Source organism: Ornithorhynchus anatinus, chromosome 3, assembly GCF_004115215.2.
Source record: "Ornithorhynchus anatinus isolate Pmale09 chromosome 3, mOrnAna1.pri.v4, whole genome shotgun sequence".
Classification (NCBI taxonomy): Eukaryota; Metazoa; Chordata; class Mammalia; order Monotremata; family Ornithorhynchidae; genus Ornithorhynchus; species Ornithorhynchus anatinus.
In genome coordinates, this window is record NC_041730.1 from 109,041,474 (window position 1) to 109,308,600 (window position 267,127).

The 267,127-nt window shown below is 45.0% G+C and overlaps 2 long non-coding RNA genes and 3 other non-coding genes across 7 annotated transcripts; 3 read left to right on the top strand and 2 right to left on the bottom strand.

Annotated features, from left to right (window-relative positions):
• The first annotated feature begins 69,005 nt into the window (after positions 1-69,005).
• On the top strand, positions 69,006-69,143 carry LOC114810502. The gene has a single exon (XR_003758201.1). It is a non-coding gene; the product is annotated as a small nucleolar RNA SNORA7 (small nucleolar RNA).
• A 127-nt stretch (positions 69,144-69,270) lies between these two features.
• On the bottom strand, positions 69,271-236,202 carry LOC103165889. Of its 3 annotated transcripts, none has more exons than XR_005659874.1 (5): positions 236,065-236,202; positions 205,070-205,182; positions 114,351-114,388; positions 69,816-69,887; positions 69,271-69,386 (listed from the first exon to the last, which is right to left on the bottom strand). It is a non-coding gene; the product is annotated as an uncharacterized LOC103165889 (long non-coding RNA). The 3 variants fall into 3 exon arrangements; XR_005659875.1 differs by lacking the exon at positions 236,065-236,202 and adding an exon at positions 231,413-231,732; XR_005659873.1 differs by lacking the exons at positions 205,070-205,182; positions 236,065-236,202 and adding an exon at positions 122,373-122,412.
• On the top strand, positions 87,139-87,276 carry LOC114810845. Its single transcript, XR_003758536.1, has one exon. It is a non-coding gene; the product is annotated as a small nucleolar RNA SNORA7 (small nucleolar RNA).
• On the bottom strand, positions 133,722-133,824 carry LOC114811006. Its single transcript, XR_003758691.1, has one exon. It is a non-coding gene; the product is annotated as a U6 spliceosomal RNA (small nuclear RNA).
• On the top strand, positions 159,415-164,631 carry LOC103166762. The gene is made up of 3 exons (XR_484964.2): positions 159,415-159,491; positions 163,578-163,679; positions 164,236-164,631. It is a non-coding gene; the product is annotated as an uncharacterized LOC103166762 (long non-coding RNA).
• Positions 236,203-267,127: the final 30,925 nt, after the last annotated feature.

Here is a 267,127-nt window from a genome sequence, read left to right on the forward strand (position 1 = left end):
GTGTTATACATGTGGGAGAGTTCAATACAACAACAAACAGACACATTCCCTGCCCCCCAAGGAGTTTACAGTCTAGAGGGCCCTGGGCAGCAGCAGGTGAAACCCCAGGAACAGTGCTGAAATCCTCTGCTGAAATTAGGGCAAAAGTTCTGTGGACTTGGGCATTTTGCTGTGTGTTTATTACTTTGTGTGTTTGTTTTCTGCCATGACGTGAAGTGATCTACTGCCAGAGATCCATTCAGTCACACCTTGGGGGGACAGGGATGAAGGAAAAGAAAAGGTATGTGATGCTTAAAGTGAAAGGAAAAAAATTACAGTAAAGAAGTTGAAAATAAAAACCGCAGCAAGTTGGAAGAGCAATAGCAAGATATAAAAAAAGGATGACAGAAAATACCCAGGAGAGTCACATACAAAGAAAAAGACATTGAAAAACACAAGTAAAAATGAAAAGGAGAAAAAGAGGAACAAAGGAATGGAGAAGCAGAGGAGCGAAAAACAATAGAGAACCAGGTTTTGTTGGAGTGGGTGGACTGGCACACTGCAAAGTGGGTGGGTGGCAGGGATAAAAGGGCAGGGACTGTCTCTGTTACCGATTTGTACATTCCAAGAGCTTAGTACAGTGCTCTGCACATAGTAAGCGCTCAATGAATACTATTGAATGAATGAATGAAAATGTAAGGGGACTATGGTAGTAGACAGAGGATAAAAAGCACAAGGGGGTGCAAAAAGAAGGGACAAGGCCTAGTAGAAAGAGACCAATCCTGGGAGTCATAAGGACCTGGTTTCTAATCCTGGCCCTGCCTCATCTGCTGTATGACCTTGGGCAAATCACTTCACTTCCACTGTGCCTCGGTTCCCTCACCTGTAAAATGGAGATCACGAATGCTAGCCCCGTGGTGGAGCAGGGACTGTATTCAACCTGATTAGCATGTACCTAGTCCGGTGCTTAGTACAGTGCCTGGCACATAGTAAGCACTTAAATACCATTAAAAAACAAAGAAGAGACGTGACCACTGGGAGTTAACTGGAAAATTACCACATCGCTAATTCTGCCAGAATTCTAGCAGCTGTTTGTTCTGCTGGGAATTATGTATTTTGCATGTGCTGGATTCTTTTTCTATCTTTGCCTGTCACTTTTTAACATCATTTATAACATTTGTTCACCCAGATTTCCAGTCCTTCTTTAATCCTCCTCAAATCTGCCTATAATTTGATACAGGCATACCCCAGGGTTCATTTTTAGTATGTTTCTCAAATTGTGGGTGTCCTATGGGTTAGTTTTCCCATAGACTTAAATGTAGTTTATTTTTCTATCCCTGTAGGCCATCCAACCGCACCCCTACCCCCAAGCTCCTGTCTCCTTGTCCTTTCTCCTCCATAATCCCTAAGGGATTTTTCTGACCTTGCACACCTCAATTTTACACCTCTCTGCCTCTGTCTCCCTGGCTCCTCTCATCCTGATACCGGGTACCGAGCCCAGAGCTCCATTTGGCCTCGCTGACTCACTACTCCCTGTCTGGCTCCAATCTCCATCCTCCAGGCTCCAAGACAGTCAGTCAATCATAATTATTGAGCACGTGCTGTACTGTACAAATCCTTGGGAGAGTACACTATAACAATATAACAGACATATTCCCTGCCCATGGTGAGCTTACAGTCTAGACTCCATGGAGCCACCTGCACCCCTCGAGTCCCCCACATGAGAGTGTACAAGCGCAGTACAGCAGAGTTGGGAGACATGACCCCTGCCCAAACGATCATGGCTCCTAGATGATCACTAATCTAGTGAAATTAAATGGGACTCCAACCCTAATTGCCTCATTTGTTTCAGGTGTAAATACAAAGCCATATGTTATGAGGATGACTTCACCTAAATTATGCATAATCCCTGTCATTCCAGTGATTATAGGTTTCTCTCTTGCACCACAATGATATATTGGGTTAGAGGCTGGAAAGATACTCTGGCTTCAAAGTGACAAACTTCCTGAAAATCACATTTTTCTTTTTCTTACTGGTGAAAGAAGAGAAAAAAATAATCCAAGTCACTATTTCTACTCTTGGACAATGGCCTTATCAACCAATAAAATCTACCTGGCAGTGACTGCGGTCAGAAAACTATAGTAAGAGTACAGTAGAATGAGTAGACATGATCCTTACCCTCAAGTTGCTTACAAACTAATTGGTGAGAAAGACACTAAAAGACATACAGATGAGAAGGAAAAGGAGATATGCACAGGAATTAATACTTAAATAACTGGCTGTGTCAGATACCTACAAAAATGCTAAAGGAAGTCGAAACCCTTAAACCCTCCTTTTCTCTCCTCCCTCTCACTTCTGCATCATCCTGACTTGCTCCCTTTATTCATCCACTGCCCCCACCCCAGCCCCACAGCACTTATGAACATATCTACAATTTATTTATATTAATCTATCTCCCCCTCTAGCCTGTAAGCTTGTCGTCGGGAGGGAATCTGTCTGTTGTATTGTACTCTCTCAAACGCTTAATACAGTGCTCTGCACACAGTAAGTGCTCAATAAATACAATCGAATGAATGAATTAAATGAAGCCCTAAATTGGCAATAGGGCCAGGGACATAAGCAGGATATACACAATTTGAAATTAATTATGGAAGGCCTTCTTTAGGAGACATGATTTCAGAAGGGCTTTGAAAAGGGGGAGATCAGCCTTTCGTCAAATTTGAAAATAGTGTGGGGTACAAGAGAGGCTGTGAGCAGAGGATGGCAATGGGAGAGTTGGAATTGAAGCACAGAGATGAGATTTGCCTAAAAGGAATGAAGAGTGAGAGCTGGGGCTTAAATGGGAAAAGAGAGTGGATAAGTTGGAAAGAGCATTGAATTAGTACCTTAAAACCAATCAATGATTAGGATTTTCTGCTCATTGTGGAGGGGAATGGGCAACAATTTGAAGATTTTTAGGAGGGGGAGGGAGACTCATGCAGACTGTCATTTTAGAAAAGTGATCCTCTAAGGGACAAGGGTTGATAGAAGAGGTGCAGTGGAATCCAGAGAAACTTGTTCTAGAATAAAGAAAATATGGGCATTTTGGATGTTGGGGAGGTGGGTAAAAGAGCCAACAAAGAATGAGAGGTTAAAGATGATGGACAGAAAAGGAAGACAACATAAGGAAGACTCATGTAAACACACACACACACACACACACACACACACACACACACACAGAGTCCCTCCTCTCTCCTCTCCCACTCAACTCACCTGCCTCTATTTGGGCTGGGTGGATGGGGAAGGGAAATTAAATTCCAGCCACAATCCCCTGTGACATGATGGAAAACCCCTGGCAAGATCCATCCTTGCCAGTGGCTGGGCAAGACAGAAACTTTAAGGAAAAAGTGCTGGGAAACCAGAAGGATTTTTTAAATGCTCAACACATAAACAAGCAATGACATTTATTGAGTGTTTACTGGGTGCAGAGCACAGTACTAAGGGCTTGGAGAGTACAACAGAGTTGGTAGACATGACCCAGATCCTCGAGGAGCTTATAGTTCTCTACTGGAGACAGACACTAAAATAAATTACAGGTGAGGGAAGCAATTGAGTATAAAGATAAAATGCTGAGGGGTGGGCGGGTATTTGGGTGAATACCTAAGTGTTTAGGGGGTGAGAAAGAACCAGATCCCAACTCCCCCGGCTCTGTTGCTTTCTGCTTGAAGAGAAATGAAGTTTTACCTCTCCATTTTACTTTTCATGCACCCTTTATTTAACCCATCCTCAGTACTTATGCACATACTTTTAATTTTTAATTATTCATTTTAATGTCTGTCTCCCCTCCTAGCCTGTAGGCTCCCTGTGGGTAGGGCACATGCCTACCAACTCTGTTATGCCATATTTTCCCAAGTGCTTAGTACAGAACACACAGTAAACACTCAAATACCACTGATTGATTTTCCCCAATTTAGTTTCCCCACTCTTTGCTATAGGCACCACAGGTAAATGGTTTGAGTGCTGTGCCTCACTAAAAATGTGACTGAACAACTGTTTACATTAATTAATAATTAATAATGGCATTTGATATGTGCTTACTCTGAGTCAGGCACTGTTCTGAGTGCTAGAATAGATACAAGAGAATCGGGTTGGACAAAGTCCCTGTCCCATGTGGGGCTTAGTCTTAATCCCCATTTTACAGATGAGGGAACTAAGGCACAGAGAAGTCAAGTGACTCACCCAAGGTCACAGAGCAAACAAGTGGTAGAGCCAGGATTAGAGTATTAGAGTCCAGAACCTTCTGATTCCCAGGATTGTGCTCTACCCTCTAGGCCGCGCTGCTTTATGTGAGCATCTCCCATCCCAGGCCCACAGCACTTATGTATATATTTGAAATTTATTTATATTAATGTTCATCTTCCCCTCTAAACTGTAAGCTTGCTGTGGGCAGGGAATGTGTCTGTTTACTGCTATATCACATTCTCCCAAGTGCTTAGTAGTGTTCTTCACTCTGTACGTGCTCAATATATACCACTAACACTAAGTATCCAAGAAATGGTTAATTTTTAAAAGCCAGTCAATTCATTTCTAACCGCATGCTGTAAACTCAGAAGAATGAAGGAGGAACTTGTTCTTTTTCAACTGCCCTCTGTACTCTCTCTCGATTGTCAAAGCAGCAGCTTTATTTATTGTTTAAACAGTTCCTAGCAAACTTAAGAAAATCAATTACTTCACCTCTCAACTAACTTTCAAAACACTGAATGGATGCCATCCTGCATACTTAATCTCTGCTTAAAACTCTAGACTGTAAGTTCATTGTGGGCAGGAAACAATTCTGTTTTACTGTACTCTCCCAAGTGCTTAATTCAGTGCTCTGTACACAGTAAGTGCTCATTAAATACTTGATTTAAGAACATATTCATATTATTAACACATTAGAAAGTTTACTCAAATTCTATTCTTAGGATGTATTCGTAATGTTAATTATACCCCCACAAAACCTCCTTTCAAAAATCATTTTTTTCCTAAAAGACTCCATTGATTCCTTGCACACCAGTGAGAGAAGGATGATCACGGGCTATTTAAAAAATGAGGACTGCATAACTGTGTGGCTACCAGAGAACTTCTGATAATACAGAATTTCTTGCATTAGGCCTAAACTTTGACGCTGTACATGATAATTAGACCATTAAAATGTTTATGTCTGGAGAATTAAAAGTCTTCCTTTTGAAATTCTGCTCTTTAAAAGGAATCTGTGCAATTTGCTATTTGTCCCAAAATTCCTGCTAAGGGAGGAGGTCTAGAGCTAGAATGGGAGAATAATTTCTCAATTGTGTTAAAAGTGACCTGCCCCAGCAAAGAATCTGGGTCATCTCTGTTTCAGAAATGAAAAGTTGATGACGCTGCACACTCTGAAGTGAGAAAATAAAACCCTGGAAATTTCAAGGACAGGATTCAATCTACAGCTTTGCCCAATTTCTCCCTCGGGGTCCCAGTTTCACTTTGACAATCATCAAGCTTTGAGAATTACCCTTGGTTTCAGTCCTTAGGGGTCCATTAGTCTATTTGGGTAAACCAAGGAAACAGCAGGCGTGCTCTCTCCTCCCAGGAGAACAGGGAAACATTTATTTCAACCCGAGAAAGATAGTGTTTGGGCAACAACCAAAGTGCTCACCCTGGTTCCGAGCTCTGCTTAAAGTAATGACCTCCAGGGTGAAAGGAACACTAAACTCCACAGTTGTCCCGGTAACCGCGCTCCAGAATGACTCGTCTCTAAACCCACAAGCTGGCACACCAGAGGCACCCTGGGCTGTGACTCACGAGAGGTGGGCTGACAACCCAGAGTGCCACACAGTGTGTGTTTGTGACTCTGGACAAATAAAACCTCCCTGGGCCTCAGTTTCCTCATGTACAAAATGAGGAAATTTTTAATACCTGCTTTCTTAATTCCAGGGGTGGTGTGTGAACACAGCTCGACCAAGCCTTCCCTACCAAGCAGAAGGACAACACGGATAGATATTCAAATCAACATTCCCCAAGGGCAGGGACCAACTACCATCTCATTTCCACAAAGCAGTACAGTACACAGTTCAACAGCACATAGTTGCCTAACAACAAGAACAGCCTGCCCTGTGATATTTACCACATTCAGGACTACTAAATCTCAAACAGAGGAGACATTACCTTTCCAAGTAGGGCCAGCCAGAAAACTGATCACTGCAGTTTTAAAGTTGCCAAGAATGGTCACCCAAACCTAGCTCCCTAAATGCTACCTACCAATACTTTCCCAATTACCCAGGGGGGTTCTCACTTACCTATCTAGTCTCATAATTATGGGGTTAAGTGCACATATTTATGTTGATTGGGTGTTGGTCTAGTCTTGTTCCCCTGAGGCCAGGGATGTGTTTACTCTTAGACCTGGGCCTAACACACTAGCCCTGTGGGCTCATTAAAACTCGTCCACTTTTTGATCCATTTCTTCGTCGCCTATTAACTCTGCCAAACCTGTCCAAGTCAACAGCAAGAAATGAGACAAGGGAATGGAAGAAAACTCAAACAGGCATCAAAAAGGAAATAAAAGATCCCAATTGGGGAAAATGAAAATTAGTCCATCACGTGCACAAACTCTCTGATCAACCAATCAATTGTACTGATCGAGGGCCCATGAAAGGAGCACAGGGCTAAACTTCTGAGAGACTGCATGAATGTGGGAGATACTATTCCTGTAGGTATTTATGGGTTTGGTAATCTAACAGAAGTCCTGAAATCTTAGGGCCTGGCTTGGCTCAAGCTCATTGAGGGCAGGAAATGTGTCTGTTTACTGTTATACTGTACTCTCTCAAGTGCTTAGTACAGTGCTCAAAAAGCAGTAAGTGCTCAATAAATCTGACTAAATTGAATTGCTCTCTCCCCCTTCAAAGACTTATTGAAAGCACATCTCCTCCAAGAAGCCTTCCCAGACTAGGCCCCCCCTTCCTCTTCTCCCACTCCCTTCTGCATTACCCTGACTTGCTACCTTTGTTTTTCTCTCCATCCCAGCCCAACAGCACTTGTGTACTGTAATATCATTACATTATTGCATATCTGTAATGCATTTACTTGTATTAGTGTCTGTCTCCCCCCGTCTAAACTGTAAGCTCATTGTGGGCAGGGAATGTCTGTTCAATGTTAAATTGTACTTTCTCAAGTGCTTAGTAGGGCACCTGCACCAATAAGCACTCAGTAAATATTCCTGAACTAATGAATGAATGAATGAAGCCTGGTCTTTCTTCCGGGCTCTTGCCTAAAAAGGAAGAGTCTTCCAGACCAGCGCTGGCGTGGCATTAAGGCCGTGACGTTAGCTTTGTGGCTCACATCGGAGGGAAAGAAGGCACTGGCTCTTGGGGAGTCAGTCAGTCAATTGTATTTACTGAGCAATTATTAGTTGCAGAGCACTGTACTTAACAAATACCACAATTTTATTATCATTAATTTCGTTATATTTTACTCTCCCAAGCACTTAGTACAGTGCTCTGCATATAGTAAACACTCAATATGTGTGATTGATTAGCTCAAGGTAAGCACCACTGATAGATTGATAGGTGCTGTCCTTCCCCTGGCACATCTCCTCCAGGAGGTTATCCTTGACTAAGCTTTCCTTTCCTCTTCTCCCACTCCCTTCTGCATCGCCCTGACTTGCTCCCTGTATACATTTGCTCTCCCAGCCCCACAGCACTTATGTACGTCTGTAATATTTATCTATATTAATATCTATCCCCCCTCAATACAGCCCGAGACCGTAAGCTCGTTTTGGGCAGGGAATGTGTCAGTTATATTATACTCTCCCCAAGCACTTAGCACAGTGCTCTGCACACAGTAAGCACTCAAATTCGATCCATTCACTCATTCAATCATATTGATTTATTGAGCACTTACTGTGTGCAGAGCACTGTACTAAGCCCTTGAGAGAGAACGAAACAACAATAAACAGATATACTCCCTGCTCACAACAAGCTTACAGTCTAGAGGGGGAGACATTTATAACAATAATAATAATAGTGGTATTTGTTAAGTGTTTACTGTGCCAGGTAGCATATTAAGAGCTGGGGTGGATCCAAGCAAATTGGGTTGGACACAGTCCCCGTCTCAACCCCCATTTTAGAGATGAGGGAACTGAGGCACAGAGAAGTGAAGGGACTTGTCCACGATCCCACAGCAGACAAGTGGTGGAGCCAGGATTAGAACCCATGAACCCATTATTAATATAAGCAATGTATAATATAGAGTTTAAAGATATGTACTTAAGTGCTATGGGGCCCCAATGTTTGCAGGGTTTCGACAAGTCAGCTCTGCCTGCCCTGGACTTCAGGAGGTTCAGAACGACTCCTGCCATCTTGGTCCAGGTCCAGCCGGACCCCACGGGATCTACCACCACCTACTTCTTCTGGAGAAGAGGGCTCAGCACCGGTCCTCTTTCAGAGCCAACCCCTGGAGAATCCCGGATTGGCTACCCAAGGCCCACTTCAAAAGGCTACCAAAGTCAGGCACCAGGGAGACAAATCACCTTCTAAAGAAGAAGCCTCTGCTGCCCATGAGATAACCCTTCTTTCCTTCTGATGTAAGCCAGAATGCTAAAGTCCAGGCCAGCGTTGATCTGGCAGGCGCTTCCTTTTTTTGGCAAGAGCAAAAACTGCAGCACCAGAGACAGGGAAGAGATGGCCTTGGACCCGATGGGCCACGCTGCTTTAACTCGATTTCCTGTTACTGCCAGCTGCTAATGGTCCTCAGACTCTGAACCCTGAACTTTGTCACCTGAGTCACATACCTTACTGCTCAATCACTAGGTCTAAAGGATGGACAGGGAGCAAGGTGATATGAAACTGTAGTCAAATCCTTAATTTCCAAGAGGTGTCACCTAAAACGTTGCCACATCAAAGAGGGGCAGATGTTTCCACATTCTGAGGTGAGATAAAGCTAAAGGAGCCCCCTTCCCACTCCACCAGACTCAATCTATGCTATTTCTTGAGCCCTTATTCTGTGTTCTAGACTTTAAGCTCTCTGTGGGCAGGGAATGTGTCCACCAACTCTATTATATTGTACTCTCCAGGAGCTTAGTACAGTAGTCTGTGGACAGTAAGCACTCAATAAATACTGAGTGACTGATTGTGGATCACTGTATCTGGTGCTTGGGAGATCAACTCCTGTTGCAAATAATCTAAGCAGACAGTTTTAAGAATCAATGCCTAGAGAAACAGCACGGACTCGTGGATAGAACACAGGCCTGAGTCAGAAAGACGTGTTTCTAATCCTGGCTTTGCCACTTATCTGCTGGGTGACCTTGGGCAAGTGACTTAACTTCTCTGGGCCTCGGTGCCCTCATCTGGAAAATGGGGATTAAGGCTGTGAACCTTATGTGGGACAGGAACTGTGTCCAACCTGATTTGCTTGTGTCCATCTCAGTGCTTAGTACAGTACCGGGCAGAGCAGTGTGGCTCAGTGGAAAAAGCATGGGCTTGGGAGTCAGAGGTCATGGCTTCTAATCCCAGCTCTGCCACTTGTCAGCTGGGTGACTTTGGGCAAGTCACTTCACTTCTCTGGGCCTCAGTTACCTCATTTGTAAAATGGGGGTTGACTGAGCTCCACGTGAGACAACCTGATCACCTTGTATCCCCCCAGTGCTTAGAACAGTGCTTTGCATAGAGTAAGCGCTTAAAAAATACCACCATTATTTACAGTCTAGAATAGGGGACATTAATATAAAGAAATACAATTAAAGATATGTACGTATGTGCCGTGGAACTGGGAGAGGGGATGAGTAAAGGGAGTAAGTCAGGCCGAAGTGGAAGAAGAGGAAAGAAGGGCTTAGTCAGGGAAGGCCTCTTGGAGGAGATGGGCCTTCAAGAAGGCTTGGAAGGATCGAAGAGTAACTGTCTCCGGTCTCTGTAGATTGTAAGCTCCTTGAGGGCAGGGATCATAGTATACTTTTCCCAAACGCTTTGTACAGTGCTCTGCACACAGTAAGCCCTCAGTAAATAGCATTAATGGATTGCTCTTTAAGAGACAGCAAAAGTAACGGATAACAATCCCACTACGGATTGAACAGATGGGAGTGTTTTCGGCAGTAACACTTTTAGAATCCTTGGTCACATGGGCCCAATTGGGGGGATTTGTTAAACGCTTAGACTGTGCCGAGCACTGTACTAAGGGATGGAGAAGATACAAGATAATTAGATGGGACTCAATCCCTGCCTCACATGGGGCTCACAATCTAAAGGAGCCTAGAGGAGAAACTGAGTTGAATGGTCACTCACTTTGCTCTATGCCAAAGCTACTTCATGTCTGTCTAGACCCTGTGGGGTTGAGGTCAAGATCAGCTCTTCTTGGTCAACCTGAAATTTATTTTGGTGTCCGTCTCCCCTGATAGATTGGAAGCTCCCTAAGGGCAGAGATATCTATTAACTCAGTAGAAATCTCCCAAGAGCTGGCTACAGTGCTGTACACACAGCCGCGTTCCCAGTAAATGCCACTGATTGAAAGTCATCCCACGGATAATAAGAATAACTGTGGCATCTATTAAGCGCTTACTGTGTGCCAAGCACTGTACTAAGTCACCATACAAGCAAATTGGATTGGACACAATCCCTGACCCACAGGGAGCATACAGTCTTAACCCCCACTGTGCAGATGAAGGAACTGAGGTACCTCTCCACCCAAACGGCTGCCTTACTATTACGGGCTCTCGTTATATCCCGGCTAGACTACTGTGTCAGCCTTCTCTCTGACCTCCCTTCCTCCTCTCTCGCCCCGCTCCGGTCTATTCTTCACTCCGCTGCCCGGCTCATCTTCCTGCAGAAACGATCTGGGCATGTCACTCCCCTTCTTAAACAACTCCAGTGGTTGCCTATCGACCTCCGCTCCAAACAAAAACTCCTCACTCTAGGCTTCGAGGCTCTCCGTCACCTTGCCCCTTCCTACCTCTCCTCCCTTCTCTCTTTCTACCGCCCACCCCGCACGCTCCGCTCCTCTGCCACCCACCTCCTCACCGTCCCTTGGTCTCGCCTATCCCGCCGTCGACCCCTGGGTCACGTCCTCCCACGGTCCTGGAACGCCCTCCCTCCTCACCTCCGCCAAACTGATTCTCTTTCCCTCTTCAAAACCTTACTTAAAAATCACCTCCTCCAAGAGGCGTTCCCAGACTGAGCTCCTCTTCCCCCTCTACTCCCTCTGCCATCCCCCCTTTACCTCTCCGCAGCTAAAGCCTCATTTTCCCCTTTTCCCTCTGCTCCTCCACCTCTCCCTTCCCATCCCCACAGCACTGTACTCGTCCGCTCAACTGTATATATTTTTGTTACCCTATTTATTTTGTTAATGAATTGTACATCGCCTTGATTCTATTTAGTTGCCATTGTTTTTACGAGATGTTCTTCCTCTTGACGCTGTTTAGTGCCATTGTTCTCGTCTGTCCGTCTCCCCCGATTAGACTGTAAGCCCGTCAAACGGCAGGGACTGTCTCTATCTGTTGCCGACTTGTTCATCCCAAGCGCTTAGTACAGTGCTCTGCACATAGTAAGCGCTCAATAAATACTATTGAATGAAAAGTGACTTGTCCGAGATGACACAGCAGACAAGTGGCACAGCTGGGATTAGAACTCAGGTCCTTTTGACTCCCAGGTCCATGCTCTATCCACTAGGCCATAGGTTTAGCTCTGGTGATGCCACAGGACCCAAAGTTGGACCAGCCCAGGGCCACCCTAGGAAGTTCCTACTCCCACCTGGGCACTTTCTCCCTAGGCCTTAGGAATGAATAGTCATTCCTGGTCCCTAATGGCAGCAATCCCCACCCACGTTGATCGCTCGCTCCTCCTCATCCTCTCCCTTCATACTCCCTCCCCATCCCCTTGGGGGGCTGACAGCATGCCCCCCCAGATCTTTGCCCAGGGTTTTGCCTCCCCCCTGCTATGTGCTAGGTGGGCACTCTGCCTGGAACATAACTCTGATGCTCCACAACTTCACTGCCATCGCATTCAGCCCATCCCATATTCCCCTGTCCAACCTACCTCTTTCCTGTAGCCTCACATCCGGCCCACTGTGAGCCCCTCAAGGGGCAAGCTCCATATCCAATTCCCACCTGGGTATTCTTTCCCAGTGTTCTGTACACAGTAAGTACTTGGATCTGTACCCCTTAACCACTTGAAATTCATTCCAGCCTCAGATCTACAGTACCTATGTGCATATCCTTACACTCTGCCATTTCCCCTTTTCATTCAATTCATTCAATCATATTTACTGAGTGCTTACTATATGCAAGACACTGAACTAAGCACTTGGGAGAGTATAATACAATAATAGACAGACACATTCTCTGTCCACATTGAGCGTTCATCTGTAATCTATTTTAATGACTGGCTCCCCTTCAATAATGTAAGCTCATTGTAGGCAGGGATCAGGTCTAAAAACTCTATTCTATTGTACTCTCCGAAGCTCTCTGTACACAAGCCCTCAAAAAAATAACAACTGATTGACTTATAAGCGATAGAAAAAGACGTGTCAAGGAATTCTTATCAGTGACACTTTCAACATCATCTATTCCTTCGCCAAAACGAAGGTGAGGTCTCAAACTGCATAATTTCGAGGTAAGCTCGGGAGGAAATGAACAAGGTTAGAATTCAATCAATCGTCTTTAATCAGATACTTACTGTGTGCTGAGCATTACACTAAGCACTTGGGAGAGTACAACAATATAACAGACACATTCCCTGGCCATCACAAGGTTACAGTCAGGAGGGGGAGAAAAGTCTAGAGGATGGGTGGACAACACAGGGAGGAGGCCTACGAAGTGCAGAAAACCAGATCTTGGAGTCTTGCTGATCCTCCAGCTGCTTGGATGGATATTGGCACCTCTGGGCTCCCGATGGAATTCTCCCGTGGCCCAGTTGGGGATCCAGCCCCAGTCGGAGAAACGGCAGTTTAAAGGAAGCCGACTGCTGAATTTGTTCCAGGAGTCCTGCTTTGTCTCCAAGTTACTTGCTGGAATTTGTTTGGTTTGGCAAAACAGCAGTCAGAAGTTTTGTATCAATAAAACTCTCAAGAACCACACATTTAACTGCTCACTTAAAATTCTGGTAGCCAGCAATGGTCAGGGTGACGAAAGAGAGAATGTAGAAGGCCAACTCAAGTAGTTTGAGGCAATTTAACAGTCATCCTACTCTTTGCAAAGGAATCAATATTTATCATCTCTTTTTTGCTGACTTCTTTATACAACAGAACCAGTAAGGACTCAGCAATTAGTACAACATGCTATCACTACATTTTAATTTACAGTAAATCTATAAATTATGTCAGGGACAGAGGCAGCACCAGAAAAACAATAACGGTTGTGGGGAGCACGATGCAGAAGGGGTAGAATGCATTTCTGCTGGGAGGGTGAATTCTAGCCTGTTTCACTCTAAATTTGATCCTAATTTCTGAATATACATCCACTGATTTTTCATTCAAGTGACCCCAGAAATGAGGAGGAAGTCAGAACTGGGAGATGGAAAGACGGAGCAGTTACCAAAAATGGGGAAGGCGTAGGAACACCAGCTCCTCTTTAAGCCTCTTCTTCCTTCCTGCTCACTTACTGTCCAGGTGAAAAAGTGTAGGTAAAAGGTAAAATCTAGCAACACTAGATAAAAACTGAAGATTGAAGGGTGAGGGAAGGCAAATTTAAGTGAAGTGATTTAAGACCTACTGGTTATGCCATGAAGTACGAGAGTCAAAAAGTAATCCTTTAAGAATGCAGTGGCCCTTAAAGTTACAAATTCAGCATTTTCCCAATAAGGGCTAAAATATGTGCTTCTTTCCGAAGGAAAGAACAGACCGTCCAGATTCTATCTTCTTTCTGGGGATAGCCAACAATTTATGGGACTGTGTTGTAATGTTCTTGGGGTAGAAAGTAATGCCCCATCGCTTGTATGATTTCTAGAACCACAAAAGAATCCAGGTTGAGGTCAGCAAATACAATAGCTTGAGAGGAGAGATAACTGCCTTGTCCCTCTGCCAAGATGAGCCAAATGATATGGCTATTCACATTTTCCCAAATTGCAACTCTTCGAGATTTGAGATAGAGCACCGCCTTTTAGTTCCCTTTTTTTTTTTTTTTAAAGGTTTGCTCCTTGTAGCAGATAAGCAATCCAATCAAGGGAAATGAGGTATGGGGACCAGACCAGGGGCAGCATAATTACCATGCAATTTACCTAATGGTGTGAAAAGATGGGGGTGTGAGATTGAAAAGAGGGAACTTTGCTATTTATTTAATTGCTCTGTATCTTCTTGGCATGTTGTCCTACAACAGATTCACAGAAAAATGATAATCTTGCAAATATTTACACAAAGAGAATGCAGCTGGGAGTCAGGGGACCTGAGTTTTAATTCTGGCTCTGCCACACTGTCTACTCATCTAGCTCACTTGTGCCTCAGTTTCCTCATCAGTAAATTGAGGATAAGACACACGTTCAACCCAGCTTTTCCGGCTATGAGTCCCAGGTGAGACTGGGTCAGTGTCCAACCTTGTATCTTGTATCTACCCCAGAGTTAACTACATGTCCATAATTAGCTGGTATCTTCCCCAGTGCTTAGCACGGTGCCTGGCACACAGTAAGTGCTTAACAAATACCACAATTATTATTATTATAGTGCTTGGTACATAGTAAGGGGTTAACAAATATTCCTACCATTAGTAATAATCAATGGTATTTACTGAGCACTTACTGTGTGCAGAGCACTATGCTAAGAACTTGGGAGAACAATAATAATGATGGTATTTGTTAAGCACTTACTATGTGCCAAGCACTGTTCTAAGAATACAATATTAAAGAATTACTAGACACGTTCCCTGCACCCAACAAGCTTACAGTCTACAGGGGGATACTGATAGTAAACACATAATTTACAATATTATAGAAGTAAGCAATATTGGTCACTAACTAAGAGAGGCTTAAATCTCTGCAGTTAAGGAACTGAACGCTTAAAGGAAACACAAAGCTACTAGAATCAATTTGATAAAGTCTCCTCCTCTTTATTGAGGGTATATGATTTTCTTGCTTGCTTTATTGTTTTATAGTTCTTTGAAATTAATTATTTAGGTTGGCCAAGGTGTGTGTGTGTACATATATGTACAAAGAAAACAATTAAGCATATAAAAATGCACAGGTTCTATTAAATTTTCTGGACTCTTGAAACCTAAATTCCAAGAATAATTTATGACTCTGTTAGGTGAGTCTTGAAAAGAGTTCTCATGTTCATCAGTTGGAATTACTTATTTGTTATTTTGAAATACAGTACAAGCTCCATTTTCATGTTTGCTGAAGCATTAAAATAAAGAGATAAAAGATAATCTTCAAACAATAACCAGTAGTCCACGATTTCTTAAAGGTGGCTACACCTACTCCAAAATGAACATCTTACATAAGCATCCTGCTGCCCATTCTAGTTAGAACTGGGTTTGGGAAACCATGCTGGAAAAATTTATTGGATGACTTCTCCCAGGGCGAGGTCCTGATCAGTTATATATCAGAGCAGCACATTTTCTCCTAGGTAAGTCATATTTTTCCAATCAGTCCTAAAGCCAAAGGCCAAGCCATGTTCACACATTACAACACCTGAAGAAATTCTAACGTATCATGTTGAAATTCATCAATGATTTAGCTTTAAATAGGCTTGGGAGGGGTGGGAGAAAGAAACACTCAAACCTACAGAAGTGCTTTGCACAGAACTCTGCATACAGTAAGTGCTCAATACCACTAATGGATTGATAGAAGCAATCTGCTGCCAGAAGACCTGAGATCTAAAAAAGTTACTTCCCAGGGAAACCCAGCAAGTCAGTCTTGAGCAATAACTTGGCCAATTCCCACCAACAGGGAGTGCCTGATTATGAGCTCATCTCACAATCGAGGATTACACAACTACCTCACTGGGTGTCAGGGCCAGAGGAATCCTAAGAAAATGAAAGGTCAAAAGAGGTCACGGTCCCACCTTTCCATTTAGGAATGGCCACCTGGGCTCCTTGAGGACCTCCCAGGAGGTCATTGTGTGCCACTGGTGTGGCATAATTGGTTTTGTTACAGCCTGGCCAACCACAAAGAACTTCTGAAATGCAAAACACTCTAAAAGTAAACACTAGGTTACTCTGACTTTTGCCACCTAATAATTGACCTCAGTGGGAATTGCATCCACCCCTTGGGACATACACATACAGCTGGGTAAATTATCTGACAGAACAGCCTACAACTAAAAGGACATTTATTAGCTCCTGGGCTTTACAGAACGACCATTTTAAAAGTTAAGCCCTTGGCTAATGCCAAAGCCGAAAAATCTGTCTTTGCTTTCTTCAGTAGTAAAGAAGTCCAAATTGCAGTCGGTCATTTCTAAAATGATTTTCTCCCACTCAATCTGCTCCAAGCGCATATTCAGAAAAATGGAAAAAAAAAAAATAAGAATCCATTCTCCCTTAAAGTAATCAAGAATGCGCTTCCTTGTTATTTTCCAGACCCACCCTAAAAAAGGATACCAAATGAAACACTCAATTCTTCCGTTACATTTGTTTTCACTAGGCATTTCAGCTGGATCGTTCTTAGGGAATTAGGGGACAGTCTGCATATCTATTTGGAAAGAACGTGATGTACAAAGAAAGGGTGGTTGCAAGTTCATGGTATGGGTTGAGGTGTAAGTAATGTAGCATAAATTTTCCCCAATGAGGATTTATCAGATAATTTGTGCTTTGTTAGACCTCAAAGGGTGCCTCCCCACATTTTGCGGATTGTGGTATGATTGTGGTATTTGTTAAGTGCTTGCTATGTGCCAAGCATTGTACCAAGCACCAAGGTAGATACAATATAAGCAGACCAGACACAGCCACATCAGGTTCACTGTCTCATTAATAAAGGGAACATGTATCGAATCTCCATTTTGCAGATGAAGAAAGTGTAACGGTGAAAAGTGACTTGCCCAAGGGCACACAGCAGGTAAGTGACAAAACAGGGATTAGAACCCAGGTCCTTTGACTCCCAGGCCCATGCTGTTTCCACAAGGCTACGCTGCTCCCTCCTGCTATAAGCCTTGCAAGATTATCTGCCAAACATACAGAACTTTGGTACAGACAACAGGAGTTTCTATCTGATCAAATTCCAACCTATCACTCCCCTCCAAAGAGAGGCAGAAGGGTCAGGAGGGAGAGATTGTCAGATTGCACTGCTGCAGCAAGAGGGCAGGGAAGGAAGTGGGTAAAGATAGGATCCCACGGTGCTGCTCTGCTTTCTCACCAACCCTATTCATTCATTCATTTGATCGTATTTATTGAGCGCTTTCTGTGTGCAGACCACTGTACTAGGTGCTTGGAAAGTACAATTCAGCAATAGAGAGAGACAATCCCTGCCCACACCAGGCTTACAGTCTGGGGTGGTGTGGGGGAGAGGATGGGATGACCTATCCTCCACTGCCAATAAGGCAACCATGATTAGAGAAACTTCCTAAGAGAAGCAGCATGGCCTAGTGGAAAAGAGCACTGACCTGGGATTAGAGGACCTTATAAAATAAGTGGTATCTGTTCAGCACTTAATACGGTGCCTGGTACATAGAAGTGCTTGAGTAGATACAAGATAATCAGGTTGGACACAGTCCCTGTCCCACATAGTGCTCACCATCTTATTTCCCATTTTACAGATGAAGCAACTGAGGCACAGAGAAATTAAATGATTTGCTCAAGGTCACACAGCAGACAAGAGGCAGAGCCAACACTGGAAGCTAGGTCCTCTGACTCCTGGGTTTTGAATTCTAATCTTGGCTTTGCCACTTGTCTGTTGGGCCTAGCGAAGCAGCGTAGGTCAGTGGAAAGAGCCTGGGCTTCGGAGTCAGAGGTCATGAATTCGACTCCCGACTCTGCCACTTGTCAGCTGTGTGACTGTGGGCAAGTCACTGTACTTCTCTGTGCCTCAGTTACCTCATCTGTAAAATGGGGATTAACTGTGAGCCTCACGTGGGACAACCTGATTACCCTGTATCTCCCCCAGCGCTTAGAACAGTGCTCTGCACACAGTAAGTGCTTCACAAATACCATCATCATTATTATTATTAGAAGGGTTTCCTTCAAAGGGAAATGTAGCAAAAAACAGCATGACTACCCACTAAAAATATCTGCAAGTGGTGCCATGCAGAACCCAGATCTCTACAGCATGATTTGCTGTGCCCAAAGGAAGACAAAGCTGAGTTCAAATTGGAAACCAGTCTGACCACATTGTTCACCGGAGGAGCAGGAAACAAGCTGCCACTTGGCTCCCTGAACAAGGCCAGAATTAATGAAACTAAGACAAGAGGGTCTCATTTTCTTGCAAATTATGTGCCTTTTCTATGTTTCTGCAATTGTTTAGTGCTCCCAAAAGTTGTTTTATTTGATTAGCACAACACCTAGCTAATAATCGTGCTTTGACACCATGAGATCCGGAAGGTGGCTGTTAAAAATCACCCTCTATCACCTTGAGAAAGAACTGAAGTGAACTCTACCCCCCAGGAAGGCCAAACACTTCTGAGAGATGAGCCGCTCTCGGAGCTGTGCTGCAGGTCATAGGAAAAGTTCAATCGGGATCAGGTGGCATAGGACTAGAAGAATGGAAAATAAGAAACCAAATTCCAAGAAAATCAACCTCTCCAAGTCAGGGAGAGGTTTCCAGTGATCAACTAGGACCTCTCATTACATCACCTTTCTCCCCAAATGAGAGAATGTTTACTGAGCTCCTGATGTTTAGCAGGAGAGCTGGATTTGAGTCCCAGATCAACCACTGCCTACCGTTTGACCTTTGGCAAGACATTTACCGTTTCTTTGTCTCGGGATACTCACCTGTAAGAAGGGATAAGAAAGATGGTGAGCCCTATTTGGAATAGAGACTTTTTTTGATTTCACAACCTTGTATCTACTCAGCACTTAGAACAGAGTAAGCACTTAATTATTAAGTACTTAATTATTATTATAACAATTATAATTATCAAAACTAGGTGTTATGTGTATTTTGTATACACACTTGGATCTATACCATTTAAGTACTTGATACGCACCTTCAGCCCCACAGCACTTATATAACAATAATAAAAATGGTAGGATTTGTTAAACGCTTACCGTGTGCCTAGCACTATACTAAACACTTTTGTAGATAAGATAATCAGGTTGGTCTAGTCCCTGTCCACACGGGGTTCACAGCTAAGTAAAAGGGAATAGGATTTAATTCCATTATACAGTGGAGGAAATTGAGGCCCAAAGAAGTGAAGTGACTTGCTCGGGGTCACACAGCCGACAAGTGGTGGAGCGGGATTAGGGGGAAAAAACAAAGTGGAGGAGCCAGGATTAGAACCAGGTCCTCCAACTCCCTGGCCCGTGCTCTTTCTTCTAGGCCACACTGCTTCTCAGATATAATTTATTCTAATGTCTATCTCCCCCTCTAGAGTGTAAGCTTCTTGTGGGGAGGGAATATGTCTATTAACTCGTATTGTGCTCTCCCGAGTGCTTAGTACATTGCCTTGCAGAGAGTACGTGCTCAATAAATACCAATGATCAATTTATTAATCTGAAGACAGCATAATGATAGACCTGCAGAGGCTTAAATATTAATCTCTCCAATTTTATCCTATTTAAAACTCTTCAGCGAAGGAATTCCCAACAACGCATACTTGTGCAGGTGGTGTTCTATTCATTCATTCATAGTGAAAAACTGGCTAAGATCAGAAGTACTTCCTTCCCACCTTCCCGAAATGGACTCTTCTAAGCATCAGATTCTGACCCAAAGTGAGCCTCCAGTGCCAAATTTGTGGGATTGGATTGACCCGACCAGGTAAAGTTAGTCACTCAGCTCTGGTGTTGTCTCTCAGTTCCAGAAAATCTGCTTTTTGTTTTTTGGTAGTTGTGAAGTGTTTACTATGTGCCAGATACTGTACAAAGCACTGGGGTAGATATGAAATAATCAGCCTGGGCACAGTCCCTGTCCCAAATAGGGTTCACAGTCTTACTCCCCATTTTACAGATTATGTAACGGAGGCACAGAGAAGTGAAGTGACTTGTCCGAGGTCACCCAGCAGATAAGTGGAGGAGCCAGTGGCAGAGATTTTTCCAGCTTCTGGCCCTAACTATTCATTTCCCTGCCATCCAAGGGCTCATTAGGATAGTATCCAGCCTAAAGCAGCATACCAAAACAGGATGCTGCACGAACAGCTGTCAGTTGGAAGAACTTCTTGACCAATCGGAAGACACAATGGTGGACACCATCTCTCCATGTTTGACCACAACAAATTAGCTATCAGTTTATCTGTTAAAACAGGACTAAAATCATCATTACACACATCTCCGGCTGTGTTGCAGATGAGACCAAAAACATTTTTGTCCTTATCAAACTGATGAACTAGGACTAGGAATTTTTTTCTTTCTCCTTTTACACATAAAGGGACGCTGCTTTTGTCCTGGGGATTTCTCACCAACAAGTTATCTTAGCAAATTAGCTGAAAATTCTTGAAAAGGCATATAATCTTGCTTCTTTCTGTCAAGAACTCAAAGACCCACCTTCTTCTCCCTTCTTGTTGCAGCAACCATGAATTTTGTTCCTGGTAAGTTTCTGTCTGTAAACTTTGTAGTAAGGGGAAGCCAAATGTCTGATAAATCCATTTCCTTTCTTTCTATTGGTGGTGGTTCTCCCTCTTCTCCTCAGAACAAGCATGGGACATTTCTTATCTCATCACCAACCAGTTATCCCTGTTCTAAGTCAGTTAAGATCTGTACCCTTCAAGATTCAAGAATTAAAAAAAGAAGTAAAGGAGGCTCAGACAACTTGTTGACCCTATCATAGATGTTCCCAACTATTTTTTTATGGTATTTGTTAAACAATTACTACGAGGCAGGCACTGTACTAAGCGCTGGGCTGCAACTCCTTTCCTCCTGCAAGGCCCAGCCTACTCCTAATTAGACATTATCAATTTTTATCTTCATTGCATTCATTTCTTTCTAATTAAATCCCACGCTCAACTTCACAACATTGCTAAAACCTGCCCTTTCCTCTCCATCCAACCTGCTACCAAGTTAATCCAATCACTTATCCTGTAGCACCTTGATGACTATATCAGCCTTCTTGCTGATCTCCCTGCTTCCTGTCTCTTCCCACTCCAGTCCATACTTCACTCTGCTGCCTGGATCATTTTTCTATAGAAACATTCAGGACACATTTCCCCACTCCTCAAGAAACTCCAGTGGTTGCCCATCCCCCTCCTCCTTTCATTCATTCATTCAATAGTATTTATTGAGCGCTTACTATGTGCAGAGCACTGTACTAAGCGCTTGGGATGAACAAGTCGGCAACAGATAGAGACAGTCCCTGCCGTTTGACAGGCTTACGGTCTAATCGGGGGAGACGGACAGACAAGAACGATGGCGATAAATAGAGTCGAGGGGAAGAACATCTCGTAAAAAACCGATGGCAACTAAATAGAATCAAGGCGATGTACAATTCATTAACAAAATAAATAGGGTAACAAAAATATATACAGTTGAGCGGACGAATACAGTGCTGTGGGGATGGGAAGGGAGAGGTGGAGGAGCAGAGGGAAAAGGGGAAAAAGAGGGTTTAGCTGCGGAGAGGTAAAGGGGGGATGGCAGACGGAGTAGAGGGAGAAGAGGAGCTCAGTCTGGGAACGCCTCTTGGAGGAGGTGAGTTTTAAGTAGGGTTTTGAAGAGGGAAAGAGAATCAGTTTGGCGGAGGTGAGGAGGGAGGGCGTTCCAGGACCACGGGAGGACGTGACCCAGGGGTCGACGGCGGGATAGGCGAGACCAAGGGACGGTGAGGAGGTGGGCAGCAGAGGAGCGGAGCGTGCGGGGTGGGCGGTAGAAAGAGAGAAGGGAGGAGAGGTAGGAAGGGGCAAGGTGATGGAGAGCCTCGAAGCCTAGAGTGAGGAGTTTTTGTTTGGAGCGGAGGTTGATAGGCAACCACTGGAGTTGTTTAAGAAGGGGAGTGACATGCCCAGATCGTTTCTGCAGGAAGATGAGCCGGGCAGCGGAGTGAAGAATAGATTGGAGCGGGGCGAGAGAGGAGGAAGGGAGGTCAGAGAGAAGGCTGACACAGTAGTCTAGCCAGGATATAACGAGAGCCTGTAACAGTAAGGTAGCCGTTTGGGCTCAAACTAAAACTCCTCCTCCTTCTCAAACTAAAGCTCCTCACCACTGGCTTTAAAGCACTGAATCACCTTGCTCCCTCCTTCCTCACGTCACTACTCTACTACAGCCCAGCCCGTACCCTTCACTGCTCTAATGTCCACCTTTTCACTGCACCTTGATCTCATCTATCTTGCCGCCGACCACTCACCCACATCCTACCTCTGGTTTGGAATGCTCTCCTTCCTTACATCCGACAATTTCCCCTCCCCACCTTTAAAGCCTTATTAAAGGCACATCTCCTCCAAGATATCTTTCCTAATTAAGCCCTCCTTTCCTCTTCTCACACTCCCTTCTGCATCAGCCTTGCTCCTTTTATTCCCCCCACCCCATCCCAGTCCTAGAGCATTTATGTACATATCTATAATTTATTTACATTGTCTGCCTCACCATCCAGACTGTAATCTCGTTGTGGGCAGGGAATGTGTCTCTTCATTGTTATATTTTACTCTCCAAGTGCTCAGTACCGTGCTCTACACATAGTAAGCCCTCAATAAATTTGACTGAATTTCCACTAGTGATTCTACCGCTAATGTCCTTCTGTCATGCTTAGTCATCCTTACACATGACCAATACAGCTCCGATCCTCCCAAGAACAGTTGCTGTGGCCGCCGAACCCCATCCCGTCGGCCAGTCCTCACTCTAAAGACCCTCAGAAATATATATGGGAAAGGACAGTAATTATCTCATATGTTTAGCCTCCTGTATTGGTTCAGAGACACAGACACATATTTTTTTCTTTAGAGAGGCCAGTGGACTTAAAAACAAAGCGGAAAGACAAGAACCAACACAGTTTTGCAAAGTCATTGTGCATTAGCAGAACTAAGTCCTAAAATAGTTTTCTTTGGGCAGTATAACAAATTTTACAGCCTCCTTCTCAAACTCAACTAGTTCCAGGATGCCTGACTTCTCAAACAATACTTTTATAAAGACAATTGCCCCTACTGCGCTGTTTGTCTGGCTAAATGACTAAATTATGGCATCTTTTGTCAATTAGCTCATCACGGTGCACTTAAATAAATGCTGTAATAAGCTCTGTAATCATTCAAAACAAACTACACTGAATGGATTTCTAATGTGCTGATGTTCAATTATTTCCCACAAGGAATGCCACAGAACATTGAACATTAACAAAAGTCAAAGCTTACCATTAGCTGTCGCCAAAATTAACCTACTTTCCCTATCATGTTTTGAGTTCAAGTAAACATCTACTCAATCATTCCTTTCTTTACCTAGCTATTTTGAGAAAGCAAGGACAATGAAGGTTTTACTTCAGGTCACATGTCACAAATGGGGCTTTATAATAATAATAATAGTAATAATTTAAGCACTAATTATATAGCAAGCACTATTCAAAGCTCTGGGGTAAATACAAGTATATCAGGTCCACATGAGGCTCACAGACTAAGTAATAATAATAATGTTGGTATTTGTTAAGCGCTTACTATGTGCAGAGCACTGTTCTAAGCGCTGGGGTAGATACAGGGTAATCAGGTTGTCCCACGTGAGGCTCACAGTTAATCCCCATTTTACAGATGAGGTAACTGAGGCACAGAGAAGTACAGTGTCTTGCCCACAGTCACACAGCTGACAAGTGGCAGAGTCGGGAGTCGAATTCATGACCTCTGACTCCGAAGCCCAGGCTCTTTCCACTGAGCCACGCTGCAACAGGTATTGAATCCCCATTTTGCAGATGAGGGAACTGAAGCAATCAGAGAAGTTTAGTGACGTGCCCAGGGTCACAGAGCAGGTAGGTGGTAGAACCGGAACCAGAACCCAGGCCCTCCGACTCCCAGGCCCATGCTCCTTCCTCTAGGTCACACTGCTTCTCATTGGAATTTGAACATTTATGATGTTTATTGCCTTTCATGGAGAGGGTGATCTGGGGAAAACCAGATAGGATGCTCAGGGTGAGTAGAAAACTTACATGGGGCTCGGAGGATATTCAGTTTTTCCCTATCTGTAACATTTCAATGTCTATTCCTCCTCTAGGCTGTAAACACCTTGTGGGAAGGGATCCTGTCTACTAATTCTATTGTACTGAAATCTAAGTGCTCAGTTCCATGCCCTGTACACAGTAAGTGCTCAAGAAATACCACTGATTGTTTGGACATCAGTCTCTCTTCCTCCCACAATTAGAGGCCAGTTCCTTCTGACTCCCAGGCCCATGTTCTATCCACTAGGCTATGCTGCACCTCACACTGTTGTATAGCTAATACTCCTTCCATTTTGTGCTCGGTATGTGGGATTGAGCAGGGGCGGGTGCATAACTGGTTGCAGAATGGTAGTTGGGGCCATAAAGGCCAGGTGGGTTGAGGCAGTATCATAGAACATGGCTGGTTGCAAGAGTCAATCCCTAGGAAGCCCCACTGAGATCCAATTTGCTACCCCCATCCTGGGATTTTACACTGTACCATCATATTGTTGTTATTATTATTCTTGCATTTGTTAAGTATTATGTGCCGAGCACTGCACTAAGCACTGGGATAGATATAAGAGAGTTGGGTTGGACAGAGTCCCTGTTCCACACAGGGTTCCCAGTCTCAATCCCCATTTTATAGATGTGGTAACTGAGGCCCAAAGAAATGAAGTGCATTAAGGGAACACAGCAGACAAGTGGAAGAATGGCGATTAGAACCCATGACCTTCTCACTCCTAGGCCCTTGCTCTATCCACTACGCTATACTGCATCTCAGAAAGATTCTGACCCTTCCAAGTATTTGCTGGTCCATCTATGCCTCTGATATCCACCCAGAGTGGGGATGTCACACAACCAGGCACTCTACTAAGCATTTGGGAGAGTACAAAACAATAGATTTGGTAGATGTGATCTCTGGCGACAAGGAGCTTAGAGCTAAGAACTCAGATAAACCCTGGGTCTCCTGGTATCCTAGGCCTGCGTACCCAGAAGTCATCTGGGTAATAATAATAATAATAATATTAATGATGACATTTGTTAAGCGCTTGCTATGTGCAAAGCATTGTTCTAAGTGCTGGAGAGGATACAAGGTGACCAGGTTGTCCCACATGGGGCTTAGAGTCTTAATGCCCATTTTATAGATGAGGTAACCTAGGCACAGAGAAGTGAAGTGACTTGCCCAAAGTCACACAGCTGGCAAGTGGCAGAGCCTAAATTTGAACCCATGATCTCTGACTCCCCAATTCGTGCTCTTTCCATTGAGCCATGCTGGGTACAAGCCAAGAGGTCCTCCGTCGTCCTATCCAAGATGAGCTGGGACCCAAGGATACCAACTGTGATGGTCAAAGGCATCTTTATGCTAGGAAGCCTTGCTAAATAATAACAACAATAATAATAATAATGTTGGTATTTGTTAAGCACTCACTCTGTGCCAAGCCCTGTTCTAAGCGCTGGGGTAGATACAAGGCAATCAGGTTGTCCCACACAGGGCTCACAGTCTTCATCCACACTTTACAGATGAGGTAACTGAGGCACAGAGAAGTTAAGTGACTGTGCCAAGGTCACACAGCTGACAAGCAGTAGAGCCACGATTAGAACCCATGACCTCTGACTCCCAAGCCCGTGCTCTTTCCACTAAGCCATGCTGCTTCTCTTTTTGATCCATTAAGTAGTTCTCCCTCTTTCTCTATGCCCAAACCTGTTGAACTGAATCCTGTACAGAAAGCAGCATGACTTAGTGGAAAGTGCACAGGCCTGGGAGCCAGAGGATCTAGGTTCTGATCTTCGTTCTGCCACTCACCTACTGTGTGACCTTGGGCAAGTAATTTAGTTCTTTGTGCATCAGTTTCCTCATCTGCAGAATGGGGATTCAACACCTGTTTTCCCTAAGTCTGTGAACATGATCCTCATGTGGGGCAGTGAATGTGCCCCATGGTACCTACCCCAATGCTTGGTAGGGTGATTGGCACATAGTGAGTTTTAACAAATACTACATACTTATTGTTATGATTATAAGCCACTTCTTCTGAAGTAGAAGAGGAAAACTGAGCTAATTCAGGCATGACACCTCTCGTGCCTTCACTGCCTCCTACTCCTGCCTGGAAGCAAAGGACCTGTGCAAGTTGACACGTGTGTCATTTTTCCAGGGGGAAAAGCAAAGGATGGTGAGAATTGAGTACACTAATCTGTTCACAACCCTGATCCCAAACACCATTGTCATCATCAATGGTATTTACTTAAATGCTGAACTGTGTGCAGAGCACTATAAGTGCTTGCTTGGAGTACTATAATTGAGGAAAACAAGGCTCTATCCAGAGATATCTGGATGTCTAGAAGGAGAAATTAACAGTCTTTTCTGCAGCTAAGTCATTTAAACTGTGTGTGTCACCTGTCCCACTCTTAGTTTGCGGAGATGAGGGAGGACGGACGTGATCTGCATGATCACTGGCATCAAGCATGTGGGTCTGACCTTTAAGCTTGTTGTGGGCAGGGAATATGTCTTTTTGACACTGTATTATCCCAAGTCCTTAGTACAATGCTCTGCACACAGGAAACACTCAATAAATACAACTGAATGAACTATAACCGCTAAACAAATGACTCCTAAATCCATTCATTCAATAGTATTTATTGAGCGCTTACTATGCGCAGAGCACTGTACTAAGCGCTTGCTAATTGCGGCTTCCCTCCTCCTCTGCAATCTCACATCTCTTCCTGCTCCAGGACAGCTTGACACTAATGTTCCTAGACCACTTCAACTTGTCCAAAACTGAACTCCTGGTCTTTGCTCCCAAAGCCTCTCAGCGCCCATGCCTTTCCCATCCACATCATCACCTCCCCATCTCTCAGAACCACCTGGAAGCTTCTTGAGGGCAAGGATCTTATCTACCAACTCTACTGTACTGTACTCTCCCAAGCACTTAGAATAGTGTTCTGCACACAGGAAGCCCTCAATAAATACCATGGATTGATTGATCATTCTGTCCAAGTCTTCACATCAAACAGAAACTCCAGACTATCAGGGGCAGAACACTCAATCTGTTTTCTCTCCCCTATTTATATTCACTCTTCTCCCACTACAACCCAGTCTCCACAGTTGACTCTAATACCAGCCTATTCACTGTGCATTCATCTCCTCCCTCCCTCTCTCTTTCTCTCCCCCTCCTTCCCTCGGCCTCCTGCTCACATCCTTCCTCTTGTCTGGAACTCCTTCTCTCTTCATATCTGGCAAACTACTACTTCCCTCCCCATCTTCAAAACCTTTCTCAAATAATCTCTCTTCAAGGAAGATTAATCTCTCATCCCCTCACTCTATTTTTCCCATTACTGATCATTTATTCATTTGAATCCTCACCCCCTAAGCACCTAAGTACTCACCCGACTCCTCCACCACAACCCTTACATAAATATCCTTAAATTTGTTGCATCCTTCTACCTATAATTTCAGTGTCTGCCTCCCCCAGTTAGAACTAATTCTAATTGTGTTGAACAGTCCCACATGCTTAGAATAGTGTTCTGCATTACAATAAGTACTCACTAAATACTATTGTTTGATGATACCTTCAGGAAAAATTCTGTCCCCCAAAAATGAGATTAAAAAAAAGGAGATTTTTCTTTTAGGTGGGGAGAGAGGGGAAATCAAGAGAGAGAAAATGAAAATGAAGAAACAGCAAAGTAGTTAATCAAGAGGCAGCAGATAGGGAGAACAAGCTGTGGATCCTGAAAAAGCCTAAGTCTAGGAGTACTTTTCCTGCCACAACTGATGCTAAAAAAAACTTAGGAGAAGCATTGTGGCCTACTGGTTAAAGCATCAGCCTGGGAGTCAGTAGGATCCAGGTTCTAATACCAGCTCTGCCATTGTCTGCTATGTTGGGCAAGTCACTTCTCTGGGCCTCAGTTACCTCATCTGTAAATGTGGATTAACAGTGTGGGCCCCATGTAGTACAGGGGCTGTGTCCAACTGACCTCCTTGTATCTACCCCAGTGCTTAAAACAGTGCCTGGCATATAGTAAATGCTTAACCAATTCCATAAATAAAAAAACCCACCACCAATAGAGCATTTCACTGACCCTTGTGAGCGCAACACCCAAGTCTACTTAGCAATTCAAATCCATGACAAGAGGTTAATGAGGTTTTTTATGGAATTTGTTTAACACTTACTAAGTGTCAAACACTATTCTAAGCAGTGGGGTAGGTACAAGTTAATTAGATTGGACACAGTCCCTGTCCTGCATGAGGCTCACAGTTTAAGTGCATACAGACCTGAGGTACAGAGAAGTTCAAGTGACTCATCCAAGTCACACAGCAAGCAATTGGCAGAGCTGGGATTAGAATCCAGGTCCTGTTATTCCCAGACCTGTGCTCTTTCCACTAGGTAACAAACACATAGGTAGAACTTGTATAGGAATGACTCCAGAAATCCCATCAAGCTAGAGCGGAGAAATTGTGAGGCACAAGAATAACAAACACTAAGAGTCATTAAACCTTTTGCAAATATTCACAAAGCTCCAAATTAAACTGCTTCCCCAAAAATGGGCTGTAACTCTAGCACACCTCTCCTTGAGAGATTATTTAGTTGGTAACGAAGAATGAAGTCTCTAGTTTGAGATCCTTTACCATAAGAGATTTCTTAACAAACCACTAACTTCTGTAGGTTCTCTTCCACAGTTTAAGAAACCGCCTAATAAACTGAGCTTGGAATGCAAGGCATCCATTGCATTTTACTATCACTGATTTTTACTGAGCATCCACTGTGTGTAGAGCACTGTATTAAGTGCTTGGGGGAGTACAATATAAGAGTTGGAAAACACGTTTACAGTCTAGATAAATAGATCTGGAAACATGAAATGCACAAAGGCTCACAGTCTCTGTATGGAGGGGAGGGCAAGGTCCAGGGTAGGGAATGTGTCTACAAAATGTTATACTGTACTCTCCCAAGTGCTTAGTACAGTGCTCTGCATACAGTAAGTGCTCAATAAATACCATCGAGTGATTGACTGATTGGAAGGCTGCCACCTTCTGAGAAGGATCTAATAGGCCCATCTTTCCATGCCTTCTCCTCTCCAGCCTGTTGTGTTGGTAACACAGACCCCTCCCCTGGGCCATGGGGAGCAAGACTGGGATCCACGGTTCAAAACAACCCCCTCCTTCCTTTTTTAAATTAAAACACAGTATGGAATTTGTTATGAATATACTAGATGCCAGGCACTGTACTAAGCACTGGGGTAGATACAAGCTAATCAGGTTGGGCATGGTTCACAGTCTCAACCCCCATTTTACACGAGGTAACAAACAAAGAAGTTAAGTGACCTGCCCATGGTCACGCAGCAGACAAGTGTAGAGCTGGAATTAGAACCCAGGTCCTTCTAACTCCCAGACCCATGCTCTATCCACCAGGCCATGCTGCTTCACCTTTATCAACTCCCTGGCAAGAGTGCATGAGCATAGGCTAGACTGGTGGGTAGGGAGGGGCAGGGGGATAAGAAGACAAGGGGAGTGTTCACTAAAATCAATCAAGAAATCAGTGGTATTTATTGAGTACTTACTGTGTGCAGAGCACTGTATGAAGAGCTTGGGAGGCAGTACAATATAACAGAGGTGATAGAGACATTCCCTGTGTGATTTTGGGCAAGTCGCTTAACTTCTCTATGCCTCAATTACCTCATCTGTAAAATGGAGATTAAGACCATGAGCCCCATGTGGGACAACCCCTGATTACCTTGTATCTACCCCAGTGCTTAGAAGAGTACTTGGCACATAGTACGTGCTTAACAAATATCATTATTATTATCCAGAACACAGAGAATACAAGCGTCAAAAATAAATACGCAGACAAGATATGATTTCCCAAATGTGACCAGGACAGATGAGATCAGATGGGCCTCTCTCTATCCACCAATTCTGCTGCTTCTCACCCCGTCTCTGTCCCAAATTAGCATCTATCAAGTTGAGGGTAGGACTGCCAGCTACAGAGAACCATGGTGGCCCTGGCCCCAGTGGTTGGGATAGCCTAAGGAGGCCTCTCCTAGTAGAAGCAGCGAGGCTCAGTGGAAAGAGCAAGGGCTTGGGCGTCAGAGGAGGTAGGTTCTAACCCCAGCTCTGCCACTTGTCTGCTGTGTGACCTTGGGCAAGTCATTTAACTTCTCTGTGCCTCAGTTACCTCATCTATAAAATGGGGATTAGGACTGTGAGTCCCATGTGGTTCAACTGATTTCCTTGTATCTACCTCAGCTCTTAGAATAGTGCTCGGCACAAAGTGCTTAAATACCATGATAATTATTAGTCCCCAAAATTAAACATCAGAGAACGAGAGAGTGTTTTTCCCTAGGGGTCTTCAGCTGCTTATTTTCCCTGGTGTGAAAGGGCCACAGCTTATCAATATTAATATCCCCACTACTGATAATACATTGAATTGACAAACTCCATAGCAATCGAATGAGCATCTGGTTTACAGCTTCAGTCACCTACTCGGGTCTTCTATAAACTATACGTGCACACGAAAACTTCTTTCAGTCCATCGTATTCAGTCAATTTTTTGTTCCACATAGGACTATTCATTCATTCCCAGCACAATTAAAGTATTATGGTGTGCGAACCAAAAAAATCATTTCAAATTCATATTTTCATTCATTCATTCATTCAATAGTATTTATTGAGCGCTTACTATGTGCAGAGCACTGTACTAAGCGCTTGGGATGAACAAGTCGGCAACAGATAGAGACAGTCCCTGCCGTTTGACGGGCTTACAGTCTAATCGGGGGAGACGGACAGACAAGAACAATGGCACTAAACAGCGTCAAGGGGAAGAACATCTCGTAAAAACAATGGCAACTAAATAGAATCGAGGCGATGTACAATTCATTAACAAAATAAATAGGGTAACGAAAATATATACAGTTGAGCGGACGGGTACAGTGCTGTGGGGATGGGAAGGGAGAGGTGGAGGAGCAGAGGGAAAAGGGGAAAATGAGGCTTTAGCTGCGGAGAGGTAAAGGGGGGATGGCAGAGGGAGTAGAGGGGGAAGAGGAGCTCAGTCTGGGAAGGCCTCTTGGAGGAGGTGATTTTTAAGTAAGGTTTTGAAGAGGGAAAGAGAATCAGTTTGGCGGAGGTGAGGAGGGAGGGCGTTCCAGGACCGCGGGAGGACGTGACCCAGGGGTCGACGGCGGGATAGGCGAGACCGAGGGACGGCGAGGAGGTGGGCGGCAGAGGAGCGGAGCGTGCGGGGTGGGCGGTAGAAAGAGAGAAGGGAGGAGAGGTAGGAAGGGGCAAGGTGATGGAGAGCCTTGAAGCCTAGAGTGAGGAGTTTTTGTTTGGAGCGGAGGTCGATAGGCAACCACTGGAGTTGTTTAAGAAGGGGAGTGACATGCCCAGATCGTTTCTGCAGGAAGATGAGCCGGGCAGCGGAGTGAAGAATAGACCGGAGCGGGGCGAGAGAGGAGGAAGGGAGGTCAGAGAGAAGGCTGACACAGTAGTCTAGCCGGGATATAACGAGAGCCCGTAATAGTAAGGTAGCCGTTTGGGTGGAGAGGAAAGGGCGGATCTTGGCGATATTGTAGAGGTGAAACCGGCAGGTCTTGGTAACGGATAGGATGTGTGGGGTGAACGAGAGAGACGAGTCAAGGATGACACCGAGATTGCGGGCCCAAGAGATGGGAAGGATGGTCGTGCCATCGACGGTGACAGAGAAGTCTGGGAGAGGACCGGGTTTGGGAGGGAAGATGAGGAGCTCAGTCTTGCTCATGTTGAGTTTTAGGTGGCGGGCCGACATCCAGGTGGAGACGTCCCGGAGGCAGGAGGAGATGCGAGCCTGAAGGGAGGGGGAGAGGACAGGGGCGGAGATGTAGATCTGCGTGTCATCTGCGTAGAGATGGTAGTCAAAGCCGTGAGAGCGGATGAGTTCACCGAGGGAGTGAGTGTAAATGGAGAACAGAAGAGGGCCAAGAACTGACCCTTGAGGAACTCCAACAGTTAAAGGATGGGAGGGGGAGGAGGCTCCAGCGTAGGAGACCGAGAATGATCGGCCAGAGAGGTAAGAGGAGAACCAGGAGAGGACAGAGTCCGTGAAGCCAAGGTGAGATAAGGTATGGAGGAGGAGGGGATGGTCGACAGTGTCAAAGGCAGCAGAGAGGTCAAGGAGGATCAGAATGGAGTAGGAGCCATTGGATTTGGCAAGAAGGAGGTCATGGGTGACCTTAGAGAGAGCAGTCTCGGTAGAGTGGAGGGGACGGAAGCCAGATTGGAGGGGGTCTAGGAGAGAATGGGAGTTAAGGAATTCTAGGCATCGATTGTAGACGACTCGTTCTAAGATTTTGGAAAGGAAGGGTAGTAGGGAGATAGGACGATAACTGGAGGGGGAAGTGGGGTCAAGAGCGGGTTTTTTTAGGATGGGGGAGACGTGGGCGTGTTTGAAGGCAGAGGGGAAGGAGCCCTTGGAGATTGAGTGGTTAAAAATAGAAGTTAAGGAAGGGAGGAGGGCAGGGGCGATGGTTTTAAGAAGGTGAGAGGGAATGGGGTCCGAGGCGCAGGTGGAGGGGGTGGCACTTGCGAGGAGGGAGGAGATCTCCTCTGAGGATACTGCAGGGAAGGATGGGAAAGTAGGGGAGGGGGTTGTTGGGGGGGAGGGGAGAGGCGGAGGGGTGACTTTGGGGAGCTCAGACCTGATCGTGTTGATTTTCGTGAGGAAATAGGTGGCCAGATCATTAGGGGTGAGAGATGGGGGAGGGGGAGGAACAGGGGGCCTAAGGAGAGAGTTAAAGGTCCGGAACAATCGGCGGGGGTGACGGGCATGGGTGTCGATGAGGGAGGAGAAGAAGCTTTGCCTGGCGGAGGAGAGGGCAGAGTTAAGGCAGGAAAGGATAAATTTGAAGTGTGTGAGGTCGGCTTGGTGCTTGGACTTTAGCCAGCAGCGCTCAGCAGCTCGAGCATAGGAGCGTAGGAGGCGGACGGAGGAGGTGATCCAGGGCTGTGGGTTAGTGGAGCGAGAGCGGCGGAGGGAAAGGGGGGCGAGAGAGTCGAGATGAGTAGAGAGGGTGGAGTTGAGAGCGGAGACCTGATCGTCGAGAGTGGGAAGAGAGGACAGGGCGGCAAGGTGAGGCGAGATGCTATTGGAAAGACGGATGGGATCGAGAGAGCGGAGGTCTCTGTGGGGCAGTAGCGAAGATTTGCAGGGGGAGGGAGTGTGAGAGATGAGGCAGGTGAGAAGGTTATGGTCCGAGAGAGGGATTTCAGAGTTGGTGAGTGAGGAGATAGTGCAGCGGTAGGAGATGACAAGATCGAGGGTGTGACCGAGTCGGTGAGTGGGCGCGGTATGGTGGAGGAGGAGGTCGGCAGAGTCGAGGAGGGATAGCAGGGGGGCGGCAGAGGAGTCGTCGGGTACATCCGTATGGATGTTGAAGTCTCCAAGGATCAGAGTGGGCAGAGAGAAGGAGAGAAGGAAGGTGAGAAAGGGGTCAAGGTGGTTGAAGAAGTCGGAGGTGGGACCGGGAGGGCGGTAGATGACGGCGACAAGTAACTGGAGTGGGTGGTAGAGGCGAATGATATGGGTTCATTTTCCATTTTCTTTGCCAAATACAAACTTGGTCTCATCTCCCACTGTTTCTTCAGTTTCCCAGCCATTCATCAATCCCTCCTTCCTCATTTGCAATGTCAACCGCAACATGGATCTGGATAGCTTTTCAATATCCCATTTCTCTGAGCCATTAGAGGCTATTCAAGACCTTCCATTTTCCCGGGGTGGGTCCAACTATCTCCCTGATAGAAAGTGTTACCTCTTTAAGATGCATTTCATGAAACCTCAGTCTTTATGGGGGCACTGGGGAAATGGATTTAGAGTTTGCCTGATGAAAAAACAAGCCAGTGAAAGGAACCCTCTCATATAAATGTTCTTTGTTAAGAATAATTAGCCTTTGCTTTTCAAAACCAATCACCTCCAATTCTGCCATGGTCAACAGCGTGGAATTCTATTTTGCAAATGCAATGCAGTCTTTGCCTTTATAAAACCACACTGAAAAGCTCTGATGTGATTTTTTTTTTCCCTGAGCAGGAATGGGTTGGAACCACCATCATTTCTGGTGATTTGTTTTAAAGGACAATTATGGGGTGTGCTGATTAGGAAAGTAAGAATTAGTAAGTTTCCTCTGTCCTTTAATTATACAACCTTCGTTGGGTTCTTACAGTCATGCCTGCATGAGTCACTAACAACCCAGAAAACCAATGTAACTTGCATTTTGAAAAAAGAAAACATTCGGGCATGAATGGACAAGACTTCACTCTATTCCTTTCCTCCTCTTTCCAATCTTCCAAGTAGCAGAAGGGACTCACATCCAGGCAGCTGATGAGTGTGTTTCCCATTTCCAGAAACCCTCACTGAACCAGGGTATTAGGTTCAAGGAATTGTTAAGTACGGGCTAAATGTCAATCAATGGTACTTGCTGAATGTTTACTATGTGTGGAGGATCGTACTAAGCACTTGGGAGACTACAATACAACAGAACTGGTAGGCACATTCCCTGCCCACAAGGAGCTTACATTCTAGAGGGGGAAATAGATATTAATATAAATAAGTTACAGATATGTGCCTAAGTGATGTGGGGCTGAAGGTGGTAGGGCAATCAAGTGCTTAGTATTAATAATGATATGTAATATATAAATAATGGAATTTAAGTGCTTACTATGTGCCAAGCACTGTTCTAAAGCACTGGGGTAGATACAAGCTAATCAGGTTGTCCCATGTGGGGCTCACATTCTTCATCCCCATTTTGCAGGTGAGGTCAGTGAGGCCCAGAGAAGCGAAGCGACTTACCCAAGGTCACACAGCAGACAAGTGGCAGAGGCAGGATCAGAACCCACATCCGCTGACTGCCGAGACCGTGCTCTTGCCCCTAGGCCATGCTGTTTCTCTGGGGAAAAGATCGAGTGCATTAGCCTGGCTCACTTTTACTGCCAGAGCAGGGATGTTACTGTCTAGACTGTAAGCTCCTTGTCTTTGTATTCAATCAATGGTATTTACTGAATTCTTACAGTGTGCAGAGCACTGTACTAAGCACTTGAGAAAGCATAATACAAAAGAGTTCTTGGATGTGATTTCTGCTCACAGTCTACCCAAAGAGCCGGACAATTTTAAAAAAATTGCATATGTATGTTTACATAAGTGCTGTAGGGCTGGGGTATCAGTGAGTATTATATCAGTGAGTATTAATAATAATAATAATGCTATTTGTTAAGTGCTTACTATGTGCAGAGCACTGTTCTAAGCGCTGGGGTATATACAGGGTAATCAAGTTGTCCCATGTGAGGCTCACAGTTAATCCCCATTTTACAGATGAGGTAACTGAGGCACAGAGAAGTTAAGTGACTTGCCCACAGTTGACAGGTGAAGCAGCATAGCCTAGTGGCATGGCTTGGGAGACAGAGGTCGTGGGTTCTAATCCCAGCTCTGCCACTTGTCTGCTGTGTGACCTTGGGTAAGTCACTTCACTTCTCTGGCCCTCAGTTCCCTCATCTGCAAAATGGGGATTAAGACTGTGAGCCCCACATGGGATAAACTGATTACCTCATATCTACCCCAGGACTTAATACAGTGCTTGGCACATAGTAAGTGCTTAACAAACACCATAATTATTATTACTATCAAAGTAGTTAAGAGGTAGACAACCAAGTACATAGACGACATAAAGGTGAGGCGAAATGACGGCTTAGCCTGTGAAGGAATCTAGGAGGAGATGGGATTTTTAATAGGATTTTCAAGGTGGGGAAAGAGGAGAATAGTGGGATATAAAGAGGGAGTTCCAGGCCAGTGGGGTGATGTGGGGAAGGGTGCTTTGTTGGTTTTTTTTTTTTAATGGTATTTGTTAAATGCTTATTCTGTGCCAGGTACTGTCCTGAGTGCTGGGGTAGAAAAAAGTTAATCAGGTTGCTCATAGTCCATGCCTCACGTGGCGCTCAGAATCTTAATCCCCATTTTACAGATGAGGCTACTGAGGCCCAGAGAAATTAAGTGACTTGGAGTCACACAATTGGTGGGGCAGGGATTAGAACTCAGGTCCTCTGACTCCCAAGCGCGTTCTCTATCAACGGGGGCCTGACAGATGAGGCTGAGGTATAGTGAGTAGGTTGACATTAGAGGAGTGAAGTGTGTGGACTGGGTTGCAGGCTGGGCTGTAGTAGGGCCCCTCTTCCTTCTCCCATTATTTGTAAACCATTTTAGTCTCTCCACCCCATTAGATCTTAAGCTCCTGAAGAGCAGTAGCTACAATCTCACTTCTGCCATACTTTCCCAAGGGCTTAGCACAGTGCTCCACACTCAGTAGTCACTCACTAAATACTATTGATGATGATGATGATGCAATCTCTCTCGCCACCTTCAAAACCCTCCTTAAAATCAGGTCTCCTCCAAAATGGCTTTCCATCCACAGTCAAGAAGCAGCATGGCCTGGTGGAAAGAACACCAGCCTGGGAGTCAGAGGACTCAGGTTCTAGTGCCAGCTCTGCCACGAGTCCAATGTGTGACTTTGGGCAAGTCATGCAACCTCTCTGTGCCTCACTAACCTAACCTGTAAAATGGGGATTAATACTCTGTCCAACTTGATTAACTTCTATCTACCTCAGTGTTTAGTTCAGTGCCTGGCACCTAGTAAGCATGTAAATACTATTTAAAGAATTCCAATTACATCTATTTCTTATCTTGACTTCAGTTATGACACAGTTTCTCTCAGACCCTTCTAAATGGCTTGATCTCTTAACACATTACCTTCAAAAGTGGCTCACCAGCCTCAGGAGCTCTTCAAACGGTGGCATTTATTGAGCGCTTACTGTACTAAGCACCTGTGAGAGTACAAAACAAACTCTTGCTTTCTCCCACCTCCTGGTGGCTAGGAATTTCAAAGGAAATTAGTCAAACATTTCAGGATGATCTAGTCTACCTACATTATATTTGTCTTCTCTAGACTAACCTCATTATGGGCAGGGAACATTTGAATCAACTCTACTACTCTGCCACCATGTCTGTGGTGTGGCCTTGGCCAAGTCACTTAACTTCTTTGTACCTCAGTTTCCTCAACTGCAAAATGGAGATTACATCTGGTAGCCCCAGGTGGGACACGGATTGGGTCCAACCTGATTTGCTTGTATATAACCCAGTGCTTAGTACAGTGTCTGGCTCAAAGTAAGCATTTAAATACCATTTTTAAAAAATGACCTTAGTATTCCTGGTTCCATAACTGAAGAAGGAGAGTCACTGGATGATAAATGCATAATTTTTCCTACTCTTGCTGGAGGAATTGCCAAGTGGTGCATAGAAGAATCAGTAAGCCCAGGAGACTACTAAATTCAGACTACAATTTCAAGGGTTATATGGCTGAGTTAGGACACATACCAATACGCACATTACCATTTTGAGGATAGAAAAAACAAACTGGCAATGCCCAAGACTCTGATTAGTAATAATAATGATATTTCTTATGCGCTGTGTGTCAAGCACTGTTCTAAGCACTGGGTTAGGTACAAGCTAATCAGGTTGGACACAGTCTTAATCCCCATTTTACAGATGAGGTAACTGAGGCACAGAAAATTTAAGTGAGTTGCCTAAAGTCCTAAGCAGACAAGTGGTAAAGCTAGGATTAGAACCCATGACCTAATTCTCATACCCATGCTCTATCCACTATACCACACTGCTTCTCATACTATTACTATGACTACCTATGAGTGGCTCCTTCAACCATGATGCCTGGTGTCATTGTGTTGATTTTTTTATGATATTTATTAAGCACTTACTATGTGTTAAACACTGCTCTAAGTGCTTGGAATGTACAATTCGGCAACAGAGACAATCCCTGCCCAATGACGGACTCACAGTCTAAACGGGGAAGACAGCAAAGCAAAAGAAAACAGAACAAAAACATGACAACATCATCACGATAAATAGAATCAAGGAGATATACATCTTATTAATAAAATTAATAGGGTAAACAAATAAATCTAACAGTCCCTGTCCTGCACTGGGATCAGTAGGAAGGAGAAAAGGTATTTAATTCTCATTTTGCAGTTGAGGGGAAACTGTGGCACAGAGAAGTTAAGTGACTTGCCCATGCAGCAGAGCCGGGAAAAGAACCAGGTCCTCTGACTCCCAGGCCTGAGCTCTTTCCACTAGGCCAATGGCTTCTCTTCTCTGGGCTTCAGAGTTTACAGTCTAGAGATTGAGCTACATGAATTATACATTCCAAGCCCTTAGTACAGTGCTCTGCACATAGTAAGTGCTCAATAAATATGATTAAATGAATGTATCAGTGTACAAACATAAAAACCAGCTTTAACTCCCAAATAATTCCCTACAAAAATGGCACAAACTGCTGAAGATGGGATTTCCCTAGGAACAGTAGCTGCTAGAGGCTTCCAGTCTCTCCTTGTTTCTTGGTGATGGTAGCAGTAGTACTTATTAAATGCTCACTTGGTGTGGTCTAGTAGAAACAGCATCGGCCTGGGAGTCTGAGGACGTGGATTCTAATTCCAGCCCCGCCACATCTGCTGTGTGACCTTCGAAAAGTCATTTAACTTCCTTGTGCTTCAGTTTTCTCATCTATAATATGGGAATTGAGACTATGATGTCCCTGTGGGACTCGGACTATATCCAAGTCGATGATATTGTATTTATGCCATTGCTTAGAACAGTACTTGGTACATAGTAAGCGCTTAAAAAAAAACCACAATTATTAAGAATTGAATCCTTCACCACGTGCCCATCTCCCACCTCGAAGCCTCTACTTTAAATTCTGAATCCCTTGAGAGTCAGGGATCAGTCTTGTTTAACCTTTATTGTACTCTTCTTCAGTGCATAATACAGTGCTATGCACATAGTAATAATAATAATAATGACAGTATTTGTTAAGCACTTACTATGTGCCAAGCACTGTTCTAAGCACTGACGTAGATACAAGGTAATCAGGTTGTCCCATGTGGGGCTTACAGTCTTAATCCCCATTTTACAGATGAGCTAACTGAGGCACAGAGAAGTCACTTGCCCAAAGTAACACGGCTGACAAGTAGCAGGGCCAGGATTAGAACCCATGACCTCTGACTTCCAAGACCGTGCTCTTTCCACTAAACCACACTACCTCCTCAGTGTGGATGGCGTGTAAACTAGGCACTCAATATATACCACTGATTTAATAACCTAGTACACAACCATTAACTTTATTTGAGGCACTTTCTACGTGAACTTATACAAGAAATAGAGGAACATCAAGGAAAATGTGTTTTTAAATAGAAATTTTGCACTTCAGCAAATTCAACAAAAGCAAGGGTAGTTTGCGGTAAAGCTGCTTTTTTCAACAAACTACTACATAACATATAATAATTGACCTTAGGAATGTCTCTCTATAAAACGTTTTTTAACACTTAATTTTAAGGGTAAAAATTTCTTTTAATACTTAGAACACAGTGTGAAAAATGTGTCTCAGACCTTTTATCTATTCCAATGCAATTTATCTGCAGCTAAAATATAGCTGGGGTACTCTTTGTAAAAAGAAAAGTTCCACATGCAGCTATATTACAATTATTTCCCTTGAATTCAAAGAAATAAGTCTTGACCTTCCAACCAAACCTAGACTTCAACCACCTCCTCTTCCTATTTACAGTAATTCATAGCAAACTCAAGGTAACAGACACATTATTTTAACACCAGAAGATGAAATGTCGAGACTATTTTTATGGTTTGTCTAATTTAAGCTGTATCCATACAGTTCCTTTCTATTCTACACCCACTTCCTTGGAAACCTCATTCACTCCTACGACTTCATCTACCATTCTCTATACAGATGAACCCCAAATCTACCTCTCAAGCCCTGACCTCTCTCCTTCTCATCAGTCTCATATTTCCTCCTGCCTTCAGGACATCTCTATTTGGAGATCTCTTTACTTGGACATCTCACAGACACCTCCAACTGAACATCACTTAGTACAGTGCTCAGCACACTAAGCACTCAATAAACATGATTGACTGATCGATGCCCAAAGCAGAACTCATCTTCCCACACAAACCCTGTCCTCTTCCTGACTTTACTATTTCTGCAGACAACACCAACATCCACCCTCTCTCACAAGTCTGTAACCTTGCCCTTTCCCTCAACTCACCCCTTTCATTCAACCCACATATTCAACCTGTCCCCCAAATCCTGTCAGTTCTACCTTCACAACATTGCTAAAATCCACTCTTTCCTCTTCATCCAAACTACACCATGCTGATTCAAGCACTTCTATGCCTTATAATTGCATCCTCCTCCTCGCTGTCCTCCTATATCCCCCCTTTCCAGTCCAAACTTTTAATCTGCTACCCAAGTCAATTTTCCAGTCCACACTTTTAATGTGCTGCCCAAGTCAATTTTCAAAGAAAATTCAATTCATATCTTCCCCACTCCAATATAATCTCTAATGGTTGCCTACCAACCTCTATATCAAATACCTTTCCATCAGCTTGAAAGGAATCAGCTCTCTCCCCCTCTTACCTTACCTTGCTGATCTCCTACTACATCCCAACCCACACATTTCACTCTTATGTCAACTTACTCTCTGTACCTCAATCTTGTCTATCCTGCTGCAAACTCCTTACCCACATCCTTTCTCAGGCCTATAATACTCTCTCCCTTCATATCCAACAGATCACATTTCCACTTTCAAAACCCCTCTAAAAATTACATTTCTTCCAAGAGATCATCCATGACTAAAACCCTCATTCCTCCAGCCACCTCCCTTCTACATCACCTATGCACTTAAACCCTAAGACACCCCACCCTCAGCTCCATAGCACTTAAGCACATATCCTTATACACTGCCATTTCCCCTCTCCACAATTTATTTTACTCTTGGTTTACACTGTAAATTTTTTGTGGGTAGGGATAGGGTGTATCAACTCTACTGTACTGTACTTTCCCAAGTACTTAGTACAGTGCTCTGCATTTAGTAAGCACTCAATATATACCATTGATTATCACCAAAAGTTACAGAAAATACAAAACTCTATTGAAGCTTTTTAGTAGCATATTTTACTTAGAGAAATATTTGAAAATACCATCATGACAACATAAATTGTCATTCTGGAATGCTCTTTATAAATGCATGCCAAGGACACCCAGTTCTCCATCGATAACGTGAGGGTTGTGCGTTTGCCAAATTTATATTCACGCTTATCTCCTGCCCTAGATGGTCAACTCATTGTGGGCAGGGACCATGTCTACCAACTCTGTTGAACTGTACTTTCCCAGGTGCTTAGTAGATTGATCTGCACATAGTAAGTGCTCGGTAAATACTATCGATTGATTCAAGGAAAATTCACATCTTAGTACCCCCATTTCTGACACCAAGCACATAATGGTTGTTTTTTGGGGGGTGGGGAGGGGAGGGAACACTTTGATGTGGTGTTTCTAAACGGATGTGAATTACGAGAATTGCTTTCGAATTCTGCCATCACATTCAATCTCAGATGCACAGTGAAAACACGCATTCTGGGAGAACTCCATATATTCACATTTGTACTATGTAGAAAAACCTAACTTTATGTTCCGTGATATTACTGCTACACCACCACAGCCCTTCCACTTGAGGATCTCAGGGTCCACTCTGATTTACAACACGTTTGTGGGGAGAGTATTACTTATTTTTCAGATTGGTAAACTGGATCTTAGAGAGGTCAAATCCTGAGTCTGAAGGCATAAAGACCTGGGAAAAATTTAGGGCAGGATTCAATACTCCTAACGCCTCCCAAGTGCTTGAGAACCGAGCATTACAGAAAGCCAATTACTGCCCTACTTATCTAATGGCTACTGAATCAGCCCACATTAAACACACCGATTTAACAAAGCAAGAGTGTCAAACCCATGGCTATCCTTAGCATTTATGTACTTTATGCCCAGCCTCCAAGTTTACATATATCAGCATATTCAATTATTTATTCAGCCCTCATTTTAACATCCATATTCCTACCTGTTCTAGTCTCATCCTTCCCCATGTTCCCACTTGCTCCTAACTGTTCGTAAATTACGTTCATCTGGCTGGTTCCTCCCATTAGACTGGAAACCTCTTTAGAGCAGAGAATGTGGGTTCTGCTTCTGCTGTATTCTCCCAAACTTTAGTATAGTACTTTGCACTTTGTAACCATTCAAAAAAATCAACCAATCAATAGTATTTATTGCAAGCTTACTATGTGCAGAATACTAAGCAGCTGGCATGGCTCTTTTCCACGGAGTCAGAGGTCATGAGTTCGACTCCTGGCTCTGCCACTTGTCAGCTGTGTGACTGTGGGCAAGTCACTTCACTTCTCTGTGCCTCAGTTACCTCATCTGTAAAATGGGGATTAACTGTGAGCCTCACATGGGACAACGTGATTACCCTGTATCTCCCCCAACGCTTAGAACAGTGCTCGGCATATAGAAAGCGCTTAACAAATACCAACATTATTACAATTCAACAGAGACGACAGACACGTTTCCTGCCCACAGTGAGCTTTCAGTCTAGAGGGAGAAACAGACATTAATATAAATCATTTATATTACTTAAAGATAGGCACATAAATGGAGTGGGGTTGGTGGTGGTGGGGGGGGGGGGGGATTTTCAATAAATATCACGGATTGATTGGTTAAGGGCCTTTACCTCTTCCACCAGAACACCTCTGGGCAGTTTTCCCATTTTTAGTTTCCTCTCTTTTCCTTATTCTAAATCTGAATGTGTACATGCCTCCATATTGCCAGTCGCTCTATTTAAGTGCTTACTTATCCACATATACTTTGAACAGTTATAGCACTTGTTTTTCCAAAGTGGTCTCACAATACTTATCTCATGTTTGTCCTAACAACATCCCTGTTGGGTAGGCTTAACACAGGTATGATAACCTCCATTTTACAGATGAGTAAACAGATACAGAGAGGTACCTACAGTCAGTTGCAAAACCGGGATGCAAATCCGGGTCCTCCAGTTTCCAATGAGTACTCTTTCCACCACATTTTCTTCTTCCTCTTGTCTAATTCATTTTGTTGCTTTCCCACTAGACTGTAAACTCAGAGAGCAGGGATCATGTCTTCTAACCCTATCACACTGTCCCAACACTTAGTACAGTGTTCTGCAAACAAGAGGTGCTCAATCAAAAGTACTGATAGATTTGCTGAATATGAAAAGGAGATTGTGGGAAGCAATGTGGTCTAGTGGAAAGTGCACGGGCCTAGGAGACAGTTAATCTGGGTTCTAATCAGTTAATCTGGATTCTAATCTCACTTCTGCCACTTGTCTGCTGTGTTACCTTAGACAAGTCACAACTTCTCTGTGCCTCAGTTACCTCTTCTGTAAAATGGGAATTAAGACTGTGAGCCCCATGTGGGACATTGACTGTGTCCAACCTGATTATCTTATGTTTACCCCAGTGTTTGGTAGATTGCCTGGTATATAGTAAATCCTTAACAAATAGCATTAAAAAAAAACCCACAAAACACATGTGGGTTCACTGAAAAATATATGCATTTCATGGAAAAATGGAAGCTACTGAAGGCAGGGGCCCATTCCTTCTAATCTATATACCTTCTATATTTATATATATCCATATGTACCTTCCATATGGGGCGTCCTCTCTGGCCCTTTAAAAAAAAATTCAAAATGTTCATGGGACTGCAAATAAACACGTCCAATCACAAGATCTTCCTTCAGTCCTTAAGGCAAACTCCAAACACATTACACAGTGGAGGTAACTAAAGTGTGTGTGGGGCGGGGGGGTGGGGTGTTGGGGCAAGAATCACTATGACAACTAGCATCCCTACTTTAAAGTTCAGAAGAAGGTACTGAGGGAAACATCAGTTTCATTTCCCCACAATTTACAATCACAGTCCTTGTTCTGATGTGCAGGACACCTGACTCTCCAGGAGCTCCTTAAAAGACCAAACCTGTTAACCCTAGAGGTTAAAAACTTTTTAAAGAAAAGCTGACAGTGAAACTGAAGCTTCACATGAAGCTTCACATGCAGGGAGCACACCATTAGGCCCTTTTTGCAAATCCTCCAAGATCATCTTGGAAAAACAGCTCACATGCAAGAGAAATTCGGATAAAAGCCTTAGTGTTTCAGCAACTTAATAGTTTAATTTCCCCTCCTCCACATTCCCAGTAGAGTTCACAAAAATGTAAAATAATTTGGGGCAGATGTAAGTTTCAGGATTTCAATTTCTCCACCAGGACTAAAAAAAAATTTTCTTTCCTTTTTTTTGCATGTCCTGGATTATGGACTTTACTCATTAATTCATTCAACCATATTTATTGAGCACTATGTGTAAAGCGCTGTAGTAAGCACCTGGGAGAGTAAAACAACAGACACATTCCCTGCCCACAACAAGCACATATTTTACCAGAGACACAGAACTCAAAACTTGGAAAAGAAAAAAAAAAATCAAGTATTTTGAAAGGCAACCAACTGTTGGATTAAATCTCAAAAACCAGTCAAATTTAAACTGTATACTTACAGCCTTCAAACTACCGCACAAATGCCTAGATAATAATGCTATTTCTTATCGTTTACTTATGAATTTCTTTGGTTTCCTAAGGCTTGCTCGCAAGACCAAACCGGTTTATGTAACTGCATTGCTGGACAAACGAGGTGATGACACGGTAAGCAGAGCCCATCTGGCTGGGCTCTCGCACGGAGTCGCTCCGAATCAGCCAGTGGAAGGCTTCAGTTCAGGCCCCAAACGATCAATGGCATTTATTGAGTGCTTACTATTTGCGGAGCACTGTGCTAAGTGCTTGGAAGAGTATGACAACAGAGTTGTAACCACAGTGAGGTTATGGTGTAGAATTGGGCATGGATGAAGCTAGGGGAAGAGGCCGAGAGGCTTTGGGGATTGGGATTTCTGAGTTGTAAAAGAAGGTGTGGCCACCACAACATTGTGATGTCATAGAAGTGGTCCCTGCCATCTGGCCTCTAAACATCCTAGGTGCGTAGGAGGAAGAGCAAAAGAGATCGTCGAAAGAGGGGTGTTGAAGCTTGAGGAAGACTCAGATGAAGAACACAAAGTGGGGCGTGGAGAATAATAATAATAATAATTGTGGCTTTTGTTATGCGCTTACTGGGTGCCAGGCTCTTTACTAAGCGCTGGGGTGGATACAAGTAAATCGGGTTGGACACAGTCGCTGCCCCATGTGGGGCTAACATTATCAATCCCCATTACACAGATGAGGGAACTGGGGCCCAGAAAAGTGAAGCCAGGCCCGGACTCTATCCACTATGCCATGCTGCTTCATAAAGGTGGTATTTAGAAACCCTGCAGTCACCGTAGGCTGCCCCACTCGCAAGAAGAGTTGAGTTGAGTTGAGACTAGAGAAGCAGCGTGGTACAGTGGAAAGAGCCCGGGCTTGGGAGTCAGAGTTCATGGGTTCGAATCCCAGCTCTGCCGCTTGCGAGCTGTGTGACTTTGGGCAAGTCACTTCACTTCTCTGTGCCTCAGTTACCTCATCTGTAAAATGGGGATTAAAACTGTGAGCCCCACATGGGACAACCTGATCACCTTGTATCCCCTAGTGCTTAGAAGAATGCTTTGCAAATAGCAAGCGCTTAACAAATACCACCATTATTATTACTGTACCTGAGGCCCTTTTGTGTGGGCTAGCTGGAGTGACCAACGAGCTCATCACTTTTAGGAAAAGGGATCAGACTGGTAAGGGACTCAACCTACTTGCCTTTGCCTGTTGGAATAATAATGATGATGATGATAGTTTGTTAAGCTCTTAATCTGTACTATACTAAACACAGGGTAGCTACAAGGTAATCAGGGCAGTCAATCATATTTGGACACAGTCTCTGTCCCACAGGAGGCTCACAACCTATGAAAGAGAACAGGCACTGAATTTTACAGATTAGACACACAGAAATTAAGTGATTTTACTCAAGGTCACACAGGAGGCAAGAGGCAGAACCAGGATTAGAACCCCCATTCTCAGATTCCCAGGCCCGTGCTCGTTCCACTGGGCCACACTGCTTTTCAGCCCTTAGCTAAGCCCTCTGGGAGCCTGGTTAAGCCCTTTAGGAATGCTAGGCCATCTTCTCCGTTGCTCTTTAAGTGAGCAATCCTCTATTTCCCCACCCTGTTCTGGAGCAGCATTCTCACCAGGAGGGCGAACAGCCACCCCCTCCTCTGCCTCCATTCTAAGGAACAGCTGAGCTGGTTATTTCAGCAAGAAACAGACACACACCATCTAGCTAACGATCAGCTTGGCAGCTTCTCTCACCACCATATCGGTCTCCAACTGGTTTTCACACCCCAGGTAGCCCAGTAAGTTTACAAAGAAAAAAAAAATCACAAAGCAGAGGGTAAGAAAACATAACTTTTAAAATACTGCTTTTCAACAGCACAAAAGGCCATCTGGAAAGTGACCCCCAATGCTGTCTTCAATATCTGTTGACAGAGAAACTGAGGGCTCGGCTCAGCCTCTCCCTTCACAAATAATAATGTTTTCAGCTAAAAAAGAACTACAGAAGATTTTCTTAAAAAGAAGCATAAGAAAAACAATTCTGTACCTCATGAGTTTGTTTGCTTGCTTTTCCCCTGGGAAAAAGATTCAGTAACGTTCACTAACCCAAACCACCGGTACATCTTCAACAAATACAAAAAGGGGAATTTACCAAAAATATAAATATAGTGAGAATATCTGAAAGATTCTGAAATTGAGGAAGAACTCAACTATTCACTCCTCCGAACACCTGCTCGCATGCCAGCTTATTTTGCTCCACCTATCAGCTCATTCCTTTACACACATTCCCAAATCTTTATGCTCCCCTGTTTCTTGTCCTTCAGATGGCTTCTCTCCTGATCCTTTGCTTCCTGATCTTTCCGATTCCTTTCTTAGGTGTGTTCCCCCTTTAAACTGTAAGCTCCTTGTGGGCAAGGGACTTAGAGAAGCAGCATGGCTCAGTGGAAAGAGCACAGGCTTGGGAGTCAGAGGTCATGAGTTTGAATCCCAGCTCTGCCACTTGTCAGCTGTGTGTGGCCAAGCCACTTAATTACTCTGTGCCTCAGTTACCTCATCTGTAAAATGGGGATTAACTGTGAGCCTCATGTGGGACATCCTGATTACCCTGTATCTCCCCCAGCGCTTAGAACAGTGCTCTGCACATAGTAAGCACTTAACAAATACCAACATTATTATGTCTACCAACCCTGTTACATTCTACTCTCTGAAGTACTTAATACAGATCTCTGCACAAAGCAAGCACTCAATAAATGATTGATTCCTTTCTCCTGGGTATTTCCAGAATCCTGAGGTGATTCTATAAGATTGTAAGCTTCTTGATGGGTGGACATCATATCTACCTATTCTATTATACTCTGCCAAGCACTTGATAACAAGTAGCCTTCACACAGTAATCAATTCCACTCATTGCTTGATTTAGGGTTTTCTTCTCTCCCCTCCCCCTCTGCCTCCATCACTTCACACTTTATTTTTAAATCTCTTTATTTTCTCTCATTGATTTTTTTTTAATGGGGGGATGTGGCATGGGGGACTGGATATTTCTTTTTCTTCCCTCTATTCACACCTGTTGAACTCTTAGGGAGGGGCAGCTCTGGGAAGAGGAAATGGGAGCCTTGTACTCAGCACCTGGGAGGGTTGGGAGGAAAGGAGAGCATAATCCCTTTAGGATGCTCCAAGACTGCAGAAATAAGGTACAAGGCTCCCAGCAACTGGTCTCCACTCTCCGGATGGTCAGGGGGAAGGAGGAAGCCAGAAATGCTTACAGAGTCAGACCTAGGAGGGCAAACTCAAGACTCTCATCCCAAGCACACCTTCTCAGTTTTCTAGACTCCCTGTCCTTAGGCCCACACAGGGCAAAAGTGGGCACTGGCCTGGCAAGAGGACAGCCAGAAGAAGGCAGCCAGCATACAGAGCCTCCCCTGCTTCTCCACCACCTCCCAGTTACACACAAGATGTCTGTGAGGGAGATACCGGATTTGTATGAGCTTTTACATTACATGGGTCCCAGTAACTAATCATCCCACTTCCCTTGTCCAGTGTGAACCCATTCCTGGAACACCTGTTCATTTCCCAGTTCAAATGTTCCAAGCTTGGGAGAGTGGGCTGAGTCACAGCAGGATATTACTTGGCTTTAAAATGAAGCACTCATTTCACATTCAAAGGGGATACAAAACTTCATGGGCTCTGGCCTGAGTCCTTTTTTTTTTTAAATGGTATTTAAGTGCTTGGCACTGTTCATTTGATCGTACTTACTGAGCACTCACTGTGTGCAGAGCACTGTTCTAAATGCTGGGGAAGATATAAGCAAATCAGGTTAATGACAGTCCACATCCCACATGGGGCTCACAATGTTAATTCCCCCCCCCATTTTTTTTGTTTACAGATGAGGTAATTAAGGCACAGAGAAGTTAAATGACTTGCCCTAGGATACACAGCAGACAGGTGGCAGAGGCTGAATTAGAATCCAAGGCCTTCTGTCTCCCAGGCCCATGTTCTACCCACTATCCCAGCTCTGCCACTTTGTCAGCTTTAAGACTGTGAGCTCCACGTGGGACAACCTGATTCCCCTGTGTCTACCCCAGCGCTTAGAACAGTGCTCTGCACATAGTAAGCGCTTAACAAATACCAACATTATTATTATTATTAGGCCACGTTGCTACAAGCTCTGCAGCCCCGGAAGGGCAAGGAAAGGCTGTGGATTACAATGACATCAGTTTTCCATTCCAGCCTCATTGTACGTTCTAATTTAAAGAGAAAAGCGGGTCATAGATGAATGCAACATTTTTGGAATCATTGTGCTTTCAGCATTCTGGGATAAACCAAGGAGACTGAATGGGGAATACTCTCTTGTCTGTTCAATACAATCCATCAATGGTATTTATTGAGCACTAACTACATGGGGATCACCGTACTAAGTGCTTCTAGAGTGTACATCGGTAGGGAACATATCTGCTAATTCTGTTATACTGTACTCTCTCATGCCCTTAGTACAGTGCTCAGCACATAGTAAGTGCTCAATAAATACCATTGATTGAGTGATTGGGAGTATAGTACTGCTGAGTGGTAATCACACGCCCTGTTCACAATGAGCTTACAGTCTAGAGGAAAAAAAGAAGTGGCCCATAAAGGGATCAAACCCGGGACCTTGCCATTATTAACTCCACACTCTAATCAACTTAAAAGTCAACCTAATGTCTAATGCAAATTCTAACTTCATTCATGTCCAGGAATATCTAGTTATTCTAGTACATTCCTAGTCTATTCACCCAAGCACTTAGTACAGTACTCTCTGCCCAGAGTCAACACTTAATACTACTGATTGATTTTCCAGATAAAGCCAAGAAAAGAGCATACCGTAAGGGGTGCCAATCTAGGAATCTCTGGACCCAAAATACTAGGAAGGAGAGTAAACTTTTGAGACGAGATTTTATCCATCTGAGGATTATTGCCACTGGGGGAAAAAAACGAACAAAAAACTGGTGCTGCTTTTGTCCATGTGTATGGTGTTTTCAAGGCTATCTCCAGCCAAGGTTGAGTTGGCAATTTGGTTTAACCTCATGAGTGTCTAATCGGCCTTCCTGACGTGTCTTCTTAGCAGGCTGCAGCTTAAATACACCGTGAAGACAATCACCATTGTTTCCCAAAAGATAATATTCCAAATAATTTATGTTTCAGTCTGGAGCACAGTAATAAACTCAAGCAGCAATAAAGTTTAATAATTAGAGTATGGGGTTTCCAATGAGCAATACCGTGTTAAACTCACTGAGTAACTAATTAAAACTTTAAATGAAAGTACGATTCGCTTAACTAATTCATTGAAAACGGTCTGTTGCTGCTGGGAAATGAACACACAAAACTGAATTTCGTAACTGTACATTTCCTTCCAGTCAGCTTTCTTTTCTGTCTTAATAATATTAGAATAACCTTAATCTAAGGATCCGTGTCTACGCAGTAAGTGTTGAAATTACATTGTAGATTGCAATCCCTGCTAAATCTCCCGGCGGAAAACTAAACTACAGAGTTAAAAAAAAATCAAGGTTCTGGATTAATTTGTTACTAACGTTTAAGTGTTTCCCTTTTAAAACAATAAACCTCAGATAATGTTTTTCTGCCCCTAAAATTTAGTTTTATCAAGTTTTTCGTTCTCTCTACACTCGATAGTGATCTGAAAAAGACAATTCTTTAAGAAAACTCACCATGAGCACCCAAGCAGCATAATAATCCATTTAATAATCTGTAGGAAAAAGTGAAGGGAGTCGTGCGAACAAGAATTCAGTGTTTCCAAAAAGGCCAATTCGCACTGTGATTTGAAATATTTGTAAAAATACCACTTCTAAAGATTCAACAAAAAAGGAGAGGCAGGGGATCCAGTCTACTCACTCCTCAAAACAGCTCTTTAAAAGAAACTTGCAGTTACCTCCCTACTAAGAGAAAATCAGCCCCACAATAAACACAAGTCCTTTAAAATAGCAGTAACACGTTAGATACTTTGGGAGGCACAGGTCAGAGATCTGCATCTGTAGCTTTCCCCCGTGACAAGGTGAAGGCTAATTTTCAATATTTGAAAATCACGTCATTAGGGAAAAACCAACAAGGTTGTATTTCCAGTCCTGCGGCAGAAATATCGAGCAGGGAGCCCTTCCATCTGGAGTTCTGATCAGCTAAAAATGGCAGAGGTGAAAGCATTTCGAACAAGAGATCGATCGATCGTACTTACTGAGCGTTTACAGTGGGCCGAGCAGTGTACTGAGCGCTTGGGAGAGGAGAGGCGTTCGCCTGGGCCCTTTTTTCCCTAAATAATAATGAAAGGTCGGGTAGTTTGGGAATCGGGGAGACGAGGTGATTGCATTCCCTAGTATTCCGTAGTACTTCTGCCCTCGTCCCTGGGAGATGCCTGATCCCAACGCTCATGCCACGCTGTCTCCTGTTTAACCCTTGCCTGCTCGGAGTCGAAAATGAGATAATAATAATAATGTTATTTGTTAAGCGCTTACTGTGAGCACAGCACTGTTCTAAGCGCTGGGGTAGATCCAGGGTAATCAGGTGGTCCCACATGAGGCTCACAGTCTTCACCCCCAGGTTCCAGATGAGGTAACTGAGGCCCAGAGAAGTGATTTGCCCACAGTCACACAGCTGACAAGGGGCAGAGATGATTCCCCACTGGAGATGTCTTCATTTTGGCCAGCCTCGATGCACCCTTCACAGGCAGGAGGCCACTGGCTTGGGCTTTTCCTGGAAGGTGCTCCTTGTGACTGCCCCTCACCCCCTTCTGCACCCCATCATTTCACTTTCAAAAGGAGAAAGAGGGATTCCTCCCTTTCCCGACCTCTGGATTCCCGATGTCAGGCTGCCTCCGTTTCCCTCCTTAAGGATCAAGACTCCGAGAAACTTTCCCACTCTCCCACCCCCGGCCCGGACGGACTCACCATGGAGAGGAGAGCCCGGGCTGCTTTCCATTCGCTTTCCAAACTCCAGAAGGAAACTGATCCCAAAGAGGCAAACCCCGCAGGCTTCCCTGGGTCCCCCTCAACCCCCTTCTTCGATCTGCCAGGACAGTGGGTAGAGGAGGGCAGATCTGGCCTTACCCGAGCTGAGGTCTCCAGCTGCAGCCTGTTTCTCCTCCTCTTTCTCCTCCCTGTGTTTTCTGGGCTCGTTGTGTACAAATGACGTCAGCTGCACTTTCCCAAAAAAAAAAGAGAGAGGGAGGGGAAAAAAAGGAGGAAGAAGGTCCTGGGAAATCCAGCCCAGCTGGAGAAACCTCGGATTTTTGTGGGTGGAAACTATTTCCCCTTTTCAGCCGGCGCCGACCCTCTTTGCCCGTCGCACGGAGGCCCAGTTCAACGGGGGAGCGCAACACTGAGCGCAACGCTCCGGGAATGGGGGCGGGGCCCGCCGCACAGTCCATTCGATAATAATAATATTGTTAGTATTTGTTAAGCGCTTACTCTGTGCAGAGCACTGTTCTAAGCGCTGGGGGGGATACAGGGTCATCAGGTTGTCCCACGTGAGCCTCACAGGCTTCTTCCCCATTTTACAGATGAGGGAACTGAGGCACGGAGAAATGAAGTGACTTGCCCAAAGTCACACAGCTGACAAGGGGCAGAGTCGGGATTCGAACCCATGACCTCTGACTCCCAATAATAATAATAATGTTGGTATTTTTTAAGCGCTTACTATGTGCAGAGCACTGTTCTAAGCACTGGAGTAGATACAAGGTCATCCGGTGGTCCCACGTGAGGCTCACAGTTAATCCCCATTTTACAGATGAGGTAACTGAGGCACAGAGAAGTTGTGACTTGACCACAGTCACACAGCTGACAAGTGGCAGAGCCAGGATTCGAACCCATAACCTCTGACTCCCAAGCCCGGGCTCTTTCCACTGAGCCACGCTGCTTCGCTAATGGTATTTCTTAAGCCCTTACTATGTGCCAAGCGCTGTTCTAAAAACCGGGGTAAATAATAATAATGATGATGGTATTTCTTAAGCCCTTACTATGTGCCAAGCGCTGGGGTAAATAATAATAATGCTGATGGTATTTCTTAAGCGCTTATTATGTGCCAAGCGCTATTCTAAGCGCTGATAATGATGGTATTTGTTAAGTGCTTACTATGTGCCAAGTGCTGTTCTAAGCACTGGGGTAAATAATAATAGGGATGATGGTATTTCTTAAGCACTTACTATGTGCCAAGTGCTGGGGTTAAAATTAGTAATAATAATGTTGGTATTTGTTAAGCCCTTACTATGTGCCAAGCACTGGGTTAAATAATAATAATAATAATGTTGGTATTTGTTAAGTGCTTACTATGTGCAGAGCACTGTTCTAAGCGCTGGGGTAGATACAGGATAATCAGGTTGTCTCACATTGGACTCTCAGTCTTCATCCCCCATTTTACAGATGAGGGAACTGAGGCACAGAGACGTGAAGTGGCTTGCCCACAGTCACACAGCTGACAAGTTGCAGAGGCAGGATTCGAACCCACGGCCAATAATAATAATGATGATGGTATTTCTTAAGCCCTTACTATGTTGCCAAGTGCTGGGGTAAATAATAATAATGATGATATTTCTTAAGTGCTTACTATGTGCCAAAAGCACTGTTCTAAGAGCCGGGGTAAATAATAATGCTGATGGTATTTCTTAAGCACTTACTGTGTGCCAAGCGCTGTTCTAATAATAATAATGTTGGTATTTGTTAAGCACTTACTATGTGCAGAGCACTGTTCTAAGCACTGGAGTAGATACAAGGTCATCCGGTGGTCCTATGTGAGGCTCACGGTCTTAATCCCCATTTTACAGATGAGGTAACTGAGGCACAGAGAAGTTAAGTGACTTGCCCAAAAAGTGCTGATAATGTTGGTATTTGCTAAGTGCTATGTGCCAAGTGCTGTTCTAAGTGCCAGGGTAAATAATAATAATAATGATGATGGTATTTGTTAAGCGCTATGTGCCAAGCGCTGTTCTAAGCGCTGATAATGATGGTATTTGTTAAGTGCTTACTATGTGCCGAGCACTGTTCTAAGCACTAGGGTAGATACTAGGTAATCAGGTTGTCCCATGTGGGGCTCAGTCTTAATCTCCATTTTCCAGATGAGGTAACTGAGGCACAGAGAAGTTGTGACTTGTCCAAAGTCACACAGCAGACAAGTGTCAGACCCAAGATCCAGGTCCTTTTGACTCTCAAGCCTGTGCTGTTTCCACTAAGCCATGCTGCTTCTCTAATAATGATGGTATTTGTTAAGCACTTACTATGTGCTAAGCACTGTTCTAAACACTGGGGTAGATACAAGGTAACGAGGTTGTCCCACATCAGGCTCACACTCTTAATCCCCATTTTACAGATGAGTTAACTGAGCCTCAGAGAAGTGAATTGACTTGCCCAAAGTCTCACAGCTGATAAGTGGTGAAGCCGGCACTAGAACCCACATCCTCTGACTCCCAAGCCCGTGCTCTTTCCACTCAGCCATTCTCTCCTCACGACACCCTGAATCTGGGCCAAAGGCAAATTGTATAAATATCTAATAATTACGGTATGTGTTAAGCTCCGATTAGGTGCCAAGCTCTGTTCTAAGCACTGGGGTAGATACAAGGTACCCAGATTGGACACAGTGCGTGTCCCACATGGGGCTCATAGCCTCGATCCCCATTTTACAGATAAGGGAACTGAGGTCCAGAGATGTCAAGTGACTTCATTCATTCCATAGTACTTATTGAGTGCTTACTACGTGCAGAGCACTGTACTAAGCACTTGGAATGTACAATTCGGCAACAGATAGAGACAATCCCTGCCCAATGACGGCTCACAGGTCTCACGGCAGACAAGTGGCAGAGTCCGCATTAGAACTCACGACCTCCCGATTCCCAGGCCCAAGCTCCATCCACTACGCCATGCGGCTTCTTATCATACATACATATAGGAGTGCAATAAGGAAAGATTGAAAGGAACTCCGCAATCAGGGATTACATATATATTGCCGAGTTCCTTTTAATCTTTCTTTATTGTACTCCTTTGTCGGTTTGACACTGGGTAATATAGTCAATCTTCTTTCTCACTTTCTTTCTCTCTCTTCCTCCCCGATTGCCAACCTGGGACCCTCTTTGGTTTACAGGGCCTTGGAGAGTTGAGCAAAAAAACTACTGGAAGAAAAAAGAAAACCCCAGCAGCCTGCATTTTTGACTCTTCTTTACAATTCCTAATGACAAAAACAAGGAGACCCCAGACAAATATGGAACCACTCTCAACAATGGATTTACATACATTAAATGATCAACTAGTGGTGTCTGTTGAACCTTTATTGTGCACAGAGTACTGTGCTAAGCGCTTGGAAGAGTACAACAGAACAGAATTGATAGGCGTGTTCTCTGTCTACGTCAAGTTTAAAGTCTAGGGGAGTAGACAGACATTGATATAAATAACAGAAAGATACACAAGTGTTGCGGGGTTGTCAAGTGACACAACGTTTAAAAATATTTCTAGTTTTTTTTTTTACTTATTCCTGATTTATTACATTAACAAAACACTAAAACTTTATCCTGGACTCACGCCTTTAATGCTCCAGTCAATAAATTCTGCAAATTCTCTGCCGTTAACACTTAGATTCCTCATATTTTTAATTATCATTTTTCTGGGACCTTCATACTCAATCTTTATGGTATCTCTTTAAGAAACATTGATATGGATAATATTTGCTCACATTTCAAAGAGGGGGAAACGGAGGTAAAAGTAAGCCGCTAACTTGAGGCTTAAATAAATTTAGTCTGCAATCAATGTTATCGATTGAGCAGTTACTCTTTGCAGAGGAATGCAATTAAGCACTTGGGAGAGTACAATAGAGTTAATAATAGTAATAATAATAATAATAATACTTATAATATTAATTGTGGTATTTAAGCCCTATGTGCCAAGCACTGTACTAAGCATCATGGCGTAGTCGATAGAGCATGGGTTTGGGAGTCAGAAACTCATGGGTTCTAATCCCAGCATTGCTACTTGGCTGCTGTGTGATCTTGAGCAAATCACTTAACTTCTCTGTGCCTCAATCACCTCATCTGTAAAATGGGGATTAAGACTGTGAGCCCCACGTGGGATAAGGTACTGTGTCCAACCCGATTTGCACTCGATGTGCTTGTATCCACCCCAGCACTTAGTACAGTGCCTGGCACATAGTAAGCACTTAGTACAGTGCTCTGCACACAGATAATAATAATAATAATGTTGGGATTTATTAAGCGCTTACTATGTGCAGAGCACCATTCTAAGCGCTGGGGTAGATACGGGGTAATCAGGTTCTCCCATGTGGGGCTCACAGTTTTTAATCCCCATTTCCCAGATGAGGTAACTGAGGCACAGAGAAGTTAAGTGACTTGCCCACAGTTCACACAGCTGACAAGCGGCGGAGCCGGGATTCAAACTCATGACCTCTGACTCCCAAGCCCGTGCTCTTTCCACTGAGCCACGCTGCTTCTCTAAATAAGTAAGCACTCAATAAATACGATTGAATGAAATACAATTATTATTATTATTGAGGTAGACTCAAGATAATCAGGTTGAACATAGTCCCCGCCCTGCATGAGTCTAGTTGTTTAAGGGGGAGGGAGAACTGGAATTTAATCTCCCTTTTATGGATGAGGAAATTGAGGCACTGAAGTTCAGGGGCCTGTAAATGGCAGAGTCATTAGAGGTCAGGGCTCCCGGTTTTCTGTCCTGTGCTCTTTCCACTAGGCTACGCTGTTTCTGTAGAAGATGCAATTGCTGCCCTCAAGGAATTTACAATCTAGCAGGGAAGACCTACACTAAAATTGCACAAAGAGGGCTGGAACAGAGTTAAAAGATGAGTAAGCAAGTGTTACAAGAGGGTGGGGGTTAGAGGTGAGCACTTAAGTGCTTAGGGGGCATCCTGCCAATCCATCTCTGCTTCATACAGGAATTCCTTACCGTAGTCTTTAAGGCATTCAGTCAGCTCTCCAGCAACCTGGTTTACCTCACTGATCTATTACAACCCACCCCACACACTTCCCTCTTCTAACACCAACCTGGGTAATGATGGGATTTGTTAAGCGCTTACTATGTGCCAAGCACTTTTCTAAATGCTGGGGTAGATACAGGGTAATCAGGTTGCCCCACATAGGGCTCACAGACTTAATCCCCATTTTACAGATGAGGGGACTGAGGCACAGAGAAGTAAAGTGACTTGTCCAAAGTCACAGAGCTGATAGGTGGCAGAGCCAGTATTAGAACCCACCACTTCTGACTCCCAAGCCTGGGGTCTTTCCACTAAGCCACGCTGCTTCCCTAGATAATGTACCTCGATCTCATCTCTCTCACTGTCGACCCCTGGGCTTATATTCTCCCTCTGTCCTGGACATCCTGCACCATTCATACCTTACAAACCAGCACTTGGGGACATCTTTAAATCCCTACTAAAATCACATTTCCTTCAAGAAGCCTTCCCTGATAGAGAAGCTTTTCCCACCCTATTCTCCTCCCCTCTGCATTTCCTATGCACTTGGGTCTGTACTCCTAGAACCCTTCAACCTCCTTCCTAATTATATTCTGCTCCTCACCCTAACTATAATTTATTTTAATGCTGGTCTCCCCCCAAAACTAGATTGTAAGCTTCTCCAAGGCAGGGATACCGTCTACCAATTGTATTGTACTCTCCCAAGAATTTAGTAAATACAATGCACACAGTGAGCACTCAATAAAAACCACTGATAATGAAATGCAGAAATGCCTCATAAATAACCACCAAACCACCTTCCATTATTTTTACAGGTGCCACACACCTGTTCTGCATCAGCAGAGACGGCATGGATGTTGAGATCTTGCCCCCCAAACAACACCTGAACCTGGCACTTTTCAAATCCTTCAGGACTCAAGAGACAGTTAAATACCACAACAGCCACACAAACACCCAAATCAACCACCGCCATTACCACCTTTTCTTTCTAACTTGGCAGAAGCCTCCAAAAATCATGGATGTGGGGGGGTCAGAAAAAAGATGGGGGGAGGGGTCAAAGAGAAAGAAGGAAAAGGATGAGATGGGTAACTTTCTTAAAAGACTGACTAGCTCCATCAGCATGCAACAGAAGAAGGCAGAGATGCTACAAGTGGCTTTGGCTCTTTTGCCAAAGCTAAAAATGTGGAAAGAGTTTCAGCCGGGCCCTGAAGGCAGTTCACCAGAGGAAGAACCTACTGCTTGTTGGGTGGCCTTTTTTTTCCCCTGTAGTATTTGTTACTGTTGTTAGAGTTACTATGTGCCAGGAACTAAGCACTGGGGTAGATAAAAGCTAATCAGGTTGGACACAGTCCATGACCTACATGGGGGTCTCAGAAGAGGTAAGTGAGGCACAGAGAAATGAAGTCATTTGCCCAAGGTCACACAACAGACAAGTGGTGAAGCTGGCATTAGAACCCAGGTCCCTCCGACTCCCAGGTCCGTGCTCTATCAGCTAGGCTACATTGGTCTTCCACCCTAGAAAACAAGCGCCTCAGTCGGAAAAGTGTAGGCAGGTAGTGACTTATAGTTTCCAGGGTTTTAAGCGAGGTCTTCTACATAAAAAAATGGTTCCAAATCAAGGTTGTAGATTCTCACAGCCTGAAGAAGTTCTAAAGGAGAAGGCAGCCACTAAACACTTTGGTAATGATGGATCACTAATATTATCTGCGCAGTAACTGAGATTTTAAAAGTTTAAAACCAAAAAAAACAAAGAAACTATTTTTCATTAATTCTTTAACAATAAATGTGGCATTTGTTAAGTGCTTAATGACTTTTCATTTAGAAATCTGTAGCAGCCAATCCCAAGATAGGACAAACAGTACCCTTCAAAGTAAAACAGCTTCCCTCCCCAACAACATGAGGAATTTAAACAAGATTTAAACAAAGATGGTTTTTTTTCTAAAAACTGAAACCATGCATTATCAATGGAGGCATTTACATTTCAAATATCTGCTGACTTGCTTTTTTAAAGTACTGTACTTATCAAAATTTTAAAAAAATATATATCCACAGGGCCAAAAGCTTGCTTTTGGTACACGGGAGTTGTAAACAAAATAACACACGTCACCCTGCAACTTTATCCAGGAGAGCTCAAACTACTTTACAAACTCTCATTAATCCTTTCTTAACCTTGGTGCATTTTTGCTGCATGTGCCCTTTTACAAAGCAGGTCACAACAACAAGCAAATAAAATCCTTACTTAAGAGAAAGATCCTGTTACAAATGCAATTGAGACATTCCAACTATTGTCAGTTCTGCCATAACACAGATATTTCATCAAACTCTATTAGTTAATTAGGAAAGCAGGGCCTGGGAGTCAGAAAGACCTGGGTTCTAATCCTGGCTCCCCCACTTGTTTATGTGACCTTGGACAAGTCACAATTCTCTGCGCCTAAATTATCTCATCTATAAAATGGGGATTAAGACAGTGAGCCCCATGTGGGGCAGGGACTGTGTCCAACCTGATTAGCTTTTACCTACCCCAGTGCTTGACACATAGTAAGCTCTTAACAAATACCATCATTAGGGTGTGTTCTTTGGATAAAGCATGCCTGATTATGCTCAACAGACCACAATATCAAAGAAACAGACTGAGCGTGCTATCAGAGTGGGTGGGTGCGTGCTACAGCACGAGTTTTCATTAATGTGAAGTTTCACAAGAATGCAACTTTGGCCTTATAGGAGAATCGGCTTTACTGTTGATGTCCTGCTCCAGAGGCATTTTATTCCCTTATCCCTATTCTATTTTAATGTCTGTCTTCCCTTGTAGACTGCAGAATCCCAGTGGGAAGAGACTGTGTCTACCAACTCTGTTCTATTCTACATTCCCAAGCACTTGGTTACAGTGTTCTGCATGTGGGAAGTGCTCGATAAATATGATCGATTGATTGAAAGACAGATGAAGGAAACAAGTCACCTGACGATGCTTTGGGCAGTATTAGACCCATGAAAAAACTTGCCTCTCTGGTCTTTTTTATTGCCACATTCCTCTTTTCTTTCCTAGTTTAGTGAGCAAGCCCATATCAGTCCCAAGTATTGATCATCGCCGGAGGGCAGATCTAGAGGGAAGAGATGCTTTAACTGCTGACACCAGGAAAAAATAAATATTGCAGCAACTGAAACCAGTTGGCATGATGAATACAACTGGCTGCTCTCTTTTTTCCCCTAAACTTAGTGATGTGTTGCAATGATGTGTTGTAAATCTATATCTCCAGCCCCGATCTCGCTCCCTCTCTGCAGTCTCACATTTCCTCTTGTCTTCAAAACATCTCTACTTGGACGTCCTCCCGTCACCTCAAACTTAACATGTCCAAAACAGAGCTCCTTATCTTCCCACCCAAACCATGTCCTTCCCGTGACTTTCCCCGGACTATAGATGGCACCACCATCCTTCCTCTCTCACAAGCCCCTAGTCTTGGCATTACCCTTGACTCCTCTCTCTCATTTAACCCACAAATTCAATCCATCACTAAATTGGTCCCACCTTCACAACATCACTCAAATCTGTCAAATCTGCCCTTTCTCTCCATCTCAACTACTACCATGCTAATCCAATCATCCATCCTAACCCACCTGGATTATTGCATCAGCTTCCTTGCTGACTTCCCAGGCTCCTGTCTCTTCCCACTCCAGTCCATACTTCACTCTGCTGCCCAGATCATTTTTCTACAAAGATGTTCAGGACAAGTCATCCCACTCCTCAAAAAACTCCAACTCCTCACCATTGGCTTTAAAGCAGTTCATCACCTTCCCTCCATCTACCTCACCTCACTACTCTCCTACTACATACAACCCAGCCTGCACACTTCACTCCTCTAATGCTAACCTTCTCACTGTGCCTCAACCTCGCCTATCTCACTGCTGACTTCTCACCCACATCCTGCCTCTGACATGGAATGTCCTCCCTCCTCAAATCCAACAGATAGTTACTCTTTCCCACTTCTCCAAAGCCTTATTGAAGGCATATCTCCTCCAGGAGGCCTTCCATGACTAAGACCCCCTGTCCTCTTCTCCCACTCCTTCTGCATCGCCCTGACTTGCTCCCTCTGTTCTTCCCCTTTCCAGCCCCACTGCACTTATCTGTAATTTTTTTTATATTAATGTCTGTCTCCACACCCCCAGACTGTAAACTTTTTGTGGGCAGGGAATGTGTTTGTACTGTAATTGCCCAGGCTCTTAGTTCAGTGCTCTGCACACAGTAAGCCCTCAATAAATACTCTTGATTATTTAAACATCTTGGCATGTTCAGTAGGCACACTGAATTATGTTACAGAAGGCAATAATTAGAAGCAGTGTGGTCTAGTGAAGTGAGCACGGGTCTGGAATTCAGAGGACCAGGGTTCTAATCCCGCCTCCACTTACCTGATAGGTAACCTTGGGCATATCACTAAACGTCTCTGTGACTCAGTTTATTTGTAAAATGGGGATTAAGCCTGAGAGCCAACTACAATCACTCCCTTGGAGAACTCATTCGCTCCCATGGCTTCAACTACCATCCCTATGTGGAGATGATACCCAAATCTACATCTCCTCTCCCGTTCTCTCTCCCTCTCTCCAGGCTCGCATCTCCTCCTGCCTTCAGGACATCGCTATTTGGATGTCCTCCCATCACTTCAAATTCAACGTGTCCAAAACAGACTTCCTTATCTTCCTTCCCAAACTCTGTCCTCTCCTGAACTTTCCCGTCATTACAGGTAAACTTGGTGTCATCCTTGACTCCGTTCTCTCATTTAACCTCCGTATCCAATCCATCTCACTTTTACAACATCTCCAAGATCTGCCTTATCCTTTCCATCCAAACCACTACCATGTTAGTACAATCACTCCTCCTATCCCATTAGTACAATCACTCCTCCTATCCCACCTAAGTTACTTCATCAGCCTCCTTTCTGACCTCCCAACCTCCTGTCTCTCCCCACTCCAATCCATACTTCACACTGCTGCCCGGATTATTTTTCTATAGAAACGTTCAAGACATGTCAGCACCCTCCTTCAAAAATCTCCAGTGGTTGCCTATCCGCCTCCTTATTAAGCAGAAACTCCTCACTATTGATTTTAAAGCTCTCCATTACCTTGCCCCTTCCTGCCTCACCTTCTTTCTCTCCTTTTACATTCCAGCCCACACACCCTGCTTCTCTGGTGCTAACCTTCTCACTGTGCCTTGATCTCGCCTGTCTCACCGCTGACCCTTGGCCTGCATCCTACCTCTGGCCTGGAATGCCCTCTGGCCTGGAATGCCCTCCCCCCTCAAATCCACCAAGCACTCCCCCCTACTCCTTCATTCATTCATTCAATAGTATTCATTGAGTGCTTACTATGTGCAGAGCACTGTACTAAGCGCTTGGAATGTACAAATCGGTAACAGATAGAGACAGTCCCTGCCGTTTGACGGGCTTACAGTCTAATCGGGGGAGACAGACAGACAAGAACAATGGCAATAAATAGAATCAAGGGGAAGAACATCTCATTAAAACAATAGAAGGTACACCTCCTCCAAGAGTCCTTCCCAGACTAAGGCCCACTTTTCCTCATCTCCCACTCCCTTCCACACCACCCTGACTTGCTCCCTTTGCCCTTCCCTCCTCCCTGCCCCACAACACTTATGTATATATATATATCTATAATTGTATTTATTTATATTTATGCCTGTTTACTTGTATTGATGTCTGTCTCCCCCCTTTAGACTGAGAGCTCGTTTTGGGCAAGGATTGTCTCTCTTTATTGCTGTACTGTACTTTCCAAGCACGTAGAACAGTGCTCTTTACACAGTAAGCACTCAACAAATATGACTGAATGAATGATGGGAACTATGTCTAACCCAATTATCTTGTGTCTACTCCAGTGCCTCGCAGAGTGCCTGGTACATAGTAAGTGCTTAACAAATCCCATAAAAAAAAACACAACAATGTTGGCTTTTTTAAGTGCTTATTATGGGCCAAGCACTGTGTTAAGCATGGAGGTCACTGGGGTAGATACAATAGATTCAGATAGGACAAAGTCCCTGTTTCACATTGAGCTGGAGGTCTAAGGGGGACGTAGATGAGAAAACTGAGGCACTGAGAAATCAAGTGGCCTGATTATGGTCAGAAGCAATACTTGCCCTATCAGCAATTAAACTTATCCTTCCTAGATTGAGCTCTTTCAATCCCATCCACTTAGCTGTCACAGACAGGAGGGAGCTTAGAGTTAAACAATAAAATGAAAAGCAGCATGGCCTAGTGAATAAAGCAGGGCATAGGAGTCAGAAGGACCTGGGTTCTAATCTCTGTTTGCCACCTGTCTGCCATGTGACCTTGGGTAAATCACTTAACTTCTCTGGGCCTCATTTGTAAAATGGGAATTAAGACTGTGAGCCCTGTGCGGGACAGGGAATATGTCCAACCTGATTAGCTTATACCTATCCCAGCACTTAGCAGGGAGCCTGGAACATAGTAAACATTTACATACCATAACAAAAAAGATTTGGGCTAGAGCACAAGAAGTTTTGAAACCCCTTTCAACATGAAATTAGCGCTTCATTTTTAAAGTCAAGTAATATTGACTATTATTCCCCTAGCAGGGAATCCAGTTTGAGAAATACAGTTTTCATACAACCAGTTCTTTTGTCCTAGATATTCTGGAATTTGTAGTATCGGAACTACAGACGAGGACATTTTACTACGCCTACTTGTCTTGGAAATGCTTGAGACCCAGAAATCCCTCAACACTCACCTCCTGTCTTGGGTCTCACAACCCCTGGCAACGGTTTTAAGTACAAGATCTTGATTGACTGAGTTTTGGCTCATCCCAGCTGAAAACTGTACAGTTTTGCAGCAGGCCAGAAAATAATCTGGCAAACATTTTTTCCTCTTTTTTTAAACCAACAAGCTTCTACAAATGGACTGACTGTGAGGTAGTAAGGCTATCCTAAAACTCCTATATACCTGGAATAGGGTTTCAGGAGAGGAAGTGGCCAATCTCCGTAGTCAGAGTTCCTATCTGGACAGAGATGGAAAGACTAGGTGACGTTTTCCACTTAGCATGAGTGCTCTCAGAGCAAAACGTTGGAACACATTAAACTGCATCTTGGGAAGGGAAGAACCAAACTGCTGTGTATTCAAAGTTTCCCATCAGAACTATCGTAAAGGGGGAGAAATTTAATTCTACTCTGATCCTAGACTGTAAGTTTTTATGAGCAGGGATTGGTTCTGTTATACTGTACTCCCCCAAGTGCTTAGTATGGTCCTCTGTACACAATAAGTGCTCAATAAATATGACTGATTGATCCCAAACTCAGTCATCCACTAGCTTTGAAAAGGGAATGATTAATGCTTGCAAGTGAGTTCAATCCAATACAAACACATTCAGAAAATAAGAACAATGAATGTTTAAGGGTTGCAAAATGAGTCAGTACTGTTACCAAATGCCCAGACTTTCAAATGGAGAAAGTAGATGAATTATTCTAGTAAATTAGGTGTTGCATCAAGAAAAGAGGGAAGCCAGTTTTCAACAAAGAACTTCATGTCTCACTCAATCCCGCCTACTTGAAAAGGAAACCTATGTGGCCTGAGATCAAATGATAAAGCTTAAATGCATTTTTCCGGGACACTGAGAGAAAGTTGTCATCATCAACTGCATTTATTATCTGCTCCTGGGTAGAACAGCACTGGGTGCTTGGGGAGCATTCAATAGAAATCAAAGCCCAAAGCTATTTAACTGTAGTTTTGACTACTGGTAAGAGATAACAAAAACATGTTACCTACCCATTTTACAGCTAAGGAAGTTGAGGCACAAAGGGATTACATTTCTTATTCAAGAACCAACTGAGAAAGCACAGCAAAGTGAATTATTCTGGTAATCTAAAATATAAAATCAAGTCTAAAATATTCTCAGTACACTTCGGGTTCTTTGGCACTCCTCAGAATCTCTGACAATTAAAGAAGTTGCAATCCAGAAGTCACTGAATCAAAAATGTCCAAGTTCTAGAAACTATACCCAAGTCCATCTTCCAAATGTCAGTTTTACGAATGCAGTACTTTTGTATACCATGGTTCCCGCTCCTGATTATCCCCCAGATGATTTATAGTTGCCATCCCTGCTCCCTCCTTCCCTGCCTGCTCTGTTTTTTTCTGACTACCATGGGATTTGAAAAGGACAAACCTTCTTCACTGAGAATTCTGGAGAATGAGATTGTTACATCAACTTCAATCGTCTGCCAAGTGCAGAGGACAAAATTGGAAAAGAAAACCAGAGCCCCATCAAAATTCAAAAAATCCACAGAATAATCACCTATTCCACACCCAAGGCTTTTTTTTCCCCCCTTGAGTCACATTACATACAGTTGTGTCCCTGTTTCAAGCCATTTAGCTTAACAGAGTTAAGAGACAGTTAGGCAGGCAGTTAGTGAGAGAGGCAGTAACTTTTCTAACTGAAAAGAGGAGGACTAATTAGGGGAGAAAGAAAAATGACATATCCTGGAAAGGGGGCATGGTTAAGGCACCTTTACATGCCTGGCCATTCCATAGTGAGGAGCAAGGCAAAGGCAAGGCATTTGTCAGTCAGTCAACTGAATTTATTGAGCACTTACTGTGTGTAGAGCACTGTACTAAGCACTTAGGGGAGTACAATATAGCAATACAACAGAAACAGCATGGCCTGGTGGATAAAGCACCGGCCTGGGAGTCAGGCGGAGCGGGGTTCTAATCCTGACCCTGCCACTTGTCTGCTGTGTGACCTTGAGCAAGTCACTTAATTTCTCTGTTCCTCAGTTACCTCATCTGTAAAATGGGGATGAAGATTGTGAGCTCCACAGAGGACAGGAACTGAGCCCAACCTAATTAGCCTGAATCTACTCAGTGCTTAGAACAGTGCTTGTCACATAGTAAGCGCTTAATACCATCATCATCATTATTAACAGACACGTTTCCTGCCCACAAAGACCTGATGTGAGCCCCAACTCACTCTACAGACCGTGTAGAGAAGGAGAACTCCACGGATCCCCCCAGGCCAGGGTACTGCCAGCTGAAAGGGCAGGGGGGCAACTTTTTGCCCATCGCCACACTAGAGTGGCCCCCAAGTCTCTCAGAAACCAGACTGGCTCTCTACTGTGCAGGAGCGGGCAGCACTGCTGGTGGCTGACTAGCCGCCTGGCACAGACCCACCTCCTGGAACAGACCCACCGCTTGGCACACTGCATCCTGGGCCCTGTACTGGAGCCTCAAGCTGGTACCACTCCTCAAAACTGACTCCGCTCCTTGGTAAACACGCCAGGGAGGAGGCAACCCCAGCCCCAAGGCCACCAAGGAGTCCCTGGTCCAGGCAGCTCAGTGTCGAGAAATTAAAAAAAAGAAAAAAAAACAATATACATCTGTTTTAAAACATCTCCAGCAGAACGGGCAATCTGGCATATCCTTTCAACAACACTGTTCGGAACCCCTGCTTCTAATACCATGGATGGAATTTCTAGAATAAAAGAACAAAAGAACTTAAGAAATGACAGTCTTCTGTCTTTAATAATGCCAACAAGATGCTTGAAGAAACCACATAATGGTTTTTCTCCTGTATACTTATCCACAGGGAAAAGGATATTCCATTTACCGTCTCTAACTTTCCTTCTGGCAAGCCTACTGTTGACACTTTACCCATGAATGCCTCTAACTCTTCTTGAACCTACTCAGAGGTTCATCCTGATTAACTTCCTAAGGAATCCTGCTAGGGAAAGAAGTACTTTTTGGATATACGTACCACTTCCAAGCTTCTGTAGGTGTCCCTTATCTTGCCAGGGTGGGAATTGGTGAAAATTAATTTAGTGCCTGCCCCATCCACACCCTTCATGTCCCCTCTCAACTTTTAGTCCTAATCTTTTCATTTATCTTCATAGAGAAATTACTCCATTACCTCTGAAGATTTTGGTTGCACTTTCACCTTTTCCAGTCCTATAATGTCATTCCTATACCTCACTGACCAGAATAACATGGAGTACTCCATGTACAGACAGACACATGTGACTTGGCAAGAGCAAGAGGTTGGCATGAGCTTGGGCGTCAGAGGACGTGGGTTCTAATCCCAGCTCTATCACTTGTCCTCTGTGTGACCTTGGGCAAGTCACTTAACTTCTCTGTGCCTGTTACCTCATTTGTAAAACGAGGATTAAGACTGTGAGCCCCATTTGGGACAGGGACTGTGCCTAACCTGATTACCTTGTATCTAGTCCAGTCCTTAGAACAGTGCTTGGCATATAGTAAGATCTTAACAAATACTATAATTACTATAAAGTGGCAAAATAAGACCTTTTATTCATTATCAACTGTGTGATGAGGACTGTACTAGAGGTTTTGAGAGAGAACAGCAGCGTGGCTCAGTGGAAAGAGCACGGGCTTTGCAGTCAGGGCTCATGAGTTCGAATCCCAGCTCTGCCACTTGTCGGCTGTGTGACTGTGGGCAAGTCACTTAACCTCTCTGTGCCTCAGTTCCCTCAACTGTAAAATGGGGATTAAGACTGTGAGCCCCACGTGGGACAACCTGATTCCCCTATGTCTACCCCAGCGCTTAGAACAGTGCTCGGCACATAGTAAGCGCTTAACAAATACCAACATTATTATTATTAGAACAGGAATGAAACAGTAGAGTTGGTAGACATGTCCCCTATCCCTAAGGAGTTCACAATCTAGAGGGCGTGACAGACATTAAAATAAATGATTTATGCGGGAATGGGAGCATATAGAGATACGCACTTAAGTGTTGTAGGGCTGGGGTGAATATTAAGTTTTTAGGGGTACAGATCCCAGTACACAGGCAATATGAAAGGGAGGGTGAATGAGAGAAATGAAGGCCTTGTTGGTGAAGGCCTCTTGGAGGTGTGATCTTAGTAGAGCTTTGAAGTTGAAAGAGAGATGCAGTTGGTCTGTCAGATGGAGGGGTGCAGGGTAGTTCCAGACCAGATGTGGGAAAGGGGTCAGGGGTGAGACAGGTTGATGCTAGAAATATTTAGAGAGATATGTTTTCTACTCCACCCCTGAGGGTAGCCTTTTTGTCTACCATTGCAGATTACATCATTTTTCAGAGATTCAAAATTGGATAAAAACAACCTATTTGTTTTAAAACAGAACTACACCACCTAATGTGATAATTCGCAGGCAATCTACACTGATCTTAAATTAGAAGCCTCATATGACATGGACAGTAAAAAAGTTCAACAACCACTCAGGTACCTATTTACCCCTCCTCAAAAATCCAGGGAAATTGTTTACTCAGACTTCAAAAGCCATCTCCAATGGGTTCTAATCCCTGCTCTGCCACTTGTCAGCTGGGTGACCTTGGGCAAGTCACTTAACTTCTCTGTGTCTCAGCTACCTCATCTGTAAAATGGGGATGAAGATTGTGAGCCCTATGTGGGACAACCTGATTACCTTGTATCTACCCCAGTGCTTAGAACAGTGCTAGGCACATAGGGAGTGATTAACAACTACCAACCTTATTATTATTATTATTATTATTAATAATAATTTTAACTGTGGCATTTACTAAGTACTGATGGTGCATCAAGCACCATGCTAAGCACTGGGGTAGACAGAAGGTTATCAGATAGGGCACAGTCCCGGGTATACATGGACTGTGAGCCCGTCATTGGGCAGAAATTGTCTCTGTTGCCGAACTGTACATTCCAAGTGCTTAGTACAGTGCTCTGCACATAGTAAGTGTTCAATAAATACTACTGAATGAATGACTTACTGTCTTGTACATTTGTGTAAAAGTTCATCTGGCTTCCTCACAGTTCTCCACAGTTGGGTCTCTCTTTTTTTTTTTTTTCATTTTCCTAGACCTCCCTGGAGATTTTCTGCAACCCAGTTGGTCCTATGTTTATTTTCCTTCCAAAGTAAACCTGCTGTCTATTAATGGGTTTTATTTTGAGGGTAACAGACCAGACCTTTAGAGTTGATCTTGCAAAGTCCAAATTGCTCATCTCTCCAAGAACTTCATTTTCAGTGGCTACCACTGAACACATCGGCCAGTTTAGACATTCAACTGGACATAGAGGTCCCTTCTGGAGCGCAGTCACTCCTGTAACTCAGGTACAAAAAAGGATAGTAACATTATAATTCCCATCTGTGTACTCATTCCTGGCACTCAGTATTGTACACACATAATAAATAAGAATACTACTATTGCTATCCCTTAGAGATCGCCTTCAATCCTAGCCCATGGGTTCATCTCCCTTGAGCACATACACCGACCGGCTCCTGGGTAAAAATGAGATCTCTGTTGGAAAATTAAATATTGATTCCAAAACCACGCCTCGCTTTTATCAATCAAAACAAAGTATTTCCACCAGTACTGAAGAGGAGGATAAGGGCACTTGAGTTCAGACTGCTTTTCTAAACAGGAAATATGAAATGATCCTCCCTGGGCCTTCTCCCTAATAGCTGATAAAATGCCAGAGACATGTTTGGAGAGCGGGTAATCATTTCTGCCTCCTCTCAAGATCGCATCCGGAGAGTTTCCAGTACTCTACCAGTCTCGGCTAAGAGAAGGAGAGTCAAGCAGAGGCCTACGCATTCCGTTCCTAGCTTGGGCAGTGGCTAGCGACTGGCAGGCAGTCTGCTCCAAGTCAAAACTCACCTGTGCTGGGCAGCGACGGCATGGGAGAAAGTCGAGGGCGGAGACTCGAGTCGACTGCGCAGAAGAAGGCAACGGTAAACCACTTCCGTATTTTGACCAAGAAAACGTTAGGGATACACTACCAGAATGATTGCAGACGGAAGCGGGACGCTCTGGGAGAGATGTGTCCATGGAGTCGCTATGGGTCGGAGACCACTCCACAGCATCAGACAAGACAACCATTTCTGCAGATCCTAATGAAAATACAATCAATCACTCCTATTTCCGAGCCTGAGAGCCAAGTCGCTAGTGACACAAAGTCTTTTTAAGCAAGTCAACTGAACCCAAACAAGTTGAGTCAAAGATGAGGAACACTGTAAACTCTACTGTGCCCAAGAACATTTGAAGCTGAGAGGTCCATTAAAAGTTTAATTAAAAGTCTGACCTTGAAAAACAAATCCTCTTTGAAAGAAACTCTTTCAATTAAATATTTCAGCAAAACCCACTGAGCTGATAAGTTCTAATTACAGTAGCATACCCTACTGAGATAAACACGCAAGAAGGAATGACACATTTCTCACCAATTTCAACATGTATGTAGATTTACAAAAGAGTGTTTTGCTATTTTCTACTGCTTAATCTTGGAGGTTTCCATTCAGGAGGAAAAGAAACAAGTTACTTACCGGTTAATCATTGCCATCTTTTCTTCCCACAGGCAACCAGTCCCTCAGACTCTACTGTGGTGATTCGGTCATCTACCAAAAGAAAAGATCAATTAGTCAAGCTGCCCTTCAAAAAACACATCCAGTACTTTCGCTTTGAATGCTTCACAAAGAAACTGGAGTTTTTCTTAGCAGTAACAATAATAATAATTAAGGTATTTGTTAAGCGCTTACTATGTGCAGTGTTCTAAGCACTGGGTAAGATACAAGGTAATCAGGTTGGACACAGTCCCTATCCCACTTGCGGCTCATGGTCTTAATCCCCATTTTACAGATGAGGTAACAAGTATAGAGAAGTTAAGTGACTTTCCCAAGGTCACCCAGCAGACGAGTGACGGAGCTGGAATTAGAACGCATTGTCTGACTCTCAAGTCTGTCCTCTTCCCACTAGGCCATGCAGCTTAGCAGTAAGTAGGATGGCTGCCCCAGGATGTAAGAGAAGAGCTCAAGAGAACTCTGGGACAAGTGTCAGCATTTCAGTGCCTGCAGGAGAGCCTAGGACCTTCTGCTTGTACAGAACCATGACTGAGAAGCAGAAGCATCTCTATTTCCAGTCCAACATGGCTCCCATAGCACAATTTTTGGCACTGTGTCAGCCAACCGTCTCCCTTTTCCCACTTCCCCTTTTACTGCAGTTCATCCATGATAATGACAATGTACATCCAGATCGGGGTTCCTAAAGGCATCACATATTGGGGAACTCAGGGCCCAGGTTTCAGAGATCTGTCATAGGACCTGGGGAAGAGGATTGGGGCTATCTGGGTCTACCAATTCTCTTACATCATATTCTTCCAAGAGCTTAGCACTGTGCTCTGCACACAGAAAGAGCTCAATACATCTACTTGATCTGCACCTTTGAGGCTAGCAATGACTTAGTACAGTGCTCTGTACACAGTAAGTGCTCAATAAATATGACTGAACTACTTTGAGACCCATAAAGTATGTCCAAACTCTCTGATCTCTAGCATCCTATTTCACTTGGCAATGAGCAAGGTCTTGGATGAGAGGTAGAGTGGCTTAGAGGAAAGAACATAAAACTGACAGTCAGGAGGTTTGGGTTCTGGCCCAAACTCCACCATTTGCCGGCTGTGGGAACGTGAACAAGTCATTTAACTTCTCTGTACCTTCTTTGTAAAATGAAGATAAAATATATGTTCACCCACTCAGATGGTGGAACCGCAGTATGAGGCAGGTACTGTGTCCGATCTGATTTTCCTAGAGCTATCACTACGCTTGGCATGGAATTCGGTACATAGTAAGTGCTTAATAATTCCCATCATTGTTATTAATGGATTTTCTATTTCCTATCTACTCTCCCAGTACAAATTAAATCCTGAATCTTTTCCTACCAAAAAAGTAACTGCAAGGCGGGATTTCTGCCTGAAAATTGTGGTAGTCTCAAGATGACCTCACTGAATTGTCCAATGAACAAAGCTTTATTTGTACTCCTCTCAGCACAATATGTAGTTTGTCACGTAGCACCATTCCTCTCCATCAAATCACTTCTAGGTAAGGAAGAATTATAAAGGAAAGCCTATTTTGGGACCTCCAGATATGCTGAATTTAGAGAGGGACCAAGATCACGATGATGGTTATCAGAACTAGTCAGATGATGGCATGATTCAGCTACACAATTTTCTTGATGTACACTAGAATGGCTCTTTAATTATTATAACACTGCCTATTAAAGGGAATATTATGGTTGGATTTTCAAACTCAGCTTATATTACAATCTTCACAAAAAAGGAATACGCCTGATTTTCTTTTTAAAAGCTGAAATATAAAGCTCAGTAAAACTTTCGGATGCTGCCAGTTTACCCATTCTGATTCATCTGGATTAACCAGAATCCCCAGTTTCCAAGCCAGTTGAAAGGTGGTTCCTTTCTATTCTGGGAAAAGGGCAGCTGGCAGGAGTGCTGGATTATCCGAGCATCATTCTTTTTTATAAAGTCTCAAACCACCTTTGAAAAATCCCAGTCATTTGCTATGTATCGTGCAAGTAGAATGACTTTAAATAAGTAAAGAAACCCAGCAGGCTTGTAGTTCCATTTGTCCTGAGAAGTTATTTGAGTTCCAGAAAACAACTGGTGGCACGAGCCTGAAGAATTAAGCCAAGGAGTAATTCCCAGACATCAAATTCACAGGCAGAAGGAGAGGTCAGAGTGGGGTTTACTTGCTACTATCTAGTAGCAGTATTTATAGTATCTATTGAGCAACCACACTATGTTTCAGGCTACTAGAGTCATCAATCAATGGTATTTATTGAGCACATATGTGCAAAGCTCTGGTCAAAGAGCTTGGGAGAGGATAATACAGCAAACTCGATAGACAGATTCCCTGACCACACCAAGCTTAAGGCCTAGAGGGGAGACAGACATTAATATAATTTATGGTTCATTATCATCATCAATAGTATTTATTGGGCACTTACTCTTTGCAGAGCACTGAACTAAGTGCTTGGGAAAGTACAGCAAAACATAGCTGTCAGACACAGTGCTGTGGGGGGTTTCACATACACTTGGCCTTGTGAACTCCACCTTGAAGATAAACCCAAGGTGTGCAGACATGTGTTTGTATACACACATTCATTCATTCAATAGTATTTATTGAACACTTACTATGTGCAGAGCACTGTACTAAGCGCTTGGAATGTACAAATTGGCAACAGATAGAGACAGTCCCTGCCCATTGACAGGCTTACAGTCTAATCGGGACACACACAGGATTTTATCCTCAGTAAATCCATAGTCACGTTCAGTATTCCAATCTGGGACCTTTGTGCTGCCTAAATAGAGAGGCAGCGTGGCTCAGTGGAAAGAGCCCGGGCTTGGGAGACAGAGGTCAGGGGTTTGAATCCCGCCTCTGCCCCCTGTCAGCTGTGTGACTGTGGGCAAGTCACTTTGCTTCTCTGGGCCTCAGTTCCCTCATCTGTAAAATGGGGATGAAGACTGTGAGCCTCATGTGGGACAACCTGATTACTCTGTATCTACCCCAGTGCTTAGAACAGTGCTCTGCACATAGTAAGTGCTTAACAAATACCAACATTATTATTATTATTATTATTAATAAATAGGCTGGAACTACTGAACAAGGACCATAGTATCTTCAAAGTTGGGGGCCTCTAGTCCCAGTAAAATAGCAGATAGTCAGGATGTATCATATATGAAAATTATATAGTATAAATGATTTATTTATACTGTTGTCTGTCCCCACCTCTAGATTGTAAGCTTGTGGTGGGCAGGGAACATGTCTACTAACTCTACTGTACTGAACTCTTCTAGATGTTTAGTACAGTGCCCTGAACATAGGGTTCAATAAATACCATTCATTCAATTCAATCGTATTTGTTGAGCGCTTACTGTTTGAGAGCACTGTACTATCCCTTGGGAGAGTGCAATATAACAATAAACAAACATATTACCTGCCCACAACAAGCTTACAGTCTAGAGGAGCTTACAACTGATTGGAATGCACCTTTTATTGTTTTCATCCACTGCAGAAGGTATTCCATCCTCAGAGTTAATGTCTCCCCCTCTCTCCAAGGCAGGATCCTGATCACTGGGCCTTCAGCTTCTTAATGACTCCCGGTTCCTCCCTGATGCAACTTCTCATGGCTCCAGGCACTCTTTCCCCGAGGACTCCCGGCTGACTGCTTATTCAGGTAAACTTTGTTGGATGCAGTATGCTGAATTTCAAGGTCCAGCACACGTGAAGTCTACTGTCCCCCAATTCCTCATTATCCCAAGACAATGGGTAGTCTGCTTCCCTCAGACACAAACACACCAATCCTCATCCTACAAACTCCAGCCAATTCTCCTCTGTGGAGTACTGGAGCCCAGTGAAGCTTTTCGCTTCTATCTTCCCAAGTTAACTGTAATATTTACCCAGAGCCACTCCACTGCTAAATTAGTCCATAGAATATTAGTACTTGGGATGGCTTTTTCAATTCTTTGTAAAGACTATTTAGACTTCCAAAAATGCACCCTATGTCTGAAAACCCAATTGTTAAAAGAACAATTTCAGAGGAGGCCCCATATACAAACTTTTCTATACTCAATCCCCTTTTAGTCACTCAACACATATTTAATCATTAATTCCATCAATTGCTAATATATAGGGAGAAATAGATAAGCAGTATGAAATTGCCAGGTGTGGGAAGAGTTGCTAAGTATTTTAGCCAAACCGATGATTTTAAAATCTACTATAGTGCAAATCCATGTTAAATAACATTGCTCTGCTTAGTTAATATTCAGTCAGGAAAGCTAAACCAAACCAAAATAAATCCCTGGAAATTGTTATTAAAAACATTACCATATTAGCAGAAATTTAAAATGAAAAACTTCAGCAATTTTCTAAAAGCACATAAAGTTTTTTTAAAACTCCCCAACTATTTTTTTAATATTGTGACTGTGAGATTCTTGAGGGCAGTGAACATTTTTAATCGACTTTACTGTACTGCTTTCTTCCAAGCATTTAGCATAATGTTCAACACATAGTAAGTGCTTAATAAATACCGCTGATTAAATGAATTACTGTATAGTGTGGTTATTTTAAGTTAGTGAAACTGGAAAAAACTTGACTTGTAATCACTCTGTGTCGAATTGGCATATATGTGGCTGAGTGATATGAATTTAAAGCCTTTTGAATGAGGTATTTGTAGGTATAAATTATAATAATAATTTTGGTATTTGTTAAGTTATCAGGGGCCAGGCAGGGACGGATACAAGCAAATCAGGTTGGACAGAATCCCTGTCCCACATTGGGCTCACAGTCTTAATCCCCATTTTACAGAGAGGAAACTAAGAAACAGATGTGTGAGGAGACTTGCCCAAGGTCACTCAGAAATAATAATAATTGTGGTATTTGTTAAGCACCTACTGTGTGCCAGGCACTGTACTAAGTGCTGGGGTGTATACAAGCAAATCAGGTTAGACACAGTCCCTGACCTACCTGGGGCTCAGTCTTAATACCCATTTTACAGATGAGGTAATTGAGACCCAGAGAAGTCAATTGATTTGCCCAAGGTCACGCGCAGTAGACAAGTGGCAGAGCCAGGATTAGACCCATGACCTTCTGACTCCCAGGCCTGGGCTCTATCCATTTCATCATGCTGCTCTCAGGCATAACCAAAGCATAAAGGGAAATATTTTCTATATTTTCACTCTGCCTGCTCTCAGTTAAACACCCTTACTGTTCCAGCTTTATGACACATTTGTTTCAACCAAACACTGGGCCTTCTTTACAGCACTGGCTCCAAGGGGGTTGGGAGATGGAAGAGGGAAGGTTGGGAAAAATGGGGAAACATTTTAAAAGCCACAAGCTGTGGGGGAAGAATGGTAAAGTTTAAAGGAAGTGGGAGAGGCCCGGTAAGTGGTTTCCCAATTACCAGATAGAGTTACCAGGGTCGGTGAACACATCCAATTTATTTTTTAAAAGTCAGTCCCTACATTGTGAAACTTCTCCTTGATATAAATGCATTAATGTAGCTACACTTCTCATCTATAATTGATTGACTACATAATTCTAGATACTTTCGGTAAAAATAGGATATCGGACTTTGCTTGGTTCAGAAACAAATAACCCATTTAAAACATTGTTCCTATGGGAAAATCGGTTCCAACTTGATGCAGTTTTCAAGAACCAATTGTTTCTGGTGGATTTCCAAATACCAGGCCGACTTTAGCCACTTCAAATTTAGCTCTGCTCTTTCTTCTGCTGATTCCTTCTCCTCCCTTACCGACTCCTGTGCCCATTGCCCACACAACTATTCCAGACTCTTAGCTTCCTCCTGAAAACCCCAGTTCTCTTAGAACCCTCTGTCTAGCTCTGATGACCTTTCTAAGTAAAACAGAAACATTCAGGTTGGGGGTCTCAAAGTCTCTCCATCTCCCTCATCTTTTCCAGCCATCACTCAGAGACCACCCACTTTTTTTTTTTAAATGGCATTTGTTAAGCCTGGCACTGCAACAATTGATCAGGTTGGACAGTCCATGTCCCACGTGAGGTTCACCAATCAATCACTTTATTGAGCACTTACTATGCGCAGGGCACTGTATTAAGCACTTGGAAGAGTACAACACAACAATATAACAGGCATATTCCTTGCCCACAAGGACCTTACAGTCTAGTGGGGGAGGGAGGCTCACATCTCAATCACAAATGAGGAAACCGAGGCACAGAAGAGTCATCCTGACTTGCTCACTTTATTCATCGCCCCCATCCCAGCACCACAAGCACTTATGTGCTTAGGGAAGCAGCGTGACTCAGTGGAAAAGAGCCCGGGCTTGGGAGTCAGAGGTCATGGGTTAAAATCCTGGCTCTGCCACTTGTCAGCGGTGTGACTGGGCAAGTCACTTCACTTCTCTGTGCTTCAGTTCTCTCATCTATAAAAAGGGGATGAAGATTGTGAGCCTCATGTGGGACAACCTGATTTCCCTGTATCTACCCCAGCGCTTAGAACAGTGCTCTGCATATAGTAAGCACTTAACAAATACCAACCTTATGTTTTTTCCAAGCACTTAGTACCATGTTCTGCACACAGTAAATGCTCAATAAATGTGATTGAATGAATGAATATTTGTAATTATTTATTTATATTAATTCCTGTTCTCCCTCCAAACCGTACACTAGCTGTGGGCAGGTAATGTGTCTGTTTATGGTTATGTCGTACTCTCCCAAGAGCTTAGTATGGTGCTCTGCACAGAGTAAGCTCTCAATAAATATGATTGAAAGAATGAATGAAAGTCACACAGCAGATATGTGGCAGAACTGGGATGAGAACCCAAGTCCTGCTGACTTCCAAACCTATGCTCTATCCACTAGACTGTGCTTCTTCCATCAACTTTCAAAATATACTTGGGCCTCTAGCCCATCCTGAAACACATATCTAATCTTCTTCCCTCCGACATCCATCTTCAACTGCTCGCTGTGATGGTTTCTTGCCCACTACCTTCAAAAATGCTTAGGTCAACCACATACTAAAAAAAAAAACCCAAAAAACTTTTTTTGACCCTATACACCTTCCAGGTATGACCCATCTCCTAGGTCAGTCACATTCTTGTGCACACTCTTTGAACAAGTTGTACACACCTGCTGCCTTCATTTCCTCTTCTTTGAGCTCCTTCTTGTCACCCTCATTTCAAGCCTCTTCACCTCTTCACTACACTGAGACTGCACTCTCCAAGATTGCCAACGATCCCCCCAATGCCTAATCTAATGGACTTCTTCATTAACTGCACATATCCAATCCTCCATTCCACTGCCCAGCTCATCTTCCTGCAGAAACGCTCTGGGCATGTCACTCCCCTTCTTAAAAACCTCCAGTGGTTGCCTATCAACCTCTGCACGAAACAGAAATTTCTCACTCTAGGCTTCAAGGCTCTCCATCACCTTGCCCCCTCCTACCTCTCCTCCCTTCTCTCTTTTTACTGCCCACCCTGCACACTCTGCTCCGCTCCTCTGCCGCCCACCTCCTTACCGTCCCCCGTTCTCGCCTATCCCACCGTCGACCCCTGGCCCACGTCCTCCTGCAGTCCTGGAATGCCCTCCCTCCTCGTCTCCACCAAACTAACTCTCTTCCCCTCTTCAAAGTCCTACTGAGAGCTCAACTCCTCTAAGAGGCCTTCCCAGACTAAGCTTCCTCTATTCCCTCTGCTCCCTCTGCTGCCTCTCTGCCCCCCCTTCACCTCCCCTCAGCTAAGCCCCCTTTTCCCCCCCTTTCCCTCTGCCCCTCCCCCTCTCCCTTCCCCTTCCCTCAGCACTGTGCTCGTCTGCTCATTTGTATATATTTTTATTACCCTATTTATTTTGTAATGAGATGTCCATCCCCTTGATTCTATTTATTGCTATTGTTTTTGTCTATCTCCCCCGATTAGACTGTAAGCCCATCAATGGGCAGGGATTCTCTCTATCTGTTGCCGAATTGTACATTCCAAGTGCTTAGTACAGTGCTCTGCACATAGTAAGTGCTCAATAAATACTATTGAATGAATGAATGAAAAACCTGCCAGTCTCACCTTCTTAACATTGCCAAAATCCGCCCCTTCCTCTCCATCCAAACCGCTACCATGTAAGTACAATCACTCATCATATCCTAACTGGATTACTGCATCAGCATCCTTTCTGATCTCCCATTCTCCTGTCTCTCCCCACTTCAGTCTACACTTCACTCTGCTGCCTGGATTATCTTTCTACAGAAATGTTCTGGGCATGTCATTCCCCTCCTCAAAAATCTCCAGTGGTTACCTTCGTATCAAGCAAAAATTCCTCACTATTGGCTTCAAAGCTCTCCGTCACCTGGCCCCCTCCTATTCACCTCCCTTCTCTCCTTCTCAGCCCAGCTCACACACTCCGCTCCTTTCATTCATTCATTCAGTAGTAGTTATTGAGTGCTTACTATGTGCAGAGCACTGCATTAAGCACTTGGAATGTACAAATTGGTAACAGATAGAGACAGTCCCTGCCCATTGACAGGCTTACAGTCTAATCGGGGGAGACAGACAGACAAGAACAATAGCAATAAATAGAATCAAGGGGAAAAACATCTCATTAAAACAATAGCAAATAAATAGAATCAAGGCGATGTACATCTCATTAACAAAATAAATAGGGTAATGAAAATATTTACAGTTGAGCGGACAACTGCCCATGATAACATTCATGCAGCCAATAAATAGCCTTTTTCTCCCCAAAGTTATCTCTGAGGAGTCCAGCTAGTTATCCAGCTCTCTATTGCCCATAGAGAAGCTTGGATTTCACCAGAAATACCAGGGAAGAATAGTTTTGTTTCTTTTCCCTGAAAACCTAAAGCATAACTTTCCCAGCTTTCTCCTCTGCCGCTAACCTCCTCACTGTGCCCCATTCTCGCCTGTCCCGCTGTTGACTCCCATGTCCTACCTCTGGCCTGGAATGCCCTCTCTCCTCACATCCGCCAAACTAGCACACTTCCCCCCTTCAAAGCCCTACTGAAAGCTCACCTCCTCCAGGAGGCCTTTCCAGACTGAGCCCTCCTTTTCCTCTACTCCTCCTGCCCTCCCCATCGCCCCACTCCCTCCCTCTGCTCTGCCATCTCTTTCCGCCCTACAGCACTTTCATTCATTCATTCATTCAATCATATTTATTGAGCACTTACTGTACTAAGCACTTGGAAAGTACAATTCAGTAACAGATAGAGACAATCCCTACCCAACAACAGGCTCACAGTCTCTAGAATGGGGAGACAGACAACAAAACAAAACAAGTAAACAGGCAGCAATAGCAGCAAAGCAAAATAAGTAGAATAATAAACATGTACAAATACGTGCTGTGGGGAGGGGAAGGGGGGAGAGCAGAGACAGGGATGAGGGGTGATGCGGAGGAGAGGAGGAGCAGCGGAAAAGGGGTGCTCAGTCTGGGAAGGTCTCCTGGAGGAGGTGAGCTCTCATTAGGGCTTTGAAAGGGGGAAGACAGCTAGTTTGGTCGATGGGAGGAGGGAGGCATTCCAGGCCAGTGGTAGGACGTGAGCCAGGAGTTGATGGCAGGACAGGCGAGAACGAGGCACAGTGAGGAGGTGAGTGGCAGAGGAGTGGGGTGTGTGGGGTGGACCGTAGACGGAGACAAGGGAGGTGAGGTAGGAGGGGGCGAGGTGATGGACAGCGTTAAAGCCAATAGTGAGGAGTTTTTGCTTCATATGGAGGTTGATAGGCAACCACTGGAGATTTTTGAGGAGGGGAGTGACATGCCCAGAGCGCTTCTGTAGAAGCACTTGTGTGTATATATGTACATATTTACTATTCTATTTATTTTATTAATGATGTGTATATATCTATAATTCTATTAATTTACATTGATGCTATTGATGCCTGTCCACTTGCTTTGTTTTGTTGTCTGTCTCCACCCTTCAAGATGGTGAGCCCAATGGGTAGGGACTGTCTCTATTTGTTGCTGAATTGTACTTTCCAAGCACTCAGTACAGTGCTCTGCACACAGTAAGCATTCAATAAATACGCCTGAATGAATGAATGGTCCTCCTCAACCTCTAAGCTTTCTTTGAGGCTAGGAACCATTCCTGTTTCTTGGAAAACTATGTAACCTTGGTTTTTACTGACACTTTTTTGGCTCTCCTAATCTCTCTGGCCACTTTCTCAGACTCTTTTGCTATATTTTCCTCTATCTTACACCTCCTTACTGTGGGCATCCTCGAGCCTCTGTTGTATATTCCTTTCTCTTCTCACTTCCTTGGGGAGCTCATCTACCCCCACAGTTTCAACCACTACCTCTGTGTGGCTGACTTCCCAAATCTACCTCGCCAGCTCTGCTTCGCTCACCTCTTCTGTAATCATTCATTTCCTCTCATCTCCGAGGTATGTAGACTGCAAGCTTCAGACTGAAGACATATGCAATCTGTCACCAAATCATGTCGGTTCTACCTTCACAACATTGCTAAAATCCACCCCTTCCTCTACATCCAAACAGCTACCATACTCATCCAAGCATTTATCCTATCCTGCTCTGACTACTGCATCTGCCTCCATGCAGAAATCATTCGCTCACACGGCTTTAACTCTACAGCTCCAGCCCTAATCTCTCTCCCTCTCTACAATCTTGCATTTCCTCCTGCCTTTAAGACTTCTCTACTTGGATGTCCTCCTATCACCTCAAATTTACCACGTCTAAAACTGAACTCCTTATCTTCACTCTCAAGCCCTGTCCTCCCCTTGACTTTCCCATCACTGTAGACGACATCACCATCCCTCCTGTCTCACAAACCCATAATCTTGGTGTTATCCTCGACTCCTTTCTCTCATTCCACCCACATATTCAATCCATCACTAAATCCAGTCAGTTCAACCCACACAACATCCCCAAAACCCACCCTCTCCATCTAAATTGCTACCCCGTTAATCCAATCACTTATCTATCTCGCCTTGATTACTCTATCAGCCTTCTTGCTGGCCTCCCAGATTTTATCTCTCCCCACTTCGGTCCATATTTCACTCTGCTGCCCAGAGCAGTTTTCTACAAAAACCTTCAGGTCATGCTTCCCCACTCCTCAGGAACCTCCATTGTTTGCCCATTCACCCCTACTTAGAACAGAAACTCCTCACCATTGGCTTTAAAGCACTCAATCAACTTGGCCCCTCCTACCTCAACTCATTACTCTACTTCAACCCAGCCTGTACACTTCAGTCCTCTAATGCTAAACTTCTACCTGTACCTCGATCTGGTCTACCTTGCTGCTGACCTCTCACCCACATCATTCATTCATTCTTTCATTCATTCAATAGCATTTATTGAGCTCTTACTATGTGCAGAGCACTGTACTAAGCGCCTGGAATGGACAATTTGGCAACAGATAGAGACAATCCCTGCCCAATGAGATGGGCTTAGAGTCTAATCGGGGGAGACAGACGGACAAAAACAAGATAACATAATCACGATAAACAGAATGAAGAGGATGCACACCTCATTAAGAAAATAAATAGGGTAATAAAAATATATACAAATGAGCATAGTGCTGAGGGGAGGGACAGAGGAAGGGGGAATGGGAGGGAGAGCAGAGGGAAGGGAAAGAGGGGGCTCAGTCTGGGAAGGCCTCTGGAGGAAGTGAGCTCTCAGTAGGGCTTTGAAGAGGGGAAGAGAGTTAGTTTGGCAGACATGAGGGAGGGCATTCCAGGACAGCAGTAGGATGTGGGCCAGGGGTCGACGGCAGGATAGGTGTGAGTGGAGGACAGTGAGGAGGTGAGCGGCAGAGGAGCAGAGTGTACGGGGTGGGCAGTAGAAAGAGAGAAGGGAGGTGAGGTAGGAGGGGGCAAGGTGATGGGGAGCTTTGAAGCCAAGAGTGAGGAGTTTTTGTTTAGTGCAAAGGTTGATAGGCAACCACTGGAGGTTTTTGAGGAGTGGTGAGACATGCCCAGAGCATTTTTGTAGGAAGATGATCCAGGCAGTGGAATGAAAAACAGACTAGAGTGGGCAGAGACAGGAGCAAGGGGGATTCGAGAGGAGGCTGACACAATAATCCAGTCGGGATATTATGAGAGCTTGTACCAGCACAAAAGACGTTTGGATGGAGAGGAAAGGGCAGATCTTGGCGATATTGTAAAGGTGAGACCGGCAGGTGTTGGTGACGGATTGGATGTGTGGGGTAAATGAGAGAGCTGAGTCTAGGATGACACCGAGGTTGTGAGCCTGTGAGACGGGAAGGATGGTCGTGCCATCCATAGTGACAGGGAAGTCAGGGAGAGGACAGGGTTTGGGAGGGAAGATAAGGAGCTCAGTTTTAGACATATTGAGTTTTAGGTGGCGGGCAGACATCCAGGTGGAGACATCCTGGAGACAGGAGGAGATATGAGCCTGGAGGGAGGGAGAGAGAATGGAGGAGATGTAGATTTGGGTATCATCTGCGTAGAGATGATAGTTGAAGCCGTGGGAGCCAATGAGTTCACCAAGGGAGTGAGTATAGATGGAGAACAGAAAAGGGCCAAGAACTGACCCTTGAAAAACCCCTACAGTTAGTGGATGGGAGGGGGAGGAGGGGCCTGCAAAGGAGACTGAGAATGAACAGCCTATGGCCTGGAATGCCCACCCTCCTCATGTCTGTCAGACAATTACCCTTCTAGTCTTTAAAGCCTTAATGAAATCAATCTCTTCCAAGAGGCCTTCCCTCACTAAGCCCTCTTTTCCTTTTCTTCAACTTCTTTCTGCGTCACCCTGACAATCTCTTTATTCATCCCCACTCCCAGCCCCACCCAACCTATGTACATATCTGCAAATTATTTATTTATATTAATGTCTGACTCCCCCTCTAGACTATAAACTGCATACTTTGAAGGTGGAGAAAGTGGTGGTCTGGATTTCTCCACCTTCAACACATTATTAAAGTTACATCTCCTCCGAAAGGTCTTCCCCAATTAAGTCCTCTTTTTTCTGACTCGCTCTCCTTTCTGCATCAACTGTGCACTTAGATCTGTGATATTTGATATTTGCCCACCACCAACCCATAGCACTTGTGTACATATCTTTAAATTATACATTATAAATTACTTATTTGTATTAATTTCTGTCTCTTTCCCTAGACTGTAAGCTTGTTATGGGCAGGGACCATGTCTGCTAATTCTGTTGTACTGTACTTTCCCAAACCCTTAGTAGAGTGCTCTGCACATAATAAGTGCTCAATAAATATCATTGACTGATTGATAGACCGTAGACTATAACTTCTTGTGACCAGGGAACGTGTCTACTAACTCATATTGTACTCTTCCAAATGCTTAGTACAGTGCCCTGCGCACAGTAAGTGCCTAATATATACAGTTGATTGATTGACATGTCCAGATGGACATTCCCAACAGCTTAAACCCATTATGTCTAAAACTGAACTCCTCTTCACAACCTAAATTTTCCATCACAGTTAACCACACCTTATCTTCCCCATCTCTGAAGCCTGAAACCAGGAACATTATCCTTAACTTCTCCCTCTCCCTTAACTTCCACATTCAGTCTAGGACTAAATCCACTCAGATTTTCCTCATTATCAGGATCCATCCCTTTCTCTCCATTCAAAATCATGAGATTCTGGTCCAGATACTTGTCATACTCCAACCTTACTATCGCATCATAGCCTTCTCACCAGTCTTGTCTCCTGCTTCTCTCCTTCCCAATCTATACTTCATTCTGTTTCCTGGATTGTCTTCCTAAAACCGTGTTCTAACCTCCCTCAGTGATTCCTCTCTGCACCAAGCAGGAACTTCTGACACTTTTTTAAAAACTACCATCAGCTCTCTCCCTCTTTCCTATCCACTCTTCTTTCACCACATCCCAGCTTGTTCTCTTCATTCCTCTCAAGTTGACCTACTCACTGTTCCTTATTCTCATCTCTCCTGCCTCTGACTCTTTTTTCATGCCCTCCTCCTGCCAGGAACTTCCTCCCCTTCATATCTACCAGACCAACATTCTTCCCAATTTGAAAACCCTTTTGAAACTTAAAGGTCTTCAAGTGGCCTTTTCCAATTAATTCTCTCTTCTACCCAGGTTAGAGCCCCCTAACTACCACCTCAGTACATCTTTTTTTATAGTATTTGTTAGTGCTCACTATGTGTCCAACACTACGATAGGCACGGAGGTAGGTACAAATTAATTAGGTCAGACATAGTCCATATCCTGCATGGAGTTCACAGTCTAAGTAGGAGGGAGAATGGGTATCCCCATTTACAGTTGAGGAAACTGAGGCACATAGAAGTTGAGTGACTGGCCCAAGGTCACAGAGCAAACAACTGGCAGAGCAGGGATTAGAATCCAGGTCCTTCTGGCTCGCAGGCCCGAGCCCTCTCCAGTCTCTCCACTAACAACAGCACCAACTGCACACTTTATTCACAACTGTAGCACTATGGTATATATCATCTTACTTATCCTATTTAGCACTTACTCATCTACATGTGCACTTTTACCACTTCCCCAATATAAAAATTTTTGCCTTTCCTGCTAGATCGTAAATCCTCTGAAGGCAAGGGCTGGGTCTAACTCAACTGTACTCTCCCAAGCACTTAGTAGAGGGCTCTGTGGACAGTAAGAGCTCAATAAATACTATTAAGTGATTGGCTGTAGATCTCAGAACTTTTATAAGCTTATTTCCTTGTTCCTGTAATCCTTTCTCATGCTCTGCATCACTCTCCTCTTCCTGTCTGGCTCTGTACTTTGCGGTCTCTCCCTCATCTGCCAAAACTTTCTTCCGCTTTCCCAATTTAGTTGCTCTTTTCTCCCCTTTCCCATCCTCCTCTTTTATCCTTTTATTTTTGCTCTCCTTCGATCGTTTCCTCTTAATAACAATAAGGCTGAGACATTAATTCATTCATTCATTCAATAGTATTTATTGAGTGCTTACTATGTGGAGAGCCCTGTACTAAGTGCTTGGAATGTACAAATTGGCAACAGAGACAGTCCCTGCCCACTGACGGGCTTACAGTCTAATGGGGAGAGACAGACAAAAACAATAGCAATAAATAGAATCAAGGGGATGAACATCTCATTAAAACAATAGCAATAAATAGAATCAAGGTGATGTACATCTCATTAACAAAATAAATAGGGTAATGAAAATATATACAATTGAGCGGTCGAGCACACATTCACATAAGCCCGTCAAACGGCAGGGACTGTCTCTATCTGTTGCCGACTTGTTCATCCCAAGCGCTTAGTACAGTGCTCTGCACATAGTAAGCGCTCAATAAATACTATTGAATGAATGAATGAAAGTTCTTGCTACTTTCTAAAATTGGGGGATTAGAAGGGGGCTAGGCATAAGGCTAAGAGGTCAGACCCCTTTCCTGCCCCTCATTTCCATCTTACAGATCAGGAAACTGAGAACAAAAGAGCAACATGCAATGAGAAGCAGCAAGACCTAGTGGATAGTGTAGAGGCCTGGAAGTCGAAAGGACCTAGGTTCTAATCCCAGCTCCATCGCTTTGCTTTGTGACCTTGGCCAAATCACTTCATTTCTCTGAACCTGTTATTTCATCTGCTTGATTAGCTTTTATTTCCCCCAGTATGGTGCCTGGCACATATTAAGTGCTTAACAAATACATTAAAAAAAGAGAGGTAAAGTGATGAGCATAAGGTCACACAATAGCTCAGTGGCAAAGGTAACATTGGAACCCGGGTCTAAGACTGTAAACTTGTTGTGGGCAGGAAATGTGACTGTTATATTGTTGTATTGTACTCTTCCAAGTGTACGGTGCTCTGCAAAGAGCAAGCGCTCAATAAATACGATTGACTAACCCAGAACTGTGCTCTGCTAGGTCATGCTGCCTCTTCCCTTCTCCTCAACATTCCCTGTGGCCTTCTCTTCTCCCAAGAGCCACCTGGCTCCTGCTATTCCTCTCACTCCATCCTCCCCTCCCCATCTCCCTCAGACCCAAGGAGGAAGGCTATCTGTCCTGATTTATACCAGTCCATTTTTTCAGCCGACCTATTCCCTGTCTGGCAAAGAGGATGCCTTTGTGCCTGGTATTTTCATTCCTAAATGCCCATTCTCTCTCCATCTCCATTCCTGCTGCCAAGTGCTATGGCTTGGAAGCGGTATCCGTGTTTACTGGGCTCCAGGAAAAGAATGCAAGGGCTTTGCAAGAATGGCAGAGGTTGGGAGGGCCGTGGGCAACACACCAGCAACTCGATACATTTTGGGCGTGCCTAAAATGGCTTTTTTGTGTGTATCCTTTCAACACCCTTTAATAATATACTGTACTTAACATGGCATGCATTTAGTTGCATACATGAAGATGCAGATTGGCAAAGAAGTATCTGCAGTTCTTTAGTGCCAGTAGTGAAAATCAGCATGGCCCAGTGGAAAGAGCATGGGCCTGGGAATAGGAGGATCTGGGTTCTAATCCTGACTTTGCCACATGACTCTTGTATTGTATAAACTTGGGCAAGTCACTTCACTGCTCTGTGCCTTAGTTACCTCATCTGTAAAAATGGGGATTCAATACTTATTCTCCTTCCTACTTAGACCGCGAGCACTGTGTGGAAAGGGGACTGTGCCCAGCATGGTTAACTTGTATCCTCCTCAGCTCTCAGAACAGTGCTTTACACCTAGTAAGCACTTAACGAATACCATAATTATTAGTATTGTTATTATTACTACTATTAGTGACCAAACCCACACTAGCACTGAGCCATCTAGCTCCCCAAATAGCCCCACATTGCTCTGAGGACCAGAAAAGAAATGCCAGGATGACTACTCCGTGGGTTTGAGAGTCTATGGACCCACTGGCTCCATGAAGTAGGAAGAGCATTTACTGAGCACCCATTTGATGCAATACACTGTACTAAATGCTTGAGAAGCACAAAACAAGCATATGCCACATTCTCTGCCCACAAGGAGTTTACAATCTAATAAGGGGAGATTTATTGAATGCAGAGTTCTTTCCTACGGGGCTCACTGGAAGGTCCTCACCAAAAGGGAAAGGAGGCATAGATCCCGGCTCTGCCACTTGTCAGCTGTGTGACTGTGGGCAAGTCACTTAACTACTCTGTGCCTCAGTGACCTCATCTGTAAAATGGGGATTAAAACTGTGAGCCTCATGTGGGACAACTTGATTACCCTGTATCTACCCCAGCACTTAGAACAGTGTTCTGCACATAGTAAGCGCTTAATAAATACCAGCATTATTATTGCCTCTTGCCCATGGAGACTTGTAGTTAATATCAGAGGATAAGGGAACAGAGTCGTGGGTGCCAAATCCAGTGAGAAAATGGTGATGCCAGCATTTCTTAAGGCCCCCACTATCAATTCACCAATGGTATTTATTAAGCTCCCCTCTCAGGGTCGCACCTGGAGAGTTTCCAGTACTCTACCAAACTCAGCTATGGGAGGGAGAGTCAAACAGAGGCATAAGCATTCCATTCCTAGCTTGGCCAGTGGCTAGGGAGTGGAAGGCAATCTGCTACAAGGCAAAACTCACTTGTGCTGGGCAACAGCGGCATGGGAGAGAGTCAAGCGCAGAGACTTGAGTTTACTGCGTGGAAGAAGGCAACAGTAAACCACGACTGTATTTTTACCAAGAAAACTCTATGGATACACTGCCAGAACGATTGAAGATGGTGAGCAGGGTGTTCTAGGAGAGATGTGTCCGTGTTGTCACTATGGATAGGAAACGACTTGATGGCACAAGACAAGATTTATTAAATGCCTAATTTGTGCGGAGCAGTGAATTAAGCATTTGGGAGAGTACAGTAGAATTAGTAAGCATGATCCCTGCTCTCAGGGAGTTACGACTGAGAGGGTGCACAGTCTGTAAAATAAATTATGGGTGGGGGCTGCTAGGTTTAAAGATGTGTACATAAGTGCAATGGGGAGAGGAGTTAGGGGAGGGGTAAGGGAGGGGCTATCCAAGTGCTTAGGCAAGAGAGATGAGCATGGGAGAAGGGAAGGGAGAAAAGATCTCCTTAGATAATGCAGAAATAGCCCTGTTGGGTCCTTCCTCTCTTGCCAGGCAAACCAGAGCCCCTGAGAATGTTTTTTATCTCTATCTTTAGAGATAGCTAAGCAGTATGGTGTAGTGGATAGAGCACAGGCATGAGAGTCAAAAGTCCTTCAATTGTATTTGAGTGTTTACTGTGTGCAGATTGCTGTACACAAGTGCTTGGGAAAGTAAAATACAACAATAAACAGTGATATTCCCTAGCCATAAGGAGCTTACAGTCTAACAGGGGGAGACAGACATCAATATAAATGAATAAAATTACAAGTAAGTGCTATGGGACTCGGAGGCGGGGAAGAGCAAAGGGAGCAAGTCAGGGTGAAGCAGAAGGGAGTGGGAGATAAGGAAAAGTGGGGCTTAGTCTGGGAAGGCCTCTTAGAGGAGACGTGCCTTCAATAGGGCAAATCAAAAGGAGAGTAATTGTCTGTCGGACTTGAAGAGGGAGGGTGCTCCAGGCCAGAGGCAGGACGTGGGCTAGAGGTCTGCGGCCAGATAGGCGAGATCAAGATACAGTGAGACGGTTTGCACTAAAGGAGCGATGTGTGTGGGCTAGGTTGTAGAAGGAAATAAGCAAGGTGAGGTAGGAGGGAGCAAGGTGATGGAATGCTTTAAAGCCAATGGTGAGGAGTTTTTGTTTGATACGGACGGAGGTGGATGGGCACTAGAGTCTTTTTGAGGAGGAGGGTCTTGATGTTTTTATAGAAAAATGATCTGGGCAGCAGAGTGAAGTATGGACTGGAGTGGGGAGAGACCGGGGGCTGGGAGGTCAACAAGGAGGCTGACACAGTAATCCAGGTGGGATAGGATGAGTGACTGTATTAATGTGGTAACTGTTTGGATGGAGAGGAAATGGAGAATTTGAGTAAAGGTGGGACCGACAGAATTTGGTGACGGATTGAATATGTGGGTTGAAAGAGAGAGGAGTCAAGGATAAGACCAAGGTTACAGGCTTGTGAGACAGGAAGGATGGTGGTGTCGACTAGAGTGATGGGAAAGTCATGGGGAGGGCAGGGTTTGGGCAGGAAGGTAAGGAGCTCTGTTTTGGACATGTTACGTTTGTAGTGACGGGAGGGCATCCAAGTAGAGATGTCTTGAAGGCAGGAGGAGATGTGAGATTGGAGAGAGGGAGAGAGATCAGGGCTGGAGATGTAGATTTGGGTATCATCTGCACAGAGCAGAGAGAAGCAGTGTGGCTCAGTGGAAAGAATCCGGGCTTAGGAGTCGGAGGTCATGGGTTCTAATGCCGGCTCCGCCACCTGTCAGCTGGGTGACTTTGGGAAAGTCACTTCACTTCTCGGTGCCTTAGTGACCTCATCTGTAAAATGGGGATGAAGAATGTGAGCCTCAACGGGGGACAACCTGATTGTTCTGTATCTACCCCAGCGCTTAGAACAGTGCTTGGCATTGTTAAGCGCATAGTAAGTGCTTAACAAATGCCATCATCATCATCATCATCATCGTCATCATCATCATCAAAGGTGGTAGTTGAAGCCATGGAGGCAAATCAGTTCTCCAAGGGAGTGGGTGTAGATGGAGAATAGAAGGGGACTTAGAACTGAACCTTGAGGGACCCCCACAGTTAGGGGGTGGGAGGCAGAGGTGGAGCCCGTGAAGGAGACTGAGAATGAATGCCAGAGAGATAAGAGGAAATCTCCCTCCAATTATCTCCTTGAAACCCTCTAGTCTGGCCTCCATCCCCTTCACTCCACAGACACCACCCTCTCAAAGGCCACCAATAATCTTTTTCTTGCTAAATCCAACAGTCTCTACTCCATCCTAATCTTCCTCAACCTCTCAGCTGCCTTCAACATCAGAGACCACCCCCTTCTCTTCAAAACGCTATCCAACCTTGGCTTCATTGACTCTGTCCTCTCCTGGGTCCTAATCCTGGAATCCCAACTCTGCCACTTGACTGTTGTGTGATCTTGGGCAAGTCACAACTTCTCTGTGCCTCAGTTATATCTCACCTGTGCAATGAGGATTAAGTCTGTGAGCCCTCTGTGACAGGGATTGTGTCCAACCCAATCACATTGTATCTATCCCGGCACTTAGGCTTGGCATATGGTAAGTGCTTAAATACCATAACTATTAATTATTATTATAAAATTATCCAACCCACTAAGATACCAAAGGATCTTCAAAGTGGGTCCCCCTAGTCCCAGTAAAATAGCAGATTGTCAGGAAGCATAATATCTATAAATTGTATAGTAGAAAATAGTTATTCATATTAATGCCTGCTCCCCACCCCCAACCATTCTGAAAGCTCACTTTAAGCAGGAAACATGTCTAACAACTCTGTTGGATTGTACTCTTCCAAGCACACAGTAAGCGCTCAATAAATACCATTGATGATGATGATCAAGGATATCTCAAAGAGCTGAAAGAGTTCTATTTACTGAGAAACAGAAGCTGTTCCTCTCAAAAGTGTTTCAAACATCTCAAGAAAGGCTTTTCAAAGATGGTCTCATGGGTTGTCTTTAAACAATAAATACTAAGCTGCTGGGCTAGAAAGAGGCAGCAGGATTGGAGACACTGGAACATCCTTCAGATGAGGGTTCTTCAGCAAAAGCATTTTGTAAATGGGAGAAAAATAAAAATAGAAAAACAAAAGGCAGAAAATTTGAAGACAGAAAAGAGGGAATGGGCAGTGGGTTCTACTGGAGAGGAAACCAAAGAGATCATTTGCAGATTCATGTCTGAAAATAGCTATTGAGGGTCCAGAAACCTCCCTGATGATCTCCCTCCCTGGTAAAACTGCTGGAGATAGGGGATATACCCAGCTGAATATCAGATAAATGCCTAACTCTCTTCCCCTCGTCAAAGCCCCACTGAGAGCTCACCTCCTCCAGTCGGCCTTTCCAGACTGACCTCCCCTTCCCTGTGCTCCTCCTCCCCTCTCCCCCCCGACTCCCGCTCTCTGCTCTTCCCCCTTCCCCTCAGCACTGTGCTTAATTGTATATTTTATTTATTACCCTATTTATTTTGTTAATGAGGTGTATATAGGGAAGCAGCGTGGCTCAGTGGAAAGAGCCTGGGCTTTGGAGTCAGACGTCATGGGTTCGACTCCCGGCTCTGCTACTTGTCAGCTGTGTGACTGTGGGCAAGTCACTTCACTTCTCTGTGCCTCAGTTCCCTCATCTGTAAAATGGGGATTAACTGTGAGCCTCACGTGGGACAACCTGATGACCCTGTATCTCCCCCAGCGCTTAGAACAGTGGTCTGCACATAGTAAGCGCTTAACAAATACCAACATTATTATATCTCCACGATTCTATTTATCTTGATGATATTGTCTTCTTTTGTTTCGTCCTGTTTTGCTTTGCTGTCTCCCCCATTTAGATTGTGTGCCCGTTATTGGGCAGGGATTGTCGCTATCTGTTGCCGAATTGTACATTCGAAGCGTTTAGTACAGTGCTCTGCACATAGTAAGCACTCAATAAATACTATTGAATGAATAAATGAATGACTACCCTATCTATTCCCAAGCAGTACCCTAACAGCACAGACCTTTGCCTGAATTTTGACATCCATTCTAACCCAACCGAATATAACGAGTAGAGCAAAATGTCGGGTCTGGTCTGGTCTACCCGGATGTAAGGTTTCAAATGCCAACACAGTAAAGCCACCTAGTTTGAGTCCCTTTATATGTCCTGGCTTCTTTGCTATATTGTAAATGCTCTGAGGGCAGGTAGTGTGTTTGCTAACCCTATTCCACTCTGCCAGGCATGTAATAGAGTGCTCTGTTCATAGTCTGTGTCCCAAAATACTATTGATTCTCTGGCTGCCCACTCATCCTCAGTCCCAAAGTCGACTGCATACGGCTGCTACCTGCTCTGTGAAAGTAAGGGCACGTTCCCATGGCTTGGAGTGGGACAATGTCACCAGCGGTGGGATTTGGGGGCTGTTTGAGCCAGTGGAAGATCAAATCGGGGGTCACCTGGGTGCTGACCCAACCAAGTGCCGTACCCAGCCCTACTCCACTTGCCCTCTTTCTGCCTTGATCTTCCTAATCTCATAAATGGCAATTTCTGGTAACACTGTTATAACCCACGTCAGAATGTAGTTGAATGTTAAGTGATGACAGGAACATAAGTTAAAGAAGGAAATCCAAATATTTGAATTTAATGAGACTGTGTAGGTAAGACGCTCAAATTTCTCCAGTGCCTTTCATCTCACCTATTGGTCTCATTTTATCTTTGTATCATCCCTGTGAGGCACAAACGACTATGCTCATTTTGCAGTTGGGGAAACTGCGGACCACAACCCCAGAAGCAAACCCTAATCAATCAGTGGTACTTACTGAGCACTGTTCTAAGCGTTTGAAAGTGCACAGTCTAATGGAATCGGTAGACCCGATCCCTGCCCACAAGGAGGCTCAGTTCTGGGGCCCCTCCTATCCTCTATCTACACCCACATCCTTAGGGAGCTAATTTGTTCCCACTGTTTCAACTACCACCTCTATGCAAATGATTCCCAAATTTACATCTCCAGCTTGACCTTTCTCTTCTGCTGGCTAGTATTTCCTCCTGCCTTCAAGACATCACTAATTGCAAGTCCCAACTCCTCAAATTTAACCTGTCCAAAACGGAACCCCTCATCTTCCCACCCAAACCAAGCCCTCCCACTGACTTTCCCATGGCTGTAGACAACACTACTATCCTCCCAGTCTCACAAGCCTTGGCATTATCCCCAACACACCTCTCTCATTTAGCCTATATATTCATTCAATTGCATTTACAATACAACAGAATTAGTGGACACGTCCCCTGCCCAAAATGAGTGTATAATCTAGAGGGAAAATGGTATTTGACAAGCATTTGCTATGTGCCAAGCACCATACTTAGCACTCGGGGAAGATACAAGATAATCAGGTTGGACCCAATCCATGTCCCACATGGGGCTCAAGGTCTTAATCCCTATTTTACATATGAGGTAACTGAGGCCCAGAAAAGTTAAGTGACTTGGCCAAGATTGCACAGCGGACAGGGGCAGAGCTGGGAATAGAACCCAAGTCCTTCTTACTCCTAGGCCCACTATCCACTAGGTTATGCTGCTTCTCTACCTAGACATACTAACCCCCAAACACATTTACCTCTCCCAGTACCACTTCCCTCCACCACCCACCTCAGTCATGCTGACTCAGTGCCACCACCTTAGGGCAAAGCTAATGATGTGACAGGTGTGAGCATTCCCTCCCTTTCCTCCAAAGAATAGCAAAGAGCCAAATGATGCAAAAATGGGCCTTCTCCCTCCCATGTCCCACCCTCCCCCCAATCTCGGTTTAAAATGCCTGAGGCCCACATTTGCTTCCACAACTGAGGGTGCAGGCAAGACCTGTGGGGGCTCATGGCCAACTGATTACTGCTGGCAACAGCTCATGGACCAAACTTTGTCATTCTGACCATATGCTCCGTCATCTCCTGAATTCAGTTATCTGAAGATTCTTAAAGACACATACAATGTATATAAATTATGCTTCTTCAATCAATATAATTCCTTAGTTCGGGTGGAAAAAACTCTGCAGCAGTCAGCAAGATTAGGATCCCACTGTTTCTTAGCAATAGTGATTTAACATGGGCAGCATCAATATCCAGCCAAAGAAAAGCAGTGTAGCAGAACAGGGGCTTCAAACTTCTTTGAGAAACTATCTCTGTGATTTCAAGGATTTGCACACACACACACACAAAAACACATATAGAGGCTACCCACTGGAGCAGATGGAACAGAAGAGAATAAAATGAGAGCTCTGACTGCTGCCAACTCTTTTCAGAGTGCCGAGTCCTTCTTCGGGCTATAGGTGGGCTCTTTCTGTGCTTGCAGCAGCAGCACCAGATCTGAGGAGCTGATGGAGTGGGAGCAGTCCCTCTCATCACAAACTCAGACTGCCGCCTCCCTGTCCTCCTCCCCCAGGATGGGGGACTCCTCTGTTCCCAAAGGCTGGGGAGCTCAGCAAGTAGCAGCTCAAACCCCCATCTGTTCGCCCTTCAGGGACGAGCTGCAATCACTCAAACTCAATTAAGAAGCAGCATGGCCTAGTGGATAGAGCACGGGCATGCGAGTCGGAAGGACCCGGGTTCTAATCCGAGCTCTGCCCTTTGTCTGCTGGGTGACTTTGAGAAAGTCACTTTACTTTTCTGTGCCTCAATTCCCTCATCTTTAAAATGGAGATCAAGTCTGTGAGCCCCACGTGGGACATGGACTGTGTCCAACCCGATTAGCTTATATCTACCCCGGTGCTTAGTACAGTGCTGGTACATAGGAGGCACTTAACAAATAACAAAACAAAAACATTTATTGAGTGCTTACTTTGTGCAGAGCACTACACTAAAGGTTTGGGAGGGTACAATACAACAGAGTTGGTAGCTATATTCCCTGCTGACCCCGAATTTACAGCCTTGGAGGACTGGCAGAGAGCTTCTGCCAAAGAATATAAAAATTCCACAATGCTTGGATGAAGGGATGTGGGGACTTGGGATCACAGTGACTGTGGGATTTGGCCCACACTCCTACCTGACCTCGCTTCTCCCCTACTACAACCCAGCCCGCACACTTAACTCCACTAATGCTAACCACCTCACTGTAACTCAATCTCATCTTATCTCGCCACCATGCCACATCCTGCCTCTGGCCTGAAACGTTTTCCCTCCTCGAATCCAACAGACAATTACTCTACCCCCCTTCAAAACCTTATTGAGGGCACACCTCCAGAGGCCTTCCCAGACTAAACCCCACTTTTCCTCATGTCCCTCTCCCTTATGCGAAACTCTGACTTACTCCTTTTGCTCTCCACCCAGTCCCCCAGCGCATAGTACAGCACTCTGCACATAGCTATTATTATCATTTTTGTTGCTACTATTGAGAGCAAACTTAAAGTCCCCGAGTCATGGAGCAATCAAAATGATCATGCTCTGCGCATGTTTTATTTATTGCTATTGTTTTTATTTGCTACTGTTTATGTTATTTATTGCTATTGTTTGTGTCTGTCTCCCCCGATTAGACTGTAGCCTGTCATTGGGCAGGGATTATCTCTATCTGTATATTCCAAGGGCTTAGTACAGTGCTCTGCACACATAGTAAGTGCTCAATAAATACTATTGAATGAATGAATAGTAAGCACTTACTATGACACCCAGATCTACATCTCCTCCCCTGTTCTCTCCTCCTCCCTTCAGGCTCGTATCTCCTCCGGCCTCCAGGATGTCTCCACTTGGAAAAGCAGCATGGCTCAGTAGAACGAGCACAGGCTTGGGAGTCAGAGGTCATGGGTTCAAATTCCGGCTCTGCCACTTGTCTGCTGTGTGACTGTGGGCAAATCACTTAACTTCTCTGTGCCTCAGTTCCCTCATCTGTAAAGTGGAGGTGAAGACTGTGAGCCTCACGTGGAACAACCTGATTACCCTGTATCCACCCCAGAGCTTAGAACAGTGCTCTGCACATAGTAAGTGCTTAACAAATGCCACATTATTATAGAGAAGCAGCGTGGCTCAGTGGAAAGAGCCCGGGCTTGGGAGTCAGAGGTCATGGGTTCGAATCCCAGCTCTGCCACTTGTCAGCTATGTGACTGTGGGCAAGTCACTTAACTTCTCTGTGCCTCAGTTACCTCATCTGTAAACTGTGAGCCTCACATGGGACAAACTGATTACCCTGTATCTACCCCAGTGCTTAGAACAGTGCTCTGCCCATAGTAAGCACTTAACAAATACCAACATTATTATTATTATGTCTGCCTGCCACCTAAAACTCAACATGTCTAAAACTGAGCTCCTTATTTTCCCTCCCAAACCCTGTCCTCTTCCTGACTTCCCTGTCACTATGGACGGCACGACCATCCTTCCTGTCTCACAAGGCTGCAACCTGGTGTCATCCTTGACTCAGCTCTCTCATTCACCCCACACATCCAATCCGTCGCCAAGGCCTGCCGGTCTCACCTTTATAATATCACCAAGATCCACCCTTTCCTCTCTGCCCAAACATTTATTGTGCTGGTACAAGCTCTCATAATATCCCGGCTGGATTATTGTGTCAGCCTTCTCTCTGATCTCCCTTCCTCCTGTCTCTCCCCGCTCCAGTCTATTCTTCATTCCGCTACCCGGATCATCTTCCTACAGAAACGCTCTGGGCATGTCACTTCCCTCCTTAAAAACCTCCAGTGGTTGCCTATCAACCTCCGCACGAAACAAAAACTCCTCACTCTTGGCTTCAAGGCTCTCCATCACCCTGTCCCCTCCTACCTCACCTCCCTTCTCTCTTTCTACTGTCCACCCGCACGGTACGCTCCTCTGCCGCTCACCTCCTCACTGTCCCCCGTTCACGCCTATCCCGCCGTCGACCCCTTGTCCATGTCCTATCGCTGTCCTGGAATGCCCTCCCTCCTCATGTCTGCCAAACTAACTCTCTTCCTCTCTTCAAAGCCTTACTGAGAGCTCAGTATGAAATCTCTCCATGAGGCCTTTCCAGACTGAGCTACCCCCTTTTCTCTCTGCTCCCTCCCTGCCCCCCCTGCCCCTTCACCTATCCACAGCTAAGCCCCCTTTCCCTCTGCTCCTCCCCCATCCCCTCCCCTCAGCACTGTGCTCATTTGTATATATTTTTTATTACCCTATTTATTTTGTTAATGAGGTGTCCATCCCCTTGATTCTATTTATCGTGATAATGTTGTCTTGTTTTTGTTTTGTTCTGTTTTGCTCTGCCATCTGTCTCCCCCCGATTAGACTGCGAGCCCGATATTGGGCAGGGATTGCCTCTATCTGGCTGCCAAATTGTCCATTCCAAGCGCTTAGTACAGTGCTCTGCACATAGTAAGTGCTCAATAAATACTATTGAATGAATGAATTAATAAATACAATAGAATGAATGAATGGGGACCCCGATTCTTATTTTCCTCACAGGCAACGAAAAGTATAGGTGGAGACAGGAGCATCAACAGCCAGAAGAGCCTCACAGTTTGCCAACTAAGTGTGTTTCCCCTCCTCCAAAAGCTAGGTTAGTTGGTCAACTCCCTGGGGAGCTGAAGAGCAGAGATGCAGAGTCTGGAGTTGGTTGGTGTCACCTCCCCCCAATCTCAGCTTTGGGAACCAGCAACTTAGCCAGGTCTGACCATTGGGTACATTCCGAGCCACATGTGGGACAGGGACTTTGTCCAACCTGATTAGCTTGTATCTACTCTGGCGCTTAGTAAAATGCCTGGCACATAGTAAACACTTTACAAACAGCATTAATAAAAATCACCAGAGAGCATTTCTAGCCTGAACCAGGTAAGATGCTCAAGAAGAGCAGCACTTTCAGGAAGGGAATTTAACCCCCTTCTCAGACTTCCTCATTTGGCAAGTTGCTCTTCACAGTCTTTTTAGACTGTGAGCCCTTTGTTGGGCAGGGATTGTCTCTATCTGTTGCCGAATTGTACATTCTAAGCACTTAGTACAGTGCTCTGCACACAGTAAGCTCTCAATAAATACAACTGAAGGAAAAATGAATGGTGCTGAATGTTGGAGCCCCCTTTTCTCTTCTCCCACTCCCTTCTGCATCGCCCTGACTTGCTCCCTTTGTTCTGCCCCCATCCCAGCCCCACAGGACTTATGTACATATCTGTAATTTATTTAGTTACATTAACATCTGTCTCTCCCCCTCCCCACCCAGCCCCCTGCCTCGACTGTAAGCTCATTGTGGTTAGGGAATGTGTCTGTTTATTGTTATATTTTACTCTGTTAGGTCTTTAGCTGTTAGGTTGAAAAGGAAAGGGCAGATTCTAGAGATGCTGTGAAGGTAGAACTGTCGGGATTTGGCGACAGATTGAATGAGAGAGATGACATTATTATTATGAGTAAAGGACAATGCCAAGATTACAGGATTGTGAAACATGATGATAATAATAATAATAATAATATTGGTATTTGTTAAGCGCTTACTATGTGCAGAGCACTGTTCTAAGTGCTGGAGTAGATACAGGGTAATCAGGTTGTCCCATGTGAGGCTCACAGTCTTCATCCCCATTTTACAGATGTGTGGGCCCAGAGAAGTGAAGTGACTTGCCCACAGTCACACAGATGACAAGTGGCAGAGCTGGGATTTGAACCCATGACCTCTGACTCACAAGCCCGGGCTCTTTCCACTGAGCCATGCTGTTTCTCTGAGCCACGCTGCTAGTGTTGTCTACAGTGGTGGGAAAGGAGGGGTAGGGCAGGGTTTAGCTGGATAGATGAGGAGGTCTATTTTGGAAATGTTAAGTTTGCAATATCAGCGGGACATTCAAGTTGATTAGTATATCTGCCTCCTTCCTGTCCTCCCTGCCTCCTGTCTCTCCCCATTCCAGTCAATACTTCACTCTGCTGTATGGTTCATTTTTCTACAAAAACGTTCAGTCTATGTTTCCTCACTCCTCAAGAACCTCCAGTGGTTTGTCCATCCACCTCCACATCGAACAGAAACTCCTTAACATCTGCTTTAAACCATTCAATCACCTTACCCCCTCCTACCTCACCACTCTACCACCCACCCACATACTTCATCCCTCTAATGCCATCCTAGAAGGAGCATGGCTAGGTGGAAAGAGCTCGGGCTTGGGATTCAGAGGTTGTGGATTCTAATCCTGTCCCCACCACTCGTCAGCTGTGTGACTCTGGACAAGTCACTTAACTTCTCTGTGCATCAGTTACCTCATCTGTAAAATGGGGATTAAGACTGTGAGCCCCACATGGGGCAACTTAATTACCTTGTGCCTAGCCCAGTGCTTAGAACGGTGCTTAGCACATAGTAAGCGTTTAACATATACCACCATCATCATCATCCTAGTCACTGTCACTTTCATCTATCTCACTGCTTACTTCGAAGGATAATAATAATAATAATAATGGTATTTGTTTAGCACTTACTATGCCAAACATATAACCCAAAATAATTATTTTAACCCCAAAATAATTATTTTGATGCTACTGATGCCTGTTTTGATGCTATTGATGCCTGTCTACTTGTTTTGTTGTCTGTCTCCCACTTCTAGATTGTGAGCCCGTTGTTGGGTAGGGACTGTCTCTGTTGCCCAATTGTACTTTCCAAGCGCTTAGTATAGTATTCTGCACACAGTAAGTGCTCAATAAATACGACTGAATGAATGAATGAATGACCTCTCACCCATGTCCTGCCTCTAGCCTGGAACACCCTCTCTCTTCATATCCAACTTGATAATTGCTCTTACCCACTTCCAAACCTTATTGAAAGGCACACCTCCTCCAAGATGCCTTCCCTAAGTCCTCTTTTCCTTTTCTTCCACTTCCTTCTGTATCACCCTGACCTATTTACTTTATTCAATGCCTCCCAACTGCCAGCCCCACACTTATGTACATGTCTGTAATTTATTTATGGTGACGTCTGTCTCCCCATCTAGAATGTAAGCTCATTGTGGGCAGGGATTGTGTCTGTTACATTGTACTCTCCCAAATGCTTAGTACAGTGCTCTGCACACTGTAAGCATTCAATAAATACAAGTGATTGACTGGAGAAAATCTGAGACTGCAGAGAAGGAGAGAGATCAGGGTTGGAGATGTTGATTTGGGAATCATCCACGTAGAGATAATAGTTGAAGCCGTGGGAGTGAATGAGTCCTCCAAGGGAGTGGGTGTACATGGATAGAAGGAGAACCAAAGCAGAGCCTCAGTGTGGAGCATGGAAGGCTGAGGAGTGGCCAGAGAGATAGAACAACCAGGAGAGGACAATGTCCATGAAGCAATGATTAGATACTGTTTCCAGGAGAAGAGGTTGATCATCAGTGTTGAAGGCAACTGAGAGTTCGAGGAGGATTAGGATAGAGTGGAAGCTACTGGATTTGGCAAGAAGTCATGGGTGATCTTTGAATGAGCAATTTCTGTGGAGTGAAGAGGGCGGAAGCCAGACTGGAGAGGGTCAAGGAGAGAATTAGAGAAATGACGGCAGCTAGTGTAGACAACTTGGAGCGTGTTTGAAAGCAGTGGGGAAAAAGCCATTGGAAAGTGAACAGTTAAAGATGGCAGTTAAGGAGGGAAGAAGGGAGAGGGCAAGTGTTTTGATAACGTGCAAAGGGGTCGGAGATGCAGTTGGAGGGAGAAGACTTTGAGAGGAGGCGGGCGATCTCTTGAGATACTGCTGGAGAAGGTGGGAGAGTCAAAGAGGGAGCAGGAGGAGGGAGTGACTGCAGAGAAGCAGGGGAGAGTTTACAGAGACCCTACCTGACAAAGAAGGGTGGAAGAGGTAGAATGTGTCAGACCAACCTTTCCCAAGGGAGCAAGCAGTAGTATTAGTGCCATTATGTGTAGGCAAGGAGGCCTCACCCATCTACAGTGCCAGGAAGCGAAACTGGCGACAGAGAGATCCGGAGGGGAGGAATGAGGAAGTCAGATAGGGGAGACAACAGGAGATGCCCTTCTGGCAGAAAGAGAGCAGGAAGTGTGTCAATCAGTTTGCTCTTTCCTACTTCTCCTCACTCCACTCTCACCACACCCTAGCTCACCCTGGCTCTTCTCCAAGCCGAACTTCTGCGTCTCATTCTCATCTATCATCGACCTCTTGCTCACATCTTCCGTCTTCAGTCGATCACTCAATCGTATTTATTGAGTGCTTATTGTGTGCAGAGATGTATTCTAAATGCTTGAGTAATAATAATAATTATTATTATTATTATAGTATTTGGTAAGCGTTTACTACGTGGCAAGCAATGTTCTAGGGACTGGGGTAGATACAAAATAATCAGGTTGTCCCCCGTGGGGGGAGGAGGGGTCACAGTCTTAATCCCCATTTTACCGATGAGGTAACTGAGGCACAGAGAAGTTAAGTGGCTTGCCCAAGGTCACACAGCAGACAAGTGGTGGAGCAGGATTAGAACCCATGTCCTCTGACTCCCAAGCCCATGCTCTAATGCTTCTACCAATTTAACTGAGTTGGTAGACATATTCCCTGACCACGACAGGCTTATGACCTAGAGGGGGATACAGACATTAACAAAAATAAATAAATTACAGATATGGACAGAAGGGAGTGGGAGAAGAGGAGTGAGAGTCTGGATGGCCTTCAGATCTCCACACCTTCAAAGGCCTTCTTAAACTGCATCTCCTCCAAGAGGCCTCCCTTTGATTAACTCTCATTTCCCTTCCCCCTCCTGACACTTCCGCAAAGCAGCGTGGCTCAGTGGAAAGAGCACGGGCTTTGGAGTCAGGGCTCATGAGTTCGAATCCCAGCTCTGCCACTTGTCGGCTGTGTGACTGTGGGCAAGTCACTTCACTTCTCCGTGCCTCAGTTCCCTCATCTGTAAAATGGGGATTAAGACTGTGAGCCCCACGTGGGACAACCTGATTCCCCTATGTCTACCCCAGCGCTTAGAACAGTGCTTGGCACATAGTAAGCACTTAACAAATACCAACATTATTATTATTATTACTTCCACCTTGGCTACTCACACCTATTTCCCCCAGCATCACTTCTGAACATATCTTTAAGCTCTTTGGCTTTCCGAGACCTGTAATGTATTGCGTGTCTGTCTTCCCAGCTAGATTGTAAACTCCTTGAGGTGAGAGATCATGTCGACTACCTCTTTTGTACTCTCTAAACAGAGTAAGGGCTCAATCAGTATGAATTGATCAATTGATGAATTGATGCTCTGGGCATGTCACTCCCCTTCTCAAAAGTCACCAGTGGTTGCCTATCAACCTTCATATGAAGCAAAAAGTCCCCACTATTGGCTTCAAAGCTCTCCATCACCTTGCCCCCTCCTACTTCACCTCCCTTCTCTCCTTCTACAGCCCAGCCCGCACACTCCGCTCCTCTGCCACCACTAACCTCCTCACCTTGCCTCACTTTCGCCTGTCCTGCCGTCGACCCTTGGGCCCACATCCTACCTCTGACCCGGAATGCCTTCCCTCCTCACATCCACCAAACTAGTTCTCTTCCCCTCTTCAAAGCCCTACTGAAAGCTCACCTCCTCCAGGAGACCTTCCCAGACTGAGCCCCCCTTTCCCTCTGCTTCTCCTCCCCTCCCCATTGCCCCTAGTCCTTCCCTCTGCTCCACCCCCTTCCCCTCCCCACAGCACTTGTGTATATTTGTACATATATATTACCCTATTTTATTCATGATGTGTACATATATCTATGATTCTATTTATATGCTATTGATGCCCATCTACTTGTTTTGTTTTGTTGTCTGTCTCCCCCATCTAGACTGTGAACCCGTTGTTGAATAGGGATTGTCTCTATCTGTTGCCGAATTGTACTTTCCAAGTGCTTAGTACAGTGCTCTGCACACAGTAAGAGCTCAATAAATACGACTGAATTAATGAATGAATGGACTGATCTGACCACCTACATGTGGTATGGTTTAGTGTGAGAGTGACTCAGTGCTACAAAAGCCTGAAGACTGAGTTTTGCTCTGACTGGAGCAAGAGACAGCTTAGAGACAGCCAGCCGCAGCATATTAATGGTTCTCATTTAGACAGAGTTAGTCAACCCAATACGAGGGTAACCATAACATTAGAAGTTGACATTCATTACTATTCAAACTGGAGGGAAAAATATTTTTCCAGATCAAAGTTAACAAACCATAACACTTGCTTTAGTTTTTGGGACTTAATATCTCAACGAGAACATAGAATAAGTTGATTTTTTTTAAAATGACTTAGCCCAGGCTCGCAGCACTTTTGAACAAATCCTTAGACTCTACTATTTCCACGATCTGTAATTTATTTTAATATCTGTCTCTCCCTTCTAGACTGTGAGCTCTTTGTGGGCAGGGATCACACCCATCAAGCAATTAGTTCAGTGTTCTACACACAGTAAGTATTCAATAAATACCATTGATCAATTGATAGAAGGGTTGGACTGGGGCAGTGAATTGACCTTTGAGACACCAACATTTGGGAACAATGGGTCCTTGAGCCCCTACCTCCACCCCTCTGAATCTGAAGCAATCCATCAATCATACTTATTGAGTGCTTCCTATGTGCAGAGCACCATTCTATGTGCTTGAGAGAGTACAGTATGGCAGAATTGGTAGACCTGTTCCAGGCCCAAAATGAGCTATAGTCTAGAGGGGGAAATAGACATTAATATAAATAAAGCAATGGTGAGACCAAAGGGAATGGACTGCCGACACAATTGGATCCCCCTGTCCTAGCCAACTGGCTAGCCAGCCAGCCAGCCCCCATCTCTTCTAGGCTAAAATCTGATGTCCCCTTCCTCAGACCAAGAGACTGAGCCTCAGGCGCACAACTGCCTCAGAGTTGTGTGGTTTTGCGCCCGGGCTCTCCGTACTGTTCCGTGTCCTCAAAGCTTAAAGCTGGTCCTCTCCTACTAGGGAGAGGTGAAAGCAAGACCTTCAGATTATCTGAGAATTTCATTTTTTGGAGCTAACCCTGAGACCCACTGGGACAGGTCACTTCACCTGTTGGCATTTTCTTTTTAAAAGGCATTCATTTTGGTGGAAAATAAAAGCAACATAATTTAAAATTGGCAGGGAAAGATGGCACTTCCTTGAATTTTCTCCCATTTTTGTCCGATATGATGGGAGAACACTATTCCCAATTAATTATTGATATTTTCCACCAATAGTATAAATTCCCAGGCATTCAAACATGAAAGGAAAACAAACATACATTCATTTCTCTAATACTTTTCCTTCCCTTCACTCCACTATGCTATAAACAGATGTTTGGGGGAGGTGTAGGTATGTCCTCATGCAACATGCATCTATCTGTTCCTTGGCATGTTATCTAGGTGCCACATTTTACATGGTATATACACAGGTTGCTTCAAAAATCCTTAACACAATATGCAATTTTATTTAAAAACAATCTTTTCTATGAAAATAGAAAAACCCAAATGTTAGGTGAAATCTTCCCTTTCCAAAACCTAAGCCCAAATTAAATGACAACAAAAACAAAAATACTGAAAATTTTGTCCAGGAAACACGTCATGCACACCACCTAATTCGGAGGCTACTTCATGAACAACTAAGGTGAAAAATGTCCATTTGAAGTATAAACTGTGGACAGTGGCAGAGGGGCACAGAGGAAAAGTTGAGGGAGAGAGGAGAGGCAAAACCCGCATCTGGCTAAATCGGAATAAAGTCTCCCAGCAGCATTTCTGGAAAGGGATGTGAATGTACCCGATCGACACAAATATTAAAGGTTGCTAAACAAACACAGTACTGCAAAACTAAAAATTCTGAGGCAACCCTGCTTCAAAATCTAAACAAACATTATTGACATAATCCGAAGTACAGCTTCCTGTTCTGCAAGATCATCACTGACAAATGACTTCTAATTATGTTGGCATGGTTACTAAAGGAGTTTACAGACTAATTCCTTTAATGACAAATATTTAAGATACAGCAGTCTATTCTTAAACTACATTACAGAAACAACCAATTCCCTTGTCACCATACATCATAAACAGGGAACTCTATCAGATTAAATCATTTTATTTATTCTATTTTGGATTATTGGAGCACAGTGATTCAAAATGAAGGCTTCTGGGCAGCCCTGGAAACCCCCTCAAAATACACACACTGGCATACATCTCGAGGTTTCCAGCTTCCCCAGAGAGACCCTCCTTTCCTGCCAGGAACGTGTCCACCAATTCATTCATTCATTCAATCGTATTTATTGAGCGCTTACTGTGTGCACTGTACCAAGCGCTTGGAAAATACAATTCAACAACATATAGAGACAATCCCTACCCAACAACGGGCTCACAGTCTAGAAGTGGGGAGATAGACAATAAAAGAAAACAAACCAAGTAGACAGGCATCAATATAAATAGAATTATACATACACATCATTAATAAAATACTTAGAATAATAAATACGTACATATATACACAAGTGCTGTGGGACGGGTAGGAGGGTAAAGCAGAGGGAGGAGAAAGAGTGATGGGGAGGGGAGGAGAAGCCAAGGAAAAGGGGGACTCAGTCTGGGAAGGCCTCTTGGAGGAGGTGAGTTCTCAGTAGGACTTTGAAGAGAGTTAGTTTGGTGTATGTGAGGAGGGAGGGCATTCCAGGCCAGAGGTAGGACATGGGCCAGGGGTCGACGGCGGGACAGGCAAGAATGAAGCACAATGAGGAGGTTAGCGGCAGAGGAGCGGAGCATGCAGCCTGGGCTTGCAGAGCTAATTCTATTGTACTGTACACTCCCAAGCACTTAATACAGTGCTCTGCACATAGTAAGCACTCAATAAATGTTGGTATTTGTTAAGCGCTTACTATGTGCAGAGCACTGTTCTAAGCACTGGGGTAGATACAGGGTAATCAGGTTGTCCCACATGGGGCTCACAGTCTTAATCCCCATTTTACAGATGAGGTCACTGAGGCACAGAGAAGTTAAGTAACTTGCCCACAGTCACACAGCTGACAAGTGGCAGAGATGGGATTTGAACCCATGACCTCTGACTCCAAAGCCCGGGCTCTTTTCCACTGAGCCACGCTGCTTCTCTAACAAATACCATCGATTGATTGCCACAATGCCCCAGATCCTCAAGTGCAATTTTTCTGGTAACTTTTGTGGCTTGACTTGGGGTGATGGGTGGGTGGGTGATGTGTGTGTGCCGGGGGGCGGGGGGGAGTCTGTGTGTGAGAGAGAGAAATTTTGAGGCTAATGATGTGTCTCACCATGTCCAGATTCTCTGGCTAGCGAAACAACACCCAGCCAGTTAATCTGATTGAAAAATTAATTTTGAGGAGGAAGTAAATTCAGGGGTCCTCTACTGAATAGGTGAATTTCATGAAGACACAGGCTGCCTTCTGTTGTCCATAATAGGGTGGGTTGTTTGCAAAGCTTCCTACTGAAAGCTCCACTGAGACAGTGAGCTGGCCGTTACCAGCTCCAAATATAGAATTTAATTTTTCCAGGAGCCACACTGAAAGGGAAACTAGCTATTACTATCTTTTAATAAAAAAGATATTTGTTAAGCACTTAACTATGCATCAAGCACTGTTCTAAACACTGGGGCAGACATGAGATAATGGTCGGACACAGTCCCTACTCCACGTGGGGCTCACAGTCTAAGCAGGAGGGACAGCAGGTACTGAACTCCCATTTTTACAGCTGAAAAAACTGAGACACAGAGAAATTAAGTGACTTGCCCAAGATCACACAGCAGGCTAATGGCGGAGCTGGGCTGGGAACCCAGGTCTTCTGACATTTCTTAACTTGACTTTTACTTCCTTGTCCACAAGCTATTTTTATCTTGATGTCCCCAAGCTACTTTTATTCTGGCTGCATTCCTTTCTTGTCTGCCTGTGTGTTCCTATCATCACCCTAGTGCTCCTCCCAGTTATCCTACCTTCCTTCCTTCTTCCCAAGATTCTCTCCCATTCGTCAGGAGTACAGCCTATCAAAATCCCTTGCCTGGCACACAGAAACCCACTCCTTCCCCCAAGTATCATTTCAAAATGAAATTCATTCCTAAGAGGGGTGAATATTAGCATCTATTTTCACAAATGGAATACGTCCTTTAACATAGGTCTGACAAACGCCTGGGCTCCCGGAAGTCACTGTGATTTCTGCTAGAAACAAGTGTGTCTAGTATGTTGGCCAAACACTGCTCAAGGAAATATTCACAAGTTCCTGCTCTGGCACACTGGCAGCAGTAAATAAATGTTCATGTACAACAGCACGGAGCCATTTGGAATCACAAAACCCAGAAAGTCTCGGCACCACCTGGAAATGATTGACAATGGTTTTGCAATAACGTCAAATTAAGTTGACCCAACTCCTCCCAGATATGTCTTGGGCTGGTGGAAACCATGAAATTTTATTTTTCCAAACCAGAAAACATCTCTAATCCAACTATTTATATATCTATAAATCATATCACATATCTATGAATTACAAATTTCTAATTATTTATTTATATTAATGTCTGTCTCCCTCTCTAGAATAGCTCTAGCTCTTCGTGGGCAGAGAACACGCCCTCCAACTCTGTCGTATCTGTACTCTCCCAAGCGCCCTGCATATGGAAAGCACACTCCAAATACCGTTGGCGATGATGAAAATGAACCGTCTGTCAAACTGACCTGCTCAACTTATCAACCAAGTGGCCTAACGGTTGGATCCCCAAATTGAAGTAACTTCCACTCCAAGGCTTCTGATAAAAGGGAAGCAGTTATTTAAGGTGGTTACTAAAATTGGGTGCAGTTGCCCAATTGTAAAGCCCCGCACTTGTTTTAACCAGTTTTTTCCAGGCTGGAATGACTTCATCTGAATTCCGGATGGTACTTTTCCACTTGAAATCAGAAGTGCCAATCAGTCAGTTACAACTCCCAGAGCTATCCAGAAACCAGTCTGGACAGAACCACCATCTCAGAAACATGTGGTTAAAAAAAATTAGAAAGTACAGAGAGGGTACACTGCACTGTTGCGACACCAAAATTGCTAGAAGACCACTCATAAAGGTTTGGCCATATTGCATCTCTGGCCTAAGCACAGTTTCCTTTGAAAACTTTAGGAGGCTAGGCTCAGTTGCCTTCCTAGTCACATCCTTTTGGTGCAATTTTTTAAGCACTTCCTTATCTTTCTTGAAATAAAAGTGTTTGATTATTATTATTATTATTATATTCATTAAGCACTTACAACATGCCAGGTACTGTACTAACCCCATTTTACAGATGAGACAAGTGAGGTAAAGAGAAGTGAAATGAAACACCTGTGTGGGTGTCCCTCAAGGTTCAGTTCTAGGTCCAGTTCTATTCTCCATCTATACCCATTCCCTTGGAGAAGTCATTCGCTCCCATGGCTTCAACTATACCACCTCTATGAAGATGATCTCCAGCCCTGATCTCCCCTCTGCAGTCTCACATTTCCTCTTGCCTTCAAAATATCTCTAGCTAGATGTTTTCCCATCAGCTCAAGCTTAACATGTCCAAAACAGAACTTATCTTCCCACCCTGATCCTGTCCTCCCCATCACTTTCCTATCACTGTAGATGGTGGCGGCACCATCCTTCCTGTCTCATAAGGTCGAAACCTTGGTGTTACACTAGACTCCTCTCTCTCATTCAACCCACATATTCAATCTGTCACCAAATCCTGTCATCCCAACTTTACAACATCACTCAAATCCACCCTTTCCTCTCCATCCAAATTGCTATCATGTTAATACTCATCCTAACCTGCCTTGATTACTGCATCAGCCTCCTTGCTGACCTCCCAGCCTCCTGTTTCTCCCCACTCCAGTCCATACTTCACTCCGCTGCCCGGATCATCTTCCTGCAGAAGCGTTCAGGACGTGTCATCCTGCTCCTCAAAAAACTCCAGCGGTTGCCCATCCACATCTGCAAACAAAAACTCCTCAGCATCGGCTTTAAAGCACTTCACCACCTTGTCCCCTCCTACCTCACCTCGCTTATCTCCTTCTACAACCCAGCCCACACACTTCACTCCTCTAATGCTAACTTTCTCATTGTGCCTCCATCTAGCCTGTCTCACCCTCCCTCCTCAAATAGATCAAGACAATTACTCTCCCCGCCTTCAAAGTCTTATTGAAGTTGCATCTCCTCCAAGAGGCCCTCCCAAACTAATCCGCTCCTTTCATTCATTCACTAGTATTTATTGAGTGCTATGTGCAGAGCACTGTACTAAGCACTTGGAATGTGCAATTCAGCAACAGATAGAGACAATCCCTGCCCAATGACGGGCTCCCTCTTTTCTCACTCCCTTTTGCATTGCCCTGACTTGATCCCTTGGTTTTTCCCCTCTCCCAGACCCACAGTATTTATGTACATATCTGCAATTTATTTATTTGTATAGATATCTGTCTCCCCCACTCTAGACTGTAAACTTATTGTGGACAGCAAATGTGTCTGAGTGCTCAGTACACAGTAAGCGCTCCATAAATACAACTGAACGAATGAATGAATGTGACTTGCCCAAAGTCATACAGCAGACAAGCGGTGGAGCAGGGATTAGAACCCAGGTCTTTCTGACTCCCAGATTTTTGCCCTATCCACTAGGTCACACTTCTTCTACACAGAAGCCCCACAAGCATGGGATCAGAACAACTTGAATTAATGTCCTCTCCACAGTGCAAACTTAGATGGGTTTTTTGGGAAAAACTTGCTGATAGGAACAACCTCAATTAAAGTCCTTTCTGCATGAATGCAAACTTAGATGGGTTTTTTGGTTGAAACACTTACTCATAGGGAACAACTGGAATTAATGCCCTTCCTGCATGGATGCAAAGTCCAATGGGTTCTTTTGGTTGAAACACTTGCTTTAAAACTGTAAATTCTAGTTTGCAAGCTCCTTGTGGGCAGGGAACATGTCTACCAACTCCATTTTCTTGTACTCTCCCATGCGCTTAGTACAGTGCTCTATAAACTGTAAGTGCTCAATAAATACTCCTGAGAGATTACTGTGTGGATCCAAGGGTAATTCAGAGGCCAGCAGACAGACACAACACAGGAGGAAATGGAGAAGCTCTGTTTACCTTGGGCAGCTAGGATGTGCTAAACCCAAGGGGTTCTCAGAGACAGAACTAGGGGGAGAAGAAGGCAAAAGGTTGGAGAAACTTGGTTTGAGTCAGTCAGTCAGTCAATCATATTTACTTAGTGTGTGCAGCGCTTGGGAGAGTGCAATATAACAATAGAAGAGGTACATTCCCTACCCACAGTGATCTTCCACTTTGCAGGGGGAGTTAGGCATTAAAAAATAAATTCATTCCTTCAATCATATTTACTGAGTGCTTACTGTGTGCAGAGCACTGTACTAAGTGCTTGGAAAGTACAATTCAGCAACAAAGGGACAATCCCTGCCCACAACGGGCTCATAGTCTAGAAGGGGGGAGACAGACATCAAAACAAGTAAAGGCACATCAATAGCATCAATAAAAATTAATAGAATTATATATATACACACATATATACACATCAGAACAAGTAAAACAGGAATTAATATAAATAAAATTATAGATATGTACCTTATACACAAGTGCTGTGGGGCGGGGAGGGGGCGTAGAGCAAATGGAGCGAGTCAGGGTGAGGTGGGGGGAGGGGGAGCTGAGGAAAAGGGGGGCTTAGTCTGGGAATAATAAATAAATTATAATCGGGCCCAACGCTCCTGAGGTTCGGCTTCTGAAGCCCAGGGATTTAGACTTGTGTTTAGTTCCACCTCCGGAAACCTTGGGCAGGCTTTATTTGGCCGAGGGTTGGCAGTGTCATGGGAATATGTTTATTCAGCTGCCATTTAGGGAGTCTCATAGCCAACCTCCTTTCAGTAGGAAATTGGGTTTGCTTTACCCTGATTCACTCTGAACTACCTTTACACAGAACACAGTGAAATCACATGAAATTCACCCTCGTTTTTCTTTCTCCTCAGATCCCAGGTCCAGTCAATGAAGAGGACTTTTAGTAGCAGAAATATTGTGCACTGTAATGGGTGTTTGGGAGGAATAGAAGTGCTGTCTTTCTGACCCACAAAGGGTTAAACTCTAGCCAGATGGGAAAGAAAAACCAAAAATATTTACAAGAATGGTCAAAAAAGTAATCGAATGAACAGCTGAATCAACCGACATATATCTAAAGTTTTGACGATGGATATAAACAAGTCCAACAAATTCCTTGATTATTTTCTCAGCATCCTAAGCTATTTAAGCAAATTAACCAACTCTAGTACATATGAACTAGGTGATCCAGGGCTGTGGATTAGTGGTGCAAGAGCAATGAAGGGATAGGGAATGAGAAAATAGAGTTAAGTAGAGAGGGTGGAGTTGAGAGCATCGATATGGTCATCAAGAGTGGGTAGAGTGGATGGGGAACTTGTTTATTATACCCATCCTCAAAACTTTAGATATATGCTGGTTGATTGAGTTGATTCAGTTGTTCAAATTCATATGTGGTAGAGTTGGTTGATTGACTTAAATAGCCTAGGATGCTGAGAAAACAATCAGGGAATTTGTTGGACTTGTTGGAGAAGGTGGGATTTTAATTTAGGAAGAGCTGAGATCTTTCAGATTTGGATATACCAAACTCCATAGGTCACCCACCACAAGCTTGTTTTTTCGAATCCCGGCTCTGCCGCTTGCCAGCTGTGTGACTTTGGGCAAGTCGCTTAACTTCTCTGTGCCTCAGCTACCTCATCTGTAAAATGGGGATTAAAACTATGAGCCCCACAAGGGACAACCTGATCACCTTGTATCCCCCCCAGGGCTTAGAACAGTGCTTTGCACATTATAAGTGCCTAACAAATACCACCATTATTATTATTATTCTTTTTAACAAGCACTACATCAGTGATGAGAGCAGCAAGAGAAAAATTGGACTCTAAAGCTGGGACATAAACATGATGAAGCTCCTTGTAAACAGGGGTCATGTCTACCAACCCTATGTCTTATTCATTCATTCAATCATATTTATTGGGCACTTAATGTGTGCAAAGCTTGGGAGAGTAGAATATAACAACAGACATTCCCTGCACACAACAAACATTGGCATGGCTTAGTGGAAAGAGCCCGGGCTTGGGAGTCAGAGGACATGGGTTCTAATCTCAGCTCCGCTGCTTGTCAGCTGTGTGACTTTGGGCATGTCACTTCACTTCTCTGGGCCTCAGTTACCTCATCTGGAAAATGGGGGTGAAGACTGCGAGCCCCAAGTGGGACAACCTGATTACCTTGTATTCTCCCCAGTGCTTAAAACAGTGCTTGGCACATAACATGAACCTGGGAGCCAGAGGACCTGGGTTCAAATCTTGGACTTCCACTTGTCTGCTTGTCCCAAGGTGACGCTGGGGTACTGACCATCCCAAGGTCAAATGCTATCTTGTGACCTCCTGAGCCAGCAGGTGGAACTCAGAAGTGAGGGTGGGACACCGCTCCCACAGCCCAAACTGCCAGATTGACAGCCCAAGCTAGGAATACAGAAGGTGCCCCTCGCCCCAGTGCCGATCAAATTAGGAATGGAGGAGAGGGGAGGGCAGAGATTGGATAAACTGAGGCCGGAAGCTGGAATGGCTTAAGGGCACAGGTGATAAATACTGGCCACCTCTAACCTTCTGTGCAGAGGAACTGGACTCGCAGCAGCCGGCTGCAGGTCGCCTCTGTCCGGAGCGTGAGAAGGCCGCTCTGCCTGCACCGAGTGAGGAGCCGTGGGATGGGTGAGTGTCCCGTCCTGCTGAGCGCTCGTGGGGTTGGAAGCCAGATGCTGCACCATGGGTACGTAACGTTTAAACGGATTTGATGTCTAAGTGGGTGCCTCCCCAGGGGGACGTGAACAGGGTGGGAGCTAGCCGCCTCACCGAGTGCGAGTAGCACATAAGTGGATTTGATGTTTAAGTGGGTGCCTCCCCAGTGGGACGTGAATATGGTGGGAGCTAGCCACCTCACCATGTGCAAGTAGCACATACGTGAACTTAACACATAAGTGGGTTTTAACGTACAAGTGGGTCTAACGCATAAGTGGGTTTTAACGTGCAAGTGGGTTTAACGCCTAAGTGGATTCCTCCTGAGTGGGTGCGCACATGGTGGGAACTAGCTGTGAGTAAACCATAAGCAAACTCTGCCTGGGCGGGCCCTGGTGTCCGCCCACACGCGAGTAACATACCAGTGTATTCCTCCCGTTAGGGAAGCTCTAACACCATATTTCTCCCGAAGGGGAAGCTTTAACACCATATTTCCCCCAAAAGGGAAGGCCGATTGTCACGTCTAAATAATTCATTAACTCAATTCGCCCCGCGGAATAAATTCTATACAAAACTCAGGTTTTCCATCCCCGGCGGCTCTCTCTCTCTCGCCGCGCCGATTCCGAAAGAACCTGTCCCCGGCGACGGGTGACACTGCTGCATTACCCTGCACAGGTCACTTAACTTCTCTGTGCCTCATTTACCTTATTTGTAAAATGAGGGTCAAGACTGAGTCCAGGTGGTACAGCCAACCTGATTAGCTCGCATCGACTCCAGCACTTAATACTGTGCCTGGCACATAATAAGAACTAAAAAATACCATTAAAAAAACCCCTAGTGTTGGTAGATGTGCTTTCTGCCCACAAGTAGCTTAGTCTAGAGGAGGAGACAGACATTAACATAAACAAATTACTGATATGTGCATAACTACTGTGGGGTTAAAAGTGAGATGAACACCAAATATATATTGTGAAAAGATCCAAGTGCAGAGGCGATGCACTGGGGAGAGGAGTGGGGGAAGAGAGGGCTTAATGGGGGAAGGCCTCTTAAAGAAGATGTGATTTTTAATAAAGTTTTGAAGGTGTCATATATGTAAGGGGAGAGAGTTCCAAGCCAGAGGGAGGACGTAGGAGTCGACGTCAAGAAAAATGAGATCGATTTATAGGGAATAAGTTGTTGTTAGAGGAGCAAAGTGCGCAGGCTGGGATGTAGAAGAAAATCAGTGAGACAAAGTAGGAGGGAAGGTGATGGAATATTTTAAAGCAAATGGTAAGGAGTTTCTGTTCGACATGGAGGTGGATAGGCAACCACTGAAGGTTCTTGAGCAGTGGGGAGACAAACGTTTTTTAGAAAAATGATCTGGGGAGCAGAAAGAAGTAAGGACTGGACTAGGGAGAGACAGGAGACAGGAAGGTCAGCAAAGAGGCAAATATAGTAGAAAGGGAGGGAGAGGATAAGTGCTGGGATCAACACAGTAGCTGTTTGGATGGAGAGGAAAAGGTGGATTTTAGCTTTGTTGTGAAGGCAGAACAGACAGGATTTGGTGACAGATTGAATATGTGGGATGAATGAGAAAGATGAGTCAAGGATAGTGTCTTGGTCATGGGGCTTGTTCAATAGGAGGATAGTGTAGTTGTCCACAGTGATGGGAAAGAAAAGGGGAGAAACCCCTGCAGTGCTGCACTATGGAAATCTCTCAGCAATGGCAACTGTTCAAATGACAATTATTAGTCCTAGAAGCACCAGACTGAGAAACACAGATGCACAAAAGTGATCAATGCTACTTGTTTCATAATACAGAGAGAAAGAATGCAACTTCATAACAACTCTAATACCTGCAAACGCTGGGTTGTGAAAAGTTTTCACTTAGGTTGACAAGCGATATACCTCCCCTGAACTGGAACCCAAGATGCACAGAAGATCACATATTATGCTGGCACACCACACCATGTGAGAACATACAAATGCCAGTTATGCAGAAGTCCATCTAAAATCACCCTAAGCTGAAACCACCACAGTTCTCTGACCCCTGGTTGCTCCAGCTCCTGTGAACTGAGTCAGAATAGCAGTTCTTGTTGCTCAAGCCACGGGATATTAGGAGTTGAAGACTCAGACAATGGATATACAGGTATCCATTCTGGACAGGGTACACACCTGCAAGAAACTGTAAAATCAGTAAAAGGGCCACCCTATTTTCCCCTGTCAGCCTCAAAGGAACAATGCTTTAAATCTGGTAGTACATTACCAATCCAATGATTTTCACAAAGCAAAATGCTTTGCAAAAGTTATTTGCTTCAAATGTCCAATAAATCCTTTTATGATTTTCTGTAATCCTTTAATTAGGCTAAAAAGCACATTGTATCTAATTTATAAAACAGCACAATTTCTCCTCATGATATCATATATCAGAAAAAAAGTCCATTTACCGTAATTGTATCATTCATCTTCATCCATCTTCAGATCACTGTATAGGAAAAGAGTGAATAAAATTAAAGCATATCCCTCAGGCTCTTCTTGTCTCAGCTAAGCTACAGGAAGTTTGGAGAATGCACTTTTAAGTGAAACAAACAAAATATACAAAAGTTGAAATAATAAAACAGGACAAATTGCCCAAAAGCCAACTCTCCACTTGTGGTTGAAAAAGACCAAAATTCTTAAGCTTTTTATCTTTCCCCAAAATGAAAGCAATAAACCCACCACCGAAGCTTGAGACTTCATTGGGAAAATTAACACCATCAGGTCTGAGCTCCCCAAAATCCCCCCTTCCCCTTCTCCATCTCCCCTCCTCTCGGACCCTCTTTTCAACTTTCCCATCCTTCCCAGCAGTATTTTCAGAGGAGATCTCCTGCCTTCTCTCAAGTACCTCCCCCTCCATGTGAGCATCAGACCCCATTCCCTCACACCTTATAAAAACTCTCACCCCTTCCCTCCTCCCCTCCTTAACTTCCATCTTCTACTGCTCACTCTCCAATGGCTTCTTTCCCTCTGCCTTCAAAAATGCCCACATCTCTCCCATCCTAAAAAAAAACCCTCTCTTGACCCCACAGCCCCCTCCAGTTATCACCCCATCTCCCTTTCATTAATTCACTCATATTTATTGAGCGCTTACTGTGTGGAGAGCACTGTACTAAGCGCTTCGAAAGCACAATTCAGCAGCAAAGAGAGAAATCCCTGCCCACACTGGACTCACAGTCTAGAAGGAGGGAGACAGACATCAAACCAAGTAAACAGACATCAATAACATCCATATAAATAAACAGAATTACAGATACATATACACATCAGAACAAGTAAATGGGAATTAATACACACAAATAGAATTATAGATATGGGCAAGTCGGGGCGCTGGGGGGGGGACTTTCAATTGAACATGTTAATAGTCTTTCAAAAATGTTTTCTAGTTGCATAACTCTACCTCTCATTCCACCTTAGAAGCTCTCATTCATTCACTCATTCAATCGTATTTATTGAGCACTTATTGTGTGCAGAGCACTGTACTAAGCACTTACATAACTACTGATTGGCCAGGAGTTTTGACCTGCTCCATTTCCGATCTGGGCTGGTTCACCCCTCTTTAGGCAACCTGGTAACCCTCCGCTCCCAGAGGATCATCATACTGATACCGAACTTAGTGCGGACACCCGATCAGCATAGCGGACTGCCGCCCAGAACTCCTGAGCTCAAGTGATCTTCCAGCCTCAGCCTCCCGAGTAGATGGCACTATAGGTATGCGCCACCATGCCCTCCTACCCTTACTTTCCAAACTTCTGGAGCAAGTCATGTTCACTGGCTGCCTCGAATTCCTCTCCTCTCCCGGAACCCCTCCAATCTGGCTTCTGCCCCCTTCACTCCAATGAAACTGCCCTCTCAAAGGTCACCAATGACCTCCTTCTTGCCAAATCCAATAGCTCCTACTCCATCCTAATCCTCTTTGACCACTCAGCTGCCTTTGACATTGTGGACCATTCCCTTTTCCTCAACACGTTATCCAACCTTGGCTTCACTTACTCCATCCTCTCCTGGTTCTCCTCATCTCTCTGGCCGTCCATTCTCGGTCTCCTTTGCGGGCTCCTCCTCCCCCTCCCATCCCCTAACTGTAGGGGTCCCTCAAGGGTCAGTTCTTGGCTTCCTTCTATTCTCCATCTACGCTCACTCCTTGGAGAACTCATGTCCCCTCTCCTCAAATCTGCCAGATAATCACACTTCCCCCTTTCAAAGCTCTACTGAAGGCTCACCTCCTCCAAGAGGCCTTCCCAGCCTAAGCCTCCATTTTCTTCAGCTCCCCTTTCCCTCCACATCACTCTGACTCGTTCCCTTTGCTCTACCCCTTCTCCCCACCCCACAGCACTCGTGTATATATGTATCTACAATTCTATTTATATTGATGCCTGTTTACTTGTTTTGATACATACATATCTTTAATTCTATTTATTTATATTGATGGTTCTTTACCTGTTATGACATCAGTCTCCTCCTTTCTAGACTGAAAGCCTGGTGTGGGCAGGGATTATCTGTTTTGCTGAATTGTACTTTCCAAGCACTTACAACAGTGCTCTGCACACAATAAGCACTAAAAAATGGGATTGAATGAGTGTATGCTGAGCCTGCTGCAGATAAACACCATCTTTTAGTATCCCTGCATGAGAGTTGCTGCCACAGACATAGATTTGTTATTCAGAAACCAAAACATATTCCACTTCTAAATTACAAAGAAACCGCATATTTTCGCTACTCCTTAACTAGGCCTTCTTGTCCTTTGGCAATTCGCCAAAATGATCATGTAATATAAATTAATTGCCTAGTGCTGATAAGTGTAATGGTTTTGAGACTGAAAAAGAAAAACCTTATTTAACATATCCAACTGGCATGAGCTGCGGTACTATGAGAGAAACTTAACAACAGCACAACATGGTTACAGTTCTATAGTCACTAACTATCAGTGGGCCTTCTGGATCACCATTATTATCAAAAAGATCTTGTTGCTCTCTGGAATGTCTACCTACATGTCCAATCAAAAAACAATCTCTTCAGCTCCCAAGTGGATGAAAAGGGGGAAAAAATGCAGGGAAATACACAATTTTTTTGTCTGTCCGTCTCCCCCGATTAGACTGTAAGCCCGTCAAATGGCAGGGACTGTCTCTATCTGTTGCCGACTTGTTCATCCCAAGCGCTTAGTACAGTGCTCTGCACATAGTAAGCGCTCAATAAATACTATTGAATGAATGAAATTATATCTACAAAAACTCTCTCTCTCCCTTCCTCCCTCCCTTCTTGCCTCCCCCACATCATGCACACACCAACACATATACATCTGACACAAACCCAAACTTCTTCAGGATCATAGCCGTTTTTACACTACAGGAATCCTTCCCAGTGGAACTCAAAAATACATTGTAATGATCTTGAATGTAGAAGAGTGGCTTAGTGGTAAGAGCACAGGTCTGAGAATCAAATGACCTGGGTTCCAAATAAAGCACTGTCGCTTGCTGTGTGACCTTGGATAAGTCACTTAATTCTCCTTGCCTGATTTCCTCATCTACAAAATGGGGATTCAATATCTATTTTTCCTCCTATTTACACCATAAACCCCATGAGGGGCAGGGACTGTGTCCAACCACTCCATCGCTTAGTCCTGTGCTTGGCATAAAGTAAGCATTTAACACTAATTGTGGCATTTGTTATTATTATTGTAGACAGCCACAAAGCAGATAATTTCGTTTTCAATTTTAGTGACTTCTTTCAATAACAATCACTTCAGAAACAAAGCTCGAGTTTGCCTTCAGAGAGCAAAACTCGAGGGAAAAAAAAAAATCAAGTGTTTATTTTTAACTTGGTAAAAAGAAGAAATGTTTAACCCTGCACCTGCAAGAGCATCCAATAAAATCACATCAAATGCCATTGATAATTCTTTTTGAAATCATAATCTCCTCATCTATCACGGCCCCTAACTCTGAGCTCCCATTACTGAGGTATTGAGGCAAATAACTACAAGGCTAAAAATTGAACCAATGGGGGAAAAAACGTGAAAAAAAAAGAAAGAAAAGAAAAATCAAAACATTTTTGTTCAGTTCCTTTTCCTATGGTGTGCTAGAGTATATTTAATTTAAAGATTTCTGGGACCTGAAGCTTTCTTCATGTCATTTCTGCCAAGATTAGGGAATGAAGGCTTAGTCAATAGGATAATCTTCATCCTGGTTCTATGAGGGCCAGGATAAATTCTCCTGGTTTGTGAAACTCTTCCAACTACAGAAGTTTGGGTAACTTGCCATTGTTCCATGCATCAGAGCATATGGACCTGACCCTATTATCTGTTACTCACTTGTTCTCAGAGCTACTAATAAAATTACTACAAAAGCTAATTTCATCACCTTTTAACTCTGGTTCCTTTTTAAAGTGTATATGGCCATTCACTTCTGGAGATGAATTTTCAATTGAAATAACTTCACAGGACTATCAGGAAAATTGTGGACAATCAAGGTTCCCTTTGGAATACTGTAAAAGGCAACATTCTAGAGAAGCAGAATTTAGCAAAAATGTTAGGATATGGCCAATAATAATCAAATAAAACGCAGAAAAATTAGAGGCTTTTTATTTTTCTGAATAGATATTTTGCCATAATCTATCCACAGATATTTAGGCAGAAGTCAACTCAAAATTGCTGCAGTTCTGGAGCACAAGTGGGCAATAAAACCAGGCAAAATATAGGACTCTGTTTAGAATTACTAAAACGCTTCAGAGGATTTATCAGAACACTCCATCAAAGCTACGAGACCAGTATTAGAAGAGAAAATGAGGAGTTTTTCCAAAAAAAGTGAATGTAACTAAATTATTTTTGAGTTTAGCACTCAGTGAAGAACTACTATTAATCGGGTGAATGATGCAAAACCGTTTTAGAAAAACAAAGCAGCAGCAGCTTAACAACTGCTTAAACAGAGACCTTGAAATGGCTCAAAAATTGCTTTATAAAGTCTTCTTAGCTTCGTCTCTTATTTAGCACTTTCAGGATTGATTTCATTATACTACAAAAAAGCATGTTCTCATTTTATTTTTCATAAGTGCCTCATAGGTGAAATTGTCAAATTTCATGGATGAGAAAACTGAGAGTCTGTCTACAGTCCTGGTTTTCCACCCTAAGGTTCTGATCCCTTGCCTGTACTAAGTCACGATGCCTTTGACAGTTCTAATAGACACCTCAATTGGCTGAAATTTGTTCTCTGCTTCTTCAGTTGACAGCTGCCTTTTCAGTGTTCCTGTGTGATTGTGTAAGAGTGATGACATACGATCCTTCATAACCACAGCACTGACCCAAGGGCTGAGTGGGCAGCAAGAAGCAGAAATGGCACCAAGAAGGGGCATGACTAGGATTTCTCTGATCTTACAGTAATTTTGGCTGACCTTAAAACCCATGACTTCAGTTTTTCAACACCAAAAAGAAAAAAAAAAAAGCAGAAATCTCTGCTTCCATTAAAAAAAACTGTTTAAACAATGTTCATTACCAGAAAAATTCAGTATTTCGTAAGTATCCTGACCTCACCCATCTCTCCTCCACTCCCTTTTATAGATTCCAAGTAGGCATCTAATTATGTTCAGGAAATCATGGAACTGGAAGGGATTTCCAAAGTCATGTGGGCTCCAGATGGGAATGTCCATAAGTCATCAGAGGCAGTCAATACTATTCTTAAACACTTCCAAGAAAAGATAATGCCTTGCCCCCCCCAAAAAACAAGTTGATCTGGATTTTGGTTACCTTCTACTTCTCCCAAAATTCGAGGCTTCATCCCTCCACTGACCATTCCTCATATCTCTGTGAACCTATTTACCTGTCTCTCTCTTTCCACTTTAACATCCTAGAGCCTTTCTTTTGAAACTCATTCTTTACTCCAGTTGCAGCAAGAGGCAGAAGGTGGGTTGGCTTTAAAATGAAAATAGAGGGCAAGCCTGAGGGAAAATGGGAAGATCATTTCTACCCAGAGGTAAAGAGAAGCATAAATAAAGATACATAAGAGAACATTAAAAACAGATCAACAACTTTGCTTTTGCTATTTTGTCGTAGGCCCCACCTAATTTTTGAGCAATTATACGGAAACATAGAAAGGAGAATGCTTGGCTGCAATTACCTTGAGGGCCACTGCTTTAATGGCCATTGGGCAACACTTTATTAGCGCTAAAAATAATCCTAAAATCTCATCTTGTAGTATACAATAATTCCTCTTATTGGTGCAGATTTCTTTCTTCTATTTTACCTTATTCCAATAGCTGTTTTTATTCTCTGGCTGGTCTTTGCAGGATTAATGATGAGTCAGATTATAGATGCAATATTATTCCAAAATAATAATAATAATAATTAATAATTATGGTATTTGTTAAGCACTTACTGTGTGCCAGGTACTGTACTAAGCACTAGGGTGGATACAATCAAATCAGGTTGGACGCACAGTCCCTTTCCCTCATGGGGCTCACAATCTCAATCCCCAGTTTACTGATGAGGTAAGTGAGGCACAGAGAAGTCAAGTGACTTGCCCAAGAACACACAGCAGGCAAATAGCAGAGCCAGGATTAGAACCAGGACTTCTGACTCCCAAAGTAAGCAACACCAGTCAATGGAATTTATTGAGTGCTTACTGTGTGCAGAGCACTGTACTAAGCCCTTGGGAAAGTACAAGAGAGTTGGTAGACACATTTCCTGCCCACGATGAGTTTATTGTCTTTCATAAGTCTCTAGAGGTAGTAGGAGAGAAGACAAAGAGCTGACCCAAGGCCAGCTGGAGGAGGGGAGGGAAAAGGAGTTGGACATTTCCTCCATCTCTTTGTTGTTCTTGCCCCAAGTCCTGCCAGACTAGCTCTAGTCCAACCAGCCCTTCTGCTGCTTCTCAGTGAAGTGGAAGGGCAGGTAAATTTGATTTTTTCCTGAACTCTGTGTAGATCAACAGGTAGGCAAAAATATAAAGAACGTCTCTAAATGAAATCCCCTATTGTTTCTCCAAAATGAGGATGCAGTTTTTGCTTCTCACACTTGAGAAGCAGTGTGGTTTAGTGGAAATAGCACTGGTTCTAATTCCACCTCCACCACTTGGCTGCTGGGTGGCCACAGGCAAGCCACTTAACTTCTTTGGGCCTCAGTTTCCTCATCTATAAAATACGGATTACATACCTGTTCTTCCCCCAGCCCGGGAACTGTGATCCTTAAGCAGACAAGGACTGTGTCTGAACTACGTTCTACCTATCCTCACACTTAGTACGGTGCTAACTCGTAACGAGCACTTAAATTCCATAATTATTTGTGCCAAAGCCTCCTCTCACTCCCTCTTGCTTCATTTGGCTCCATTCTCAGGTATGATGATGATGGGTTGCAGCGTTGGAACTGAGTGGAAGATATTTTAGCAGTTTAGAAAATGGGAAGGGTGGAAAAATGGGAAGGGTGGACGGGGTTGGGGTTGGGGTGTCTCTAGGTGTTTCTTTCCCGCCTTTCTATCCTGGGACAAAAAATGTTCTTGCCTGCTGGGACCCCCCCTTTGTCATAAAAATGGGTTTCTAAAAGAAGCTCCTAACCTTTAGCTTAGGTGGGTGGGGGACAGGGTGTTGGGGGGAAGGGGTAAAGGGGTCTGCAGGGTTCGTGGGGAGGGAGGTGGGGCCTGTCCCTGCATACAACTGTGGAGTACAATTCGCAAACGGGCATCAGGATATCCTTCAGCTGCTTACTGCAACTCAGGGAGACACCTATCAAACCTACGTTTATGGGGACAAAAAATAAAAAACTGCATTTTTCGGTCTGAAACAAGGCCAGTTGAAGAATTTTAATGGAAGATACATTTTTAAAAAATTGATATCTACAGCTCCTGCAGCTGATTTTAAGAATTTGGCAGTTATTTAACTGATGATTGGTTTCATGGAATTTTACATCAAAATGTATTTCCAAGCCTTGGTCAATCTATCCACAGTTTGGTCAACCTACCCCAAACAAGCTCATTCTACTTGGGTTTCTTTTTAAAAGTCTGAGCTATGTGATTTCTAGAGACAACCCTGCTCATTCCCTTCGTGGCTCAGTGGAAAGAGCATGGGCTTGGGAGTCAGAGTCATGGGTTCGAATCTCAGCTCTGCCACTTGTCAGCTGTGTGACTGTGGGCACATCACTTAACTTCTCTGGGCCTCATTTACCTCATCTGTAAAATGGGGATTAAGAGTGTGAGCCTCACGTGGGACAACCTGATTACCCTATATCTACCCCAGTGCTTAGAACAGTGCTCTGCACATAGTAAGCGCTTAACAAATACCAACATTATTATTATTATCATTATTATTATTAAAGAGTCTTCCTAGTTGGTACCTGATGAATTCCACTTGGAAGTTTCCTCACTTGCTATTGATGGAAATGCACCGAGAGGTGGCTGCTGGGGGAAAAGCAGCCTTTTAAGTCAAAAATCTATCAGAGGTATTTCTAGAATACTTACTGTGTGCTGTACACTGTACTAAGCCCTTGGGAGAGTACAATACAACAGAGTTGGTAAACATGGTCTCTGCCCACAAGCTTGCAGTCTAGAAAGAAAGACACGGACATTAATATAAGGAATAAATTCCAGGTACGTACCTAAGTTCTGTGAGGTAGAGGGTGGGGGGGGGGGAATATCAAGTGCTTAAAGGACACAGATTCAAATGTTTAGGTGATGCAGAAGGGAGAAGGAGATGGGGAAATGAGGGCTTATTCAGGCAAAGCCTCTTGGGGATGTGATTTTAATAAGGTTCTGAAGGTGGAATGAGTAGTAGCCTGTCAGATATGAAGGGGGAAAGGGATCCAAGCCAGAAGGAGGACATGGACCAGGAGTTGGCAGTGAGACAAACGAGATTGAGGCACAGTGAGCAGGTTGGCATTAGAGGAGCAAAGTGTCAGTGCTGGGCTGGAAATCAGCGTGGTAGGGTAGGAAAGAGAAGCTGAATGAGTGCTTTAAAGCCAAAGGTTAAGAGTTTCTTTTAGAAACTCATTTTTATAAGAGAGGTACCAACCTGAAGCGAACCTCCACTTAAACCAGAATATTACATCCGTTGAAGCAGCTAATCCTAGAACTCCCCTCTCAACTCCCCTCTCAGGCCAGCCTAACACAGGAAGTGCTAGGTGCAGTTCTGGGAATGAGAAGAGAAGGTATGAGGTGCCTTTCTATTTTATCCCAAATGGCGAGCCCTGCTTGGGCTAAAAAGTTTGGTCCCAGCTTAGGGCACATCAGAGGGGAGATCAACCTCATTTCCATGTAGGATGGAAATTCATCCTTTTTTACACCCAATCGGTCTGGATTCATCAGGTCTATCCCCTGCCAGGGACTGAATCAGTCCTGAGCACCTTTACATCTACTTAACGTGCTCTGGGGCACTGGATGCTACCTGGGGTCCATCAGACAGGCATTATCTCGGTTCTGCGGATATCCACAAAGCAATTTTTCTTGCAACCTTATGACTCCACGGCGGTACGATATGGATGTGCAATTTTATTTATTAATATTCATTGTCTGTCTTCCCCTCTAGACTGTAAGCTCGCTGTGAGCAGGGAATGTGTCTGTTTACTGTTGTACTGTACTCTCCAAAGTGCTTAGTATAGTCCTCTGCACACAGTAAGAGCTCAATAAATACGACTGAATGAATCAATAACCTTCAGAAGGTAAAGTAAATTAATTGCTTCTGGGTCAGCAAGGAGGCATCTGGAACTCTCTGGTCCCATCAGTAGCCACCCTACTTCTAAGGCAAAGGTCTGCGTGTGTCTGCCCTGAGGATTCTGGGACTTGCTTGTCTTGTCGTATGCTGTCGACTCATCTCCGACCCATAGAGACGCCACGGACACATCTCTCCCAGAACGCCCCTCCTCCATCTGCCATCATTCTGGCAGTGTATCCATATAGTTTTTTTGCTAAAAATATGGAAGTGGTTCACCATTGCCTCCTTCCACAAGTATAATCTCAAATCTTGGTAAAGCCCAAGAAAAGGAACAGAGGATTAGTCCTCTCATTCATTCATTCATTCATTCATTCAATGGTATTTATTGAGCGCTTACGATGTGCAGAGCACTGTACTAAGCGCTTGGGATGAACAAGTCGGCAACAGATAGAGACAGTCCCTGCCGTTTGACGGGCTTACAGTCTAATCGGGGGAGACGGACAGACAAGAACAATGGCACTAAACAGCGTCAAGGGGAAGAACATCTCGTAAAAACAATGGCAACTAAATAGAATCGAGGCGATGTACAATTCATTAACAAAATAAATAGGGTAACGAAAATATATACAGTTGAGAGGACGAGTACAGTGCTGTGGGGATGGGAAGGGAGAGGTGGAGGAGCAGAGGGAAAAGGGGAAAATGAGGCTTAAGCTGCGGAGAGGTAAAGGGGGGATGGCAGAGGGAGTAGAGGGGGAAGAGGAGCTCAGTCTGGGAAGGCCTCTTGGAGGAGGTGATTTTTAAGTAAGGTTTTGAAGAGGGAAAGAGAATCAGTTTGGCGGAGGTGAGGAGGGAGGGCGTTCCAGGACCGCGGGAGGACGTGACCCAGGGGTCGACGGCGGGATAGGCGAGACCGAGGGAAGGCGAGGAGGTGGGCGGCGGAGGAGCGGAGCGTGCGGGGTGGGCGGTAGAAAGAGAGAAGGGAGGAGAGGTAGGAAGGGGCAAGGTGATGGAGAGCCTTGAAGCCTAGAGTGAGGAGTTTTTGTTTGGAGCGGAGGTCGATAGGCAACCACTGGAGTTGTTTAAGAAGGGGAGTGACATGCCCAGATCGTTTCTGCAGGAAGATGAGCCGGGCAGCGGAGTGAAGAATAGACCGGAGCGGGGCGAGAGAGGAGGAAGGGAGGTCAGAGAGAAGGCTGACACAGTAGTCTAGCCGGGATATAACGAGAGCCCGTAATAGTAAGGTAGCCGTTTGGGTGGAGAGGAAAGGGCGGATCTTGGCGTGCCAGACCTGCACAGGACTCTATTACTGATCATTCATTCAACTGTGTTTATTGAGCTCTTACTGCATGCAAAGCACTATACTAAGCACTTGGGAGAGTACACTATAGCAATAAACAGACCCATTCCCTGCCCAAAACGAGTTTACAATCTAGAGGGGGAGAAACTGTCAGTTCTGCTACCAGTCACAAAGACACCCTCAGCCTCTCTCTGTAGGCCCTAACAGCGCCAGGGAAGGGGAAGAAGAAAGTCAACGGGATGACTAAGCGTTGGACTCAAAAAACTGACAACCGTCAAAAGGTTGGGATAGATGTCTCCAGACACCATCTTTTTTCAGCTTTCTTTTTACGCCTTTGACACATTACTGATATCAATATGCGATGGGAATATAACTTCCTTTAGCAGAGTCAAAGCAAAGTGATTTTTGGAAAATCCTGCCCAAGGTCCAAGTTAAGGCAAATTCACTAGAATCACATAGTGGCAGATTAAATGAATTCTTAAATAGGAGCCAACTCCAGGATACGTCATTATTATAACTATAATTTTTATTATCATTATTACTAAGGTGGTGGTATTTTGAACTCTGGATAAACAAAGATCTTTTAAAAAGAAAATACTTTCAAAGCCATTTGGGACATACTAATGATAAATTCACAAGCACATTCAAAATTATATTCAGACTATGCATATTTCTCTAATCTTGCCCTTAATCTAATCATCTGAAAATTCAACTCCAAATTGTTCAAAAATGTACTCTTAGCAATATAAAATGTGGTATTTGTATGGTTTTACATTTACACAATGTGTCGAACATATATACCAAGACCTAAGTAGGGGGGCAACTCGTTGACTGACATCAGGGGTGGGCATTCATTTTGGGCTGAGAGCTAGCTCAGGTCATGGGTTCTAATCCCAGCTCCACCATTTGTCCTTGTTACCTTGGGCAAGTCACTTTACTTCTCTGTGCCTCAGTTATCTCACCTGTAAAATGGGGGCTGAGACTGTGAGCCCCATGTGGGACAAGGATTGTGTCCATCCCGATTTGCTTTTATCCATCCCAGCACTTAGGAAAGGGCCTGACACACAATAAGCAGTTAACAAATACCACAATTATTATTATTATTATTAGCTGATATTGAGGAAGAGGTACCACAGGGGCTCTGACTCCACATCAAACCCACTCAGATTCAGTCAAAAACATGGTCTAGTGGAAAGAGCATGGACCTGGGTTCTAATCCCAGCCCTGTCACTTCCTGCATTGTGACCATAACTCCTTTGTGCATCTGTTTTCTCAAACACAAATGGGGGTTAACAACCCTCCCTCCTACACTGTGAGCTTCACGTGGGATAGGGACTGTCTGATCTGACTGCATTTAATCTATCCTAGCATTTAGCATATAGCGTTTAAATATCAAAATTATCATTATTAATGATAACATTCACACACCACTCAACTTGAGTTCTCTCTATGCTGGGATACTACAGGCATCTGCTGCTGGAATGGAGCAGAGAGACATAGCCTATCAACTGATTGATTCATTCAATCGTACTTATTGAGAGCTTACTGTGTGCAGAGCACTGTATAAAGTGCTTGGTTGCCTGATTGCATGCTGAAGCCAACCCACAGCCCATAATTTGCCCAGTTGGGGATCATATCATCATCTAAAATCAAGATTTGAATGTGTTCATTTTACCGCCATGCGTGAAAGTTTGACTGACTATTGAGTTCTACGAATCTAAACTTTCTATAGTTCAAGCCAGTCGTTCACACAATGGCACCCACCACAACCCAATCAAACTGTAGTCACAGGATGCCTACTGAGTATAAAGCACTGTACTAAGCACTTGGAAATATATAATAGAAGCAAAGCCCACATTCTCTGCCTTCAAAGAACTCACAATCTAATGGGGCAGACAGGCTGCCCAAACAACAAATAGCCCAAGGCAACTATCAAATTCCTAGAGGATGCAGATATTGGCAAGAGATTGTGCAATAACATCTAGTAAAAATTGCATTTTTTATTCCACATTATTTGTACTATGAGGCCTTCAATTAAAATTCTCTCCTTGGAACCAATTGCATGAATAAAGATTTTAAGCAAAAATGATTGCATCACACTTTAACTGGATGGTACATGAAAGGAGACTGGATGACAACTCAGTCATTTACTGAGCACTAACTCAATAGAGAATATTGCTATTCTGCTCAATACAGAAACAGCGCGGCTCAGTGGAAAGAACCCGGGCTTGGGAGTCAGAGGTCATGGGTTCGAATTCCAGATCTGCCACCTGTCAGCTGTGTGACTGTGGGCAAGTCACTTTACTTCTCTGTGCCTCAGTTACCTCATCTGTAAAATGGGGATTAACTGTGAACCTCACGTGGGACATCTGTATCTACCCCAGTGCTTAGAACAGTGCTCTGCACATAGTAAACGCTTAACAAATACCAACTTTATTATTATTATTAGAGCACTAACTCAATAACTAACTCTATTTACTAACTGCTTGAGGGAGTACACTATAACAGAGGTGGTAGACATGTTCCCAGCCCATATGGAGCTTGCAGTCTAGCGGGGAATACTAAACAGCTGTTCTAGAAGAGCCAAAGGGAGATAACAGTAAAAAGTCTGGTCTGAAGAAACAGTAAGTCAACCCTGAGCACAACAGTGAAAAAATCTCATCATCGGCAGGTTTAATTTTGAATCCTAATGAGAGATGTGTACTTTTACCTTTTGTCTTATACAAGAAAACTTCTGAGACTAAATGAATGTACCACTGACAATCCATTACATTTCAGCTACATCGAGTTTGTTTTGAACTCAGGGAGAAGATACAACAACTTAGAAATCCTGACATCTGTTTTATCAAGCCAAAAAACATCACAATTTGGAAGGGAAGAAGAGGGGGGAAAAAATCAAAATGCTCCAAGAACTGGCCCAAGATGATGCTTGACTACACCCTACGTTTAACCCATACAGGGTAACTATGTACTGCTAAGTGAAGGGAGGAGAAGGGAGTTGTTCGCTGTCCTTTGGGGACACATGGAGCTGATGAAGTAAAGGGGCAGCCTCCCGGTACTCCTGCCATCAACATGGCCTCCGCCTCTCTGCTTCCTTGGGACACTGTCTTGAGGCGCACACCTTAAAGAACATGATGGGAAGAAAGAATCATGTCACCTGTAACAAATCCTTCCTTACTGTGTCATGTATGCACATGAATCCAAAATCCAAAGATCTTAAGCATTCACGCCCAGTCCTGCACTCCCTCCGCCCCTATGTACGTATTCTTAATCTCTGCTACTTCTCCCTAGCTGAAGTGCATTTGTTTCTCTGTAGGCCGAGCTAGGGGATCCTGTCTACTAACTCTAGTGTACTCTCCCAAGTACTTAGTAATAATAATAATATTGGTATTTGTTAAACGCTATGTGCCAAGCACTGTTCTAAAAGCTGGGGAAGATATAACCCATGTGGGACTCTCAGTCTTAACCCCCATTTTACAGATGAAGTAACTGAGGCACAGTGAAATTAATCAGCTTGCCCAAGGTCACACAGCAGCCAAGTGGTGGAGCCAGGATTACCACATCCTCTGACTCCCAAGCTTGTGCTTGTTCCACTAAAGCCACGCATCAGTGCTGAGCCCAAAGGGGTCAAAAATGATGAAGGAATTCACTCATTCAATAGTATTTACTGAGCGCTTACTATGTGCAGAGCACTGTACTAAGCGCTTGGGATGAACAAGTCGGCAACAGATAGAGACAGTCCCTGCCGTTTGACGGGCTTACAGTCTAATCGGGAGAGATGGACAGACAAGAACAATGGCAATAAATAGAGTCAAGGGGAAGAACATCTCGTAAAAACAATGGCAACTAAATAGAATCGAGGCGATGTACAATTCATTAACAAAATAAATAGGGTAATGAAAATATATACAGTTGAGCGGACGAGTACAGTGCTGTGGGGATGGGAAGGGAGAGGTGGAGGAGCAGAGGGAAAAGGGGAAAATGAGGCTTTAGCTGCGGAGAGGTAAAGGGGGTGGCAGAGGGAGTAGAGGGAGAAGAGGAGCTCAGTCTGGGAAGGCCTCTTGGAGGAGGTGAGTTTTAAGTAGGGTTTTGAAGAGGGAAAGAGAATCAGTTTGGCGGAGGTGAGGAGGGAGGGCGTTCCAGGACCGCGGGAGGACGTGACCCAGGGGTCGACGGCGGGATGGGCGAGACCGAGGGACGGTGAGGAGGTGGGCGGCAGAGGAGCGGAGTGTGCGGGGTGGGTGGTAGAAAGAGAGAAGGGAGGAGAGGTAGGAAGGGGCAAGGTGATGGACAGCCTTGAAGCCTAGAGTGAGGAGTTTTTGTTTGGAGCGGAGGTCGATGGGCAACCACTGGAGTTGTTTAAGAAGGGGAGTGACATGCCCAGATCGTTTCTGCAGGAAGATGAGCCGGGCAGCGGAGTGAAGAATAGACCGGAGCGGGGCGAGAGAGGAGGAAGGGAGGTCAGAGAGAAGGCTGACACAGTAGTCTAGCCGGGATATAACGAGAGCCCGTAATAGTAAGGTAGCCGTTTGGGTGGAGAGGAAAGGGCGGATCTTGGCGATATTGTAGAGGTGAAACCGGCAGGTCTCGGTAACGGATAGGATGTGTGGGGTGAACGAGAGAGACGAGTCAAGGATGACACCGAGATTGCGGGCCCAAGAGACGGGAAGGATGGTCGTGCCATCGACGGTGACAGAGAAGTCTGGGAGAGGACCGGGTTTGGGAGGGAAGATGAGGAGCTCAGTCTTGCTCATGTTGAGTTTTAAGTGACGGGCCGACATCCAGGTGGAAACGTCCCGGAGGCAGGAGGAGATGCGAGCCTGAAGGGAGGGGGAGAGGACAGGGGCGGAGATGTAGATCTGCGTGTCATCTGCGTAGAGATGGTAGTCGAAGCCGTGAGAGCGAATGAGTTCACCGAGGGAGTGAGTGTAAATGGAGAACAGAAGAGGGCCAAGAACTGACCCCTTGAGGAACTCCAACAGTTAAAGGATGGGAGGGGGAGGAGGCGCCAGCGAAGGAGACCGAGAATGACCGGCCAGAGAGGTAAGAGGAGAACAGGGAGAGGACAGAGTCCGTGAAGCCAAGGTGAGATAAGGTATGGAGGAGGAGGGGATGGTCGACAGTGTCAAAGGCAGCAGAGAGGTCAAGGAGGATCAGAATGGAGTAGGAGCCATTGGATTTGGCATGAAGGAGGTCACGGGTGACCTTAGAGAGAGCAGTCTCGGTAGAGCGGAGGGGACGGAAGCCAGATCGGAGGGGGTCTAGGAGAGAATGGGAGTTAAGGAATTCTAAGCATCGATCGTAGACGACTCGTTCTAGGATTTTGGAAAGGAAGGGTAGTAGGGAGATAGGGCGATAACTGGAGGGGGAAGTGGGGTCAAGAGCGGGTTTTTTTAGGATGGGGGAGATGTGGGCATGTTTGCAACTGGTGGTAGTAGTAACAGCATTTATTAAGAGATTAATGTATGTAGAGCACTGTATTGAGCACTGGGAGAGAATACATAAATGGGAATTAAACATGGTTGATGGAAATTAAACATGGTTCCTGTCCCTCAGGGTTCTCATTCAGGTTATCATTATTATCTAGCACCTATTAGTCTGCTGATTTTTCTATGACTATTAACTTGGAAAATGGTTATTTAAAACTATCCACACAATTTCCAATGATTTCTCTGCAGCAATGTTTAAGAGGGAAAATAGTCCTTAGGCATTTTTTTTTAACAGAAGTTGATACTTAGGGTTTGGTTACTACAGTCCTAAAAATCCCAATTCAAACTCTGCAGCTGGAAAAATCTGAAAAACGGCAATACTTTCTAAATGGATATTTTGCACTTATAAACCTACAATGAGTAATAAGTCAAATCCCTGGGAATTTTTTTTCCACCTTGGCAAATATGTCATTGGTTAAAAGGAACGTAAGCTAATCATTAGTGAAAGTAATTGCCTTCTTAGGGTAAAACCAAGGCAAAATGTGGCCCCTGGGGTTTTTACAAAAGACATGCTCATGATAACTGGTCTATTAGTACAGCACAGGACTTAATTTTCAGAAACTTCCGGGCATGCACCAGGATTCTCTTATCAAGAAATATCCATCCTTCCTAAAGGCTAGCAGGAAAACCACAGGGGAAAGGCTGGAGGAGAAGGAGAATGGAGGAGGGGAGAGAGGGTCTAGATGGGTGGGGACAGGTCACTAAAGTTTAATTCAGTGCAGTCAAGCTTTTCATTAATCCTCTTGCTTCTCATCTGTAATTTTACTGTCTGTCTCCCTCACTGGATCATAAACTCCGTGTACAGGGATCACGGCTACCAACTTGTTAAAAGAAGCATGGCCTAGTGGATAGAACATGGGCCTGGGAGTCGGAAAGACCTGGGTTCTAATCCTGACTCCGCCACTTGTCTGTTGAGTGATCTTAGGCAAGTCACTTCCCTTCTTTGTGCCTCAGTTACCTCAACTGTAAAATGGGTAATAAGTCTGTGCGCCCCATGTGAGACAGGGACTGTGTGATTAGCTTGTATCTAGCCCAGTGCTTAGACCAGTTAATGACACATAGTAAGCACTTAACAAATACCATCATTAACTGAATTCAAGTCTTCCTAACATCCCTGCATAGAGATGGGATCCCCATAAATACCACTGACTGATGGATAGGCTCTCTCCCCGGAATGATCCTGTGGGGTCTCCTTATACCCCATCTTCTGTCTAGATACTAACCAGGTAAACGCTGCCCAAATGCCTCAAGATGGCTTGCAAAAAGTGATGGATATTTTTCAAGTGAGAAACCAGCATGATTCAGAGAAATGCAGGCCAAAGGAAAAGTGCCACCCCCTCTCCCTACAAAAAAAGAGAACAAAAAGCATCTGAAGCTTCATAACATCAGCATGCCCCCCAGGCCTACAGCCAGAATGACAGCATTCCAAATGTGTATGCCCTTAAGAGGGATTTCTGCCTCCAAACACCATAATCCTCACATCATACTATTGAAGCCACTTGGCAGTGGATGTTCTGCATAGGTTTAGAGAAATGAGCCTTTAAGCCAAGTTTTCAAATTCTCCTTTTGGCCGGCTGAACAACCTTTTAGAATCACAGAGCTGAAAAGGCCGACCACATGGGTCACCAGATCCCAGTCCCTGCTTTCAGTCAGGTTGACTTACTTGCTTCTACAAGGCCCTCTGTTCAAGTCTTCCAGTGGGAATGGCAGGTGAGCCTTCTGTCCTGAGACTTAAGGACTAAGAATGTGGGTGAAGGAATTCGGAACATGGCTAGTGGTTGCCGCGTCTCTCTCTCTCTCTCTCTCTCTCTCCCTGCCAGTCATGTTTCCTTTTTTTTTAAGCACTTACTACGTGCCAGGCACTGTTCAAGTAGATACAAGCTAAATAGGTTGGGCACAGCCCATGTCCCACATGGAGCGCCCAGTCCTAAACCCCTTTTTACAGATGAGGTAATTGAGGCACAGAAATTAAGCGACTTACCAAATTCACACAGCAGACAAGTGGCAGAGCCAGGACTAGAACCCACGTCCTTCTGACTCCCAGGCCCGTGCTCTATCCGCTAGACCACACTGCCTCCTCTGGGATAAAGTGCAATGAGTGAGTAGGCATACTGCAAAACGCAGGCAAATATTTTATATGAATAAACACACCACTAGATTACACATTTCCCCACTAGATTGACACATTTTACCTTGATCTTGATTTAATGATTTAATCATCCTCAGAAATAATTACTAGCTTCCTTTTTGAAATTGGTTGTTTTCAAATTATAGCACAAAGCAAGCTGTTAAAAAGTCTGAAGGGGGGAAGGGGGTGTGTTGGGGGTGGAAGGGGAGAGGAGTCAAGCATTTCCTCCCGGAGGACAATAAGGTGAATGTCAATGGGCTTCTCTTTTGCCACTTAAAGGTCCTGAAATGCAGCACAATACAACCAGCACAGCCCCCTGTTACCACCCAACCAGCTCAGAGGCTATCAGCCTGAAATTCCTGGGCAAGAGTACCTGGAGCAAACAGAAGAGGAGAATTATCCATCAGAAAGCTGAGAGCATCAAACATTTCCTATAATAGTTGCAATAACAGTAATATGAGAAGGAGTATGGCCTAGTAAGAGCCCGGGACTGAAAGTCGGAGGATCTGGGTTCGCTCGTTATGGATTGGGAACGTGCCTACCAACTCTGTTATATTGTACTCTCCCAAGCACTTAGTACAGCATTCTGCATACAGTAAGCGCTGAATAAATAGAGCTAATTGATTGGTTAATTCTAGCCCTACGTAATTCATTCAATTGCATTTACTGAGTGCTTACTGTGGGCAGAGCACTGTACTAAGCACTTGGAAAATACAATTCAGCAACAAAGAGAGACAATCCCTGCCCACAACGGGCTTACAGTCTACAAGGAGGAAGACAGACATTAAAACAGGCATCAGTATAAATCAACAGAATTACAGATATATACACCTCAAGACAAGTAAACAGGCATCGGTATAAATAGAATTATAGATATATACATATGCACATAAGTGTTGTGGGGCGGGGACGGGGAAGAGCAAAGGAAATGAATCGAGGTGACATCTAAGGGACAGGGAGCTGAGGAAAAGGGGGGCTTAGTCTGGGAAGGCCTGCAGTGTGGTTTTCAGCAAATCACTGAACTTCTCTCTGCTTTGGTTTCCTCATCTATAAAGTGGGGACTGGGATTCATTCATTCATTCAATCATATTTATTTAACGCTTACTGTGTGCAGAGCACTCTACTAATCACTTGGGAAAATACAGTACAGCAATAGAGAGAGACAACCCCTGTCCACAGTGAGCTCACAGTGGAGAGGGGTCAAGTAGACATCAATATAAATAAATTAAATTACAGATATATACATAAAAATATGGAACGCTTCAAGAATTTGCATGTTACCTTTGCGCAGTGGCCAAGCTAATCTTCTCTGCATCGTTCCTGTTCTCTCTCCTGCTCAGACCATGAGCCCCATGTAGGACAGGGACTGTGCCCAACTTGATTATCTTGAATTAACTTACAGGTTAAACAGGGTTTGTTACACAGTAAGTGCTTCAAAAATACCACAATTATTATTCACTAAGTGCCTACTATGCACAGCAGCTTGGATTAGTGGAAGCAATATGGCTTAGTGGATAAATCAGGGGCCTGGGAGTCAGAAGGAGCTGGGTTCTTCCTCTGCCATGTGTCTGCTGTGTGACCTTGGGCAAGTCACTTAGCTTCTCTGGGCCTCAGTTACCTCATCTGTAAAAGGGGGATAAGATGTGAGCCCCATTTGGGACAAGGATTGTGTCTAACCTGATTAAGTTCTATCAACCCCAGCACTTAAACTGTGCTTAGCACACTGTAAGCACTTAACACAATTATTACTACTAAGCTGCTAGGAAACAACTGCATGGATGCAATAGGGACAAGGTTCCTGGACTCCAAGGGGCTGATAATCGAAAAATATGACGGGGGAGGAAATCAGCAACAGACATAAGGAAAAAGGAGCAAAAGTAGGAAAGACACCTAAGAAATAATAATGTTGGTATTTGTTAAGCGCTTACTATGTGCCAAGCACTGTTCTAAGCGCTGGGGTAGCTACAGGGCAATGAGGTTATCCCACATGGGGCTCACACTTTTAATACCCATTTTACAGATGAGGGAACTAAGGCCTAGAGAAGTGAAGTGACTTGCCCACAGTCACACAGCTGACAAGTGGTGGAGCCAGGATTCGAACTCATGACCTCTGACTCCCAAGCCCGGCCTCTTTCTACTGAGCCACGCTGCTTCTCTACACAGCACTGGTGACCCTCCCAGCATTCTAAAAGTTGAGAAGCCTTCAGGCTTCCACTGCTGCTAAAACAGAGCATCGGGATTCAGCCCCCCAAAGAAACCCAGGACCCTCTGCCCTGAGTGAAGACAAGGGAAACCAGACCCCAGGGAGCTTGTGAAGTGTTTAATGCCTAACCAGCCAGCAGGCACCTCTCTCATTACAAAGGACCGTGGTTGGGAGGTTTTTGCCTATGGCTACTCATTCCCCTATCTGCTTTCCCCAGCCGGACTGTGAGTTCCTTGAGGACACAAACCATTCCCTCCAACTCCACTGCATTCTCCCAAGCACACTCCTCACCACTGGCTTCACAGCACTCAATCACGTTGCTCCCTCCTACCTCACCTCACTGCTCTCCTACTACAACCCAGCTTATTTTCATTACCCTATTTATTTTGTTAATGAAATGTACATCGCCTTGATTCTATTTAGTTGCCATTGTTTTTACGAGATGTTCTTCCCCTTGACTCTATTTATTGCCATTGTTCTTGTCTGCCCGTCTCCCCCGATTAGACTGTAAGCCCGTCAAACGGCAGGGACTGTCTATCTGTTGCCGACTTGGTCATTCCAAGCGCTTAGTACAGTGCTCTGCACATAGTAAGCGCTCAATAAATACTACTGAATGAATGCATGAATGAATAGTGGATAGGCCTGGGAGCCAGAGGGACCTGGGTTCTAATCTGGCTCCACCATTTCCTGCTGGGATGCCTTAGGCAAGTCACTTATCTGTGCCTCAGTTTCATCATCTGTAAAATGGGGATTAATGCTGTGAGCCCCAAGTAGGACATGGATTGTGTCTAATCTAATTAACTTGTATCTATCCCAGAGCTTAGTACAGTACCTGGCACATAGTGAGCACTTAACAAATACCTTTAAAACTAAATTGTTCTTTTAAAATGGTATAATCATCTCTCTGATTCTTACTTGGTGGTGGGTCTATGGTTATAAGGCATCACCAAGTAATAAACTATAATAGACTATAGTTAGAAATATGCATTCTGTTGCATGATTCCTAGGAGCTATGTACGGTATGGAGATTTCTCCAGTTGCTATTATATGGGCTTACATGAAACTGCTTTCTTTAAACTAAGAGGAGGTTAGATTCCACAAGGGACCAGAAAGGTTTTCTGTTTATTTAGTATCCACAGTTTGGCCTGCCAAGCGGAGCACAGTGTTCTGTGTGTTTATCAGAAGCTTTGTGAGGGGGAATTGGAACAATAATCTAATTGTCGGAAGTCCATTGGCACCAGGAGGGAAGGAGGTTGATAAAGTCACACTTCTGCTTGCTTTATTTTTACACAGCAGGGTCACTGGGAGTTAGCATTTCATTGTGCTCTCTTAGGAAACCTGATTCCCGGCATACCTTGACAGCCTCTCCTTTAGATTTTTGTACAGAAGATGATCAATAAGGCTGTTTGGGGCAGGTCACTTTCCTTTCGCATCTTAAAGATCGGTCCAGACAACTGGGTCACTGCCTGTCTCGCCTATGGTGGGAGGGGGGTGGAGAGAAAACAGCATTTTCAGAACGGATAGCATATGTGAAGTGGGTAATTTACTGGTGTGATGTGACACAAATTTTCCCTTTTCTATAGAGCAGTTTTGCTTGCATGCAGTGCCCCCTCCTTCCCTCCATTTGAGAGCCAGTTCAAGCCTGCAGTATAATGCCTCATTTATTCAGTTGCTTGGCCTTTCCCTTTGCCATTCCCATTGTCTAGACTGCTGCCTGGGACAGAGTGTTTCACAAAGGTTCCATTTGCTGGGATCTGTTTTCTACTAGGGCTGGTGAGAAGCCACCCAACTCCCTGTGACTCTTCATTCTTCAAGAACTTGACACTGAGCCCCATTTAGGGGGCTAGCGGGGGAAAGGCCTAAGAAAAGGGGACTTAAAATGCCCTGCCTCACTCAAATCGATGTTTAGTGGCATTTAACCTCCAAATTCAATGATCAAAGGCTGACAGATACAAAGACCAGCCTCTTTGCCATGAAACATATCGTCTCCACTCTGTGGCAACGATAACAGCAATTGTTGGACAGGACAACATTAGTTGCCTGCAAACTGGTACTGTGCTGCTATTGTGGCAGAATGTGCACTGAGTCAGAAGGGCAGATCATTGTGTTATTTATTACGGTATTTATTAGGCACATACTGTGTGCAAAGCACTGTACTAAGCACTGGGGTAGATGCAGGTTAATCAGATTGGGCATAGTTTACGTCCCCCATGGGGCACACGATCTAAGTAGGAGGGAGAAGGTAAATACTGTACCTTTGTTGTGGGCAGGGAATGTGTCCACCAACTCTGTAATACTGTTATATTGAACTCTCCCAAGTGCTTGGTACAGTGCTCTGCACCCGGTAAGCATTCAATAAATATGACTGACTGATGGCTGGGTTTGAGGGCTTGTCGCTCCTGAATAATGTTTTTCAGGTGTTTGGGCTTGCAATCACTCAGTTGTAAGGTTCAGCCTATAGACACGAGGACCTGATCCATGACCTTACCTCTTCCTCTAGAACAAAAACCCTTGCTTCCTCCATTCTGAGGATTCCAATTAAGAAAAAGTTCCTTGCTATACGGAGCTGGATGAATTTATTGTAGCACAGTAATTAACATGGGGGACTTTGGGGCATAGGTGAGGGGTGATGCTCCTCCAAAGCACCAAAGTGGGAAGAAAACGCCAGACCCATAAACGCGGGACCTCTCCATCCCACCATAAATAAGCAGAAAGGCAGAGCTGTTGCTTTCTTAGAGACCTCGGGGCGTGGTGACAGCACTCAAATAGGAACTTCTAAACTGAATAAAATCTGGAAATATTTAAAGGGGAAAGATTCACCAGTAATATCCCAACACAGACCAGATTACAAACCAGTGCTGACTCACAGCATAAGCAAGCGGGCATGAGGCTCAGACCTAAATCTCCAAAAATGCCTTGGTCTTTGCACCTCGGGCCAGAACCTAAGTCTGAGATGCGTCAATATTGGTATTGGGCTCAGGGCTCTTTCAGACTCGCTCAATATGACGCACATCTCAGGAGTCTGGTCTACAAGTTTAAACTATAACTCAGATGCGATCCATGAAACAATAGCTTGAGATTTGGGTACCTAAACGCTACTGAGGTCATCAAAACAATCCTTTGATAATTGTTATGAAACTACATTCTTCTACTGGAGAAAACAACTGACAAAAGACTCCCCCCAAAATTGCTACAACTCCCAGATAGTCTGCTGTGTGGCCTTAGGCAAGTCACTTAACTTTTCTGTGCCTGAGTTATCTCCTCTGTAAAATGGGGATAAAGACCCTGAGGTCCATCTGAGTAGCTTATACTTACCCCAGCACTTGACACAAAGTAAATGCTTAACAAATATCACTTAAAAATCTTAGCTTTCACCTAAGTCTAGTAGCTATAAAACATTTTTCAGTTTTCACAATATTATTTTATTATCTCTTTATCAGGTGGAAGCTCATAGGCAATAAAATGAATGAAATCAAATTATTATTTATTGCTGGCCAAACTGTTGCCCCAGCCAAGCTACTTCCAGAACTGAACTAAATCCTGCTGGACACTCCAGGCATAAAATACCTTCCTTGCATCACTCCCATAAACTGGTAGCAAAACAGACAGTTAATTATTCACCTCACCTGAAATGGGAACTCCTAAGGCAGAGTGATTTCGACAAACTTGGTTCCAGGAACAAAAACGAATGTGTTTTCTATCTTAGCCTAAACCACCATGTCCCAAAACTAGATTTTATGACAGAAACATTTTCCATTGGTCTTTTCCCATTTTGATAAGGCTTTAACATCACAGGGATTCATTCTGAATGAAAACATCACTTCTAGGCAGCTGTGAGCTTGTTTAGAAAATGGTCCCAAAGGAAACTATTTACATATTGCCCGGCTAGCTGCAGCTACAAATGGTAAACTTTAAACACTTCAGTTTCTGCCTCAATCCTGCCCTGCAGGATACTTAGAAGAGCCAAACAAGATATGAAAAAACCTTCTCTGTCCATAAAACAAAATAGTTCGTACATTTACAATGCCAAAAACGTACTTTTGTACAAATGCACAACAGCCTACATCCTATTAATTGTAGACATTTACAAATGATGCCTTGTAAATAAAACATGGCCATGCATACAGAGCTATAAAATCTTTTAAAAGAGTTAATAAATCCACCTTATAGACATTTTTAATGGACTCCTCAACATTCTTCCCTCCCCTTCTCCGAGCAGAGACTGAAGAAGAGAAAAATCACAACTTTCTTTTGAATGAGTTCAACAGAAATCTGGTAGATGATGCCCATGAAGGAGAGGGGAGAACTATCAGGGTTGAGGGAAACCAATTGAGCAGAAGAATAGTGAGGAGACTACAGCGAGAGTTCTCCTTAACGGGATGTACTTCAAGGCTCCATTCTCGGTCTCCTAAGCTTTGAGCTCTTCACTTACTCCCTCGGTGAGCTCCCCAATTTTTACGGCTTCAGAGACCTCCTCTAGGTAAACAACTCCCAAATCTATCTCTCTAGCCCTAATCTCTCTTACCATTTCTTCAATCTTTCATATTTCTTCTTGCCTCTGGGTCACTTCCACAAGGCTGTCCTGCTCAATGTCTGCTATTTAATTATTAATCACTCCCAAACCCACTAGTGCAACTAACAGACTGCTTTTCTCCCTGTCTCTGAAGCTTGCTACTTCATCTTCAAACCCTCGTCTTCTCTAAATCCTGGCTTACATTTCCTGGATTCAATCAATCAGTGGTAGTTATTGAGCAGTAATTATGTTTTGAGCACTGTACTAAGTGCTTGGGAGAGAACAATTCAACAGAATTAGTGGTCATGCTCCCTCCCCAGATCAAGCTTACAGCCTAGAGACAACAAGCTTATAGTCTCCATCCACGCAGCCACCACCCAGGACAAGGGGTTTGTCATATAGCAGCTTGATAGATGCATCAGCTTCTTCCCTAGTCTCTCTGACCTCAGTCTCCCCCAGCTCTGGTCCATACTTCCCTCTGCTGCCCAGATCACCTTTCTAAACCTTGTAATAATAACTTTGGTATTTGTTAAGTGCTTACTATGTGCAGAACACTGTTCTAAGTGCTGGGGTAAATACAGGGTAATCAGGTTGTCCCATGTGAGGCTCACAGTCTTAATCTCCATTTTAATTAACAGGGAGGTAAGGGAGGCACCGAGAAGGTAAGTGACTTGCCCAAAGTCACACAGCTGACAGGTGGCGGAGCCGGAATTAGAACCCATGACCTCTGACTCTGAAGCCCGGGCTCTTTCCACTGAGCCACGCTGCTTTTCTATGATGGCATTTCTTAAGCGCTTACTATGTGCCAAGCACTGTTCTAAGCACTGGGGGCGAGGGGGATACAAGGTCAACAAGTTGTCCCATGGGGGCTCACAGTCTTCATCCCCATTTTACAGTTGAGGGAACTGAGGCCCCAAGAAGTGAATGACTTGCCCAAAGTCACTCAGCTGACAAGTAGCGGAACCCGGATTTGAACCCAGGACCTCTGACTCCCCAGCCTCTCCTCTTTCCACTGAGCCACACAGCTTGTCCTGCCCATCTCCTCCACCCTTCACAAGCCTCCAATGGTGGCTCAAGCAGACACTCCTGACCACTGGCTTTAAGGCTGTCCCTTACTTTTCCTTTATTTTACGCTTCTTCTGCTACGCCCCAGCTTGCCTCTGACCCCTTGCTTATGCTGTTCCACTTGTTCAGATGTAAGGAAACCAACTTTTCTTTGGGAGATTGGGGGCAAATTTTGGGGTGGAGACTTGAGGGGGTAGGACGTGGGTTTTGAGAAAACAGGTGCTCAATAAATATGATTGAATGAATATGTGTCAAGCACTGTTCTCAGTGCTGGGGTAGATACAAGCTAATCAGGTTGGACACATGGGGCTCACAATCTTAATCTGCATTTTACAGATGAGGTAACCAAGATACAGAGAAGTAAAGTGACTTGCCCAAGATCACACAACAGAGAAGTGGCAGAGTCGGGATTAGAACCCAAGATTCTTTGGATTCCTCCCCTGAAGGAGTTAACAATCTAGCTGGAGGTGGAGCCACCATCGTGACTCCTCTACATCCATCTCTTTTTTTCAAATCCAAGAGTAGGGTGGGTTCCCTTCAGGCCTGAAAAACTGTGGCACCAACCCCAAAGTAACAATCTGATGGGAACCACAGATCCCATAGCCCCGACGGAGTGAGAGCCTATTCTTGTAGTCCCCTCCCCTTTCAAATCTCTGCAGTGCACTAGATTTAGTAAAGGCTCAGTAAAAACCTTTGATTGAAGTACCATTGATTGAAATCTGCCAGACCAAAGTTTTCCCCATTTCCAAAGTCCTCCTGAAATTTCACCCCCTGTAAGGTGTAATCCCCAATTATTTTTCTCCCCTTGGGTCATATTCTCCCAACTCTCACCTCAGCACTTGTGCATAATCAGCCCCCCTTTTAAGTGATGACTCACATACATAGACTTCTCCATTCTCTTATCCATCTTTCCATTCTCTTCTTCCTATATTTAAGGCATTTTATGTCAGCCTTCTCCATTAAATGGCTCCACCACTTGTCCGCTGGGTGACCTTGGGCAAGAAACTTAACTTCTCTGTGCCTCAGTTACCTCATCGATAAAATGGGATTAAAAGTGTGAGCCTAATGTGGGACATGGACTGTGTCCAAGCTGATTACCTTGTATCTACCCCAGAGCTTAGAACAGTGCTTGGCACATAGAAAACTTTTAACAAGCATCATCATAATTATTATTATTAATAAACTGCAAGCCTCTTGACAGCAGGAAGTATGTCTTTTATCTCTATTATACTTGAACTACCCTCACTACAGTGCTCTACACACAAAAAGCAATCAATGGTTGGTTGACAAGACCTACTCAGAAATACCCAAGGACAGATGAGTAAGAAGAAGGCATTATTTTCCTCTAAAAGAATGATACCCTAATTGATTTTTGTTAAACTGATGCACGATAGTTTGCTGACCTCAGAAAGAAGAAGAGATCGAAGCATGGGACCAAAAAATAACAGCACAAAGTAGTCCTTAATTCAGGAATCCAGCAGAGGTGGGAAAATGGAGAGGAAATTGGTGTAGATTTCCCTGCAAAGAATTTCTTCACTTTGCCCTACTTGGGTCATTTCTTTCTAAACCTGCTGGGGAACATTAGATCACAAGCTCCAAGGGCTGGGATCATTTTTAGTAATAATAATAACCATAATAATAATTGTATTTGTTAAGCACTTCCTATGTGTCAAGCACTGGGGTCAATACAATATAATCAAGTTCCACATGGGGCTCACAGTGTCTAAGTAGGAAGAACTGAATCCCCATTTGCAGGTGAGGAACCTGAGGCACCAAGAAGTCAAATTAATTGACCAAGTTCACACAGCAGGTATGTAGTGGAACCGAATTTAGAACCCCGGTCCTCTGATTCCCAGGCCTGTGCTCCTTCTACGAGGCCACGCCACTTCCTCTATTTTAACTTCTGTTGAACTCCCCCAAGTACTTAGTTTAGAGCACAGCACACAACAGACACTCAATATTATTGAATAATTGACCCTTCCACCAGCTGCCACCCAACAGTCTAGAGGGATACAGTGCCAGTCCCCAAATCCCCAGGCGAGGAGACAACTGCCAGCCTGCCTCATCAGCACCTCCCAACACTGCCTAGCGCCAGCAGGGAAGGCAACTCTTCGGACAAGTTCTCTCTGAATCCGCTGGGCTGCTTTAGCTAAGTCCAGGCACGTGGCAAAGTATTTAGTTTTGGCCTTGAGTGTGACCCACCCCCCCACCAGAGAAAATAATGGAGACGAAAGATTACAGTAGAGGGTTATTTATATTGACATTTCAGAACTTGCTTTATTGACTTGGAATCCTAACTGAAATCTAGAAAACCCAGTTTTCAGTTAAAAGTAGTAATAGCATTTATTAAGCAGACCGTAAGCTTGTTATGGGCAGGGAACATGTCTATCAACTCTGTTATACTGTGCTCTGCACAGAGGAGGCATTCAATAAATATGTTTGATTGACTTGTGTGCAGAACACTACATTAAGTGTTGTAAGAAACACACTGGTGAGCTGCATGATCTGTGGCCCTCCAAGGGCTCACAGGTACATTGAAATAATAATCTTGATCTAGGTTAAACTCCTTGCTATAAGAGAAACAACACAACATAAAGGAAAGAGCAGAGCACAGGCTGTAAGCCCCTCCTTTAAACTTAATGCCCTCTCTGGGCACGAAACATATCCACCAAGTCTGTTCCAGGAAGCAGCAAAGCCTAGAGGCAAAAGCAAGGGCTTGGGATTCAGAGGACTTGGGTTTTAAACCCGGCTCGGCCACTGGTCTTCTGTGTGACCTTGGGCAAGCCACCTAACTTCTCTGTGTTTCAGTTACCCCATCTGTAAATTGGGGAAAAGAATGTGAGTACCATGTGGGACAGGGACTGTGTCCAACCTTGTATCTACCCCAGTGCTTAGCACACAGTAAGCACTTAACAAATACCATAATTATTATTGGGAAGTAGCATGATGTCGTGGATAAAGCATGGATCTGGCAGTCAGAAGGTCGTGGGGATTAGAAGCTTGCCACTTGCCTGCTGTGTGACCTTGGGTAAGTCACTTCACTGTACCTGTTTCCTCATCTATAAAATGGGGATTAAGACTGTGAGCCCCATCTGGGACAGGGGCTGTTTCCAACCTGATTTGCTTGAATCCACTCCAGAGCTTAATACAGTGCCTTGGCACAGAGTAATCGCTCCATAAATACTACTGAATGAACAAATACCAGAATTGTTATTATTATTGTTATCCTCCCAAGATCTTAGTACAGTGCTTAGTACAGTAAGTGCTCAATAAATGATTGAATGATTGATTAGGCATCAGAAGCCCTGGGTTCTACTCCCATCTCCGCCACTCATCTGCTGTGTACCTTTGGGTAAATCATTTAACTTTTCTTAGCCTCAGTTTCTCATATGTGTCTGACCTGATTACCCTTGTATCTACCCAGATTACAAGATCTTGTATCTTAACAAAAAACACAATTAGAATATTTGACGTTCTTTAGACAAATAATAATAATGTTGGTATTTGTTAAGCGCTTACTATGTGCAGAGCACTGTTCTAAGCGCTGGGGTAGACACAGGGGAATCAGGTTGTCCCACGTGGGGCTCACAATCTTAATCCTCATTTTACAGAGGAGGTAACTGAGGCACAGAGAAGTGAAGTGATTTGCCCACAGTCACCAGTCACACAGCTGACAAGTGGCAGAGCTGGGATTCGAACTCATGACCTCTGACTTCCAAGCCCAGGCTCTTCCCACTGAGCCATGCTGCTTCTCTGACAAATGAATTCTACATCCCCTTAGACTGACAGAATTAAGACCTGGTGAACCAATGACTCCTTTTTGGCCAACGACTTGGAAATCTGCCAGATCAGACCCCTTGGCCAAGTAACCAGCTTGGCACCGAAGGCTCATCAGAGCCATGATGGAGCCTGTTCAAATCTGTGGGCAGGCTGCTTCCATTGCAGAGCCTCTTCAAGATCTTGTGTCTTAAATACCACAATTAATAGACTATTAGATATTCTTTAGACATACGAATTCTACATCCCCTTGGACCGACGGGATTGAGACCTGGTGCAGAAATGACTTCTTTTTGGCCAACAACTCTAAGAGACTGAGAAATCCGCCAGATCGGACCTCTTGGCCGGCTGACTATTCATCTTGGCACTGAAAGCCGGTCACAGCCGTCACAGAGCTCGCTCAAATCTGTGGGCAGGCTGCTGCCATTAAAGGGCCGCTTCGGATATCTCCCAATTCCCCAGGGAGAGGAAGCTTCCAGGGTTTCCCCACAAAGAGGAACATCCCTGCCCTTTGCAAAACCAAAGGGCTCATGAGAACAAGATGGCAGACAGCTCACTGAGACTTAGCCTGCTGTGTAGCTGGACACTCCCATCAGGAAGGCTGAATCATCATTTGCACAGCACTGTTGATCAGGGCTGACTTCCTATCACGGTTGGGCTCTGAGCTCCAAAAAAGGTAGAGAGCAAGCTTTCTCAAACCAAACTATTATTTCCATATAACCATTCAGAAACCACAACCCATTGGCCTACCCCATCCTCCTCCCTCCCTAAGCGCACATTTAGAAACCCCAAACTACGGCTAATACAATGCATCTGGGTGGGCACCTCCAGGTCAGACAACAGTCATGACAGGATGGAGGAGAGCTGGGGGACTCAAACCTGGTTCTGCCTACGAAATGACTGAGATACTGTTTGAGGGGGAGGAGAAGGAAGAAATAATGCTTCCGGTACACCAAGCCAGGCCTTTTTTCCTTTGTGGCCACTCAGCTCGGGGAAGAAACCACTTATCAGCCAGGCAATCAGAACTGAAGTCACGGGTAGCTAGAACGCCTCTGGGAAGGAGGCTGACCGACCACAATTTGGCTGCACACATGAGCGGCCTCAGGGTTTCCTAGAGGGAAAGAATGACCCACTGCTAAAATGAGCTCTTGGAGATGCAGTCACCACTGCAAATACCCACGAAGCCAAATGCTAGAAGGCTCCCTGACAAGCTTGGGAATGGAGGGAAATTATGTTTAATGTGGCATCGTTAGCTGCAAGTCCAGACAGGGGCTCCCAGTGTCTGGGTGAGTTTCCCAGAAACATAATTTCTCGGCCTGGGTTAAACGTTGGAATGAGGCCAGATAAAAAGATTAAAAGGGACATGAGAATCGATATACATCAACTTCCTGCAAATGCAGGCATTTTCATGAGTACCCCAAATTGCTTTGGGCCCACAAAGTCCAAGAGCAAGAGAAATTAAATGTTCATTCTCAGGCTGTTCCATATAGACCGGATCCCTCCCATAGCAGTCACTGAGAGAGGCAAAAGGTTATTCAGTTTCTTTTAGTGCCCTGATACAATTTTCATTCGCTGCCTGAAGACAGTAAGGTCTAGTGAGAAGAGGACTGGGTTGGGTTGTTTTTTTTTTAATGGCATTTAAATGCTTACTATGTGCTAGGCACTGTAATAAGTGCTGGGGGTAGATATGAGATAATCAGGTTGGACCCTGTCTCTGACCCAGATGGGACTCGCAGTCTTAATCTCCATTTTAAGGATGAGGTAACTGAGGCACAGAGAAGTTAAGTGATTTGGCAAAATCAAAAAGCAGATGAGTGGCAGTGGCAGAATTAGAACTCTAATTCTGACTCTAATTAGAGAAGCAGCGTGGCGCAGTGGAAAGAGCACGGGCTTTGGAGTCAGGGCTCATGAGTTCGAATCCCAGCTCTGCCACTTGTCAGCTGTGTGACTGTGGGCAAGTCACTTAACTTCTCTGTGCCTCAGTTCCCTCATCTGTAAAATGGGGATTAAGACTGTGAGCCCCACGTGGGACAACCTGATTCCCCTGTGTCTACCCCAGCGCTTAGAACAGTGCTCTGCACATAGTAAGCGCTTAACAAATACCAACATTATTATTATTATTAACTCAGGTTCTTCTGATTTCCTGTCCCGTGCTCTCACCACTAAGCCACCCAGCTTCTCAGCCTGTATGCACCGGGCCCAGTTTTTAACCTTTTTTTTCTTCCGTTTCTCCAGCTGTAAAAGGGGGAGAAAAAACTCCCACTGTATCACACACGAACATGATGACGGCAAATGAGGGCTGGTACACAAAAACTTTTTGGAGCTCTGTAAAACAGGGTCTATTCACCGGGCCAGTGCTTTTCAGGTTTGTATGCATTTGCTGTTGTCACACATTTCAATTCATCAACCTACAACACCCCTGCCCCTGAGGAATAGGTGGAAAGGGTGATAAATCCTGTGATTTGGATACTAAGGATACTGTTTACAAAGCACCATTGCCGGTTTGCTTTTCCTCAGTAATACTGTCCCTTTCTGATTTTTGCCACTACAAGCTTCCCAGAACAGACATATGGGGGGGGGGGGAAGCGGGAGAAAAGAAAAGGGGGAACATTAGACCCTGTTGAGTCTTTTAGACCTGCGGAGGCTCCCAGTAGCCTGCCACGATAAGCAGAGTGGAGCTGAACTTAATTCACAAATTGCTCTTGCTACTCTCGACCATCATGGTTCTGTGGATTCACAAAAGCAAAAAAAAATTCCAGGATGTAGTTAGTTACTGAAGTTTTGCCTGCTCTGCTTTCTAATGCAATACAGATAACTCAGAATAGAGTGAGAACGAACACTCTCGGGTATGACAAGGATTTAATCTTCCTTACTAAAATGAGAAAGCCACCTGAATACAGGAAACTCTCTAGATCGCATGCATTAGCTGTGGTCCTCGCCTTTATTTCAGAGTCCTGTTTCTGAGAATCTACTTCCAAGTTTTCAAGCCAGCTCTTTCATTAATTCACTCTATGTAGTTTATGGGCCAAATTTCCCCAAGGCTTCAGCTTTCCAGCCTGTAAATTTTCCTCTCTCACATGTTTGTTGAATGGTGAAAACTAATTGACAATAGCACAAGTAATTATTCACTGCTATGTGAGTTCCACAATTAGGCTGGTGCGGTTTCCTTCCATTATGAGCACTTTTATGTTTTAATTTGATATATATGGCTTGGCTTGAGAGAATTTCATAAACATGTTCTTTTTTTGTTAAAGCTTATATCATATCTGAATATTAAAATATGCAACAATGAGTAATTCACTTTATACCACCACTGTCCCTTCTTTCCCCAGAAGAAGTTTCCAAGAAAAATATTTGCTATATTTTCATTAAAGCATATTGGCCTCTTCTTTCCTCTTAGCCCCATAGTTGTAGGTCTAATCTTGAAACGAGGGTTATTCCATACAATTTCATTTCCACCATTCTCCATTATTCGTGATTGATTTGACAATCCCATATTTCCAGATTCCAGGTTTCCTCTCCTGCTCCTTGGCTTTGGGCCATTTCCCTCCTCATTAAACCCATTATTAGGCAGTAAGTGTGTGGGGGGGAGGGGAACGATAAAGAGATACAAAGCCAAACCGGACTTTGTTGCAACTTGTTCACGGCCCAGGTAAAAAGCTGAGTGGGAGAGAAGTCTGAACCGTGAACCTTCAGATCTTTGGGATCTGAAAAAGCAAATACATGCATTCCACAGGTACAAACTGTAACCTATGAACTGTAGTTCTCCAAAAGTGCAAAGCATCTTATGGTCTGAAGTGGTGACTACCCACTTCTGGAAAATTCAGAAACTTTGTCAGACTTCTGCAACTTCAGTCTTCTTCCCCTACAATCTTATGAGGAGTGCAGCAACTAATCGGCAAAACGTTTGAATTTCATTTCCTCATTCTGCCCACCCTCTGATAAGTGCTCTCCAGCAGGAAAATGCATCCAAGGAGGCCAGCAGGAGAAAGAAGGAAAACCAGAAGGGCTTAAATTCTATAAATCTATAACCTCGCCCACGTCCTCTCTGGCCTGGAACTCCCTTCCCCTTCATATCTGACAGACCATTACTCTCCCCACTTTCAAAGCCCATTTGAAATCACATCCTCCAAGAGGACTTCCCTAAGGCCTCATTTTCCCCTACTTTTCTCCGTGCTGTGTCACCTATGCACTTAGGTCTGAAAATAGCAGTAGTAGTTGTAATAATAATAATAACAATTGAGGTATTTGTTAAGCACTTACATTGTACTAAGAACTGGGGTAGACACAAGGTCATCAGGTTCCACATGGGGCTCCCACTGTAAGTAGGAGGGAGAACAGGAATTGAATCCCCATTTTACAGATGAGGGAACTGAGGACCAGAAGTTAACAGCCTTGCCCGAGGTCACAAAGCAGGCAAGTGGCACAGGAAGGATTAGAACCCAGATCCTCTGACTCCTATGCCTTAGTGTTTTTCTTGTTTGTTTTTTGTAGGATTTTTAAAAAATGGTATTTGTTGAACACTTACTATGTGCCTGCCAGGCACTGTACTAAACGCTGGGGTAGATACAAGATAATCAGGTTGGACACAGACCCTGTCCCACAAAGGGCTCACAATAAACCCCATTTTACTGATGAGGAAACTGAGGCACAGAAATTAAGTGACTTGCTCAAGATCACACAGCAGAAAAATGGTGGAGCTGGGATTAGAACCCATGACCTTCTGACTCCCAGGCCTGTGCTCCATCCACTAGGCCATGCTGCCCCATACTCTCCCAAGTGCTTAATACTATGCTTTGCATATAGTAATTGCTCAATAATTACCAATGATTGATTAAATAATCTATATGAAGCCACTATCAACCTTGCATAATAAGAGTTGGTTGTAATGAGGTTTGGGAATTACCTGCCAATTTCAATTAGCCAGTTTAAATTACCATAATGAGTACTTTGAGTTTCTAACCTCCTCAAATCTTCCCACGACCAAGGATGGAACAGCATTTTAACAAACACTGCTATCCTAGTATGAGCAGTCTAATTGATCAATGAAATTTATTGAGCACTAATGGCACATACAAAACCTGCAAAAATACAAGACAGTTGGGAGATATTTACAAACCTATACCCAGATACTTTTAGCCGGTACCACCTGTTTGTGTAAAAGAATGATTTAGTAGAATTGTGCCCTCTTTACAGGGTCTTTTCTTATAAATGTATAGGTCTGCTATCAATTCAACCCTTTGCAGGCTTCAGGCCCTCCAAATAAAACTACAAAGTTTCTTGTTTTGCCTTTTTTTTTTTCCAAGAAGTAATGATACACTTACCTTAATGAGTTTGCTGCCTTCTTCCCACTAACATACATGCCCATGAACTTTCCAAATGACAAGTTGGTATTTTCAGAATTCATGAAATATCGTTGATTAGCCAAAGGACTAACGGTCACTCTGCCTTGCTTTCATTTGATGGTCATTTTAATTTCTATGCCTAACAACCGGCATTAAAATGATCAGATAAACAGCTTGCAGTTGGAATGGCAAAATCATGACTCATTTGTACTAGGCTGTTGAGGGAATCGTGCCAGACAAGAATGGTGCTCCTTTTCCGTCCTGCATGATCCCCGGCAAACGCTGGTACAGAACATATAAAGGATTGGATTTCCAGAGCTGAATTTCAGAGCTGAAGGAAAACACAGCCCACCACTTGCCAAGAATGCACTGGCCTAGGCTGGCCCACAGGCTCCTACAGAGAGCGTGGAGTCAGCCGAGATCAGAGGGAGCAAGTTTCAAAAGTCAACCGATGGCATTTACAGAGGACTTTCTGTGTGCCGGGCACCGGAATAAGCACTGGGGAGAGTGCAATATGACAGAGATAGTAGACATGATCCCTACCCGCAAAGGAACTTACAATCTACTGTAGGGGAAAAACATTAAAATAAATTTCAATTATTGGAAATTACAGAGTCAAAAAGTATTTCCTCAGGTCCAGATGAATCTCCTCCAAAGATGCCTTCTGTAAGACCTCATTTTCCCTATTCACCCTCCTTTTTGAGACAGTTGGAACTGTACACTTCAAGAACCCCAATCCTCAGCCCCCAGCACTTACATACAAAACCTTATACTCTGCCACTTCCTCTATCTGCAATTAACTTTAATGTCTATCCACACTTCTAGACTGTAAACACCTTTTTTATGGATGTGCTAAATGCTTATTAAGTGCCAGACACTGTACTAAGTACTGGGGTAGGTAGATATAAGCCAGTCAGGTTGGACACAGTCCCCATCCCACATGGGGCTCACAGTCTTAATCCCCGTTTCACAGATGAGGTAACTGAGGCCCAGAGACGCTAAGCGACTTTGCCCAAGGTCACAAAGATGACAAATTGCCGAGCCGGGATTAGAACCCAGGTCTTTCTGACTCCCAGGCCTATACTCTATCCACTAGGCCATGCTGCTTCCCTTCTCCTGTGGACAGGGATCAGGTACTCTATTGCACTATACTCTCCCAAGTACTTAGTACGGTGCTCTCCTCAAACACATCTATCTCACCTCTATCTCTTTGCCCATGTCCTCTCTCTGACCTAGAACTCTTTGCCCCTTCATGGGACCATGTCTACCAACTGTTATATTGTACTTTCCCAAGCACTTAGCATAATGCCCTGCACAGAATAAGTGCTCAATAAATAAAAATTGATTGATATACAACAGACTACCACTCTCCTCACCTTCAGAGTTTGTTTTTTTTAATGGTACTTGTTGAGTGCTTACTATGTGCCAGGCACTGTACTAAGTAAAAGGGTAAGCAAAAGATCATCAAGTTGGACACAGTCTATGCCCCAGATGGGACTCACAGCCTTAAATCCCCATTTTGCAGAGGAGGTAACTGAGGCATAGTGAAGTGAAGGGACTTGCCCAAGATTATACACAGCAGACAAATGCAGAGTCAGATAGAGAACTCAGGTCCTCTGACTTCCAGGCCTATACTGGACATATTGCTTCTCTCTTAAAATCACATCTCTGCAAGAGGCCTCCTCCGAATAAGCTCTCATTTCCCCTTTGCCTCTCCCTTCTGTATTGCCTATGCAACTCGATCAGAACTCCTTAAGCATTTGATATTCACCCAATCCTCAGCTTCACAGCACTTTAGTATAAATCCTTATTTTTTATTTTTTATTTTGTGCTTGGCTCCCCTCCTAGTCTGTATGCTCCCTGTGGGCTGGGAACATGTCTACCAACTCACAGCCTGAATTCCCATTTTAAAGATGAGGCAACTGAAGTATGGAAGTTAACTGACTTAACCAAGGTCACACAGCAGTCAGCTGGAGAGGCAGAATTAGAACCCAGGTCCTTTGACCCCCAGGTACATGACCTTTTCACTACACATAACCAAATTGTATAAATTACTCCATTTATCTTAATTTCATTAGACTTTGAGAAGCAGTGTGGCCTCGTGAATAAAGCATGGACCTGGGAGTCAGAAGGACTTGGATTCTAATCCCACCTTTACCACTTGTCTCTTGTGTGAACTTGGGCAAGTCACTTTACTTCTCTGGTCCTCGGTTACCTGCTCTGTAAAATGGGGATTAAGACTATGAGCCCCATGTGGGACATGGACTGTGTCCAACATGATTAACTTGTATGTACTCCAACACTTAGTGCCTGGCACGTAGTAGGCGATTAACAAATACCACAAAAAAAAAAAGCTTGGTAGCAAGTGGGGAAAAGGAAGAGTGGAAGCCAAAGGGAAAGAGCAAAGGCCCAACCAGGGTCTCTGGGTGTAGGGACTACCTGTCAGGGCTCCAGTCACCCTCAGAAAGGGAAAGGGGGGTGCACAGCCTTCGTAAACCCCATCCTAAAACACTCCATAACATACAGCCTTATGACAAGCAGAGGGGCAATCTTTTCATTTTGGCCTCCTTGTCCTCCATCCTAAATTGCAGGGCGACTCAGTTGGCAAGTATAAGAATCAAGACTGACAAGCAAGTAATTCTTACTATACTCAACAAACAGAAAGCCTAATATATGAGGATGATCCGGCAAACGTATAAGGCAAAAATAGCCAACAATGGCAGTGGGAAAGCATCTGAATGGATTTTTTTTTTGACTGAATTAAACCAATATTTATGCAGCTCTGCCAATTTGTAATCTGAGATGAAACTATTTTTAAGTGGGCCTTTTCAGGACTGGACTTCAGACAAAATGTCCTTTATTACGTCTATTGACTGCAGAAAGGACCCTTCAAGTAATTTACCTAAATAGTTCAACCATAGGACCTCTGTATTCCAGGAGTCGAATAATCCCACAAAACAAAAAATAAATCGTCTCTATTTTAAATCTGTGAAAATGAAACCAGGAAGGCTTTAATGACAAAGAATCCTTATTGGTTCTTCGTGTGGGAAGCAGCAATCTGATCCCACATCTTTAACCCCCAAAACTGGGGGGTTAGAACCGTGAGATACTTCAATTTTCAGTTGTTTTATTTATTAATTTATCTATTATTAAAGTGACTTCTCTAAGTATCTCCTGGGAGAACCGCCAATTAAAGGGAAATCTGCAGGGGAAAATCCCCAAGGAACAATTTTTATTTGAACACATACATGAGTCCACTTCTCTAATGCCAACCTACTCACCGTTCCTCGATCTTGCCCATCTCATCTCTGACCTCTTGCCCACATTCTGCCTCTGGCCTGGAATACCTTCCCTCTTCATAACTGACAAACTATTATTCTCCCCACCTTCCAAGTCTTACTGAAGGCACATCACTTCCAAAAAGGGCTTCCCTGACTTAGCCTTCACTTCCTCTTCTCCCCTTCCCTTCTGTGTCGCTCTGACTTGTTCCATTCATTCATTATTCAATCAGAACGCTATACTAAGTTCTTGGGAGAGTATAATATAATAGACATATTCTCTGCCCACAGAGAGCTTACAGTCTAAAGGGGGAGATAGACATTAATAGAAATAAATTACTGATATGAACATAACTGCTGTGGGGCTGGGAGGGGGGATGAACAGAGAAACAACATGGCACAGTGGATAGAGCACAGACCTGATCAAGGTCAAGGGCTCTAATCCTAGCTCTTCCACCTGTCTGTTGTGTGACGTGGGCAAGTCACTTCACTTCTCTAGGCCTCAGATACCTCATCTCTAAAATGGAGATTAAGACCTGGGACAGGGACTGCATCCAACCTGATTTGCCCCAATCCACCCCAGCGCTTAGTACAGTGCCTGGAACATAGTAAGCACTTAAGACATTATTAATATTATTATTAATAAAGAGAATAGGTCCCTTGGCCCCACAGCACTTATCTACATATCTGTAATTTATTTCATTCGTTCATTCAATAGTATTTACTGAGCGCTTACTAAGTGCAGAGCGCTGTACTAAGCCCTTGGATTTATTTATACTAATGTCTCTCTCCCCTCTAAACTGTGAGGTCACTGTAGGCTGGGAATGTGTCTACCAACTCTGTTATACTGTACTCTCCCAACCGCTTAGTAAAATTCTCTGCACACAGTAAGGGCCCAATAAATGCAATTGATTGTTTGATTGATTGACTGACTGCCCTGCTACCTTCACTGCTGCTCAGGGATAATAGGATGCAGGTCACCATCTCCCAAATAATGAACACTGGTGCTCTTTTCACAAACTTTAGACAATAGATCCTTAATGACAGTTGCCATGTCGACCCCCATCTATTCCCCACGTCACAGGAAATGCTACACCTTTCACTTTGTTCCCAGCTATCAGTGAGTGGATTATCTGTGGCTAGGATGGCCGTTTTTCTGGTTTTGTACTGGACGCTCCATTATCACCTGTCCAGGATAGATTCACTACCTGTTCCTTTCACGTTCAGTACTGCAGATGACAAATTCCTCCACTAAACTAGATGTAAGCTCCTTGTAGGCGGGGATCGTGCCTATCAACTCTATTGATCCTAGTCTTTCAAACACTTAACAGTGCTGCTCTGCACAAAGTAATACAAACGACTGACTGGAATCCGCAGTGCCAAGTCTCTCTCTGCTGTGGCTACTGCTGCTGGAGTTTGTGGTCAGTACAGTACTTGGCACACAGTAAACTCTCAATAATAATAATAACGATAATAATAATAATGATTATGGTACTATGTGTCAAGCACTGTGCTAAGTGTTGAGGCAAATGCAAGATGATCAGGCCACACACAGTCCCTACCCTGCATGGGGCTCACTCTTAATCCCCATTTTACAGATGAGGTAACTGAGGCCCAGAGAAGTGAAGTGACTTACCCAAGGCCACACAGTAGGCATGTGGCAGAGCTGAATTAGACTCCAGGTCCTTTGATTCCCAGGCCTGGGCTCTAACCAGTGAGCCACACTGCAATTAATGGACTGTGGCTGGACATGTTGCCCAAGATCCCGATGACCTAGGAAGGTAATGCAAAGGCTCTGGACCAACTGAGCTGGGGAGGAGGACAGAAGGGAGGTGCCTGGTTTAGCTCGGTGTAGCACCCAGGGGCTCCTGTGCATCTTCTTGCCTGGTGTTTGTTTGGGCCATCAGTGGCCAACCCTGACTGGCACAGTAATTACGTAAGCTCTCACCTGCTGTGAGTAAGTCCCGGATTCTCTCCCCGCAGTCTGTCCACAGCTGATTCTGTGATTGTCTTCAGGGTCCATTAACTTGAAATACCTTCTCCTCTGCCTGGTTAAGTATTGGCATTGTCTTCCTCTGCTATCTGAATATAGCCCAAGCCACCTCAGTTCACTTTGCTTTATATGCTGGCGTTTTTGTTTTAGTTATCCACGCCCCTTTTCTTAGCATCAGTGGCTGAAAGTTGACGTATTGACTAGAGGGAAAAGATGTTGGACAGTAAAAGGAACCAATAAACTACACATCCAGAATTAGAGTTTGTGGCACTTACAGAAATTCAGACCATTTTGAAGTTTACATCTGAGATGGAAATACCCGGCAGAGATATGAGACCTAGGAAAGACCAACGGGTCTCAAAGGTGGGCTTACCTTTGGTGAAAAAGACAAAAATAAAAACACAATGTGGAGTGTTTAGACTGTAAGCTCCCATATGGGCAGGAATGTGTCTATCATCTCTGTTATATTGCACTCTCCCAAACACTTAGTGCAACACGCAGTGAGAGCTAAATAAATATGACTGATTGAGTAGGAAGTGTTTTGGTTTTTTTCAATTTCAAAATGAATGTCTCTGTGCACTGCACTGCATGCCCCTTCACAGTAAACTAGCTGAACAAGTTTCAGGCTTACTCCGTGGGTTTCAAACCTGAAGATCAGCCAGGTCTTGAATTTAGTAGTCAAACCACCATGGCCTATTTAACTCTGTATCCAGGTTTTGTAGTCCCAAGTTTTCCTTTCTACCCGTTCTGGTCTTTTGTAGCATGCAAGCCTCTCAAACTGCAAAATTTCTTGCCCCAGAATACCAAAACGAAAGCAAAGAGGAAAGCGGCATAGCACTGTATCTAATGACAGCAACAGGAAAATCTCAGAAGAGTGATTGCCACTCTGTCAAACTTTTCACATCAAGCAGGCCTAAAATGGGAGTCACTGTGGTTTGATTTCAAGCTTCGACTTGGGGGGACATGGGTGACTTAAAAAGACAAACAATTGGAGTCTTCAAAATGACCCTAAATGCAAAATGAGAGGAAAAAGATCATTCTAGCCCAGTGAATCATGTGCTCATGTGACATTTTGCAGGAAGCAGATTCACAGCCACAAGTGTGTGTGTGAGAGGGGAAGGGGTGGGGGAAGCTCTTTCTTTCTGATAATCCAGCCAGTTTCATAAGTCAAAGAGCTGCCTAAACCAGTCTTGTGGTATCATCCTATTTTTGTTTCTTGGGGCTGGACCTCAAACCCTGTAACTCAAATGATCTCCAAACTCTACTCCCTAGAATGCCCTGCTCACAACTTGTCAGGAAGACAAAGCTTGGTATTGGGATCAAAATAGAAACAGAGCAGGAGAAAGTTAAATCTGAATTCAACAGAAACAAAGGGGAAGCCTTATCTTTGAAGAAAACACGATAAAATGGGGAAGTGGTACCCCAATGAAAAGGTAAGCATCAAATCCAAAAGCTACTTATAAAATAGTGAGGGAAAAAAGCAAAACTACTCAGAAAACAAAGGAGTACATAAACAACAGAATAAGAACGGATAGGAAAAGCAACCTGAATGCACTTCAAGTTCATCCGGAAATAACGTAAAAGGAGACATTCCGTTGAGAATATTTTTTTAAATGGCATTTAAGTGCTTACTGTACAGCGGGCACTGTACTAAGGGCTGGGGGTGGATAAAAGCTAATCCAGTTGGACACAGTCCCTGTCCCACCTGGGGCTCATAGTCTTAATCCCCATTTTACAGATGAGGTAATGAGGTACAGAAAAGTGAAGTGATATGCCCAAGGTCACACAGCAGACAAGTGGCAGAACTGGGATTAGAACCCAGGTCCTTCTGCCTCCCAGGCACGTGCTCTATGTACTAGGCCATGACTGGCTGGTATCTGCACATTAGCACCAGCATTCAATTCAATAGTATTTAGTGAGCGCTTACTATGTGCAGAGAACTGTACTAAGCGCTTGGAATGTACAACTCGGGAACAGATAGAGACAATCCCTGCCCATGGACGGGTTTACAGTCTAATTGGGGGAGACAGACAAAAACAATAGCAATAAATAGAATCAAGGGGATGTATACCTCATTAACAAAATAAATAGGGTAATAAAAATATATACAAATGAGCACAGTGCTGAGGGGAGGGAAAGGGAGAGGGGGAGGAGCAGAGGGAAAGGGGGGAAGGAGGGCTTAGCTGAGGGGAGGTGAAGCAGCAGAGGCCAGGCCCCAAACCCCTACTCTCATCAGTGGGGAGGGCTCCTTCAAAGAAGTCCGACGGCTGTGATGGACCCAAGCCTGCAGTCCTGTACATACAGCCACTCACCCCCGGCCAGAAGGAAGTCCAATCCTGGCACTCAGGGTTACCGCCCACACAAGGTTCCACACCATAATACACATCTGTGCTCTGAATACACTGAATGTGACATAAGCAGCAACAGGAATCCTTTCCATTTTTGGTTCCTAGAGGACATTTCTAGTTCTGCATAATTTATGTTTTGGGGAAGCAGCGTGGCTCAGTGGAAAGAGCATGGGCTTTGGAGTCAGAGGTCATGGGCTCGGCCATTTGTCAGCTGTGTGACTTTGGGCAAGTCACTTAACTTCTCGGTGCCTCAGTTTCCTCATTTGTCAAATGGGGAGTAAGACTGTGAGCCCCACGTGGGACAACCTGATTCCCTTGTGTTTACCCCAGCGCTTAGAACAGTGCTCGGCACATAGTAGGCGCTTAACAAATACCAACATTATTATTATTATTATGTTTTCCATTACTGCTAAATACAGGCTTTGTTTTTTATAAAGTATCTGACCCCATCGGCTCATCCTAAGTGGGTGTCCTGATTACCTTGTATCTATCCCAGTGCTTAGAAGAGGCTCTAAGCTCTGCTGCTTGGCAGAAGCAGCGTGGCTCAGTGGAAAGAGCCCAGGCTTAGGAGTCAGAGATCATGGGTTTTTATCCCAGCTCTGCCCATTGTCAGCTGAGTGACTTTGGGCAAGTCACTTAACTTCTCGGTGCCTCAGTTACCTCATCTGTAAAATAGGGATTCAGACTGTGAGCCTCACGTGGGACAACCTGATTGCCCTGTATCTACCCCAGCGCTTAGAAGAGGCTTGGCACGTAGTAAGCGCTTAACAAATACCAACATTATTATTCTTCTTATTATGACATAGTAAGCACTTAAATATCATAATTATTATTATTATTATTAATCGTGGCTCTGCCACTTGTCTGCTGTTTTACTTGGCAAGTCACTTCACCTCTCTGGACCTCAATTAACTCATCTGGAAAATGGGGATTAAGACTGAGAGCCCCATGTGGAACATGAACGGTGTTCAACCTAATTAATTTGGATCCCCTCCAGGGCTTAGTTCAGTGCCCGGCACATAGTAACCGCTTAACAAATACCACTAAAAAAAGTGCTTATTGGGTGGAGAGCACTGTACTTCAGCGCTTGGGAGAGTATAATACATTCAAGTTGGTAGACACATTCCCTGCCCACAGAGGGCTTACTTACAGCCTAGAGACCTAGATGTGCAAAAAGAACAAGGTGAAGCAGACAGCGAACTGAATGAAGACTGTCCCCTAACAAGGGGAAGCACTAGGCAGGCACTGAAAGACAAATTCAGACAGCATAACATGGCAAAGAATGCTGCAGACAGACTAGAGGGACATACTTTAATCGAGAAAGTAAGGGCCCTTCTTCAACAGGTTTCCAGAGGATTATAAGATTCAAGGAAGCAGCAAGGCCTAATGGAAAGATTTCCAGCAGAGGATCTGGGTTTCCAGATCTGCCAATTGCCTGCTGTGTGACCTTGGGTGCCCTGTGCCTCAGCTTCCTCCTTCTGTAAAATGACGTTTCAGTACCTGCTCTCCCTCCTACTTAGGCTGTGAGCCTTGGGTGGGACAAGAGCTGCATCTAACCTGAGTATCTCACATCTACTCCAGCAATTATACAATGCTCGACAAACAACAAGCACTTAACCAATATCACCATTATCATTATTAATTACTAAAAACATTAAATGGCAAAACCAAAAACATGACAGGCAGTGCAAAAATGCAAATATGTAAGTACGTCAGTCTGGTGTGTATGGCCACTTGTCAGCTGTGTGACTTTGGGCGAGTCACTTAACTTCTCAGTGCCTCAGTAACCTCATCTGTAAAATGGGGATTAAGACTGTGAACCCCATGTGGGACAACCTGATTCCTCTGTGTCTACCCCAGCGCTTAGAACAGTGCTCGGCACATAGTAAGTGCTTAACAAATACCAAATTAACAACAACCAACTCCACAAAGGCCTTTTCTGCTAATTTCATACCAATTTTTTAATGATATTTGTTAAACACTTAATATGTGCCAGGCACTGTACTAAGCACTGGGGCTTGCTGGACTTGTTGGACACAGTCCCTGTCCCACATAGGGCTCACAGTCTTAATCCCAATTTTACAGTTGAGGTAACTGGGAAAAAGAGAAGTGAAGAGTCCAAGGTCATAGAGCCAGAATTAGAACACAGGTCCTTCCAATTCCCGGGCCTGTGCTCTATGCACTGGGCTACATTGCTTCTCCTAACTGACATTTTTTAATGCAAAGGACAAATATAATTGTACTCACACACTAACACACACAAATCTGAGAAGCAGCGTGGCCTAGTAGAAAGAGCATGGACATGCGAGTCCAAGGTTCTGGGTTCTAATTCTGGCTCTGCCACATAGCTGCTTTGTGACGTTGGGCAAGTCACTTCTTACCTGTGCCTGAGTTCCCTCATTTGCAAAATGGGGATTCACTTCCTGTTACCCTTCCTACTTAGTCTGTTAGCCCCATACGAGACCTGATTACCTTGTATCTAGCCCAGTGCTTGGTGAGTACAGTGCTTGACACATAGTAAACACTTAACAAAAACCACAATTATTATTCTTAAGCTCATGGTGGGTGGGAATCCATACTGTATGCCAACTCTGTTATATTGTACTCTCTCAATCGCTTAGTACAGTGCTCCGCTCACAGTAAACACTCAATTGATTTTTGATATTATATTGGTATTCATATATAATAAGGTCAAATACATCTTACCACTTCTTCCATTTTTTAAAACTGGAAAAATAAGAATTTTCATTTCAATGACAGTGCTGCTCTCTCATCTATAAAATTGCACTGATGTGATTCTTTATTTCTTATTTATTTAGTGCCCTACTTCGTTTTCAATCATTTGGAATTCGGCCCTTAACTTCTGACCTATTGCATATTTGCCAATATATCTCCTGATCTCTCCCATCTGACTCTAAGCAAGTTTGAGGGGCCTCAGGTGAAGGCATCACAAAAAGACCAGGGAGCTTCCAGGTCCCCACAGTTCCCAATACCAAGCCAGCCTTGCTGTCACCCACCAGAACACAGGGAACATAAATTCCAATTCTCCCCACTGCCAACCTGAGAGCTCACCTCCTCCAAGAAGAGGCCATCCCAGACTGAGCTACTCCCTTTTTCTTCTGCTCCCCCTCCACCCTCTGCTCCTTCCCCTTCCCCCTTCACCTCCCCTCAGCTGAGCCCCCTTTCCCTCAGCTCCTCCTCCCTTCCCCTCCCCTCAGCACGGTGCTCATTTGTATATATTATTTATTACCCTATTTATTTTGTTAGTGTGATATACATCCCCTTGATTCTATTTAGGGTGATAATGTTCTCTTGTTTTTGTTTCTTTCTGTTTTGCTCTGCCATCTGCTTTCCCCGATTAGACTGTGAGCCCGTCATTGGTCAGGGATTGTTTCTGTTGCCGAATTGTACATTCCAAGAGCTTAGTACAGTGCTCTGCACATAGTAAGCGCTCAATAAATACTAGTTAATGAATGAATGAACCTCTCGCTCAGGCCTCCCTTCTGCCGCTAGACTCTAAGCTCACTGTTGTATTGGGACCTCCCAAGTGTTTAGTACAGTGCAGTATTTACTGACTGATTCTTCCTGGAACTTCTTCCCCAATCAAACCCAATCCATCACTTCTTTAATCATTTTTTAAAGCCCTTCTGGAATCTCATCCCCAGGAGGCCTTCCTTGATCAAACTCATCTCCCCTCCACCCCCCTTCACACATTTACACTAAGCACAAACACACACTAACCCTAATGAACATATCTTATAAAATTTGTTGCTTTCTCCAAACTGTAATACATTTTAAAACCAGCTCCCCCCGCCGGACCCAAGAACATAAACTCCTTGAAGGCAGGGATCCTATCTATCTCTCCACTGAACCATTACATTATTATATTCTACTATACTCTCCCAAATATTTAGTTTAATTCTATGCCCAGAGTAGGTGCTCTATTAAATATTACTGACTGATTTGTGACATTGAATATGGGGACTCAGGGAGGAATCAAAAACAGTGTCATTAGTTCCATGTTACTGTTCTACTGAGATCATTTTTACTTATATTTCATCTTAAATAATAATAATAATGATGGTATTTGTTAAGTGCTTACTATGTGCCAAGCACCATTCTAAGCACTAGGGTAGATACAAGGTAATCAGGTTGTCCCAGATGGGACTCACAGTCTTAATCCCCATTTTACAGATGAGGTAACTGACGCACAGATAAATTAAGTGACTTGCCCACAGTCACAAAGCTGACAGGTGGCGGATCCAGGATTAGAACCCATGACCTCTGACTCCCAAGCCTGTGCTTTTTCCACTAAGCCACACTACTTCTGCCCTGCTCTGCAAATAGTGGGTGCTCAGTAAATGTTGCTGATGATGAAAATTCAATTACTTTTGATTCTCTAGTTTGGGGGTTTTTTTTTCTAAAGGATAAAGGTTAAGTGATATTTTTTGGAATTTGCAGGAGGGTCCCAGATGTCCAAACTCTATATTCTTATCCAAAAGATTACGGCAGCTACTTAGTGTACTCCTAAGCAAAGGATGTTGATTTTTCAATATGAATGTGACAAAGACTAATCAATACCAATATACCTCAGAAAAATAAAAGGGTGTGTCAGACCACTGAATACAGAGTTGCCCAACTACTGCCCATATGGCTTAATAACGTCAGAAACACGTAACAGAAATATCGTGCTACTAGCAGTGAGTTTCAGGCCCATTTTGAGATATGTGACTCATCGATCTTCAAGCACCAGAGAATGGGAACTTTTCTTGAACATTAAGAATGAACTCAATCACCTTGCCCCCTCCTATCTCACCTTGCTGGTCTCCTACAACCCAGCCCACAAACTCTGCTCCTTTAATGCCAATCTTCTTATTGTATTTCGATCTCTTCACTGACCTATCGACCACGTCCCACCTCTGGCCTGGAACATCCTCCCTCTTCAAATCTGAAAGACAATTACTCTCCCCACCTTCAAAGCCTTATTGAAGGCACATCTCTCCCAGAAGGCCTTCCCTGTCTAAGCCCTTATTTCTTCTCTTCCCACTTCTTTCTGCGTCACCCTGATTTGCTCCCTTTATTCACCCGTCCCTCTCAGCCCTACAGTATTTAGGTACATATCTGTAATTTATTTATATTAGTGCCTTTCTCCCCCTCTAGATTTTGAGTTCACTGTGGGCAGCAAACGTGTTTACCAGCTCTGTTACATTGTACTCTCCCAAGTGCTTAGTACAGTGCTCTGCACACAGTACGGGCTCGATAAATATGACTGATCTCAGTTTTGTGGTATGGGGTTAGCTTTCTTTGTGTCAGGGAGGAAGGGGGCAGTCTAAAATGATTTAAGCCTTTGGCAAGAACCAGTGGGGAAGAAGGGCCCCAGTGGAGGTGAAGAAGCAGCGTGGCTCAGTGGAAAGAGCCTGGGCTTCAGAGTCAGAGGTCATGGGTTCGAATTCCAGATCTACCACTTGTCAGCTGTGTGTCTGTGGGCAAGTCACTTCACTTCTCTGTGCCTCAGTTACCTCATCTGTAAAATGGGGATTAACTGTGAGCCTCACGTGGGGCAACCTGTTTACCCTGTATCTACCCCAGCGCTTAGAACAGTGCTCTGCACATAGTAAGCGCTTAACAAATACCAACATTATTATTATTATTATTCTCCACATACAACTTCCCATGATTCCATGTCCTAATTCATTCCATCATATCAATAAGCAAACATCATTAGTTTGCTTATTGCTGTTTCCTTATTGCTGTTTCCCTTTCTTTGCGACTGAAGGGGGCCAAATCTATCCCAGCACTACTCGGGTCTGGCTAAAGATGGGTCCAGTGTCTAAATAGACCAGTGCAGAACACAGAAACTGGTCAAATCTGGTTCACTTGGGCCCTGGAGCAGATTTCAAGAGACCTTCTACTACCGGCAGAGTCAGGTTGACTTCCCCCACTCCCTCCTCAACCAGAGGTGACGGCTGACAGGGGAGGCTTAGAGGGCTGGTCTGCTTCAGCTAGAACCAGCATCTCCTCAGTCAGGGGTACAATGGGGGAAATGGTAAATCAGCAGCTGCTGCATTTGCTGTTCAAGCTCCTTGTGGTGCAATCTTCCCAGTATCTTCCCCACGCCACCTCACAACTTCGGCACTCCCCAAAGAAGCCTATGAACCTCACCGGCAAACGCTGAACAAAAAGATGGCATTTCCTGAGCAATCGTGAAGTTTGTGACAGTCACCCAATCTATTTAGATAATGCTGTTCCCATTGTGGATGCTCAATAAATCCAGTTGACTGAATTCATTCATTCATTTATTCAATCGTATTTATTAAGCGCTTACTGTGGGCAGAGCACTGAACTAAGCACTTGGGAAAGTACAATCCAGCAATAATGGGAAAGTTCATTTCGACAACTCATATCAAGAACAGCAACAGAAGGTCCTATCTGATGATCGGGCCAACCTTTTGCAAGAAGGAAACTACACTTTGAGAGATGGGATCAAATCCACAAGGTACAGTCAACTAGGGAGATTTGGTGACTAACATATCTTCCTCTTGATATACAACACTTGAACTTCAGAACAATTATTTTTCAGGGCAGTAGGCAAATCAAAATCTAGCAATTACACTATGGAAAGAAAAGACATGGATTTATCAAGAAGACAACAGCAGTGAACCATGGCTAGTGCTCAAAAATGGTAAGTGAAAAGACGACGGTGAACCACGTAATCATGATTTTAGTTTAACTCTCCATTTCAGTGATGAAAATATTATGCTCCTGGGAAGTAAGATATGCAAACAGCAAAACATTGAAAAATTATCCGATAACATTTAAGAGTCCTGAAAGGGATCATTAGAGTTGCTACGAAAGGACTGCTTTCAAATCTCTCAAAATAATTATAGCCTCCATTATCCAATGAGGGATAGATGATTGAGACTGTGAGCCCCACGTGGGACAGAGGACTGTATCCAATCTGATTTGCTTGTACCCACCCTAGTGCTTAATATAGTGCCTGGCATATAGTAAGCGCTTAACAAATACCACAATCATTATTATATTCATTCATTCATTCAATCGTATTTACTTAGTGCTCACTGTGTGCAGAGCATTGTACTAAGTGCTTGGAAAATACAATTTGGCAACAGATAGAGACAATCCCTGCCCAACAAAGGGCTCACAGTCCAGAAGGGGGGAGGATTTTATTAGTTGTTACATAAATTCAAAAGGAATCACATCTCCAGTTTCACTTACAGCATTTCTCAAAACCCTCAAGGAAAACCAGACTTCTAGGTTAAGAGTCTCTGCAGACTCTTCCAGAAGATTACAACTGAGAATCACCCATTCTCCAAAACGAGATGAAGCATCTGCCAAAGGATCTCAAGGTCCCTTATCCTGCAAGTGCACCGACCTCTCTTCACCACAAATGCATACCACATCAGATCCTTTAACAAGGACAGCTTTCAACTCCAGATAACCTCGTGAGAAATCTAAGAGGCACCCCCCGGAATGCAAAGGCACCACCCCATCCTCTCCATTCTCCGAAAACAAGCAAGCATGATCACACACAAAGGAGCTTTGAAAATGACATCTTAGGTCAAAACATTCTACTTTGACAATACAAAATAAACCACACAAACTCATCAACAGAATGTTTGTTATTTTACCGTTCCTTTCCCTAAGACGTAGATACAAATTCCCAAGTGATGCAATATAATAAATATTCTATTTTATGAATTCCTTTTGAAGTGCTGCCACACATTGAATTCTCATATTTCTGTTTGGGGGCAGATTAAGGATTATGAAGTCTTTGAGATGAAAGATAAAGAAGAAAGGAGATGAGATAAAATAGAAACATATGAGGTCAAGAAATGATCTCTGTGACTATGAGAAAAACTTCATACCTTAGAAAATAAAAACTATAAAAAGAGAGGTAAGTGTGGTGGGCATTTCTGAAAAGTAATCAGAGGTAGCAGTCGGTAAATCCAGCCAATCGACAAAGAGTACCAGGTTTGTGACATCTCTCAATTTTGTCCAAGTACTTATTTTCACCACCATTTTTTTTTTTGGCTCATCTTATTTCTTTCACGCTCAGCCTGGCCAATTTACATGGCTACTTTAAGGATCACCAGTGCCCTATGCTCCTATTCACCTTACCCACTGCTATTTTGAAAAATGAATCCAATTCTCTACCATTTTGGAATCATTAAATTTTCCACTTCTTCCTTACAAATATGGCATAAAAAAGGGTTGGCAGGTATTTCTTCACACGTATTCTTAAATGATATTTCCTAGGATTGTAGGAGTCTGTGGTTATGCTTTTCTGAGCTAAAGGAGAGACATCCCTCTTCCCATCTCGGTGCCATATATTTTCACTCACATTTCAGTAGCGCCTAATGGAAGGAGTCATGAGATCTGGGTTCTAGTCCCAACTCTGACACTTTCAGGCTGTGTGGCCTGGGACAAGTCAGTGAATTCCTCTGGGTCTCGGTTTTCTCACCTGTAAAGGGGGGGATCAAATTCATTCTCATTCCCATTCATTTATTCTCTCTCTCTCTCTCTTTTTCAGCCCCGTTTGGGCCAGATGTTGGGTCTGATCTGATGATCTACCCACAGCTTAACACAGTGCTTGCTTGCTTGTTGTCCCCTTCTACATTGTTCTCCCCCTCTAGACTGTAAGCTCGTTGTGGGCAGGGAATGTGTCTGTTTATTGTTATATTGTACTCTCCAGAAGGGCTTAGTACAGTGCTCTGCACCCAATAAGTGCTCAATACTGACTGGGCCCATAGCGAGTACTTGCAATTCAGCTTATGCTATGGAGAAATATCAACCAAAGACTGGGCCGCTTCTATCTTGCCTAACTGTGTCCACCTGTCTGGGTACCTTCAAGAAGAGGAATCACCACAAGCATCTTTCCCACCTCAATCAACTAAAAGGTCAGTGGGTAAAATTCAACAAGGCAGAATTCTCTTCTGAAAACAATCACGCCTATAACAGACCACCAACTGGGCAAAAGCAGGCACTGACGGTCTTTGTTTCAAGACAGTTTCTTTTAGTCAAATCACCTAAAACTGTCTCTGTACCCACCAGAATATAGCCATAAAAATCACTGTTTCTTTCCAACTGTTTTGTTTATTTCTGCTTATATATTCAATCTACTGACCTTGCCTTCTTCATCTTTAATTAGCAGTTGGTTAAATTATTCATAGCATCTCTCTTACTAAGAGACTAAATGAACAGAGCCCTCATGGTTGCTGTTGCTTGGAGAAGAAAAATGTATCCCATTCTTAATATTTATGTAATATTAAACTTGGCAGGGAGTTTTAATGAGTCTTGGATGAAAACAAGATCTAGATTTCATTTGGGTTTATACAGAATACACCACTGTCACGGTTTCTCGGGAAACAAAATAGAATTTTGAGACTTTCAGCATGATCTTCCCAGGGGTGAGAACTGGGTGCTTTGATGAATGGGAATTCTCTTAAAATGCTCCTGGTATTCAAGGAATAATCATCCCGAACACCAACCTTGGAAAATGGCACTTCTCTTCATATTTTGTAGCAAGAGGATGTTAAAAAAAGCACCAGGTAAAAATACCATTTTTGTAGCATGGAAAGGCTTCCTGTTAGTGTGAGGGCTCCAAATGATTTGTCTTTTCCAACATATTAATCCAGAAAAGAAATTAGGAATTTATGTACTACCTGCCATTCTATTTAGGAGCTGTGTGGCCTAGTGAGAAGCAGTATGGCCTACTGAGTAGCAGCCTGGCCTAGTGGATAGAGCACGGGGCTGAGAGTAAGAAGGATGTGGGCTCTGATCCTGGCTCTGCCACTTGTCTTCTGTGTGACCTTGGCCAAGTCACTTAACTTCTAGTTACCTCATCTGTAAAATGGGGATTAAGACTGTGAGCCCCATGTCGGACAGGGACTGTGTCCAACCTGATTTTCTTGTATCTACCCCAGTGCTTGGTTTATAATAAGCGCTTAAATACCATATGTATAAGTGTATACATATATATATATATGCATATATGTACATACACACATATGCTAATGCCTAAACATCTTTCCTGGGAAGCAAGATTACATTATTCCACTGACCACAACCCAAAATAATTATTTTCATTTGTCAGCAAGAGTTTCAAAATAAACTTCTCTCAAACAGGACCCAGAGAAAGATGTTATCCACGCACTGCTGATCCACTCAGAGTTGTCTGTAAGATGTTTATAAAAGTGTCTTCTAAAATCTTAAAGCCACCAATTTTATGCCAAGGAAAAACACCTTGGCATTATCCTTGACTCTTCTTTCTCGTTCAGCCCACACAGTCAATCTGTCACCAAATCATCCATCATCATAATGACAATAATGATAGTGGTATTATTAAGCTCTTATTTGAGCCAAGCATTGTACTAAGTGCTGGGGTGGATCAAAGATAATCAGGTCCCACATGGGACTCACAGTCTAAGAATGAGGGAGAACAGGTATTGAATCCCCATTCTGCAGAGGAGAAAACTGAGGTGCAGAGAAGTTAAGTGACCTTCCCAAAGTCACACAGAAAGTAAGTGGTAGGGGGTGGGATTCCAGGTCCATCCAATCCCAGGCCCATGCACTTTCTACTATGCCACACTGCTTTTTGTCGGTTTCACCTTCACAACATCTCTAAAATCCTACTTTTCCTCTTCATCCAAACCGTTATCACTCTGATCCGAGGACTTATATCCCACCTTGACTATTCCAACAGCTTCCTCACAGACTTCCCTGCCTCCTGCCTCTCCCAACTCCAGTTCTTACTTCATTATGTTTCCCAACTCACTTTCTTAAAAAAATGTTCTGTCCACATCTCCCCACTCCTCAAAAACCTGCAATGATTGGCCATCCAAGCCTGCATCAAACAGAAACTCCTTACATCAGCTTTGAGGAACTCAATCAGCTTTCTGATTTCCTCACACAGCCCTAACTGGATACTTCCCTCCTCTAATACCATCCTACTCATCTACCTCACCACAGTGCCCCTTGTCCATATCCTCCCTCTGGACTGGATCACTCCCTCTCCTTTCAGAGTCTCACTAAAAATCACATCTCCTCCAAGAGGCCTTCCCCCACTAATCCCTCATTTCCACTACTCCCTCTCTCTTCTGTGTTGGCGAGGCCCATGATATTCGATATTCCAGCACTCGATATTCACCCCACCCTCAGCCCCATAGCACTATGCTCATATCCCTGAATATATTTTAATATCTGTTTCCCCATCTAAACTGTAAACTCCTTGTGGAGAGGGAATGTGTCTACCTACTCTGTTGTACTGTACTCTCCCTAGCTCTTGGCAGAATGTTCTGCACATAGTAAGCACTTAATAAATATCACTGATTGTGTGATAAGCTTTCTGATATGGTCTATGCTTAATACAATGTATTCTACCCACTGGGTACTCAATAAATATCATTTCAACTATATGCCAAAGAAGCCTTCTCTAGTCACAATAAAATTCCATCTCAAAGAATATCATTGTAAACTCAACTCAAATAATTCTCCTTTTGACCAATGGACAGGAAGCAGAGCATAAACATATACAGAGGTCTAAAAATGTTATAGTCCTTCTATTCAATAGTATTTATTGAGCGCTTACTATGTGCAGAGCACTGTACTAAGCGCTTGGGATGAACAAGTCGGCAACAGATAGAGACAGTCCCTGCCGTTTGACGGGCTTACAGTCTAATCCGGGGAGACAGACAGACAAGAACAATGGCAATAAACAGCGTCAAGGGGAAGAACATCTCGTAAAAACAATGGCAACTAAATAGAATCAAGGCGATGTACAATTCATTAACAAAATAAATAGGGTAACGAAAATATATACAGTTGAGCGGACGAGTACAGTGCTGTGGGGATGGGAAGGGAGAGGTGGAGGAGCAGAGGGAAAAGGGGAAAATGAGGCTTTAGCTGCGGAGAGGTAAAGGGGGGATGGCAGAGGGAGTAGAGGGGGAAGAGGAGCTCAGTCTGGGAAGGCCTCTTGGAGGAGGTGATTTTTAAGTAAGGTTTTGAAGAGGGAAAGAGAATCAGTTTGGCGGAGGTGAGGAGGGAGGGCGTTCCAGGACCGCGGGAGGACGTGACCCAGGGGTCGACGGCGGGATAGGCGAGACCGAGGGACGGCGAGGAGGTGGGCGGCAGAGGAGCGGAGCGTGCGGGGTGGGCGGTAGAAAGAGAGAAGGGAGGAGAGGTAGGAAGGGGCAAGGTGATGGAGAGCCTTGAAGCCTAGAGTGAGGAGTTTTTGTTTGGAGCGGAGGTCGATGGGCAACCACTGGAGTTGTTTAAGAAGGGGAGTGACATGCCCAGATCGTTTCTGCAGGAAGATGAGCCGGGCAGCGGAGTGAAGAATAGACCGGAGCGGGGCGAGAGAGGAGGAAGGGAGGTCAGAGAGAAGGCTGACACAGTAGTCTAGCCGGGATATAACGAGAGCCCGTAATAGTAAGGTAGCCGTTTGGGTGGAGAGGAAAGGGCGGATCTTGGCGATATTGTAGAGGTGAAATCGGCAGGTCTTGGTAACGGATAGGATGTGTGGGGTGAACGAGAGGGACGAGTCAAGGATGACACCGAGATTGCGGGCCTGCGGGACGGGAAGGATGGTCGTGCCATCCACGGTGATGGAGAAGTCTGGGAGCGGACCGGGCTTGGGAGGGAAGATGAGGAGCTCAGTCTTGCTCATGTTGAGTTTTAGGTGGCGGGCCGACATCCAGGTGGAGACGGCCCGGAGGCAGGAGGAGATGCGAGCCTGAAGGGAGGGGGAGAGGACAGGGGCGGAGATGTAGATCTGCGTGTCATCTGCGTATTGATGGTAGTCAAAGCCGTGAGAGCGAATGAGTTCACCGAGGGAGTGAGTGTAAATGGAGAACAGAAGAGGGCCAAGAACTGACCCTTGAGGAACTCCAACAGTTAAAGGATGGGAGGGGGAGGAGGCTCCAGCGTAGGAGACCGAGAATGATCGGCCAGAGAGGTAAGAGGAGAACCAGGAGAGGACAGAGTCCGTGAAGCCAAGGTGAGATAAGGTATGGAGGAGGAGGGGATGGTCGACAGTGTAATAATGTTGGTATTTGTTAAGCGCTTACTATGTGCCGAGCACTGTTCTAAGCGCTGGGGTAGACACAGGGGAATCAGGTTGCCCCACGTGGGGCTCACAGTCTTAATCCCCATTTTACAGATGAGGGAACTGAGGCACCGAGAAGTTAAGTGACTTGCCCAAAGTCACACAGCTGACAAGTGGCAGAGCCGGGGTTCGAACCCATGACCTCTGACTCCAAAGCCTGTGCTCTTTCCACTGAGCCACGCTGCTTCTCTACTGGGATATACCAAAAGTAAAATAATATTACAGTATTTGGTTTATAGACTCTTCGCCCTTTCCCCTCTGAGCAGTTTCCACTTTGACATCCCATTACCTCACTGTCAAATTACCTCGCTGTCCAGGGGACAGATTAACGTCAGGAAAACTGGAATTCCATCTTGATAAACCAAAACAGCATTAGATACTCTGACTATGAGATTCTTTAAAAGCCAGCAATTCTCTACTTCGCAGAGCAATCGATCAATATTTATTGAGTGCTTACTATGTGCAGGGCACTGCACTAACTGCTCGGGAGAGTATGATGCAACAGAGTTGGTAAACATGTACCCTGCCCATAGGGAGCTGAAAGAGGTAGTAAGCTCACTATGGGCAGGGAAAGTTTCTACCAACTCTCTTGTATTGTACTCTCCCAAGTGCTTAGTACAGTGCACAGTAAGTGCTCAATAAATGCCACAAATGATGATGATAATGAGGTGGCACCATAGAAATCCAACAATGTTGAATTTTAAATGCAGATTCCTGTCCAATCCATTAGACTGATTTTCAAAAATTCTTCAAGTAGTTTTCACTCTTGGCCTTTTCAAACCTCAAACCTCCACTCTCCCTTGCAAGAAGCAGCAAGGCAGAGTGGATATAGGATGGGCCTCTGAGTCTCGGCCTGGCTCTGCCACTTGTCTATGTGACCTTGGACAAGTCACTTCACTTCTCTGGGGCTCAATTACATCATCTGTTAAATGGGGATTAAGAGCGAGAGCTCCATGTGGGACAGGGACGGTGTCCAACCCAACTTACTTATATCCACCCCAGCGCTTAGTACAGTGTCTGGTGCATAGTAAGCACTTAACAAAAACCACAATTATTATATAAGAGTTTAAAATTGGGTACAGAATCCTAAATCAAGCTTTTGATGTATCTAATTAGATCTTCCCTGATTAGAAAATTTGATCTTTTCTCCTGTAATTGTTGCTGTCGGCAGCCCAGTCAGCATTCTCATTCTAAATATTACAACTTTTCTTAGGACTTCCTTGCATAGTTTCGCACATCTCCTAAGAGGAGATTCGGACCCAAATTTGACATGGAGCTTGTGTAGGCAGCAGTTTGAGGCTACCAGGGCGAGACCATCCAACAACAACAGCAGCAAGGGTATTTACTGAGCTCTTACTGTGTACAGAGCACTGTGCTAAGCACTTGGAAGACTAAGGTTGGTATTTGTTAAGCGCTTGCTATGTGCAGAGCACTGTTCTAAGCGCTGGGTTAGATACAGGGTAATCAGCTTGTCCCATGTGAGGCTCACAGTCTTCATCCCCATTTTAATAATACTAACAATGTTGGTATTTGTAAAAGCGCTTACTATGTGCAGAGCACTGTTCTGAGTGCTGGGTACAGGGTAATCAGGTTGTCCCACGTGAGGCTCACAGTCTTAATCCCCATTTTGCAGATGAGGTAACTGAGGCACAGAGAAGTTAAGTGACTTGCCCACAGTCACACAGCTGACAAGTGGCAGAGCTGGCATTTGAACCCATGACCTCTGACTCCCAAGCTCAGGTTCTTTCCACTGGAGCCACGTTGCTTTTCTACTACAATACAACAAAGTTGCCAGTCATGTCCCCTGCTCACAATGAGCTCACAGTCTAGAGGGAACCAACCGGAACAAAGATACACTTACAGCTCCCTCCATGAGGAGCTGATCCGGGCACAGGCTGGACAGGGGCGGGGGGAGGGCATTTGACCCTGAAGACTATTGCTTGCCTTGTGCTAGCCAGCCAGCCAGCCAGCTAGCCGCCATCTGCATAGTCTGGCTTCTCCAGTTGGAACCATCTCAGAGAAAAGGATGCTACATGGATTGCTTCATCATAAAATTGTCTGGGTGATTTGCTCACCCACGACTCGACCCCCAAAATGCATGGGAAGATCTTGGGGTTCAGCACTGTATGTGTTCAGGAGCTAATGGGAGAAGAAAACAAACTGCTTAAAATCCTCCCCCCACCCCTTAAGCATTACAGAGGTCTCCCTGGAGGTAGTAGACTCAGACAGGACTCAAATACTATTTGAAAAAAAAAGAGGTATAAAACATTTGCTCTATATACAAAAGTATTTCACTCAAAAATGCTTGGGCATCGCTTACCTGAGACTATATAAGCTAACAGGAATAATAATTATATTATTTTAATATATATTATTTATTTCATTATTATTATTATTATTATGGTTTTTAAGTACTTACTATGTGTCAAGCACTGTTCTAAACACTTGGGGTACATACAAGGTAATCAGGAGGGACACAGTTCCTGTCCCACATGGGGCTCACCATCATAATCTCCATTTTACAGATGTAAATAAGGTGCAGAGAAGTTAAGTGACTTGCCCAGAGTCACACTGGACAAGTGAAGGAGCCGGGATTAGAACCCACGTCCTCCGACTCCCAAGCCCCTGTTCTTACCACTAGGCCATGCTGCTTCCAATGGCAACAACAGTAATTGAGAAGCAGCGTGGCTCAGTGGAAAGAGCACGGGCTTGGGTGTCAGAAGTCATGGGTTCTAATCCCGGCTCCTCCGCTTGTCAGCTGTGTGACTTTGGGCAAGTCACTTGGCTTCTCTGTGCCTCAGTTCCCTCATCTGTAAAATGGGGATTAAGACTGTGAGTCCCACATGGAACAACCTGATCGCCTTGTATCCCCCAGCACTTACAACAGTGCTTTGCACATAGTAATCGCTTAACAAATACCATCATTATTATTATTAATTCAGGCAAGAGAAACTTGATTGAAGAAAAATTCTGGTTTAACCACAGACTCACCATAATCTGGTACCTGCCTTCTTTTACCTAGATTATCACAAAGTAAGCCACACCCACTTATCTTTTCCCCTTCTCTCTCCAAAGCTTCTCTGGGCCCAAGAACCAAGGTAAAAAAAACTACTTCAGTTGAAGCAAGGAGGTAAGGGAGATCTTTCCCCTGGCTTTTTTTTTTTTTAAATTAAACCTTCCTTCTGTTCTCCCTTTATCCCAGCCTTCCACTAATGCCAATCCAAGGGGCATGGGCATGTAAATTCATTCATTCAATAGTATTTATTGAGTGTTTACTATGTGCAGAGCACTGTACTAAGCGCTTGGAATGTACAATTCGGCAACAGATAGAGACAATCCCTGCCCAATGATGGCTCAATGAGCCTTTAGGTCTACCCTGAGGCCAAGTGACCTTCATGGAAAAAAACACTCATGTCTTTTCCTGCTGTTCTGTGCATCCTTAACTGCCATTCAAATATTAAACAATAACTAGTGACCAGTCAATCAATGGTATTTTTTGAGTGCTTATTATGGGCAGACCACTGTACTAAGGACTTTGGAGATTACAATATATTATAACACCCTTACCCTTCCTGAAATACAGCAGGAATTCCAAAAAAATTTAGAAAATAAGTCTAACGATCAGCCTAATTCCAAGATAGGTTCAATATTTGTGGATTTTTAATATCTAGCCAGTTCTTAAGAAAACTGAAGTTTGTTTTACAGAATTCATTTTACAGGATCAACACAAATTCAGCTATATTGAGTTAATTAATTCCCACTTATAGAAGCCTGGTACCAGCAAGAGGCAAATGAGATTCATCCATTATTTCTAAGCACCTATTGTACCAAACATACAAATCAAAATGATGAATGAATGTGTGGTAGCTGCTCTGAATGATAAAATCAGGATAGTTCTTCAAAATTGGTAGTTTCACAATTGATAATAATAATAATAATCATGGTACTTGTTAAGTGCTTACTATGTGTCAAGCTCTGTACTAAGTACTGGAGTAGATATAGGTCAATCAGATTGGATATAGTCCCTGACCCACACGGGGATCACATTCTTAATCCCCACTATATAGATGAGGTAACTGAGGCCCAGAGAAGTTAAGTGACTTGTCCAAGGTCACACAGCAGATACATGTGGCAGAGTCAAGATTAGAACCCGCGTCCTTCTGACTCCTAGGCCTGCACTCTACCTACTAAGCCATGCTTCTTCCCCAGGAGCTTCCTTCTATTTGGACTGTGGAGCTCCTGATGGTCTTGTGTCTACCCCAGGGCTTAGTAGAGTGCTTGGCACATAGTAAGCACTTCAATACAACAATTACTATTATTCTGAGTCACCTAACTCCTTAAGTCCTCACAACCTCCTCAGCATCAGCCCCCAGTATTTACATACATATCTCTAGACTCCATTACTTCCCCAAATAACAACATGTTTTAGAGTCTCCCCCCACGGAATTCTAAGTCTGCTTAAATTTTAGTGTCTCTTTCCCCCCACAGAATTGTAAGTATGCTTAAAGGCAGGGATCATGTTCACTAACACTATTGTATTCACCCAAATGCTTATGACAGAGCTCCGCACTCAGAAGCCACTCAACAGACACTTTAAAAGGTGAAGACATGCCATCGCCTATCTTAACATAGCTCTTAGGGCGGGGGAAAATATGTCAACTAAGGTATTAATCCCTCCTCAACTGAGTTCCCAATAATTGCAAAAAACACAAGTTCAAAATAACCAAGCAATGAATCTAAAATAAATATGTCCAAAAGGCTTCCAAAGCTAATCTCTGCAACTCACAGAAGATTGTCTGAATTGTTCCTGCCCTCATCAATTACCCCAAACACCATGTTTAATTAAAATTTTACATATGAAAAGTTTAAGGAGTGTGTGCTTTGTACACGGTAAGCTCTCAATTAATATGATTGAATGAGTTTATTGAGGTATTAACAAGAAAATCAAATCTAAGCTTCTTCCTCCCTTTAAAATACCCAGCATCAAAAGGCCAGAAATTTCTGTTTTGAAATTGGCAGTGATTAACAAAAGAATATTTGGAACCTTGTTCTGGACGCAGTAGGCCCTCATATACCACTGACTGACATAAAAAGAGAAATATTTTTATAAAATACCCTCCCCAACCTTAGGAACACAACTTTGCTTCATCTTTATGCCCTACCATTGTCCCAAAGTCCCCAAATAAGATAACTTCCAAAATAACTGCTGAATTGCTAGTTTCTGCCTCACCTGAGGTTTGTGTGAATCCAGGGTCATTAAGGACTTCTGCTCCACAAAGGACAATTAAACAAAATAAAGGCTTTATCATTACCCCTCTCACCTGTAACATTCTAATTGGCTCTGAAGAAAAGACAAATAATAATAATGATAATAATCATAATAATGGTATTTGTTTAGAACTTATGTGCACTAAGCACTGGGGTAGATTCAAGATCATTATTTCCCATGTGGGGCTCACAGTCTAAGTATGAGAGAGAACAGGTATTGAATCCCCATTTTGCAGATGAGAGAACTGAGGCTCAGAAGTTAAGTCACTTGTCCAAGGTCATACAGCAAAAAAAAATGGGAGAGCAGGATTAGAACCCAGGTCCTCTGACTCCCGAACCTGTGCTCTTTCCACTAGGCCTCATTTCTTCTAACAAGTAGGTTTTGCCAACTTGATCTAGAATACCTAACCAGACCTGTTGTGACTGGAAGATTTTTCCGAGAGGCTTGATGCTTCCAAGAGGCTTGATGCTTTAACTCTAGCTATGACTAAGTCATTATTAACAACTTCATACCTATTATCTAGAGCCCTTCTAGACAGAACCTGGAGAGATTATTTATATAGAGGCATTGTTTCTTCCTAATAGTCTGCAAAAGTCTCCCCCATCCCTCTCTGAGTCAAGGAGACGCTCCTAACATTGGCTTGAAAGCATTGTCAGCTCCTTCCCCTCCAGTATATTCATTCTCTTCTTCCATTATTCCCCAGCTCACACTCACTCACTCACTGTACCTTGTTCTCATCTCTCCCACAGCCATTCTCGTGCTCAAGTCCTCCCTCTTGTCTTCTTCCCCTTTCATAACCAGAAGACCACAGTCCTCTCCATCTTCAAAGCCCTTCTGAAATCACGTCTCCTTCAGGAGGCCTTCCATGCCTGGAAATCAATCTCCTCACCTCCAACACACAGAACCGCTGCGTGACTTGGACAAGTTATTTAACTTCGCTGTGCCTCACCTTCTTCATCTGCAAAATGAGGATTCAATACCTGCTCTCCCTTCTATGTAGACTGTGAGGCCCATGTGGGACCTGATGGTCTTTTCTTTCCCCAGAGCTTAATATAGTGTTTGGTACATAGTAAGCTCTTTACAAATAATTATTGTTATTCTGAGCCACCTAAGTCCTTAAATTCTCACAAGCTTCTCAGCACCCACCCCCAATATGTATGTGCATATCTCTAGAGTTTATTACTTTCCCGAACAATAACATATTTTAGTGTCTGTTCCTCACACAGAACTCTAAGCCCCCTTAAGGGGAGGGATAATGTCTGCTAAAACTATTGTACTGTCCCAAACGCTTAGGTAGAACTCTGCACTCAGTAGGCATTCAATAGACACCACTTGTGGTTATCATCCCTTAACTGGTTTGCTCCCCATATAAAGTATCCTCAATTACAGTGTAATCTCGTCTCTAGACTGTAAACTCATTGCGGGCAGGAAATGCGTCTGTTATACTGTTGTGATGTACTCTCCCAAGCGCTTAATACAGTGCTCCGCACACAGTAAGTGCTCAATAAATACGATTGATTGATAGTGAAAGGATGTAAGAATCACTCATCAAATGTTTGTTTATCGGCTAAGCAAAAGTTGGAAACTCATTGAATGCAGTATGGGAAGCAGATAGTGGAGAGGAGAGGCAAAATGACTTAATGGAGAGGGCACGGGCTTGGAAATCTGAAGGACCCAGGTTCCAATCCTGACTCCAATAATTCTCTGCTATGGGACCTTCAGCAAGTCACTCAACTTCTCTGCCTCAGTTACTCGTCTGCAAAATGGGGATTAACACTGTGAGGCCATGACAGATGTAGACTGTGTCCAATCTGACGAACTTGAATCTAACGCACCACTTAGAAAGCGTTAAGACCTTTTTTAAAAATTCTTAAATGTTTTCCTTTAATGAATCTGAAAGGATGCCTGGTTGAGTTTAATCTCGAAAGAAGTTCATTCCTTTTTCTATTTAGAAGTAAAAACTTTCATTTTGATTTTGGATAAAAAAGTTTGTCCCTTCCAAATCTTCCACCTTCCTAATGACAATGAAGCAATGCAAAGCAGTGACAGGAGATGATTTTTCAAGTCTGTCCCGCTGGATTGGCATCTTTCAGCATCCCTCTACAATCATCTGTCGGCTTCCTGCAGCTCCAGAGCAGCAAGAGAGCTGCTCCTATCTGCACCTATACACCAAACTCTGGCTTAGGAGTGGCAGAGCTGTGTAGGGGCTGTGGTGGGAGGGGGCAGAATCCTCTAACACACTGACATGCCACTTGGGCCTGATTTTACATCCCCGAAGGCGGGAAAATTAGAAGATGAGAGGTTCTGAGAACAGGAAATTGGATATTTACTATTCAGAACGAGTGTAAGACAATTTCACAAACTGTCCCCTACCAAACAGGAAAAATGGATTAGATTGAAGTAGGTTTTTAAAGACCCAACAGAAGATCCGGAGAAAGCTGAGCTCAAATAAAGCCTCATTGACACAAGAGGTCACTGCAAGCTAAAAGGATTAGCAGGATGTGTCAATCTTTCCTGCTCAGTATTCTGAACTCTCAGAGACCCAATCAGAGGAAAGAGGAATGAGCTAGCCTGTAGAAAGTAAAAAGTAGCAAAAAGGGCATTAATTAGGTAGAAAAATGGAAAATTTAGGTTTCGTTCAGGGAGATTGACCCTCGCTTGGGACCTGAAACTGAGGGATCAAAGTATGAACCAAAAGATGATGCCTAGAGGTGCATGCTAGTAAGTGCTGGGGTAGACACAAGCTGATCACACTGGACAATTTCCACACATGTCCCACATGGGACCCATTTTACAGATGAGGTAATTGAGGCACAGGAAGCAGCATGGCTCAGTGGAAAGAGCCTGGGCTTTGGAGTCAGAGGTCATGGGTTCGACTCCCAGCTCTGCCACTTGTCAACCGTGTGACTGTGGGCAAGTCACTTAACTTCTCTGTGCCTCAGTTACCTCATCTGTAAAATGGGGATTAACTGTGAGCCTCACGTGGGACAACCTGATTACCCTTTATCTACCCCAGCGCTTAGAACAGTGCTCTGCACATAGGAAGCGCTTAACATATACCAACATTATTGTCTAGTGGCTAGATCACAGGTCTAGGAGTCAGGGAGACCTGAGTTCTAATCCTGGCTCCACCAGTTGTTTGCTGTGTGACCTTGGGTAAGTTATTTAATTTCTCTCTGCCTCAGTTACCTCATGGGGATTACAACTGTCATCCCTACATGCGACAGCGACTGTGTCCAACCTGATTAGCTGGTATCTACCCCAGCTCTCAGTCCAGTGCCTGGCACAGAGTAAGCACTTAACAAATACCACAGTCTTCTTCCTAGCTCTGAGGGCAAGTCCAAGCACTGTATTTATCACATGCCTAGTATGGTGTTGGGTGCTAGGGTAGAGACAAGATAATCAGATCAGATACATTCCCTGTTCCAAACAGGACTCACAGTCTAAGAAGGAGACCATGTATTTTATCCTCATTTAAAGATGCTGAAACTGAGGTACAGAGAAGTGACATACCCAAGGTTGCACAATGGATTTTTTTTTAAGTATAAAACAGTGAAATATTGTCTCCTTTTGGGCAGTCCCAGAGTAGGCCTTCTAGGCTTCGTGCAACACCTAGCTCTTTCCTCAGAGCTAGAAACAAAGAGGAACCAGAATAATAATAATAATGTTGGTATTTGTTAAGTGCTGACTATGTGCAAAGCACTGTTCTAAGCGCTGGGGGGATACAAGGTGATCAGATTGTCCCTCATGGGGCTCACAGTTTTCATCCCCATTTTACAGATGAGGTCACTGAGGCCCAGAGAAGTTAAGTGACTTGCCCAAAGTCACAAAGCTGACAAGTTGGGGAGCCAGGATTAGAACCCATGACCTCTGACTCCCAAGCCCGGGCTCTTTTCACTGAGCCATGCTGCTTCCCCAACCAGAAGTCCCCTCCACCTCCTTCAATCCCACTCTCACAGTTGGAAGTGGCTAAAAATAGCCCATCCAGCTCAGAATGAGACTTCAGGGTTTGAAGAAGCACTTCAGTCCTATTTGACTCTGGAATGGGGATTCAGAGAGACTTCTTGGGTCTGGAACATGGGCCCTGCTGCAGTATAATGGATGCTCCTTATTCCAGCCAAGCACACTTCACCTTTGAGCCAGTACTACACTGCATACTGGTCTGGACTGGGCAGTCCTGATGGTTGGTTGTAAATCAGCCCCCTACAATTTAAGAAAATAAGACAAATATCCTGGATTTGGCACTGCCTTGGATAAACCAGGACACCTTAAGTAGCCCCAATCCCTCTCTGCTCTTGCTCACTCGTAATACTTCCATCCCATATGCAGGATGAAACATTCATTCATTCATTCAATAGTATTTATTGAGCGCTTACTATGTGCAGAGCACTGTACTAAGCACTTGGAATATACAATTCGGCAACAGATAGAGACAATCCCTACCCATTGATGGGCTACGGTCTAATCGGGGGAGACAGACAGACAAAAACAATAGCAATAAATAACATAAAAAATAGCAATAAATAAAAACAGTAGCAATAAATAAAAACAATAGCAATAAATAAAACATGCTCAGAGCATGATCAGTTTGGTTGCTCCACGACTCTGGGACTTGAAGTTTGCTTTTAATAATAGCAACAAAAATGATAATAATAGTATTAAGGGCATACTATGTGTCAAATGGTTTGCAAAGCACTGGGGTAAAAGTTTCAAGATTATCCCATCAACTTCAGTCTCTGTGGAGTTCAAGATAATAATAATAATAATGGCATTTAAGCACTTACTATGTCCAAAGTACTGTTTTAAGCGCTGGGGGGATACAAGGTGATAGGGTTGTCCCTCATGGGGCTCACAGTCTTCATCCCCATTTTAAAGATGAGGTCACTGAGGCCCAGAGAAGTTAAGTGACTTGCCCAAAGTCACACAGCTGACAAGTGGTTGACAGATGGGGTAACCGAGGCACAGAGAAGTTAAGTGACTTGCCCAAAGTCACACAGCTGACAAGTGGCTGAGCCAGGATTTGAACCGATGACCTCTGACTCCCAAGCCCAAGCTCTTTCCACTGAGCCACGCTGCTTCTCTATCTAAAAGGTAGGTAGATATTTTATACATGATGAAACTAAGGCACAGAAGAGAAATACATGCTCAAGTTCACACAGTACGCCACGATCTCCTGGTTCCAGTACCCGGAGCAGCGTGGCTCAGTGGAAAGAGCCCGGGCTTTGGAGTCAGAGGTCATGAGTTCGAATCCCAGCTCTGCCACTTGTCAGCTGTGTGACTGTGGGCAAGTCACTTAACTTCTCTGTGCCTCAGTTACCTCATCTGTAAAATGGGGATTAAGAGTGTGAGCCCCACGTGGGACATCCTGATTCCCCTGTGTCTACCCTAGCACTTAGAACAGTGCTTGGCACATAGTAAGTGCTTAACAAATACCAACATTATTATTAGAGAAGCAGCGTGGCTCAGCGGAAAGGGCCTGGGCTTGGGAGTCAGAGGTCATAGGTTCGAATCCCGGCTCCGCCACTTGTCAGCTGTGTGACTATGGGCAAGTCACTTAACTTCTCTGTGCCTCAGTTACCTCATCTGTAAAATGGGGATTAATTGTGAGCCTCAAGTGGGACAACCTGATTACCCTGTATCTACCCCAGCACTTAGAACAGTGCTCTGCACATAGTAAGTGCTTAACAAATACCAACATTATTATTAAACTCACACACACTTTGTCTCAAAACATCCCAAAAAGATGAGAAACTCTCTTCCACATTTCTTTCACCATACCCTTCTCTCAAGCCAAAGGAATGGAGGACAATCGTGATGACTGGACAACCCAGTTAAAAAAAAAACAAAACTCTAAAGGTCTACGCGGGTGCTCTTATCCTGGGGGTGACTGCGGGGGCAGTGAGCCCTAATTTTTAGAGCTCAATTCCCAAACTTGTTCATCTCTAGTCTCTGATGAGATTTGAAAGTTCCAAATGGTGGTGGCTCTCTGGCGTATTAGTTAATTGAAGCCTGTGCCCTCCCAGGCCTCACTTGCTCTCTAAAATCTCTCCCCACTTTCTGTTCCTGCATTCAAAAGGAAAAGTCAGAGCTCTGCTGGTCAATCTACTCCGATTCAATGGTTGAGGTTGTTAGGGTGGGAAGGGGAAAGGCGCTAGTGACCAAATTATGGGTACGAAGCACGTTAGAACAGTGCTTGGCACATAGTAAGTGCTTAACGAATATCATTATTATTACTTAGAGCAAAGGCATCAAGACACCCTCACACACTCCAATTTACCTCCCCCTTTCACCTGATTAACCAAATCTACCTCATCTCAATGATTGAGGTTGTTGGGGGTGGGGAGAGGGGGGAAGAAACGAGAGGGGTAAGGCACAAGACTTCAATCAATAACTGCAGTTAGACCAATTGCGTCATCAAGTCAATTCTCCAAATTATGTGTGTGAAGCACACTTAGAGCCAAGGCATCTAGACATCCACACACACCCCACCTGAGCTCCCCATTTTACCTGATTAAACAAAAACACTCACTCTCACACCCCAGAGAAAAAAGGCAAAGGGCACACTACTTCAACCAGCTACAATGGCCAGTCCTGAAATGCCAACTCTGGCCAGTTGTACCAGAACAGCACCAGATTCCAGTTTCTGCTCATAAGGTCCAAATCTCTAGAAGGAGATATTTATTTCCTAAGAAGAGGAGGTGTCAACTGCACACTGAGTAAAAGAATTCCGAGGAGGATTCTGAGTTGTGGAAAATTAAGTAGGTATTTACAACCCCACCACCCCAGCTTGATTCCTAGAGCCAATACAAAGGAATGAGATGTAAACCAGCTTTGTTGGGAGAGATAAAAAGCTCCTTGAGGCTGAAGCCTGCAAATCCGGCTATAACACACTTTAGGAAACCTGACCTCAAGCTAAATTAGTGTTTCAGAAAGATTTACTTAATATCTCGGCTCCATTCTGATTCCCAAATAGGATTTTTTTTTAAATGACATCAGGATCAATTCTTCCTTTTTGGTCATCAACTGACACAATAGATTCTTGTGTAGTAGCTGAGGAGAAAGTACAGATTTGGCTAGGCAGTAAGAGAGAGGGGAGGCTGAGTTGAGAGCTTGATTTTCTAAATCCTGCCCCAGTTGTCATTAAGTACACCAATAAGACTATCTCAATGCTGACCCGGGGAATGAGAGAGGCTGTCTCCAAGTGCTATGCCATTTTAAGATTTGCCCATTAAAATGATATAGATACATAATCATGGACATGAGGTTTTGATTGTTGCCTATATGGTATTTGTTAAGTGCATATTAGGTGTCAGCTGTGCTGGGGCATACCAACTTCTAGACTGTACACTCTTCTCTGGACTGTAAGCTCGTTGTGGGCAGGGACTGTGTCTGTTATACTGTTTTCTCCCAAGCGCTTAGTACAGTACTCTGCACCTAGAAAGCACTCAATAAATACAATTGCTGACTGACTGATCTAGTGAAAAAGAGGCTAACAGGTTGCCTGGATTCTGCCAGGATGGTCTGGGAACACAGTTCATCATCAGTCCAGCCGTGAGCATCACCAGGAACAAATGGACTCTACTACAGGCCTTGATTTCCTTTATTGTGTGCTACCATGAGCAGCAAATACAGAGACTTTATAGCACTTTCAGTTACACTTGGATTTGCACCCTTTATTCACCACCCGCTCAGCACTGATATACATATCCGTAGCATTTACTTATATTAATGCCTGCCTTCCCTCTAGACTGTAAGCTCATTGTGGTCAGGGAACATGTCTACCAACTCTTATTTACTCTCCCAAACGCTTACAGTGCTTTGCACACAGAAAGAGTTCCATAAATATGATTGATTGAGGAGCTTATAAAGTCCCAAGTTCTCCCTTCATCTGGAATTGGAATAGAGCTGTTCTTTACGCATCACCCATAGGTTGAGGGTCACAGTGAGCACTAGTATCTTGTGTCCCGGGCTTGATGTGACTTTTCTCCCCACCCTACAAACCTCCATGCGTCAGCTGCTCAAACCAACATGATCCTCTGGAGAAATTTAGAATTCTCCACAGATAACAGAAGGCAGCAAATTCTTGAGAACTGTGTGTCAAGTTCTCAGCTGAGTGTTACTCTCCCAACTACGAATGACTGGCCAAATTCACATTCCACTCTTCAAGAGGAAGCGGAAAAGAAGGCTCTTTTCGTCTAATCATAAAAAAAGCGGGCAGAGTGACAAGTTCCTCTAGCTATTCTCTGCAAAACTCTTGCTCCAATCATCTTTTTTGCACATTTCAGTGAGGCTATTTTTCCAGAAGGGAATCAATCCATTGCATCCATCCAAAATGAACACATGATACTGGAATAAATTAAATTTTTTTTTAATGAGTTGTATTCAACAGTTACAGAGACAGCAATGTTCTTGAATGAAGAGTTTAGGCTTTATTTTAGTTCTAAAGTTCTATGCCATTAAAAGGATTTAGAAGCATGGACATGAGATTTGATTTTTGTTGTCATTTTTTATTGTATTTGTTAAACACTTACTATGTTTCAAACACTGTTCTAAGCACCCATGTAGATACAAGATTCACAGTCCCTATCCCGTGTAGGGCTCACAGTTTAACTTGGGGGGAGGAGGATTTAGTTCCCATTTTACAGATGAGGTAACTTACTTGCAAGTGAAGTAACTTCCCCAAGGTCACACAGAAGACAAGTGACAGAGCCAGAATTAGAACCCTGATCCTCACTCCCACGTTAGTGCTTTTTCCATCAGGCCATGCTGCTTCTGTTTTGAGATTGAGTTCAGGAGATTTGTGTAAATCACTTCTACGGAGTCTCCTGGTCTGCAACCAGGATAGCCCAAGTAGTTCAATTTCCTTTACAACTGCAGTACAATTAACTGAATAGCTCACTGTGGGCAGGGAACCTGTCTACCAACTCTGTGCTCAGTACAGTGCCCTGAAAGGAATAAGTGCTCAATTAATAAGACTAACTGATTGATAGAAGGAACTGTGGTTTATTTTTCTTATTATTATTGGGGTATTTGTTAAGTGCTTACTGTGTGTTCTAACTGGTGGGACAGATGTAAGCTAATGGGGCTGTCCAGGCACCTGGGTGCGCTTTCTGGAGCATCCTCAGCACTACTTCCAGGTCAGCACTGTTAAATGTATTTCTCGTGATCACCTTAACTCTCACTCCCACCAGGACCGCCCAAGAGGGCAAGTGGGGAGAAGAAAGTAGGACTCTAGGGATGCTTCTGTTCCCAGGGCTCCGCCATCAACAGGAGTAGACTGGAAGTGCCATTCAATCATATTTTATCAAGCATTTACTGTGTGCAGAGCACTGTACTGAATGCTTGGAAGCGTACAAGACAGCAAGGGTGACACATTCCTAGCCCACACAGAGGTGGAGATCGAAGAACCAGGGTGCTTCTCACTCTGCCCTTCCTCAGGTCCCTGGCCAACCCATATGGGTGACAACAGCAGGGGAAATGGCTACAGAATGCTTGAGGTGGCGGTCACAGCTCCCCAGAATCCTACCCTCTTTTCCCCAACATAGGCTCATGTGGCCTTGTGGAAAGAGGGGTCAGAGGACCTGAGTTTTAATCCTGGCTCTGCCACTTGCCTGCTGTGTGAACTCTGACAAGTCACTCAGCATCTCTGAATCTCAGTTCCCTCATCAGCAAAATGGGGATTTAATAAATGTTCTTCCCCCCATGTGGGACCTAATTATCTTGTCTCTGCCCCAGATCTTAGTACAATGCTTGGCGCATAGTGAGGGCTTAACAAAGAATAATAATAATATTAATAATGGTATTTGTTAAGCACTTACTATGTGCCTAGCACTGTTCTAAGCGCTGGGATAGATACAAGGTAACCAGATTGGATATAGTCCCGGTCCCACACGGGGCTCACATTTTTAATCCCACTTTACAGATGAGGTAACTGAGGCCCAGAGAAGTTAAGTGACTTGCCCAAAGTCACACAGCTGATAAGTGGTGGAGCCAGGACTGGAACCCACGACCTCTGACTCCCAAGCTCGTGGTCTTTCCACTAAGTCACGCTGGCTGTCACTATTATTATTAGGGTTCCCTGTTCCTTCCAAAATCCACATTCTATCCCCAGTTTGCTGGATCCACTTCTCCTAGACCTGCCTTCCCAACCTCCACTAGGGCTACTTGGAAATTCAGGCCCAGACTTGGCAGCAGCCCAAGAGAAGTAGGAAATCAGTCAATCTTTCAGTGACATTTACTGAGTGCTGTGTGCAGAGCACTGTACTAACCATTTGGGGAAGAATAATAAAGACCCTACAGTGCCTGGCACATAGTAAGCACTTAAATACCATACTGATTATTATTAGTCTAACGCAAGGTCTAATCGAAGAGCATTAGACATTTTTAGGACCTTAAATGACCTCCTGCGGGCAACTGCCTTTGGGTTCGTTTCATCCCGTGGAGTTAAAAACAGGGGAAAATACTGTGGATGAATATTCCCCTCTGAGTAAGAATGTAGGGCCATATGAATAAAGCTTATCGAGTTGGATCAGTGGTCCAACCAGCCTGGTACTTTGTTTCCTACAATAGCCCCAGAGGAAAGGGGTGTCTGCCAGTCACATTCCCTGACATCCAGGATAGTAGTTACGGATGGATCGACGGCTCTAAAATCTCCCTCAAATAAGCCAGTGACTCACACTAGAACACTGTCAGTAGCCAAGGCTAGAAAAATCATCTTCCAGGCCTATACAGCCAGAGAGATGCCTTAGGGTCAGTCCCAAGGGTGCTTGGTTGAAGCAAAGCAGCACTATCTGTAGTGACCCCTCTCAACCACCGACGCCAAGCCTGCCCTGTAGAGTGGATGAAACACCAGGCATCGCACCCCTAATTCCTGCCATTTGAGCTGTGAGGCTTCCTGCTCACCTCGACTACTCCCTCCCATGCTCTCCGTCAAATTTGGAGACTGTCCTTCTGAAACCAGGATGCCTTATGCCATGTACCATCAAAGCTGACACCACCCTGGCCTAGGCCAGGAATGAGCCTCATCCCAAATTTCCAACCAAGGTAAGGCTTTTCTAGTGCATCTTCTGAATCTGCAGTCAATCAACCGATAGCATTTACTGAGTATCATCTGTGTGAATAATACTGTAACTAAGCTCTTGGGAGAGTGTAATACAAATAGTAGACATGATTCCTGCCCTAAATAAACTTAACTGACCCTTCTCCTGCTCTTTCTTGTAGTCAGAATCTCGACAGTACTCTGAACTACTCTTTTCACCTTGTTTCCCCACCCCTATTCTCCCTCCTCTCCAACCACACCTGAGTCAGAAGGCCTCCCTCCCCAACCCTGACTTGGCCTTATATGGAAGGGACCTTTGAAACTGTTAGAGGACAGGGACTCTATTGACGAGAAAGTTCTCTCCTTGGAAAGCAATTAGTTATTTCGAAGTTCTCTAGCAAAGAACCTGCCTGGCAAGTGTGCATCATTTTTAGTGCTGACTTCCATGTAACATTTGAATCCTACTTAGGTAGCCCAAAATGAACCCCATGGGACCAATTAGTGGGTCCCTAAATATGCTTAACTTTTTAACTACCTCTTCCCAATCTATTTGGGGAATGTGGCTAGGACCTTATAACAGACATCTATTGCCGAAATGCTTCGCTGCTGAATTAACAAGATGTTTTTCTTCACAGAGTTGGAATTAGAACCCAGGTCCTCTGACTCCCAGGCCCATACTATTTCCACTAGGCCAAGCTGATTTTGACCTCCCTCCCCAGATCTTCCCATGCCATCCCTTGCTACTCTCATGATTTCCTACCCACCCCTGCCCATCTAGCCAAAATACCTCTGCCAACAAAAGAATCTCTTCATCCCAAAGTCTCCCTGCTCCTTGGCCCAGGTCAGATCCAGGAAGACACACTTCCCCTTTAGAAGGCCCCTGAAATCACTTTTCACTTCCTGCCTTGGCAAGGGAAATGGATAATAATAATAATAACGGCATTTGTTAAGCGCTTACTATGTGCAAAGCACTGTTCCAAACGCTGGGGGGATACAAGGTGATCAGGTTGTCCAACGTGGGGTTCACAGTCTTCATCCCCATTTTACAGATGAGGTAACTGAGGATCAGAGAAGTGACTTGCCAAAAGTCACACAGCCAACAAGTGGCGGAGCCGGGATTAGAACCCATGACCTCTGACTCCCAAGCCCGTGCTCTTTCCACTGAGCTACGCTGCTTCTCTAAAGGGATAAAATAAAAAAAAGTGAGTTTCAAATATTAGGGTGGGCACAGCAGAGGTGGACCGATCAGCGGGGTGACTGATTTTTTATGGTATTTGTTAAGTACTTACTCTGTGCCCAGCACTGTACTAAGCAGAGGTAGATAAAAGTACTCAGGTTGGACAATTCCTGTCTCATAAGGGGCTCGCAGCCTAAGTCAGAGGGAGGAGGATTTATTTAATCCCCACTCTACAGTTGAGGTAACCAAAGACAGTAGTGAAGTGACTTCTCCAAGATCATACCTCTCTGGCCGGTCATTCTCGGTCTCCTTCGCTGGAGCCTCCTCCCCCTCCCATCCTTTAACTGTTGGAGTTCCTCAAGGGTCAGTTCTTGGCCCTCTTCTGTTCTCCATTTACACTCACTCCCTCGGTGAACTCATTCGCTCTCACGGCTTTGACTACCATCTCTACGCAGATGACACGCAGATCTACATCTCCGCCCCTGTCCTCTCCCCCTCCCTTCGGGCTCGCATCTCCTCCCGCCTCCGGGACGTCTCCACCTGGATGTCGGCCCGCCACCTAAAACTCAACATGAGCGAGACTGAGCTCCTCATCTTCCCTCCCAAACCCGGTCCTCTCCCGGACTTCTCTATCACCGTCGATGGCACGACCATCCTTCCCGTCTCTCGGGCCCGCGATCTCGGTGTCATCCTTGACTCGTCTCTCTCGTTCACCCCACACATCCTATCCGTTACCGAGACCTGCCGGTTTCACCTATACAATATCGCCAAGATCCGCCCTTTCCTCTCCACCCAAATGGCTACCTTACTGCTACGGGCTCTCGTTATATCCCGGCTAGACTACTGTGTCGGCCTTCTCTCTGACCTCCCTTCCTCCTCTCTTGCCCCGCTCCAGTCTATTCTTCACTCCGCTGCCCGGCTCATCTTCCTGCAGAAACGATCTGGGAATGTCACTCCCCTTCTTAAACAACTCCAGTGGTTGTCTATCAACCTCTGCTCCAAACAAAAACTCCTCACTCTAGGCTTCAAGGCTCTCCATCACCTTGCCCCTTCCTACCTCTCCTCCCTTCTCTCTTTCTACCGCCCACCCCGCACGCTCCGCTCCTCCGCCGCCCACCTCCTCACCGTCCCTCGGTCTCGCCCATCCCGCCGTCGACCCCCGGGCCACGTCCTCCCGCGGTCCCGGAACGCCCTCCCTCCTCACCTCCGCCAAACTGATTCTCTTCCCCTCTTCAAAACCCTACTTAAAACTCACCTCCTCCAAGAGGCTTTCCCAGACTGAGCTCCTCTTCTCCCTCTACTCCCTCTGCCACCCCTGCTTTACCTCTCCGCAGCTAAACCCTCTTTTTCCCCTTTTCCCTCTGCTCCTCCACCTCTCCCTTCCCTTCCCCACAGCACTGTACTCGTCCGCTCAACTGTATATATTTCCATTGCCCTATTTATTTTGTTAATGAACTGTACATCGCCTTGATTCTATTTAGTTGCCATTGTTTTTACGAGATGTTCTTCCCCTTGACTCTATTTATTGCCATCGTTCTTGTCTGTCCATCTCCCCTGATTAGACCGTAAGCCCGTCAAACGGCAGGGACTGTCTCTATCTGTTGCCGACTTGTTCATCCCAAGCGCTTAGTACAGTGCTCTGCACATAGTAAGCGCTCAATAAATACTATTGAATGAATGAATGAATACTGCAGACAAGAGGCAGAGCTGGGATTAGAACCCAGATCCTCTGACTCTCAGGCCCAGACCCTTTCCTCTAGGCCACACTGCTTCCCAGAAGCAGAGGCCTGGGTCTTTGTACTCTAATAATAATGTTGGTATATGTTAAGCGCTTACTACGTGCCGAACCTCTTCTAAGCGCTGGTGTAGATACAGGGTAATCAGGTTGTCCCATGTGAGGCTCACAGTTAATCCCCATTTTACAGATGAGGTAACTGAGGTACAGAGAAGTTAAGTGACTTGCCCACAGTCACACAGCTAACAAGTGGCAGAGCCGGTATTCAAACTCATGACCCCTGACTCCCAACCCCGGGCTCTTTCCACTGAGCCACACTGCTTCACTCTACCCCATCCTCCAGTTCCTACCCTACTTTCAGGGGTTTGAGAGGGGGATGCCTTTTGGCTGAGCCTGCTTTTGGAAAGGTGTAGGCCCTAAATCCAGGTGAAACAGAGCTCCACCTCTCTTCTTTGTTCTCTCTTTTGCCCCACCTTCCAGCAGGATAAATCAGGGGGCCAGAGAGCTCCAAATTGTTGCATCTGAGTGAGCCATTAGGAGGTTACAGATGCCTCTCTAAAAAACCTCTGCTTTAACTGCTCCCGCCATGACTGACACTAATAAGAAAAAATGCCTTCAGGATTTGAGCCAAGTTTCATAAATGTCACCTCCTCCTCCCGTCCCCCTTCTAAAGGGAAAACAACCTCCAAAGATGGCACATTTCATTCAGTCCCTGTAAAGCAATCTTCCTCATAGAGAAACTGTGCAAAAAATTCTCAGCTGGTGAATGCCAGAGGAAAGGCCCATTCATAATATGATCTGAATTGACAAATGACAAAAGCTGCCATCTGTCTCGCAATAAGAAACACATACATTTCCCATTTCGGAAAACATTCCATACCAAAGAAGCTCAGTGCTTTTTTTTGCCAGATTGCATTTTTGACATATTTTGTATCACAAATAGGATATTCAAACTGTTAATATCACATCTGTTGTAACACTTTATAGTCTATATTCATCCCACTGCATTTCTTCAACATATCTTAATCCATAGCTAGTAATAATTATAATTACCATCTATCAAGCACCAACAACAGGCTTGAGATAGTATAGAACGGAACTATGTGTAGTAGCTGTCCAAAGAATTCCTAATTTAAATCTGTTAAAAATTATGATGGAGTCTCCTGTTGGGAGTGATTGATGTGGCTCAATCTGAGCCTTCAGAACTGAGAACCTGGATGGAAGAATCAATTACAAAATTAACAGTTTAGGTGGCACAGCTCACTTTCTCATCCCTTGTACCTTCTTCCTGCTGGGGAAATTCAACAGGACTCAAGTATACAAACATACACTATTCTTGATCTGGGGACATTTGATATTCACCTCAACTGCAGAGCACTTATTTACGGATCTTGATTATAAATTATTTATTCATGTTAATGTCTGTTTCCCCCTCTAGACAGCAAGCTCATTATGGGCAGGGAATATTTCTAATTCTGTTGTACTGTATTCTCCCAAGTGCTTAGAAGAGCACTCTGCATGTGGTAAGCACTCAAATAAGACCGATTGACTACTCTCTCAGACAAGGTTGACCAGTGAGCTGTTTCCAGCAGTAGTAACAGTAAACCTTTTCCTCAGCTTCCCCTCTCCCCTCCTCATCACCCCGACTCGCTCCCTTTCCTCTACCAACCTCATCCCACAGCACTTGTGTATATATGTACATGTCTATAATCTTATTTATATTAATGCCTGTTTACTTGTTTTGATGTCCGTCTCCCCCCTTCTAGACTGTAAGCCCGTTGCAGACAGGGATTTTCCCTCTTTATTGATGAATTGTGCTCTCCAAGCACTTAGTACACTACTCTGCACACAGTAAGCGCTCAATAAATATGACTGAATTATTGAGAACTTACCCAATATAATAACTGAACTAAACACTTGGAAAGTACAACAGAAGCACAAAGCACATTTATTCCCTGTCCACAACAAATTTGGAGAAGGCAGACACAGACACATTCGTCAGCAGTGGACTTAAAATTAAAAGGAATGTGCATATAAACACACATAAGTGCCAAAGATGGGTATAAATACATGAAAGAGGGAAAAGAAGGAGGGAAATGGGCAATGGCAGTGGGATCCAGAGAAGAGGTTTGCCTTTTTTTTTAATATAGGAGATTTGAGAGTTTGAAAGCAAAGAGGAGTCACCAAAGAGAGGAGGGGGTGTTTAAAGAAAATGATAAATGGGGGCGAGGAAGGGAGAAGGGAGTGATGAGAGGCCATGGACAGAAGATGGAGTGAAATCTTAGATAAAATTTTCAACAGACAGATGAGTAGAAGGAAGATGACTAGAAGGAAAATCACACAAATCTACATCTCTGCCCCGTCCTCGCCCCCTCCCTGCAGGCTCGTATCTCCTCCTGCCTCCAGGATGTCTCTACCTGATGTCTGCCCACCATCTAAAACTTAACATGTACAAAACTGAGCTCCTTATCTTCCCTCCCAAGCCCTGTCCTCTTCCTGACTTCCCTATCATTGTGGATGGTACGGCCATCCTTCCTGTCTCTCAAGCCCACAACCTTGGTGTTATCCTTGACTCAGCTCTCTCATTCACCCCACACATCCAATCTGTCACCAAGACCTGCTGGTCTCACCTTTATAATATTGCCAAGATCCACCCTTTCCTCTCCATCCAAAAGGCTATCTTACTGGTACAGGATCTCATAATATCCTGGCTGGATTATTCTGTCAGCCTGCTCTCTGATCTCCCTTCCTCCCGTCTCTCCCCGCTCCAGTCTATTCTTCACTCTGCTGCCCGGCTCATCTTCCTACAAAAACGCTCTGGGCATGTCACTCCCCTTCTTAAAAACCTCCAGTGGTTGCCTATCAACCTCCGCACGAAACAAAAACTCCTCACTCTTGGCTTCAAGGCTCTCCATCACCTTGCCCCCTCCTACCTCTCCTCCCTTCTCTCTTTCTACTGCCTACCCCATAGGCTCCACTTCTCTGCCGCCCACCTCCTCACCATCCCCTGTTCTCACCTATCCCACCGTTGACCCCTGGCCCACATCCTCCTGCTGTCCTGGAATGCCCTCCCTCCTCACCTCTGCCAAACTAATTCTCTTCCCCTCTTCAAAGCCCTACTGAGAGCTCACCTCTGCCAAGAGGCCTTCCCAGATTGAGCTTCCCCTTTTCTCTCTCCTTCCTCTCTGCCCCCCCCACCTCCCCTCAGCTAAGCCCCCTTTCCCCCCGACTTCCCTCTGCTCCTCCCCCTCTCCCTTCCCCTCAGCACTGTGCTCGTCTGCTCATTTGTATATATTTTTATTACCCTATTTATTTTATTAATGAGATGTGTACATCCCCTTGATTATTACCCTATTTATTTTGTTAATGAAATGTACATCGCCTTGATTCTATTTAGTTGCCATTGTTTTTACGAGATGTTCTTCCCCTTGACTCTATTTATTGCCACTGTTCTTGTCTGCCCGTCTTCCCCATTAGACTGTAAACCTGTCAAACGGCAGGGACTGTCTCTATCTGTTGCCGACTTGTTCATTCCAAGCACTTAGTACAGTGCTCTGCACATAGTAAGCGCTCAATAAATACTATTGAATGAATGAATGAATGAATGGATTGTCTCTGTTACCGAATTGTACATCCCAAGCGCTTAGTACAATGCTCTGCACATAGTAAGCGCTCAATAAATATTATTGAATGAATGAATTAATTAATTAATGAATGAAAAGCATCTAACAATGGATCTAATCCTGGCTCTGCCACATGTCATCTGTGTGACCTTGTGCAAGTCACTTAACTCCTCTGTGCTTCAATTACCTCATCTGTAAAATGGGGATTAAGAGTGGGAGCCCCATATGGGACAGGGACTGTGTCCAACCCAATTATTTTGTATCTACCCCAGAGCTTAGTAGTGTGCCTGGCACACAGTAAGCATTAAATACCACAATTATTATTAACTGTTGCTCTGATGAACTAAGCCTGTATCGCTCCATTAGAGAAGTATATGGCTGTTCCGGTCTATGTGCTAAATTTCTGGGGGAAAACAGTCATACTGATTCCCATTTAGTGATAAGTGATGGAGCAGGGTGATCAGAGGAAGAAGAGCTAATTCTACATGTTTTCTCTGCTGATCCCTATTAATAATAATCGGCATTGATTAAGCACTTAATATAGGCCAGGCACTGTACTGAGCACTGGGGTGGATAGATACAAGACAGACTCAGTCTAAGAAAGAGGGAGACCAGCTATTGAATTCCCAATCAGTGGTACTTACTAAGTGCTTACTGAGTGCAGAGCACTATACTATACTAAGTGCTTGGGAGCATACAGAGAAGCACCATGGCTTAGTGGAAAGAGCAGGGGTTTGGGAGTCAGAAGACGGGGGTTCGAATCCCAGCTCTGCCATGTCTGCTCTGTGACCTTGGGCAAGCCACTTAACTTCTCTGTGCCTCAGTTACCTCATCTGTAAAATGGGGATTAAGACTGTGAGCCCCACGTGGGACAACCTGATTACCTCGCATCTACCCCAGCGCTTAGAACAGTGCTTGGCATATAGTAAGCACTTAACTACCATTATTATTATTAACACCTTATAATAGAGTTGATGGGCGTGATCCCTGTCCACAATAGCAGGGGGAAAACAAACATGAAAAAAAAATTACTCATAGGGGAAATGGGAAAAAAAAATATATATATATATGAGTGTTGAGGGGCTGGAGTGAATATCAAGATCCAAGTCCATATTTGATGCAGAAAGAAGGGTGAAAAGGGGAAATGAGGGCTTAGTCGTGGAAGGCTTCTTGGAGATGTGACATTATAATACTAACTGTGGTACCGTTAAGCACGTACTCTGTCAGACACTGTACTAAGCACGGAGTGGATACAGGCAAATCGGGCTGGACAAAGTCCCTGTCTTTGTTGGACAGTGTCCAAGCTGACTCTGCAGCCATCACCCCTGCTGCTTCTGGGTCCCACATCACTGTCCCATTGACTCCTCTCCTAGGTCCCTTTGTTTTTTTTCCTCATGGTATTTGTTAAGCGCTCACTATGTGCCAGGCACTTTTCTAAGTGCTAGGTTAGATACAAGATAACCAGGTCAGACACAGTCCATGTCCCACGTGGGGCTCACAGTCGTAGTCTCCACTTTACAGATGAGGTAACTGAAGCACAGAAGTTAAGTGACTTGCCCAAGGTCACAGCAGGCAAGTGGCGGAGCCAGGACTAGAACCCAGGTCTTTCTGACTCCCTGGCCCATGCTCTAGTCACTAAGCCACGCTGCTCCTATGCTTCCCAACCATTTGAGAGCTGGTGGGAATCCCCTAAAAGCCACCTCCTCTTCCTCCTGGAATAGGGAAGAGTGGGTCAGGTTAAAAAGAGTAAAACTGAACCAAAGCAGAGCAAATTAAACACCCTGGCCTAGGGTGAAACAGTTGTCTAGTGACCACAGCAGGAATATCCCACTAGGTGGAGATCTAAAACTGTGGGATGACACTAGTAACCTCTGATTCCCCCTAAAATTTATTACATAGAGCTGGGGTCTCAGACCAAGCTTTGTACAGGATTTTCAGTTACTCCAATCACTGGTATTTATTGAGTGCTTACCATGTGCAGAGCACTCCGAGTTTGGAAAAGTACTATATTATAGAGTCGGTAGACGGGATCCCTGTCCGCCAGAAGTAGAATGTGTCTGCCAACTCCATCAATGGTATTTACTGAGCACTTACTATGTGCAGAGCGCTATACTAAGTGCTTATTATGCTCTCCCAAGTGCTTAATACAGTGCTCTGCACATGGCAAGCAGCACGGCTCAGTGGAAAGAGCACGGGCTTGGGAGTCAGAGGTCATGGGTTTGAATCCCTGCTCTGCTACTTGTCAGCTGTGTGACTGTGGGCAAGCCACTTCACTTCTCTGTACCTCAGTTACCTCATCTGTATAATGGGGATTAAGACTGTGAGCCTCACATGGGACAACCTGATTACCCTGTATCTACCCCAGCGTTTAGAACAGTGCTCTACACATAGTAAGTGCTTAACAAATACCAACATTATTATTATGGCAAGCACTCAATAAATGCGATTGATTGATTAACTAAGACAAATGCTAAAAAAAGTTAAAGATGGGGAAACAGTAAAGTTTCCCTTTTTATCCCCAACAAAGCAAGCAAGGCAACTTGAGTTAGCCTCAAGAAGTGCCTGGAAACCAGCACCATTATTGGACGACTAATGACCAAGCAAAAATCAAGGACATGATTGGATCCTGAAGGAAACAAGAATATCCAGCAACACACAAAAATGCTGCAGAGAGCACAGTCCAGATAGCTATAGTCCAAGCACAGCAAGCTAATAATTAGCTCAAGGATACGTTAACAGTAGAGCTAGATTATTACCGATGCCAAATCTCTCTTTGCAGGAGGGATGAAAGGAGGGTAAGACTTTTGGGGGAAGAACCAGCTTGCAAGTGACAGGAATTTTTGAAGAACAAACTGGTCCAATGACCCACTTCCAGATTGAATACAAAACCTGAGGGTATTCAAACAGGGCCTAATAGAGCTGAGTTTTCCATCAAGAATGGAGGAGGCTAGGCAGCCAGACCAAAAAAGCCACAAAGAAGAAAATGGTGGCTTCACCACTACAGCTAACAACTCACGAGGACAAAGACCATCCCATTCTCCAATTAGTTGATACCAATGGATGCCATGCCCCTCGCTGAGTCAGCCAGTCAATCATATTTATTGAACGCTTACTGTGCGCAGTGCACTTTTACTGAGCACTTGGGAAAGTATCCCTGAGGCGCTCAGACCTACTGGACCAGTGATAAAGTTGTTGTTTTTTTTTTCAAAAATCTTGCTTCAAAAAAAGAGCTCTTTTATTTTTCTCAAGATGGAGATCCTTCCGCTTAACCACACACCCAACTCTGCATCACAATGAGCAAGAAAATGCAAAGTGAAGTCTGGCCCAGGGAATTCTCCACCAACATCAACCTGAACAAGACAGACAATGGGTAATCTAAACAGAAGCACTTGGGCCAGATTAAACCTAAATCCTGCATAGACCACCGGTAACACTTCCCGGTAAAGCCGGAGGAGGGGAGGAGGGAAACAAGTGATTATCTCCAATCAATAAATCAATCAATGATATTTACCGATCGCTTACTGGATCCAGAGCACTAAGTTATTCGAAGAATACAATATAACAGAATAGTTAGACACGTTCCCTAGAGGAGGAGAGAGACATTAATATAAATAAATAAATTGCAGATATGTACATAAATGCTGTGGGGCTGAGGGTGCAAGATTCAGTTGCAGAAATAATCTATTCTGATCAATCTAGCACGCTTCTCCTATTGAACCTTGGTCCCCAGGCAGTTCCCTTTTTAATCCTAGGACAATCATCTTCAAGTTATGTCTTAGCCAAATAGACACATGGTAAGCATTAGAGCCCTGGGAGAGGGGAAAAAAATCCATGACATTTTGGACTCAATAACAAATACCATCTACACAATATATCTTCCTAGAGAAGCAGCATAGCCTAGTGGAAAGAGGAAGGATTTGGAAATTCTAATCCTGCTCTACCACTTGTCTGCTCCAGGCCTTGGGCAAATCAGCATGGCGTAGTGGAAAAGAGCACAGGCTTGGAAATCAGAGGTCATAGGTTCTAATCCTGACTCTGCCACTTGTTAGCTGAGTGACTTTGGGCAAGACAACTTAACTTCTCTTTGCCTCAGTTTCCTCATCTGTATAATGGGGATTAAGACTGTGAGCCCCTCGTGGGACCATCTGATTACCTTGTATCTACCCTAGCGCTTAGAACAGTGGTTGCTACATAGTAAGCACTTAACAAATAGCATCATTATTATCATTTCTCTGTGCTTCAGTTTCCTCACCTGTGAAAAGGGATTAAATACCTGTTGTCCCTCCTACTAGGCTGTGAGCCCCATGGTGATAGTCCCAGGACAGGAGCTCTGTGTGATTTGATTACCTTGTATCTCCCCCAATGCTTAATACAATGCTTGACACATAGTAAACCTCTGAAACTTTACTCCTCTAGCCACAGCATCCTGTTGATTTTCATTTTCTGTGTATGTGTCCTTGTCTTTTTAGTAGTTTATTGTTTCACCATTCCTTATTCATTCATTCAATAGTATTTATTGAGCGCTTATTATGTGCAGAGCACTGTACTAAGTGCTTGGAATGTACAATTCGGCAACAGATAGAGACAATCCCTGCCAATTGACAGACTTGCAGTCAAATCGGGGGAGGCAGACTGACAAAAACAATAGCAATAAATAGAATCAAGTGGATGTACACATCTCATTAATAAAATAAATAGGGTAATAAAAATATATACAAATGAGCAGACGAGCACAGTGTTGAGGGGAAGGGAGAGGGGGAGGAGCAGAGGGAAAGGGGGGAAAAGGGGCTTAGCTGAGGGGAGGTGAAGGGGGGGGCAGAGAAGGAGCAGAGGGAAAAGGGGAAGCTCAGTCTGGGAAGGCCTATTGGAGGAGGTGAGCTCTCAGTAGGGCTTTGAAGAGGGGAAGAAAGTGAGTTTGGCGGAGGTGAGGAGGGAGGGCATTCCAGGACAGCGGGAGGATGTGGGCCAGGGGTCGACGGCGGGATAAGCAAGAACGGGGGACGGTGAGGAGGTGGGCGGCAGAGAAGCGGAGCATGCAGGGTGGGCAGTAGAAAGAAAGAAGGGAGAGGTAGGAGGGGGCAAGGTGATGGAGAGCCTTGAAGCCTAGAGTGAGAAGGTTTTGTTTCGTGCGGAGGTCGATAGGCAACCACTGGAGGTTTTTAAGAAGGGGAGTGACATGCCCAGAGCATTTCTGCAGGAAGATGAGCCGGGCAACGGAGTGAAGAATAAACCGGAGTGGCGAGAGACGGGAGGAAGGGAGATCAGAGAGCAGGCTGACACAATAATCCAGCCGGGATATTATGAGAGCCTGTACCAGTAAAATAGCCATTTGGGTGGAGAGGAAAGGGTGGATCTTGGCAATATTATAAAGGTGAGACTGGCAGGTCTTGGTGATGGATTGGATATGTGGGGTGAGTCCCCTCTTCTCCCTTTATATTGCTAGATTGTGAGCCCCCAAAGGGACAAGGACTGGATCTAATTCCCTTCTGTGTATTCTCTCCCAGTGCTTAGTACGAGGCTCTGAACGAAGTGCTTAATAAAAACTATTACTCTTAAATATAGGAAAAAACCCAACAACAAAAAATCTTTGTAGAATTGGGTATATTTGCAGGAATAATGGATCTATTCGAAAAGGTCTGAGACAGTCATTCAAGGTGTAGGCTTTAAATTTCTAGACAAAAAGAGACAAAACCACAAGAACAAAAAAAAAAACACAAAACCTTTCCTAGAAGGGGTGAAGCTTACATATAGAATTACAAACCAGGGGCATTTGGAAAAAGCAGCAATTACTCCCAATCTTCCTTTTTCCCCAAAACAAAAAATCCTAACCAACAGAGAGCATAAAATTTTTAAAATGTAAAAATGGTAGTTTGGTTGTGCCAATTCCTTCTGTCAATGAGAACATGCACACAGCTTGATTTTTTTATTTTTTCATTTTCAAAAAGCATGGAAAAAAATACCTACTAAAGTGCCTAATCACATTCATTAAACCATCAAGCAGCAGTAAGATTCTCTCTTATGGAGTCCTAAAGGTAGGCGGTCGGCACACCAACCCACAAATCCTCTAAAAAAAACAAAACCTCAGCTTTCGAAGAGAAGCAGAGCTGGTCACTCAGATCAATCTCTTGAGAGGTAGCAATTATAGTTCCATTTGATGTGTGCTACCTACCAAAGGCAATGAGTAAACACTATCAGGATTCAACAAGTTTTTGCTCCTCAGAGATATTACACCCAGAGAAATTACTGAAACTACAGCATCCAAACCAGTGCCAAGTTGGGAGAAGAGGGGGGTTTTTTTGTTTGTTTTTTAAAACAGAAAGAAGCTGGTGCAGCCATCCAAGCCTGCATTGCGAAGTTAAATCCTGTGCATATACATCCACCAAATACAGTCAAATTTTCACTTAATGCAATACCTTCTGCTTTAGCTCTGACTACAGGATTAGGATGTGGTCCCCCCTCTCTCAGACAGCCTGGGATTCTCCGTCAGTCAGTCAGTGAGTCAATCATATTTATTGGGTGCTTGCACTAAGCGCTTGGGAGAGTACAATATAACAGACCTATTCCCTGCCCACAATAAGCTTACAGTCTGGGGTGGGGGTGGGGGGGAGACAGTCATTAATATAATTACAGATATGTACATAAATACTGTGGAGCTGGGAAGGGGGATGAATGAAAGGAGAAAGTCAAGGAGACAGAGAAGGGATAGGAGAGAAGAGGAAATGAGGGCTTAGTCAGGGATGGCATCTTGGAGAAGATATGCCTTCAAGAAGGCTTTGAAGGAAAGAAGAGTAATTGTTTGTCGGATTTGAGGAGGGCATTCCAGGCCAGAAGCAGGATATCGGTGAGACGGCAGCGGCCAGATAGACATGATCAAGGTACACTGAGGAGGATAGGATTAGAGGAGTGAAGTGTGTGGGCTGGCTTGTAGAAGGGTAGTAACGAGGTGAGGTAGCAGGGACAAGTCAAACAGTCCATCGTATTTCTTGAGTGGTTACTGTGTGCAAAGAACTGTACTAAAAGCTTGGGAGAGTACAACACAACAGTATAACAGACATATTCCCCACCCACAATGAGCTTACAGTCTAGAAGGGGAGACAGACATTAATATAAATAAATTACATATATGTACATAATTGCTGTGGGGCTGGGAGGGGGGATGAGTAAAGGGAGCAAGTCAGGGCGATACAGAAGGGAGTTGAAGAAAAGGACTCAGGAAGGAATATATTTTCAATAAGGCTTTGATGTGGGGGGAGAATGACTTACCCATGGTCACACAGTAGGCAACTGGAAGAACTGAGATTAGAACCCAGGTTCTCTGATCCCCAGGTCTGTGTTCTTTCCATTAGGTTATGCTGTTTCTCAAATAAGTAATGATAAACAGAGTTCAGTTGTGTAGGGTCTTTTTTTTTTTTTTTGGAAGACAAGAGATGTGATTGAGGTTTTCAGTTCTGAAGTTTTGGCAATGCCTACCTAACAATAGGATCTCAAATCCACGGTCACACTTTGGCATTTTAATATCAGAGCAGCATGGAATGAAGTTTCAGAGCTAAGAGGACAGTGTGAATCTCTCCCTTCTTGATTTCAATATACTGACCTCAACTTTGCATTCATTTCCCTTGTAGTTCGCACTGCCCCCACAGAGACAGGCAACAAAACCCAGCAAAGTTTATTTAGCTGTTAGATCTCCCAGACACATTAGTATACAAACTAGTCAGGTGGAAGTTAAAAGTGATATTCAAATATGCTGAACTCTTGAATTGATTCAAAATAACTCCCTCTGTAGGCACATACACAGCTTGAAAAATATTTCTTATTTTATTTTATTTATACTGTTCCCCTTGCTTTCCTCAAGCTCGGGCTCGGTGGCAGAGAGCTAAACCCCAGGTTGCTTCTAACACTCAGCCCTACAAAAAGAGCCTCTGCTGCCTTGGTGGTTTTCCCCCATGTTCCTTCCCCTCCCTGGCTCCAAACCGTGGTCTGGGTTGAGCTGCTCAGTGTAGGGAGGGAGATTCAAGCCATGTTATTGCCCTGACAGTCCAAGGTGGCACCACAGGGCACAGAGGGGCCTCCAATCTGCTCACCCTGCCCCTCCCCTTCTGCCTTCTCCTCTTGTCTGCAGTGCCCTCTGAGGGTCTGAGCAGCTGCTTTGGGGTGCCTCCACAGTGTTCAGCAGGTGTCTCTGTGCCTGGGCACAAAGCCCAGTCCCGGAACCCGGCTCCTCTTTCTGACTGGCTCCAGCGGCCCAGGGCCGTCACCCCCTTTCCACAAACACACAGACTTAGACACCGAGGTGTTGTGGAGCATCCCCCAGCCCGGAATGTAGCCTGCAGCGGCTCCTGAAGCCGCTGCCTCTGCAGGACACCTCCAAACCCACCCTGTCACAGTTTGGGATTACCTTAGTGCCATGTTCCCCCAAGGTGTTGGTGTTTTGGGGGTGCCCCCTGACTCCCTCTCCCACCACTCCCTCGCCCTTAGGCCACATGGCTCCAAGATGGCGGGTCAGACCATGAGTTGGAGATCAACGGACCACTGGAGACTGGGGATACCAACTCATTATTCAACCACTGACGAGAAGCCACAGAACTCGACTGACAGCCCAGGGACTAATGAGGGTTTGATCTCGTGGGAGCATCTTTTGGGAGGACAGAAAAGAGCTGACTGTGTCATTCATTCATTCAATAGTATTTATTGAGCGCTTACTATGTGCAGAGCACTGTACTAAGCACTTGGGATGAACAAGTCGGCAACAGATAGAGACAGTCCCTGCCGTTTGACGGGCTTACAGTCTAATTGGGGGAGACAGACAGACAAGAACAATGGCAATAAACAGCGTCAAGGGGAAGAACATCTCGTAAAAACCGATGGCAACTAAATAGAATCGAGGCGATGTACAATTCATTAACAAAATAAATAGGGTAACGAAAATATATACAGTTGAGCGGACGAGTACAGTGCTGTGGGGATGGGAAGGGAGAGGTGGAGGAGCAGAGGGAAAAGGGGAAAATGAGGCTTTAGCTGCGGAGAGGTAAAGGGGGGATGGCAGACGGAGTAGAGGGGGAAGAGGAGCTCAGTCTGGGAACGCCTCTTGGAGGAGGTGATTTTTAATTAGGGTTTTGAAGAGGGAAAGAGAATCAGTTTGGCGGAGGTGAGGAGGGAGGGCGTTCCAGGACCGCGGGAGGACGTGACCCGGGGGCCGACGGCGGGATGGGCGAGACCGAGGGACGGTGAGGAGGTGGGCGGCAGAGGAGCGGAGCGTGCGGGGTGGGCGGTAGAAAGAGAGAAGGGAGGAGAGGTAGGAAGGGGCAAGATGATGGAGAGCCTTGAAGCCTAGAGTGAGGAGTTTTTGTTTGGAGCGGAGGTCGATAGGCAACCACTGGAGTTGTTTAAGAAGGGGAGTGACATGCCCAGATCGTTTCTGCAGGAAGATGAGCCGGGCAGCGGAGTGAAGAATAGACTGGAGCGGGGCGAGAGAGGAGGAAGGGAGGTCAGAGAGAAGGCTGACACAGTAGTCTAGCCGGGATATAACGAGAGCCCGTAATAGTAAGGTAGTCGTTTGGGTGGAGAGGAAAGGGCGGATCTTGGCGATATTGTAGAGGTGAAACCGGCAGGTCTCGGTAACGGATAGGATGTGTGGGGTGAACGAGAGAGACGAGTCAAGGATGACACCGAGATTGCGGGCCTGAGAGACGGGAAGGATGGTCGTGCCATCGACGGTGATAGAGAAGTCTGGGAGAGGACCGGGTTTGGGAGGGAAGATGAGGAGCTCAGTCTTGCTCATGTTGAGTTTTAGGTGGCGGGCCGACTTCCAGGTGGAGACGTCCCGGAGGCAGGAGGAGATGCGAGCCTGAAGGGAGGGGGAGAGGACAGGGGCGGAGATGTAGATCTGCATGTCATCTGCGTAGAGATGGTAGTCAAAGCCGTGAGAGCGAATGAGTTCACCGAGGGAGTGAGTGTAAATGGAGAACAGAAGAGGGCCAAGAACTGACCCCTTGAGGAACTCCAACAGTTAAAGGATGGGAGGGGGAGGAGGCTCCAGCGAAGGAGACCGAGAATGACCGGCCAGAGAGGTAAGAGGAGAACCGGGAGAGGACAGAGTCCGTGAAGCCAAGGTGAGATAAGGTATGGAGGAGGAGGGGATGGTCGACAGTGTCAAAGGCAGCAGAGAGGTCAAGGAGGATCAGAATGGAGTAGGAGCCATTGGATTTGGCAAGAAGGAGGTCATGGGTGACCTTAGAGAGAGCAGTCTCGGTAGAGTGGAGGGGACGGAAGCCAGATTGGAGGGGGTCTAGGAGAGAATGGGAGTTAAGGAATTCTAGGCATCGACTGTAGACGACTCGTTCTAGGATTTTGGAAAGGAAGGGTAGTAGGGAGATAGGACGATAACTGGAGGGGGAAGTGGGGTCAAGAGCGGGTTTTTTTAGGATGGGGGAGACGTGGGCATGTTTGAAGGCAGAGGGGAAGGAGCCCTTGGAGATTGAGTGGTTAAAAATAGAAGTTAAGGAAGGGAGGAGGGCAGGGGCGATGGTTTTAAGGTGAGAGGGAATGGGGTCCGAGGCGCAGGTGGAGGGGGTGGCACTTGCGAGGAGGGAGGAGATCCCCTCTGAGGATACTGCAGGGAAGGATGGGAAAGTAGGGGAGGGGGTCGGTGGGGGGGAGGGGAGAGGCGGAGGGGTGACTTTGGGGAGCTCAGACCTGATCGTGTTGATTTTCGTGAGGAAATAGGTGGCCAGATCATTGGGGGTGAGAGATGGGGGAGGGGGAGGAACAGGGGGCCTAAGGAGAGAGTTAAAGGTCCGGAACAATCGGCAGGGGTGACGGGCATGGGTGTCGATGAGGGAGGAGAAGAAGCTCATTCGTTTATTCAGTCGTATTTACTGAGCGCTGACTGTGGGCCCAGCACTGTACTAAATGTTTGGAAAGTACCACTCAGCAATAAAGAGAGACAATCCCTTCCCACAATGGGCATACAGTCGAGACAGGGGGAGACAGACATCAAAACAAGTAAACAGGCATCAATAGCATCAATATAAATAGAATTATAGATATATATATACACATCAAAACAAGTAAAAAGGCATTAATATAAATAGAATTATAGATAATAATAATAATAATGGCATTTGTTAAGCGCTTACTATGTGCCAAGCACTGTTCTAAACACTGGGGGGGATAAAGGTAATCAGGTTGTCCCACATGGGGCTCACAGTCTTAATCCCTATTTTACAGATGAGGTAACTGAGGCAAGGAGAAGTTAAGTGACTTGCCCAAAGTCACACAGCTGACAAGTGGCAGAGCTGGGATTAGAACCCATGACCTTTGACTCCCAAGCCCGGGCTCTTTCCACTGAGCCACACTGTTTCTCAATAAGTACATATATACACAAGTGCTGTGGGGTGGAGGAGTAGAGCAAAGGGAGCGAGTTGGGGTGATAGGGAGGGGAGGGGGAGCTGAGGGAAAGGGGGGCTTAGTCTAGACTAAAAGTTCCCAAACTTTCTCCTGTAGGTATATTTCGCCTGCACACTTAGGTACCCCACTCCAACCTACTCACTGTACTGTGATCTTGTCTATCTGACCTTCAAGTCCTTGCCCAAGTCCTCCCTCTGTCCTGGTTCCCCCCCGTCATGAACGACAGACCACCACTCGCCCCACCTTCAAAGTCTTAATAAAATCACACCTCTTCCAAGAGGCCTTCCCCAACTAAGCCCTCATTTCCTCTACTCCCTTCCCCTTCTGTATTGCTTATATGTTTGGATCTGTAGCTTTTAAGGACTTGATATTCACTCAGCCCTACAGCCCTTATATGCCTGTCCATAATTTATTTTTATGTCTGTCTCCTCTTCTAGACTGTAAACTCCTGGGAGGCAGGGAACCCGTCCACCAACTCCGTTGTACTGAATTCTCCAAAGCACTTAGTACAGTTCTCTGTATATGGTAAGCACTCAGATATCATTGATTTACTGGGAGCAGTTGGTTCAAAGGATATATGAAGGGAACTCAGGTAGATGTTACTCAACACTGATTCATTATTAGAAATAGACATTGCTTTTTCAAGTCACCCAAAATACATCATGACTTTTCTAATACCCTTGCCAAAAACTTTTACTCACTTGCAGGTGTGGTTCTCTTCTTTTTCCTGTTGATAAGCTAATGGATACAGAGAGCCAAAGAATCACTCCTGGGTAATTTAGCCCACTCACATAAAGCGGCTGCTGCCCTCAACCTGTAAGCACAAAGCATAACAACTGAATTAACAATCAGTCATTAAAAAAAGGGAAATGCTATTTCAGTTGAGAAAATATTATTTACATAAAAGACAATCCACGCAACCGGAAACAACCCGGCCCACACACTTCGCTCCTCTAGTGCTAACCTTCTCCCTGTGCCTTGATCCCACCTGTCTCACCGATCCCTAGCCCACTTCCTGCCTTAGGCCTGGAACACCACCCTCCCTCCTCAAGTCCAACAGACAATTACTCTCCCCACCTTCAAAACCTTATTGAAGGCACACCTTCTCCAAGAGGCCTTCCCAGACTAAGTCCCACTTTTCCTCATTTCCCACTCCCTTCTGCATTGCCCAACTTGCTCCTTCTGCTCTTCTCCCCTCCCAGCTCCATGAAACTTATGCACATATCTGTAATTTTATTCATTTGTAATGATGTCTGTCTTGCCACTTCTAGACTGTAAACTCATTGAGGGCAGGGAATGTCACTGTTTATTGTTGCATTGTACTTTCCCAAGTGCTTAGTACAATGCTCTGTACAGAGTAAGTGCTCAATGAATCTGACTGAATGAATGATTTCTTTTGTGGATAAAAGGGGTTAGACAGAGAAGAAAAGGTTCCTGGAGCTGAATCATTAATATTTTACAAGGAAAGACAAGGTGAATGATGTGAACAGATGGCCATTTACCATAAATCCATTCATTCATTCAATCGTATTTATTGAGTGCTTACTGTGTGCAGAGCACTGTACTAAACGCTTGGAAAGTACAATTCAGCAACAGAGACAAGCCCTATCCAACAATGGGCTGGATTTTTCTACCCTGCTCCACTCATCTCCCTGAAGCCTATTCCCCTGACCAAAGAGTTATGTTCTACCTGGACTGGAAAGAGGCAATCACAGAAATAGCATTTACCAGGGACTCAATGGGTATAATGCACTTATATTAAAGCACCAGACCCGCCCACAGGCAGTTACATCTAATGGAAGAGAGACGTAAACATTTACAGCTATTGGAATGAGAATAAATAATTGAATGTACAACTGAATTGACACATTTGGAGTCTTGGGAATTAAACAGGAAAGGCTTTTGAGAGGGAGGTGGGGTTTTGCGAAGGCTTTGAACAGAGGAGAGAACTTGTGGGATGGCAGTTATTGGAGGAAGGAGGAGAATGAAGGGAGGGCAAGAGGGAAACGGAGCTAAGGGGAATAGCATGAACAAGGGGATGGAACCAGGAGAATCACAAGAGAGATACAGACGGTGAGCACGGAAGTGAAAAGAACTGATAACGCAAGATGGGGTGAGTTGGTGGACAGTCTTGAAGCCAACTGTGAGATGTCTTTGTTTGAAATGAAGCAGTGCGACCTAGTGGATAGAACACAGATCTGGGAACCAGTAGGACCTGGCTTCTAATTCCGTTCCACCACTTGTCTGCTTTTTGATCTTGGGCGAGTCACTTAACTTCTCTGTGCCTCAGTTTCTTCATCTGTAAAATGGAGATTAAGACTGTAAACCCCAGGTGAGACCTGCACTCTGTCCAACCTGATTAGCTCGTATCTACCCCAGCACTTAGAACCCAGTAAGTACATAGTGGCACATAGTAAGCTCTTAAACACCAAAAGAAAAAAAAGGGAAGCAATTGAAAGTTTTTAAGGAATGAAGAGGTAGATGTGTGTGTTGAGTGACACTTCATGATGATCTGAGCAGCAGCATGTAATACAGCCTGGAACGGGGAGAGGCAGAAGGCAAAGAGACCAGTGATTGCACAGTGATTGATTTTGTGACACTTTACAGTGGATTCAACCTCCTGGCATTGCCAGGTTGGAACCAGGGTTTCTAGGGACTTTCAAGGGCCGAGATGAAACACAACAACCAGACCCGAATCTCCGGGGTTGGTCAGAACCCGAGTGACCTGGGATCAAGAGGGGAGGGGATGAAAGACAAAGCCCAAGGTCAGCAGAAATTCACCTTGCTCCTCAGTATCAGACTTCCCAGTGTTCAGTGTAGAGACACATGAACCCTCATCTTCAACCTGTTCCTAACCCAATCACTGCTCCTCCTCCCCAATCGAGACCTGACTCCTCCACCTTGATGCACAAATCCCCACCCTCATCTCTGCCATCTCTGCCAAACTCAATTTCCCATCTCTCCTTTGATTTCACACAACCAACACTCAGCCCTGGATCTAATAACAATAAGGACTGTGGTACCTGTTAAGTGTTAACTATGTGCCAAGCACTTCACTAAGCTCTGGAATACATACTAGATAATCAGGTTTCACACAGTCTCACAGAGTCCCTGTCCTACATGGGGACAGCAGCATGGACTAGTGAAAAGAGCACAGGTTTAGGAGTCAGAAGGCCTGGGTTCTAATCCCTGCTCACTTACTTGACTTTGGGCAAGTTTCTTAACTTCTCTCTGCCTCAGTTACCTCACCTGTAAAATGGGGATTAAGACTGTGGGCCCTAGAGGGATAGGAACTGTGTCCAACCTGTTTAGTCTGAAGTACTAATAAGTCTGAGTACATAGTAAGCACTTACATGCCATTTAAAAAAAAATTCCCTTTCTAACTTAAGAAGGCTCTGTCCCAATTTCCTACAACCTCTCCACTGCCTTTGACACCATGGACCACTCTCTTCTACCAAAAACACTTTCTAACCTTGGTTTTCTTTACACATTTCTCTCCCGGTTCTCCTGTCTCTCTGGTGGATTCTTAGTATCCACCAGATGGAAGAGATCTTCCTCCGCCTCCCACTCTCACCGAGGCTCAGTTCTGGGCCCTTATCTCAATCTACACTCACTCCCTTGGGGTTCTCATCCACTCCCACAGTCTTCAGCTACCACTTCTATGTGCATCAAACAGAAACTCCCAACCATTAGCTTTAAACTTTCTTCTCCCATTATGCTATGCCATCCTCATTCCTCCTGCCCCCATCCCCCCAAACCCGATTCACTCACAGGATTAATTCCTCTTGCTTCCATCCTCCCTCCTGTTTTTGAACTCCCTCTTCCTTCACGTCCGACTGATCACAGTGCTCTGAATCTTCAGAGCCCTTCTGAAAACACATCTCCTTCTGAAGACCTTCCCTAACTTCTAATCTCCCACTCTATATCCCTCACTACTGCCACGTACGTACTCACCCCGTCTCCTCTCCACCAGCCCTTCTGTACATATATGGAATGCTCTATCACTACTTCCTTCTATCTGTAAATTATTATGTCTCATTTGTCTGCTAAAGAGCGGAGATTATGTCTACCAATTCTACTATACTTCTTGGTTTGTTTTCTGTATGGGCATTTGTTAAGCGCTTATTATGTGTCAAAGACTGTTTCAAGCACTGGGATAGGTACAAGTTAATTAGGTTGGACACATGAGCCCATTGTGGGCAGGGATTGTCTATTTCTCGCTGAATTGTATTTTCCACACATTTAGTACAGTGCTCTGCACACAGTAAGCGCTCGATAAATACGATTGAATGAATAACCAGCATGAGGCTCACAGTCTAAATAGTAGGAAGAAAAGTTATCCCCCTTTTGAAGTTGAGGAAACTGAGGCACAGAGAAGTTAAGTGACTTGCCCAAGGTCGCAGCAAGCAATTGGCAGAACTGGGATTATTCATTCATTCAATAGTATTTATTGAGTGCTTACTATGTGCAGACCACTGTAATAAGCACTTGGAATGTACAATTCAGCAACAGAGACAATCCCTGCCCAATGACGGGCTCACAGAACCCAGGTCCTTTTGACTCCCAGGACCATGTTCTCTCCCAAGCATTTAGTACAGTGTTCTACACACAGTGACTTACCCACTCAAAAGGGTTCAATTTCCATAATCAATGTATCCCACTGAGAGAGCACCTGGTTTTTTGTGATCACAAAGGAGTTGCTTCTTCAGTATATGCTCCCCGCTGCCTAGATGACCCAAGCAGTATTTACCATGAAACATACAAATTGAAGTTGGCATGAAGAATCTAGGATTGGTTTTTTTGGCAGCCTTTCCAATCTCCCTCAAAATAGAATCCAGTTGTGTTACTCAAATTACCTAATCCATCATAAATTGATGGACGTTTAGTAGTAATTAAAGGTAAAGCTTTTCTCATTTGCAATACTACAGAGAGGATTTCCTTCTCCATACACAGGCCTGCCTTCCAAGCCAGCTGGAACGGGCAGTCCGATAGAGAGCTGATTACCCGCTGAGAGCACTGTCCCCCACACTGCCAATGGACTCCTGGGCCCTTCCACTCCACCCCCTCTACATTTCACTTAATTTGAAAGAAATCTTTCCCAATGAAATCACACCTTTCTTCTACTTTGCTACCGTAATCTTTGAAGAGGGGGGAAAGAGCCTAGCATTCATTCATTCAATCGTATTTGCGTGCTTATTGGGTGCACAGCTCTGAACTAAGCACTTAGAAAATACAATTCTGCAGTAGAGAGAGACAATCCCTGCCCACACCAGGCTTACAGTCTAGAACGGGGAAGAGAAACATCAAAACAGGCATCAATATAAATTAATAGAATTACAGATATATACACATCAAACCAAGTAAGCAGGCACCAATATGAATAGAATTATAGATATATACACATATACCTAAGGACTGTGGGGCGGGGAAGAGAAAAAGGAGCAAGATGAGGTGACACGGAAGGGAGGGAGAGCTGAGGAAAAGCAGGACCTAGTCTGGGAAGGCCTTTTGGAGGAGGAGAGCCTTCAGTAGGGCTTTGAAGCGGGGGGGAAGAGTGGTTGTTTGGTGATTTGAGGAGGGAGGGCATTCCAAGTCAGAGGTAGGATGTGGGCCAGGGGTAAACAGTGGGACAAGCGAGAGAGAGGCAACCACAGAGGAGAGGGATGACACGCCCATGATGTTTTGGTAGAAAGATAATCTGAGCAGTAGAGTGAAGTATGGACTGAAGTGGGGATAGACAGAAGGTTGGGAAGTCAGGAAGAAGGCTGATGCAGTAATCCAGTCAGGACAGGATGAGTGATTGAACTAACACGGTAGCGGCTTGGAGAGGAAAGAGTGGATCTGGGCAACATTGTGAAGATGAGAACGGCAGGATTTGGTGACGGATTGGATGTGTCGGGTGAATGAGAGAGCAGAGTCAAGGATGACACCGAGGTTGTGGGCTTATGGGACGGAAAGGATGACTGTGCCGTCCAGAGTGACGAGAAAGCCAGGGAGAGGACAGGGTTTGGGAGGGAAGATAAGGGGCTCTGTCTTGGACATGTTGAGTTTGAGGAGGCAGGAGGACATCCAAGTAGAGATGTCCTAAAGGCAAGAGGTGATGCGAACCTGAGGGAGGGAGAGAGACCAGGGAGGATATACAGATTTGGGTTTCATCCGCATAGAGATGACAGTTGAAGCTGTGGGAGTGAATGAGTTTTCCAAGGGAGTGAGTGAATCGAAGGGGACCAATAACTGACCCTTGAGGGACCCCTACAGTTAGGGTATGGGAGGGGGAGGAGGAACCCGAGAAGGAGACAGAGAATGAACGGCCGGAGAGATGAGGAGAACCAGGAGAACACGGAGTCAGTGAAGCCAAGGTTGGATAAATAAAGTCTTGAGGAGAAGGGGATGGTCCACAGTGTCGAAGGCAGCTGAGAGGTCAAGAAGGATTAGGATGGAGTAGGAGCCATTGAATTTGGCAAGAAGGAGGTAACGGGTGACCTTTGAGAAGGCAGTTTTGGTGGAGTGGAGGGGAGGGAAGCCAGATTGGACGGGGTCCAGGAGAGAGTTGGAGGAGAGGAATTTGAGGCAGCGAGGGTAAAGGACTCGCTCCAAGAGTTTGGAAAGGAAGGGTAGGAGGGAGATGAGGTGATAACTGGAGGGGGCTGCGGGGTCAAGAGTTTTTTTTTAGGACGGGGGAGATGTAGTCATGTTTGAAGGCAGAGGGGAAGAAGCCATTGGAGATTGAAGTTAAGGAGGAGAGGAGGGAAAGGGTGAGAGTTTTTATAAAGTGTGAGGGAATGGGGTCTGATGCTCACATGGAGGGGGTGGCACTTGAGAGGAGGCAAGAGATCTCTTCTAAAGATACTGTTGGAAAGGATGGGAAAGTTGAAAAGGGGGCCAAGAGGAGAGGGATGGGTGATTTGGGGGAGCTCACATCTGATGGTGTTAATTTCCTTAACGAAGTAGGTGGTCAGATCATTGGGAGTGAGGGTTTGGTACGCGGGGGAGGACGGTGGGTGGGAGGAGAGACAGGGGGCCTGATGAGGGAATTAAATCCAGACTCCATAAGCATGCAAATCATCAGTTGCTCAAATGTTCCCCACCTGCTTGGTTTTTAAATAAGAAAATGTTAATTTCTAAAGTTATGTGACTAACTGCTGTGCAAAACTTTATAAAAAATATTAAAGGACTTGTCTGTTTCTTTCCACCCTCCCCACAAGAGTTCAGTGTTTATCTCCCTTCCTTCCAGTTCTTCATTCAGCAATGGGTAAAGGAGGAAGGAGCCTTGCGCTGTGTCTGGATCATCTACTACGCCATATTCCCCGAGAGCTCTACCCGGATGGAGCCAAGCCTGTGGACCCTGGGGACCCTGGACCCCATGGGTCAGAATGACGACACAGCAGACTCACAGGACCGATCTCTCCTGGGGCCTTTATAGGTAAAAAAAATAATAATAATATTAAAATGATGGTATTTGTTCAGCACTTATTACATGCTAGACACTAAACTAAGCACTGGGGTGGATACAGGCAAATTGGGTTGGACACAGTTCCTGGCCCACGTGAGGCTCATAGTCTCAATGCCCATTTTACAGATGAGGTAACTGAGGCACAGAGAAGTGAAGTGACTTGCCCAAAATCACACAGCAGACATGTGGCGGGGCAAGGATTCAAACCCATGACCTTTGGACTTCCAAGTAGGTGCTCTATCCTGTAGGCCACACTGCTTCTCATGAAGTAAAGGTAGGAAGGTCACTAGGAAGCCTGAGCCACAATGCTCACCTATCCACCTCTCAACACCCCAACCCAAAAGTGAGTTTCTGGCCATTTTCAGTTCTGGGCTGTGCCACACTGGTGGACAGGAGCCAGAACAGGCCAAACAAAGCCTGAGCTTTCCAGCCCAAGCCAGATCTCCTGGGGACACGCCCGGGCTGTAGCTGACAAAGTACAACCATCATCTTGGACAGAAAGAATTCAATCCCAAATGTGCAGGACTGAGGCTGGGCAGGATACGCGGATATTCTGAATGAGCAGTCGTACTAGTAGTAATTACTCAGTTCTTCCTGGGGCTACAAAGCCCTGCACTAAGTGCTGGAAAAAAACCACACAGGTAAGAATGCCAGATTCCTGGCCCACTAGAGTCTGAATCTAAAACTCCATCAATCAATAGTATTTATTGAGCACTTACTGTGTGCAGAGTGCTGTTTTAAGTGCTTGGGGGAATACAATATAACAGAGTTGGTAGACTTGATTCCTGGGTCTGGCAAAAGACACAATAGTCAATTGTATTCATTGAGCACTTACTGTGTGCAGAGCCTGTACTGAGTGCTTGGGAGAGTACAATACAACGATAAACAGGCATAATGCCTGCCCACAAGGAGCTTACAGTCTGGAAGGGGAGAAAGACATTAATATAAAGAAATAAATCACAGATGTGTACATAAGTGCTGTAGGGCTGGGGGGGAAGGGGGCGGGGATGAATAAAGGGCGCAAGTCAGGGAGACGCAGAAGGGAATGGGAGAAGAGGAAAGGAGGACTTAGCGAAGGCCTAGGAAAGACTAAATAGAAAACAACATGAAAGCATGGAGTCCAACAAGTCCGGTGGGAAAGGGGACCCGGAGAGGCCTCGGAGTGCTGCCTCCCAAGTCTCAGGCCTAACTCCCCAGGGATGTGAAACATGAAGAGCCTGCACACTGTGCCGCATCTTAAACCCCCAGGGTGCTGAGGGCGGGCGCAAGGCATTCTGAGAACGGGGACCGGGACGTCGGGATGGGAAGGCCGGAGAGATTACTGCTGGGCCACTTCCACCAGCCAACTCTTATGAGATTCAGTGACTCTTACCATAAATAAGCAGAGCACGTGGCTTGCCCTCTGGGGTCGCTAATCGTTAATGACCCTGCACCCTGCTGGATTGCCAGGCAGCTAAGTGGACAGCTTCCTAGGATGCAGAAGGCAAGAGGGTATGTATGGGAGATGCCCCATCCCTGTGGCAGCAGTCACCATTTCTACAATCAATCAATTCATCAGTAGCATTTATTGAGCATTTATTGCACGCAGAGCGCTGTATTAAGCGCTTGGGAGAGTACAGCATAATGGAGTTGGTAGACACTTTCCCTGACTACATTGAGCTTACAGTCTAGAGGGGGAGACAGACATTAATATAAATTACGGATCTGTATATATGAACTTAAGGACTTTGGTACCCACTTTACTCTCATGCTGCCTCCAGCCAGAGGTCCCAGAAAAGCCTTAATGTGCTGGAAAATGGGGGAGGATGGGATGAGCTTCCAGGAATTTGAGGGGAGTACAGTTCTCTCATCTACCTGCCCAGCCTGCATGCCAATTCAGCAGGAGCTACAAACCACTATAGACACCTTAGCTAGCAGCGTGGCTCAGTGGAAAGAGCCTGGGTTTGGGAGGCGGAGGTCATGGGTTCGACTCCCAGCTCTGCCACTTGTCAGCTGTGTGACTGTGGGCAAGTCACTGCACTTCTCTGTGCCTCAGTGACCTCATCTGTAAAATGGGGATTAACTGTGAGCTTCACGTGGGACAACCTGATTATCCTGTATCTACCTCAGCGCTTAGAACAGTGCTCTGCACATAGTAAGAGCTTAAACAAATGCCAGCATTATTATTATTATTACTATAAGTTTAGTATAGTGCTCTGTACAGAGCAAGCTTCTTTAGAGAAACAACATGGCTTAGTAGATAGAGCACGGGTCTGGGAGTAAGAAGGACCTGGGTTCTAATCCCCGCTCCGCCAATAGACATGTGTGACCTTGGGCAAGTCACAACATTTCTGAACCTCAGTTGCCTCATCTGTAAAATGGGACAGGGACCGTGTCCAACCCAATTTGCTTCTATCTACCCCTGCACTTAGAAGAGTGCTTGGAAGATGGTAAGTGATTAACAAGTACCCACCCTACCACCCCAGACCGTAAGCTCCTTGTGGGCAGGGAATGTGGCTTATTGTTGTATTGTACTCTCCCAAGTACTTAATACAGTGTTCTGCACAGTAAACCCTCAATAAATATGATTGAATGAATGGAAGCACGATAAAAAACAAGTACTATAAATACCAATTGGGAACTGTAAACTAAATAGACTAGATGAGCTCAGATGTTTTGGAAAAGCCTGAGTTGTCAGAGTCCGGGCTAGTGTTACTCTTGAAAGAACTATAAAAACTTAAATATCATCTGTGATTTTGCAAACTTGACCACTAACCTCTCCTCGGGAGTTCACAAAGGGAGCAATCTGACAGCTCTTCCTCACCTTGCCGAAACGATTCGGGCTTCACCCATTACGGTGGAAGCAGAATCAGATTTCGAGCTTCGGTCTTGGCACGTACAGAGCTTCTCGTTCCGTGGCTTTACAAAATCTCAACTAGCTGCCTCCCATTTATCTGCCTTTTCTGGCAATACCCCTTCGACACGTTCCCACTTTCCATGAAATTAGGCCAACTGATGTGCCCGATGAAAGGGAAAAATCCAATTAAATTCTCGTGAATGTCAGACTCAAAGTGCCAGAGACCCTAAATGCTCTACTGGTGCTAGAAATAAAATATGCTTAATATAAAGATTTCCCTGCCACATACAAGATGAGCAGTGCACCACTTAGGCTACAATGTATTATTTAGTAACTGAATTCAGTTGCGGCCAGAAAGAGGGAGAGGTGGGTGGACCTCGTGGTGGCTTCCCCATCCTTAGACTGTCAGCTCTGTGTGCGACAGGGACTGTGTCAACCCGACTGGCTTGTATCCGCCCCACCGTTTAGTACAGTGTTTGGCACAGAGTAGCGCTTAACAAGTACCACATTTATTATCATAATAATAATAATAATGGCATTTGTTAAGTGTTTACTATGTGCAAAGCACTGTTCTAAACATTCTGATTAGGAGGCTATACTTCCAACATGGGGAGAGGGAAACCCATGGCCACTGGAGGGGTGGGCGATGATCAGGGAGTGGGAAGGAAAGGAGGAATGATGTCCTACTAGGTGAATTTCAGGAAAAGGAACTTTAAAAGGACATATTCCCCTCCAGCCCCAACCACAAGCATAACCTGCTCTAGTTTGTGGACATGAGTGGAGACTATGGTCTTGAGGAGAGAAAATTATGTCTTGACCATGACCATGCCACAGCCCCTTAATTTAATTTAGGGCATTTATCCAAACTCACTCATGCTGGGCAGCGGCGGCATGGGAGACAGTCGAGGGAGGAGACTCAAGTTGACTGCACAGAAAAAGGCAGTAGGAAACCACTTCCGCATTTTGACCAAGATAATGCCATGGATACACTACCAGAAAGACTGGGGGGGGGGGGGGCGGGGGCGGCATTCTGGGAGAGATGTGTCCAGAGAGTCGCTATGGGTCAGGAATGACTCGACAGCCTAAGACAAGACGTTAAGCACATACTATATGCTAGGCATTAGGGCGGTTGCAAAAGTCACTGTCCCACTTAGGGCTCACAACCTCTCATATCTATTTTACAGATAAAAAAAAACAAGGCCCAGAGAGGTGACTTACCCAAGGTCACACAGGAGGCCAGTGGCAGAGCTGGGTCTAGAATGCGTGTCTCCCGACTCCTGGTCTCAGGCTCTTTTCACTATGCCACATGCAAAGATCTCTCCCACATCCCACAAGGAAGGGGGCACATTCTGCTTTATTGCTATTTTCAGGCAAATCAGATGATGTTAACAAGCAGAGCTCCCAAATGAATGATTTGGGACTTCTGAGTTGGAAGAGTCTAAAGGTGTAGAATCACATTCTCCAGCTTTCAGATTCTATTCCACATCCTTGGGCACGACTGCAACTAAGAGGTCAGATGGGACTAGACTTTACACCCCTTTTGCGTCGCCAGGGAAATAAAGCAGGAACGCGTCAGAAAAGGCCTCATCCATTCTGATTCCTGGGGGCATTCATCTTGGGAACCTGATAAACTTTTTGGGGCAGCTAATTCTTTTCTTAGTTACCAGAGCCTAAGCCTGCTAATGGGGTCAAATGTTTTTGTTACTATTTTCAAATACTGTAGCTAGGGGTTCGTGCTCTTCCTGACACTTCTCCTATATCTGGTGTGCAACAAAGTCACACTGCAGGCTTAGAGGATAGAGCAAGGGCCTGGGAGTCAGAAGGACTTGGGTTCTAATCCCAGCTCTGCCACGTGTCTGCTGTGTGACCTTGGTCAAGTCACTTAACTTTTCTGTGCCTCAGTTGCCTCATCAGTAAAACGGGGATTAAGAGTGTGAGCCCTACATGGGACAGGGACTGTATCCAACCCAATTACCTTGAATCTACCCCAATGCTTAGCACAGTCCCTGGCACATAGTAAATGCTTAAATACCACAATTATTATTATTACTATTATGCTACGTTATATATAACAAGGTAAACAGTGCCCAAGATATTACTTTCCAAATACAAGCCACTTCAACGAACACATAGATTCTGTACAAGAATCTACATCATGAGAAGAATACTACCCAAATATTTAAGATTTCATGGCTTTGACTGGACAAGTTCACCTGGGGTCATCAATGGTATTTATTGAACACGTACAGAGCCTTCACATTCTCAAAAGGGTGCCACTTGATTCTTGAAACCAGAAAAACCAAACGTATAACCCAAAGGGCAGGGATCGTATCTACCAATTCTAGTGTACTCTCCCAAGCACTTAGTACAGTGCTTTGCACATGTAAGCACTCAAATACCACTGATTGAGCAAAAGAGTTTGGTCACAATCTCACCAATGTGTCCTAGTAGAAAGAGCACAGGCCTGGGAGACAGAGGACCTGTGTTCTAATCCCAGCTCCGCCATATAGCTGCTGTGTGACCTTGGGCAAATCATTGAACTTCTTTGTGCCTCAGTTCCTTCATCTGCAAAATGAGGATTCAATACCTGTTCTCCCGCCTAATGTAGACGGTGAGCTCCATGCAGGACCTAATAATCTTGTATTGATCCCTGGACTTAATACAGTGCTTAACAAATACCACGATTAATATATTATGATTATTATTACTATCTCTTCCAGAGGATACTGAATTGGGCCTTCCACATTAAACCAGCTCTAAAGGTGTGAAAAGTGCAGAGCTGGGCTATTTGGATACTACTGCCTAATGCTCATTCCTTAAACGTACAATTACTACTTTGTTTATTGATTGAATCTTTATCCTGTCTCAGAATCTTAAGTTCTAGTCCCAGTTGCCCCAGTAACTTCCTGAGTGGCCTTGAAAATGTAATTTAACCATGCTGAGTCTCGGTTGCTTCACCTAAAAAAAAAAGTGAGAATGCCAACATATTTTGCAATGTGTAGTGTGAGACAAATGAATAAAGAAAACAGATCACCAAAAGTAGGGCACCTAGAAGCTACAGAGAAAGGGGTCAAGTGAATGCTCACGTGAACTGATGGAAATTGTTTTTTAAAGGCACTCCGCAACATAACAGTTTTACCATTTGGGAACATACATTACCCCACATACTGACTGAAGGCACAGGAAGATGACATGAGAACAGAGGCCTACTACCCTGACATGCCTCCCTGTCCTGTTTCCTTCATACTTCTCCAGGCAGAGTGGCTCAGTGGAAAGAGCATGGGTTTGTGAGTCAGAGGTCATGGGTTCGAATCCCTGCTCTGCCACTTGTCAGCTGTGTGACTGTGGGCAAATCACCTCACTTCTCTGGGCCTCAGTTACCTCATCTGTAAAATGGGGATTAAGACTGTGAGCCTCACATGGGACAACCTGATTAACCTGAATCTACCCCAGTGCTTAGAAGAGTGCTCTGCACATAGTAAGCACTTAAATACCAACATTATTATTCAAAGTTTCTTCCTCTTCCTCTTTTCCCTTTCTCCACCAGCTGCTGCCTCATGGCTCTCCCTCTACATTCATTTACACAGGAGGCCACACTCATACTCGGGACTCCCAACATCCTTGGGAGAAACATCTCCCAAACGAGAAGCAGCGTGGCGCAGTGGAAAGAGCACGGGCTTTGGAGTCAGGGCTCATGAGTTCAAATCCCAGCTCTGCCACTTGTCAGCTGTGTGACTGTGGGCAAGTCACTTAACTTCTCTGGGCCTCAGTTCCCTCATCTGTAAAATGGGGATTAAGACTGTGAGCCCCACGTGGGACAACCTGATTCCCCTGTGTTTACCCCAGCGCTTAGAACAGTGCTCTGCACATAGTAAGCGCTTAACAAATACCAACATTATTATTATTATTATTATTACATCCCTTATCTTGAGCATTCAGGCACAACTCTGCCTACAGGAATTTCTTTCTCCCTGTCGATATCTAGTCATTCCCCACTTCCACTTGAGACCTACTCCATCGCTACCATTTTTCCAGGACCGTAGGCTCCTGGCCTCAGGGTCAATTACCCTCATACTTAAGGTTTTTCAAGTCCTCTAGACTGTAAGATCTCCCTATAGACTGTAAGTTCCTTGTGGGCAGTGAGCATGTTTACTAACACGGCTATATTGTACTTGCCCAAGTGCTTAGTACAGTGCTCCATACATGGTAAGCACTTAATAAATATAATTTATTGAATGGACAATGATACACGCAGAACACCATACTAAGAGCTTGGGAGAGAGCACTGCAAATTGGAAAATTCTAGTCCTCAAGGAGTTTATCATCTAATGTGAATCAAATTGGATTTTGACTCCGACAATCACATACTTCTACCTTACTTGGGAGTGTACAACACAACAGAGCTGATAGGTACAATCCCTGCTCACAGAGAGCTTACAGTCTAGATGGGGAAGACAGACATTAAAATAAATAGGACATAGGAAAAATGGAAGAAGAATAGGAACTTAAGTGCTGTAGGGTGAAAAACAAGTGCTTAAAGGGTGCAAACCCAAATGTATAATTGATATACAAGACAGGCATACATATACACACACACCCATCCCCAGGGCTTTAACACCTCCACACTCTAAACTCCCACTCTAGAGTGTGATGCAATCAATCACATTTATTGAGTGCTTACTCTGTGCAAAGCACTGTACTAAGCTCTTGGGAGAGTACAACATACAGCAAGGGTCTGGGAGTCAGAAGAAATTCATTCATTCAGTCATATTTATTGAGGACTTACTTTGTGCACAGCACTGTACTCGGCACTGGGAAAGTACAATACAACAACAGACACATTCCCTGCCCACAACAAGGGTTCTGATCCAGGCTCCACAACTCGTCTACTGTGTGACCTTAGGCAAGTCACTTCCCTTTTCGGTGCCTCAGTTACCTCATCTGTAAAATGGGGATTAAGACCGTGAGCCCCACGTGGAGCACAGACTGTGTCCAACCTGATTAGCTTGTATCTACCCTAGTGCTCAGAACAGTGCCTAGCACATAGTAAGTACTCAACAAAGACCATTTAAAAAAAAACCACCATGCACTTACAGACTAGCACAAGAGATCAATAAATATTAGTTGCTGAGAATTCATCAGAATTTTGAAGCAATGTCTGCAGAACATGACTATCAGAGCCACCCGCGGACTTTTATCACAGTGCCAACCTTTCTCCTGACTTCTACTTCTAACCATTCCCCAAACAAATACAAAACATCAGGGAAAATTCTGCGGTTGCTGGACAGCTGACAAATGCTTGCCTGGCTTAATGGCATGTCAGTCTCACAGGAAAAAGCTGGGCCTTATTGCCTCGGCCAGACAGCCCGACAGCTCAGGACACTGCATGCCAGAAGCACCATGTCCTGTATAATCACCATCGGTTAGCAGCAGCAATTGTATTTGAGTGTTTATTGTGTACACAGCGAGAGCTTAGGAGAGTATAATACCAACATAATTGGTGGACACATTCCCTGCCCCCAGTGAGCCACAGTGCCCTCCGTGCACACTTCACTCCACCAATGCCAACTTTCTGACTGCACCTCCATCTCGTCTATCATGCTGCCGACCCTTCGCCCGGGTCCTGCCTCTGGCCTGGAACGCCCTCCCTCCTCAAATCCGACCGACAGTTACTCTCCCCCCATTCAAAGTCTTAATGAAGGCACATCTCCTCCAAGAAGCCTTCCCTGACTAAGCCCTCATTTCCTCTTCTCCCACGCCCTTCTGCATCATCCCCACTTGTTCCCTTTATTCACACACGCTTGGCCCCCCAACCCCACAGCACTTATGACCATAACTGTAATTTATTTATATTAATGTCTCTCCCCCCTCTAGACTTTAAGCTCACTGAAGGCAGGGAATGGGTCTGTTATATTGTGCTGTACTCTCCCAAGCACTTCAGTAGTAAGCAGTCAAAAAAAAAAAATCGATTATCTTTTGTCCCAGAGCTTAGTACAGAGTAAGGTCTTAATAAAACCACAATTATTATCATTATCAGGAAGCCACCATATCAGATGCTGCAATCACTGCTTAGCAATAATCAATGGTATTTAAGAATGGCATAGGGGATACAGCACACGCCTGGCACAGAGTAAGAGCTTAACAAATACCATACTCATTATTATTATTATTTGTTAAGCACTTACTATGTGCCATGCACTCTAAGCGCTGGGGTAGATATAAGCAAATCAGATTGGACGCAGTCCCCATCCCGCATGGGGTTCAAAGTCTCAATCTCCATTTTACCGATGAGGCAACTGAGGCCCAGAGAAATGAAATGCCTTGCCCAAGGTCACACAGCAGACGAGTGGCGGAGCCAGGATTAGAACTCATGACCTTCTGACTCCCAGGCCCGTGCTTTATCCACAACACCATGCTGCTTCCCACAATACCACAATTATGATTATTATGGGCAGAGCACTCCATTAAGGGCCTGGGAGAGTACAATACAACAAAATTAGCAGACCCGTTCCCTGTCTGTAAAAAGTTTACAGTCTAGAGGGACAGCTGAGAATCTTAGAAGCTGAGAACCGGCAAGTTTAGAGAACTTGAATGGGTCCCTCTTTCCTGGCTTGGCTTCTTCCTTGCCAACTCAACCTCCTGACACCACCGCAGGGAGAGGAGATGGGGAGGGATGGGGTGAAAGTGCATGTGGCGACTTTTAATAGTTAAAAGACAGTTTCCATGCCACACTACCAGTCCAACTGCCCAGACCTATCCTGGAAATGCCTCCATTCTTTGGTTCCAGGTACAGTTCACCTCCCTCCAGACCTTGAGCTCCTTGTGGGCGGGAAACATGTCTAATAATGTTGGTATTTGTTAAGCGTTTACTATGTGCAGAGCACTGTTCTAAGCGCTGGGGTAGATACAGGGTAATCAGATTGTCCCACGTGAGGCTCACAGTTAATCCCCATTTTACAGATGAGGTAAGTGAGGCACAGAGAAGTGAAGTGACTTGCCCACAGTCACACAGCTGACAAGTGGCGGAGCCGGGAGTCAAACCCATGACCCCTGACTCCGAAGCCCAGGCTCTTTCCACTGAGTCTACCAGCTCTCTTGTGCTATACTCTCCCAAGCGCTTACTACAGAGCTCTGCACACACCAACTGCTCAATAAATAGCACTGGCTGGCTGGTTGATCCCTGCTTTCATGCACACTGCCCCCTAAAAAAAAAAATGTTGAAAGGGAAGCCTGGAGAAAGATTTCCAAATTTCAGGTCCAATTCAGCAGAAGTTACAACCAGGTGAGTTGGTGAATTGTCCTTTCTTGCACAATTTCAATGCAGCCTCGGTACCTCTAGACTAAAGTGAGGCAGAGAAACTTCAGAACTGCCAGGAGGACTTTGGGGCCGTCTCAAGGGATTGTAGTCAAAGTCTGTCTGAAGTCAAGAGGTAGGTGAAGCTCCTCCCTCCAAGAACTGGGTTTTGCTAGTTTGTTTTTTATGTTGCCACCTGGAATTGAAAATTTTATAATGGATGGTACTTTTTATTTTACCGTTATTGTTCCTTAGATAGTCAGCTCCTCCTGTTTGGGGGCTATCTATTCTGTTTATTATAATTATCCAAGTGCTTTGAACATATTAAGTGCTAAATAAATATTTTACTACTAAAATATCTAGAACCACACCAAAGAGATTTCCTGGCTTGGCCCTGAAGCTTTTGTGTTTGTGAGCAGTAAATCTCGTGGTAATAATAGTATCTGTTGAGTACTTCCTAGATTTGATGCACTGTATTAAGCACTTGAGCACAAGGATTTCTTCTCCAAGACCATTTAGTCCATAGCTTGGCCATCCACCTTCATTTTGAACCTTTTAAGAACTCCACCTGACCAGAAAATGGTCTCAACTTATTTCAGAGAGGTTGGCCTTTACTTAGCGCTTTCTATGTGCAGGGCACTGTACTAAGCACTTGGGAGAGTAATAATAATAATTATGATATTTGTTAAGCTCTTACTATGTGCCAAGCACTGTACTAAGTGCTGATACAACAGAGTTGGTAGACACAGTTCCTGCCTACAATAAGTTTACATCTAGAAAGATAAAGGTATAGACACCAATATCAGTGAAATAACTAACTCACAAAGGAGCAGACACCAGGGGAGCCAATATGGGATGTGCTCTAGACATTTCTGGGTAAATGGGCAGCATAAATGCATGGCCTAGTGGAAAGAGCATGAGCTGGAGTCAGAGGATGTGGATTCTAATCCCAGCTCTGTCACATGTCTGCTGTGTGACCTTGGGCAAGTCACTTTACTTCTCTGTGCCTCAGTTACCTCGTCTGCAAAATGGGATTAAGACTACGAGCCCCAGATGGGACAGGGAGTGTACCTAACCTGATTACCTTGTATCTACCCCAGGACTTAAAACAGTGCTTGGCTTATAGTAAGCACTTAAATATTCATTCACTCAATCGTATTTATTGAGCACTTACTGTGTGCAGATCACTGTATTTAAGCGTTTGTCCACAATTATTATTATTATTATTATTATTAATGAGTATTGCCTCCCATTCATATTGGCTTCCTTTCCCAACTACCACATGAGCACACACAGATGTTTGGCTGGAGAAACTGAGTAACTAGCATAACCTGCTCATTTACCCTTCACACTTCCTGGAGTCACTAGCCCAAACCATCCAATGTCACTACACCTCGGCTCAATCCTAGAGAAGTGGAGACTCCTCCACCAGACCTCTAAGGTAATCAGTGGTATTTATTGGACACTCACTGTGTGCAGAGCACTGGATTAAGTGCTCGGCATATGACAGAGTTGGTAGACTCAATTCCTGCCCGCAAGAGAATAGTCTAATTTCCTCAGACTTTTTACTGAGGAGTGTAGCAGTCTTTCTTAAAAGCTTTTATTCTCTTTTCACTGACAACTCCAACCAGGTCTGAGCAAGGAAACTCATCTTTTACTGGTCCTAGAATAGCTAAGGCAAACCATTTGGTGAGTTGCTTATACTTTAGCTAGTTTAAAGATTCTGTATCACCCTATTTTAGTTAGAGAAGCTCTATGTGTGTGTTTATTGTTATACTGTACTCTCCCAAGTGCTTAATACAGTGCTTTGTACACAGTAAGCACCCAATAAATATGATTGAATGCATATATGATGCAGGCCTCTCTTCTGGGGATTTTTACATCACTGTTCATCTGGGAGATCATTTCAAAAGATCTGGCCCCATTTTCCCCCTCTTGGAAGACTTTCTCAGCTCCTTCTCAGGTCCACTGATGTTTATATGTGTAAGATCCCCTGCAGGGAACCACCATAATGGCCAAAACGCAATATGGATGCTAATCCTATCAATCAATCCTCTTGCTGTGAGAACTGGATCACAGTTTCCTCATCTGTAACAGAGAAACTGCCAACCTCCTACCTACTTCCCAAGAATAGCATCCAGGTGAATTGGCTACATAAAATACCAGAGAATAATACTTTTGTTTTCTGCTAGCTTTGTTTTTCAGGGACTGATGGAGTTCCCATGTCTTCTCCAGAAACGTGACTTCAGGACACTTCACTTCTCGATAGCCTTTCCAGGCAAAGTAAGGAGAGAGGAAGTGAAACTAATTCACCATTTGGTTACTTTGTTAATGGACTCTGTGGAGGAAATTGAAAGGAACACTAAATAGTAGATTTGGGGATTTTGTTTATCCATCCCATCTCTTTGACCTCAGATAAAGATCAAGACCTCAGAGAAGTAGCATGGTGTGAGAGAGAGAGAGAACACATGGGCTCTTAGAACAGTGCCTGGCCCATAGTAAGCGCTTTACAAATACCATTATATTATTACAATGAATCCTGGCTGCGCCACTTACCTACTGTGTGGCCTTGGTCAAGAACCTCAATTCTCTGTGCCTCAGTACCTCATCTGTAAAATGGGGGTTGAGACTTTGAGCTCCACATGTGACAGGGACTCTCTCCAACCCAGTTGGCTTGTATCCACCCTAGCACTTATTACAGTGCCTGGCACATAGAAAGCACTTAAATACCTTAGCTATTATTATTAGATAACTGAAACGTGGGTGTCTGGCCCGGATTTAATAGTTGACCAACAAGCCAAGCTGAAACTGACCATCTAGGCAGCTACAGACTATAATGCAGGAGAAAGGCCAACTCCATGGCATTAAAAGCAACTCAGATTATTCTAGAAATGTTCTCCAGGGTTGTCCACTCATTCTCAATGCCCAAATCTACATCTCCTGAGATGCAGAATGTACATCTCCAGAGAAGCAGCGTGGCTGAGAGGAAAGAGCCCGGGCTTGGGAGTCAGAGGTCATGGGTTCGAATCCCATCCCCACCGCTTGCCAGCTGTATGACTCTGGGCAAGTCACTTAACTTCTCTGTGCCTCAGTTACCTCATCTGTCAAATGGGGATTAAAAACTGTGAGGCCCACGTAGGACAACCTGATCACCTTGTATCCCTCCCAGCACTTAGAACAGTGCTTTGCACATAGTAAGCACTTAACAAATACCAACATTATTATCTCCTCCCCTGTTCTTTGTCCCTCCCTCCAGGCTCACATCTCCGCCTGCCTTCAGGACATCTCTACTTGGATGCCCTCCTGCCACTTCAAACTCAACATGTCCAAGACAAAGCTCCTTATCTTCCCTCCCAAACCCTGTACTCCCCAAACTTTCCCCATCACTGTTGACGGTACAACCATCCTTCCCGTCTCACAAGCCCGTAACTTTGGTGTCATCCTTGACTCTGCTCTCTCATTCAACCCACATATCCAATCCATCACCAAAGCCTGCCGATCTCACCTTCACAACATCACCATGATCCGCTCTTTCCTCTCTATCCAAACCACTACCGTGTTAGTGCAATCACTCATCTTATCCTGACTGTATTAATAATAATAATAATGTTGGTATTTGTTAAGCGCTTACTATGTGCACAGCACTGTTCTAAGCACTGGGGTAGACACAGGGGAATCAGGTTGTCCCACGTGGGGTTCACAGTCTTAATCCCCATTTTACAGATGAGGTAACTGAGGCACAGAGAAGTTAAGTGACTTGCCCATAGTCACACAGCTGGCAAGTGGCAGAGCCAGGATTCGAACCCATGACCTCTGACTCCAAAGCCCGTGCTCTTTCCACTGAGCCACGAACTGTTTCAGCCTCCTTCTGACCTCCCAACCTCCTCTCCCCACTTTTGTCCATACTTCACTCCGCTGTCTGGATTATCCTTCTACTGAAGCATTCAGGGGCATGTCACCTCCCTCCTCAAAAATCTCCAGTGGTTGCCTATCCACCTCTGTATCAAACAAAAACTCCTCACTACTGGCTTTAAAGCTCGCCATCACCTTGCCCCCTCCTGCCACCCTTCCCTTCTCTCCTACAACCAGCCCACACACTCCACTCCTCTCGCTATGCCTCAATTTTACCTGTCTCACTGCCAACCCCTGGCCCATATCCATATCTTGCCTGGATACCCTCCCTCCTCAAAACCGCCAGTCACTCTTCCCCCGCTTCAAAGCCCTACTAGAGGCTCATCTCCTCCAAGAGGCCTTCCGGGACTAAGCCCCACTTTTCCTCAGCTCTCCCTCCCTTCTACATCCCCACGACTCACTCCCCTTACATTCCACCCCTCCTCACCCCACAGCACTTATGTATGTATATATCCATAATTCTATTTATTTATATTGATGCCTATTTACTTGTATTGATGTCTGTCTCCCCCACCTCCCAGAGTGTGAGCTCTTTGTGGGCAGGGATTGTCTCTACTGTTGTACTGTACTTTCCAAAGCACTTAGTACAGTGCTCTGCACACAGTAGCACTCAGTAAATGATTGAATGAAACACTGCTGTGTAAATTCATGTCACTTCTTGTCACAACCTGGGGAACGCTGGCCTTGGAAATCACATGACTGAAGATGGCCCTCGCTTAATGCTACCATCACTCCCTCCAACATAAACTCCCTGGTTATCTACACAACGACCAGCACACTCCGCTCTTCTATCATCAATCTACTCCCCGTACCTAGAGCTCATCTATACTGCCACTGACCCTTTGCCCACGTTCTCCCTCAGGCCTGGAACCTCCTCCCAATCAATCTTTTTTAGTGAGCACCTGATGGGGACCAAGCACTCTTCTAAGCGCTTGGGAGAGTACAAGATAGAGTTGGTAGGCATGTTCCCTGCACAAAATGAACTGACAGTCTAGAAGGAAACAGTCTAGACAGACATTAATATAAATAAATGGATATGTACATAAGTGCTGTGGGGCTGAGGGAGCGGTCAATAAAGGATGTAAATCCAAGTATAAAGGTAATTCAGAAGGGAGTAGGAGAAGAGGAAATGAGGGCCTAGTCGGGGACGGCCTCTCTGGCTATGTTCATATGTGCTTTGGGGCTGAGGTTGGGATGATACCAAGTGATTAAAGAGCACAGATCCAAGTAAGAATATGTAACAGAGGCGGGAGTAGGGGAAATGAGGGCTTATTCAGGGAAGGCCCCTTGGATGAAATGTGATTTTAGAGTTGGTAGATATGATCCTTGCCTATAAGGAGCTTAAAGTCTAGATTTCCAGAATAGTGGAGACGCTGTGCTCATCACAGCAGCTTCTACTTGGGACAGCAATCCACTTTCAAAGCTACTTCTGTTCATTCTTGGCAAGTTGGAACACGAATATAATTTAGCATTTGCAATAGCCAATGCCAATTTTGGTGGGGAGAACTTGCATATCCGACAGTTCGCCACTCTTTCCAGCTTCAAAACCCTCCTAAAAATCACTAAAGCCTTTATTTTCCCTATTCATCCTCCTCTCTGCATCGACTATAAACTTGGCTGTGTAGCCCTTAAGCACCCTGATACTCACCCCAGCCACACAGACTTATGTAACTATTCTAATACCCCATTTCCCTTACCCCTAATCGTGTCCTCTTCCGCTTGTCGGGCGTAAGCTCCTTGTGGGAAGGAACTGCATCTACCAACTCTACTTACCAATTCTACTTTCCCAAGAGACTGATTCAGTGTTGTGCACACAGTAAGCAATCCATAAATACCATTGCCTGATCGATGGATCACTTTGTGGAAAAAATCACAGGCCAAAAACCTGTGGCAGGGCAGCTCCACCCCAAAAAGATTAGCCTTGCATCCTCCCTCCCTCACTGCACAGAAGAACTAAAGGGGAGTTTATGTAGCTCCCACACTGCTAGGAAGCAGTGGGGCCCTAGTGGAAAGAGCAGAAGCCTGGGAGTCAGAGGATACAGATTCTAATCCCAGATTTGCCACTTATCTACTGTGTGACTTTGGGCAAATCCCTTTGCTTCTCTGGGCCTTAGTTTCCTTATTAAGAAAATGAAAGTGAAATAAATTCCTGTTCCTCTCCCGCTTCACCTGTGAGCTCCAGTTGGAGCAGAAACTCTGTCCAATCTGCACATACTGTATTCATCCCGGCGTTTAGCGCAGTGCTTGACACATAGTAATCACTTCGGTAAACTTGTCTCTAGGCTGTAAACTCGTTATGAGCAGGGAACGTGTCTGCTAATTATGTTGTATTATACTCTCGGAAGCTCTTAGTACAGTGGTCTGCACATGGAAAGCACTCAATAACAGTGAATGATACTATAATTATTAAAAGGTAATAATGTTATCAGAAGACAATAATGGACAGCAAATTAACACACAGACATTTTGCAGACCTCAGAACACTGAATCCAGCTCACAGAGAGAACAGAGAGGTGGACTACATCTATTGACCACGCCCCCCTCCCCAAAATTATGTTGCCCCCACTTAAGGGAATTCAAAATGCTTTCCAAGTGTCAAACAGTTGTCCCCACTTCCCAATGAGGTAGTTAAGAACCATTTTAAGACCCTTCCCCTCCATAACCGCAGACCACCACTCTCAAAGCATTACTAAGGTCACAACTCCTCCAAGAGACCTTGTCTGATGAAGCCCTCTTTTCCCCAGCTCGCCCTCCCTTCTGTCTCGTCCACGCACTTCGACCTGTGACTTTTGGACACTTGATATTCACCCCACCCCTACCCTTACAGCACTTTCGTACATATCTTTAAATTATATAAATTACTTATTTATTCATATTAATGTCTGTCTCCCCCTCTAGACTGTAAGCTTGTTATGAGCAGGGAATGTATCTGCTAATTTGGTTGTCTGCTATTCGGTTGCACTGTACTCTCCCAAGAGTTTAGAATGCTCTAGACATAGTGCTCAGTAAATACTGTGGACCCCAATTAGACTGTGAGCCCATCATTAGGCAGAGATTGTCTCTATCTGTTGCCGAATTGTACATTCTAAATGCTTAGTACAGTGCCCTGCACATAGTTAGCGTTAATAAATACTATTGAATGAATTACAATTGATTGCCTGGATAGAGGAAGAAACTGCTAACCGTGGAGCTAAGAACTTGCTCAACGAGCCAGAGGGGGTGGTCATTCATTCATTCATTCATTCAATAGTATTTATTGAGCGCTTACTATGTGCAGAGGACTGTACTAAGCGCTTGGAATATACAAATCGGTGACAGAGACAGTCCCTGCCCACTGACGGGGTTACAGTCTAATCGGGGGAGACAGACAAAAACAGTAGCAATAAATAGAATCAAGGGAATGTACATCTCATTAAAACAATAGCAATAAATAGAATCAAAGGGATGTACATCTCATTAACAAAATAAATAGGGTAATAAATATATATACAAATGAGTGGACAAGCACAGTGCTGAGGGGAAGGGAGGGGGGAGGAGCAGAGGGAAACGGGGGGTAAAGGGGGCTGGTAATCCCACATCTTAATCCTAAAGCCGGGTAACTCTGGCTGTCAATGGTTAGGCAGATTAATTCAAGAAAGCTCTTGTTTCCAAATCATCATCAGTAACATTTACTGAACACCTAATTGCTCAGAGCACTGTACTCTGATCTTGGAAGAGGTAGACACAATCCCCATCCCAAAAAAGTTTACAGTCTAGTGAGGTGACAGCCAAATAAGTTACAAAAGGGGGGAGAAAGAGTATATGGGATATGAACATATGGGCTACAGGGACTGTGATAAATACAGAAGGGCCAAGGTGACAGCTGGGGAATGCAAAATGGGAAAGATTAGAGACTGCAGCCTCCTGCCTGGCCACAGATTTGATGGGAGGCTCTGGACGGATGACAAGCTTCCTGAGCTTAGCCTTCTCATAGGGATACATAGTGTGACTACTCCACCACTTCGAAGGCTGAACGGATAAATTAACTTCCACAAATGCAGCACTCCGACCTCGGCAGAACATAGATGACTCTATGAATTCAGGTCATTATCATAAAGTGGTGAACCCCGACTCGGCCTCTGGGTCTTTTAATCAGTTTGGAAATTAACATGACATTTCCATTTGCTTCTGCAGTTGTGCATTATCATGGCCACTGATGGAAACAGCCCAAGGAGAGCACTGGGAAGTAACTGCTGCTTAAAAGATGACTATCTCTGGCATCCTAGATGACAGACTATAGATTCTTCATTGTCCTGTCACTGCCGAGAATTAGATGGAAGACAGAAGAACCGCCTCAATCTGAAATCAGTCCCACAGGATTGAAATGATCAGTGTGGACTTCAATAGCCAGGCCTCGTACAGGGTGGCACCTTTGGAGGTTATCAGCCATTTCTGCACTACTAGAGGCAGATGAGGCATTCAGTGGTTTTTACTGAGCGCTTATTATGTGCAGAGTCCTGTACTATGGGCTTGGGGGAGTACAATACAACAGAATTAGCAGATACCTTCCTTGCCCATAACAAGCTTCCAGCCTAAAGCCAAAGCTTCCCAACTGTTTTTGAGAGTTCCCTATCATTAGTGGGCACTAGCCTTTGCTCAGAGTAGAGAGCTGAAGGCATGGGCTACATTCACACATCACTCCCTCCCTAACCAGTCAATTAATCGGATTTACTGAGCACTTACTGTGTGCAGAGCACTATTCTACACACTTGGGAGAGTCCAATAATATAAGACTCGGTCCAGTGATGGGTGATGTTCTACATGCATAGTCCTTAGTTTGTAGTTTAACGCCAAAATGCATAAACTGACAGTTCTTTTAGGAATAATAATAATAATTAGTAATAGTATTTGTTAATCTCTTACTCTGTGCCAAGCAATGAGGAAGAAACAAGCCAATCAGGTCGCACCCAGTTCCTGTCCCATAAAGCGTTCACGGTCTATGAAGGAGGAAGAGGTATTGAACCCCCTTTTTACCGATGAGGAAACTGAAGCCAGAGCAGTTAAGTGGCTTGCTCAAGGTCACACAGCAAGCAAGCGGCAGAGCTGGGATTAATAGCCAGGTCTTTCAACAGGCTAGAAGACATCTTTACGGCGAAAAGACTCCATACCATTTATCAGACTAGGACCATCTATCGACGGGGCGGGGGGGCGCTCAGATCAGTCAATGGTATTTATGAAGCGCTTACTGTGGGCAAAGCACCTTACTAAGCACTTGGGAGAGCACCAACAGAGTTGGTAGACACGTTCCCTGCTCGCAACGAGAAGCAGCGTGGTCTATTGGAGACAGCACAGGCCTGGGAGTCAGAAGAGCCTGGGTTCTAATGCCACTTGCTTGCTGTATGACCGTGGGCAAGTCGCTTAACTGTGCCTCACTTACCTCATCTGTATAAAGGGCGTAAAGATTGTGAGCCTGATAACCTGGTTAACATATATCTACACCAAGGCTTAGTACTTTGGCATACAGAAAGAGCTTAACTACTATCATTTTTGGAAAAAAAAAGTGAACTTACAATGTAGAGGCTGAAAACCACTTTTCCCCTGCTGCTTTGGTCCTTCAATCTCATGCTCTTCCAGACTGGCTCCCCAAGGACTAACACTAGATACATGCTTTCTCCAGTTTCTCTCATATATAGCTTCCTTTTTATGGTGGGAATGGAATTAGAAAGAGCAGACTTGGAAACCACCCCAGACCACTTTAGCTGGATGAATCACGAGGTACTCCAGGACAGATTTGGGGGAAGAATGTCGATAAGTAAACAGTGTGAAGAGGTGGTACGGGACAAGAGACAGTCTCACTTCTAGTTGCTTAAAGACCTCTGCGCACATCAACACCAGAGGTCAACAACCAAGCATTTCATTTTTGAATAGGATGGCGCCTCATTTCAGTCAAAATTATTTTTATTGGGCTTAATGTAGAAGAGGGCTCTTCACAAACAAAATTCTGAGGGAAGTGTTCGGTTCAAAGCCACAGTACAGTAACTGCTTAACACTGAAATCTGGGTCAGTGCTCCAAATGCCTTAAATGACACTTCCACTCCACCAAAAAGAAAAAAAGCGCACCATCTTGGGCTAAAAGTTGGTGTACATTAAGGATGCCAAGAAGATTGCCCTAAAGAGGTATTTTTAACATAAATGTGAATAAATTGATCATTTTTATTTCACCTTCATTAGAACAAGAGAGAAAAAAATAAAAATCTTAACTCATAATCGCATGGAGGAGCCAGAGGTGATTTTTTTAATCAGCTTTCTCACAATCAGTATAAAGGAAAACAATTTAAAATTTCAGCACTCTTTCAAACTGCGATGGAACTGGCGTGGACTGTCCTATTTTAATAATGTTTGATAGACATAATTTATAAACAAATCTTCATGTTACAGTTACAAAATCAATTTCTTACACAGTAAATAAAACACCTTCCGTTCTTTACATACACCAAAAAGGCTTTTGTTTTTCTTCGGGTCAAATACGAAGCACTTGACATCAGAGGCCAGGGTGAAAGAAATAAAGCGTAAGTCATTGTTCCAAGAAAGCCTTGTCTCTGCAGGGAGGATTCCTGGTAGAAGAGTCTAGCCAGGGGAATCTCCAATCACTTCATCACTGAGCACCTCTTTTTGCTGGGTGAGGCAGGATCAGAGGCACATGCCCAGCGCAAGATAATGAAGAACTCAATCAGAGGCACATGCCCAGCACAAGATAGTGAAGCACTCGAATCAGAGGCACACGCCCAGTGCAAGATAGTGAAGAACTCAAAGTAAATCCACAGGACAAAACTCAGCCAAACTAAGTTGCCCGAAATATATTTCTGGCCCAAACGCTGCCTGGCATTCGCCTCCCTGTTCTTCTGAAGAGGGCCCTGGGATCTGTAACTATATATTGCTTAGGACAGCTCTCAAATTTCACCTAAAAACTGGCTCCACTGAAGGCAAGGAGCGGCCAGCCCTGGGCAGAGGCACCGTTTCAGCACTGGATGTTTGCCACCTGCTGAATCACTAACATCTCTGGGCTTTCCTTGGCTCTTCCCCATCCGACTACTGGCCAGGTCTGCTCCCCTCTCGTCAGCCTGAGAAATCTAGTAATAATCATCCGAAGCGGAAACAAAATGGACAGCGGGAAGATGAGGGCCGGTTCTTTAGGTCGGTGTGCTTCTTTAATAGCATGGTCGGATTTATGGGAAACGGTAATTGATTGCTTTTGTTTCCTCCAAGAGAAATAAACAGACTTTTCAGATACGCATCGTAAGGGGAAAACAGATAGGGTACCGTCTTCCGCACGGCAGACTACTCTGCGGGACCGATCGTTCGTACCCATTTACACTGACAATTTCAACCCCTCAGTGAGCACAAAGTTGTCAAGGCAATGCAAGAGCTCTCCAACTGCTAAGTTTAACTTGCTGCTTATTAAGATGACTCCATCCTTCGGGAAAGCAGAATCTCAGAAAAGCAGGCAGATGTCTACTTTGCGATGCGTGGCAGAAAAGGAAAGGCCTGGTATAAAAAACTGAGGCACGCACACTTGAAAGAGCTCGAAACCTTGGGTTGCTTTAAACGCCAAGCACCCTCTCCCCTCCCGGTTAATCTGAAGCTTGAAGATTTCCAAGGGCCCGGGCAGTTGGTCGCCCGGTTGCTCAATTACGGCAGAGTTGGCGCAAAAAGCATCCTCGGTTGGCGGCAGAGCCGGGGACTTTTATCCAATTCCACCTTGCAGGGGCCCGGGGAACTGCAAGATCCTTCTGCCTTCATCTCTCGGGTTCCCTTTGGAGAGGAAAACAGAGTCTAAGAAAGAGTTAAAGAGGGATCTGTGGATGATCCCCTGGGCTCTGGATCCATCACCGACCAGGCAGAAGAGCAAAAGACGGGCGGGCAAAGCGGCGAGCCGAAGGATGTCCCCAAGCCGCCGCGACCCCCGGCGGGCAGGCCCGGCTCGGGGGGCTCGGGATGGGCCTTTCAAGGTTTTCCAACTGGGGGGGGAGGGAAGCCTCCTGGGTCCCCCAACAAGGAAGGGGCGGGGGTCTCCACCCGGCTTCTCACCGTTTTGCTGTCGCCAGTGGAGTTGGCCGGCGACGGGGGCTGGGGGTCAGGCCACCATCCTCAATCCCCCGCACCACTTCGGTACAGAGGAGGGAATTTCGGCATTTATGGCTCTACAGCTCCAGACTGCAAGCTCCTCGAGGGCAGGGACCGTGTCTACCGACTCTGTACCTCCTCCTCCTCCCCAAATCCCACCCAAGGGTCATTCATTCAATAGTATTTATTGAGCGCTTACTATGTGCAGAGCACTGTACTAAGCGCTTGGAATGAACAAGTCGGCAACAGATAGAGACAGTCCCTGCCGTGTGACGGGCTTACAGTCTAATCGGGGGAGACGGGCAGACGAGAACAAGGGTCCAGGCCACGGAGGGGAAACTGAGGCCAGGGGTAGAGGGCTAACAGGTCCTCCACCCATCCTGGCAGTCAGACCCCAGTCCCCCCCAAACCACCCTATTAAGCAGCGAGGCTCAGTGGACAGAGCCCGGGCTTGGGAGTCAGAGGTCGTGAGTTCTAATCCCGCCTCCGCCACCCGTCTGCTGCGTGACCCCGGACCTCAGCAAGATATAAAACCAGCCCTCGGAAGAGTGCTTGGCACCTAGTAGGCGCTTAACAAATACCATCATCATCATCATTATTCTTATTAAAACCGGAAGACTGCGCGCCCCACGTGGGACAACCCGCTTAGCCGGCATCCACCCCAGCTCCTAGAATAATAATAATAATAATGATGTTGGTATTTGTTAAGCGCTTACTATGTGCAGAGCACCGTTCTCAGCGCTGGGGCAGATCCAGGGTAATCAGTTTGTCCCACGTGAGGCTCACAGATAATCCCCATTTTACAGCTGAGGGAGCTGAGGCCCCGAGAAGTGAAGTGACTGGCCCACAGTCACACAGTTGCCAAGTGGCAGAGCCGGGAGTCGAAGCCACGACCTCTGATTCCGAAGCCCACGCTCTTTTCACGGAGCCACGCCGCTTCTCCAAGAGAAGAAGAGAGAAGAGGCACTCCTAGAAGAGTGCCTGGCACAGAGTAAGGGCTTGGCCAATACCACGGCTATTTATTAATGTCGATATCTGTATCTCTTAAGCGCTTACTCTGCGCAGAGCACTGTTCTAAGCGCTCCAAGAGAAGAAGAGAGAAGAGGCACTCCTAGAAGAGTGCCTGGCACAGAGTCAGGGCTTGGCCAATACCACGGCTATTTAATAATGTCGCTATCATCTGTTAAGCGCTTACTCCGTGCAAAGCACTGTTCTGAGCGCTCCAAGAGAAGAAGAGAGAAGAGGCACTGCTAGAAGAGTGCCGGGCACAGAGTCAGGGCTCGGCCAATACCACGGCTATTTAATAATGTCGCTATCATCTGTTAAGCGCTTACTCTGTGCAGAGCACTGTTCTGAGCACTCCTAGAGAAGAAGAGAGAAGAGGCACTGCTAGAAGAGTGCCGGGCACAGAGTCAGGGCTCGGCCAATACCACGGCTATTTAATAATGTCGCTATCATCTGTTAAGCGCTTACTCCGTGCAGAGCACTGTTCTGAGCGCTCCAAGAGAAGAAGAGAGAAGAAGCACTGCTAGAAGAGTGCCGGGCACAGAGTCAGGGCTCGGCCAGTACCACGGCTGTTTATTATTCTTTAGCGGGCGGCCGCCCGGGGGCCACAGGCGGGCCCGGGCCGGTCCTTCCCCGGAGGTGAGCCGGCGCGTCCTGCGAATGGAGAGAAACGGGGCTCCCTGCCGACACACACACACACACACACACACACGACACACCGACACACGACGGGGACCCCCGCACGTCCTTTCCCCAGCCTGTCCGGAGCCTGCCCTCCCCGACCCTTTCGGGGGCCGCCGGCCCAGAGGGATCCAGCCGGGCGGACAGCCCCACCGTCCCCTCGGCAAACCCCCGTTCCCGGAGCCCCCGACCCCGGGGGGGGGGGGCAAAAAGGCCACCGTGGGCGAGCACCCCGAAGGGCAGGGGTCCGAAAGGGAGGTGGGCCCCGCCGCGTCCTCCTTCGCGGCGAGGCGGGAGAGGATGCCACCCGCCTCCCGGGGCAACAGGCCCCGCCGGCTGCAGCGGACGCCCCGTCCCGGTCCCAAGCGGCCCCTCCTTTCCTTCCCCCTCCCCGGGACCGGCTCCCGCTCACCAAGCACGCCGCCGGGATGGGGAAGCCGCAGCTGCCGAGGAGCGGAATGCCAAAGCTGGGGTTTTCCTGCAGCGAAGGAGCGAAGCAGCTCGGCTCGGCTCTGCTCCGCTCCGCCCCTCCACCTCCGAAGCTTCCCCCCTCGGCCGCCCGAAAAGCCCTGGCCCGGCCCCGCGCATGCGCAGACCCCCATCCCGTCCCGCTCGGCCCGGATCCCGGCCGGGTTTTCCCCGCCACCGGAGGGGGGCTGCCGCAAGACCCGGACCGCTGTCACTGCTCTAGGCGAGGGAATCATAATACTAATAATGTTGCTATTTGTTAAGCGCTTACTATCTGCCGAGCACTGTTCTAAGCGCTGGGGTAGACACAGGGGAATCAGGTGGTCCCGCGTGGGGCTCCCAGTCTTCATCCCCATTTGACAGATGAGGGAACTGAGGCCCCCAGAAGGGAAGTGACTTGCCCACAGACAGTCACACAGCTGACAAGGGGCAGAGCTGGGATTCGAACTCAGGAGCCCTGACTCCAAAGCCCGTGCTCTTTCCACTGCGCCACGCTGCTTCTGAATCCTCCTCCTCCTCATGTGGCTATTTGGTAAGCGCTTACTCTGCGCAGCGCTCTGTTCTGATAATCGGGATGATGTTGCTGATCATCATGATTATAATGTTGGTATTTGGTAAGCGCTTACTCTGCGTGGAGCCCTGTTCGGGTAATCAGGATCATGTTGCTGATCATCATAATTATAATGTTGGTATTTGGTAAGCGCTGACTCTGCGCGGAGCCCTGTTCTAAGAATCAGGATGATGTTGCTGATCATCATAATTATAATGTTGGTATTTGGTAAGCGCTGACTCTGCGCGGAGCCCTGTTCGGATAATCAGGATCATGTTGCTGATCATCATAATTATAATGTTGGTATTTGGTAAGCGCTTACTCTGCATGGAGCACTGTTCGGATAATCATGATCATGTTGCTAATCATCATAATAATGTTCTTATTTGGTAAGCGCTTACTCTGTGCGGAGCACTGTTCGGATAATCATGATCATGTTGCTGATCATCATAATTATAATGTTGGTATTTGGTAAGCGCTTACTCTGCGCGGAGCACTGTTCTAAGAATCAGGATCATGTTGGTGATCATCATAATTATAATGTTGGTATTTGGTAAGCGCTTACTCTGCGCGGAGCACCATTCTAATAGTAATAATAATGTTGCTATTTGGTAAGTGCTTACTCTGCGCGGAGCACTGTTCTAGTAATCATGATCATGTTGCTATTTGGTAAGCGCTTACTCTGCACGGAGCACTGTTCTAATAATCATGATCATGTTGGTATTTGGTAAGCGCTTACTCTGCGCGGAGCACTGTTCTAATAATAATAACAACGTTGGTATTTGTTACTGTGTAGAGCACTGTTCTAAGCACTGGGGGAGATCCAGGGTCATCGTTCCTTCGGTAGTATTTATTGAGTGCTGACTGTGGGCAGAGCACTGTACTAAGCGGTTGGAGGTGGTCCCACGTGAGGCTGACGGTCTTTATCCCCATTTCCCAGAGGAGGGAACTGAGGCCCCCGAGAAGTGAAGTGACTTGCCCACAGTCACACAGCGGACAAGTGGCAGAGGCGGAATTCGAACCCATGACATCTGACTCCCGAGGCCGGGCCTTTCCACTGAGCCACGCTGCTTATCTAATAATAATAATGTTGGTATTTGTCAAGCGCTTACTCTGCGCGGAGCACTGTTCTAATAATCAGGATAATGTTGCTATTTGTTAAGCGCTTACTATGTGCGGAGCACTGTTCTAAGTGCTGGGGTAGACACAGGGGAATCAGGTGGTCCCACGTGGGGCTCACACTCTTAATCCCCATTTTAAAGATTCTAAGCGCTGGGGGAGATCCAGGTTCATCAGGTGGTCCCACAGGAGGCTCACAGGCTTCATCCCCATTTTACAGCTGAGGGAGCTGAGGCCCCGAGAAGTGAAGTGACTGGCCCACAGTCACACAGCTGCCAAGTGGCAGAGCCGGGAGTCGAACCCATGACCTCTGACTCCTAAGCCCCGGCTCTTTCCACTGAGCCATGCTGCAACCTGGAGTGGCCCGCACCTAATAATAATAATTAATAATGTTGGTATTTGTTAAGCGCTTACTCTGTGCAGAGCACTGTTCTAAGCGCTGGGGGAGAGACAGGGTAACCGGGTTGTCCCACGTGTGAGGCTCACAGTCTTAATCCCCATTTTACAGATGAGGGAACTGAGGCACAGAGAAGTTAAGAGGCTTGCCCACAGTCACACAGCTGACAAGTGGCAGAGCTGGAATTCGAACCCATGACCTCTGACTCCCAAGCCCGGGCTCTTTCCACTGAGCCACGCTGCTTCTCTAATAATGAGGGTATTTGTTAAGTGCTTACCATGCTCCCAGCACTGTTCTAAGCGCTGGGGAGGATGCGAGGTGATCAGGTTGTCCCATGTGGGGCTCACAGTCTTCATCCCCATTTTCCAGATGAGGTCACTGAGGCACAGAAAAGTGAAGTGGCTTGCCCAAGGTCACTCAGCAGACAATAGTAACAATAATCATGGTATTTGTTATGCGCTTACTAGGTGCCCGGCACTGTTCTAAGAGCTGGGGTGGATGCAAGGTCATCAGGTTGTCCCACGTGGGGTGCGCAGTCTTCATCCCCATTTTCCAGATGAGGTAAGACAAGTGACAAGAAGCAGCGTGGCTCAGTGGAAAGAGCCCGGGTTTAGGAGTCAGAGGTCATGGGTTCGAATCCCACCTCCGCCACCTGCCAGCTGTGTGACTTTGGGCAAGTCACTTCACTTCTCGGGGCCTCAGTGACCTCATCTGTAAAATGGGGATGAAGACTGTGAGCCTCACGTGGGACAACCTGATTACCCTGTATCTACTCCAGTGCTTGGCACATAGTAGACGCTTAACAAATACCAACATGATGATCATGATGATGATGATGATGGTAAGAGGGAGTCAGGCCCAGGAGATCCAGGCCGGGCCATTGGTGGCCGGGACCCCCCGTGGGCCCAGCCTCTGGAGCCACGATGGAGGCGAAACCTCCGCGCTTCCATTCATTCAGTCACTCAATCATATTTAGTGAGCGCTTACTATGTGCAGAGCACTGTACTAAGCGCTTGGGATGTACAAATCGGCAACAGATAGAGACAATCCCTGCCCACTGACTGGCTTACGGTCTAATCGGGGGAGACAGACAGAAACAATAGCAATAAATAGAATCAAGGGGATGGACATCTCATTAACAAAATAAATAGGGTAATAAAAATATATACAAATTATTATTATCCCTGCCCAATAACGGGCTCACAGTCTAAACGGGTCATTCATTCATTCATTCATTCAATCGTATTTATTGAGCGCTTACTATGTGCAGAACACTGCACTAAGCACTTGGAATGTCCAAATCGGCAACAGATAGAGACAATCCCTGCCCATTGACGGGCTCACAGTCTAATCGGGGGAGCCAGACAGCAAAACAAAACAGGACAAAACAATAATAATAATAATAATGTTGGTATTTGCTAAGCGCTTACTATGTGCCGAGCACTGTTCTAAGCGCCGGGGTAGATAGAGGGTAATGAAGTTGTCCCACGTGGGGCTCACAGTTTTCATCCACATTTTACAGAAGAGGTCACTGAGGCACAGAGAAGCTAAGTGACTTGCCCAAAGTCACACAGCTGGCAGGCGGCATAGGCGGAATTCGAACCCATGACCTCTGCCTCCCAAGCCCTGGCTCTTGCCGCTGAGCTCCGCAGCCGGTGGGTCAGTCCCCGTGGAGATCACCGGCAGGGGTTCAGGCGGGGTTGGTCGGGAAGGCTATGGGCCCGTCGTTTAGATTGTGAGCCCGTCGTTGAGCCGGGGTGGTCTCTATCCGTTGCCGAATTTTCCATTCCAAGCGCTTAGTCCAGTGCTCTGCACATAGTAAGCGCTCAATAAATACCACTGAATGAATGAATAAATGACCCCTTTAGACCGTGAGCCCGTCCTTGGGCAGGGATTGTCTCCATCTGTTACCGAATTGTCCCTTCCAAGCACTTAGTACAGTGCTCTGCACATAGTAGAAGAAGCAGCGTGACTCAGTGGAAAGAGCTCGGGCTTGGGAGTCAGAGGTCATGGGTTCTAATCCCAGCTCTGCCTCATCAGCTGGAACTTCTCTGTGCCTCAGTGACCTCATCTGTAAAATGGGGATGAAGACTGTGAGCCTCATGTGGGACAACCTGATGACCCTGTACCTACCCCAGCGCGTAGAACAGTGCTCTGCACACAGTAAAGCGCTCAACCAACACCAACATTATTATTAGAGAAGCAGCGTGGCTCATTGGCAAGAGCCCGGGCTTGGGAGTCAGAGGTCATGGGTTCAAATCCTGCTTCTGCCACTTGTCAGCTGTGACTGTGACTGTGCCCAGTGTGACCGGGCAAGTCACTTAACTCCTCTGGGCCTCAGTTCCCTCATCTGTAAAATGGGGATTAAAACAGTGAGCCTCACGTGGGACAACCAGATCACCCTGTATCTCCCCCAGTGCTTAGAACAGTGTTCTGCAAATCGTAGGCGCTTGACAAATACCAACATTATTATTATTATTCTCTGTGCCTCAGTTCCCTCATCTGTAAAATGGGGTTGAGGACTGTGAGCCTCATGTGGGACAACCTGATTCCCCTGTATCTACCCCAGCGCTTAGAACAGTGTTCTGCACATAGTAAGCGCTTGACTGTCTCTATCTGTTGCCGACTTGTTCATCCCAAGCGCTTAGTACAGTGCTCTGCACATAGTAAGCGCTCAATAAATACTATTGAATGAATGACAAATGCCAACATTATTATTATTATTATTCTCTGTGCCTCAGGTCCCTCATCTGTAAAATGGGGTTTAAGACTGTGAGCCCCACGTGGGACAAACTGTTCACCTTGTATCCCCCCAGCGCTTAGAACAGTGTTCTGCACATAGTAGGCGCTTAACAAATGCCAAAATTGTTATTATTAGTAGTGAGAGAAGCAGCGTGGCTGAGAAGCAGCGTGGCTCAGTGGAAAGCGCACGGGCTATGGAGTCAGAGGTCATGGGTTCGAATCCCGGCTCGGCCACTTGTCAGCTGTGTGACTGTGGGCAAGTCACTTCGCTTCTCGGTGCCTCAGTGACCTCATCTGGAAAATGGGGATGAAGACTGTGAGCCCCACGTGGGACAACCTGATTCCCCTCTGTCTACCCCAGCGCTTAGAACAGGGCTCGGCCCATAGTAAGCGCTTAACAAGTACCAACATTATTATCATTATTATTAAGTACGAATGAATGAATGAATGAATGAATGAATGAGTGAATGAATGAATGAATGAATGAAGGTTTCCCGAGCGTCCGGGCCCCGCCCCCCGCGGCTGCGGACAAAACCCGGAGCGGAGCGGAGCGCGCCGGGCCACCCGACTGAGCATGCGCGGGTTGGGCCGGGCTGGGGGCAGCGACTGTTCCCAAGAGCCCGGGCTTGGGAGGCAGAGATCATGGGTTCGAATCCCGCCTCTGGCAGCTGCGAGACTTGGGGCAAGTCACTTCGCTTCTCTGGGCCTCAGTTCCCGCCTCTGGAAAATGGGGATGAAGACTAGGAGCCCCACGTGGGACAGCCTGATCACCTTGTATCCCCCCCACCAGCGCTTAGAACAGCGCTTGGCACAGAGTAAGCGTTTCACAAATGCCATCATCATCATTATTATTATTAATCCCGCCTCCGTCAGCTGTGGGACTTTGGGCCAGCCGCTTCACTTCTCTGTGCCTCAGTGACCTCATCTGTAAAATGGGGATAATAATAATAATGTTGGTATTTAAGTGCTTACTCTGTGCAGAGCACTGTTCTAAGCGCTGGGGTAGACACAGGCTGATCAGGTTGTCCCACTTGGGGCTCACAGTCTTCATCCCCATTTTTCAGATGAGGTCACTGAGGCACAGAGAAGTGACTTGCCCACAGTCACACAGGGGATGAAGACTGTGTGCCCCATGTGAGACAACCTGATTACCTTGGATCTACCCCAGCGCTTAGAACAGTGCTTGGCACATAGTAAGTGCTTAACAAATATTATAATAATAATAATAACAACTTCACTTCTTTAGGCCTCAGTTCCCTCATCTGTAAAATGGGGATGAAGACTGTGAGCCCCACGTGGGACAACCTGATTACCCTGGATCTACCCCAGCGCTTAGAACAGTGCTTGGCACATAGTAGTGTGGCTCAGTGGAAAGAGGCCAGGCTTGGGAGTCAGAGGTCATGGTTTCTAATCCCACCTCCACTGCTTCTCAGCTGTGTGACCTTAGGCAAGTCATTTAACTTCTCTGGGCCTCAGTGACCTCATCTGTAAAATGGGGATAAAGACTATGAGCCCCACGTGGGACAACCTGATGACCTTGTATCTCCCCAGCGCTTAGAATAGTGCTTGGCACAAAGTAGCGTGGCTCAGCGGAAAGAGCCTGGGCTTGGGAGTCAGAGGTCATGGGTTCTAATCACGCCTCTGCCACTTGTCTGCTGTGTGACCTTGGCCCAGTCACTTCACTTCTCTGTGCCTCAGTGTCCTCATCTGTAAAATGGAGATGAAAAGTGTGGGCCCCACTTGAGCCAAGCTGATTACCCTCTATCTACCCCAGCGCTTAGAACAGTGCTTGGCACATACCAACATTATCATTATCACCTGTTGCCGAATAGTACTTTCCAAGCACTCAGTACAGCTCTGCATCCAGTCAGCGCTCAATAAATACGAGTGAAGGAATAATGTGTCCATCCCCTTGATTCTATTTATCATGATGATGTGGTCTTATTTTAGTTTTGCTGTTTTGCTTTGCCGTCTGTCTCCCCCTTCTAGACTGTGAGCCCGTCATTGGGCTGGGATTGTCTCTATGTTGCCGAATGGTACATTCCAAGCGCTTAATACAGTGCTCTGCACATAGTAAATGCTCAATAAATACTATTGAATGAATGAATGAATGACCCATTTAGACTGTGAGCCCGTTACTGGGCAGGGATTGTCTCTGTTGCCAAATTGTCCATTCCAAGCGCTTAGTAGTGTGGCTCAGTGGCAAGAGCCCGGGCTTGGTAGTCAGAGGTCATGGGTTCGACTCCCGGCTCCGCCACTTGTCAGCTGTGTGACTGTGGGCAAGTCACTTCTCTGTGCCTCACTTACCTCATCTGTAAAACGGGATGAAGACTGTGAGCCTCATGTGGGACAACCTTATGACCCTGTGTCTACCCCAGCGCTTAGAACAGTGCTCTGCACATAGTAAGCGCTTAACAAATACCAACATTATTATTAGTAGTAGTAGTAGTACAGTGCTCCGCACATAGGCTCAGTGGAAAGAACCCGGGCTTGGTAGTCAGAGGTCATGGGTTCGAATTCCGGCTCTGCCACTTGTCAGCTATGTGACGGTGGGCAAGTCACTGCACTTCTCTAGGCCTCAGTTCCCTCATCTGTAAAATGGGGATGATGACTGTGAGCCTCACGTGGGACAACCTGATGACACTTTATCCACCCCAGCGCTTAGAACAGTGCTCTGCACACAGTAAGCGCTCAACAAATACCAACATTATTATTAGTAGTAGTAGTAGTAGTACAGTGGTCCGCACATAGTAGGTGCTCAATAAAGATGAATGAATGAATGAATGAATGAATGAATGGGAGGGCTCCCTGTGTGAGGGGACAGTCCCTCCCCCCACCCCCAGGTCACGTGACTGGCGGGCTCACGAGGGACAGCCATCTTGAGAAGCAGCGTGGCTCAGTGGAAGGAGCCTGGGCTTTGGAGTCAGAGGTCATGGGTTCGAATCCCGGCTCGGCCACTTGTCAGCTGTGTGACTTTGGGCAAGTCACTTCACTTCTCGGTGCCTCAGTTCCCTCAGCTGGAAAATGGGGATGAAAACTGTGAGCCCCACGTGGGACCACCTGATGCCCCTGTGTCTACCCCAGCGCTTAGAACAGGGCTCTGCACAGAGTAAGCGCTTAACAAATACCAACATTATTATTATTATTATTATCTTCTGTTTGGGCGGGGCTCCCGGAGCAGCCAATGGGAGGGGACAACTGACCTGAGGCCCCGCCCCCACGTTCGTCACTCCACCTCCAGCCCCGCCCACACGCTACGTCACTCCTCCGCCCCGCCTCCGGCCCCGCCCCTCACGCCTACGTCACTCCCCCCTCCGGCCCGCCCCTCACGCCTACGTCACTCCCCCCTCCGGCCCCGCCCCTCACGCCTACGTCATTCCTCCCCCTCCTCCCTCCACCGGCCCGGCTCCTCCCCCCGCCCAGATGGCAGCGCTTAGCGCAGCGCAGCGCTTAGCGCAGCCCAGCGCTGGGTGGTCGGGGCCCCGGGGCCGCAGCTCTAACGACGAGGAAGGCTCCTCCCTAAACTCGTTAGGGGCCGGGAACGCGCCTCCCAGTTCTGTTGGATTGGAATGGCAATAAGAAAGTTTGTTGGGATTTGTTAAGCGCTTACTCTGTGCAGAACACTGTTCTAAGCGCTGGGGGGATACAAGGTGATCAGGTTGTCCCACGTGAGGCTCACAGTTAATCCCCATTTTACAGATGAGGTCACCGAGGCCCAGAGAATAATAATAATAATGTTGGTATTTATTAAGCACTTAATAATAATAATAATGTTGGTATTTGTTAAGCGCTTATTCTGTGCAGAGCATTGTTCTAAGCGCTGGGGTAGACACAGGGTCATAAGGTTGTCCCACATGAGGCTCACAGTCTTCATCCCATTTTACAGATGAGGTAAGTGAGGCACAGAGGAAGTGAAGTGACTTGCCCACAGTCACACAGCTGACAAGTGGCGGAGCCGGGATTCGAACCCATGACCTCTGACTCCCAAGCCCGGGCTCTTTCCACTGAGCCATGCTGCTTCTCTTCGCTTACTATGTGCAGAGCACTATTCTAAGCGCTGGGGTATACAGGGTAATTAGGTTGCCCCACCTGAGGCTCACAGTCTTCATCCCCATTTTACAGATGAGGGAACTGAGGCAGAAAGAAGTGAAGTGACTTGCCCACAGTCACACAGCTGACAAGTGGCAGAGCCGGGATTCGAACCCACGACCTCCGACTCCCAAGCCCGGGCTCTTGCCACTGAGCCACGCTGCTTCTCTAAGCTTACTATGTGCCAAGCACTATTCTAAGCGCTGGGGAGGGGGGATACAAGGTGATGAGGTTGTCCCACGTGGGGCTCACAGACTTCATCCCATTTTACAGAGGAGGTAGCTGAGGCACAGAGAATAATAATGCTGATGGTACTTGTTAGCGCTTACTATGTGCCAAGCACTGTTCTAAGCACAGGGGAGGGGTCAGTATACAAGGTGATCAGGTTGTCCCACGTGGGGCTCACAGTCTTCATCCCCATTTTACAGAGGAGGTAACTGAGGCCCAGAGAATAATAATAATGATGATGGTACTGAAACGCTTACTATGTGCAAAGCACCGTTCTAAGGGCTGGGGGGAGATAGAAGGTGATCAGGTTGTCCCACGTGGGGCTCGCAGTCTCAATCCCCATTTTACAGATGAGGTAACTGAGGCCCAGAGAATAATAATTATAATGATGGTATTTATTAAATGCTTACTATGTGCCAAGCACTGTTCTAAGCAATGGGGGAGGATATAAGGTGATCAGATTGTCCTACGTGGGGCTCACAGTCTTTATCCCCATTTTACAGAGCAGGTAACTGAGGTGTAGAGAATAGTAATAATGATGATGGTATTTGTTAAGCACTTACTATGTGCCAAGCACTATTCTAAGCGCTAGGGGAGATACAAGGTGATCAAGTTGTCCCACCTAGGGCTCACAGTCTTCATCCCCATTTTACAGATGAGGTCACTGAGGCACAGAGAAGTTAAGTGATTGCCCAAAATCACACAGCTGATGATGGCAGAGCTGGGATTAGAACCCATGACCTCTGACTCCCAAGCCCGGGCTCTTTCCACTGAACCACGCTGCTTCTTAATACAATGTTCTGCACATAGTAGGCACTCACTAAGCCCTATTGATTGATTGGCATGGCCTAGTGGGTACAGCATGGGCCTTGGGAGTCAAAAGGTTCATTCAATCATATTTATTGAGCACTTACCGTGTGGAGAGCACTGTAGTAAGCACTTGGGAGAGTACAATACAGCAACGAGTGACGATCCCTGCCCACAACGAGCTTAGTGTCTAGAAGGTCATGGGTTCTAATCCTGCCTCTGCCACTCTTTTAATAGTATTTATTAAGCGCTTACTATGTGCCAAGCACTGTTCTAAGCACTGGGGTGGATACAAGGTCATCAGGTTGTCCCAGGTGGGGCTCACACTCTTCATCCCCATTGGACAGATGAGGTAACTGAGGCACAGAGAAGTTCAACGACTTGCCCAAGTTCACACAGCAGACAAGTGGCAGAGCCGGGATTTAGAACGCGTGTCCTCTGACTCCCAAGCCTGTGCTCTTTCCACTAGGCCATGTTCCTTCTCTGTCTTGTATTTACCCCAGAGCTTAGAACAGTGGAGAAGCAGCATGGCTCAGTGGAAAGAGCATGGGCTTTGGAGTCAGGGCTCATGAGTTCGAATCCCAGCTCTGCCACTTGTCGGCTGTGTGACTGTGGACGAGTCACTTAACTTCTCTGTGCCTCAGTTCCCTCATCTGTAAATTGGGGATTAAGACTGTGAGCCCCACGTGGGACAACCTGATTCCCCTATGTCTACCCCAGCGCTTAGAACAGTAGCCGGCACATAGTAAGCGCTTAACAAATACCAACATTATTTTATTAACAGCGCCTGGCACATAGGAAGTGCTTAACAAATGCCATTATACTACCATCCTTCCTGTCTCTCAGGTCCGCAACCTCGGTGTCACCTTTGACTCGTCTCTCTTGTTCACCCCACACATCCGATCAGTCACCAAAACCTGCTGGTCTCACCTTTATAATATCGCCAAGATCCGCCCTTTCCTCTCCACCCAAACAGCTACCTTACTATTACGGGCTCTCGTTATATCCCGGCTAGACTACTGTGTCGGCCTTCTCTCTGACCTCCCTTCCTCCTCTCTCGCCCCGCTCCAGTCTATTCTTCACTCCGCTGCCCGGCTCATCTTCCTGCAGAAACAATCTGGGCATGTCACTCCCCTTCTTAAACAACTCCCGTGGTTGCCTATCGACCTCCGCTCCAAACAAAAACTCCTCACTCTAGGCTTCGAGGCTCTCCATCACCTTGCCCCTTCCTACCTCTCCTCCCTTCTCTCTTTCTACCGCCCACCCCGCACGCTCCGCTCCTCCGCCGCCCACCTCCTCACCGTCCCTCGGTCTCGCCCATCCCGCCGTCGACCCCTGGGCCACGTCCTCCCGCCGTCCCGGAATGCCCTCCCTCCTCACCTCTGCCAAACTGATTCTCTTCCCCTCTTCAAATCCCTACTTAAAGCTCACCTCCTCCAAGAGGCCTTCCCACACTGAGCTTCCCCTTTTCCCTCTGCTCCCCCTGAACCACCCCCTTCACCTCCCCTCAGCTAAGCCCTCTTTTCCCCCCCTTTCCCTCTGCTCCTCCCCCTCTCCCTTCCCCTCCCCTCAGCACCGTGCTGGTCCGCTCAATTGTATATATTTTCATTACCCTATTAATTTTGTTAATGAGATGTACATCCCCTTGATTCTATTTATTGCTATTGTCTGTCTGTCTGTCCGTCTCCCCCGATTAGACTGTGAGCCCATCAGTGGGCAGGGACTGTCTCTATCTGGTGCCGATTTGTCCATTCCAAGCGCTTAGTACAGTCCTCTGCACATAGTAAGCGCTCAATAAATACTATTGAATGAATGAACCTGTAATTTATTTTGGTGTCTCCTCCACTAGATTGTAAACTCTGCGGACACGGGTCGCCCTTAGTACAGCGCCTGCACACAGCGCTCAAAAAATAGAAATCGATTCGTTGTCTTAAAAAGTGCTGTGGAAAAGCGTTCTCCGTACCCGACTGAGTGCATTTCGAAGACTGGATCACTGGGCTCGAGAGGAAAGGATGTTTGAAAATCTTGACATAGCCTAGAGCTTCCAATTCTGGACTATTCGATCCATCCGTTTTCTTGTCTGGGAAATGTGTATTTTCCAAGGTTACGTTTTTAAAAGGAGGCCCGGAACAGTCTGGCGCAGCCTGTAAAGAAGGATTTGTACTGTGCATTTTAAAATCGTTGCTTTAGACTATTTAGATGGTAAATTTTTGCTGCTCACAAGTTTACTCAGTGTTCTTTGGACCAGCCTTTCCCCATTTGGATGGGGAGCCCCTCATGAAAAAGGGCCCGGTTCTGACGACCCTGCTGTTCACACCAATGCTCATCACAGTGATCTGTACATAGAAAGTGCTTAATCACTTTCTATGTCACTTAATTTCTCTGTGTCTCAGTTCCCTCATCTGTAAAATGGGGACTAAGACTGTGAGCCTCACGTGGGACAATCTGATCAGCCTGTATCTACCCCAGCGCTTAGAACAGTGCTCTGCACATAGTAAGCGCTTAACAAATACCAACATTATTATTGTTATTATTAATCAGTTCCACAACTAGATAGATCACTGTGTATGGGGGTTGGCTAGGGGTCTCAGAAGGTGTTTGATCAAGTCACCAAATGATTGCAGAAAACAAAACCCCCTAGGCGAGGGAAAGGTAAATGAGAGGAGGAGATGGCCTTGCGATCCAACACCAAACAGCTGAATTAGAATTTACAATCCAATGGAGGAAAAGGGAGAGAGAGGCAGATGAATTGTGTTTCCACAGTGGGGAGAGGAGCTTAGTAGGCGGAGACAGTGTGCACTTGGAGGTTCTCTGCAGCCCTTCTGGAGAGCAAGAAATAGTAAGCATTGAAAAGAGATTCCAGTTTTACAAGCTTAAAAGTCCCCGGAAAAGAAGACAGAAGTTAAAACTCCCTGGGAAAGAAGACAGAAGCAAAGAGAGGGTCCACCACGAAGAATCCCTAAGAAATTAAAGGAAATTCTCTAAGTAAGATTTAGATGGGAGTCTGCCATAGAGGTCAGGTACTAAAAATGGTAATTGGATTTATATGCTATTTAGAATAATGTCACCAAGATCAACTATGCACTGTTTTAACATCCCCTTGATTCTATTTATTGCTATTGTTTTTGTCCGTCTGTCTCCCCGATTAGACTGTGAGCCCTTCAATGGGCAGGGACTGTCTCTATCTGTTGCCGAACTGTACACTCCAAGCGCTTAGTCCAGTGCGCTGCACATAGTAAGCTCTCAATAAATGCTATTGAATGAATGAATTATTCTCGGCGATTACCAATTTTTACTCCAAAGGAGGAAGCTTTTTGTCTTTACTATGGTTAGCAAAGCTTAATCCTCTGAACAACAGACTAAAAAGGGAAGTTGACACTCAACACGGGAAGACACACACTTGTTTTCAGAACAGCTGTCCTTCAAACAAATTTAAAGCCAGTCTAACAAAAGAACGAAAGGGGAGAGACACCAGGCTGGCACAGAAATAACCACCCTCTGTCCTGTAAGAACTGTTTTTTAAATGGTTTCTGTAATTCTGACCTTGCACTTAGGCCAGATATCCTCCTGCTTAAGTCTGAATGAGTGATGCATAACTGCATTCTTATTATTTATTTATAATTTGTTCTGTCAAAATAATACAGAATAAAGCCACAGGCCAAATCTACATCAGTATTTCAAAATCATAGAGAAAATAAGGGACCAGCCAGTGCGAAGTAAAGTTGAAATTTCAATACAAGAGTGTTAATTTCACTCATTCATTCAATCATATTTATCGAGCGCTTACTATGTGCATAGAGCACTGTCCTAAGTACTTGGATAGTATAGTTCAACAATCCCTGCCCACACCAGGCTTACAGGTTAGAATTTCCATTCCTGTGTTATTACAAAAGTTCAGGTGGCACATCATTCTAAGCATTGATGGGTTAAATAAAAAGCATCATAAATATCATTTTTAATGGTATTTAAGTGCTTACTCTGTGCTAGGCACAATGCCAAATGCTGGGGTACATACAGGCTAATCAAATTGGACATAGTTCATATCCCACAGTCCACATGAGAAGCAGCGTGGCTCAGTGGAAAAAGCACAGGCTTAGGAGTCAGAGGTCATGGGTTCTAATTCCGGCTCTGCCACCTGTCAGCTGTGTGACTTTGGGCAAGTCACTTAACTTCTCTGGGCCTCAGTTACCTCATCTGTAAAATGGGGATGAAGACTGTGAGCACCACATGGAACAACCTTGTACCTAACCCAGTGCTTAGAACAGTGCTTGGCACATAGTAAGCTCTTAAATACCATTATCATTATTATTACTGAGTGCATCACACTCATAGAGCTCTATATGCAATATAATAGAGATGGTAGACATGATCCTTGCCCACAAAGAGCTTAGTCTAGAGGTAGAGGTGGAGTCAGACTTTGAAATAAATAGAGATAGAAGAAACGGCAGGCTTCAAGTGAGAAACACTTACCAATTTGTACATTCCAAGTGCTTAGTAGAGTGCTCTGAACATAGTAGGCGCTCAATAAATACCACTGAATGAATGAAACAGTCTGACCTAATGGAGAGAGCACAAGTCAGAAGGACCTGGGTTCTAATCCCGGCTCCAGCACTTGTCTGATATGTGACCTTGGGCAAGCCACGTAATTTTTCTGTGCCTTGGTTACCTCATCTTTAAACTGGGGACTCTGACTGTGAGCCCCATGTGGGACAGGGACTGTGTCCAACCTGATAAGTTTATATCTAACCCACTGCTTGGTAAAGTGCCTGGCACAAAGTAAGCGCTTAACAAATTCCATTTTGAAAAAGTGCTGTGGGGCTGAGGGTGTGGTGATTATCAAATGCTTAAAGGGTACAGATCAAAGTGCGTGAGTGACACAGAAGGGAGAGATAATAGGGGAAATGAGGGTTTAGCAGGGGAAGGCCTCCTGGAGGAGATGTGATTTTAGAAGGGCTTTGAAACTGGGGAGAGTGGTCTGTTGCATACGAAATTCCAGGCCAGAGGAAGCCCATGGGCCTGCGGTTGGTGAGTTAGACAAGATGGAGGTACAGAGAGTAGGTTGGCATTAGAGGAGCGAAATATATGGCTGGGGCCTACAGTTGGCCATCACCTAGGTCAGGAGGAGGAGACAAGACGATTGAGTGCCTTAAAGCCGATGGTAAGGAGTTTCCATCTGATGCAGAGATGGATGGGCAACGGCTGAAGGTTTCTGAGGAGTGGGGAGAGATGGGCAGAATGTGTTTTAGGAAAACTTTCAGGACAGTAGGGTTTCTTGAGAGATTCTGGGTGGCCCACAGGATAGCTGGCCACATTAGGGAAGCAGGAAAAGAAGTCATAGCCACAGGGCTGACTTTCAGCAGTTGGGTTCTGCTCATTTTCTGGGTTCAAGGAGTCGATATTCCTGCTGCTGCCTTCCAAGGTTTCCAGATTGCGGTGGCTGCAATCTGGAGAAACTCAGGAGGGCAGTAGCAAAGAGCATCCGTCCCTCTGGCCCAGAGCATGGACTCAGGAGAGGGTGGAAAGGACTTGATCCCTCTGATTTCTCCCACTGCTGATGCTATTGCTGTTGAAATCTGTGTGGAGTGGCATGCCCAGTGGAAAGAGCACAGGTCTGAGGAGTCAGGGAATCTGGGTTCTAAACCACAGCTCTGCCATTGGCCTGCTGTGTTACCTTGGGCAACTCGTTTCCCTTCTCTGTGCCTTAGTTTCCTCATCTGTAAAATGGGGCCTCGACACCTGTTCTCCCTCCCTTTAGACTGTGAGACCCGTGTGGGACAGGGACTACATCCAACCTGATTATTTCATATCTATGCCAGCCCTTAGTAATAATAATAATGATTATGGTATTCGTTAAGTGCTTACTATGTGCCCAGCACTGTTCTAAGTGCTGGGGTAGATACAAGGTGATCAGGTTGTCCCACGTGGGGCTCACAGTCTTGATCCCCATTTTACAGATGAGGTAACTGAGGTGCAGAGAAATGAAGTGACTTACCCAAAGTCACACAGTTGTTAAGTGGCGGAGCGGGGATTAGAACCCATGTCCTCTGACTCCCAAGCCCGTATTCTTTCCGCTACGCCACGCTGCTTCCTGCTTCTAGTTCAGTGGTTGGCACATAGTAAGCACTTAACAAATTCTTTAGATTGTAAGCTCAATTTGGGCAGGGAACATGTCTACCGACTCTGTTGTATAGTACTCATATTGCAGTGTTCTGCACACAGTAAGCACTCAACAAATACCACTGATGATGATCCAACACCACAAATATTGTTGCTTGTAATAGTATCATCTGGGTGAATGGGTGAGTGTGTGATTAAGGGAAGATGTCTGCCTCTCATCTGTGTTTCTCCCATCGTCTCTGTCTTTCTGTCTCAGGACTCTGCCTCTTTTTCCCCCATTTTTTCATTCACTCATTCAGTAGTATTTATTGAGCGCTTACTATGTGCAGAGCACTGTACTAAGCGCTTGGAATGTACAATTGGGCAACGGATAGGGACAATCCCTGCCCATTGACGGGCTTACAGTCTAACTGGGGGAGACAGATGGACAAAAACAAGACAACTTATTCACGATAAATAGAATCAAGGGGATGGACACTCATTAACAAAATAAATAGGGTAATAAAATTTTGAACCACTGTCCCCATCCCCAGTTGATCCTCATCTACAAACACCATAGCAATCAATGGGTAGAATTTATTGAGTACTTACTGGATGCAGAGACCTATACTATGCTCTTGGAAGTGTAATTTATTCCATAATTCACATAGTCTATAATTAAGATAAATATGAATGATGTAATTAATTATAATACATACATATATTATAATTTCTTCTATAATTCACATACTCCATAATTCATATGTATACAGATATGAATTATGTAATGAATTATATTGGCTCAGAGGAGAAAGCATGGGCTTGGGAGTCAGAGGTCATGGGTTCTAATCCCGACTCCGCTGCAGTGCTCTGCACATAGTAAGCGCTCAATAAATACTATTGAATGAATGAATGAATGCTTGTCAGCTGTGTGACTTTGGGCAAGTCACTTCAGTTCTCTGGGCCTCAGTTACCTCATCTGTAAAGGAGATTAAGGCTGTGAGGCCCACGTGGGGCAATCTGATCACTTTGTATTCCCCCTGCCCCAGCACTTAGAACAGTGCTTTGCACATAGTAAGTTTAACAAATGCCATCATTATTATATATTATCTGTCTCCCCCTCTAGACTGTAGCAGCCCAGCCGAATGGTGAAAGCAAGGGCTTGGGAGTCAGAAGGATCTGGGTTCTAATCCCAGCTCGGCCACCTGTCTGTTATGCGACCTTGGTTAAGTCACTTAACTTCTCTATGACTCAGTTTAATCCCCATCTGTAAAAATGGGGATAAAAAAAAAAGTGAGCCCAACGTGGGAAAATCTGATTATCCTGTATCTACCCCAACGCTTAGAACAGTGCTCTGCACATAGTAAGCGCTTAACAAATACTATTATTATTATATCTCATTTATTCAATAGTATTTATTGAGCGCTTACTATGTGCAGAGCACTGTACTAAGCGCTTGGAATGAACAACTTGGCAACAGATAGAGACAGTCTCTGCCGTTTGACGGGCTTACAGTCTAATCGGGGAAGACGGACAGACAAGAACAATGGCAATAAATAGAGTCGAGGGGAAGAACATCTCATAAAAACAATGGCAACTAAATAGAATCGAGGCGATGTACATTTCATTAACAAAATAAATAGGGTAATGAAAATAGATACAGTTGAGCAAACGAGTACAGTGCTGAGGGGATGGGAAGGAAGAGGGGGAGGAGCAGAGGGAGATGGGGGGAAAGGAGGGTTAAGCTGCGGAGAGGTGAAGGGGGGGCGGTAGAGGGAGTAGAGAGAGAAAGGGACCTCAGTCTGGGAAGGCCTCTTGGAGGAGGTGAGTTTTAAGTAGGGTTTTGAAGAGGGGAAGAGAATCAGTTTGGCAGAGGTGAGGAGGGAGGCCGTTCCGGGACCGCGGGAGAAGGTGGCCCAGGGGTCGACGGCGGGATAGGCGAGACTGAGGGACGGTGAGGAGGTGGGCGGCGGAGGAGCGGAGCGTGCGGGGTGGGCGGTAGAAGAGAGAAGGGAGGAGAGGTAGGAAGGGGCAAGGTGATGGAGAGCCTCGAATCCTAGAGTGAGGAGTTTTTGTTTGGAGCGGAGGTTGATAGGCAACCACTGGAGGTGTTTAAGAAGGGAAGTGACCTGCCCAGATCGTTTCTGCAGGAAGATGAGCCGGGCAGCGGAGTGAAGAATAGACCGGAGCGGGGCGAGAGAGGAGGAAGGGAGGTCAGAGAGAAGGCTGACACAGTAGTCTAGCCGGGATATAATGAGAGCCCGTAGCAGTAAGGTAGCCGTTTGGGTGGAGAGGAAAGGGCGGATCTTGGCGATATTGTAAAGGTTGGTATTTGTTAAGCGCTTACTATGTGCAGAGCACTGTTCTAAGCGCTGGGGTAGACATGGGGAATCAGGTTGTCCCACATGGGGCTCACAGTCTTAATCCCCATTTTACAGATGAGGTAACTGAGGCCCAGAGAAGTTAAGTGACTTGCCCACAGTCACACAGCTGACAAGTGGCAGAGCTGGGATTCGAACTCATGACCTCTGACTCCAAAGCCCGTGCTCTTTCCACTGAGCAACGCTGCTTCTCTAACCAGGATTGGTAACGGATAGGATGTGTGGGGTGAACGAGAGAGACGAGTCAAGGATGACACCAAGATCGCGGGCCCGAGAGACGGGAAGGATGGTCGTGCCATCCACGGTGATAGAGAAGTCTGGGAGAGGACCGGGTTTGGGAGGGAAGATGAGGAGCTCAGTCTTGCTCATGTTGAGTTTTAGGTGACGGGCCGACATCCAGGTGGAGACATCCCGGAGGCGGGAGGAGATGCGAGCCCGAAGGGAGGGGGAGAGGACAGGGGCGGAGATGTAGATCTGCGTGTCATCTGCGTAGAGATGGTAGTCGAAGCCGTGAGAGCGGATGAGTTCACCGAGGGAGTGAGTGTAAATGGAGAACAGAAGAGGGCCAAGAACTGACCCTTGAGGAACTCCAACAGTTAAAGGATGGGAGGGGGAGGAGGCTCCAGCGAAGGAGACCGAGAATGACCGGCCAGAGAGGTAAGAGGAGAACCGGGAGAGGACAGAGTCCGTGAAGCCAAGGTGAGATAAGGTATGGAGGAGGAGGGGATGGTCGACAGTGTCGAAGGCAGCAGAGAGGTCAAGGAGGATCAGAATGGAGTAGGAACCATTGGATTTGGCAAGAAGGAGGTCACGGGTTACCTTAGAGAGAGCAGTCTCAGTAGAGTGGAGGGGACGGAAGCCAGATTGGAGGGGGTCTAGGAGAGAATGGGAGTTAAGGAATTCTAAGCAGTTATAAAAAGGGATTAAGACTGTGGAGCCCCACGTGGGACATGGAATGTGTCCAACCTGACCTCCTTGTATCTACAGCACATATCTATATATCATTTATCTATCTATCTATCTATCTATCTATCTATCTATCTATCTATCTATCTATCTATCTATTTATTTATTTATTTTTATTAATGTCGGTCTCCCCATCTAGACTGTGAGCTAGTTGTGGGCAGGATTGTGTCTGTTGTTATATTGTACTCTCCCAAGTGCTTAATACAGTGCTTTAAACACGGTAAGTGCTTAATAAATGAATGAACAAATCTAACCCAGTGCTTAGAACAGTCCGTGGCACAGAGATGGCATTTAGTAAATACCATTAAAAAAAAGTTATCTCCTTGTCTGCAGGGATTTTGTCTACCAACTCTGTTGTTTTGTATTCCCCGGAAACACTTAGTACAATGGTAAGTGCTCAATAAATACCACTGATTGATTGACTGAAGGAGTACAATAGATTAGATAGATATGAGCCCTACCCTCAAGCAGTTTACAGTGTAGCAGTGAATTTCAACCATCTTTAAGAAAATAAAGTGTTCTGCTCACCAAAATATATTTTTCTTTTACTTTAACAATGTTAGCTTGCTAAGAATTTAACCAATTAGTTATAACAAAAATACCACATATGCATGTATAAAACCATATTTGTGACTCATCCATCACCAAGAATTAATTTGACATGTGGATCTAGACCTTTCTTACTGTTATTTTCTGCCTACGTAATTTATTGTGGCAATAAATTCCATACGCTTACCACCACTGAGAGAAGAACATTTCTTTAAGGATTGTTTTGAACCTATCACTTTAAAATTGCAATGGGTATCTCTCTGGTCCTCTCGACTGTCAGCTCCTTGTGGGCAGGGAACATGCTTAATAATAATAATGATTACGGCTTTTGTTAAGCACTTACTATATGCCAAACAGTGCTCTAAGCGCTAAGGTAATCAGGTAATCAAGGTACAAGGTAATCAGGTTGTCCCACGTGGGGCTCACAGTCTTAACTCCCATTTTAAGCATTCTTGCCCAAGGTCACATGGCAGACAAGTGGTGGAGGCGAGATTAGAACCCACGCCTTCTGACTCTCAAACCCATGCTCTTGCCACTTCACCATGCTGCTGACTAACTCTATCCTTGTGGATAGAGCACAGGTCTGGGAGTTAGAGGACCAGGGTTCTAATCCTGACTCCACCACTTGTCTGCCGTGTGACCTTGGGCCAGTCACTTCACTTCTCTGTGCCTCAGTTACCTCATCTGTAAAATAGGATTAAGATAAAATAAGATAGGATTAAGGATTAAAATAGGATTAAAACTTTGAGCCCCATGTGGGACATGGACTGGGTCCAGCCTGATTAGCTTCTGTCTACCTCAGCACTTAGTTCAGTGCCTGGCTCATGGTAAGCGCTTAGCAAATACTATTTAAAACAACGACAACAACAGCAAAACTTTTTTATTATACTCTCCCAAAGACTTAGTCTAGTGCTCTGCACACACTAAATTCTCAAGAAACACTACTGAATGATTGATGTGAGATTTAGATAGCCACAATTCTGTGCTTGGGGTCACTCCAGTCCCCGTGACTGTACACTTCAATCGGGTCCCTCTCGGCCTCAGTCTTTCTAAACTGAAAAGTTTTGTCTTTTCAACCTCTCCTCATATAGAACCTATTCTATCTCCCTGATTGTTTGAGTTGTCCTTATTTATCCTCTCTCTAGCTCCACAGTGTCATTTCTGGACTGTATGATTGAAACTGCATCTGTTATTCCAGGTATGGATGTACCCTGGTTTCATTTATCATGGCAGAAGTGTGCTTCTGATGATGACCAGCTTTTTTTTTTGACTTTTTGGATCCCCGTCACTAATAGAACTAGTGACTTGACAAAATAGTTAATAATATCTCCAAGATGCCTCCTAGGATGAAAATGATAACTCTGAGTGCAGTATCATGTATTTGCCAAACCTAAAACTTGTCTGCTTCTCTCTGCCCACTCAGCTGTCTGGCATCTTCTTGCAATCTCTTCCCATTAGCATGACATTGCAACACCCAAAGACTTCAGTCATCTTGAAGTTTGGAGATCATTGACCCTTCTCCACTCTGAAGAATAACCTTCACTCTCCGCATTTTGTTTCCTACTTTTCAGTCAGTTTTCTATCTAGGGAGAGCTCTTTGGAAGAGAAGTTTGTTATTCATGAAATCTACAAATTCCCCTATGTCTACATGCTTTTCAGTCCTGGGCCCCTCACCATCATGAACAAAAAGTTTCCCGAAGATTTTGATAATAACAATAGAATTTATTAAACACTTACTATATGTCAAGCACTGTACTAAGCGCTGGGGTTGGCACAAGATAATCAGGTCCCACATGGGATTCAGAGTCTCAGGAGCTGAGAGAACAGGTATTGAATCACCTGTTTTGCAGATAAGGGAACTGAGGCACAGAGAAGTGAAGTGACTTGCTCAAGGTCACACACAAAACTAGTGGCGGAGCTGGGATTGGAGCCGAGATCCTTCTGACTCCCAGGCCCATGGTCTATCCACTTAAGGTCTTAAGGCAAAATTGGTTGCTGAAAATTATATCTCAAGTCAGGACTAATTCTCTCATAGAAAGAATGTTATAAATGGGAAATAGGTTCCCAAACTATGGTCATATCTTTACTAGTCACCCAGATTTTTTTTTACTCAGTCAGTTACACCGGCAAGTTTGGCTGTGTTCATTTATATTGAGTTGGGTTGTTCCACGGTAGAGTAACTGGCTTTTACTTTATCAAATGGTCAAGTTGACCCTCCTCGGTGACTCTGGGACTCATGGGAGTCAGACAAACCCTCCCTCTCCCTGCCTCCAATCTCTTCTTCTCCATCCCCCCAACCCTCTTAGTAATGTGTGTTGATTCAGTGCTTTCTTTGTGCCAAGCACTATGCTAAATCCTGCTGGAGTAGATATAAGATCATCAGATCACACACAGTCCCTGTCCCACAGCCTAGCAAATTAAGTGGGATTTAATCTCCATTTTACAGAAGAGAAAATGGAGGCACAGAGAATGATGATGATGATGATGTTGGTATTTGTTAAGCGCTTACTATGTGCAGAGCACTGTTCTAAGCGCTGGGATAGACACAGGGGAATCAGGTTGTCCCACGTGGGGCTCACAAACTTCATCCCCATTTTACAGATGAGGGAACTGAGGCACAGAGAAGTTAAGTGACTTGCCCACAGTCACACAGCTGACAAGTGGCAGAGCTGGGATTCGAACTCATGACCTCTGACTCCAAAGCTCGTGCTCTTTCCACTGAGCCACGCTGTTTCTCTAGGTTATGTGGCTTGCCCAGGGTCACTCAGCAGTGGCAGAATTGGGACTAAAACCCAAGCCCTTGCTCTTTTCACTAACCCACATCGCTACCTCAGTGCCACCCTCTTTAAACTCTCTTCCTCATCCCCCTCCCATTGCAGCTGGTTTCCACGTTTCCTTGCCCCCAGAGCTATTCCCATATTGGGTACTGATGTTGTAGAGTCAAGACTGCCATGTGGTGAAGCTGACTCTGTAAATTTAGAACTGATGTGTCGTTGATTGAAACTTCAAATGTGGTGTTTGTAAAGCACTGTTCTGAGCTCCTGGGTAGATACAAGGTGATCAGGTTAGACACAGTCCCTGTCCCACACGGGGCTCACAGTCTTAATCCTTATTTTAAAGATGAGGTAACTGAGGCCCTCAGAAGTGAAGTGACTTACCCAAGGTCACCCAGCAGACAAGTGGCAGAGCCGGGATTAGAACCCAGGTCCTTCTGACTCCCGGGCCTGTGCTCCATCCACTAAGCCACATTGCTTCTAAATCAATGACAGCCAGTATAGAACACACGAATGTGTTCTCCAACAGAGAGGAGGTTACATTCTTGTAAAAAAAACCCCACACTAAAGAAAAATGGCTTCCCTGTTGTCTAAGTTTTATGTATGTGCACAAAACATTTTTTCCAACACTGCCACACTGCACCCAAGCAGGCTGGTGTTGTCTGAAGAGCGCCTTCTAATTCCCACACATCGTTCTAGCCAAAATACACAGCGAAATCCAAGTTTCAGCTAAACTGCAGGTATCCTTTATGATCCGGGCGTACCTCCAAAAACAGGCATTCAGGGAAAGCAAAAGGCATGACTAATTGAAGAAACTTTTCACTGCCAAGGATAGTGGTTTTGTGGCTTGGGCAGGCCACCACATCAGTTTATCGGCCGGGGAGCCTGGATCCAAGAGCTTTCTAACTTTAGGTCCGGGAGCCCGGGGATTGCGTTGCTGTTATTCCAGACCCCGCTGGAGATATGGGTCCTGCTCAATTCATTCATTCAAGGGCATTTATTGAGTGCTTACTGTGTGCAAAGGACTGTACTAAGTCCTTGGGGAGAGTACAATATAACTACAGACACATTCCTGCCCACAACAAACTCACAGTCTAGAAGGGGAGACCACTTTCACTGGCCCAGAAGACTAGAGTTCGTCAGCAGCACAGATGAACTGCACCTGGTTAATTGAGCATATACTGTATTTAAAGAACCTTTTGTGTGTGTGTGTGTGTGTGTGTTTGTGATTGGGGGGGGGGGGAGGCACTATTTATTAAGTGCTTACTATGTGCCAAGGACTGTACCAACACCCAGAGTGGATACAAGATAATCAGGTTGGACAAAGTCCCTGTTCCACAAGGGAGTTAAAAGTCTTAAATCCCCATTTTACCAAGGAGGTAACTGAGGCACGGAGGAGTGAAGTGACTTGTCCAGGGTGATACAGCAGATAAGTGGTGGAGTTGGGATTAGAACCAAGGCCCATCTGATTCCCAAGCCCATACTCCTACCCCTAGGCCATGCTGCTTCTCTGAACCTTTGATTTGGTTCCCGTTAGCAAGGTCTCTCTTTGATTCTGCCGAATTTGCTAGCTAACAGCCACTGTTTAAGGACTTTCCAGAACTTGATTTTTGAAGAGTGACCGTTATGACTTCTTTTACTTTGCCAATTATCCAACCCTTTTGATTGCCTCTCCCAGGTGCTTAAAACAGTGCTTTGCTCTCACTAAGTGCTCAGTAAATGTTATTGACTAATTGATTCCCTTTCCCTCCTCCCTTACCTGCTCTCTTCTCCCCTCAAGCCCCAGTGGCATACATTTGGTCCACTAATGTGTCTCACTAAGCAACCTCCAGCCTTTTTATAGTTTAGTTATCAATTCTTGTGTTGTCATAGTTTCCTTCTCTAAAATATATTATTCTTGGTTTACTTTTGCCACTTGTCACTTGTCAGCTGTGTGACTGTGGGCAAGTCACTTAAATTCTCGGTGCCTCAGTTACCTCGTCTGTAAAATGGGGATTAAAACTGTGAGCCCCACGAGGGACAACCTGATCACCATGTATCCCCCAGCGCTTAGAACAGTGCTTCGCACATAGTAAACACTTAACAAATACCACCATTTATTTTATTTTATTTTTTTACTTTTGGTTATTTTCCAGGCCTTGCCTCCCCAGCTGGAATTTAAAATTGAATTCTACTGTGATCACTACTGCTGAGTGGCTCTTTCACACTTATTCCTCCTGCACCAGGGCAGTGTCACTACGTGGAATAACCCAGCATAGTCTCAGTTCTTGTTGGTTCTCTATAACTAGGAATTCCAAAAAGCAGTTATTTAACCTCTCCAAAACCTTACCTATGCTTCTGATTTTATTCCTCCAATATAATCTCTACTACTGCTAATTGATCTAATTTTGAAGTGTTCCCAAGTCCATTTACCATTTTCTAATTCACTTTCCACTTCAAATGATATATAGTATAATCCTACTACAAAGGTCTTGTTTAAATGTGGAATTTCAACCCAGGGAGAGGCAGGGTGATCTTGTGGAAAGAGCACAGATCTGGAAGTCAGAGGACCTTGGTTCTAATACGGACTCTTTCTCTCGTCTACTCTGTGACTGAGTACATCACCTAATTTTTCTGAGCCTCGGTTACCTCATCTGTAATAATTGTGGTATTTGTTGAGCACTACATGCTAGGAACTGTACTAAGTGCTGGGCTAGATACAAGCAAATTGGGTTGGACTCAGTCCCTGTCTCACATGGGGGTCACAGTCTCAATTCTCATTTTACAGATGAGGGAACCGAGGCACTGGAAGTGACTCTCCCAAGATCACACAGCAGGCAAGTGGCGGAGGCAGAATTAGAACCCATGACCTCCTGACTCTCAGGCTCATGCTCTATCCATTACATCATGCTACTTCTTCTCCCTCATATTTAGATTTTGAGTCCCTTCGGGGACGGGGCTGATCTGCTTATCTTGTATCCCAGCACTTAATACAGTGCTTGGCACATAGTAAATGTTTCTCAAATTTGAACATTATTAAGGTCCTCTTGCTGGTGAGAAATTTATTTGGGTTACTCTTTGTGCTATCCTTCACATACAGTACCACAGTCTCACCTGCCTGCCCACCGCTGTCTTCTCTAAAGAGCTGCTCAGTAATGCAGCCCACTGATTTTCTTTCCTTCCCCAATCTCAGGTATGCCAACGATGTCAAAGTGCTCACTAATCGCAAAGCATTCCATTCATTCATTCAATCATATTTATCGAGCGCTTACTGTGTGCAGAGCACTGTACGAAGTGCGTGGAAAGTACAATTCAAAAACAAACAGAGACAATCCCTGCCCAACAATGGGCTCATAGTCTAGAATGGGGGGAGACAGACTCCAAAATAAGTAAGCGGGCAACAGTAGCATCAATATAAATAAATAGAATTATAGCTATAAATAGAATAATAAATATGTACATCAATTCACCCATTTTATATTTAGGCTTCTGACATCAGGTTAGAAACATTTGCAATGATGGATTGACTGAGCTGTGTAGGTTGACCTTCCTTTGTTTTCCTATTTCCACATCTGACAGTCTCCTGTTTGATGAACGCTCTCCTCATTTACCTCAAATGCTCAGTTGGGTCCCTTTGGACTTCCCTAGTGCCTTCACACCATAAAGTCACCTAACTCCTTCCCCTTTTCCATCTGGGTCTCACACCTTTCAGCTTTCTCACCAGCCTTCCCCAACTGCTGGTCTAATAAATAAAAATAAAATGTCATGGTCCTCTTTATCTTCAATCTACTCTACAACAGTGTTTCAGGAATACTCTCCCCCCACAGCAATTTTCCCGATTTGAATCTAAACAAATTGTTACTTGTAACATTATAGTCTTCTTAACAATTTATATGGTAGTAATTCTGCCCATTCTGAGAATGGTACCTAAGAGGCTAAGTGGTAATTTCCGAGTCTTATTTTGCAGATTAAACCATACCGTAGAAATAACATTAATGGATAGGATTTATTGGTTAAATAGTGCATTTTTTTCCAGTCAACTTTGACCAGACCTGAAAATTTTTCTTTTGCTTGGCCTAGTTTTAGCCCAGCCAAAAAAAATTAGAACATGCCCACGAAGCCCAAACCAGAACTCCTGATCTTCCCACCTTAACCCTGTCCTCCCTATGACTTTCACATCACTGTAGACAATACCACTGTCCTCCCTATCTCTCAAGCCTGTAAACTTGGTGTTGTCCTTGATTTCTCTCTCATAATAACCCACATGTTTAATCTGCCTGTCAGTTCTACCTTTACGATATTGCTAAAATCCTCTTTCCTCTCCATCCAAACTAATACTATGCTGATTCAAGTCGTTTCCCTATCCTACCTTTACAACTGTATGAGCTTCCTCACTGACCTAATAATAATAATAATAATTGTGGTATTTATTAGGTGCTTACTATGTCCCAGGCACTGTACTAAGCACTGGGGTGGATACAAGGTAATCGGGTTGGACACAGTCCTTGTCTCACATGGGGCTCACAGTCTTAATCCCCATTTTACAGATGAGGTAACTGAAGCACAGAAAAGTGAAGTGACTTGCCTAAGGTCACCCAGCAGACTCTCTGCCTCCTGTCTCTCCCCACTCCAGTCCACACTTCACTTTGCTGCCCAGGTCATTTTCCTGACGAACAGTTCAGTCATCATCTCCCCACTCCTCAAGAACCACCAGTGGTTGCCCATCCACCTCCGAATCAATCAGAAACTCTTTACCATCAGCTTTAAAGCATTCAATCAGCTCACCCCATCCTACCTTAGCTCACTGATCTACTACAGCCCAGCCGGCACACCTTTGCTCCTCTAGCTGCAGCTGGCTCGCTATGGTCTGATCTCATCTAATAATAATAATAATAGCATTGGTATTTGTTAAGCCCTTACTATGTGCCAAGCTCTGTTCTAAGTGCTGAGGCAGATACAAGATAATCAGGTTGTCCCACGTAGGGCTCACAGCCTTCATCCCCATTTTACAGATGAGGTCACTGAGGCACAGAGAAGTTAAGTGACTTACCCAAGTTCACACAGCTGACAAGTGGCAGAGATGGGATTCGAACCCATGACCTCTGACTCCCAAGTCCCGGCTCTTTCCACTGAGCCACGTTGCTTCTCTCATCTTCTTATCTCTCTCACCTCTGCCCTTTTCCACATCCTTCCTCTGGCCTGGAATGCCCTCCCCCTCCATATATAATAACTTTGGTATTTGTTAAGCGCTTACTATGTGCCAAGCACTGTTCTAAGCACTGGGGTAGATACAGGGTAATCAAGTTGTCCCACGTGAGGCTCACAGTCTAAATCCCCACGATTTAGAGATGCCAGACCTTCACTCTTCCCACCTTCAAAGCCTTTTTAAGGTCACATCTTCTCCACAAGACCTTTCCCGACTAAATCCTCTCTCTTCCTTCTGCATCGTCTATGCACTTTGGATCTTTACCCTTTGGGCATTTGGTATTCACCCCACCCTTAGCCCTGATAATTTATATAACAATAAATTATTTATATTAATATCTGTCTCCTCTCCTAAATTCTTAGTACAGTGCTCTGTACACAAGTGCTCAATAAATGTGATTGACTGACTGAATATAAATTATTTATATTAATGTCTGTCTCCACCTCTAGACTGTAAACTCGTTGTGGGTGGAGAATGTGTATACCAATTCTGTTGGATTGTACTCTCCCAAGTGTTTAGTACAAGGCTCTGCACTGTAACCAGCATTCGGTAAATAACACTCATTAAACACTGCCTGGGAAAAGTCAGTCAGACCCAACAAACACTGGGCAGCAGATGTAAAATGAAGCAAATGCCACCTTGCATAATTACCATTTGGTTAAGTGCTGATGGTATTTGTTAAGTGCTTACTATGTGCCAGGCACTGTACTAAGCACTGGGGTGGACACAAGCAAATCAGGTTGGACACAGTCCCTGTCCCACATTAGACTCACAGTCTCAATCTCCGGTTTACAGATGAAGTAGCTGAGTCCCAGAGAAGTGAAGTGACTTGGGAAATGATACTGGTGGAAGAACTCTTTTGGTTTAGGGAAGTTCTTGTGTTCTTTTGGTTTAGTGATTAGAAAAACAGTATGAAGGAGAAGGCCTGGCTCAGAGAAGGGTCGGTAGTTTTGATCCAATTGCCAATGGAACCAGTAACAATTCTGTTTTTTTGAGGAAGCCCCAGCAGAAGAAAAGCTTAAAAGGTTTGCAAAAGGAAAGAAAAAGACATGAAAGGTGAAGAAAGCATTCCAGACAGAGAAGGAGTCCTGTGATTGATAAATGGCCTGGTGACTCCTAGAAGTAACAATAATAATAATATAATAATAATAACAAAAATTGCAGTATTTGTTAAGTGCTTACTATGTGCCAGGCACTGTACTAAATGCTGAGGTAGATACAAGATAATCGGGTTGGACACAGTTCCTGTCCCACATGGGGCTCGCAATCTTAATCCCCATTTTACAGGTGAGTTAACTGAGGCAGGGAGAAGCGAGTCACTTAAGTGACTTGCCCAAGGTCACACAGCAGACAAGTGGCCGAACCGGGATTTAGAACCCAGGTCCTTCTGACTCCCAGGCTCATGCTCTAACCAGTAGACCACACTGTTTGGAGGCCAGCCTATAGGGCAGGTCCGGGAGGGTGATGACGGAAGATTGGGAGAGGGGAGGAGGACGGAAGGACAGACAGGGCCCCAGGGGGTCTCAGGACCCAAGTAACCTTGGACACAGGAAGGCAAGCAAATCAACGTGGCTTAGTGGAAAGAGCCCGGGCTTGGGAGTCAGAGGTCGTGGGTTCTAATTCCGGCTCCGTCACTTGTCTGCTGTGTGACCATGGGCAAGTCACTTAACTTCTCTGTGCCTCAGTTACGTCATCTGTAAAAATGGGGATTTTTAAAAAATGAGCCCCACATCGGACAATCTGATTACCCTGTATCTACCCCAGAGCTTAGAACAATGCTCAGCACAAAGTAAGCGCTTGACAAATACCATAATTTTTTATTTTATTTTATTTTACCAGGGATGTCGGTGGACCTGGCTGGTTAGACTAGGGTGCAGGGAGCCCAATGGCCCAGGTAGGCGGGGGCAGACTTTGGAAACTAGAAGGTGGTTGGGAACCCATTCATTTGACAGCGAGACCCACCCGAAGCTTCCTGGTGAAATAGTGTTCATTCCATTTATTCAGTGTGGGGGGTGAGAGAGTAGCACAGGGAGGGAGCTAAAGGTTTGCTATCTGATGGCAGAACTGTGTTGAGCTTCAACTGGTGATTCTTTCTGACTCACAGGTCATTCATTCATTCAATCATTTATTGAGCACTTACTCTGTGCAGAGCACTGTACTAAGCGCTTGATGATAATAACAATGACGGTATCTTTTAAGCGCTTACTATGTGCCGAGCACTGTTCTAAGCCCTGGGGTAGATATGAGGTAATCAGGTCTTCCCACCTGGGGCTCACAGTTTTAATCCACAATTTGCAGATGAGGTAACTGAGGCACAGAGAAGTTAAGTGGCTTGCCCAGGGCCACTCAGCAGACAAGTTGGGATTAAAACCCATTTCCTCTGACTCCCCAGAGCAGGCTCTTTCCATTTAGCCACGTTGCTTCTCAGTTCCCCCAGAGTTGGTAGTTTGCTAAGAGGCGGAGGAAAATGGGCCAAGCAGTGGGAGAAAGGTGTGTGTGATGAGCGGCATTTTGCTAAGCACTTACTATGTACTATGTGCCAGACACTGCTCTAAGCGCCGGGGGTGGATACAAGCAAATCGGTTGGACGCCGTCCCCTTCCCACGTGGAGCTCCCGGTCTCAATCCCCATTTTCCAGATGAGGTAACTGCTGCCCAGAGGAGTGAAGTGACTTACCCAAGGTCACATAGCAGAGATGTGGTGGAGCCAGGATTAGAACCCACAGCCTCTGACTCCCAGGCCCATGCTCCGTCCATTCGGTCACACCGTAGGATCAAGGGGAAGCCTCAGGGGCAGTGGGTGAGTTGCAGAAATACAGTTCTCCAGGGGCACAACTACGATGTTCTCCCTCCCTTCTGAGTTGCTCAAGCATTTGGAACCGCACCCTTTAAGTAGCTGATATTCGCCCCATCTTCAACCCCAAAGCACCTATTTATATAACTTAAAATGTCTTTCAATATCTGCCTCTCCCTCTAGACTGTAAGCTCCCTGTGGGCAGGTAATACGTCCACCATTGTACCCTCCCAATCGTTCATTCATTCAATCATATTAATTGAGCGCTTACCGCGTGCAGAGCACTGTACTAAGCTCTTGGAAAGTCCAATTCGGCAACAGATAGAGACAG